General features: G+C 29.4%; 9 protein-coding genes across 27 annotated transcripts; 1 reads left to right on the top strand and 8 right to left on the bottom strand.

Moving 5' to 3' along the window:
• Positions 1 to 18,976: 18,976 nt before the first annotated feature.
• Positions 18,977 to 25,216, top strand: LOC129959732 (DNA excision repair protein ERCC-8-like). The gene is made up of 4 exons (XM_056072622.1): positions 18,977 to 19,095; positions 19,840 to 19,935; positions 20,217 to 20,419; positions 24,600 to 25,216. The coding sequence occupies exons 1-4, from the start codon at positions 18,977 to 18,979 to the stop codon at positions 25,214 to 25,216; spliced, it is 1,035 nt and encodes a 344-aa protein (XP_055928597.1).
• A 19,214-nt stretch (positions 25,217 to 44,430) lies between these two features.
• Positions 44,431 to 70,810, bottom strand: LOC129960453 (poly [ADP-ribose] polymerase 2-like). The gene is made up of 12 exons (XM_056073898.1): positions 70,709 to 70,810; positions 69,293 to 69,812; positions 67,686 to 68,081; positions 62,671 to 62,767; positions 61,517 to 61,561; positions 61,343 to 61,427; positions 57,605 to 57,743; positions 56,574 to 56,637; positions 53,470 to 53,598; positions 51,571 to 51,891; positions 49,074 to 49,204; positions 44,431 to 45,029 (listed from the first exon to the last, which is right to left on the bottom strand). Exons 1-12 carry the CDS (start codon positions 70,713 to 70,715, stop codon positions 44,888 to 44,890), a joined length of 2,076 nt encoding a protein of 691 aa, XP_055929873.1. The 5' UTR covers positions 70,716 to 70,810; the 3' UTR covers positions 44,431 to 44,887.
• A 4,330-nt stretch (positions 70,811 to 75,140) lies between these two features.
• Positions 75,141 to 100,697, bottom strand: LOC129960566 (protein ABHD11-like). The gene is made up of 7 exons (XM_056074057.1): positions 100,591 to 100,697; positions 88,615 to 88,700; positions 86,132 to 86,288; positions 81,103 to 81,276; positions 78,855 to 79,040; positions 76,740 to 76,933; positions 75,141 to 75,390 (listed from the first exon to the last, which is right to left on the bottom strand). Exons 2-7 carry the CDS (start codon positions 88,692 to 88,694, stop codon positions 75,258 to 75,260), a joined length of 924 nt encoding a protein of 307 aa, XP_055930032.1. The 5' UTR covers positions 88,695 to 88,700; positions 100,591 to 100,697; the 3' UTR covers positions 75,141 to 75,257.
• Positions 100,698 to 103,042: 2,345 nt separating this feature from the next.
• Positions 103,043 to 122,835, bottom strand: LOC129960457 (protein ABHD11-like). 2 transcript variants are annotated; one of them, XM_056073905.1, is made up of 7 exons: positions 122,739 to 122,835; positions 120,599 to 120,681; positions 116,918 to 117,083; positions 114,660 to 114,836; positions 112,800 to 112,985; positions 112,031 to 112,224; positions 103,043 to 103,263 (listed from the first exon to the last, which is right to left on the bottom strand). In XM_056073905.1, exons 2-7 carry the CDS (start codon positions 120,673 to 120,675, stop codon positions 103,131 to 103,133), a joined length of 933 nt encoding a protein of 310 aa, XP_055929880.1. In that variant the 5' UTR covers positions 120,676 to 120,681; positions 122,739 to 122,835; the 3' UTR covers positions 103,043 to 103,130. The 2 variants fall into 2 exon arrangements, with proteins under 2 accessions (XP_055929880.1, XP_055929881.1); XM_056073906.1 differs by lacking the exons at positions 120,599 to 120,681; positions 122,739 to 122,835 and adding an exon at positions 119,961 to 120,081.
• Positions 122,836 to 125,848: 3,013 nt separating this feature from the next.
• On the bottom strand, positions 125,849 to 143,193 carry LOC129960515 (protein ABHD11-like). Of its 2 annotated transcripts, none has more exons than XM_056073994.1 (8): positions 143,174 to 143,193; positions 141,346 to 141,456; positions 138,260 to 138,342; positions 136,579 to 136,747; positions 132,638 to 132,814; positions 129,544 to 129,729; positions 128,838 to 129,031; positions 125,849 to 126,071 (listed from the first exon to the last, which is right to left on the bottom strand). In XM_056073994.1, the coding sequence occupies exons 3-8, from the start codon at positions 138,334 to 138,336 to the stop codon at positions 125,939 to 125,941; spliced, it is 936 nt and encodes a 311-aa protein (XP_055929969.1). In that variant the 5' UTR covers positions 138,337 to 138,342; positions 141,346 to 141,456; positions 143,174 to 143,193; the 3' UTR covers positions 125,849 to 125,938. The 2 variants fall into 2 exon arrangements, with proteins under 2 accessions (XP_055929969.1, XP_055929967.1); XM_056073992.1 differs by having other exon boundaries at positions 143,060 to 143,184.
• Positions 143,194 to 148,052: 4,859 nt separating this feature from the next.
• Positions 148,053 to 158,935, bottom strand: LOC129960608 (protein ABHD11-like). Of its 4 annotated transcripts, XM_056074133.1 has the most exons (8): positions 158,782 to 158,826; positions 155,691 to 155,769; positions 154,234 to 154,316; positions 153,303 to 153,459; positions 151,247 to 151,420; positions 150,098 to 150,283; positions 149,165 to 149,358; positions 148,053 to 148,316 (listed from the first exon to the last, which is right to left on the bottom strand). In XM_056074133.1, the coding sequence occupies exons 3-8, from the start codon at positions 154,308 to 154,310 to the stop codon at positions 148,172 to 148,174; spliced, it is 933 nt and encodes a 310-aa protein (XP_055930108.1). In that variant the 5' UTR covers positions 154,311 to 154,316; positions 155,691 to 155,769; positions 158,782 to 158,826; the 3' UTR covers positions 148,053 to 148,171. The 4 variants fall into 4 exon arrangements, with proteins under 4 accessions (XP_055930108.1, XP_055930105.1, XP_055930107.1 ...); XM_056074130.1 differs by lacking the exon at positions 155,691 to 155,769 and having other exon boundaries at positions 158,782 to 158,935; XM_056074132.1 differs by lacking the exon at positions 158,782 to 158,826 and having other exon boundaries at positions 155,668 to 155,744.
• Positions 158,936 to 160,179: 1,244 nt separating this feature from the next.
• LOC129960680 (protein ABHD11-like) lies at positions 160,180 to 171,628 on the bottom strand. Its single transcript, XM_056074251.1, has 7 exons — positions 171,507 to 171,628; positions 171,011 to 171,093; positions 169,486 to 169,642; positions 166,656 to 166,829; positions 164,688 to 164,871; positions 162,831 to 163,024; positions 160,180 to 160,724 (listed from the first exon to the last, which is right to left on the bottom strand). The coding sequence occupies exons 2-5, from the start codon at positions 171,085 to 171,087 to the stop codon at positions 164,740 to 164,742; spliced, it is 540 nt and encodes a 179-aa protein (XP_055930226.1). The 5' UTR covers positions 171,088 to 171,093; positions 171,507 to 171,628; the 3' UTR covers positions 160,180 to 160,724; positions 162,831 to 163,024; positions 164,688 to 164,739.
• Positions 171,629 to 175,490: 3,862 nt separating this feature from the next.
• LOC129959614 (protein ABHD11-like) lies at positions 175,491 to 199,966 on the bottom strand. The gene is made up of 7 exons (XM_056072481.1): positions 199,801 to 199,966; positions 189,519 to 189,591; positions 185,733 to 185,889; positions 184,858 to 185,031; positions 182,280 to 182,468; positions 180,437 to 180,630; positions 175,491 to 175,700 (listed from the first exon to the last, which is right to left on the bottom strand). The coding sequence occupies exons 2-7, from the start codon at positions 189,536 to 189,538 to the stop codon at positions 175,571 to 175,573; spliced, it is 864 nt and encodes a 287-aa protein (XP_055928456.1). The 5' UTR covers positions 189,539 to 189,591; positions 199,801 to 199,966; the 3' UTR covers positions 175,491 to 175,570.
• Positions 199,967 to 251,749: 51,783 nt separating this feature from the next.
• LOC129960355 (uncharacterized) lies at positions 251,750 to 271,851 on the bottom strand. 14 transcript variants are annotated; one of them, XR_008783579.1, is made up of 21 exons: positions 271,689 to 271,847; positions 265,567 to 265,620; positions 264,091 to 264,123; positions 263,804 to 263,836; positions 263,486 to 263,518; positions 263,170 to 263,202; positions 262,852 to 262,884; positions 262,534 to 262,566; positions 262,216 to 262,248; positions 261,926 to 261,958; positions 261,614 to 261,646; positions 261,332 to 261,364; positions 261,014 to 261,046; positions 260,717 to 260,752; positions 260,283 to 260,324; positions 258,437 to 258,513; positions 257,577 to 257,639; positions 257,364 to 257,396; positions 255,718 to 255,823; positions 252,730 to 252,786; positions 251,750 to 251,872 (listed from the first exon to the last, which is right to left on the bottom strand). XR_008783579.1 is itself a non-coding variant. In XM_056073742.1 (19 exons), exons 1-19 carry the CDS (start codon positions 271,693 to 271,695, stop codon positions 255,815 to 255,817), a joined length of 684 nt encoding a protein of 227 aa, XP_055929717.1. In that variant the 5' UTR covers positions 271,696 to 271,847; the 3' UTR covers positions 255,696 to 255,814. The 14 variants fall into 14 exon arrangements, 12 of the variants coding, with proteins under 12 accessions (XP_055929717.1, XP_055929721.1, XP_055929720.1 ...); XR_008783580.1 differs by having other exon boundaries at positions 255,747 to 255,823; XM_056073742.1 differs by lacking the exons at positions 251,750 to 251,872; positions 252,730 to 252,786 and having other exon boundaries at positions 255,696 to 255,823.
• Between the last annotated feature and the right edge of the window lie 16,507 nt (positions 271,852 to 288,358).

The raw sequence follows: 288,358 nt of genomic DNA, 5'->3' as shown, positions 1-288,358 counted from the left end.
AGTGCTACTGTTATATTAGACATAACCTCAAAATTGATTCAGAGAAAGATCCTTCTATAAGCGAAATATGTGAGACACTTTAGTTCCCATAATAGAACAAATATGGTCAAGAGTTTCTATTCCCATTGATTCGAGCAAAAGAATTTCAAAAATAATAAAAGCTTATCCTGCTAATTACAAAAATTTATTAAATCTAAAAGCAGAAAATGCACAGATGAATTTTATTTCAACCTCACAGAATTTAGAGAAGAAGCTAAACGTTTATTTGATATTGCTGACTTGTATAAAATAACGTGCCAGTTATGGAATAAAAGATTCTAAACGATCAATGCTGTAAACACTCAAATGGTTATAGGTAATATTGATATTACTACCACAAGCGCTTTGAAGAAGAAAGAAGCAAGAAAGAGTAAAGAACTACAGAGAATAGTTAAGTTTAATCAAGAACGGGCAAAAAATACTAGTTCATCAGAAACGATTACTGGCAACAATGACAACGCCGAAGAACAACAAGAACAACAGCGTACTTTACAAAAGAGGCAAGCCAACCAGATCCATCAAATAGACCAGAAGCGATAAAACTACCTGTGCGGTTTAATATTAAGTTAAAACTTTATATAGAAGGCATCTGAAGCTGAACCAAATAGTATAGGGGACTCGTTTATCGACTTTTCCTAACTTCCTTGCCTCATGCAAGCAGTGGCAAGAGCTATGAAACTGGTGGCTCAATTAGCTTAAAATGTCTGTGTCCAATCGCAAGAGAAGGATACATCAAAGTAAAAATTCACTCGCATGTGAAAACGCCAAAATTTAATTTAAAAAAAAGCAGTTTAATATGGCAAGGAAGTAGAAACAAAAATTTTGCAGCTGTAGCATTTGTAATCATTAAGGATACAGAAGTAAAAAACACAGCATTTGACATAAAAAGGTGTTTTTTTTTTTTTTTTTTTTTTTTACTATTATACTTTGTAATTAATATTTTTTTTCTCCTGTTGTAAGGCTTAGATGTGTATTTAAAATCATCTTTTGTAACACTATATGAACGAAAAATTCATAAAAAAAAATTTCATATTTATGATATTTCAATAATTTTTACAAACTTTACGATACCTCCAGATATTGTTGGATTGCAACCAATTTTTTTTTATTCTTTTTGAACAGAAACGTTAACTTTCCCCCACTATTACCAAACTAAAGTCTATGAAAAAGTTTTTAAGACCCATTTTAAAAATTTCAGTTTTTTTTTACAAATTTCAAGCTCTTTGCGACACCTCAATATAATATTGTAATTAAATTTTTTTAAATTGTTTTTTAATCTAAAAGGCAGGTTTTCCGCACTATTACCAAACAGAAATCTAAGAAAAATTTTTAAATGCTCATTTTAAAAATTTCCATTTTTAAAAATTTTTTTACAAATTTCAAGCTCTTTGTGGCACTTCAAGATATTGTAATATTTCAACCAAATTTTTAAAAATTGTTTTTGAACCTAAATGGGAGTTTTTCCACGCTATTACCAAACTAAAATCTGGGGGGGAAAAAAGCCATTTTCGTGTCACCCTATTTTTCATGCTTTTGAATGCGATTGAAGAGGTAAAAATAATTGGTAAGTAATTATATTTCTGCTTGCATTATTAAAAACTTGGTTTTGTTTGATTAATTTTGTTTTGTAATATAGGAATAACATTTACAATAGTTGGATTTAAGTGACTATATAGACGTTTTCCGGATTTTGCTTAATCTTTAAAATTTTAAGAAATTTTTTTTAGAATTTTATATTTAGTTCAAGTAATAAATTCTGCATCATAACAAAAATAAGAAGTAAGTTTTTTTTTTTTTGTTTTTTGAATGTTTAGGAACCATGTACTTACCTTTTACCATTTTAAATGTGGAGACGTTAAAATGATTTGAGTTCGGAAATCTCAATACAACCATTTTATGAAAGAGCGTTATTTCAAATTACTTTATTGATCACCTTGAGGAAAATACACTTAACAGCGCTCGAGGTTTTTCAAAGTATTATTTGCCTAAAATAATAAAATTGTTGATTGTCCTGAAGTAATGATATTCAAAGTTTCTTAACTTATTTAGATGTAATAGTAGAAGATTGAAATTTAATTGAATATTTCATTTAATTGAACGACCAACAGCTCATTTGGATTATGAATAATTATTTTTATAATATCCTAGTTCGTGTCTATAAAGCCATAAGCTCCCGGCTGTGCATTTGTCCTGAAAAGAATCCAAAACCAATGATGAAATCGCTCATATTCTATTCAAAATATATTATATTCGATATGTTTTACTACTTCATTACGTTTCAAGCTCTGAATTCTGAAACATCCCGTTTTTAAAATCAAGATATTAAATGGTTATTAACTTATGATATATATTCTATTTCCGTTATAATTTCATTGGAATAAATTTTGCACGCTAATGTATGAAGCGTATTCCATCGTATGAAGCGTATACGAAGAAGGCCAATACCTTCATGTTCCCTAGGCAAGATAATACAGAAATTTGAAATAACTGGACAACTTGGCATTCTTACACATTGAAGGCGAAAGCAAATCCCATCTTCTAAATGAAGTTACCACGGTCGTTGTCACCGCATGGTAGTGTGAGTGTGCCAGCTGTTTCCCGTGTATTGGATTTTCTTTATTACGAAATACTAAAAATCATATGGTGGATTTTGCATATTTTGAAGAGAAACTACAAATGGAAATAAAACTTCATAGGACAACGGCACTTTGATATACTCAAGATTCTTGTAATCTCACATCTTCAACTGCATGGATGTCTTCAGGATGTCATTTTCATGCAGGATGGCTCACTTCCTCGCATTGATCGACATATCAAGCAATTGCTAAGACAGCATCACAGACGCACGAGTATTCAGCCGTCATTTCCCACTACCATGGCCTCCTCGTTCATTGGATATTATCCCTACGACTTTTGGTTGTAGTGTTTCCTGAAGGATAATATATGCTTTCAAACGCCGACATCTGTGATAGATTTGAAGGACAGCATGCGGCACTGTGTTCGTGCTATGCCAGGAGACTTTCTCCGATCGGTAGTGAAAAATATAGCTCTGTGATTAGAGTACATTGTTGAACATGAAATGGTGGTTTTAATGTTTTTTTTCCTCATTATTTACCATTAATAAAGCATGTTAAATGTTTTGGCGTGTTACAGCTTCATCTATTGATAAATGTTACACTAATTTTTTTTTTATTTAAGAAATGTCGAGCGCTTTATTTGAATTATCAGTAGTTCAAATTTTCTCATTTATTTTAACAAAACGTATTCTAATGCCCTGTGAAGTGGGAAACTTATTTCTTGTTAATCCTGTATTTGCATTTACCTTCAGTCCTCACTTACTCGCTGTAAGGCAGAGAATTTGCTCATTTTTTTTATTATTATATCAACCCTCTCACATAATCACGCCCACTCCAATATGATTGACTGCTGTCGAAGTTTAATGTTAGCATCAGCTGTTTTCATAAATAACGCGCAAGCAAATTGTACGATTTGTAATTTGTAATTGTTATTGGATTGGTGATTTCTGTTATAAATCGAGAAATAGCTCGGTAATTTTTTTCTTTCTGGTATTAATTCATTGTCTTTAAAATTTATATGTTTTTTAGTAATAGTATCGTATTACAAATGAAGCCATCTTGGTATTTGATTCACGGTGATCAATCAGACCTCGATGATAGATTTTGTTTATTTTTAAATTTTCAATTAATTGTTTAAATATGAAGGATACAATAATAAAAACGAAAGCTGTAATAAAATTATCACGTGAATTAGCAGAATATAAGTCTCTATTTAATTCATAGAACTTTCTTTTTAGTATGTAAATTTAAATGTGTGAAGCTATGTTTCAGTAAGCATTTTGATAAAAATTATCGAATTGGGTAAAATATCATTAATACCACTCCACATTTTACATTTTTATTACATCAAGAGAATAGAAGGGAAAAATCCTAATCTGTAATTTATTCCAAAAATAATAATGGAAAAATTACTTAATTGTTGCATATCAACAATAGCTCTTTAACAGTTCATTTATATTCACCATTCGTTGATGGGTTATTTCAACATTCCTCCCCATCTAAATTATTACTGCTTTATCTGGTGTGCAAAAAGCTCATGATTTTTCAAAATTTTACCAAAAAGGTGTGAATTTTTTATCTTTGCTGCAGCATTGTATTGATTCAAGCAAACTTTCGTACTCGTTAAAAATTTCAATTTCGTAATTAAAACTCAAATCAGGGATTAAAAAAAATATCCAAGTTTATTTTATAATTCAGTTGCAAGGAGTACTAGTTTGTGTCTATACAACAGATTTCCTCAATGGGCTTTACCAGGCTGAGGTTCTGTACATATAAAGCAACAAATTCCATAAATATCAAATGGAATTTCTTGTTAATTCTAGTTGAAAATTAAGGATTGGTCAATTCTATACTTTAATGACATTAAACAATGCAATGTTCACACTAAATGAATATTTTTGCATACATGTAAACATTTTGGATCAGGGTCAGAGGATGTTCAGAATATAAAGTGAATAATAACATGAAGTGGTATTCACTGTATGTACAACTTATTATCCAGATTTTGAAGTTAATGTCACATTTTGAATTATTTTTGCAATATTGCAAGGAACAGATTTGACAGATTACTATATTAAAAAAATCTTTTAATGTATATTTATAAATTTTTTAAATGATTTTTTACTGATTTTTTAAGCATTCATTCAGAATTTTATGCCATAATTATTCTAAAATTGGTATTTCAAAGATAATTAAAAAGAGACTAAAAGAAATATATACTTTAAATATTAGTGAACTAATATATGCAAATAATTCATTCAAAGTTTTTTTTTGTTGTTTTTTTTAAAGAAGGAGTTGTATTTCAGAATTAATAGTATATTAGCTTTGATGAGTATTTCTAAATAAGCGAGCTATATTGAGACCAGCAGCGATTAATTTGCTAAATAAATTGTCACTTGTTCTTTCTGCATATTCATTTAAATAAAAGCTTCTTAATACTTTGCTTTCTAAAAAGTGATATGATATATTATTATAACTATGTGAATATAAAGATTTCTTTTGTTGCTTAGAAATCTCGGAAATCATTGTAGGTTTGTTATAATTCCTAAACATTAATGTGAAAGTTTTTGCTGTTATATTACTTTTAAATATAATAATTATCCAACAAGAATGTAAAAATGATATATCCTGCATAGGGTGAAAAGGATTAAAGTTTGAACCATAATGATTGCAGATAAGATTATGTAGAATTCTAGAGTAGAATTGAATTTTGGCATCTTGCAATTCTTTTAAACTCTTCTATATTATCCCCAAAAAATCAATATTAGATTTTCTCTCTTATTGACAAAAAAGCATTTCATTAAACCTATATTTATTATTACCAAATATTCCATTTGTATAGTCATATTTAATTGGAGATGAAAATGAGGTCACATGTAAAATAAATTGCAGCTGAGGTAAATAATTGTCCTAATTCAAGCTGAAAATTATTTTCTTCTCTGTTTTTTAGATAGTGATTCAAATTTTATATGAACAGCAAATGACATATAAAAGGTGATGACTCTGAAAGCAAGACATTTTTTTTTTATATCTGATATATTATAATGGCTGCTAGTAAATTGTTTTGTTACTCAAATCAGCAAATCATTATTATGGGCTGCACATATTAAAAAAAATTGTTCAAGTTTTTATGTGTCTCATTCTTTTAACATAAATGACTTGAGCATAATGAAAATATTGTTTAGAATGTTGCATTTGATTACCTATATCTTGTCTAAGTTAGCTATAAATTAAAACAATTTTCTCATTGCTTAAAACTGAAATAATCTTTAAATTTAGAACAAGTTCTGATTTTAAAACTGATATTAGAGGATGGGATAACATTGGGAATAAGCCATCAAATATTATTAAATTTGGTCATAATTTATTTTTCTATGTTTAATATGAACATGGTTAATTTCCATAGTGAGATAGTGCTCATTAAATCATTATATTTAATGGATGATTTTGATTTAATGCATGTTTACATGCATAACTTTCATAGAAACAATATCAATTTTAAAACCAGATTGAAAATTCCAAGACTGTTTTCACTTCAAAATACTAGTTTAAATGCTCTTTCAGTTTAATTTAAAAAATTTCAGAAAAGGAACTTCATACAAATGCTGAGGTACTATTCATTGTCACTTTAATTAAAAACTCTGCATAAATATTTCAAAGTAACAGTTTCGTCAAAATTTTCTATTAAACATTTTTTTTTTTTTTTTAAATGTGAATATACTAAATCTTTGCAAAACTTTCAAAGTCCTGATGTAATATCATAAGTGAATAATTTTTATATGTGTTATGTTCATAGAAAAAAAAACTTAGTCTTAATGAGAGAGTGTATCTTGATTTTATTTTAAATGTAAGATTTATACATTGCTATTTGTGTCTATATCTTATTATTTACCATATGATATATAATGCAATTCAAATAATTGCCATGATTTTTTTTTATTGCATTTATTTTTCTCCTTTGTGAAAGTAAAATTATTGCAGGAGACAAGGGAAAAAAAACAAACAAAAAAAAACATCCCTTGAAGCACTTTAAGTAGTCTGGATAGAGAAAGAAGAGCTGCTGTAAGGAATAATGGTCTTATAAACTTTCAAATACTAACAGTGCTTATTAATAAAATGATAAATTATTGATTATCTTTAAAATATTTTATGTATGGTGGCAAAAAGTAGCTAGTTTGAGCAATACTTAATTTTATTGCTAACTTCCTTGTCCAGTAAGCTACACTTCTCTTAATTTTAATTATATTATCTTGAGTTGAGTTATTTTTTTTATGTAATTCTATAATAATTATCTTCATATCTGTGGAAATAATGTTTAGTAAGAAGAGAAAATTAATATCTATGAGTTTTAATCAACACTTTGTGACCATTTTTTGAAGAGTTTTCAAAATAAACTTTATCCCAGTTTCCTGTTATTTCCTTTCCAGACCAAAAGACCAGTGCTTTTTGAAGTTTTATTATAAAAATTGAAACATTCTGTAGGCTTTTGTTGAAAATTCTGTTTTTAAGCAGTACAGCCCAGACAGATTCATGCTCCATTTTTCCATTCGGTTGATTGTATATAAGCAAGAAAAGAGACTTTTAAGTTTTTATTGTTACGAAAATATATTTTATTCTTCAGCATGTGCAATTTGATATTCATTATGAATTAAATTATTAGACCATTGAAGCAATTTAGTTTTTTTTTATGTATTTCAAATTTTGTTGTTAAAAATACTTTGTGTTATTTTTTAAATTCTTTTTACCACGAGATAAAACTTTTTATTTCATTTATTTAGATGAATTTTTTGAAAGAATTTGAGCTGTTACAGAGTGGTTTGAAAGGAGGACATTCCTTTCAAGCGTCTATCGTAACCAATAGAGTAGCAAATTTGGAAATCTGCAAGCGCCCATCTATATTTCACAAAGACACTGCGACTTTTACTTCTTTAGACGTTCATTATAAAGAAGATGAATGGTAAGTAAATTGATGTCGTTTTATATATCTATTATATTTTTGATCTTGTTCAATAATTTTTTTTTGTTGAATTAATTTTTTGTAGAGGTTTATTTGAATTACTTTTTTATATTAACTATGACTTGGAAAATTTTCTGTTACACCAGTGTGTTATTTACAAGTATATGGGGGTGGGGGTAAAAAAAGTACAAATCTGAAATTAAGATAATAGAAAAAATCAGCTAAATTCATTTTTAGAAATTTCATATAAATTCACTAATTCAATCTAAACATCCAAAAATTATTCCCTTAAATTAAATGAATTTATAACAGAAGAGCAAATGTAGAATAAATAATTGTTATATCATGTATCAACATGCAATTTTATGTATGCATAATTCACTTCAGAAATTGGTTATACAATATTTACACTTGAACATTTGCTTTGTTTAAAGCCTGCTCATACTTTCTCTAGTTGTTGATGCATTTGTTTGGTAAAATATATATTATCAGAATGTCCAAATTTTAACTTCTATAGACAACTGATTTAGTACAAATAACACCATCCTAAGAGAAATGATAGGAGACAATCCCCATCTACACCTCATTTCGTTTTTTCAAGATATAAGCTTTTGTAAATTCATTTGAGCAACCTTTTCTACTATCTGCATTTTAATGAACACTTTTTTAAATTATTGGACTTATTAATGAACTATTAATTGGCAACTGAAATATATATATCAGCACAGATAAATATTGATTTTGTACCAAAAAAAAAAAACACTACTGAATTAACCATATATGGGTATGGTATTTGTATCTTTTATGTTTTAGTTTTTTCTAATTTTTTTAATCTAGCCAAACCGTTTGTTTTTAGTATGTTGGCAGTTAATTTCTTTTTTATTGATTAGTGCACACTGTAGAGAATATTTCTGCCTGTGAAAATGTCTTTTCAACTTTCAACCTGTTTTCTATTACAGATAAACTTTAGAATCATAATCGTGACTAAAAAGCAAATTTTCACCCATCTTTATTCAAATATCATTCATTCTTAAAAAATATATCATTTGAAAAAAAATGAATGTGCTATTAAAAGATTTTAAATATGGAAATTACACAACATGGCGTTTATGTATTGAAAAAGAATAAAATTTCCTATAGCGAACACATTTTCTTCCTTAAATTTGAAAACTTAATCCTGGAAACCAAATTTCATCATTCTTTGTTCATTTTGAAATTATGAGCTAAGTTTCGACTCTCTAACAATGTTAAAATAAAATTTTGGACTTCATTTTTATTTTTCAAAATATGAATAATCAATTTGAAATGTTTTTTCATGGAAATACTAAAGTATTCTACATATTTTGCACTGGTTTATTATTTAACAATAACTTTTAACATGCAACATAGTTTGCCAATATTTGTGTTTTAATTTTTGAATGCTAGCACACATAAATTTAATATAAATCAATGTGCAAGTCTATTTTATGTCCGTTGGCAACATTTCAGTTTTTTCTTTTAAGCCGTAGTAATTTTTTTATTTCCTCTAAAACATACATTTTAGATGTTAACATGATGTTTAAAATGCATTTATGTATTTTAAGTGTTGATAGCTTTTATTTGGCGTTTAAATGCATATTCACCATGTTTGTCGTATGTGTCCATTTTCTACACTGTTGTTTTGTGAAAATGCATTAAAAAAATTCTTATCAGCTAAAAAGGCAAATCAAAATAAAAGTGCTTTCCTTTACTATATCTTATTAATAGTAACTACTTCTAAATTTGCATAGAGCCCATCTTTGTTGCATTTAGAATTCCTAAATTTTAATTTTTAAGGTAATTTTTATGTACCTTACCAGCTCATTAAATGTCACTGGCAAAACACAAGATATTCAATGAATTGTGGGAATTGATACTTCATAATAAATATTTCAATACAAATTTCAACTCTATTTCAATACAAGGATTATTTCTATTTATTTAATATTATGTTTTACATGCTCAAGATTTCTCACAATAATCGCAAATATTGTAAAAAAAATCTGCCAATATAATTATTTTAACATTGTATACAATATTAAAAGGAATGAAATTCAATCATTAAAACATCATAAGATTATGTATTTAGCATTAACTTTTGGAATGCACAATATATCTTCCATTGATTCCATACATATATGAAAATGACCAATTTGGTATGTGTATTGCTACAATTTTGTTTTCTTCCTTATTCTTAGCATATGATAAATTATAGTTTAGAATTATGCTCAATTTCATCGACACATGGAGCAATTAATTTATAATAATTCATTTTACTTTGTATCGAATTAATTAATATAATTTCACTGTCTGGCATAAAGTTTGGTAAGAGTATAGGAATCACGCCAGATGCCATTATATTTATATTTTAAAAAAAGTTTATGCAACTTTAATATTTACTTTGGGGGCCATTTTATGTAGGCACACCTTTGAACAATAGTCATTAAAAATCCTCATACCAGATAACGTACTAAGCACCAAGTATAATGGCCTGTAGTTATTTGGTGCAAAAGGCAAAAGAGAATTTCAATTCAGCTATGATTTGGAGGAGTCTACTATGCTCCGGGATTTGTCAAGGATGTGGTTTCAGTCTGTTAGGGGTTCTAACTCTACAATGTTTTCAGTTATAGACTTTCCTGATCAATAGATTTTGAAATACAATCATAGAAAACTGAGGTCTTCAAATTTTTCATTTGATTACATTCTTTGAAGCTACTTAAGAATAAAGCAGATTTGAGGAGTATATTATTATGGCATGCAAATCTTACTCTAATAATATTGCACGATATACAAGAAAAATTTGCTTCATCGATATATTTCAACCAAAGAAGGTCATTTTGAGTAAATTTTATGGTAAAATAATTTTTTATTCACAAAATTGTTTACTGTTGCCATATTTTAAATCACATTTTATTTCGTAATGAAATGATTTAGTTTATTTAATTGTGTTTTTAACCGTACAAGATTGTTATTTTTTTATTATCTTTCTTATACAAATATTAATATGTTTTTCATATCATGTTGTGAACTGATTACCTAATTGATATTGAAAATTATACCATACACCTTAATAATGAAAACCTCCACAAATCAAACATTTAGTGTGCCAAATACGAAAATTACCATTGTGTTTTGTGTCGTAAGCATTTTGTCCGTTTGACTCCTTATAACATTTTATAGTAATCAGGATTGCATTGCAGGAATCAGCTTGGAAATAATAATGTAAAACTCTACAGAAGTAAAAAATGATTGACAAAGATAATTCATAATTTTTGATAAGGCTTATGTTTATTTATAAATAGATAATTATAATACAAATAAAAGAGCATTATTTAGTTTTATATTAGCAAAGAAAGCATAATTAGTTTAATCTCTTAGTGCAGTTCCACTCTTCACACATATTAAGCATATACTTTAGAATCAAAATATTATGCTAATAATATACAGCTTCATTTATCCAAATATTAAATAATGAACTCAATCCTTAAGACCCAATCCCTTACTTCTGAGTTAAGAGAATATATAAGACACGAAGGTATTCTTCTGAAGCCTATTATGTGTATTAAAATTTTAAAATCTACTTCAAATAAATCAGTGACCGTTCACAAATTAATAAGATAATTTCACTCACACAGTTACATTTTTTTAAAATAAGTATTTAAAATTATTCCAGAAAATGAAATTCACCTGCAGTACACAAAAATGATGCAATAAAATTTGTAAACATACCAGTCATAATTTTTTTTAAATCTTCAAATAATGGATGGAATATGGGAAGCATATGACTAATGGCAGCATTTTCTATTCGTGCTTATGTAGTTTAGTCCAGCCGGAAATAGTTAGGCGATGTAGGAATGCAGGGGAATTTTTGATTGCACTTGTTATTTAGAATGAATCATAATCGATCAGCCATTGTAAACAGGTTAAGGATAACATTAGAATGTGGAAATTATCATTTCATATGAGACATCTAATGTCAGGGCGGTTCTTGGCACACCTACCAAATATATGGAAGATCTGCGAATCACAGAACTCTCATGCATACAAGTGGCTTTTTCGTTTTTCCCGAATGGTACAAAGACATCATCAAAACCCACAAAGTCAGAATCTTTGCTCCTTTTTAACTGGCTGGCCACACAATTGATCCTTTTCTTCAGGGTAAAGCCACCATATTTCGTAGCCAGTCGCTTGGAATCAACAAGGATCACGCCTTTTTTTCACCTTACCGTAACATTATCTCACAAGCCTCACTGAATGTTCTTCAAATGAGATATCAGGAAAGTTCTCAGTAAGAAAGTCTGTCATTGCTGGTGAAAGGCACTATCAATTTCACAGTAGCTTGTTTCGACTCGACGAAGATGGTTCGTACTTGCACAATTCATTGCATATATGGGGAGGGGATCATTCCAGGATCTGATGGCTTCGTAATCTCGTCATATTTTTTTCTCCACTCGGACACATCACAGATAGAGATAATCTTCATCCGACCATGGCATCACATTGGATGTTTGCTCCATGAGAGATGACAACCTTTGGGCGAAAAAACTGAGATATGGTCTTATTTTTATTTTCTGACCATTTGACTTTCCGTTGCTTTTATCGCTCCATCCACATCGTCTTCCAAGACAAAGCATTTCATATTTCCAAAGTATCAACCAAAATATAGCAAATTATAAAAACTGCTTTCTGGTATTCTTTTTTTCCTTCTAGTTTTCTATTTTAAATTAGCTCATTTGGTTATTTCACTTGTCTTCTCGCCATACTTCATTTATTGTAAATGAAATATGTAGTTTTTAGTAGCTTTGGCGAGAGATCAGCAATCCTGCACATGAAATTCTTAAGTAAGTATTTCCCACCGACACAACATAGAATGCTGAAAATTTCTCAGACGGGAAGGATCGAAAGATCTTCAATGATGATTTAAGATAGCGAAATGTAACCGCCACTAGGATGTCGTGCGAGCTAATTTGTCCTAGACATTACCACAATTATTTAAGCTCCATCTCACATGGGAACTGGACGGTTACATGACGGTAAAATAAATATGAGAGTTCCTTGAAGAAGATGGGGAAGAAATAAACGCAGATTTTCGTAGCCAGAAATCACTTCTCTTTTATTTACGGAAATTGAAAGAAAAAACAAAAACTGATGTTTCCAACACTATTTAAAATATACAATAACAAAAATTGATGTTGCCACCATGTTTTAAAATATTAATTTAACAAACATATTATTTACAATAAAATACCAAACGACTATTTCACAAATTAAATATACATGAAATAATTAAATTATTAGCATTTAACTAAAACTTTAGAGGAGCATTAAAATAAAGAGTAAAACATATTTCTACACGACCCAGCTGCAGTACTGGTGAAAGCGAGAGCGATCAAGACTCCATTTCTGCTCGCTTATACATGTTTAAACAATAACCGTTCCGCAGTAAAGAGCCGCTACAAGGCGGCAGTGTTGTGACGTCAGCCTGCGAGCTGCATAATATATTCAGTACGGATCGTGATCTCGGCCTAGCCTTGTGATTATTATAAGTGTATATGTAAGATTCTATGTTTTAGTTTTGGTTTTCGAACAGGTGGTCCCATAGAATTAAAAAATAATCACCTTTTCCCAAAGAATTTTTCTCACAATATGAGTGTCGGGAAGGGCATATCTAGATTTGCATTCCTCATCTTGACGTAAGCAAAGCAATAATTTTCGTCATTTAAGTTGCACAGAACACATGATCTCAGAAATATTCTCACTAGAGTGGTGTTTTTAAGAATTTAGGGAGCAACTTTTCAGAAATGACAGAATGTCGGCAATCATTAGATTTTACGTTGGTTCAAAATATAAATTTAACTAAAGAATACCTTTTTATTTCAAGGGAAAAGTACATAAAAGTTTATTAAATCAGCAGTTCCAGTTTAAAATTTTAACAGGCCAATTTATTATAAAGTGATTATCAATACATAATAAAATTAGAATTAAGCATATCATTATGGTTATTAATGCAATAGATGTATTTACAAAAATTGAAAAGAAATAATTCTTTCATTATACTAATGCAACATTCTTTGTTTTACACTTTTCTATTGGATAATTAAATTTAAAAGAGTTGCAATGTCATCTTAAATTTCCTCGCCCATTTAACATTATTTTAAGGCTGGTTACACACACTGAGGATTATTCCGACGTGGATAATTTTCCGCCGCCGCCGCCATAAAAAAAGCACTGCATTGAACAATATAAATCTGGTTACACACTCCGTATTTTTCTGACACAATAAATTCACCTTCGCCGCAATAACAACAGTAGTGTATTGAATTATATTAGACCTTACACATTTGGCGAAAAAAATAAGGCTCGGTCAATTTGTCGTTGCCGGATGCTATGCAAACTCGGCTGCCACTGGCGCCAACATTTCTTTAATCGTCGCAGTCCAAGTACTGGCACACATAATCAAATGCAAGCTTACACACACGGAGTTTGTTTAACGTTTAGAGTTGCTTTTTCACAGTCAGTTTTACCGTACTACGTGAAACACAATTTTTCTTTTAATATCAATAGGTTTTCATCTATTATGAACATGAGTGAGTTAAATATCGATAACGAAATTTTAATTCCTTAAGTCCAAGAAAGGCCTATTTTGAGGGGTTTTAAGACAGAAACGTATTGGTTGACATGAAATTTGTATAGAAATTTTTAATGACTGATTTTATGGCAGAAAAAGAGAGAAACGACTTATGGGAAATCCTTTCTTTCTCACATTACTTACTCGAAAAAATGAAGTCGTGTAAAATCCTAATTTTGAGAGTCTAGAAATAACAGTAGTAACACTAGTTCCTGAGAATTTTTTTTACATTGTACTATTGTTTCAGCATTTAACTATCAATTAATTCTTATTTCTAAGCTAGCTATTATAAACAAATGCATTTTTTTTTGTAAAAATATAAACATTATTTTAAAATCAGTAACAATATTAGGTTTTTCAAAAACAAAATTATTATGCTTTTGAACTAATAAATCAATATTTTACAGGTAAATAAAAATTATGTGAAGAAAAAAGTATTTTCTTGCGATATTTGTTTCAAATAAGAAAGCGGCATATTTTACAGTTATATGTCGCTAATATCATGACGATTAGAATATATTTTGCAGATGTGTGACTGGAAACCATGCCTGCATTTGAAACAAAATATCTACATAGAACGTTTCTTATATTGTTTGCTTTCAATCCTCCTCTAACAATATTCTCTCCTTGAATATCTTCCAATCCTATAATTGACATTGTAAACTCAATTCTGCACCCATCTCTACCCCCTAAAATGACTATGAAGAATAACGCAGGCTTTAATAATATCATGCGCAAATTGTGATAGAACATTAAAAGGTTCATGGAATTGCTGATGATACCAAAAGCACATTCTATGTACCTTCTTGCTTGACAAATTGATAGTTAAAGATTCCCTTTTCGACTGTCAAATGTGTTCCAGCATATGGCCTGAGCAAACTTTTAAGCAGCCCAAATGCTGAATCACCAACAAAAAAAGTATGGAACTTCTGGACTTTCTGTGCCTGGCAAGCACAAAAAACGGTATTTACTCTCGGCAGTGCCCATTAGTACAACTGAATGCTAATATTACTTATATAGTTAATATATATTAATATTGATTGTTCATTAATTTCTAATTGTATATTTATGTGTACAAAACGTATCTGTTTTGTGCAGATTTGTATGTTTTTATGGAATTGCATCAATAAACAAAGTTGCTTTCAAAACTTTATTATAACAATGTAAGAAAATAATTTCAAGTAAAACATTTATTTTACTCAGTGAAATTTAGTACTCAAAAAGATTTAGAAAATTAGTTCTTACAGATTTCAAAAGTTATTTGCAGCATTTCTACATGCTGAATGGAATTCTTCAATTTGATATTCTTGTGCCGATACTTTTTAGCCGCCCATGTAATCTACCAAAGGAAGTCTTCGACATTCTGAAGTAACTAAAGAATTTCAATGACAATTTCTTTTTCCTCAAATCTTCAAATAACGTGTAAAAAGCTCCTAACTCCTCTTTTTTTTATTAATTGAATAAATCCAAATAAGGCAATATTTTTCCTCCCTCTTCATTCGATGCCAAAATAATAAAAAATATAGAATTTACACTCTATTCATTTCAAATTACACTTAAACAGTAAATAGTTTAAATAACACCGATAAAGTAAATTTGTTTGTTGATGAAATTACGTCGACAAAAATTTTTCCGACGTGTGTGTAAACCTTCGATTTCTGAGAGCGGTAACGGTAAAATATCCGCAGCGGAAAAAACGCTGCGTGTGTAACCAGCTTAAGAGCTTATACATGTGGCGGAAAATAAAGGCGGGGTCAATTTGCCGTTGGCGAATGCTGTGCAGACGTCGGCTGCCTGCCACTGGCGCCAACGCTACTTTGACCATCGGAGTCTAAATAATGGTGTACATAACTAAATGCTAGCTTACACGCGCAGCATTTTTTTAACGTCTAGAGTTGCTTTTTCACAGTTTTATCGTCTTGCGTGGAACAATTTTGTTTTAGCATCAATAGGTTTTCATCTATTATAAAGATAGGCGAGTTAAATATTGAAAATGAAATTTTAATTGCTTAAGCCCAAGAAAGACCAGTTTTGTGGAATAAAACTCTCGACATATTTAAAGAGAGAAATGTTACTTGAAATGCTTGGCATGATGCAGGATTAGCAACTGAAACAAAAGGATAAGGTGTTTGTAATACTCAACCGCGAAAGAAACATAGGAAAATAGATGAAGGGGATTTGAAAATTTCATAGGCATTGGAGGAAACGGCACCTGAGAAACCAAACGCCCAAATGTCTTTTTATCATGTCTATTAACGACATGTTTCTTCTAAATGACTATTTCTGCTGCCTCATACGGAAAATTTTAATAGTAATGAATGGCTTTAATTCCAAATGGAAATTCTTCGGTCCTTTCTAAAATTAAAAGTTAAAAAGTTGCAGTTGCTCACTATTAAGATAACATATCGCAATCCAATCAGTTCCACCAAAAGAATAAATCAGCACTATACAACTTCCAATTACATTCCTTTTCACAGCCACTTCAACTTTTCACTACCTCTACGACTTCGCAGTACTCACTGCTTCCACTTTTCTCTCTTGCGCTCCGTCATCCATTTCTTTAGTTGCAACTAAAAATGCATTACTATCCCAATTAAAGCAGAATCGTTCAACAAATACAACTCTGGATTCACTCCTTCCACATCCAGACACACCATAATCGATCTCGATGAAAAGATAAAATAACAAAAGATGAAAACTATGTACGTGTTAGGGAATATGTTGTGCGAAGAAGATGGTGAAAGAAGTTGAGTAAATTCTTATGATTCATCGAGCACAATAGAACATTAATTTCTTATTGTATATTTATGTATATAAAGCTTTTCTAAGTATCTATAAGGTTCTATAAATATTTGTTTGTTTTCATGGAACTCCATCAACAAACACAATAACCTTCAAAACTGTATAATAACAATGTACGAAAATAATAAATAAAACATTTATTCTACTTAATGCAATTTAATATTCCAATTTATAGATTTCAAAAGTTATTTTCTTACGTCAGTGCTATTGCCAGCGTTTCTACTTAATGCAATTTTATAATAATTAATAATTTTAATAATTAATAATGTAGTTCCTCATTTTGGTGTTTTGCTTTTGAATGGCATCTTTTAACCGCCCACGTAAATCATCAAAGGACGTCCTTGACATTCTGAAGTAATTGAAGAATTTCGAGTCGTCTTTCCTCAAATAATGTGTAAAAAGCTCCAAACGCATCTCTTTTCTCATTAATTGGATCAACCCAATTAAGTCGATTTTTTCTTTTTCTTTTCATTCAACGACGGAATAACAGTAAAGCTAGAATTTTCTGTTTATTCATTTCAAACTCTGCAAAAAGTTTAACAACACGGTGATAATAAATTTATTTGTAGATAAAATTATGCCGACTCTTACGACGGCGAAGGACATTTTATCACCGAGTGTGTAAACGTTCGATTTCTGTCAGCGGTAATGGTAAAATATCCATAGATCCGCTGCTTGTGCAACAGCATAAAAATTTAACGTCTTCAGTTGCGGATAATTTGCCCCTAAAATAATTTTTTATGACCTCATTTATTTTACGCTCAAAATTCAATTTTTGGCGAAAGTATCGAATGTTTTTTTTAATTCAATATTCTAATTTCTGAGGAGTTTTATATTACATATATCTAATGGTATCTCTTAATCTAATTTAAATCCTAATTGATTTGCTAATTTTTTTCTTAATTTAGCCCATGATAATTTCATTCTAAAATGTTATCTTATTTCCTGATCCTTTTCTCACTTTTTTTAAACCAATTTTAACCCGCGTTCAACAAAATTGCTGATTCCGTCGTTCTCACATCAGAAACAAAGCAATAAAAATCTGTACTACAACACATATTTTTTAAAGATACCAAAACTTTCCCTTCATGTGTCAAAGAAATCCCTATCGAAATTTCATAGTAAAATCACTGAAGGGAGACATTTCTGCTCTTCGCTCTTGTATCGCAATGTAAACAGATGTCTATTTATGATCGCTCCTCTCTTGTGCAAATTATGACTCCCATGATGAAATGAACTGAAGTTAAAATTTCTAAAGTTTCTTTTTTTTCAGCCACGCATCTACAAAGATTATGTTTACATATTTTATAAATATATACACACTATCTACAAAATGTATTTGCACACTCATGCTAATGAGGATATCTACTTTCTTGATCTACGTCCCGCCTTCTATGCTTAAATATCGTGTAGGAAACAGCATTAGCATTAGTCGCGTACAAGAAGCCACGAAATTCAGAGCAGTCTGACTTCGAGAAAGGCATAATTGTCGGATATCATAGAAATGGCCGATCTTTAAGGCACATGTCTAGCGAGTTAAACATTCCAAAAGTGATGGTGGCTTTTGTGATTAAGAAGTATAATGTATGTGACAATTATCGGAATGTGATTCGACCCGGCAAACCCACGAAACTAAGAGATGGAGACCTACAAGTTCTGCCTAAAATAATTCGGAAAAACCGCATCAAATCGATGATTCGCATACTCCAGAAGTTCCAACAAGCATCCGAGACTGTTGTTTCGATAAATACCATCCACATGGAAGCACATTTGTTAGGGTTTCATGGTTGTGCTACCACCCATAAGCCTTTGATTATAAAACCAATCTCGCTGCTGGGTTGAGTTGGTGCAAGGTACGTCGAATTTGGACTGCAAATGAATGGAAATCGGTTCTTTGGAGTGATGAATTCAAGATTAAATCTCTTCCAGTCAGAGGGCAGAGTCTGGGTTTGAAGTATGCACGAAGAACGCCTTTTGCCTGAATACATTGTGCCTACAGTAAAGTTTGGCGGGGGTGAAATTATGATCTGGGATGTTTCTTACGGTTTGGCTAAGACACTTGATCCCAATTCATGGTAAACTCAACGCAGACTCCGACTCCACTATTCTAGAAAACAATATGTTTCCTATGCTGTGGCAATTGGACGGATTGAATCATTGTATTCTCCAAGATGATGATTTTTCTTATAGTGCTTTTTCGAAAGGGATTTTGTTGTTGTTGTTGGCTTACAGCCGATATATTATTGTTTCGTAAATGCCATTTCAATCTATTTTATGTAAAAATTCAAAAAAATATAAGCATTTTATACGTTCTTCAAAAAATACTACTCATTCTTAGACAGCTATTACTCGGTCGGTGTTATTCAAAAAACAATGGAACTTTTTAAAAATTATGTATGTTAGTGTATCGAGAATTTATTATTACGTATAATTAGTAAAACCGCCTTACTAAATATTACTATACTGAATATAACTAATATGGTGAAGGCTGTATAAAAAATAAATCTTAATTTCTTCAGCATTGTATATTGACTCAACATTAAAAATGATTCCCTACTTCATTTAAAGCATTTTTTCCAGCTAGAAGTATATGCGTATCACTAACAGCGTAAAAATTAGCTGTTGTGACTAGATTAGTTTGGATACCCTGAATAAATACTAACCGAGGTTCAGTTCATTAATTTTTATATGCTCTACATGTTCTTAAATTATGAATTTTGGAAATTTCATTTAATAATTGTCTGCTTATTTATTTTATTGTATGAAAACAATATTTTTTTGAATTTATTTTTGAAGTATTTTTTCTGTTTTTATCTTAGTCGAATGCTGGCTGGAGCTTCAAACGGCGACATTAACATTTATACTTGGAATATTAACTCTGGAACCTATACCACTGATCTGAAAAAGATTTTGGGGTAATAATTTTCAAAATTCGTGAATGATAACAAATCATTGGAATATTTTTTTGTGCTTTAACAATATTTTACCTTTGACTTGCATGCACTGCATATGCAGTATGTTTTGCTTATTATAAAACTCTAATTTTAAGTTAATTTATTATATAAAAGTCATTTAAATCAAACTAATTTATTTAGATATATATTTCATTGAAAAAGAGTGGTCTTTCATTCTGTTGTTAGGAATTTTATTTTCTTCAAATATTTATATCTTATCTTTTCTGATTTTCTCTTTTCAGGAGGAGGCCTTCTGAACGAATGGAATATAAAACAGTTCAGTGGCACACCTTTAACTGCAATAAATTTCTGGCAACTGACCGGGACAGAGAAATTAAGATATTTGACGTAAATAATGACTCGAACGCTGAAATTAAAATGTGTTTCGATATCAATATTTCCGGTTTTAACATGTCCTCAGGGGCTAACAAAAATCTTATTGCAGGTAATTAAAACTTGTTTTTAGTTTAGTATAAAATTTTACTAATATTTTATTCTTTAATTTTGAATATTCGTTTTGCAATGTAAACTCCGAATTATACTCCAATTTATTGATATAAGTATAATTTATAAATAATGCTTCTCTTATTAAGAGTACTTGCCGACTCTTTAAATGTGTACTCAGAAGCTATTTTCTCTTGAAAAGAAATTTTTTTGCTGTACTTTTTTTTTTTTGTTGCAGATTTTGCAACGCACTTGTTTGTGAAATATAAAATGATTAGTTCAAATGAGTAGTGTTATCAATAGAAATTCGCGAATACAGAAAATATATAAACAAAAAAATATCCAGGTATCTTTACTTCTTGAAGGATGTGTTTAATAATTAGTCTTATAACATTGGCACTTGAATATAATTAGTTGCAAGTAATCTTTGCAAAAATAAGTTTTAAAAGGAATATTTGATATAAAATTGCATATTTCTTGTTTGTGTAAATATTCTTTAAAAGTATATACTTGATTTTATCAATGAGGAAGTTATAAGAATTTCCTAGGTGCTGTGCATTGAGCTATATTAAAGAATCCTGCATGGGTAATACAAATGTTGAATGCTTAAAGATTTAGTTTTTTGCACTGTTTTGTTTGTATACAAAGTCTTAATCTCTATAAAATGAGTTTTCATTTATAAATATTTCTTGTGAAAGTACATTTGTTATGCTTGCCAGATATATGTCCAAACTCTTCGCTATTCCTGAATATTAAGATAAAATATTAACTTCAAATCTTAAATTCACCTGAATTTCTTGAATAACAGCCATATAAAAACATTTGGAATTCTATAGCTCCATAATTTAGAATAGTATATGTGTTTGTTTCCACTGATTCGATAGACAGAAAAGTACTTATATGCATTTTTTTTTTTTTTTTTTTACTTAAGCTAAAAAGTTGACTTTTTGGAAAAAGGATACATTTATCGATCTGAAATTTTTACTCGATATACCCCTCCTGTATAGTATGTACTTGAAAATTTTTGCAATTTTCCTCAAAGTAATATATATAAAATTCAAAACTTTCTTTTTCTGATTTATTCCTGGCCTAATCGAGAAATAACTCGAAATGAAAAATTTCACGATCCATTTATTTATAAAGACATACTCACAGCTGAAAATTACGTTCAACAAATTTCAAATTGCTCTATATATGATGTTATAAACATTTTTTTTATCTGAATATTGTCGCTACTGCCACTTACAAATGGTAAAAAGAAATGGTATAACTTACTTTTCTGCTTCTTTGATTCAGTCAATTTAAAAAAATTCTAGTTTGCAGTTTGTATAATGATTTAATTGCAGGGAAAGGAAATATTTTCCATTTGATTATTTTTATTTGATCATATGAAATTGTAGAGAGTGTAATTTGTATGGTAGTAACAAAATTATTGTATTAACATAAGTTAACATTTTCTTGAACACTTGCAGTTTAAGGTGTCTAGGGATCTCCAACAGATTGAATGCGAATGTGTGTTTTAATCCTTTTGGAACGCCTTGTTTAGTCCCTCCCCCTCATAGCAAATTACACAGTCAGACCAGGATTTAACAAACCCATATTTAACGAATTTTTTTTACCCTATTTAAAGAGCAATATAGTCAGAATTAATAAATTATTTGAATAACTGGAAAAAATATGTTTTTGTTTATTTGGATTAGAAAAATATTGGCTTACTTTTCAAATGACTACAGTAACCATCTTGTCCAGAACAGATGAGTGAGCCCTTGCAGATGAATAATGTAACCGTCGCGTAGGTTTCATTGGGTAGGACAAAAAATTCCATTCTTTTCTCTCCCCCTCACCACAACGCAAAAGAAGTGAAGAATATTGAACGCTCGGTTTTGCAGAAAGTTCGATTTTTTTTTCAAACGTTGTGAAACATGGCTCATTGCCATTTCGAAAATAATATCCGTTGGATGAGAAGTTTAATAGCTTAATCTTTCATTTGACAAGAATGTTAGAACACGACATGCTTTAGGACAGCGGTTCTTAACCTATGGGTCGCGAAGCATATTTCTTGGGTCGCGCTGAGTCGAACCAAAAAAGTTAGTAATACACCAAATTTCAGACATTTTAGAAATGACGACTTGAATAAATATCAACAATCGAAAATGAATGTATTCAAGCACAAGGTTCTCATTAAAACTGTATGACTTGCATTTTAAATTTAAAAGACTTAACATATGTATTGCTATTTCTTTTTTTTTCTTTTTTTTTTTAGGAATAAGTTAAAATGTCAATTATTTTCAAAAAGTTATAAATATATTTTAATTTGGTCAATAAAAATTATTAAAAACACTTGATTATTAATTAAATTTTCCTTGGATCGAAAAGTACTTTTGTTTATCTTTATTATTAAAAAAATAAATAAAAATTTGTAAGTTAAAAAAAATAATCGTCGTAGGATTGAAGATTTTTTTTATATATATTTCTCAAATTTGGGTCGCGGCTTAAAAAGGTTAAGAACCACTGCTTTAGGAGATCGCCTTGAAATCTCCACATCGGCATTAGCTACTATTGCAAAACAACAAGCACGAATTGAAAAAGCATCTTCAGAATGTGGTGAAAAATCGTCGAGAGTCATCGAAAGCCACTCCTCTTTCTATTCTTGAATTTGACCTAGTGGAATGTTTCGACATTGTTTGTTCCAAGAAACTTGCCTTTAGTCAGTAGGCCTCTGTTTAAAGAAAAAGTTTTCCAACTTGCCGAAAAGTGTAGTGTGAAACATGTTTGTACGTTCAATGGTAATTTTTAGAAAAATACCAGATCAAAGAGAGGGTGCAAAGAAAAGGCGGGTGTAAATTAAAATACGGTAAAAAATTGGGAAGAAAGGTTGAATAAATACCATTCAATTACACTGAGCAACATCTCGTAGATCATCATTTACAATCCATCATTCACAACGCAGGAGTAACAGGATTGTTTTATTACTTGCAACCCAATTAAGCGCTTAGCTATAGAAATGAAAAATACTTTAGCAGGAAACAAAGCAAAATGAGGGTTATAGTTTTGCTTGTGGTTAGTGCCGATGGAACTGAAAAGTTGCAGTCATTTGTGATAGGAAGGACAGTCAAGTCGAGATGTCTTAAAAACCTAAAGACCTTATCAAAGAAATACGCAGCAAACACAAAACCTTGGATGACATCTTCCCTATTTACAGACTTCCAGACATCTTGCTTGTTGCAATTTAAAAACGTGAGAGCCGTGTTTCCCTTGTCATTTGCAGAAGCGTATTTCTGCCACTAGACCTTGGTATCTTTCGTTCTAAAAAAGTTAATTATAAGAAATTGCTGTTGAGAAAAGTTATAGCTTCACTGGACGAAAATACAGAGAAAGGAAGAAAAATCAATATTTGAATGTTCTTTATTTTGTTAGACAATCTTGGGAACAAGTTTCTAAGTATAAATTGAAAAATGATTTCAGAAAATAGCATTTACAGGCCCACATGTGGAAAGTGATGAGAATGACGAGGTCATTTTTTTTTTAGCCTTCAGAAGAATTCATATGGAAAGAAGTTGTTCCAGAAATAGACTTAAACGATTATGTCATATGTGATTATGAATTGTCTATCTATGCAACTGAAGTTAATGAAATTGTTCATTTATCGCAACCAATGAATAGATTCTGATGCAGAAATCTGTAACGAAACTCCCGTTGAATCTTATTTTTTCTGATGTTTCACATGGTTTGGAATCTGAAAACGTACCTAATGCAGCAGGATGTAAATGATATAGTATTTGATTCTCACCATAAAATTGTAAAGTTTTTTTTTTCATTGAAATCAAAGTAATTGTCAAATATAACTCAATATATACTTTAAAATTTCAAATAACGCCTAATTATTCGCTGTATTTTTACCTCCTAAATAAAAAATACAATTTGCAATTTTGGATATTTGTGTGGTTGCTGCTTAGGGCTGTTCCATAAGGTAAGGCTGTTGCATATTTCAAATGGGTATTTCTGAGGTATTTCAAATGGGGCATTCTTGATGATATTTTTAAAAGGAGGTATTTAAGGCATGTTATAGTTTTTAAACATACGAAGTTTTTTTTATATGGTTACTGCAAAATTCTGTAAGTATATTTGAGCAGTAATAATAAATAACTCCTAAAGTTTTCGAATCTTTTGTTTCTTTTCAGTTGCCAGGAAAGATCCTTATATACATATCATAGATATCAGATCGTCGCCTACAATTTGTCTATCGGTTGAAGCCTCTCCAGTTGCAGTTTCTTCCGTGAGATGGTCAACCAAATCTGATGAAATATTTGCAATTGGTAGTGTTGATGGCACTATTTCTCTCTGGGATTTTCGATTTCCTGAACAAAGTCTGGGTGGACCACTGAAAAAAGAAAACTCCACAACTGCTCATGATGGTGAAGTCGACAGCCTAAGGTTTACCAATGATGGACTATTCCTGGTGTCCCATGGACTTGACAATCGCATACATGTTTGGAATGCGACTTCAGGAAAAGCCTTTGATGTCGATTTTGGTGCAATACCATCTGCAAGAAAACCTTATCCAGTGTCAATTGATATGTGCTACGATTCTAAACCCCCAGTTCTTTTTGTTCCTAGCAGAGACTGTATTATTATGTATAATCTTTTTACTGGGGATAGAATTAAAACGTTAATGGGCCACACTAATTTTGTCTCTTGCTGCGCTTATCGATCTTCATCAAATGAACTATTTAGTGCTGGAACGGATCAGAAAATATTATTGTGGACCCCAAGAGGTCACATACAGATGGAAGAATGACCATCCTTCCAGGACAGGATTTTTATTAAGACTTATAAACGAATCCAGATTATTCTTTTAAGATCTGTTTTTTTACCGCAAACTGTAGTGTAGCGTTAACTTTGTTTTGTTTCCTTTGTAAAGAAGCTCATTAGAAATCTGAGCTTATCACCAAAATTGTATTCAAAAATTTTTTATAACCAAAAAATAAAATTTTTTTCAGAAATGTCGTTTTTGGGTATTTCTTTTGTTGTAACTGAAAAACTATCAAATTTTGTTAAAAACACTAAATTAATTTACTCAACATTTTTGCCAAGTCTTTTTCTTTGCTCGCTTTTCAGAAGAAGGATATGAAGTAAGTATCATGGTATATCAAACAAGTCCATTTTTGATAAACTATTGCTCGCTTTTGTTATAATTACTCCTACTTTGAAACTTCAAAATGTCTATTTTGGGATTTTGAAAGAGGAGGTGGAACAAATTCATATTTATTGCAATTCCATTCTTTCATACCCACCTCCTCCGAGTATAAAATTGTCTCAAAATATTAATTCGCCATGTTCAAAATGTTGTGTGGCATTCAGAAAACCAAACATCATTGTAAAAATATAGTTAATATGTACAAGTTAATAGGATGATCTCTATTTAGTTCCTGAAGAAGAAAAGACTCGCTTGAGTTTGGAAGGTGTTCGAGTAATTTCAATCCCCTTTCGTGCAAATAGGACATATGTATTATGAAGACATATAAATGAACATTTAATACGATTTTGAGCATGCTGTGGCATTTTGTTTTAATTATGACATTGACTTAGAGAAAGGAAGTGACAAAATGATATAGGTGGGGAGAAAAATGGATATTGAATCATTAGTATAATATGGGTACTTTTTTAATGAATGCTAACAAAAGGGTATTAGTAATGATTATACTATTAAATAATTAATTACGATATCTTTTTTTTAAATCAAAACATAAAAAATGCATTGAAAAGACATCGAGGATTTACGTTTTTTACATGCTTTAGTGTCAAATAACGAAATTTGAAACGAATTATTTAATAATACATATCAGTACTAAATCAATTGTAAATTTTTTTAAATATATCTGTAGCAACAACATTATATAAAGCAAAACTTACAATTTTAAAAAGCCCTCCCCCCCCCAAAAAAAACCCCTGTTCACTAGCTTTAGTGTAGACATGTGGCTTAACGCAGAGCAATTTGTAGAATCTCCTGTGTGAAAACTATTTAAAAGAAGATAAATGAAAATCCATTTTGACTCTTGATGAAGACTTTACCTGAAGATTTTGACTTTACAATAAAATACTACAACAAAAAATATTATATTTGATTTCGAAGAAAAAGAGAAAGAAATGCACAATCCATCAAAAAAGTATATGGATATTGCTCTTTATTCCGAAACTAATTACGGCACAACAAAACTGTAAATGAATATCATTGTAGAAATATTTCTTTATAACTGTTTGAAATATTTCATGTGTTGGATCATCTCCATATTTAGATTTCCTCAAACTAAGCTTTTTCAAATTGCAGCACTCAATTTTGAATATAGTATATATGAATTTTCCAGATTAAAATAGCTCAAATATATATAATTCTGTCATTTTGAGTAGAGTTATAAGCAATTGAAAATTGGAGCTCTTAATATGAAATGAGAGTTTCATTTTTTCAATATATAATAAATCTTTGAAAATAACTTTTTATGCTTTTAAATACTCAATGAAGAAGACAAAATGTTTTCCTTTTAAAAGCATGAAAGTAAATTTTTAATTTCTTTAATTAATACTAATTAAGTTAAGCATTAAAGTAAAATTTTAATTTTTAATTTTCATTACCTAATTTTTAATTTTTAATAGAAACTGATATAAATTTTGATCCCATTCGAAGGAGCAAGACGTGGAACATCACTATACCATATTTTATCCATTTCTGTTAAGTTGTTTTTAAGATATGAAATAAGAGCCAAACATTTTCAGAATAAGATTTTCAAAATTTCGGAGAAGTATTTCAATTTTGCATGATTAAAATAATCTCTCAAGTGGGACGGAAAACAGTGCATGTTTTTCAACGTTGCTTTAGATTAAGATACTTTTTCATTTTAAAATACTAAGATGATGATCGGGGAGGGGGTGGGGTCGATGCATATAACAAATTTTACTCCAGTTATATTTCAAACCAATTTCATTTGAGACCAATGGGGACCGATCTCATTTGTAGAAAAGAATTTCGAGATTTTTAATTACTAAAAAAAGCACAGAGGCGAAATTCATATAACTTGAAACATCTGAATAAATAAAACACTAAAGAAAGTACAAAGGCAATTCCATGCGTATGGATAATGCAATGTCACTGGATTCTCACAAAATACCTATAAAAATTGAAAGCTTATAAGCGCTTTTGTAACTATTTTTCGAAAATTTTATACTTTTTCTGGTAAAAAATTAAAAGTATCCTTGAAAATGATTTAAAGTTTCGTTTGGCGGAAATTTCAACATACAAATCAACTACATAAGGTTATTTATGTTTCGGTTACAAAAGAATATTTCTGAAAATAGGTATTTTGACTTATTATTCAGATGAACTAAAATGTTTTAATTTAACCTTCCATTAATAATATTATAATTACTGAACTTATATCTTTTTCCTTGATTAAAACAATATTCCTTGAAAATAATATTTATTATTTTTTTTGCAATTAAATTTGCAAATAAAAGTATGGAGTTCGAATTCCAATTTAGTCTTGTTTCATTGCTAATAGCTGAAAAAATTTAAAAATTCTTAGAGGAAAGTTACATATTAAAGACTGAAACAAAAAGTTGAATAAAAGAAAATATTAATAGATTGACATATTTGCTGCGCTTTTTTGAAACATTCCCCTAAATATTTTTTCCTGGTATCTTCGATTATTTTCGACCGATTTCATCTAAAATTTTGTCTACAAATTTTTCATTGTGCAGAATCAGTTAAAAAGAAAAATTAGAGATTACAATTTGAAAATTTGTAGGTTATGCGAATATATAAATGGGTCTTTATGCGATGCAATTTACGTATTTTTAAAGAATATATTCTTCCAAATCGAATGACCGTTTTTCCTTGAATGCAACTCTTACAGATTATGAGGAATAAATGTTCGGATATTTTTAACAAATCTGATTTCGTCATTGCAAAGAAAGTTTCTGTAAAGAATTTATGAGTGCCGTAGAGTTCTGCTACAGTGGGAAATTAAAAAGGAAAAGAGTTAAAATACGTCGCTAAAATCAGCGCAACATACTACAAAGTGAAGGTATTACGTCCAATTTTTACAAAAGAAATTTCGTTTCTTCATCTCGCTGCCTTGTCTTGATGAGATTTCACTGTTTGTTTGAATTTATTTTTGTTTAAAGTTTTTTGTTCACTAAAAGTGTTTAATGTTCACTGATTGTTTAAAGTTACAGATAATATTTTAAAAAGTACTACTGAGACAAACTCTTACACAGATATTATACATATATCTTGTCAAAATATTTCTGCAAAGTCTCCTGACTCTTCCCCAATGGTTTATTGTGTCTGTGGTCTGTTGAAAAGAGCTCTTTATAAGCCCAAATCCATCAGGATTAATGGATTCTGAAGAGTAGTAGAATAGAAATGGAAATCAATACCCCTGGAACCTTTACGGAAAAACTCTTCTATCGTAGAAGTTACGATCAGAAAAAGTCTGTCAGATCAAACATTAAAAAAAATAGTCTTTACATTTTACGCATTATTTAAACGGCCCCGAAATCGATCAGAAATGTACAAGCACCCTCTGCAAGACCATAATTTCAATACGGCAGTAACTAATATTTGTTATAGTTTGTGTTGAGGATTAATGCGATTTCTGAGAAAATAACGAAAATTAAAAATTTCTTTTTTATGATTCTTCAAATTTATATCGTGCTTTCAGGGATGGCTACACTTGGAGGGAGGAGGGCAATTGCCTCCCCCAGTCGGTTAATATTCATGAATTTCTTCAGTAAAAAATTTGCATCGTTTCAGTGAGGAGGCGTAGAGAGCTAGATATCAAAAATCTCAGCTCTAATTATTTAAATCTTAAAGTTATTATGCAATATGCCCACTCCATTTCCTTGCCATCCTCTTAACTTTGGAACGGCAGTTGCTATATTTGTAAAAGTGGTGTCTAGATATAGTGAAGTAGCCATGCGCTACTGCATAGCGCCAATTGTTGAGATAGCATCCTTATTTCGAAAACAGAATGAAATGGAGAAGAAAAATGATTTACAAAGATAGAGAGCATCGTAGATTTTGTACGAAAAGATACCTTATGGACATTAATGTGAAGAATAGAATGATTAAAACGCGCATTTCTTTCTCTTACACTGAAGTAACAAAATGATTCAAGAAAAAAAAAAAAAAAAAAAAAAAAAAAAAAAGACTGCAGTGCTCATTTGGATCCTCGTTTGAATTTGTCATTGCGCATGTTGAAGCATAGAAGACACGTTGGCACAAGCGTCCGTAATACATCGTTTAATGTCCTGCAATGTTTCTGAAAGTGTCGCATACACCTGCTGTTTATGTATCTTCGACAGAAAAAAAACCCAGTAGAGTCAGATCCGGTGAAAGTCGTGGCCAATCTTCGGAATCGCATTACCCAATTATTTGGTTCCCGATTTCCTTGAAAGAGGTATTGCTTCACTGGAAATGTCTTGTAAGCAGGAGTGCCTCATTTTGAAAACACAGATTCTTAAGATTAAACAGTAGATTCTTCCCAATATCTTGTATTATGTTCTGTAGCAGTTGTAAATATCGTGCATCCATTGAAGTGCCATTAGGGCCGACCAGCTAGTTATTGTAAATTGCTCCCCCCCCCTCTATTTTGACGAATTAAACCCATTATAATGCATGCGCAAAAGTGCGGAGGGCTTTGGAATTCGTTGTCAAACAATATAGTATATGATATGGAGGCTATTATCCACAGTTTTATATATCCAAGATTGCACTTAACTCGTTGAATGAGTTCATTGTGAAACGATTCAAATATCATATACAATATTGTAAGTGTGAAAGCGAAATGTGATTTTTTTCTTTTGCCAATTTCTACACTACTAAAAATATATTATTCCAAAAGCTCTTTTTAATGACATATGGATAAAAACGTGTGTTGTTAACTCTTTGAAGTCGTTCGCTTTTTGAAATTTAGTTTATTAAAAAACAAAAATGTCTGAAAGTAAAGATGAATGAATATAAGCTATTCCCGCCCCCTACTTGCAATTAAGTGTTCATTTGCGTCTAGAGGGGCTTTTGGATAACCATGTTCTTAACAGCCAAATTCTTTTTGATTGTTAGGAGGGTCGTGTACAGCTTATGATAACACTTTATAATCTCACTAGAAGTTTTTATTTTACCGATGTTGTTAAACAAAAGACAAATTTGATGCATAATTTTAAATTTCAATAAGCATGCAATTACCATTTGAAATTCATTGCTGTAGTAAAAATTTAATCATTTAAAAGTTCCCAACTTTTATTTTAACAGTTTATTAATCCTGACAATTTACTGCAAACAATGTATTATATTTATTAAAATTTAAGAGAATTTTTAATTTATTTAAACAAAATTTATTTTTAAATTAGTTGCTAAATTGTATCTATTAATATCTAAAAAGGAATAAATTTCTTGAGCTGAAATTTATTAAGATATATTTAGATACTAAGATTATAATTTCTAAAGATAATATTAAGTTACAGTAAATTACTAAAAATTTCAGAATTTAAAATCATAAAATAGCACAAAAGGCAACACCTGACAGATAATTTTATTTGAAAAAGATATTCTCTTACTAGCCGACATTTACTATTCACAAATAATGTAGGTATACTGCTAAAAGTAACAAAATCGAAACCCCTCCTTTCCCTTTCAAAAGCTTTTTATTAATTCAGAATTGTTGTTACTAAGCACAAAATATAAATGCAACGAAAAAAATACAGAATTTTAATGAATATAGCAATCAAATCCTGCATTTTCTAATCAATGGAAACTTTTAATAAAATTGTTTTTAAAAGAATTACTTCCTCTGACTTAAGCAGTACATCAAAGATAATTTTCAAATGATCTGTAGGATTTTTGAAAGTATGAATATTTAAATCCTTTTATTTATAATTACGGCTGTTTCAAGTACTGGTAGAAAAAAGATTGAACTCTGAAAAATATATTGTTACAAACACAATTACAAAAAAAAAAAAAAAAAAAAAAAAAGCATTTTATATTGATTTTTAAGATTTCATAAAGTATTCATAGTTAAGACTGTTTCAATTATTGGTAAGAAACAGAATGAGCTCTGAAAAATACTTTGTTGTTACAAATGCAGTTTTTCCAGAAAAGCAGCAGGTCATTTTATTTTTTATAAAATTTTCGATATTGTGTTTTGTATTAATATATTTTCTAACAAAGCAGATCAATTTACAACTTCGAAAGACTCGGAGTGTCGAATTCACTATCATCATTGTGTAAATCGGAATTTACCTACACATACCATAATATTCGGCAGAGAGCCGATATCATATCCAACATAGTCCATGAATATCAAGTTCGCTTCTGGTATAAAAAAAAATTGGAACATTAACAGAGAGACCCCGTGGAATTTACATTATTGACAGCTGATTCCGTCTAAAAAACCACGTGTTTAATTGAATTCTTAATACTCCCTGTTAAAATCGCAGATCATCCGTCTGTAAATAACTGCTTGGATATTGAAATTCAGTAGCTATTTATCTGTACGATAACAAATGTTCTGACAAAATATATCTATATATTCAAGAGGTATCCAGGAAAAAAAACCCTTTTGCTGGTGGTATAAATTTTTTTAACTAAACAATCACATTCAGAATGCTACTTTTTAAACTAGAGATTTTGTTGTTAGTTATTCAATTTTTAAAATGCTATAACTTTAAAATGCATGATATATTTCTTAAAGTCGTTGAATTTTCTTTTTCTTACATATGAATAATTAAAGTAAACATATGTTACGTTATTAGTTGCTAATTTCATGCAAAAGTGCATTCTTAAAAATAAATTTAGAGATATATCCTGAAACAAGGAATGCATTAAATCAACTAACTAGATAAAAATCCGAAGAAATCCAAGAAAACGTACTATAAAATCCCAAAAATTGTTTCAATTCAAAAATCAAAAATTTCCAAATATGTAGCCAGGTTTTTATCATACTAAGCAAGAATTAAAATTTACCCCCAAAATTCAAATTAGATCGAGATTTAAAATTAATTTTAAAGAATATGATCCACGTACAAATTTAACTGATAAAGTTGAAGGAAGAATTTTATTTTTTCCATAAAAGTGTCGAGAATTCAAAAGTAATTGTCATGCGATATACTGAAAAAAAAAAGCAATGAAAAACGAAATCTCTATTTAGGTTAATATTTTGCTATTTTATTGCGCTTCATAAAAGTAGCAGTTCTCTTTATTGGACATTTATAGCGGTAAATACATTTTTTTTTTATTTTTCAAATTTTCTGTTGAGTAAATCAAATGGAAAGGATTTCTTCTAAATTCAGAACTGTAAAGTATCTCCAACTAAATTTTGTTTTTTGGCTTACATTAAGGTTTCATGAGATGGAAATAGGTTTATAAACTGAAATTTTGGCAAACTGATGAGATTCATAAAAAAAAATTTCTCGGTTACCACATAAAATAGTTTAAATTCCGATTTGAAAAAGTCAACGAAGTTGACAGGAAATGGCTTCGAAAAAATTATAGACGATGTTGAAGCCTAATTGCACAAAATTTTTGTTTCATTTGTAAATAGTTGCATAAACCTGCCGAAGACCAGTTCGGAAACTCGTGCAATTTTCTTTTAACTGAGATGCGATGTTTGTTGAACAATAGGATGAAGAATGAACTATATTTTGAGTCCTTTTTCGAATATTATTGCTTGAAATTGGCTTGAAAATGTTTAATTTGATGCGTTTAATATGTACTTTTGAATATTTATATTATTACTCGGGGGTTCTGAATATGTTTATGTGAAAAATTTGTAATATTTCTTTTCTATCGTTCTTTCTGGCAATACATAATTCTAATATAAGAACTATTAACTGCAATTTTAAAAATTTGAATCCGAGTAGGATCTATTTGATCTATAACCAACTGTTGAAAGAAAATAGCAGAAGAAATAATTATAAAGATTCCTTGCCACGAAATGACATCCCAATCAGTGGAAACATTATAACAAAACGCAATTCCCTGAAGAGATTAATGGTGTTTTTAAAAAAAGAGACGGTTCTATTTCAATACAGGCAGTTGATTGCGAGAAGAGAAGAATTATGTTCGAATATTATATGAAGGGCATGCTTTCACAAAGGGGAATGTCGAATTTCGCGAAAAGTTAAAGGAGTATTATCCGCTTCGCTGTTCGAATTTCAAAATCGCTGGAAAATTTTGAAACGCATGTCACTAATTTATATTATTCTAAATAAAGTTTTCGAAAAAGCGAAAATCATAGTTGGTGGTTATTCCAGATCATTTGATCTTTATGTTTGTGATTTCTGATACTTTGACCGGCGTAGATTTTACTGCTGGCGCCATCTTTTGAAATCATATAGAGCTAAAAGCGCAACATTTAAAGAAAGTATTACAAAAATAAAAGAAAATTTTTACTGAAGTTTTCTTTCAAAATAATCTACGTATTCTTCACAAAACTTTTTTTTAAAAATTAAAAGTGTGATTGAAATAAAAGTTACCCTGAATAAATATTTAAAAATAAATATATCGAAAATGTCTTACTTAAAAGATTTTGGGTTATGGATAAATGATCCTAAACACTTCGTCGGTAATCTGAGAGATATGACTGCGTAGTGTACTCTGTACACTACGCATTCATCTCTCTATCAGCAAATATAAAGTAACCAATATTGCGCAGGGATATTAGGGATGCTAAATATTGAATGTTGTGGAAGCTTACCCTTCACACAATATTTGTTGTTTACACGATATTCGAGACGAATGTTGGAATATGTCATATGGGACAGTCAGCGGATGTTCCATACGATGTATTCCAACATTAGACTAGAATATATACTTGTCATAGAGCATCCATAAACAGAAAAGAACATACGATTGCTATAATAATGAAGACTCTTGAAATTAGCGTACATGGCCATTTATGAAAAAATAATGTTGCCGAGGTTAAAATTTTTAATTTTTCCGAACAATATTAAATTTTTGTACTTGAAACAACAAAAATACTTTTCAAATCTTATAACCCGTGCTTCGATAAACAAAATTGCAATTCTATCTGGTTTTTAACCCCTTAACCTACAACTACAGATATAGCCCATAGTACTATGATTGGAATGTGATAACATGATTGGATCAAACATAAATATCACGGGCATAGCTCGTAGTACGATGACCAGGCAGGAATTTCAAATAAATGTTATTGATTTATGTTATATTTTAGAGATTGTGGTAGGTATGCAAAAGAATTATCAATTATTATATCAGGTTGTAATTACCTTTAAAAATACCGGGATATTTGATATTTATATATAAATATAAATGTTTGACCCAACTTTTGGAACGTAAATCATAGGTTAAGGGGAAAAACAAAATCACTTTATTTCATAAACGAAGATCTAGGGGACCAATCTACTACATTAAAATATTCACGGGCATATTGAGGATGTTTCACGATATTTCTGTAGAGTGGATTGAATGAATACCTCATTAACATTGAGATACTGTACGGTATCTCCACAATGTTGTTCACTATTTTTCTAAATGCTTTACAATATCGAAAAAATATCGTAGCAATATTGCAGATTATCTTGTGTTGCTTAAGCAACTATTACAAGAATTCATATAGCTGAGGAAAGGTAGTAATATTCTTGTAAATGAAGTAGAAATATAAACTTTGAAATCCTGTTTCAAAAGATACATTTTAAATTGTTGTTTCCCTAGAAAAATGTGGAAAAGAGTCTGAACTTATTAGAAATCTCCAACGGGCATATTCTTATAGTTTATAAATGAACACTTCCCTCTGTTGTAACTCAACGGGGAGGAAAAGGGGTGTCGATATCCTGGGTGGTGATCTAGGGATAATCATGAAAACGAAAAATTACATCGTTTCACATTAAAAGCAAATATAACGGGGAAGGAGAAAAGTATTGCCTTGCCCCATACGTCATTCTAAATAACAAGTTTACAGGTAAGTTTTTAAGCAAACAACATTGAAAAACCATTGCTTTACGACAACAGCAACAAAATATTGAAAACAATTTGGCAATATCGAGCAATATCATGAATACCGGACATTGAATCAACAGTATCGAGCAATATCATGAATACCGGGCATTGAATCAACAGTATCGAGCAATATCATGAATACCGGGCATTGAATCAACAGTATCGAGCAATATCATGAATACCGGGCATTGAATCAACAGTATCGAGCAATATCATGAATACCGGGCATTGAATCAACAGTATCGAGCAATATCATGAATACCAGACATTGAATCAACAGTATTTAATAATAAAAAAAAAAGAGGTCTGGAATTTTTAACAGTTGAAATTTTAAAGATACATTTTGGCACAAATATAAGTTTTAGCTTTATAATTCATTTGAGATTTTATTTGAGAAAACTCTTTGGAACTATTTCTCTTCAAAAAGTCGAATAATATATAATACTACTCAGCGTTGTAAATAGTATTTCAGATTCTACATTCAATAATGATTAACAACATTAAAAAAAATTATACTGTAAATTCGTTTAAAAAAGTTGGTCAACGTTGTAATTGCAAAATTGTAATTTCTGTATTTAACAATGATACATTTTAACCTATTCGTATACAATAACGAGTCTAATTCGCTTTTCGAATTACTGAATTTTTTAATTTTAAATCTGAAATGAAGTATTAAGTAATTTAAAATACAAAAATAAACTCTTACAGATCTATAATATCTCAAATGCCCTTATGTTATTATAAAATTAAAATAATAAATGTCCCGAATAAGGTGTGACATCTAATTATGAAGTTAAAAAAATTAATTCCTTGAATTTACTTATGTATTTTTTCTGGAGTAATCGGACAATTTGAGCACATTTATTTAAATCCTGATTTTCATCCTTTGTCCCTGTTTTCATAAAAAACATCCGGCTTTTAATCGAAATGTACTAGACCGTCCTTTATTTATGTACTCATCTAATGTGAGAAATCCAAGATCTCAAAACTCGAGGTAATCTCTCATTAATGAAGACAGTACGATATTGCTTCTTTCCAAGAAAGAAATTACTGCAGGGAAACACCTAAAAAGTGATCACTGAAACAAGCCAAAAATGAAAGAAAGGAGGGCCTTAGAATACTGCTGGTCATTTACAGTTTGAGGAAAGGGACTTAGAGAAATTAACCTCGTATTGTGTATCCTTTGAATAAAAAGGATGTTTGTTCATTGAGTAAACACAAAATAAAATGCATCAGTAGAAAAAAAAAAGAATTAGAAATGGTTATATATTGCCGCATTGAAGAAAGACAGTCGAATCTCCGTGGCCGAGTGGTCATGGCACAGGTCTCATAATCAAGAGACCTTGAGTTCAAACCCGCTAGAGATAATGGGATTCATTGTATGTGTAAATATTTAATTACTTGATTTTATGTTTTCCTTTATTTCATGTTCCAGAAGATACTGGATATTTCTTTAGTTTACCAGACAAGTGTTCTGGACTTTTCTTGAAAGCAGAAGATTTGTCAGTCACTGTATTCTGAGTTCAGTTAATAAATTGGTTTAGCCCTATATCTTGTGTGTCATTGAGTTCTATACTAAAGTATCTACGTGACAATATATATATAATTAAAAAGTAAACAAAAGTTTAGTGTTATTCTTTAGTAACTTCAGAGAATATCGTAAAATAATATAGTTTTACTCTAACTAGTACAGTAGCTAGCGCTTGGTGTGATCTCGGCGGAACTTAAATTTGATAATATTAACCGATTGATAATAACCGAATCCGCTAGAATCAACTATGGTTTTTATCGCATCAAGGGAAAAGAAACACTTTCCCCAGGGCTTACTGAAATTTATTTCAAAAATAATGTTAAAAGTTTATTCACTCTTGGAAATAGATAATAATTATTCCTTAATAGTTCACATGCATATTTTTCGCACATATTCTATTATAAAATTTGTTGAGCAACACTAAACGAGGCGCTTTAAAATAACAAAACCTTAATTCCTTTCGGCTTCCGTTGGAGGATTTTCTTTAACACATTTGTCATCAGCTCAAACATTAATGTATATTGCTTAGTCAATTATATACTTCAAAACTGATAACATTAAAGGAATACTTTTTATGTACAATTGAATACGTCGGTTCGATACCAGATGATTTTCATAATATAAAGCAAATTATAACATTAATCGCGGTCACATTAAGCGATGCCCACTATATCAATTTTATCTCTATACAATTTTTTTTATATTTTTAATAAAATTTTTAAATAACTCTTCGTATTATAAAACTTTTCGTAGTTTTAATTTCTGGATTTATATTTACACGCGTTGTGATATTAAACACATTTGTTTGTGTGACCTTATCAATGCTACGTATCTGAGAGCAAATTTGAACATAAATTAAAAATAGACCATTCAACTTTAAAACGTTACAATCTTTCGGTGTGTCAGTTTAAACGTTCGAATGTCCTTTAATTTTTTTTCAAAAATTAATTTGCTTAGTTATTAATTATGAGACCTATTAATGGTAGACGTAAAGATGGCATTTTAAATTCATTAAGAATGATAACTTTTCTTACTTAACTTTTTAAAAACTTCTTATATAAGGTACGAATATTCATTAAAATATGCTTAACACATTGGTTCTCACTTGACTCGTCTGCGATTCATACTATCTAATTAGATGAACCCCTTCTCTGCTAGAATTCAGAGATGGTAGGGAAGAAATCATCTAATTTGAGAGGTGATTCAATTGACAGGCTTAAACCATGGAAGCAACGTGTTAAATGTACAACACTTTATATAAAAGTTGACATAAAATGCAGATCGAAGTGTTTTTCACCTGTCATCAATGATGCCGCTCACAGTATGGTGAAGAGAAAATTATCAAAATATTCTTGATTTTTATGTGAAACTCAATTTCATTTTCAGTGTTTCATTTTTTATAAATATTTGGCTTTCAAATATTTTTTAGTTTAATAACTAATTTTCTTTCTTCAACAAACGAATTTCTTTAAGACAATTTTTTAAATAGGAATGAAAACCACAAACTAACTACTCTGACCCGCCGGAAGGCACACGAAAAAACCACCAGCAATACTGGTGGGAACTGTGATTGAGTCCTAAGGACCATCACCGGCCACGATACAATCCTTTCCCTAAGGAAGTACGTCCCGTCATTGATGGGAGGAGCCAGACCTCCACCTTTTTGCGTACTCATAAGGGTGGCGAGAACCAACTACCATACCGGAAACTTTTCATTCTCAATTTTCAATGTTCACCCCCCCCCTCGTGGGACCAAGAAGGGAAAATGAAGAGCTTGCCATTTTAACAAAGTTTTTGTGCCTTTTTTTTTCAACAAAATTACGATAGCAGGTGTGCACATTTATTTTTTGCATCTACAAATAAGAGAAATGAAGCTATTATTTCTTCATTTATTCTCGTATAGATTCAGAAGTATGTTTTTAATACTTCCTAAATTTAACAAAATGTTATTTCATGAGAAAAACCAACAATATTTCTAAAAGTTTGTATCTAAAATAAAGGGAATTATTTCTGAATTTCGGATTTAAACTAAAAAATACAAACGCAATATATAGTGGGCCCAAAAAATAGGTATACACTTCAAAAGTTTGAGATATTTCATAAATAAAAAGTTGAATTTTACTTCGAAATAATCGAATTTTCCCACTGTCTACACTATTGCCCTTTCTCTCTCGCTAAGTGAAAAAAAAAAAGTTTTTTCGTCCCTTTTCATAAAAGTAATGGATACGAAATTTTGCCGAAACCCGATGTCACAAAACTGAGTATATACTCTTAACGAATTTATAAATTTCTTACCACTTTAAAAAAAAGAAATTCTTTAAAATATTATTACAATTGCGTATGAAAAATAAAAACGTAATAGTTTTTCAGTTTTAAAAACTCAAAAATTAGCTATAGGAGGAAAACTTTTGAAAAAAATGGTTGTTTAGCCATCAAATGGCCAAATTCAATCTGTACGGAAGCGACGGACGATATAAAGTGTGGAAGGAGGTTAGAAAAGAACTAGATCCTAGGAATACCGTAAAGATGGTTAAGTATGGAGGTGGATCCGTCCTCCTTTGGGGATGTATAGCAGCAGGAGGAGTACGAAATTGTTTTTATTGATGGCATTATGGATAGAATGGCATATTTTGACATCTTAAAGAATAATTTACGAAAAAAGTGCTGAAAAAGTAGGGCTTGGATCAAACTACGTCTTCCAAAAAGATTATAACCGGAAACATACGGCAGAAATAGTCAAGTCGTATTTGTTGTACCACTGCAAGCAGCAGCTAGATACCCCACCGCAATCTTCAGACCAAAATATAGAAAATTTATGGGTTCAGTTGAAAAAAATCTGCCCATGAACAAGATATGATGAGTAAAGAGGATTGAAAGAAGGTCTTAAGAGTGGACGAAAATTTCGACTGAAATAACAAAGTAGCTAGTGGAAGCCATGCCCAAACGATTGGGAGCCGTGGTCCAGGCTAATATGCGACTAAGTATTAGTTTGCTATTTTTATGGAAATTAATAAAGTATTTAGTATAAAATATTTAGAATTAATAAAGTATTAGTATTATATTTATTCGTTTTTTAAAAAAATAAATTCAATTTCGTAATTATTTTCTTTACACATTGGAAAAGGAGGACAAATAGTATTAAAAATAAAAAACATGATTTTCTTATAGCAAAATTAATTTCTTTACGTAAAATCATATGTAACACGTTTAGGTGCATACTCAATTTTGAGACTCGCCTGTTATGAGTAAAATAAAGCATAGTCAAAATTAAGGAAATTAAAATAATTTTCTTAGAATAATTACCTAATACTTTATATTTGCTAAAAATAATTAAAATTTCTAAAAGCAATTCTATAAATATATATTTATAAAGGCTGCATAAAAGTGTTCTAACATAGATAATATAGAATAATACGATCCTATAAATTATACAGGGTTTTTAGATTAATTCTTAAGCACATCATTAAATGAAAAAAAAAAGACAACAACGACGACATTTTTGAAGATCATTCAAATTTTTAACTTACCTATTACAATGCATTGCTTTGACTTTAATTATTTCATTTTGGCGTGATCCAAAACAGTCTATGCATAAATAAACGTGACAAGTACTACACATCCAGTTGATTTGAATAACATTATTTCACACAGTTTTAACTTGCAATTTACTGCATCTTCAACAGAATACCACCCTTTAATTTTTCTTTGTTTATGCGGAAAATTGGGTGTTGTGATGGATCTTTCAATCTCATGGCATTTTTACTGCCATGTTTTCCATCATTTGAAATTCAGAAGTCTCTGCAATTGCCGTTTAAATTTTAATCGATATTATATATAGGCACTGCTTACAATACTATTCAACAAGAACCACGATATATAAATCCAATATATGCTCTTCTTCCTTGCCACGTCATAGTGATGCCATTTATGGAAACCTAAACCTAGATCGTCAACATATTTATTATAGCTTTGAATGGCAATAAAGATATAATGAAAATTTAAATAATGGCCGCATTTTAGAGATTATGAAAAGTGATTGAGTAACACTTTTATTTTTGGATATTTTCTATTTATTGCGGGGAAAAATACACTAAGTCATAAGCATTCCCAAAAAAGAATCCCAAAACATCCGTATCTTGAATCCTCTTTCTCTGCATTTTTTAAGCATATTTTATATCACATCCAACAGTTCTTTATTTGATCCCGGGGATAAAGGTGGGTCCTGGTCTAGGGTAATGCTGATTGGAAAATAAAACTGGCACTTACGGTTCAATCGTTTGCAGTTGCAGCCAGCCTGGGCAACTATACTTCACGGCCCTTCCTTCCAAAACCCTTCCTCTAAAAGTTTATAGACAATCGAGGTAGGGTGACGGCGTCAGGTAGGTGATAGCATTCTTGCGTTCGCAACTTTTGGAAGGCTCGACTCTGAGGGACACAGGTTCGACCTGGAAATGGGACTATTGTCAATCTTCCGACTCGTATGGCTTCGGCTGTCTGATCCCTAATAGGAATGACGAATATTTTATAAACGGTAATTATGCAAGAATTATCAAAGAGTCACAAATACCAGTGATCAATACTTTTCAAAGAGAGGAGTGATTCAAATCCTTGATATGATTTTACTGGTGCTATTTCGATTACAGGTCCTGAATCGTGATAGAAAGTAACAATCGATACGATCTATACAATTAAAGCTAAAAAGCGAGAATTCAGTCATGCATAGGTAAAGTCCCTTACGCACGGACGCACGTTCCAGGGATAGCCCCCCCCCCATTTATGTTGCTGGATTTAGTTATCACAGTCAAAGAGTTTCTCATTTTACAAAGAGCTCCACGCGCACTTTCAGTCTGGTGCATTTTGCCCTCTTCCGCCTCACTTGTGGTTTTCCAGGGTTCTTTGATGTTTTTCATTTTACTGACAATTTGCGCAAAAACTGCCGATCGACATAAACAGGCGAGAATGGTCCTAAAGCGCCGTTCCCATGAACCGCTGCCTTTACGGATATGGTCGTAAATCTGCCAACTGACCCATTGTATGACCACCTTCCAGAGCTTCCCGCAAATTGTCGGTAAAATGAACCGACATCAAAGAACTCCGGGGCAAACTACAAGAAATGGAAAAGAGGGGAAAATGCGTCGGTCTCAAACTGCGTTCCCACGACCTGTGCGTTTGCAAACATGGCACACTTTCCCCCTTTGAGGTTTCCCGTGGCTCTTTGATGCCTGTTCAGTTTACCGACAATTTGCGAGAAACTCCGGATCGCGTCCACAGGCGGGGTTGGTCCAACAATGGGTCAGTTGGAAGATTTACGATCATATCCGTAAAGCCACATGTCGTTGGAACACGGCTTCAAGGCGCGCACAGGTCGTCGGAACGCGACTTAAAATGGGTCAGATGGCAGATTTAGTTACATATCCGTAAAGGCAAATGGGCCATCGGAATGAGGCTTTCGACCAAAGCTCTGCTGAAAAGATGCCTGGTCGCTGGAAGCAATAAGCTGCTTATCTCATTGTGCATAAACCAGATTTCCTTCACACCGAAGCCTCCACAGAAAACATTTGTTTTTTCTTAAAGAAGTTGCTGCAATTAAATTCCATATGTGATATCTCTTAAATGGATATAAAACCATAATTACAGTCGTATTTAATATTTTTCCAAGACTGAAACGATTTAATATTCACATAAATTGTCTGTGCACGGTTAGTGTATGAATTCCGCTGCCGCCAAAGAATGCCCAGTTTTTTTAAACAGTTGTATGACATTTTTTAAGTCCTTTTAAAAAGAATGATATTTTAAATCAATTGCTATTGACAAATATCCCATCATAGATTTTTAATTACATCATGGATGATGCATAGAAATTCAACCAAACGTGAATATTTTTTTTAATGTGTAACAAACTAATTGTTGGCATAAGGCATATATCAATGATTTCTATACATCAGTAATATGGTTAGCAGTGTGGTAAAGAAAACAGTTTCGTTTAAAATTTCTAAATTTTTATAATATTAATTTCATTTTCAATGCAACTTGGATTTTCCCTTAGTGGAAAGAATCAAAATAATTTTAATGCGAGCATAACTAATTCTTGCTTTTTTTTCAATAAACTAATTTTCTTTAGAATATTTTTAATTGTAATGCAAATAAACTGCCACTTTATGTTAACGTTACTTACGGTTTTTGTTTTTCTTCTTCTAAAAACTATTTCAGAGGTGCATGAAAGAGAAATGAAATTATTGCTTTTGTAGACTCGAAAATATAAAAACTCATAAATTTGCTATAATGTTTAAAGAAAGGCCGATAATACTTGCTAAGTCTTAGCATCTAAAAGAAATCTAATAAAAACAATTTCTGAAAATCGATAGAAAAGGGTTGTATCCCGCCTTTTGACTGTCGGTACACCATATTCCAGTATGTAATGTCTAGATATTTTTATTGGAATTTATTAGAACGTTATCTGAAAAATTAAAGTAAGTGAAACAATATTTTAAAAAAATCAAAATTTCATTAATTAAAAAATATTTATTAGTAAAATAAAAGTATTTTGAAATTACCAGTTTTAAATGTTAAAAAATGTAGCACTTATTTTTTTAAAAAAATTCTATTATAAGTTTCTTAGCTAGCTATGTTTCATAAAAATTTTCTATAAATTGTTATCGTGTACGAGTACGTTTGCTTTAAGAAAAACTTACAGAAAGCACATTAAACATATAATGAAATCTTCGATTAATGAAAAAATTAGTGACAAAATGTTTCAAATTGCAAGTTTATTTTTGAATGTTAAAATAGAAACAACTATGATTTTCCCCAGACCTCAAACTATACTTCACAGAAACTGTTAAAGGTGATGTTTGTGGTGCGCACAATTAAGCAGTCTCAACAAATACTAGATTAATTTTAATTACTCTTTTCAGTTGTTAAGAGATAGTTAATATTTACAAAGCTCCAGTTTCAAAATGCCTTGAAACAATATAGAAAATCACAATTTGCAAAAGTCTTCGTTCCCCTTTCGAGTATTTAGCTCCGAGAAAAAAAACGCAGTAGAAATGACCGTAAAAAGCAACTTGGATTTTCTTTTTTCAAGGATCAGCTGCAGTACTTTGTTTAATATTTCAAATACAAAGAAAAAAATACCTAAGCACTAATTATATTCGCCAGAAAAAATGTGCATCTACCCAAAATAGCCCAAGTGTTTATTTTCTCACCATGTATGAATAAGACTTATGCCATTCTGACAGCATGTAAAGTTAGTTTAGAAGCCATATTTAATATTAGAAGTCTAACTTAGATGTCTTACTTTGATGCCTTATTGTGATGATTCAATTAAGAATTCTAAACATGCACAAATCTGCATTTTAGTTTCAGGTTACAAGCTTGCCAATTTTGAGCAACAAATCTTCATGAATTTCAAATAAATTTTGCGAAGAATAAAATAAGACTTAAGTTTATTTTAATTTTTATTTACAAATACTGTTCTCATAAAACAGTTTGGGGAAAACATTCAATAAATAAGTGCACTTGAATAAAAAGTTTAAAACTTGAAATAAAAGAAAACTCTTGTTGGGTACTTTTTTTTACGGTAAAAAACAAAAGCGAAGGCATCTATTATTTCCATAAAAAGACGGTCTTGCAATCATCTTCAAACACATGACCTTTTTCCTAAAAATACAACATGATTAAAATTCAGTAGCAAGTTTTGAACTATAAATTCTCAGTAAAATACAGTTTTGCAAATCTTGCATCGGAATAAGTTACACCATCTCTACAATTGTTGCATATTTTGCTTCAAAAATTCTTCAAAGTTCTATCCGAAAATGTTAACAAACGAAAATACATCGTTAAAAAATTCATAAATATTAAAAAGACGATACAATATTAGACTCGATGAGCAACCATTTACACGAAAATTATTTAAAGTGAAATTTGATCCTAAGAAGATACTTCATTTCGACTTGATTGACATCATACACTACATATTCATTATACACCAAAATTTCAGCACCAGTTGAGTCTTCTATTAACGGCCCACAAGGCATCTTCGCTTCTGATCTGAAATGTAAGAAAAACCTCAAAAAATATTTTCAATGAAATGAAAGTAAAATCTTTAAAAGCTGTTAGAATAAAGCAAACTTAAAGCCCAATAAATTAAGAAATAATTAAAAAGTTTTATATATCATATGAAGCTTTGCTTTGTTATCGAATTAATCTATTTTGGATATAGTAGAGTCATGTTACTCAGTATTGCGGATTAACCGTCGTCAAAATTTGGCACAAATGAACACGATTCTTGTGCAAAAAAATCCACATAAAATAGATCAGTTCTAAATTAAAACTGATAAATCGAAAAATGTAATTTACAGTTTTCATTGTTATACTAGTAATTTGCTATTAATAAATGGTTGCAAAGCTAGTGACAAACTCCAAGCCACTATGCTAGAGAATGTTATTTTTATGGAGACTTTTCGGTAGAAGATTGTTATAAATGGACTAGAACTGATGAGTGTAAAATGACAGATGAAACTACTCTCCTTGTAAACAAGGATAAGGGAAGGATAAACAACCAAGTGAAATCAATGGCGTTAAAGTAATTCTTAGATTATTAAGCTCTATCGTAATAGTTTCGAAATATATAAAAGGAAAGTTTCAGGTTACAAATGTGGCAATTTTCACGCAATGGTGGGATAAATCAACTTGGAAACAGTCATTTGCAAGAAATTTTAACCTTGGAAACCCTTCATCTTTATATATTTTAATATGCTGCTCAACTATTTTGATTCTCCATATCAAGAAAGGTCAAGTTTAGCTTAGTTATATCAAAGTCTCTTAGAGCAACACTTAGGGCACTTACTCTTAGAGAACACGACATTAAACCCCAATAACAAACCAAAATAATTGGTTATTGGGGTTTAATGGCGCAAGAGCCAAATTTGGCTATACTGCGCCAAGCAAATAGTAGATGTAAAGGTACAAGGTAACAAAACTTAAAATTGTTTAAAGCTTAACTTGCTTAAACAAAACTTAAACTTGCAATAAAAAAATGACCTATTTCTAAAAATATTAAAATCCTGCTGTTAAAATTGTCTAACTTCCTTTTTCACTTCATTTCAGTAAAAATATTGTTCCAACAGTATTAATTGAAATTAAAAAACATTTCAAAGAAAGTAAAAATTAGAAATCGTATTTACAATGGTTCGAACGGTGATAAAAAAATAACTTCAGTCTTTTGACATCGTATTTTTTAAATAATTGCCATGGACAGGGGTATTTGACGTTTTGGAAAAGGTTAAAATTCACCCACTGAAGTAGGCTGATTCATTTTCTGTTTAAAAGTAGCTTTAATGGAGGAAGCTTTTTTTTACTGTAGATCATTGTTTTGAAACAGAAGTTTCTTCTATGGTTTCATTTGGATCGTATTCTATGATATCTGTAGATGTTGAGGCCTCAATTTCATTGCTAATATCTCGGTGAGAGATTACTTTCGCGTTAGAATGAGCGTCGGAATTTAAATGTGACCTGGCTGACTTATTATTTGCGACAACTTGAACTGAATTTGTTAAATGAGAAATACCATCTACTTCCATAGTAGGAGACCTGTGAAGGGGATTTCTTTCAAAACTTAGAGGTTTTATGTGCAACTGTTTTATTTTCAATATAATTTCTAGGCTTGATACGATTTTTAGATTTCTTATATGTTACAGTTTTATAACCAGTTAAATACGGTGAAGTGGGAACTGTATCAAAGGTGGAACTGCTTTCGTTTGCCCATATGACATTGATGGGGATTCAGGTCCAACGGCACCGCTCACCACGGAGCCCAACAAGGGAAGGCAACCGCTGGCTCTGGACATTTCCAGCCTCGGCGCTTACCTTAGTGCTAGCCGGAACTTATACGGTGAGAGTCATCCCCTGGGAACAGTGACCACCCTGAACGCCAAGCCCAAGAAGGAACCCCTTCAATTGATGCCTAGCAGACCAACCACTCGGGTGACTAGCAAACAGCCGATTGATACAGCTGGAACCACAGTACACCACCCGTCTAATGGTCTATGAGAATCAAGAAGCAAACAGAGCGGCGACAGCTTCTCATGGAAAGCTCCCTCGCTTACAATCGAGGGAAGGAAGCAAGACAGCAGAAAGCAGGAGGAGATCTGGAAGGCAGACCATATCAATAGGATACCTCGGGGTCATGAAGCCTGTCAGCTAAAGAAGATGTGCCCCTGAGGGCAGCAACACTAGGGCTATTTTGGGACGAACCTTGTAATTTTGAGTCAATGTCAGATGAGGACGACACCCAAACTGGCATCCCTTCTCCAAACTTCCACATCAGAGGTAGAACGTTTGGCCTCGACGGATTTAACTTGCACCAGACTCGCTTACACAACGGTTTTTCGATGGAATCTTGTATCGAATCTGAAATTCCGGTTTCGAAGCCGAAACTTTACCACAAGGCAACCGGAAACTTTACCACAAGGCACACAAGGATTCATTTGAATAGTATTTCATTGTGTTTCAGGAATCTATATTGAGATTTGGAATTTAAATTCAAGTGTGAAGATATTTATCCTAAATTTGTATTCAACTTTATTATGAAAGGTTTGGTAAGTGTGTAAGCTATTGATATGAAATACTGAATTTGAGACATTGATATTCTGTACTTCATAAATGTTGCATTTATGCCTGGTGTTAAATATCAATACAAAAATTGTAAGATGTTAAAAATATTTAATCTTTTGAATATTTAGCTAAATTGAAATTTTGCTAACATTACAATTTAAATATCGATTAAATGATGCGACTTTATAGAAATTTTAATTTGTTAAAATTAGATGTGAGAAAACAAGAAATGTTGCAATGGGGAAGGTTTTAAATATTTAATTTGAATGAACCCCTTATCAATCGGAGGGCAGAGTATTAAAACTTTATTTTCCCAATTTTAGTCCAAGGTGTTTCCTCCTGAGAACGTTGTGCTTCTCTCAAGGGTTTGTTTATATTGAGTCGGTTTCGATCTGTAGCGTGATGTCTAGTTGTGTTGCTTTCATCTTTGTGCGCTTTGTTCCTGTGTGAATGTGCTAGTTGTTTCTGAAATAAATGTGGAAAATCCACTCGTTGCCTCCAATTCCTTCCTGACAGGCAAGAGCTTTTTGAATAAAATTATCCATTTGCTAATTCAAATTCACATTTATATTTCAATTAAGTCTAATTGCAGGATATTTTACCCCAAAAATTCCTCTTATTTTTGCTCATTCTTTTTTTTATTTTATTTATCTAGATATTGTTAGTTTTCGTCGAATAGACCATTGTAGACGAATTGAAAACTGCACTTGATACTAATTTTAGCAAAGATATGTTAGCACTAAGGACATATAATGCTGAATTAAAAATGAGAAATTATATTTTAACAACTTTATTGGAATAAGGAAAATGCAACTCCACAATTAAAATTTTGACTTTTATGTTTGGAACTTCCTTAAGTGAAATATTTGAAAGCGCTTTCTACTAACAATTTCATTTCAAATCAAGATTTAGCAGCTTTCTTTTAGGGGTATTTAAAAATTTCATTTCCCGGTGTTTCACACGTGCTTGCACATAAACGCATACTTATAGCAAATATGCACAAAAGATTGTATTAGATTAAATAACTGCCTTATTACAAAACAATTGTTCAGTTTATTGCAGAGGTTAAGATCAGTGACCCTATCGTATTCACAATAAAAAGGTTATTTAAAAAGCAAAAGCACACCCTATATAAATTTTTTTCCTTCTTAAATATTCCTACATTCTGAGGCTGGATATCCTTTTACTCTAATAAGATGGCAACTGATACTCGAATACACATTTAAAAATTTGTTTTCACATTACAACAATTAGTTTCAGAATTTTTTTTTTTATACATCTTAAAGGATCAGAATCGCAGCAAAATTCAGACTAAATTTGCGAGGTTACAAATTCTGTACCCGTTCACTTGATTTTACGTAATCACATTTCAACTACGAGTACAAAACTAAATTAACTTTAGTGGAACCATAGCTTTTAAGCTTCAATGTCAATAGTTAACGATTTAAGTCGTAATGTAAACGGAAATTTCAAACTTACGATAAAATTCCATAGTCAAAATTTCTCGGAGCAAACTTTCCTTTTCCAAAAACACTGTTGTATTCTGCTGGTAATGAATAATGTAAAGTTTCATCACCTTCCAGCAAGCCAAGTTGATTTCCAAGAGACACCTGAAATTTAACATTTGACTTCTTTTTGAACACAGAAAATACAATTACTATATAAAACATGACGAGTTCAGTTGTCAGAATTTACTGAAATATTTTCAAGGTGAAAATAGTTTAACAGAATGTTAACAAAACAGAATAACATGAATAATTAAAAGTTCGTTCAAAAGTCAAATTAAAAAGACCCAGTCCTTATTAAGGCGAGACCTTACTCCCTCGAGATACCTGAAGAATCTTCCAAGCTTAAAGGATTTCTTGCAATGCCGATATGAACCTTTGGTAATACATTATCAAAATGTCGAACATTTTCTGAAGAATGCGATTAGTGTTAAAGTAAATCTTACTTAAAATGCTTTGTTAAGATGTTGCTATTTCATTTCTTATTCTTTATTCCAACTCAAAGTGGAAAAAAGGATAGTGCATAATAGTTGCAGTGCTTCATGATTCCTAATCATGCGTCTTCTATTCACTTTCACAAATTTGTAGCACTTGCAAGCCTGTATATATTCATGATCTCGATTCCCTTAAAGATTGTTGATGAAGATAAGTATCTGTTTCCCTGTTCGTTACCTCAATGAGAGGTAAAGACAACGAATTAAACGCAAAACAAGTGTTTTTCGATACCAAAATGAATCTTTACAGACTCTTTACAGAAAAGGCATATGTCTTTAATTTACACTTAACGAAAGATTGTCCCACTCCCATTATACTTTACTAAAAACATGCTTTTTCACATGTCCTCATGTTAAGCACTATAATTTGCGTCTCAGTTGGCATTAAAAAAGCCAGGCGAGCTAGTCTTGTATATTATCTCGTTACATTAATTTACCCCATGAGGACAAAAATTTATTCACACCAACATGAAACTAATAAATGAAAGCAAAATATTTGAAATCGATGGCGAATGAGTAAGCGTTTATTTACGTAGTAATTTCTGTTTATCTGCACCCTAAGAATCTTTCTAATCGTTCGAACTGGGATTTCACTTCAATGTTGCGCGTTCTCTTCTCCAGCTGACACTTTACGGGGTGATACCAGAAATGCCTTTTGGTTTCATTGAATTTCCAATCCAAATTTACTTTCGTTCAGAAAATTTTAAGGCATTTTTTTGCCGGTTTTTTTTTTTATTCACATTTCAATGGCGGACCATGACTAAAAAAAACTTTTCAAAGCCATCTTAAAAACTGAAATCTTAATTAGGAGGAAAAATGATTTTCAATTAACCACGATCTTTTTCATTTCCCAAGAAACCATGGCATGCACGTATCAAGATTACACGCCTGTTTGAAAATAGGATTCGAAATTTCTGATGAAAGCTTAAGCCCCATTCAGACGACCTGTGCGTCTGGGGACATGGCACACTTTTCTCTGTGGTTTTCCGGCGTGTTTTTTTTATGCCGTTTAGTTTACGAAAATTTGCGGGAAACTCTAGATCGTGTCCACAGGCGGATTGGTCCAACAATTGGTCAGTCAGAAGACTACAGGTCGTTGGAACGTGGTTATTATACTTCATCTTTCGTGAGCATGCATTTTCCTGCCATGTTTACCTCTTGCCCAGTGCTGTTTGTTTCGCCAAAATTTAATATAACCGCATCAGTCGAAGAAACTGGATTTTTAATTGTCAAATTAAATTGATCAGGAGAAAACCCCTGTGCGGCCACGTAATTGCTTTAATAAGGTCTTCAACCAAAAATGGAGCCTAAGTCCTCGACCATCTATTTTGATTAAATGCCTCTTTTAGAATTCTTAAAGTTATGGCTTTTCAAAAAACCATTACAAGAACCATTATTGAAAATTCATTTTCTTCATAAGACTGTTGGTTAATTCTGTCTAACTCTTTCTAAGTGGTAAATATCTTATCTCACCTTAAAATATCTTGCAATCATTGTAGCATCAAAACTAATCAGAAGTAGACAAATGCCATGTTCAACATGTAATGTTCCATTGTGTGCAGCTTCTTGTTTTATGTTGTTTCACCAGAATAATTAAAAATAATGCATTTGGTACTTTACATTGTATTTGGTTTTTCTACCACTTATTTCATAAGTAAATAAATTTTAAAATAACTAATAATAGTTTTACAAAAATGCATATTTGCGAAATAATTTGTATTTCATATTTTTTCTATTGAATAAGTCAACAAAGTGTCATTGCTTAAATTGGGAAGTGGTAAATATGTTACCGCCCCTGTTATAAACAGCCACAACAAAATTTAAAAAATATTTTGGTCATAAATGAGCGTTTCTCTAATTATAGCGTAAAGTGTAAATCTTCAAAGAAAACGGCTTGTGCTCGTTATAAGGTTAAACTACCACACCTCATTTTATCTGTCGCAAGATCTCAACAAACGGCAAATGTTAAAAACTTACCTCACAAAGTAAGAGAAGACCTTCATTATTTTTCTTCGTCGGAAAGCAGTAATTAGCACTTTTGCTACTTATATCAGCAAAATAAAGTCCTTTACCAAAAGCATTCCCAGTTGAAGGGGCTTCGGTTGGTGCTATTTTTAGGCCGTTCTTTAAAATTCCGACCCAGTTTGTTATTCGAGAGCCATGCCACAGGAGGAGATTGTTTCCATAATTTTTAAACGATGAATTCGCTTTTGGATGACATGAATAAACAGCAATGATATCCATTTTGTAATTACTATGAGTAGGTCCATGAGTTTGTAGCAAACAATTTTTAAGAACCTAAATTTTAAAACAATCAATTATTACCTGGAAATTAAATTGCTCAAGAATTGGAATTTATCAAGTAACCCAATTTTACGTCATTAAAAAGACTTGCATAAATAAAAATAAAGATTTCAATTGCATGTACCATGTTTAACAGAAACTGCCATCTATTATTGCTAACTGATTTATCGGCAGAAAAATAAAATTCCAATTTAAAGTCACCAAGTATGATTCATACAAGTTTGATTTTTTGTGACCTGTTTTAACAATGAATATGTCTAAACTTACACAGCAGCAAAATACATTAAACAATCAAATTTACATGAATTATATAATCTTTGAGGAAGGAAAATTCTTTAAAACATTCGTCTTGTAAGTTGAATACATTACAAGATTCATTTCTACACCAACTCTACAAGTGTTTTTTTTCTCCTTCATAGAAAACTTATATTTGAAATCAAATTCACCTTTAAGCTTGCAGTCTTTTCTGAAGGTAGGAAAAAATTAAGTATTCACGGTAAAATCGTACTATTTCGAAACGTAATTAACATTACATTCGGTGAAAAGAATGGAATTTTATCATTTGTCTTACACTTCACGTATTTTATGCGCTGGTTGGTAAAGATTACGAATATCGTATGTACCTTAATCCTAAACTAATTTTTATATTCTCTACTGCCGAAGTGTCAAAAAGCTTAAAAATCGGCTAAAATTTCGCTTTCGTCTACTGTTTTTCTTTTGTAAAGAATACTTTCCAATACAAAATCTGATTACAGTACAATTGTCTCCCAATACGACATTGGATTTCAGAAAAATTCATACATCTACAAAGCAGGTATAATTTACAATTTCCTAAATCTGAGAAGGCATTAAACATACCCTTACACTGTCTAATAAGATAAGCGTCATGCGATAATTTAAAATGCCAAAAAATTTTTAAGCTGCATCTTGTAGCACATTACTCTTCTTTCTCTTATGTGCTACATGATGCAGCTTTAAGATTTTTGGCAACTAAAAACAGTTTGTCTCAAATTAAAAATAATTTTAATCCCTATTTAAATATTCATATTTGACATTTGATTAAGTATTCGTACTTAATTTAAATACAAAAGACATTTACTAATTTTTTATACAATTATCTTAAATTTATAGAGCAATATTTCATAAAGAAGCAGAACTGTAAAATTTTGTCTCGCATTCTAAAAAATTATCAGTATTAAAACTTGGTATTATAGATACATATAGCTTTAAATTGGGCTTTCTTCTGCTCATGTCCCCTCTATACTAGAATGTAGCTCTGCTTAGTTAAAATAAATCCAAAATTATATGGAGTGAACACAGCTTTTAGTACAATTTACGACACAAATCAACTTAATTCACCTTATGACTAAACCGAATTGGTTTATCAAATTAATTTGGTTCATGTTGGTTATCGGGAATTATATTAGATGCTAATTTGAATTGCTTAGTACTTAGAATTTAGGTAAAACAAATAGGCGATTTGTTTACAAATACTTAGATTGGTTAAACCAAGGACAGGCAAATATATCGAATTCAACTAGAATATCCATGGAAATTACAAAATGCACTTACAGAAAATTCCTCTTCAAATGGATCCAACAACTCTAGAGAATATTTAAAGGAATCGTAACATTTATGAAGGGGATGTTCATGCACTCCTCTATTAAGAACTTTCATGGCAATTCTTATGTTGGTCAAAGCCTGAAAATCAAAGAGGGCATTAGAGAAACTTATGTTGGTTTCTAAATAAGATTAAAGGAGGAGATTAAATAAAGGCGAAAGGCACTAAAGTTGCAAAATCATCTCCCTAATCTCTTAAATTGATAATTTAAACGCAGATCTACAACAGGGTACCGATTTCAAAATGCATATTTGAAGATACAGCTGCTTCATCAAAACGTTAGAGAAATTTTAATGCTGCATTCTACATTATAAATACGTTACTGTGCAATGGAGAAACAGCTCGTTCGGTTTTATTATGAAACTTATCTATTCAAGTTATAATTTTCGAAAGTTAATTCAAAATTTAAAAAAGGGGATCCGTTTCTAGTAGCATACATGTCCATTTACAAAATACAGAAAAATTCTGGAAAAGGTTTTGTAGGTGACAATGTGGTCTCTTCTTGAGTTTACCATTCTGCTTTTTCTTTTAGTTATAATTTTAAGAGGAGAATTTATTAGCTGTACATTGCAATTATGTTTCTTCGTCCGAAAACTTTCAAAAAGTCAGCCTAAATAATTTCATACCCAAAACGATTAAAAACCATCATGAATAGTGGAGAATAAAAATCCAAAGACAAATTCATTATGAAAGTTAGACAAGCAATGCATTTTATAATGTGTTGCTAATCATTAGAAGTCGGATTCTCACTGTCTAAGTGTTATACGAAATTCAGAAATTTCTTGCAATAAAATCTTGAGGCTTAGTAAAATTATGTTATTGCACTGCAATATCCGTTATTGAGATACTAGAAGATGTACCGCTTAGACGAGTTATCCTGTTAACAATATTTCAAATCAGATTTCACATATTAACCAAGGACGTAGAAAATCTTGTGCATGTTGGCAGGGTACTTAAATAAAATTTGCGCGCTTTTGATGTAAATACTTTAGCGGATTGGTATGAGTGAGGATAGAACCCGAGACCTTGTGGTTAGCAGTCCAGTAACTAAACCATTATGCGAAAGCAATTGCCCGTGCAGCATAGTTAACTGGCTTATATGCTATTCACCACAGACTCCCTCCACTCGAAGATATGGCTATTGAGTGGTGATGTATTTATTAGCTGTTGTCTAATGGGCTTGTACCCAGTTGAGTAACGCCAAGCGTTATGGCGAGCGTTTGTGGTTGCTGATGCGCCAAATGAGTCTGACGACTTTGGTTGCGGGTAGATGGCGCCACAACAGCTGCTACGAAGGTTGAAGGTTCATCGTCCGAGGTCAATAATGTAGCGTTATGGTATGAATGAGGATAGAACCCGAGACCTTGTGGTTAGCAGTTCAGTAACTAAACCATTATGCGAAAGCAATTGCCCGTGTAGCGTAGTTAACTTGCTTATATGCTATTCACCACAATACTAAGCAACTTGAAGTGTTTTGTTTCCTTGCAGTGTTATCTTTATAATATTCATGAACACTTAAAGAGCTAAAACAGATCGGAACAAATGATGTATTTACAAAAAAATGCAATGCTAAACAAAAATATTGAAAGATATTATCCAATGAATCAGTATAAATAAAATACTAATTTCATTTCGAAATATTTAAAAACATGTATTACCGTTCCTCCCAAATGAAAACTTAAGATTTTAAATTTTCAGAATTTGCGAGGCAAGATATGGAGAGCAGAATATTTTCAGGATATTTAAGTAGTGAAGAGACAGTTAATTCCTCTTGCCATCAATACATTTGATTCTTTACTGGTGGGCTTTTTCATTTGACACATTCCGTTTCGGAAATGAGATCCTACATATTCAATAAGTACCCATAAGAAATCTTGGTGTTTGAATTAAACGCATAATTTGCTTTTGAATCTTAACGTCCTTGAACGATTTAATTTCAATACGTAAGTTGATCAATAAATAAGGAAAAAAATGCTGGTATTAATTCTCCAAGTTGATGGCCTCTCAGAATACATTCACTGCATGCAATTGCACTTCAGCTTTTCTGTCTTCAGCATGTTGTAAACCCTTTGATAGATCCTTCGAAATCGACTTTGCAGCCTTTCCCACTTCTGATGCAAAATGTTTTTGAAGAGTTTATTTAAATTCGAAGGGGGGAATGCCATTCCTCAAGAGCGATAATTTTCGAAAGGAACATGGCATCATTTTGTAGCCTTGATTCAAACTACGAACAAATCTCCAGCTGAGCTACGTGTATAAAGTTGTCATGTGAAATTTTTCAATCGACAACCTGTGAGTGGCATGCAATGAAACACTCGTTTTTATGACGGGTGTGGTAATGGGATTTGATGATCTTTCAGTTTCACAGCAACTATGTTGATGCTTACTCCCGCTAGAGTAATCATTGGACTGGCGGTTCCATTTTCTTTGAAATCGATTGTCCCCCCCCTCTTCAAACAATTTAAACCACCTTTTAGTTGCACTGTAGGAAAGAACAAACTCCCTGTAAATTTCCTGTAGCGTATAGGCTTCGGATGATGTTTTTAGACGAAGAAAACGGTTTCAATGCAGCGTATTGCTCATCGCTTATCGCATCTATTTTAGGCGTAGGCGAAAGTGAAATACGTACTTGGCCTGTTGTCAACCATAGCAGTGATGTCATAGTTGAAGTCGTAGTCATTTATTCCGATACACATGCAACAGTTTCTCATTTTTTAAAATTATTAAAAATATGATTATTCTTTATTGAATAGCTTTTGTAAGTTTGAGAAGCGATATTCAATGCTATGACAAGCGGAATTAAATATCAGAATCCCCATTATGGAAAGAAATTAACTTGATGCCTGCTTACTTGCAATCAATACATTGTTTTTCCATGCCCACCAATCTTAAATCGACCGAAACTGATAATCCTCTAAAATAAATGCTGATTTATAGTAAGCAGAATAGCATTTAATTAAATGTGCATATGAAAAATTATGGTTGTAATTCAATTAATTTTGAAAACAATATTTGACACCAAGACTAAACGTTTTCAGAAACTCAAATTACAAACCTTTAACATCTCCAACTTCTTTTCGATATCTTCCTTGGACTGTATGATTGGAGGGCTTTTCTTTCTGAAAGAGGTTTTTATAAGAAATATATAACCTTGCTGCATTCAAAATAAGCATTTGAATAGCAAAAAAAAAGAAAAAAGAATCGAAACTTTTACTCAGGTACTGGGTTTTCATCTGAGCTGGATTTTGAACTTAATATCTTTCATTCGTTATTATTGGAATAGTGTTAAATAATTGAATTTAAGAATAACATTACACGAAACCAATTGGTATATTAGCTGTTACGGAAACTATTGAAAAGCATACCCCAAAATATATTTGGGGCGTTCTTTTGTTTTACTTAGTTTTTGCTATTGTTTGGTACGTTGTTCTACTTTTTATAACAAAATTGTAGTTATCTTGCAGTACTCCCTAAAATGCAAGATTTAAATATTTAAAATTGAAATAAATTGCAGGAAAGAAATGATTTTTATCATCAGGTAAAAAATTAAGCGGTAAATTGTCTTAAAATTTGCGCATGTTCAGATATTTGAAAAAAGATACCGTTTTAGAAGATGGAAATCACCGAATCCTATACACCAATAAAGGGATTGTTTAATAATGAGCCACAGACAATACTTGGGAATTTTATTTTCTACAAACATCATTTATAAATGCATCGTAACATTTAAAGTGATAAAATATTCAAAGAATTAAAGTTTTATAACTAAGAATTTTTAACTTAAGTAAACAAAAGTAATATAAAGGATTTATTCAAATGTGTGCCAAATTTCTTAATGTTTAATCTAAATTAAAAAAGAATGATTAAACAAAATTATTAATTAGATGCGCCTTACATCTAAGATGCTTTTATGCAAGAAATTCAAAGCCAAGAAAGATGTATTAGTTCTATATCATGGCTTAGCCAAACTCCTTTTAAGGTTTCTAAAAAAGCCATGCTTGATTGCTTTTCCTGAAGAGTAAAATGCAAAAATAACATGACACCTACTTAGTGTTGAAGTATAGGAAAACAAATGCATTTTGATACCCAAAATTATGAGGAATTTTCATATAGAATTCTTCGCAAGCATTGACAAGATTATGTCCAGCAGCTTCAGAGGACAGAGCTTCTGCGATTTTATTGAGCGCTCTGTATCCATCTTTGATTTGTCGAAATGTCAGTTGTCCTAGAGAAAAATCCTCCATAAAAATCAGAAAGTTCGAGTAGTACAGAAAATTTTGGCGCATTTGTAGACAAATACATATAAAAATACATTATATATCTTTCAGTTTGTTGCAATAATTTAAAAGACTGGACAATTTAGAGAATGATTAAGTTTGTTGGCACTGCTCCCTATTTGAACATTGTTTCAAAAAATGCTACGAGTCGGAACAAATGAATAGACATAGAATTAATGATATAACAAGTCAAAACCGGGATTTAAGAAGCAATTATTCCCTTTACAACAATAAAAACAAAAGTTCGACTTACCAGAAGCATAGTTTTCAGGTAATCCAGCATTAAAAAAATCGTTAAAAAATAATCAATGGAATAATCGAAAGTCAGCTTTTATAAATAAAACGCAAATTTCAGCCTAATGTCCCACGGCAGACAGATAACATTTCAGTTTACATATTTGTTCAATGTTTACGAAGCTACAAACTCCGACAAAAAACAAACAAAGTAGTCTCGTAGATAAAGAAGGTGAAAGGTAAAGTCACCGAGATAAAAAGAAATTGCTCGAGTAAATTCGTACGATATTCATTGAAATTTGATTTGAATAATAAAAGCAGAAACTTATGGTTACATCATACTAAAAATGTTTTGAATGATAGGAAATATCACTCAATAACTGGTTTTTTTAGGGTAAGCGATAACCGAGATAGCTGGCTTGGAAACGACCCATTTAGTTCTTCAATGATCCTTCTTCCGTACGTATTCAAATATCAAGAAGAGGCGATGTTAAAGCTCATGTTTACATCCCGAAAAAGCTAATATTCAGAATGCACATAGAACATGACACTTACTGCCAAGATTCGTTATTTTAAAAGAAATTATAGAAACGAATATAAAATTATTTAAGAACTTGCAGCTTTCTCCTAAATATACAAATAGGTTAGCTTCCATTTTTAGATTTATAAGTTTACTTTAAATTGTTATTCGATTATTCTGCATGGAAGAAAGTGTCGGATGATTTATCATAACAGAATTTTGTAGAGTCAGTTAACTTAAGGAAGAATTATTTTTTATTTTAAGTTTGTGCAATATCGTTCAAGTGTTCTTTCCAGCATGGTAAACAGTTCTAGTAATGCTCCATACAACATTCAACTGTTGATCATTGACTATTTGTACACGAACCCCATACTAAATTCGCAATACTAAGCAGAGGTTCGTGTAGTTGTGCGTGATAAACTTTAATATCAAGTAACGAGAAATCATAAAATGTATTTGATATCTGCTGTAGGTGCTGATGGGAGGGTTATATTGCAATCCTGAAAGCAAAATCACAGGCTGGAAATAAAGTTCCAGAGACCGTCATATATGAAGTCTAAGAAAAATATTCTTCATCGGATGCATTGGAGGCATTTACGTCTTCTCATCTTGGCAACATTGTTATTCGTCACTTGGCTTTTATAACTTGAGCTCTGCTGCGTCCAGGTCATTTCCCCGAAAGAACGTTTTGAGGCCACACTTTCACCGGTCTATTTCGAAGATGGAGGTGGCGGCTTTTTTTTATCAATATAAAATTAAGCATTTCCGTAGTCTAGTATTTAATTACAGAAGAACCATGTAAAAATATGTCGAGGTACTTCCTATATTTTCAGATCGTGAAAAGTAATGAAATGGGATAGTAAGAGTTGTACTTTGATGCATGCTGCCCACACGAAGTAAATTTTCAATGGCAAATATCCGTCGAATAATTAAAAATTCATTGTTCGAAATTATTCGAAACCATTTTTACACGTTTCCTTTACATTTTTTAGACACGTTAACGATCGTTCACCCATATTCAGATGACAGCAAAATTTTCATTTCGTGTAATATCTGATGCGAGTAGAAAACGCCTATGTTTGGTTTATATCTCCTTGTTTTAACATTTCTTCACCACTTGAATCGCCTGTGATTCACACTTATCTGATTAGCTGTTCACTACTACAATTAAGAAATGGCAAAATAAGCATCTTATTAGTGTCCGAATAAGCAGACTGCGAACATGTTAATGATTGGAGATATGAATAATGGGAATAACTGAATACTTATTAAGCATAATCGCAGTTAACGAGCTTTCTCGAAACATTAAATTTACTCGTTAAATCGTGAATAGTACAAAGAAATGGAAGAGGAGTAAAATTTAATTCATTTAAACATCCAAATCCGTAGTTTTTTTTAATGACAACTTGTATGGAGAACTTGCATCAGAATTCCTGCAAATTTTTGAAGATTAAAAATTTTAGCGCTGCTCCAAATCACGCAAATCAACTTCCACAATCAAAAATATTCAACATATGTAGTTAAGTGCGATAAGCTAGTTTTTCTTGCATTAAGCGAATCATTTCCTTCTTTCGCTAACAAAAATGCTAAATACAGAATAAAAAACTATGCTGAAAAAAAATGTTAGTTATAACCTCCAATGAATCAGTATAAATATAAAATTATAATTGCAAACTTCAAGTCAATTCAGCATAAAAAAATATAAAGTTTATGCAACTAATTTTTAATCGTGCTTAACTTTATTCGCAAACTGTCAATAAATTTAAACAAATAAAAAAATCTTAATCGGTTGCTAGTTGCCAAAATTGAAATTGTGATTGTGATTTCCCATCCGATAATGATGCAAAACAAAACAGCAGGGATATTTTTAACTTCGCCTAGTGTTACAGACGGTGATGGACGATTCCATGTTATACACTGATGAATGCCAAACTCTAAAATAAAATGAGAGCTTTCGTGTCACTACGTTCATAATTCAGAGTCTAAGTTCTGGAATGGGCTAAAAATATTTGACACTGCACATCCAGTAGACAGTAATCCAATACCATTTGTATTTTCAGTAACTAAACTTTTTTTTTTGGTCTAACTTTCTGTATAAGAAAATTCAGCCTCAGTTGAAAATTCAGATTGGAAGAAAAGCAAAAGTTAAATTAAATAAGAAATGACCAATTTAAGCAATAAGTTTCGAAAATTTTTTGCGCAACATTTTACACAATTTAACGAAGTTAAAAAAGCTTATGCGAAATTTTTAACAGAAAGAATTGTAAATATGGTAAATAAGTGAATAGAAGAAATATGCATATAGAAGTAAAAATACAAATCACTCAAAAGTCAGCATGAATTTAAAAAATATTAGCACAATGTATGCACGTTTGCCAAAATTTAAAATTTCTGTACGTTAAGGAAAGGAAGGATGGATTGATTGATTGATTATCTTTCGACAGCAAAAAACCCAAAGGACTTCCGATATTATCAAACAATTAGATTAATATAATTTGATGAATATTTTGTTAACCTGGTATAGATTAACTAAAGAAAGATAAAAATCATGTCTCAATTTCATATAATTTGGTTGCTAACTATTATAGTGATGCATATAAATACTAGTTCTTTGTTGCAAAAGTAGGCGGATGCATTCGCTAGAATTGCATATAAATATATGTATTGAGTATGTATTGAATACGATTTTATACATGTATTGAATGCTAACTCAAAACTACACATTTTCATCATAAAACAATATTAAATAGCAAGTTTAAGTCTAAATATCAAATTAAAAATTTAAAACATTACCCAAAGGAGCATTAGTAGAATCGTAACACATCTCACTCATTATCACTGCCATTATTTTCTTATTGCATATCAACTCTAAAAGAGACTTTAAATACAAAAAAAAGCCCATATCAATACACATTTAAAACTAAAGTGCAAGAGAAATGATATAAAATACAAAATTTCCATCTTTACTTGGATTGAAGGATCTAGATCAATTTCTCCCACAACGATGTCACTCTGAAAAATAAGTATTGCAATTTTACATTAATTTTTTAAGATTCAGTGCATAAAATGAAATGCTAAGATATTGTAAAAACAGAAGTTCAGAATATTTAACCCTTTGAGATCTACTATCCAGTACCATTTGACATATTTCATTGACATGCTTATAAGGGTTGTTTCTAAATTCATTTCAAATTTTTCTCCAGCTTAGTATATTTATAATCTTGGATGAATTTTCAAACTCATTTGCCAGAACTAATAAAATCATTGGGCAGTAAAGGGTTAGAAGGAAAACATGGCAAAATTGCTGCCCATAACAAATCTTGCTGACCGTTGGTATAAAATGGAGAAATGTCTTCAATGATTTCTTTCTGGAGTGGAAATTCAGCAGTAATAGCCAAGACTTAACGAAACTTGAACAAGAAAACTCAAGTTTAATAAATTTTATACCCAGATGGATCGGATCTACTTGGGATCTATTAGATCCATTAAAAATGCTAAAACCTAAGCTTCCGCATGAAGCTTAAAAATGCTAATCCGTATGGGTCAATTAAAAAATGATTGCCCTCTTCGAGTTTCAAACCATTTTAAAATAGTTAATTATTTTTTAAAAACTATATTTGCAAATTTTTCCCTCAAGAAAACCTTGGATTTATATTAAAAAATGTACTGATTTTTTGAAGCATTTGCAGTTCAAAATATTCTAGATTTTCAAATCTGCATGTGATCTGCTCCGATATGGCTGACCGTCATGAATCGAAAAGGCGGATTTTTGGGTTTATTGTGGCATTCGTATTCCCGCATGTCCGTCGTTTCATGTATGAATGTATTCGAAGAAAAGGATCGATAATCAATAATCTTAATATATCAAAGACGCCGAAACCCCAGATGGTTATGTTTCAACTTTTCATCATCGTACTTAAGGGAGTCTCCTTTTGAAAGGTGGCTGAATAGAAATAAGGTTGATGTAAAATCATTCTAAAATATTGTAAAATTTGGGAATCAAATGCAAGAGATTACATTCAATGCTATCCAAAATCGTGTTACAACAAAGAAAACAGTTAATAAAATACTTACAAACCATTTTCATTCAGCTAAGAGTGAAGTAATACGAGAAAAATTACCTGAGGATTCAAATCTAATTTCAGGAGATCATACTTTCCAGCTACGTGAGTAAATGTCTCCTTATTTTGCCAAAGGTTACCAGTTTTATCGTAAAATCTAGAAAGTTAATTTCCAGGTAATTATAAAGCTGATAATAAAAAACTTATATCAATAGTCATGCTTTTGGAATTAAAATTATATTCATATTTTAAATTCCTCTTATTTTAAATCAGAATCTTTAACAAACTTTTGAAAATGAACATTTTATTCAAAGTTCTTTTTGCTGATTTCGTTTTGCAGAGAACATTTTATTGAAGATGATTACCAGAAACTTAAGATTTATTTTAATATCAAGCATACACATTTGACCGATAGCAAGCAATACGTTCCAATCGAGAAACGGCTGTAGTTTGGGGGAATGCGATATTTAATATGAGGATATTTTTTTTTAAGACGGCACAAACAAGCTATTTAACTGTTTGCATTTGGAATAATAAATGTAAAGTCCGGTTTTTTTGTAAATTATTACACTTTGTTTTGAATTCGTGAATGCTTATACGGAGTATACAGAAAGAAATTAGACCTAGAGATATTTTTTGTGAATAGCCCCGGTTTAGAATGCCATTACCTCCAAAAACAAATTTTGGAATTATATACGAATCGGCAAAACTCGTAAAAACTACTTGGTAGAGAGAAGCTGATTTTTTGAACCAAAATTTTAGATTTCTGTCAAATTTCGGAAAAATATTTTAAAAGGAAAACTTAATCGAGCTGTATATTCGTGGGTATGTTAACTTAGTAACTCAAAAATACAATCAGCTAGATAGATGAAATTTGGTACATGATCGACATGAAAATTTTAAACCCTAAAATGATTTGACCTAGTCAGTCATTGGGAAGATTTCTACATACATACTCGGTATGCTTACTACATCACGAAGTTGAACATAAAACACGCCACAGGTAGAATACTTTCACTTAGGTATAAACATGTAGATAAGCTTATTTCAATGTATCTAGCCATTGCCCAGAAGTTGAAAGATATTCAAACGCAGTTCCATACTTCGGGAACTATTTATCGCAAAATAAAACGAAAAATGCGTAACGAATTCCAATTTATAAAGCGATACGCAAGAGAACATTTCCATATTTAAATATGTACCAAATTATTTGTGATAAGACACTATTTAGAATAATTTCTTATATTCTAGATAAGATTAATTTGAATTTAGAAGTCATTTCTTTAGAAATATAATTTTAGGCTGTTGAAATTTGCCATCTAATGTTAGATGTTTACCAGCTCTTCAATACATTTTTGTACATAATCGATTATAATAAACTATTTTACTCCATTTGATGACGCAAGAAATGAGATGCCGCTGTATAACATTTCAGCCATTTCTTTCAGTAGTTACGAAGATATAAAATGAAATTCAGGAAATATTGCGGTGTGCTTCCATTTTCCTTCCTTTGAAAGTTGTCGAAACTTAACACGAATTAGCTGAATGAAAAATACCGATAAATTGTAGCAGAAAATGTCTAAATGTTATTTGAGATAAATCTTGTATTAAGTTGACATTCAAAATTTTACAAAAAGAAAAACCAATCAACTGATCATGATTTGGTTTAGTACTATAGAGAATTTAATGCAAAATAAACTTCATAACCAAGAAAGATTGCTTTCATTTTATGAATCAAATATTACACGATAAATAATTTTTAATAGCTGATTCAACAAAGTGCGATTAAATGTAAAACTGATTCCATGAAAAAGGAATTATATATAAATCAGCAAATAATTTAACAATTATTTTAGAGGTTTAAATTATGTTTATAAAAACGAAATGCAGATAGAAATATGTATGAATAGTTTTTCTAATATAGAAGGAGTAACTGAATTTGTGTCAAAAATTATCGCATTTTATTTTAATTTATGTTTGCTGAAGACTTCGTTAGGAAAATTTTAATTCTCTGATAAAGGGATTGACAAAAACCCGATTTTCGTTTTTGAAATGCTCCGAAAAATAACTGGACATTAAAATTTTACAAATGTGATTTTCTAACCTTCAGTTTGTCTTTTTTTTATCTCAGTAAAATGTATGTCGTGAAGTGATAAATCTAATTTTAAAAATCTACAAATCCATATATCCAAGCTATATTTCCGAGATAAATATAAAGAGTTTGTTTATATATTAACGAATTCGTGCAATATATTTACACAACGAATTCGTGAGTTGTATTGATGTGTAAGACATTTGACTGTTGATTTATACAATTAAACCCCTATAGAAGGCAATTTTAATGCTTCCTTACACCACCAAAAGCTATAAAAATTTAATGTAGTATGCTTTACTATATTGAACTCAATGGCAGGCATATAATTACGCAATACCATTTGAACGATTCGTTAATAAAAGGAATTCAGTTCTCAAGAGGAATATTCCAGCAATACGAGGAAACATTTTAGTCAGAACTTTGAAAGCGAGTCCTACAACATGGAGTTTAAGTAGGAAAGATTAATTTCTCATATGGTTCCAAGCAGATTTGGTAAAAAAAAAAAATCAGCGCTATGATGCATGAAAGTAAACTAATTAAGTAATTGTAAGTTATATAATATAAGTGATGACTATACATCGTATTGAATTCAAAAATAATTTATTGAGGCTTGCATATAAGCATGATTTAATTGGTTATAGAGAGAAATTTATGATAAAGCATGAATATATATACAGTCTGTCAAGAAAGTATTGGGACACACTACAAGTTCACAGATTTTATAATATTTTACTTAAATAAAACCAAAACAAAGAAGTAAATATTTTGATATATACAAATCATAATAATTCAAACAAAACTGATTAATGCAATTATTGTTATAATTAAAAATAAAAAGAAATAAAGTAAAAACACGTGCTCAAAAAGTATTGGGACACTTCCAAATAAATTAAGAAAAACAATGCAAACTTAAAAATTAATAGTTTATTGGGTCGCCCTTGCATTTTATGACCTCCCGTAGTCTATTTGGCATGGATTGAACCAATTTTTTGCAAAATGATCCATCGATTTTGCTCTTCAACAAAATGTTTTAAATCCTGCTTGTTAGAAATTTGATGTTCATACAATTTTTGCTGCAAATAACCCCACACATGCTCAATGGGATTAAGGTCTGAACTTTGCGCAGAAGTCTTAATAAAACTAGGATAGAGGTCGAGGCCCCATAACTCGCAAATGTAAGCATAACTTAATGTTTCGGGTAATTAATTATCTTGGTCTATCTTAAAATGTCTTGAGATTCCCAGCTTGCTTGCACACTGCTTTAAATTTCGCTTGACCATGCAAGATAGAAATTTGTTCCATCAGTAAAATGTAAGTACCCGGCAACAGCGCTTGCCATACAACCCTAGACTATTCGATTGCCACCTCCATACAATAGATTTTTGACATGTAAATTTTTGACATGTTGTATTTGGTTTCCGCTAAACTTTTTTGCTTACCGCCCGATCCAAAAGTTTTATTTGCTTTCACGAACAAAACTTACGTTTTCCCAAAATTCTTTTGGCTGCTTTACATTTAGCAAATACCAGCCTAGCTTGTCAAATAGCTTTGCTGATGCAGGGCTTTCTTTGAGGTACTCTGCCATGATAGTTAGGTTTTCTTAAAACATTTGATAGTTTCAAGATTTACAGATTTTCCAAACTTTTGCATTGCAGAGTCAAATTTATTGCACTAGTTTTTGGATTAAAGTGAACTTGTTTCATAATCCACCTCTTTTCACGTTCATTAAATGTCCTTGGAAGTCCTGATCTTTGTTTTCAACACTATTTGTTTTCTTGAACCTTGAATAATGTTAAAAACAGACTTACTCAATTTCAAGATATGTACTATACAACATACTGATTTTCCCTTTTCCCAATGTCTTATTGCAAAATTTCGCACATCAACCGATATATCTTTGTTTCTTCATTTTTCTATAAACAGTCTTGGTTGAAACTTAAATTTAAAATCATAGTTAAAAAAGTGGTAGTAAATTCATTTTTATTAATGTGTATATATTTGTTGAGTTTATTTCAAAAGCGTCCCAATACTTTTGACTCCTATTTGCTTTTGAATTATATTTGAAAAGCTATATCAAATTATAATTCTAAAATACCAATTAAATTTTCCTTACAAACTGTATACCAAATGTTAAAATATTTCTTGATTCACTTTGTTTCTATTTTAGTGTGATAAATAGTTTTATAAATAGCTTTGCAGTTATTCGTGCCAAGTATTCCAATACTTTGAGTGACTTTACATATTCTTTTGACATTTTTTGATGAACTAGAAGACGATGCGTAATATCCAGTTCATGTATTATAATGTAAAAAGCGTCACAAAATTCACACGTTTTCAACCTTTGCGTAAATTGAGACAGCACATGAACCTTTTCTTTCGTATCTAATTACCAAAATCGTCATATTCGAAGCACTCAACTGTAGAGGGCCATTTATGATATGAAAAGAGGATAGTTATTGGAAAATTTAAAGTAAATAGCCGAGTGTTTTATTTATTAAAAACATTACTAATTGTTATTTTTTTTTTTTTTTTTTGCATTTTAATCTATATAAATTTCGATCAATAATAAGTGTCAAGATACTTTGACAGGCTGGACTATTTGGAAGATTTTTGGAGAAATTACGACATAGAATATTTTGTCAGAATGTTTCATTGTACGAGTATCGAATTATAGCTTTTTAAAACTAGAATGGAAAAGTCAGAGCTTATAACCTAATGGAACTTCTGAAATCCAAAAACATCAGTTGTTACGTTGATTCATTTGACTCCATACATTCCCGAATCAGGTGTCAATCGAATTAGAAACAATACAGTTAAGGGCGTAAAGTATCTTAAATCTGTCATTAACCATCTCGAAAATCCTCCATGCATCTAAAATTCACCCATCTCGGCTGGGAAAGAGGCTACAGGATAAATCAGAACACTTTCGCGATAAATGAAAGAATCAAAATAATGAAAATGTAAAAATAGGCCTACTTACTCATCTTCGAATTCATCTTTTGCCTTTGATATACCCGTGTTAAAGTTTACGAACTCGCTTTGTCCTTTTGTTCCGACTCTTCCAAATCTCTGCCAAACTGCGAACTTTTTCTTTTTATTATGCTGTAAAAGCTGAATAAGATGAAATTTGTTTTTATTTTCCGACGTGCTCACATAACTCAAAATAGCCGAGTATGGTGTTCCGTCTTCTTGGTAAATGTGATAATCTTTCGCTTCAGCGCATTCAGCATCTCCGGGTAAAATAGAATCGCATTCCTCTTCGTCAGTTTCATTATCAATTTCTGGAGGAGGGATATCAATTTGCTCAGAACTGGTTGCCACCATGCTCGAATGCATTGTGGAGAGAGAAGGCAAATTAATGCAGCGCTTCTTTAAGCTAGAAATGAAAAATTTCAAACGTTGATATATGAATTGATAATTTAGAGTGCCTAAAATATCTTTATCAGAAACTAGTTTGAGTTTTGAGAGTTATGCAAAGATAAATTTATTTCAGACCTGCTAAGGCACGATAAGGAATTGAAGCCGAAAAGCAAACTGCTCAAAGTAACTTAACCCTTCATAGGGCATAATTCCGGGCATTGACAAAATTTTTTAGGGTTATTTCATGATAAACTGATGATGCAAATACTAAAACATCAAAAGTTCGTTGGTTTGTCATTTAATTTATGAAATAAGAAGTGGTAAACTGATTTCCAGAGATCGTTCAGGGGAAATTGAAAGTGGCAAGTATACTTACCACTGAGCGTTGAGGTTTAAAAAATAATCGAATGTTCGCTGAGAAATACACTTACCCCTTAATTTTAGGTAATTTAAAAAGATTTATACAGCTTTCTTAGAAATCATGGAGTTCCTCGGAATTCATAGTAATGTCTTACATTGAAGCTCATTTTGCATTTGTTAAGCTGGTTTGAAGGATCGCTACATTGTATAAAAATAAAACTTTTGCAATCTGATGCAATTTTATTAACACGTTAACCACGTTTTGCGTTAAGAAGTAAACTTCAGTATTCAATACATCAAAAATGAAGTCAAAATGTGCATAAAGTTATTAACAGGAAGAATCCGAATTTTAAGAAATTCTATCTGCATCAACAGTTTGTTCATCTTTAAAAATGAATGAAATTAAATAAGTTCAGTAACATAATTAACTATAAGAATATCTTAGACATAAGGAATACAACACAGTGATGTTTCATTTCTGAAGACTTTTCCAGGAGTTAAGATTTAATGACAAACGCTGGAACTTAATATCGTTACGAAAACGGTTGCATCGTGAACGGGCAGTGGTAAACATATTTACCATTTTAGTTAAATACAATTTAAATTCAATTGATTTAATGTATTTGAGCTATAAAGGTAGCTCAATCGAATTTTAAGCATCTGATTGCTCTATTTATAATTTAAAAATCCTTTCTTGAGCCGTCATAAAAACCTTTCGTAATCGGTAAGAATATATATACCAGAGAAATATAAAGGGTTAAAAATGCAAAAGCGAATCTTTATTTAACAACACTAAATAAAGTTTGTAAAGTATTAAAGTAAATTCATTCAGGTTAATACTGTATGGCATTCAAAGATGTAACTTACCTCACAGAGGGATCAGAACACATTTCATTAAATTTTTTTTCATGAAGTGCTAAATTAAACATCCCGGAAGTTACGTTTACAACTTTCTCTCTTTTAACATTTCTGATGAAATTTGTCTCCTCGTTCACTTGACGAAAAGTTTGCAAATCAACATAGTAATCGGCCTCATCATCATAAAATTTGAATTTTTTCTCTTTACGTTGGTAAGCCATCTCCATAAAGCATACTATTCGAGGCTTGTAACTCTTCCAGGTGCCATCATCATCTTCCCAAAGCCAAGAATAGAAACCATCACTATATACCAAGCAACGAACTTTTTGTTCTACCGAAGAAATTTTATTGACTTGCGTCATTTTATCTAAGTGAACAATGATGGTTTGCTTTGGATCCTTACTTGGCAAAGAGACTGATTTTTGCCATTTATTCGCCGCTTTGTTAAGAATTTTATTTTGCTCTTCAGTGTAAGGCGACCATCTCTTCTGATATTGGTGTTGCCACACCAATTCTGGCATATCACCATCTGAAAAAAAATCATTTTGTAAACCATAATGCTGTTTTTCATTAAAGCAAGATATTAAATCATTAACTTTACATTATTAAATATATGCAAGTTTACTCGAAATTTAGATATTTTTTTATGAAATAAGGTCCCTAATGAGTCAGTAGCTACTTTCTACTTCAAGAAGCAGGTCCCTAAAGCCCTCCAAATATCTAAAATAGGCAGTAAATTTTTTTCGAATATAGAAAAAACGTTAATCACTTTTAAAGTCCCTTGAATCCGATATTCTTCGGATTCAAACTTTTCGTTATCTGAATAAATACAGTAGACTGAATGCAGGAGAATTTACATTTCTCTAGTATTCTTATTTTCTCCAGAAATCTTTTCTGTCATTGTAATTGAAAGCAATTGTAACCAATTATATTCTCAGCTAACTTACTACTTAAAAAACTACTAATTTAGGCCTTTTAAAAGTCTAACTGCATATATTTTCATGAAGGCAGCTATGAAAATATAGTTATTTTAAACAAGCTTAAGTTTGGCTAGTATTCCGATTCCATACTCGAGAAGTTTATTTTGAAATTCTGTAAAAACTTCGCCAGTCAAAGTTTGTCCAATTTTTTAATATTACGCAAGTTACAATAATTAATTTAAGTAGCCCAATTTATCGTACAAGAAAGTGAAGCCATTTCAGAAACAATTAACATTCACATACAAACAGAAGTAACTCTAGTAAAAATTATATACGAGTTTATTAAAGTTTGACACCATTTTCAGTAAAATTATTGAATTACAAAAGTAGCAAGGTATATAAAAAAATGATAATGATCAGCATTATTAAGACAAGCCAGATAATGAGTATTAATAATTCTAGTACTTGTAGGTTAATACAAATACAGAATATGAAAAAAATTCACCTGCCATGACTGATACAGTAAATTAATATCGTCTAGCAAACTGCACAACTGGGTCAGAAAGGACAAAAATACCTTCGCGTGTTCAAAATCTGACTTTTCTACCCATTACCGCTGCCATTTTAAAAACATAAATATTTTACATTGAATGTCTTCAATGCAGTTCGCGATTTTGGTGCTTATGAAATTTATGAAGTTTCATCTTTTCTAAAATAATTTAAAAGATTTGATGGTAAAGGACATCAAAACCATGTAAACTCTCTATTCTAAAATGGAAAGCAGGTTTCTAGTATGTAAATATTTGTTATGGCAATGAACCGAAACCGACTCATTAAATAATGTGGAAGAGGTTCGTTAAGAAAGACCTGAGAACAACACATAACAAATAATCAGATTTCACCCTTAATTTGAGATGCATATATCTTAAGACTTGAATTATGATTTCACCTTCTATTGTGCAATTTATTTTCTATTTTAAAGGAAAATTATGTGAGTGAAAATAAAAGGTTCAATTATGTCTGACCAGAAAACGCTATTTTAATATATTTTCAGTCTTTGAAATGAACAGCTGCTTAAAATTTTATTCCATTCACACTGAAATAATACCGAAGAATTGGTTAATGTTTTAACAACTTGAAAAATCTTCAGTTTTTCTTTCTTTGATCATCTGTGAAAAGGTATAGTAGATAGAGAATGAAAAACATATTCCATTCCTCTTGATGCTTAACAATTTCAAGGAAGATGGAATTGAATAGAACTCAAGTTTAATGCTACTAAAATTTTCTTTCATATAATTATTAATTACTAATATTTAAATTTAAAAGAAGAAAATTCTGAAGAGTTTTCAGGAAAGGATGCGATATGACAAAAAGGAAATTTGGAAATGAAAGCTGTTTCTATTTATTAAATTTGATTTCATACAATCACAAACAAACGTATTGCGAAGGGATTTCGTTCAAGTTTTGATAGTAATTTACAAGTTTGTTTTAATTCCGTATACTAAATTTGTGTTATGTTCATATAAGAAGCGTTTTTGAGTTATCATGTTATACAGATAGATAAAATTCTAAAATTGTGTTTTTCGAATCCATGGAGATTTGTCAAAATCTCGAGTGGGAGTGGTTTCAACGAAATTTCCTTGCATAGTCTCCAATGAAGGTGTTATGCTTTTCTCTGAATAAAATAAAAGCCCGAAATTCTTGCATGGCATTGGCGAACAGTAGTAGTAGTAGTAGAGATTTTCGGCTTGATTCTAACACTCTTACTGAATCTATCGTGCTGACATGGAACTACAGTTTAATGTCACGAGAATACATATCGAGTTTCATTGACTTAAGTCATTGCATTTTTGAATTATTATATTTACACGCATACGAAAATACAGATTGAAGGACAGTTAACCCTTCGACAGATTTAATTCAAAATTTAGTAAATATCTAAATTTTAAATGCTAAAGCAATGTACAAAATTGTATCTGTCCAGCACTTTATGCTTTGAAGTTATCGAATTCACTGGTATTCGTACAAGACAGACAGACTTCTGAAAGAAATTCTTTCAAAATTTGACAGCAATTTATAAATTTGATATTAAGTCCGTATACCAAATTTATCTGTCAAGTTCAAAATGTTTTTGAGTAATCGCGTTCCCAAACAGATATATAGTCGCTCCAAGCCAAGCTCGGACATCAAAGAAAAGATACCAATGCTGTCAAAATTTTTAAACTAAAAATGATATGAATCATAGTTAAATGAATTTTCAATAGTATATATATTGCAATTATAAAAACAAATAAAAAAAATTATAAATTAAATCTTTTTAAACAGAAATTATGGCAAAACACAAAATAAAAAAAATTGCAGAATCCAAACTCGAACAGATAATAAGATTTTAAAAACTAGTTAATATTTCAAATGAATTAGTATTTTGTATGTAAGCCCTTGTTTTTTAAAACTATTTTAAGACGGTTAGGCATAGATTGCACCAATATTTCACAAAAATTGGGTCCAATATTTTCCCATTCCTGCAATAATGCTCTTTTTAATTCATCTTTACTGAAAAAGGCGTGTTCCCAGACATCTTACTTAAGATATTCCGATAAATTTTCAATGGGATTTATATCAGGGCTTTGGGGTGGAATGTCCATTACGAGAGGACAATTATATAGAAGCAGGAACGCACTCGGTAAGCTTTATGTTTCGGATCATTATCCTGATAAAATTGCCGGTTATTGCTCAGAGAAATTGTTAGTAAATTTTTGTGGCATATTTTTCTTTAAAATGTCGAGGTATACATTCGGATCCATTCTCCTATCAATAAAATACAGGGTTCCTGGAACAGCAGCTGAAAAATGAGCCCCAGACCATTACTGATATTCCACCATGATTCACAGTTGCTTTAAAATTTTTTGTGCGCAATTTTTCGTATGATTTTCTACGGCATAAGGCTTTCCATAGGATCCAAAAATGTTGAATTTGCTCTTATCAATAAAAAAGAACTTTTTACAATAACAAAAATTATTATTTTCACGCCCATTTCGGATTAAAGTTTTTGTTTCACGAATTTAAGACTTAGGGACTGATTTCGCTTACTTATGAAAGGAATTTGTCTGACTTTTCTTCCACAGCGATTCACCTTATGGAGCACATTTCTTACTGTTAATGGGTTGACTTTTTATCCTAATTCCTTTTCAGCAGTAATAGCTAACTTTGGTGTATTAAGGAACAGATTTGCTTTCATTTTCTCATTAAATATCGCTCATCTGCTTTGTTGAAAATCTTGTAGTGGGCTGTTTTAGGCTTATTTGATTATTGGTTTTGAAGCGTTTTATAATGCCATGAGACTTTAATTGATTTCTGTGGACAATCTCTGATATTTCTGGTACAAGACGAACAGAGCTAGACAGATGACATTTGGCACATGGGTTTACGGCCTAATTTGTAAATCTCTGTCGAATTTTGAAGACATTTCATTCTGGGGAAGTTTGTCATCTTGTTGTTCGAATACATGTGAGTTCGATAGCTGCAAAACTCAAACAGCTAGACCGATAAAAATTGGTGCACCTTTAAAATGTAGATGCATATTAAATGTTGACAAAAATAGTTCAAAATAATTAGCTCCTGTCTGTCTGTACTTTCACATTTATGTAAACACAATAGCTCATAAACGGAATGACTTAAATTAATGAAACTCGGTCTGTCGTTTTGTAATTACAAGTATAGTCTCGTGCCAAATTCTGATTTCATTCGGTCAGTAAAAAGGTGTTTAAAATCATATTCGCGGAATAAATTTAATAAAAATATTAGATTCACGACAAAGACATATATTTCGTAATTATTGTTCGCTGATTCCCTGCAAGGTATTTGCGCCTTACCCAAGGTCCATTATTTTCTGCGAGGCGGGGGGGGGGGGGGGGATTAAGTAGAGCATGCGAGAAAAATTCGGGGAGATTACTTCTGCTGGTTTATCCTTGGATTTCATTAACGATTAAGTTCTCTGTAAGATTTTTAAAAAATAAAATTTATTTTCAAAGGTTCAAGATATGAAGCAAATTGCTGATATGTGTTTTTCTGCTTTATTTTTATTATTCAGACAAAAGAGGTTGTAAATAGAGAGGTTGTAAAGAGATGTCTGTGGGGTAAGTCACATAATTTGAATCGATGAAATTTACTCGCATGATAAACTTTATATTTATTATGCAAATAAATTTCAACAAATAAAATTTATTACTTAAATAAATAATTGAAAATTATGTTTCCGTATGCTTATTCAAGTATTCCGTATGCGCCGTTATGCGTATTCAATTGCTCAAGGGGGAGAATTAAAAGATTAAGGAACACGGGGGAATATTATTAATGCCTCTTACTTATTTGTTCGCCACTTGAAATTTATGTTACTTTTGCATGATTGAGTTGAAAATTATAACAAATGTTCATATCTAATAATTTACATCAGCTGCATTCATCACGTTTTCAATCATTTCTTTAATTCGTAAAAAAAAAAAAAAAAATCCTTAAGATATTTATATGCTATTTATTGCATTGAAAGGTAATGAGTATTGAAAACGTAACCATCAGTTTCAGTATAATAGTATGATATCAGTTTACTCTTTCTGGCGCTTTTTGTATTTTTTATAACTTAATAAATAAATAAATCTCTTCTAATTTATAAAATATTTGAAAAATCAATGCAATTTTGGCTTATAAAACACAAAAATTTAAATAAGGAATAAAATTTTAGAGCATAGCTTTTGGGAAGTAGAAAGCACATAAATATTCATTTTAAATTTTCTTCTTTTAGTCAACAAAGAAATTGCCTCTCAGTTATTTTATACTCTTAATATCTCAGAAATATATCAATAAAACATTTCCTAATTGCAGATTTTAGAAAATAAGTTTTTCACACATAATTTTTTAAAAAAAGAAATTGCAACTTAGTTGAGATATGGCTTTATTCAATTCTTTACTATATATGGATGCAAGAAAATATGTTCTTTACTAAAAAAATATAAGAAAATAAACGTTCTTTCTAAAAAAATAAAGAAAATAAACATTCTTTAGGGCCGATTAATAAATTTGATGACTTCAGTCATGAATTCGGGGAAAATGTGCACTAGATGAGCAGCTCCTTTCACCCCAACAAGCTTTGCGTTCGGAAATAATTTTTTGATGTTGTCTTCATCTTCACCTCTGAAATAAAAAAGAAATTAACGAAAACATTAAAAGAAAATGATGAATGTTGTAAACAAGTATAATAAAGTCGATACACTTTACATCTTAGCAAGCACAGTTATGAATGTTATCTAACAGCGTATTACTCACTATGGTATGCTATGCTCTTTTTTCTTATATGCGTATTGGATTCCAAAGTGGCATGACTCATATGAGGAGTTTTACAACAGCATGAATGGATTTCATTTCCTTTCAGCTATCATTATTTTTTAATACCAATAATCAAAAGACCACATTTAGTTTTCGCATATCTTTTCAACTGTTTATTTGGGAAGACACTAGGGTCAGTCTCAAAGTTTTATGCAAAGGATTAGTTTTTCCGTTTTGCTTGCAAACTTCACCATTCAATTAATCCTTCAATTAAAGTAAGTGCTTAGCCCATTTGGCTTTATTTTAAGGACTAAGTTCTAACAAGTGTCATCTAATCTACTTAACAGGTAGAATTTTCTATTCCTGCGGTTGCCAATTTCTTTTATTTCTTAATTTTTTTAACTGATTAGCTTAGAAAACAATGATAACAACCAGCTTCGATGAGTATTGTATTATTGGCTTAGAAAAAAATTATAACAACCTGCCTCGATGAGTATTGTATTGAATATAGTTACATGTACATGTCACAGAAAAGAGTAATAACAATGCAATTAAGACAACTATCTCTTAATAACGTGTTAGTACTTTCTTTAAACATCGAAACGAACAAAAATAAAAGCATCAAAATCGTTCTTTACAAATTAGTTTTAAACCAAAATTATTGAAAAGGCTTTGATTGCTTATTAAGAGTTTTCAAAATTCCACCTAATAAAGCAACGTATCGAAATTCGAGCGGCAATACAAAAATTTTATATGCTTAAACGAATTGGAAACTTGCCCATCATGAATAGTGAAATATAGAGTCACATTTTAACGAAAACAGTTGGATGGCAACATAGAGTAGAACTCGAATGCCTTATTTGAATGCATTTTAATTTTAAATTAAGGCATTCAAAATGTTTAAATGCATTTTAATTTTGAAGAATTTATTATCATTACCTTTTTAAACGTTTAATTTAAAACTTATCATTAGAAAAAAAAATTGTAAGATTGTGAAATTAAGAAAAGAGCCTGATATATATATTTTTTTTTCTTTTCATCTACAAATTGGTACAAATCTTAGAGCGTTAAATAATTTGAGTTTTACTCGCCCCCCATAGCATATATGGGGGGGGGGAAGCCAGCACTAAACACGTAGGTTTACGTATTGTTTTACCTCCTCGATAAATTTCAATTTAATCAATATTCGAAAGTAATAATTGCAGAAAAATACCTACATTTTAAAACTTGATTCAATACCGTAAATAAAAAGAGCTTGTCCATCAAAGTGACCAGAACTTTCAGTCCACATATCCATTATATTATTCAAAACGACTTGAATAACTTTAGGATTGGTCTTCACACTGCATTTGCCTTCGGAACATTTAATTGGTATTGTTTCAGGATCGTTTAAGACTATGGTCGAATTAATCTGTAATTATAAACAAAGCATTAATGTTTTCAAAAAATATATAACTATGTTATTTTAGTTGAAATCAATATTAATCTAGGACATATTTGGAAATTGTTTTCTGCAAAATTGGCAGATGAATGGTATTTAGCAAAGAAAAAAAAAATCTACCTTTTCACTGATAAAATAATTTAAAAATTAAATAATAATGTATTACTCTTTAGTCACGAAAATTTGAAAAAAAAAATATATTACTCCATATTTTCTTAAAAATATCTTCTCAAATGGAACTAAAATTTCTGAATTCCGTTTTCATTCTAGTCTTTCTTGTAACTGATTACTGAATGCAGAAGCAATAAAACTTTTCTGCTGAATAAGCATAAATGAGAATGTCAGATCAACCTTCACATGCAAGTATTTGAATGTAGTCATCATAATTTATAAAGTAATTATGCAATTAAACATAAATTATTTAATTATTACCCATCTAAAATAATTATTATTACACATCTAAAATTAAATAATTAACATAAATTATTTATTTTTAGATGGGTTATGCTAAACAAAAATTTTAGTTGAAGTTGATTTAATGTCATGCAAATGTCTCAAGATCTTTTATTTGGACTAAATGAAACTTTGTGAAAGCGAATTGTATCGTGGAAGTGAGATTCAATTATTTACTTCATTAAGACTTCAGAATGAACAAACTAGGATTGTAACTAAAATAATTTTTAATAAAACATTATCAACAGTACCAAAGTCAAGAAATAACAGCACTTAAAGAGCAACTAGAACAAATCGGGGACAATTTATTCTAAGGATGTGCTATAACAAACTGAAATCCAAGTCAGAGCATTCACTGGAACTAACAGATTTATTATATAAGGAAGTAAAAGCTGTAATTTGTATATGATGTCCTCCTTTTTCCAAGAAGTATAGAACTTAATCTGAACATCTTTCTGAGGGATCTGTACACCGAAAGATGTCAACATCCTCCAAGTGCCACACTATATTCGACCACAAAAATAGGAATAACTGTACACTTGTTTGTCTTGTTAACATTAGTATTGTAAAATTGACTTTGGCCCATTCCGCTCCAAACTCCATATTAAACGATACAGATAAAAAATTTGCGCTTATAAAATACACAAAACTGGAGCTGATGAATGAGCATTAAGCATTACATTTATAAAATGCACAATAATGTTAAAAGATTTAAAAATCAAGTAAAAAAAAACCTCTTATAAAATTTATACTTCTTCAATATATTTTATTAATGTCTTATTGAGTTATTTGTAAAGAACGGTTAAAAGTATGGTGACAAAATCCTATATCCATTCGATAACTCAAAACGTAAGGAAGATAAATTTTGGGAAAACAAATAATTCAACCATGGATAAATTACCTTGGAAAATATTTAATTTTGTGAAGGGGGGCGAATTATGGATTTTATTGGACAAGTAAGTGCAGATTTCTCTAATAATCGGTGATTGGTGGAATTAAGTGAATCCATTTCACAGCTGCATTATAAACCATGCCGAATCTTCCGCTAAGCATTGTGGGTTAAAGATCTGTGTTAAATGGAGAAGCTTTTCAAGTATTTTAGTATCCAAATTTTTCTTTGATAGGCAGTTGAAATAAAAAAAAGTCAATAATACTGGTTACTAAAAATATAAATAAAAAACTGCTCGAAACTGGATGCATTAATTGTGTTGAAAAAAGTTTGATTGTCCATTTAACTGTATTATATAAAATTAATTAATTAGAATTGCGTTTGAAATCTTAAAACGAGTACATGCTTAAGAAATAGCTAATGATTAAACCACCTTAATAACTTAAATAAAAATTTTGCGTTTTTTTTCTCGATTTGTACATTTGTTTCTTAATTTTTAGAGCAGCTATCAACTATAAATAAGATGAATGTCAAAAATTTAAATCTTACCTTTGCAAGACGATCGTTCAGAACCTTTAATAAAGTTTGTTTTGCTTCCATCTCGGTGACTCCTTGAGGTAATATTTTTTCTAGATCCTTTTGCAATTCAATGTAGAAAAGTATTTCTTTTATGCTTTCTGGGCTCAAACTATTTGGTCTCATATCCACAGAGATGATTTTATCTACCATGGTGGGCTGTAAATAGTATATTGAGTTATTTGGTAAACAAATTATAACAATACTTTTCAGATAAATTGTTATGCTTTTATTTTTGACAAAGAAAATCGCTAATGTTTCTATAACTCTACAGTTAAATTTGAAACATATGTAAAGGGCTTCATGTTTACTCAAGAAATGCTTTGCAGCTCATATTTTCTCATTTTTGCTCATACAAATAAAGATAAGGTGATCATTCTAAATAGTTAACAAAATTTGCTTTGTCTCTTGCTTTGTGAAGTATTACTTTGCCTTTATTTTTCAGCAAATAACAAACAAATGGAAACAAGCATAAAAACTGCAAATATTGAAAGTGAATTGGATTTTTGGGAAAGGGATCACGATTCATTTTCATTCATTATTATTTTTCCCAATGTTTTCACAGTGTTGTCTATGATAGGATTTGGAGTTAAAATTTTATTTGTAGTAACTAAAAAAGTATAAATAGCTTGAAGTCTCTCCTGATGTAGTAATGTTAATTTAACTTTCAGCCAGATATGAAAGTTTTAATCATTATATAGACAACTATTCTCTTTTTTTTAAATATGTTTAAACACTTATTGCTAAGATTATGAAAACTTAATAAGTGATTAAAAATTCCAGTTACTGAAAGGTTCGATGATTCACTTAAATTAGCGCTGTCTTACCCAGCTCGCTGCCTTACACAGAATAAAAATACTTTTTTGGTATTCTCATATACTGGAATATATTCTTTTAAAATATTGCGTTGATTCCCTTCATCTCTTATCCTCTTAATTTTAGCGAAATGATAAATCTTGTAAATCCAAAAAATCGTACATCTTCGCATTGGAATTGATTCTGAAATGATAATTATCCTAAGCCAGTACAAAAATACGAATTACATTTATTATTAACAATCAATGTGATTCCATATAATATAAACATCCAGTTGAAAAAAATCAAAAAATTTAAACTGAGAATATTATCAGAACTGTCATAATTTTTTCCATTTTGTAGGGCTGTGAGACACTGCGATGTTATCTTAGTAAGATTAGCATGAATTATATTGTTCTTGATTTATAAGATCAAAAGCATTTATCATTTATTTGCATAAAAATAAACAACACTGAAATAATTAGAACTCCTTTTTGTAAGACATAAAATACAAGCTACGTGTTTTCTTCTCTGAGAAAAGGAATCCAAGTGGCTTAGTTTTAAATTGATTAAACTTGAAAGAATTTTTGCTCTGTTTTTCAATTACAGTTTTTTATGCTATTATTGATATTGTTAAACACTTAAAAGCATTAAAATTTTCCTGAAATAAATCCGTGCAGCAAAATGCCTTTTCCAAACTGCAAATAATTATCACTGGATTACGATTTTTTTTTTTTTTTTTTTTTTTTGTTCTTCTTTAGAAAGCATTTGAAATGCTTAGTAGAAGTACCGAAGCCAGATGACTACCAGCTCATCAGCTTAAAGTCATCTTGAAGCACATGATGATGATGATAAAATGCATCTTTCACATATTTTGGCGCCTCATCACAATGTATTTATTCTTATTTTTAGGCTTTTGTTGCAAAGGAACTTAAATTTGGAAGATCAGAGAAAAAATATTTCTTAAGAGATTATTTGTAAGATTCGTTTGAAATGTCTAACTTTAAATTTAAAAGAAAATAGAACATTGGTATCGCATTAAAAAAGATATATTTTACTTCTTAACGAATAATAATATGTAATATATAATTACATCTGTCGAATTTATAATTAGACTTATAAATCCAGATACATCACTGCTCAAGATCTGGCAGTATTAAGTTAATCCAGACTTTTATTGCGGTTTTGTAATAGCATAGTTTATCAGCTACATTTCAGAATCTTTAAGACTCTTGACATTCATCTTTTAAAATATTTTTTTTCAGAAACTAGAAACTGCCTCCATAAATATTGCCAAACAACAAATTTCCTGAAGAAATTTAATATTATTTTTTTCTTATTTCAATAGTCAAATTATTTTTCTGAAAATCGAGATATTAGTTTATTTACACGCTTTACAGTAGACATCGTCAATCCTTCGACTTACGTAATTCAGTGCTAAGTGCACAGCTATTTTTCCACCCATACTGACTCCAAGCACAACGGCCTTTGGGGCTTTAATTTTATCCAAAAAATGTTTTACATCTTCTGTCATGGCAGCAATATCCAACTCATCATTCCATGGGCTCTCTCCATGATTTCGCATGTCAAGGCTGCAAACCTAAATTAAGGAAAAGTAAAATATATCTACAAATAATCTTATTACAACATGCAAACAAAAGAATGGCGATACTCGTATAAACATTTGAGCAACATGCGATTAACCAGTGGTTGAACATTGTTAGCATGAGTTCTGTACCCAAGCACAGTAAGTGCTTCTGAAGTGTACAGTTCACTTCAAAGTGAGGTGGACAGTTCAAGTGAAGGAAGATGACTGTTAAACTAATCCATCATCAATTACCAAGTCGGAGTGGAACTGAGAAACTTTATTTATACTGCACTTTATCATTTTAGAACTCTAGGTGGTCGCATGGTTGAATAATGTTATACATATAAGGGGTTTTTTTTGGGGGGGGATTGAATAATGCATTTTCATACACTATTTTTTGAAACTTGCTCTGCTACTTTTTACGAAAATAAAATAAAAGTTTAAACTTGTTAAAGTTAAACTTTTCTTTCAAATGCTTGTTCCTTTGTTTATTATATTGGTTGCTTGAGAACTAATGAAGATTTAAACAGTAAATATGGGAGACCGGGGCAGCGGGCAAGATAAAGAGTGACTTAATTTATGTTCATAAAACTCAAATTTTCCTATCTTGCTGATATTCTAAAGCTCGGCATTGCTAAACATTAAAAATTCGCGTAGTGAAGCCACTGCCACCATTTCGTTGTTTGTTAAATAATATTCGCGCATTTTGATTGAGATGTTAAAATTTTCAGTCTGCAACGTAAGATCTCACAGATTAGAAGAGAATATTGCAGATTGCATTCAGTTAACCTCATCTTGCCTCAAGTACTTCTTATTGTTTTTATATTTGGCCTTTATATGTATTAATAATTTATTTTATGGGGTTTTCTTAATCAGCATGATCCACAAATTGTTTCAAACCGTACTGTTACTAAATATAATCCGGAAATCAAGTTGTAGTTGGTGAACGATGAACAGCATTCAACAGGTTCAACAACAAATAACAACGCTTTATTGGATACGAAAACACGAAACACACGCAACAAAATTCACAGCCAAAGTGTACATAAAAATAGAGTTTGTATCAGACAGTAGCACACAAGCAGGAAATCGGTAATAAACTATAAAAACCCAAAGTGCTTAGGGAGAACTCACAAGAGAGATCCTTCGCTCAAATATTCACACCTCCCTATCGTCTGCTGCTCGCTAAGCTGAACTCAACTGCCGATTCAGTACTTATTGAATATTCGATTGATTTCAATTTTGTCTATCCTCATTTTTATAGTTTCCGCCACAGAGGTTTCTAGAACAAATTACTAAGTCTGAATGGAGCTGTTGCCAAAATTTTCTTAGTTTCTGAAATCTTAAATTTTGCTGACAAATGCATCTCCAAATGGTCTCCAAGGCTGGAGTTCATGTTTAGATATTCCTTAGAGTTTTCTATCAAACTATATCCCTTGCCAGGAGACATATTGCGTTGGGAAGAAATATTACAAATTCATTACAATACTGTAAGCCGTATAGACATACAGATGATACTTTAACAATCTTATCTTTGGAAGATATGCTAGTTCCAAAGGAAACGCATGAAGCACAAAAAGAAAACATTTAATGCATCGAAAGTAAAATGTTCGGGATGCAAAAAAGGACTTCTAAAAAAACTGAAATTTATTTCTTAACACTCATGATTAGAGATTGCAATATCGGACAAAAAGTTCAATACTGGTATTCGGTATTTTTTAGATTTTAATACTGGGATACCGGTTTTAATACCGGTATTAGAAATTTTAGAGAAGAAAAAAAAAAGAAAACACGGGTATTTCTTTGTTTTATTTACCAGTTTTATTAGAGAATGTAAATGTCACAAAAATAATTTGTAACTTATAAATTATAACAGTATATAAAGAATCACAAAGGTGGTATAGTTGCGCTATACTACCTCCATGAAACCAAAGATCTCTAAAAAGTCCAAAAACAATAGCGAATCCCTTAAAATCTCAAAAATCGTAAAATTTAAACATTTAAGAATATGATAGGAGGAGGCTTGACATTCAGCACAAGGACATTCACCAAAGTCATCCGTCAGTGTTGGAAGGTCAGGGATTTGGTGTGTCCACTTAAAAAACGAGAGAGAGCCGTTTGCTTTTTAAAGAGATATTCAGACAGTGACCAACCGGGACTCTTAACAAAGTACCAAAGGTGAGCAGATGGGACTATCCAAAGTGCACTCGACTCCATCTTTTTGATAGAGGAGATTTCAGAATAAGTTAGTGTTGCATCACCATGAAATATGTCAGCTGAGGCAGTCTTAGCTAAATTATCCGCTATCTCATTACCATTTAAACCAACATGTGAGGGGACCCACTGAAAGTGTATAGAGTGTTCAGCGGAGAGCCTGGCAATAATAATGTTTAGATAAACAAAAAAGTGTTAACATCACTATTCAGTCCGTGGTACTATTACAAATTTTTGAAATGTGATCCTAAAAACATAATGCATTAATTGTACTGTCATTAAGCCTGGAATGTAATTTTGTGCAAAAATTATCAGCTGTCGAAAACACTCTTTCGGCATCTACGATGGTTGGTGGAACTGTTAACAATTTGCGATATACTTTTTCCAAATATTTACCTCATCTTCAAATAAATGATTACTCGTCGGATGGTTTAGAATATAGCTTATTTCTGTATTTTATTTTGGTTTGTTGAATTTTTTTATCGCTAATTTTAATTTTTGTTGAAGAGACAATTCTTTTCACATTAGTGCCATCATAATTTCCGATAACTCTACCGAATTCTTCTGAATGTGGATAGGTTTGTGGGTAAAAAAAATTTAAGAAAATTTACTATAAACTTGATAAGATTTGAATTGATTAGTCTCTTTTCTTCTTTTTCAATTTTAAAATCATTATAATTATGTAAATACCGTAAGACATTTTCTATTTCGGTATGCCTTTCTTCTGTGCGATTTTTCATCGTAATATATAGTTCTTCAGATAGTAATGTGTGCTGTTTTTTCAGTGACTGCAACATGAAATTTATTGTTGCATTAGCTGTTAATAAATTAGAAACTCTTCGACATAATGCCTCAACAGCCAGTTTTAATATTAAGTTTATATTAAGTTATAGCAACCTGTTCTGGATGTTAAGTCTAATTCACTATCTGAAAAATTAATTTGCAGGTTTAAGTCGATTATTGCTTTTTGGATTGGATTTCTCAGTTTCAAAAATCATTCCATCATTGGGATTAAACTGTTTCAACGTGTTTTAGAATCTCCTCCTAAATATCTCCTTTCATCTTTCCTCTCACTCTTATTTTGTCAAAGTAAACCCATACTAACGCATGCGCAAAAGGTGGAGGGTTTTACAATCCGTTGTCATACAGTATTTTATCACTTCTCTTCATTGTACGATGTAACTTTGTATTCATAGTGTAATTAATTTCGGCCGTTAGGGAGACATATAAACAAAAGCATAAACTATTTTGCTATGTTGGCGATCCCTGAACAATTTAAACAATTACAAGACAATTTTAAAAATTTCTAGTTATAACCGAAAAATAGGTATTTAAACTTGTGTATTACAAAATTGTGCAAATGGCTCAAAATACCGGTATTCGGTATACCGGTATTCGGCATACCGGTATTGCAATCCCTACTCTTGATATAAGTCGAGATTCTGAAGAGCATACAGTGCATTTCCTGCATGTTGTGAGATCCATTTTGACCTTTGATCTGTAAACTAGGATAGAATGTTGCAAAGCTACACAAGAAGTGCTCAAACATGAGAGAATAATTTGTGTTCTTGAAAATAAAAAAATACACGAATTTTGATTTGTATTTCTTTACTATGAGTTAGAGTTTTAAATATAATTATTTCCTTTTTATTACAAATTATTTCAGCAAACGTACCCAATAATGTTTAATTAATTAGTGCGCTATCTTAAATTTTTCAAAGAATAAAAATACATTCAACTTTTCTCAGGATTGTCAACGTGCCTTGAAATGATTTTCACTTCGACGAGAGAGATTTTAGTCAATTGTTAACAGGGTCATTTTACTCTGATGGCGCCATCTGGTGATAAAATATTAAATTACAAATCTAATTCGTTAATACTTAATTATTAGCTATATAGACTACATTAGAATATCATTAAACATTATTTATTGTATCACTTGAACAACGAATTCCAAAAACTGTTTTATCATATTTTATGAATTCGTCATCTTGCATTGAAATTAAAAACATTTACAGTCATATATTCTTCATCTCCTATCAAGAAGAATAATTTTTACTTCTGTTATGAATGTATCACCATTACAAAAGAATTTGTGTGAACTCACGTTTTATGTGAAGAATTCATTGAGTTTTTAATTTCTAAATTGGATGCTCTTGATCTAATTAATTCATAGCTATATTCTCTCAGTGTTTCTCGCGAAAAATCTCTGAAAATACCAGAGCTGCAAAAATCTTTATTCAGGAATTGCAGTTTTTAAAAAAATGTTATTTTAACCCATAAATATCCCACATTTTTAATTTTAAAAACCAGATGTGAAATTTGTTGTTACTATGCATCGCAATATCAATTGCATTCCTGAAAAGTTTTTTTTTTTAGAGTTAACTATTGTTCGTCAAGGCCATGCAATGCCTTTTCAACTTTACCGAAGGTCCGCAATTTTATGTGGAAGGAGGAAGCTAAGACCTTTATTGGAGAATATGAGAGACTGTTTCAAGGAGATCTCTCTCATTGGTTTATGTTCCAGATAATTTAATAATTAAAACATTTTTGAAGTATTGGATTCAAATAAACACTCACTTTGAATCGTTTTTATTACTAATCATGCATTTTTAATTACTGAATAATTAACCTAAAATGGTCAGTAACTTACTCTCTTTCCGGTTTCCCAAGCTAAAACTTCATTAATGCCCCGAAACATTTCTTTTGATCCAGTCAAACCGTGCAATAAAATGAGAGGTATATCATCTTTGCTTTCTTTCTCATTTACGACCTTCAAACAAGTATATACTATATCCACTGGTTTGGGTCTAGAAAGATATTATAAAAGAAATATGTAAGTTTGATTTGGAAAAATATAACTAGTATCTAACTATACCGAAGCTTGTTACGGGCAGTTAATTTATAATCCGAAGGAATTTTAAAATTTTACTCTACCATTTCCAAAACTTGATAACAGGAATTGGTAACGAAATTCTGAAAAGTGGAAGCAAAAAAGGTGAAGTCATAAATGCATATAATCACATCTAAAGAATTCAGAACATTGAAAACCTCCGAGTGCCATTTAATCGTCATTGATTCAACAATGTTAAAACTCACTTTTATCTGACGGGATATTCAATATCAAATAATAAATGATGTCTTACATTTTTTTATATTATAGTGCTCCTCAAAAATGCATCTCCTTTAAATGTAAAGATTATCATGACTGTGAAATATTCTAGCGAACTGGTCATTTTTCATTTATACCTAGTGCTTCTGATTTTTTTTTCTGTCTTTCTTTTATTCTCACTGGCAAAGATAGGCTTTTAAAAAATTTCACCGTTCTGTTTTTCTTTGTTGGGCAACTACGCATACTGTACATGTTGGACAATATATTAATCATAATGGACAACTATATTAATTGAAACACAGAAGCCCAGGAAATTCTTGCAATCTTTAAAAGCAATGATTTAAATCTTATCAATGCCTTTTAAATCATTTTGCGTTAACACTCGTGGGACAGTTGAGTTTTATGTACCAATCAACTGGTTTGTTTAGTACTTGAATGACTACTTACGAGATATCAAACGAATTGGCCACGTTTAGTGGGACTTCAGGATCGTTTTTTTGGGATAATGGCAACCATTAAAGGTTGTCACTATCCCAAGTAGAGACCCTGAGTATTCAGTTTCCATGAAGTGCTAATACTCATATGAGTTCATTTGCTGTTATGCTTAATTGAAGGAGGTGTCATCGATGTCAAAATTTTGTTGACTTTCGTATGGCTGCTGCTATAGGATGCTCTTTTGTTGATCAAAGAGTAGGCAAAAAAGCTTTTAGAAATCTTTTCCAACCATTTTCATTATTAAAAGAAAAAGCATTTCCTTTGATTGGATTTGTACTCGAATACTACTATTAATATTTTGGATATTCCAATATTTAAATCACAGCTGAGGTTCTCACAATATTTATATACTTATTATATTTGAGAAAAAAATTAACTGCAAACATTATAAATTTGTAAACATCATTTAAAGATAATAATATTTTATTAGTACAAATGAAAGAAGCGAATAAAAGTATTGGGAAAAAAGATATTACATAGATGATTCAAAAAGTAAGGTAACAAGAATTCTTGTTGGGGATAAATTTCACGTGAGGATTGAATTTCATGTTTAAATAGAACAGACGATTACAGTATGCAAACACCACCAGTAAATGGACCTGGTTATGCCCTAGCTCTCCGAAATCTGCTTTAGAAGATGGCAGCGTTAACGAATGCATGGTAGGCGATTGAAGGGCGAAATATAATAATTTTTTTTTTCTTGTTTAAAAATAATGTCCCCAGATAAAATTCATCTATAGCTAATGAACGGTTAAATAATGTCGGGATAATAGATGTGGCTTTGGTCAAGGAATTTGAACTTGGCAGAACAGATATACGAGATGAGTAAAGGAGAGAGCGCCAAGCCTTCTCACGCATATGACATGTACTGTATCGAAGGTCTGGCCCGAATCGATCGTCTCATCATGTGAAGAAAACTGTACACGAGCTCAACACATTCATTCACAGTGAGCTGAATATCGTGCACAAAAAACTGGTGGTATGGAAGTCGTGTTCTCACTGGGGTTTTCTCGTCAATTCTCAGACGACAATAATGTTTCGCGTATAGAATGATGCTTCAGCATTTAATGCAATATTAAGCGGAATGTATTTTGGTCCTGCACCTTATCGCTACAGGGAGCGAAACGTAATTGCACCATATGACACCTGAGGTGGAGGAAGCATTTCAGAACTGTAGACGAAGTTCAAAAAGTCGCCGTTAATTGGTTCCATAATCTGGAGCCTGATTTCTTTTATGCCGATTTCGATACATTGAATGGCATAAATGTTTCAACAACGATGGTGAGAATGTGAAATAGTAATACGTACCATGACTTTCTACATTTATCAATTTCTTTGATTTCATGAATAAGCCTTTTCCCTCAGAGGATATGTTACCTTACTTTTTGAACAGTTTTACCATTATTTAGGCAAAATAAATACATAAATAAAAATAAAAAAAATAAAAGTAATTAATCCATAGCATACAAATGTCTGCTTTGACCAATAGACAACACGATTTATGTGGAAATTTTTCATAAATTACTTACTTTGACGCAAGAACAGGCGAATCGGAAATTGAGACTTGAACAAAAGCGAATATGCAAACCAACGTCAACAGAGTTGCCATTTCCAGCTGTAATAAATTAATTCACTTAAATACCTAAGTATTATCATTTTATCGCTTCAGTTTCCGTTGTCAGCTTACTTCAAACACTGCTGAATTTATTATAAAGTTATTAAAATAATTTGGTGATGTGTGTACATATATTTGAAAATATATTCCATTCCTCCTCTTAAGCAATTGGACTGAATTCAAACAAATTTAGCACATTTATTATATGAGAGAAAAGAAAGAATAATATAAACTTTATCAAGATGCAAAAATTCTCAATTAATTAGAAATTCATCAAAATTTTACCTTTTTCTTCCACTTTAAACTACTCTATTTTTTTTTAATACATGTTATTTCAACAGCTCTTTTATTCATTTTAAAGTAGCTATTTAACAATGCTTAAAAGCAAGCTAAGTCAATCTCTCAAAGGAAGACAAGGAAAGTAATGCTTTTGCGTGCAAATGAAGCGCTTTTTTAGAGTTGATATTATAATATTTTATATCAAAGTTATTTTTATGTTAAAGATAAAATACAAGATAGAAATTTGATCTAGAATAATGTCGGGTATATCAACGGGTTATTTATAGAAACAACCAGTATCGAATTTCCTAATAATAATAACGATTTATTACAGAATTGCCTAGGGTGTCGCAATAACGAGGGCATATATAACTAAACAAGCTAAAAATCTTCAGCATTATTTTAAAAATGTCATTTTTTACATATATGTCCATTCGCATGAAATAAATTGAGCAGTACATTTTTACTGCCCATTTCTACCATTCACCCTATCATATACCTTCACAGGTACAAAACAGTTGTTATTTTCTCTAATATACTGAGAGAAAACTATTCTCCAAATATTCCGTAATTGCTACAACTGTAATGACTTCAGGTGATTCAATTATTGTGACTTCTTCCAATCTTCTGATAGTCTGTGCTTAAAATAAAACGTTACTACTCTTACGATAGGTTTAATTTACCTGCAGCCGTGAGAAGAATTTTCGTGAAATTATAAAGGATAAATTAATAAAGATGAGATTTTTAATTACAATACATGAATATACACAGCTTATGATATGATTTGTATAAAGTCTTGTGGCTATAATATAGCTATGTTCCTCATCTTCCGCTAAGCAACTGGGCCGAGTTCATTCAAATTTTGCGCATTCATTACATAAGACAAGTGAAAGAAAAATTAACTTTTCAAAGTAGAAAAATTAATAAAAGAATTAATCAAATATTCATTTACTTAAAAAGTAACCAAATTTGGTCTTTTCTCCTACTTTCAACTACTCTAGCACTATTCTTTACATTTCATATTTTTAATACATGTCTTTCGACATGGCTAATACATGGCTAAGAGGGACAATGCCAAAGGAGGAGTTCGAAAGATCGGCGAGAACGTCTTTTCCAATAAATGCGTGATTTTCTATTGCACCAATTGCATTCATGTTCGATTTTTAAATATTTTTCTAAATTTAATAAATAATTGAATAGCTGCTGACGATTTTGAACTAAGGTAATTTATTGGTACGTGGTTACTAAACAACGGTATGATTTTGAACAATTTTACCTTAATCATTATCTTTAGCGATTTTATTTTAAATTATTTTTGCATGTTTTTATTACGTTTTCAATAATTCCAATTTTGAATTAATTAGATTAAAGAATTATTGCATCTAAAATCCCATTTCGTACTTATTTGAGTCTTCGACGAAATAATAAATAAATAATTATTTGAGAAAAATATAAAACTTTGAGTAATGAGAAATTTGGAGTACTGTATTAAGGTTATCTTAAAGAAAAGTTCACCCCTGAAATTCAAATTAAGACAAGGAAAATAAAGTTTTCGGGGGGACAAATGAAATATTTTTTATCGTTGAAGATCCAGAATATCAGCAAAGAGCTTCTGTCAGAATACGTTTTCAACAAAAAACTTGATAGTTAATAATTTGTGACATAAACAACTATTGATATGGCTTATTTTCATATTTTCTATTAATGGAAATTTAATTATTTAATTAATTGTCTCAAAATGTTCTTCTTTTTTGCTACTTCAACCATTGTGGAATAAGTTACACTGCTAACATAATAAATATTAATAACTTATGGAGAAAAGCAGTTATCAACATTCTTTAAAAATTGTCTGGTTCGTCTAATATTCTAATTTTGGAAGAAAAAAAAAAGAACTTTTCAGACGGTAAGAGAATGTTCTATTTTGTAATATTTCACACAAAAATAATTTTTACATTAAAGTATTATGAATGAAAGAACACTAAACCCGATCAATACCGGGTATATCAACTATTTTTAAAATAAATCTCATTGTTAAAAATTATAAAAAGTAATATATGTAAATAAGTCAATATGTAATTTTAAAAGGTCGCTGGAAATCACACATTTTGCATATATTAGTTCAAATCAATCTTCAAATCATTCATAACACCACGGTACATGATCTTACTTATGAATCATTCAACAACTATACAAAGTGAAATAATTTCAAATATCTTGATAAAGTGATTGTATTTGATTTTTACCTTTTATTAATCAAAACGCGATATAAAAGTAAAAGATTGCAATGTTTGTGGTTCTCAAATTATTGACAAAGGATATAATACACGGAGCCAGAGACATCCATTTAATAGAAAAAGACCCTTCAGAACGATATATGCTAGAAGAACGATGAGTGAATACACCAACTTACAGAAGCAAATGCGATTGAAGATATGTGTTCAATAATTGTTGATAAAATTCTTGCAATGGTGTTTAGGCTAATGTTCAGTTACGGTTGGCTTTAGTTATGTTTATGTCCCGTTTTGAAGAAACACAAGGGCTATTTTTTGGGATGAATCTCTTAAATTTGAACCATGATCAGGTGACTAAGATCACTTTCTCTCCAAACTTCCACCCTACTTTAACGTTAAGACTTTTGGGCCTCCAGAGATCTAGCGTGAACCAGATTCCTTTATACGACGTTCGTCAACGGAATCAGGTATCGGACATGGAAATTTCAGGCCCCGATCAGTTTGATTGAGATTCACATAGAGTACAAACTTCAATAGAATTTAATATTGAAGACGCTAGAGTGAGTAAAATTCATATTTAGTTGCCACTATCTTTCCTTGGGTGCTACTTCCCTTCCCACTGCTCACGTTCTGCAAGGAAAATTATTAATTCTAATTCTTCCCCTTTCCCATAGGTTTATGATATATTTTGAGATCAGTGAATTGATGTCCATTTATCTATGTCGAGTAAGACCTTTCGCTGTGTATTTACACTACTGCCGATTTTTTTTGCTTTAATATATCTGTGAATCAAGGTATATCCTTGTATCCCTAGTTACAATCCTTAATTCTAGCATTTGGAATTTCATAATAAAACGAATAATACCAGAATCGAGATATGATATTTCCTACCTCTTGATTTCTAATCATTTCTGAAACAACTAGCATTGTTAATTTTTAAACATTATAAAATTGCTAATACGTCTGTATCTAAAGAAAAGGATTAAAGCACCGTTCAATTATCTATTCTATAAAATACTTATGCAATAAAAACGATATTAGACGTTGTCATTCAATTCTCTAATAAGACACAGACAGTTTGCCATCTTTTATATAGGAATCGAATTAAGGTTATAGTTACTTCATTTTTCTTTCAGACTTTAAGAAAATGTTACATTTAATTTAGCATTTTTAACATACAATATTTCTTATAATGAAGAATTTCTTTGAGATTCTTCGAAGATGGTGCCTTCTCTACTAACACATTCTTTTCTCAACGCTTAGTTCAATTTATTCACTTTTATTTAATTTGATCTGTTTCATGTTTGAAAAGATTGAATTTTGTAATTGTTTCTACACTCTTTTCTCGATGTGCTTCAATTTTGAAATTTTGTACACTGACACATGCTGGCAATATTCTATTTTAATATTTTCTAAGCATAATTACAACTTAATTTAGTAATGATAGTTGATTTCAATTATCATTAATTTATTAATTTCATTAAATTTTGATTTCATATAAGTGAAGTCAACGAGTAGCGAGTTCAAAAAAAAAAATCGAAAAGAGAATTCCATGATATCTATCTATTACATAAAAAAATTGTGTATTTACATTGTGATTGGTATACTGAAAGTCACCTGACCCATGAAATTTGAAGTTTATTTTGCCAGTATTGTTTGAAATATTTAATGAAAATGTTAATTTCGTTGTAGTAAGTTTTATATTACACTTGATAGTGAATTGGTGACAAAAAAAACTTAATTAACATGAAAGTAACAGCAAATAAATTTAAAACATTTTTTTTTGTTGTTGTTAATTCTACTTTTAGACACACCGTTTGCCTAAACACTAATAAATAGCTTTCCAGTTTGTTTATCTTTTTGAGTAAGGGAAATTTTTCGTCTCTCGGCTAGAAATCCTTTCAGTATCTACGCAATAATCGTGTTAACCCTGCATTGCTTTTTTTTATAAGTAATGGAGCGGCTAGCGATACCAGATGAAGTAAAAACGCGAGAAACGACTTAACGGTTTTAAGAGAGTTTTTATTTCATTTGCTTAATTTTTTTTTCAATTTTTTGTTTTTATTTTTTTATTTTTGACAAAAAAGTTAAGCTTATAATGATATTTCTTCAGAATTTTATCTTATGCTAAACGATTTCTTTTTTTATTTATTTATTTGGTACTGAGCTTTATTGTTCATGACATATTCAAAACTGTTTGTTTCCATTTACTTTTCTAGCCTGGAGTGAGGGAATCAATCAATCAGCAAACCCCATTAACCTAAGGATATTCATGATTCGAGACATCGGGGTTGGCGACTGAAGCCCTTTAATTTATAATAATCGAGTTTAAATTGAAATCTAAAAATGAAAAACAAATAAAATAAGAAAATTAGTTTCTAAGCCCACAAAAGAAAGTTTTTTTAATTGATTTTATTGTCTTTATTTAATAATTTTGATTTATGCATTCAGCCCATGCGAAAAAAATCGCTTCGATTTCACCAATTCCTCAAAATTACGGTCTTTGTTCCATAATAGCTTTCAATAGCTAGGCAATGGAACGGGACTTTTATTTAAATAAGCTAAATCTAATTATCTATTTGGTTTTATCCAAAATGTATAAAATTATAATCTTAGAAAAAATGACTGGAAATGTAGAGTTAAGAGAAATCGTAGTTCATATTATTTCAAACAACGAGTTCTCATGACTTGGTTGCAAAGCTGCGGTAGAAAATGATTTCAAAATGAAGGATTTATTTACATATCTCATACACACATAATTCGAAATAGTTTACTTTCAGTTCTAAGCAAGAATTAAATATGGTTTAATGAATTAGAATGGAACAGGATATCGATATATTTTCTCCTTTTCAGATTATTACGAAAACTTATTCAATTCTCATAGAAAACTTATTCTACGAGAATATTCACCTGCCAACTGTTGAAATCCATACAAGCTTCATCACAGATATTTAGAGATTTGTAAATAGTCTTTGTAACAGACATTTAGAGACAGTAACAGAGAATTGAAGATATGTAAATAGTCTCTGTAACAGAGAATTAGCTATTTGTAAATAGTCTCTGTAAAAAATATTTAGAGAGATTAACAGAGAATTAGCGAATTTTACATAGTCTAATAACAAATAAAATTCTTTTGTAAATCGTTTCTAATTTTTATTACTAAAGTTCCGCTAGTGAAGATAATGTTTAGCAAAATAAAGTAGGAAAGTTATTTTTTATGTGCTCAATTATTGAGAGAACTAAGAAGTTTGCATTCTGTTTAGGAGTTATGAAGAGAATTATTTTGTGAAGGTCCTCGTAATTTTACTGAGAGAGTAGCTCATTCTCTTAATTTCTACACCTCCAGTCTCATTAAATTTGACAGAAGAGGCAATGACCTTGTTAGACCATTCTGAGATCCGCATGAGAATAACCCTTGCGTAAATTCAATGCAAAATGTTAATATAACTCAGTGGTTCTTAACCTTTTTAAGCCGCTACCCAAATTTGAGAAATATGCTCATGTCGCGACCCAAAAAAAAGTTTAAATTTTTTCATTGCTTTATTTTAGATTGTATTTTTAAAAAATCTTCAATCCTACGATGAAAATTTTTTTAACTCACAATTTTTTTATTTATTTTTTTAATAATAAAGATAAACAAAAGTACTTTTCGATCCAAGGAAAATTTATTTAATAATCAAGTGTTTTTAATAATTTTTATTGACCAAATTAAAATATATTTATAACTTTTTGAAAATAATTGACATTTTAACTTATTCCTAAAAAAAAAAAAGAAATATCAATGCATATGTTAAGCCTTTTAAATTTTAAATGCAAGTCATACAGTTTTAATGAGAACCTTGTGCTTGAATACATTTTGAAAGATCTTCAAACCTCGGTTGAATGCTTGTCAAGGAGCACCTTATATCTATTTCAGGATTTAACTTGTTCCGGTAATTGTTTTTGATTACACACAGAGCCGAAAAACCAGCCTCACACATATATGTTGTTGCAAAGGGCAATAATACTTTTAGGGCTTCTTTAACAATTATTGGCTTTTCGGTTTTTAATTTTAACCAGAAAGCACAAAGATTCAGTGTTTTTGTAGAAATTGTATCGAAGTGCTTGGTCACTTTGTATTTCTATTAATTGCTCTTGAAATTGATTAATATTAACAAATTCCTCATGCAAATCACTTACATCAAAATTAAATGGCATTCGAACCCAATTATATTTGAAAACATCGTCTGCAGGGAAATATCGATCAAAGTCTGCTATTAGTTTTTCTAAATGATTAATAATAATTTTCTGTATTTCAAAATCTGTGATATCAATATTATTGTCTTCAACAAGTAAATTAAGAGTCGGGAATGAAGCAAGTTTCTTTATTTCAACCTTATTTCTCCATAATTTGAGTTTATTTTTAAAACATGTAATTTTTTCAGTTAGTTCACATTCATTTTCGATTGTTGATATTTATTCAAGTCGTCATTTCTAAAATGTCTGAAATTTGTTGTATTACTAACTTTTTTGGTTCGACTCAGCGCGACCCAAGAAATATGCTTCGCGACCCAATTTTGGGTCGCGACCCATAGGTTAAGAACCGCTGATATAACTGAATTAAGTTCAAAGGAATTCTCGATGATGAGTTATACATGTCAAGTTTCTATGCCAGACCTCGGGAGGGTTTGCGACATAGTAGATATTGAAATTGGAGTTCATATTAAAGTGCCATCATTTTCAAATTGTTAAAAGAAAGCAAGCACATAAGCCTGGTATTAGATAATGATGGTGAACAAACTCGATATGCGGTATTCAGCAAAGCGATATAAATTTGAAAAAAGTAAAAAAAATCTTCAGAAAAATAAACTTCTGACAGAACTATCTACACATGACTATATTGTTAGTTGTTGTTGCTTTTGTTGGCTATGCATTTGAAAGTTTCTTTATCTAAATGGTCCCTAATTATAGGATCACCCCTAAATGGCAATTATTTCAGGAGAATATTGTAAAGTATTGTACTCGGCTTGTTTATTAAATTCAGAGCGATAATGCACATTTCGCAGAAAATTTTTGGATGGAAACGGACAGAAAGATTTCCATAATAATGAAGAATCTTGAAAGTGGTGATTTATAAAAAATTAATGGCGCCAGGTTTAAAATATTAATTTTTTATAATGATATCTCATTATGATATTTGAAGAAGAATAATAATACTTCAGAAGAAGGAGTTAAATCATTTGAATCAATAAAATTACTATTCTAATCTGCTTTTAAAACAAAATCATATCTGATAAATGAAAGCTCAGAGATTCCAGTTTGAAGCATTCAAATATTCATGAGAGAATTTTGACGAGAGTAATATGTTGATTGGGATTATATAGAATTACGAAGTCTGTCCCATTTAGCCCTCAGGTAACTTCAAACCGGGAATTTTAACACAGTCTTATTAAACAATCAATGTTGTTGTTTTTTAGTTTCTGATCTTTAGATTAGTTCTTTAGTTTCTGATAGTGTTTAGTATTTGTTATAATCTTACAATAATTTTGTTACAATCTTTGTAAACAATATATTGATTTTTTATGCAAACGTTTCGTTCATATGGTATGACTTAAGTTGTTATGTTGCTACTCGTCCATATCTTCGAACGAAAAAAAAAAAAAAAAAACTTCACTCATCCTAGCAGTAACGTTGAGAAAGAAGAGTTCGATAAAAACCACTTCGATCACGTTGATCAAAGCACACTATTTATATAATATGTCTTATGTAAAATTTAATTGCGCTGTAACAATCCCTTACAAACATATTTATTCGTGTTGTCTGAATGATCTGTGTTTTTTCGAACTGCTTGTGAACTAGTATATGCTTTTTATGAAGTACTAGCTGGTTCAGAGAGCGTTGCTGCAGCAGAAGAAATAATTTGGAAAATATCGTTTGAAATTTGAAATTCTTGTCTTTTTTAATTAGGAATAATAGAAAGAATGATATTTATTTTCTTATCGGCAATGAAAACTTTCATTGAAATTTAATGATATATAAAGTAGAAGTACAAATAATATTTATTTATTTATTTATTTATTTTTTTTTTTTTTGCTTTGCTTTAATATTCCGGTGTTTTAGGATAGACAATATATTTTGTTTTTTCGTCTTTAGCAGAAACAAAAAAAATTCTAGGCTGACCGATGACCGACTCATAAGCATCCAACATATAACTGGCCATGTGAAAAACATGGATTTTCTAGGCTCAATTCGCACTGATCAAGCCTTATCGCAATCGCTTGAACGGTAAAATAGCGCATAAGGTACGAACAAACAAAAATTCATTTTTATATATCAGTAGGGATTGCAATACCGGTATACCGGGATACCGAATACCGGTATTTCGAGCCATTTGCACAATTTCGTAATACCGGTATTCGCAAGTTTACATACCGGTTTTTCGGTATTTACTAGAAATTTTTAAAATTGTCTCCACTATATGTTCATAGTAAAATAGTATAATAGTAATAGTATAATAGTATCATAGTAATCGCGAAACATAGTAAAATAGTATACGTTTTTGTTTTTATGTCTCCCTAACGGGCGAAATTAATTAGCTAATTAATGGCTTAATTAATTGCTTAAATCTAAATTAGGGAATCATGGATTATCCCTGAAAGAAAATATTGTAACCATAACGACTGATGGGGCAACAATTATGAAAAAAGTTTAGGAGTAATAGATGTATTATACCAAAAAAATAAAGAACCGAAGAATCCAAATACTGTGGATATAGAAATTTCGGATTCCAATTTTGAAAAGAGTAAGAGTGAGAGTGATATTGACAATGAAGATAATGACAATGTAATTGTTGAAGAAGATATTGCTAATGAGGATGAAATATTAACCTATCAAGAAATGCTTCCTATAATTTATAAAGTTCGAAAAATTGTTAAGATATTTAAACGTTCCCCTATAAAAAGGATATATTACTAAAATATATACTAACTGAAAATAAAACAAAATATATGTTAATATTAGATTCTAAAATACGTTGGAACAATTTACTCCTAATGATGGAACGATTTTTGAAACTGAGAAATCCAATCCAAAAGCAATAATCGACTTAAACCTGTAACTTAATTTTTCAGACAGTGTATTCGACTTAATATCCAGAACTATATCAGCTCTACTTCCAATAAAACTGACTATTGAGGCATTATGTCTGAGAGATTCTAATTTATTAACAGCTAATGCAACAATAAATTTCATGTTGCAGTCATTGAAAGAACAGTACACATCACTATCTGAAGAATTATATATTACATTGAAAAATCGCACAAAAGATAGGCATACCGAAATAGAAAATGTCTTATGGTATTTACGTAATTATAATGATTTTAAAAATGAAAAAGAAGAAAAGAATCGATTTATTTTATTTGAAGATGAGGGATTTAGAGGTAAATACTTGCAAAAAGTATATTGCGCATTGCTAACAGTACCACCAACTAGTGTAGATGCGGAAAGAGCGTTTTCGACAGCTGGTCATTTTTACACAAAATTACTTTTCAGGCTTAATGACAGTACAATGGATGCATTATGTTTTTTGAAGATCACATTTCAAAAATTTGTAATAGTACCAAGGACTGAATAGTGATATTTACACTTTTTTTGTGATTTAAAGATACAGTAGACTCCCGATTATCCGAGGGCGGGTTATCCGCGCCTGCCGCACAAAGTTTTTTTTTTTTTTTTACTGGTTTTTTCAAAAAGGTGCAGTTTTACAGTTATGGTTTTGTAATTACATAATACATTACAGTATTAAAACAGTATATATGTATTAATTTTTCTGTGTATCCTTGACGCCTCTCGTAAATACAAAGCACTTTTCTGTTTTCATTAACACAATGCATTTTAGGTTCGTTTTGAGTGATATACTAAAATATGAAGCGTTAGTTAAACATTTCCTGCTGTTTATTTTACGTTTTATTGTAGATAAAACGATTTTTCAAAGTTGGAATGACTGTTTTCTTTTTTTCTATACCCGTTTTTAGCTTTTTTCGGATTATCCGCGATTTTTGTTATCCGCGGGGGCCGCGCCACCCAATTCCGCGGATAATCGGGAGTGTACTGTATTTCTTTACTTTTTTGTGATTATATACTGTTATAATTTATAAGTTATAAATTATTTTTTGTGACATTTACACTCTATAATAAAACTGGCAAATAAAACAAAGAAACACCTGTGTTTTCTTTTTTTTTCTAAAATTTCTAATACCGGTATTAAAACCGGTATCCCGGTATTAAGATTTAAAAAATACCGAATACCGGTATTGAAATTTTGGTACGGTATTGCAATCCCTATATATCAGGTATGATAACTGTACTATTCCTATAACCTTCGCGCAGGTACAAGCAATAAGTTGACCAAATTTCATCGCAATCAGTTGAACGGGACGGCAGCGCATAAGGTACAAACAAGCAAAAATTCATTTTTATATATTAGATATACTGGCTTATGAATACTACCACTTATGAAGTATATACAGAAGTACTGTTTTTTCACACTAAATTCTTATAATATTTTTTATCCATCTGTCCCACTAGATATGAAGTCATATTTGAGTTTTCTTTTAATATGATTAGTTGTTCATTGGCCTTAGGCTTTATCTTCCAGAGTACATTTAGATTTTCTTCTAAATAAAGTCATGGATCAGTTTTTAAAAAAAAGCAGATCACTATTTGGTAGACGTAAATAATGCTCCTATGTTGTTTTATTAAACATATTCTAATTCAGTGCAGCTTTTTTACTTTTAAATTTAGAATGACATGAGTTCTCCCAATTGCATTGTCAAGGATAATTTTGAAATCAAATGAGAGATTAATTTAAATTAGCTTAAATCTATTCAATCCTAAAAAGTTTCAAATATATTTCTAATGTTTTGAAACTCTTTAAATATCAAACAACAAGATTATAAAGTAATAAATTTCCCTCTTTATTTTCTATTTACATTTAGTATTTTCTTTTAGAGTACGAAAATAAAATAACTTTAGAATACAAAGCATGTTTATATATGACGCTATATGTACAAATATTTTTTATAACAAAATATTTTTTCAATATAACGTTATAGTTTTGCTTTCGTTAACATAACTATCGTTAGAATTTAAATCTAGAATTATTTTTTTTTTTTTTTAGTGTTGTATTAACAGAATCTCAATATCGCATTCGCAAAGAGATAACTAAACATCAGAATAACTGATAATTATAGTGAAGTAAAACTCAATCGATAAAGATAAAGAATTCGAATAAAAGTTAAATAGTTTTCTTCTGTTTTAGTCAAATGTAAATTTATTACTAATTATGACTATGTTATATGTATAAATATAATAAGAAAGCATTTGGAAGAACTATATCTTACCTCAAGTAATATCTCTTTTGCGGGAGATACTCAATACAAAAGAATTGTAATAACTCTGGAGGTTCTTAGTTGAAAGATAATTTTTTTTTAGATAAGAGTTATGTTTCCCTTTCGCCGATAAACAGAGTCACGTGATCATTATTCATTGATATGGAAATGGAATAATTTTGAGTTTGAGCGTAACAAAAAAATTATCTGATGAATTCTTGTTTAAACTCAAAATTATCCCATTTCCAAATCAATGAAAAATGATCACGTGATAATTTTGAGTTTGAGCGTATATTGAAAATAACAGAAAATAAATTTTCTGATGAATTCTTGTTTATTATAGATTCTTAATGCGATCATATCTACATATTGTAATTTTTTTCCTTTTTTTTCCTTTTATTTTTTTACTTTGTATCATTAAATAGTATTTATCGTAAAAATTCTATATTTAAACTCCTTCCTTGCAGAGGTTATGAGTACTTATTTGAGATATTAATAGTAGCATTTATTACACTTATAACTTTTGTTGTTCTTACTTGGAATTTTTGTAAGTTTTTATCTATTAAAAAAATTTTTGAAAACATTAAGCTCTACTAGATTTTTTTTACTAAATTTTTTTGCATGCTTTTATGAGGACTTTTAATGTATTAATGCAAATATTTTCCAAGAAAATATTAGTGTACCAATAAAGAATTAAAAATTGATTCGAAAAAAAATTATAAGTCTTTTTTATTATTTTGTCAATAATAAAAAAAATCAAGGGAAAAAATATTCAAGAATAGATTTTTGTGCTAAAATTGCAATTCACAGACTAGATTTAACTTTTAATATTTATTTTTGTTTGAAACTAGCTTAGGATTTCATTTTTTTTTTTTTCATAATTTTCTAATATGTAAGAAACAAAAGCTGAAAATAGTTTTTTATAAATTTGTAATGGTTCTTTGAAAAATATAATTGTGGATATTTTGGTCATTCTTATAAATATTTATAAACTTGAGAAATTTGATATTACAAGCAGGACGCATAAACATTTTTCTGACCAAATTTCAAACTAGTAAACGAAGCAGGTACTATTAACCAAATTAAAATACTATAATTTATGATTATTAAAAAACTTAAAGTATACTTTGTTTATTATATTGACATGGCAGATTTAGATTTTAGACCTGCTTTTTTAATCTCAAATAACATGAAAGACATGGTTTCAATATCATGGTTTCTGAGTAGTAGTCGAATGTATTTAACTAGCAGTAAAATTCGTTTACTGCTAGTAAAATACTGTTTATTTTGTGTAAAGTAATGGAATATTATAAATTGTTTTTCAGACAAGTGTAATTATTTTTTAAAATATTCCCCTAAGAGGAATAGGTCACTTAAAAACAATTTCGAACTATATAATAATGTTCTTTTTAGTGGACTTTCAAAAGTCGGAAATAATAAATATATATTCTACCATCCACCGATGTGTGATTTTGAGGAGTTTAGGATGTCCTCATTAATTTTGAACATAATGAGGTGGTTTCACACTTACGCAACAAATACCAAAAGACCAGGGAGAAACGAATTTTGACCACTGTGCACATTTCGAAATATCAGTTCATAATGGTAGCAGGAACTTTATTAACAACCCGAATGTAGAAATTAAGAGCTATTTTCTATTTCACACTATATTGTTATTGATATCGCTGGAGACAAATTTTTAAGTTGACTTCCCTAACAGCATGATTTTTCAATCATCCATATTGGTCAAATCTCTGATAAGATTGATTGATCTTCAATGCATTTTTCAAGAGATATTAATTAAAATGATATTGATTAGAAACCCTTTTAATCACCTTTCTAATGAAGTTTCCTAACAAAAATATAGGATACTCTTCAATACATTTTAACACTTAAGTTAATTTTTTATGCCATTCGACTGAAGCTGCACGAGTATCTAGCCACTGGCTTTATTTCTCCAAATAGGACAATAAGTTGAAAGAGAATCTGTTCGGTAAAAAAGGGTTAATTTTTGTTTCTTTTCAGCATAGGTTTTCCTAAACAGTCAACAGTGACTCTAATATCCATCGCCTCATTCTTATTTTGTTTTGAAATGTGTAAATTTAAATTACGTTAGCAGTAGATATTTCCATGCTCGCTACGTTTCTATTCAAATGTTAACATTGCCATGCTATAATTATTTGTTTCAATGTCGTTGTTTTTCTAAATACTCAATATAACTTTGTTATGAGAGTGATGCAAAAGCAAGAAAGCAATATAAGTAATGCATAATCATAAAAAATGTAGTTTTGCACTTATATTTTTCTTTTTTGAGAACTTAACAATTTTTTTCTTTGTAAATGAAATAATTATAAGTTCATGATGATTTTTACTTTGCCCTTATTCTTGTATTTTTTCTGAACACTGAAGGTATCTGGAAAAGGAAATAGTGTATTCTTACTCTTCATAGATACATTTTTCCGAATACTTATGAAGATATGGCTATTTTTATTGTATCAAGTTTTATTCATAACAGTTCATAATAGTATATTAAAAAAACAGAGATTTTGTTTTCATTTATCGCTGATGAATTTGACGATTTCTCTCATGAATTCCTTAGATGTGTGCACCAAGTGATCTCTGTCTGCTACTTCAACAAGTTTTGCATTAGGGAATAGCTTTTTAATGTTGCTCTCATCTTCTCCTCTGAAATTAAAATGAATCTTTTAAAAAAATGAATCGAAATTTATCAAAATAGGGTTAATAAATCACAACACTTTATTTTCATAGATAGAGAAGGTATCTTAAAAGAGATCAGAAACTTGAAAGACAAATTTGGGATGTATAGCAATAAAGACTGTTATTCCCTGGTTCCAAATATAGATATAATAAGTAAATTCAAAATTATAATCAGAATTCAAGTCAAAAGGCCAGAATGAGTAGAAAATTTCAACCATTTTGGCTATGGAATGTTTACCATTGTTGCAGTTTTATCTATATGATAGTTTCCTAAACATTTACCCAAAAGAATCCTGAAGCAGATATTTGATGGTGAATTTTCCCCCTTTCTTCTGCTTTTCTCAAAATATTGCTTTTGATTATAGTATTTTTGGTTGTAAATGTTACTGGTGTAAGAAAAGACTAAGGCAAAAGAAATGTTTCATTTAATTTAATTAGATCGAATGAATTGTAAGATTTCTCAAGTAAATTGCCCTAACATGGGAAATCTCATGAATTAATCTCCATTTGACACACCTCAAGTAAATCTTGCCAGTTATACCATTACATCTCTTACAGGAGAAAAAATCTTTGTACTTTAGGGTATCCAAGATTTTGTTGTTGTTGTTGTGCAAAGACATTTCTATTTATAGGGACAGCCTATTTGAACATATTTTAATTAAAATCAACATTCGTTTAAATTTCAGAATATTTTTAAAAAAACTTATTTCATGTTCCCAGATGTGAGTGCTTGCAAATCAGTGACGTCTTGTTCGTGTTTAGTTGGCTGACAGACTCAACAATTTCCTTCTACCCTTCTTCCTTATTTAACCTCTCACTTCCAGCCGGGCGGTTTGGGGCTCTTTGGAAATTTTCCTGTAACCTCCAAGTCGGTCGGTTTCGGGCGCCTGTTGCGTTTTAGGGGAGTACTAAGCACTCCAGGACCTCCATGTTATCTCCGACAATCGCGGCTTTTTCATAGTAGTTTCCCCATTGGGGATAGATTCACGAAATAGGTTGTTTGGGCATTTTTTGTGTTTTGAAAGAGTTTCAAATTTCTATATTCACGTATTGTCATCTCAAAATTGGAAAGATTTTATGGCTATTTATAAAAGAAATTTTCCACTGAAGTTCTATGTTAACAATGAATGATATGTAAGGATATCGGCACTTTGTTTATTTTCCGGATAAGCATCAGAAGCTCATTTCAATATCAAGACTGTTGTAATAATATAAAGACAAATTATTGCATTGACTCTGCGGCCTATTCACATCGCAATTTTCCCCCAAAAGGGGTGGGGCACCTGTTACTGTGGAAGGAAGTCGTTTCATATTTCTAGCGTCTTATTCTGACTTCACAAGACCGTCGGAATTTTTGATGCCGAGTACAAACTGCAAATAGCAATAAATAGCATTAAAAGATCCAAAAAAGATTGGGAGTTTTCTTTTTTCCCTCCTTCATAGAGTGAGATAAGTTGTATAAATGGCGAATTCCTTGCACAAAGGCCATTCTGCAAATTTTTATTCAATTATGGATTTCTACTCTTTATTTTACATATTGTGAATCGTTTTTTATTTTTTTTTTATTATCATAATAATTTTTTATATTCAAACTCTTATTATTTTTTCATTATGAGTGAAAGTAAACTTGAATTCACTGATGAAGAAATTAAATCAATTTTACCTGCTACTGATGAAAGCGACACTGATCAGTCAAGCGAAGATGATGGTTGGCCAAAAAATGTTGTTTTAGCTGATCGTTTAAAACATTTTCTTACAATTCATTTATTTTTCTTATTTCATTGTAAAATGAAGTTTTAAAATCATTCCGTTTATTTCCTGAATTATTTTGATGTACAAAACAGCTAATCAGTAATATATAGCATATTATCTACTATTGACACACGATTGTTTTAATAGCATTTTTAAAGTTTAATAAGGATAAGATGAAAAATAAGGATTTTTTATTTGTGTATATTTGTCCCAACTTTTATTTCAATGATCAAAAAGTGATTTACTAAAAATTTACGCGTGATTCACTCATGCGTGAATTTATGGAAACTTTATGGAACTTTCGTTCAAAAATTCATTTTATTTCATTGTAATAAGATTTTAACTTAACCATACTATAGATATTTTAAAATAACATTTTAAAATCAGAAATTCAGCTCAAAAGTTTAGCATGACGGTTTATACTAAAAAAGTAATATTTATGTCAACTAAAGTAAAATGTCCAGGCTGAAAATTGAAGGGATGTATTTGCGAAATATATTTCGCTAAGTAATTTTTTTTCCCCTGGATATTATTGAACAGTTTTTTGTATGTCAGTATTAAATGAAGTTTTAAAAACATGTAATCTCATTTATCGAATTTCTTTGATAGATGAGATATATAACGTTTGACGTAATGTAGTTCTTTCTTTGACAAACATTTTAAAAGATCAGTAAAAATGAGTTGCAAAATAAATATTTTTTTGGAATGTATATTTATCTCACACTCTTTTTCGCTGATTTAAGTAAAAACAAGAATGTGTAAGTTTTTATAAAGAAAATGTGAAAACTTCTTTAAAAATTTAATTAAAAGTCTAAAAAATATCTTTGCATTACGATCGAAAATTCAAAATAATATTTTATATTCAAAAATTCAAAGAGCATAACAGTTTATATTAAAAAATGTAATACTGAAGATAATAAGTAAAAGAATTCTTAGCTGGATGTTAAAAGAACGCCTTATTTTCGAAATGTCTTGCAAATGGTGCTGTTTTCACGATTTTTTTTATTCAATGTATGTTTTTATTTCAGTATTAAATGAAGATTTAAAACATTATATTACTGAATTGTATTGACATCGATATCATGTAAAAAATATCCTAATTGCATTCATTGCACTTTGTATGTCATATATTACTATGTAAAAGAAATTACATTATAATATATGACGTATTATTTAATTTTGCCGAAAATTTGAATTAATATTCTAAAAGTATATCGAAAATTAGATGAAAAAAATAAAGATGTTTTGGAAATTGATATTAATGCCTGTTTTTATTTAAATAGTTTGAAAATCTAATATAAATTTTTTTTAAAAAAAACTATTTTTTAAATTATATTATACACTAAATATCAAATATTTGGTGATGAAAAAAAATACCCCCAAAAAATCGATGAACGAAACGCTTCACGCTAAAAAGTGTCATTACATTAGAATTAAACTCTTCGGCCGGTAGGAAAAGCAACTCGTGGTGGGAAAACCGCAAGGTAATTGCTCAGAGCAGAACGATGACAGATTTATTACTTCGGACCCCAGAAAATAACTACCCCTCAGCTTGGAAGAGTCCATGTCCTCCACAGACACGCCTAAAATATCTGGATGTTAAAGGGAGTGCCGCTTGAAAAGTGCTTGGATGTTAAAGAGATAAAGAACGTGCCCTGCGATCACAAAAGAAGGGGGTGGGGGAATTGCAACAGTAAATTGGAAAATAGTTACACTTGTCTCATGGAAGGGGATGTTCGTTTCCGACACTCTTTTCAAGGATAAAAGGGAGAGAGATATAAGTCCTTGACTTTATGTAGAGGGGTTGACAATGTTCTGTAGACTTCTGTTAATTCCCATTTTCTGACTGTACTCATTTATTAAACTACTAGTTTATACATCCTACGTTGCTCGCAATCAAAATACTTCGTTAGTAATAGTTTTAAAATTAAAAAAAAAATCATTCTTTATAAAATATTATAATATACGCAATATTTTTAGCGTTTCATGTTTTTAATTAAAATCAGAATGTCAATTGAACAAGATTATTTTTAAAAAATGCCGATGAAATTCCTTATTTCATAACCGTCCACATTTACTTAATTTATTCTTAAATTTGGAAAAAAAAAAAATTGGCGAAAATTAGAGAAAAATTACAAGGAAAGGAAACTGCATCATTGAAAAGGAAGAAGTTAGAATTTTAAGATGATATAAAAACATTTCTTATAGAATAGTTTGCTTCGAAGTTACTGCAGAAAAACGATAAAATTTCGATGTATTCTAATTGAATATTGTATTAACTTCCATACTTTCAAAAGTTAACAGTATTCTCTCTCTCTCTCTTTTTTTAAATAATAAGTTTACAAGATTTGATTCATTTCGGACCAGTTCTTAAGATCTATAACATATATACACAGCCGCAGTGACTGCATTTATATTAAGATTATAATTTGATTTCTCTCAAGATATTGGCAATTTTTTACTGAGTTTTTGAAGATAGTTTGACGAATAAAGAACACATAAATACAATTTTTAAAATTAAAAATGTATTTTTAAAAATTTTAATTTCCGAATGACTTAAAAAAATTTACCAGTTTTACATTTTCTCTATATATTAAAAGAAATTTTTTTTTTTTAAAAAATGTAACATAATTTCTAACAAAAGAATTAAGAAGTAAATAATAATTGAAAAATGAGTTTAATAGCAAGTACTAACAGGTATAAAAATAAATTATTGGACTTTAACACTTGCACATTTTAATCTTTTGCTCTGCTTGATTTTTTAAAAATGAATTAGAATCTTTCATTCTTTCCATCTCAATTATGAAATTTCTTTTTCTTGTAAGACATATGTAGCTTCAGGAAGGAACTTGTTAAGCAATTAAGTTCGATGAATTAAATTTAAACAAAGAAACATTTTCATTCTTAAATTTTAATGTATTAGCTCTTTTAAATATAAGCGTTATATATCGATACAAGTTATATAAACATTTCAATAATTACATAATTCAGATCATAAGTTCTTTCATGAAATTTAAGAACTGTCTTATTTTTATAACAAGAACACGAATTATTCGTTCCTGGAAAAAAAATTCGGGAGCTCCTTTATTTTCTTTCTTTTGAAAAATATGCAATTTTGATTTTCCTCAGTATCAGAATTCTAAAAAGCATTCTGCGTGATTCATAAGAATTGCTACTTTAAAAAAAGAAGATAAAATATCTTTTTGAAGAACTACATATATTTTTTAATGATTCCGTGACATTTTTTTTTTTTTTTTTTTTTTTTTTTTTTTGTATCTCAACGTTAGAAAAATATATACACTTCTGTAATTCAGATATGTCCATATTCTTTAATGTATATATTTAACGTTAGAAAAATATAAACATAAAAAATATAGTTTACTGAGTTTCCTTCCTCCTCAATAAAACGTGCGCCTTTCTAGAATAAGTTCTTAAGAACTTTGTTCTGAAGCATTGACAAGGAGCGTGTACACTCCCAAAAGGCAAATAGAGCAATTTCTTATTTGTACACACTGGAAACATTTACCAGGCTCTTGTAACTTGATAATACCCCACATCTGTTAAAAAGGGGGCTAAAATAGACTGACCCCCATAAATTTATGGCCGACGGCAACGGCAACGTCGTGATGTTTCGGAGTTCCGCGATGTGACAAAGTGGTCACGAGCACCTCCACTTCATAATTTGGAATAGATACTTTAATTTGTTAGTTTAGGGAAAAGTTAAATTTAATTGAACTAGTTTGGACGAGCGCAATAAAGCTCTAACGTCATGAAATTTGGTATTTAATTCATATTATTATTATTTTTGATACAATTAATTAATTTAAAAATAATATTTATATTATTTATGGGGTAAAATAGAACTTTAGTGGAATTACGTTGCACGTGCCATAACTATTGGGGCTTTTTTGGGAATAAACTTTCTGAAGGAAAAAATTTCAAGGAATTTCACGCGTGTAGCTCATCGTAGCTATCCGAGGTCAAAACAAATAATTTTGATAAATTTAATCCACCAGATTGGTAACAGAGTTAATTAATTCTCAGTTTTTTAACTGAGGGGAAATTGATATAGACATTGTCTATTGCAGCTCTAAGTCTTTTCCTAGAGCTGGGTACTGCAGGATCATATGTAGGTAGATTAAGTAACTTGTTACGAATCTGGGGCAGTTTTTCGAAGAAATTTATTGATGTTCTTCTAATAAATTCCGAAACAGGTTCAATTTTGAGATCGTCATGTAAGATCTTTCTCCTGATATACCAGGGGGCGTTAACAATCTTCATCAGGTGCCTATTTTGAAAAACTTGCAACCTCTTAATGTTTGTGGCTGATGTCGCCCCCCATATTTGGGAGCCGTACATCAGTATTGGTCTTAAAATAGCTTTGTAGAGCAGAAGCTTGAGCCTAATCGATAGCTTGCTCCTAGGAGAAATTAAGCTGTTGAGTTTAACACTCATTCTAGTAGCTTTGGTGAGGGCTGCTTTAATATGACTATTAAAGCTTAATTTTGCGTCTAAAATTAACCCTAAGTATTTGTATTCATTTACAAAGGGGACGGGTTGGCCGAAAATTTGGATAGGGGCTAGGTCAGGCATATTCACTTTTTTAGTATGGCCGAGGAAAGTTGTAAAATCACTCAATCCCCTCAGCTCCGATTGGCTAAATACCTCACGCTGTTACCAAGGGTTCAAGACAATGCTCTTCAAAACAGTTACTTTCAATCGAAGCAGCTACAAGACTGAACTAAAAATACTATAACTTGTATAGAACTAAACCTGCTTTGTGTGAGGTGAGTAATACAATACTTATTATTTGACTTTAATCTTGCATTAATTATTAATTTATAGAAACATGATATCTTTTAAATATATCTAAAAAAAGTTCTGCAAATATAAATCCTATTAAAATAAAAAATAAAATTTGTTGTATTTGAAAGCCTTAAAAATAATTGGGTTGAATTTATATATATATATATATATATATATATATATATATATATATATATATATATATATATATATATATATATATATATATATATATATATCATTTTAACATAATGTATTTGATTTTCGTCGGTTCTTCCACTTTCTAACATATTAAATTCTAATGAATCTTTTAAAAATGATTTTTTTTAAAAAAGAGAAAGTAAAAGAAACAGAATAGATCGTTAATATGTAAATAATAACCATAAATTGAAATGCCATGTTTTTCAGTTATATTATTTAAAACCTTGCAGATGAGAGCCTTATTAACTTACTTTAAATTCCTTCTCTTGGAATATCTGCCTTTTGCTTTATTTATAAATATATCTTACAAATGTTTCAGTATTAAACCTATGATCAAAAATTTGTTGACGCTTTTTATTAGTTTTTGTTTGGTAATTTGAGTATTTGATTTTAATTATTCTACTTTATTTTTAATCTTTTCTGAATTGATAATTGTAGAGCTTTGCATCAAGAAATCAAGATCATCTGAACTCTCTGGCTATTATAGCCAGTAAACATCAAATATTAAAAAAAAAAAAAAAATAACGAAATTTGCACCAAAAAATTAAAAAAAAGCTACATAAAGAAATTGCATGTAATAAATCAGCAGATATTATAATTATTACTTATTATAATTAGTTTTTATTAATTATATAAGCTAATTAATTTAAAATGCAAAATTGATTATTATGTGATATCTAGAAGCTAAATTTGAGAAATGTTACTTGCCCCCCTGTTGGATATATCTTGTCCCCCCCCATCAGAAAATTGCTGCTGCCGCCGCCTCTGTATTTTATATATGAACAATCTTAAAATTTTGCAAAATTAAATAATTTTAAAAAGTGAAAAGTTTAATTATTAGATTAAAAACATTGTTTACTGTTATCATTTCAAGGCAATTCTTTGATTTGAGTATTACGAAAAAGTGCTAATGATGAAATAAAAAACAAATAATTAATAGTAATATTTTTATAAATAATAAATTTACCTAAGCTAATCAAACAGTTTCAGCAATATTAAAAATTAACTCTTTCAGTTTAAAATTTAGGAATTATTCCATTAATATGTTAATAACATTGACAGCTATTTTGAATTTTGAGGGCAATAATATAAATATCTAATTTATCATTTTTACGGGTTAGCTAAATTCTGCAGTAATTTTTGACATTTATAATTTTACAGAAATCAAACTTTCCGTTATGCGGAAATTGTGCATTTCCTTCCTTGTTTTAAGAGAAGTAAGAAAGGTTGAGCATTTGATAAACCATAACTTTTCATTCATTATTTTATTTTACTTATATTACCAGGGAGACATGAATCACATTGATTTTTAGAGAATGGCGAGTGTGTTTCATGTCTCCCTGACTACATTATATCACTGTTCCAAACGCTATTTCTGATGAGAAAGGTCTAAGTCTTATATATGCTAGAATTTTCACTTTTTAAAAGTTGTATATCGTACCTTTTATATCAAAATGTTGTACGTCAAATTGGCGATATGAGTTTTATTGATACATAGCCCTTGTATAGGTAAATCACATCTGCTCTCAAAAAATTGCATGAGAACAGCTGGTAGATCTCAAGTTACGTATAAAAAATGTCGTTGCCGCAAGCGGCTTCATTATTATATCAAAATATCGTATCTGATATGTAATTTTTACGTACCACATTTTGACACAACAGTGAAGATAAAGTGAGAAGAAGCAGAAAATGTTTAAACCCAGAATCTATTTACCAAACCTATACAATCAGTTGGAGGATAAAAGTCTCCGATTGAGGCATAGGTGAATGTTGGGAATATATGGAATAATGAGGGGACTTGGAATATATGAGGAATAAATTAGTTTTAACTCTGAAGCGTTAGTAATTTTTGGTCTTGTCAGACGAATTCTTCATCAAGAATCGCATATGTATAATCAACATTCATTCAAGTCCTTGTTAATTTAGTTACGTTTTTTGATAAAAATGATTGTTTGACTTTGAAAAATATACTTACACTTTAAAATTGGATTTACCACCGTAAATAAAAAGTGCTGGTCCATCAAAACGACCAGAACTTTCGTTCAATAATTCATCAGGATTACTCAAAAGTGCGTCCAGTAATATAGAATTAAACCTCCATTTGCATTTTCCATCGGAACACTTGATTGGTATAACTCTAAGGTCATCCATTTTGAAAGACAAATCTACCTGTAAGAAAAATAAATTATTCTTGGCGCATTCGTAATACTCACAATCATATTGATTTTTGCGACTAAAGTGTATGTAACACCAAATCAGCGCTTAAAATTTTGAATCATGTGTTCTTTTGGCAGTGCTGAGCTAAATTAATTATATTTTCATAAAACTATTTCATATTCTTTATAATATAATTATAGCATCGCATCTAATCCTACACTTTATTTTTTAAAACTTTTTAACAAGCGCTGCATATTTGAAAATCAGAAAAACATTTCAATTTTAAGTAATTGAAATATTATTAAATATCAAAAGTAATATTTTAATTTTAAATAATTAAAATATTATTATTGTAATTAATTATTCATTTAAAATAATCAATAAATATATCAGTTAATTATTTAAAATTAGTATATGGTTAATGAGTGGTTCAATAATTTCATTAATCAATTAATGAATTAATTTTTTCTTTATAAGACCCATTACGACATGGGTAATAACAAGAATATAATTAAGTTTTACGAAATCTTTTCTAGAGTAAATATGAAAAAAAAAAAAAAAAAAAAAAAAAAAAAAATTCATTTTACCTTTTCCAGGCGTTCATTTAAGATTTTTAAGAACGCTTTTTTTGCTTCTATCTCCGAGACTCCTTGAGGTATGTCTTTTTCTAGGTCTTTCATCACTTTACTATAAAATTGTACCTCTTGCAGACCTTCAGAAGAAATACCATTTGCTCTCATGTCTTCCACAATAATTTTCTCGACTCTTTCTGGCTGTTTATAGAGCATTCAAACATTACTACAAACTTAAAGCTAAAACGTGGGTGAGAGGGAGGGAAATACATCACCTGGTAATAATTGTTATCATGTGAGAACATGATGTTGTTTTGGTTAGGGGGGTATTGAAGCTCGAAATAGCGTAGGCAATGAATATTGAAATCGCGTGATGAATAAAGCTTAATGAATAAAGCTTAAATGGCAATTTTCATCATCATCTTTTAATCGCATATATTTTTTTACCTGCTTTTACCAGTATTGCTTTATTATTACGTATGCTTCTTTGACATCAGATGCGTTTTTAAAAGGCTGACGTAGAACTATGACATCATAGCTGTTATTTCATCTCAAAATCGGTCGTACTCCAAAACTTTATTTGCTAGCTAGAAAGAGTAAAAATGGAAGTTTAAAAAAATTACCATTATATATATATATATATATAAAGAGAGGGGGGGGATAGAGACCGATAGAGAAGTCTCGTGATTGTTTCAAACCGGTTTAAACTGGTTAATGATTCAAATTAATTCAGATAAATAATGACTTGAAAAATAATAATGTTCTCACATGATTTGAAATTTGCGATCGTAGATTTCATTTTAATTAATTTTATTTTAATTTAAAATTTATATTTTTGACTTTGCAATTATTGTGAAAGAAATTTAAAAGAATGTGCTTCGTTCTTAATAATATTGACAGTGCTTAAAAATTTATTTGTTCATTGTGATTTCTGAATGATTTGTTTATGGATTGCAAATTCATGAATAATAGCAATACTATACGATTATAAAATTTATTTTAAATTACGTTTTAGCATTTCATAAAATAAGAGCAAAACGCTGACTTTCTAAACAACAATACTCTATGAGAGTCAGAAAATATTTCGGTCTATAGACCTAAACTTGTTCCTTACAATGCTTTTAAAAACTATATGAGATCCATAAATATAATATTATAGATAAGGATATTTAAAATAAGGAAAGAAGAAAAACTGCTATCATATATAGCTTCTACTTCAAATTATTACCTCAGGATTTTCCTAAATGTTCCGTCTTACTTTGATAAACCAAAAACATTTCTTTATCAGTGTAATTTTTTCTTTATTGGTATAATATATGTAAATTTAAAAACACCACCATACACGATTTTCTTATTTATATTTTTAATATCTTTATTATTATTATTATTATTATTATTATTTTATATTATTATTATTATTCTTATTATTATTTTATATTATTATTATTATTCTTATTATTATTTTATATTATTATTATTATTCTTATTTTATATTATTATTATTATTATTATTTTATATTATTATTATTTTGTATTATTATTTTATATTATTATTATTTTGTATTATTATTGTTATTTTCTTTTTTTATATTATAATTGCAAGAACATGCTCATTCCCCATTGGTTTATTCAAATAATATAGATTCTGAAGACTATTAAGAATTTTTTCGTAGTCTACACTCCCAGCCTTATTTCTACCTTCGATTCAGTTATTCCTTTAAATATATGAAAGTTCAAATAAATAACTTAGGCACTAATTACTTATTACACTTCGATAATTTGCGATGGCAAAGTGCATTTGTTTGGAAACACGTATGATGAAACAAGATTTTCTTTCGACGCTTGTTTCTTAATTCCTAAGATCATTTAACTTACGTAAGTTAATGCTAAGTGAACAGCTACTTTTCCTCCCATACTGTGACCAAGTACAATTGCTTTTTGAGCTTTGAGTCGATCTATCAAATGTTTTACGTCTTCAGTCATGGCCTCAACATCATACTCGTCGCTATTCCAAGGGCTCTCACCATGATTTCGTAAATCTGCAATGCAAACCTAAAATCGAAATAGACAAAAATTTAAAAAAAAAAAATTAATTTTTCATTAATTTGCTTCTAAATATAAAGGAAAAAGAAGGAAAAACCTTTATCGTTAAGCTTTATTTGAACTTTTTTTAACTATATGCTTCAGTTATTTTTATTTGATAGAAATTATTTTTATTTGAATGTATGAAATATATTAAAAGGGAAAACTTCAAAGTAAACAGGGTGTTTCCACAACATTGACATTGGCTTTCATTCTTTAAATCTTAAGTGTAGACATGTATTATACATTGCGAAGTTAAGTAAAAAAGGTACATATTTTTATGAATCGATTAAAATTGAATAAAAATAAAATTTAAATTTTTATACGACTCCTTTATAAAAAAAATTTCACTACGTAAAATGTGTCTCAAGCAAAAATGAGATGATGTAAAAAATTTTACCATTATATCATAAAATGTCTCAGAGATGCGTTTGAACTAAGATGGTGAGGGGTTAATAATAAAATAAAATCCAAATATTTACAGCTAGAGTGCAAATTGCTTGACGCAGAAATGCAGCATAAGTAAATAAAATATGTCTCGTTTCTTTACTTTTATTTACAAATTTTCAATGAATAGTGAAAAATACCTTAAAAACTTATATGGTAAATTATAGAATAAAACTTAGATCTGACACAACCAAAATGAAAATTAAAACAGCTTAGAAATGCTTACATATGCAAAGATCTGCCTCCGATTGGGCATCACATTATCACAAGCACATCATTAGTTGAGAAAGTCGTTTGTACTCTGCCATTGAATAGCATCGCTTAAGTAATATACGTCTATAACCAATGCTTAAAGAATAAAAGCTGAGGTTAATGTTTTTGGAACACCTGGTATAATAATATATTAAAATTTAATAGCAATGTGAATATTACTTAAAATACCAAAGAAAAATAACAAAGTATTTATGCTGATTCTAACCTTTATTTTAAATTCTTTTTCCAACTATTATCTCTTTCCAACGTTTTCATTTTTGTAATAACTGAAATATCTACCATTAATCTAGAGGAAATTAGTTAATTATGTAATTTGTTTCTAATTGTAACCATTTTTCCTGACTGTATACTCCTAAGTACGAAGGTTGTTAGGGCATTAATATAGAGGAAATTAGTTAATTATGTAATTTGTTTCTAATTGTAACCATTTTTCCTGACTGTATACTCCTAAGTACGAAGGTTGTTAGGGCATTAATCTAGAGGAAATTAGTTAATTATGTAATTTGTTTCTAATTGTAACCATTTTTCCTGACTGTATACTCCTAAGTACGAAGGTTGTTAGGAAATAATGTTCCGTTACTGTGTAAAAGAAAAGGGGTGACACATGTCAACAAAAATACGTATCTAATAACGGTCTACAAATATTACACTAGTTTCGAGGTTATTACCCAGAACATAAAAACATTTGTCGTATCGATAAACAAGCTTTTGTATGCCAACATCATAAAAAAACGTTGCCTGTGGCGTAAGCCAATACAAAATCAAATGTCAAAACCATCTATACCGGTGCTTACGGTGCAGTATTGCAAAACTTCAAAAGTGCATTTCAAAATAAGATGAAACTTATTTAGTGAGGATATTATTGCAGGGCAATACTAGCCCACATTCCACTTTTGTCACTCAGTAACTCATCGAGTCCTTCAATAGGGAGCAAATAAATCATTCACTGTATAACCCAGATCTGGGTCCCTACTAACTTTCGCCTATTTCTGCACTTATAGCAATTCTTGAGTGGCTAGAGTTTATTAGATGGCAATAAGGGAGTGAAAAATGCCATTATATCCTAGCTAACCTAGGGCGGCAATCTAGATGACATACAAGCCTTGTTTCTCGATAAGATAAATGCCTTATTGTGCTCAGGTAAAGAGTAGTGTAATGTTTATGAATCGTTCTTAAATATATATCTATGTTCCCATCATTCCCCATTTTGTTTTACACAATAACGGATCTTTCGGAATGACTATCGTAATTTTGATATTAGATGGATTCAGATATTTTAGGAATACATATGCAGCAAGAATTTAAAATTTAATTAGTACTTAGCTACTCACTTTCTTTTTAGTGTCTAGAGCTAAAACTTCGAAAAAACCGTGCCAGGATTCTTTGTTTCCGCTCAAACCATGAAGCAAAATAATAGGCACATCATCTGGTCTAATTTCTTGATGGTCCGCAGGAATAACAGCCATACAAGAATATTTCAGTTCCACGGGTTGGGGCCTGGAAAAAATATTAACCATTCATTTGAATTTTAAACTTAACTATAGATGCTTTTATATTGGTCGAATTTATAGTGTTCCGAGAAACTTATCGTATCGACACAAATCAGTTTTATGCAGGAACGAACGGCAAGAAAGTTATGCGTGCGCGATAGTAGGCTCTGTTTGGCCTAAAAAGGTGATTACGATAGTATGAGTCAATACCCCAAACATAGATGGAGCAATAGTCAGATGAATTTTTATAGGCGTATCGACTGATCATTTCATGTATGTGGTGCTTGAAAGCAATTGACAGGCAGCTGTGAGGTCATACCACGCAAGGAGACCTAAAGGACATATGCCATACCATGAACTCTATTTCCTTGTTTTCAACACGAATGATTAACATGGGTGAAAAGATCACCTGGTCTTGCCACTCTCCATCCACATACACACTGAGCTTCTCCTGTGGGGATCTTTCATGTATTGTGTACCAGATCAACATAAATACAGATGTGGATCCTTCTGCAAGAATGATTGAAGCAGCAATTCATGTCAATGAAATACCTGTAATGCCTCTACGCTGTTGCGAATCTTATATTTCTGCAGAATGTAACAATTTTGATCATGTGTTGTATAACATTACGTAAACACAGCTTGATAAATCTTGTTCATAAACCATTTTGTATTCCTTTATTTAAATTGTTCTTACATCACTAATGGGAAAAATTGACATGAAGGCAAAATTAACAGGCTAGTGATAAAAAAATTGGCATCATGTATAAGCTGATTTGTATTAGTGCCTCAAATGATCCTAAAGTCTATCGGCATCCGTATATATTTATAACCATCACTGATATTATCATCTTTTTATCAAGACATACTTGCGCTTAGCCTTTTTGTCAAAAAAAAACAAAAAAAAAACCGCGCAGTGAAAAATTTAATTTGAAAACATTAATTAATTTTTTTTTTGAAATATTCATTAATAGGATGTGCCTAGGAAATGATGATAGTTCTAGAAAAAAGATAAATGCAGAAACTAGATATTGACCATTCTTTTTGGGGATAAATTAATATAGTTTAAGTGAAATATGAAACCATTAAAGAAATATTTTTTTGTCTTGATTTTTTTTATTATTATTTTAGTGAGAACAAGAGTATATTCATAACTTATAACGAAGTCGGATGCTATTGAAAAGAAAATGATTACAGGGAAGAATGTTTCTAACTTTTACATATTGTACTTTTGACCATTTCTGTTTGTGCTGACAACTAGTGACAACAAGTGTATTTAGTATAAAGATCATTCACTAGCTGCTTAATTTAGCTTGCTGTTTGAAAAAGATTAATTAACTAATTAATTGCTGAATTAAACAATTTATCTGATTTCACCTCCAAAAAGTCAGAAATACAAGCATTATTTTGCCTCATAACCTTTCTTAATACCATTGAATATTATATTAGTATAGGCATATAGTAAACAGACTAATAATTTTATTAAATGTACACTCTATTCTTTCTTTCCTTAATCGAAAATAAGTTAGAGAATTTTAATTGTAAAACTGGACCATGTTGTGATTTTAACCATGATGTGCCGTACTTTTGACCAAATCAGATGTACAATACTTCCAATTTAAAGGAAACTAAGAATACTTGGATGTTGGCTGCTGTTAATGCCATCTGACACACGCTTATCATTTACTTCTATTATCTAATTTCATGATCCGCTCTCAAGTATAGCTAAAAGATAATAGAGAAGGGGTAATGTGATTTGATTGAGTGTCCGAATCACAGGCGTGAGTCATGAGATGAAACAGGAATTTTGAATTTTAAGAATAATTCATTAGTAATTTTTCTTTTAGCACAGATTAAAATAAATTATATACATGAATAGAAATTGATAGGTTAAATCAATGTTTAAGAATAAAAAGTTTTATATCAAAGCAATAATTAATCTAGCCGTATTTATTTTAAAAAATATGCAAAATCTATAATGATGATATTTTTTTAAGATTATTGAAAGATTTCACAGTCAAAGTTTTATTAAAGTAGCATTCAAATAGATGGCAATATTCAATAGCAATATTTTAAAATTCAATGGTATAACAAAATATTTTCCGAATATATTATCATTGCAGCATGCTATTTTAATAGTTTCAGAAATCATTTATCAAATATCGATTGGTTTAATTGAATTTCGTTTCCATATAGTGGCAACATTTTGTTGTAAATATAAGTTAAAATTTTAAAGATTATTTAATGTTCATAAAAATGAAATATAACTTAACGATTAAAAAGTAAAAAATTATTAAAATTTAAAAAAAATTAAGAACGCTTATAAAATTTTTTGTTTTTAAAAACCGTTTGAATAAAATTAAATTTTTGCTTTTAAAAGTGAAACAAAAACTTTCTTTACCTTTATCTTTGTAAGTCCATAACAGATTTTTCTAAATTGTGTCTTATTTGCTGAAAGTGCTATTGAGCAGTCAGTTACTTTTAACACGCCTTCATTTAACTTGGCTTGTTTCATGTTTGTAAGGAATGCATTATTTAACAAATTTTTCTACTCCCTATCTGACATGATAGATTTTAAAATTTTGTAACCTTTGTGTTTTTGGTGGTAGTATATTATTTTACTATTTTCAAACTTATATATCATTTAATCTATTTATAAAATTTGAGTTGCCTTGTCGAATGCCATCTAGCAGTGAATTTAAGAAAAGTATTGATTATAATAAGGAATTATAAGCTTTAGACTAGAAAATGGAAAATAATTGAAACAATAAATCTAATATTATAAGTAAGCTATTAATAATTTGGTTTTAAAAACGATTTTTATTTCATTTATTTTTTACCTATAGCTAGTATCAAACTTTGACATAAGAAAACTTCAACTTACATACAAATTTTCTGCAAAAATGCCATCTTCAGTCGAAATACAAAATCTACAAAAAATCCCTACAGTTAAAATGTCAGTACGACTATTACTAAACGCAGAAGTTGAATTCTTTACTTGTGACCTTGGCTGCTTTCTACATATACGGAAATATGTACTTTTAAAAGGATGATTTATTCCATTCCAACGATAACATATTATTTTTTCTAAATCTTCCTCTAACTCCATAAACTCTCCTTCATTTAGGTAAGCTGAATCTAAAATATTGTTTCCGTCTATGTTTGATATGCATAATGATAAACCTAACGATTTCCACTGAATAATATTTCCACATAATATTATTGTAAGAGTTTAAATTGATTTTTTATCAAGAGTTTGGTCGCAATAAATTCCATTTTTTATAAATTTCTATCGAGAAAATGAGTTTGGTTTACAAACCGCCAAAAACGAGTTTATGTCTTAAATTCTTTAATTGCAATAATAAAACAAAAAGCAAAAATAAGAAACAGAGAAACAGTTTTAAAAAATAAGGGAGAAAATTCTTTTTAAAAGATTTTTTTATTATTATTAATTCGAAATTTTTTTTCTTTACTCAATTTACATGAAAAACTTTTGGAGAAAAAATTTTATGACTAACTTACTTTGCAGCTGAAACAGGAGTTGATAACGATGTTTGCATGAGTGAAGATAAACAAACCAGAACGGAAAGCAGCAACATTTTCAGCTAGAATAAAATTAATTATCTAGTATTTCTGTGTAGCTCAAACATTAAAATGTCTATACTAATAAGCTCTCATATTTCTTAACAAAGGAGAAAAAAAAAAAAATTGTAAAAAAAATTTTTGTGAACATCTCATTTAATTTTAACAAATTAAAACTCGAAATTATTCACCTTTTTTAGTTCGGCGATGTTCTTTGGCATAATTAGAGTAATCTGTTATTAATAATCAATAGATAATTCTCTTATTCATAATGGATGAACGGCATAACTTTTATTCATAAGTGATTGCCATCACTTTCACTTGCAATTACGTGTTTCGAAATGGGAACAATCTGGATACAATTGAATAATGAAAGAAAATATAATGATCTGGATGAAAGGAATAACTCTAAATATGAAGTTTTTCTAAATTATTTTTCAATGTTTACAATGTTCAATGTTTATTTTTTATAAGCAAATAATAATTTGGAATGAAGGGGGTTAAATCAATAATTATTAGAGTAGGTAAAATCTAAATGACATATGTGTTATATTGGTTTATAGTGTTTTCCTAGTGTAGAATTTATAGTTATATTGGTTTATAGTGAAAAAAAATACTCTTCGGAGCATTTAGTTTTTTTCTGCAATATGAGAGAATGAGCAATATGTTAATTTCATGAAAAATATTTTAAAATCTTATAATTTTATATTAATTGCTTGAATTATTTGTAGTAATATGTCTCATATTACAGATATTTAGCACACAAAGCTTTCATATGGTTAACTTTAAAATCAATACCTAAAAGAACTGAAAGGGGAAAAAATGGCTTGAAATAAATATGTTTCACTACCCCTAAGATAATTCAATTGTATGAGTATTCCATTTCAAAGTTATGAAATTGTTAGTTTGAAGCGAAGCTCGAAATTTTCAGCTTCTTCAGATGAAAAGAAAACTATGTAAGCCGGTACTCCAAGCTCCAAACTTCCATGCTGCATCAAAGTTGGGACTTTCGACTCAATGGAAAATTTATTGATGTAACTTTCGTTAATAAAGTTAATATCCTGCCTTATTTTCAGTGGCATTGATTTTCAGTGTGAGGAGCGTCTAGCCCTGAAAGGTATATATCAAAAATATAAGATATCAGCAGCCGAAAAATGCTGCCCTGAAAAATTCAAAATTAAATAAATCTTCTATATGAATTATTATTTTTCCATTTATTTCACTGAGCAGATTTTAAAAGTGAGTAAATTTTTATTACTATCTGTGTATGTATTGGTGTATGCAATTTATAAAAATAGGCTAACAAAGCATATCTGAATTTTGTAATGTTCTTAATGATCTTCTATAACAGTTTAAAAAAGGAATATGGAGTTTTATTTACAATTTAATATTTAAATAATATTTTAATATTTAAGTATAAATATTTTTTTAATATTTAATATGAACTTTTTCGACTTTCGTTTCGTAAATACATCTCAATAATAATTAACCAAACAGAAAAACAATTTTATTATTTTTATCAAGTTACCAAAGAAAATTCTTTTAACCGACGATTTCTTTTATTTTTCAAATTTCAGTATTGTAAATGAATTTAAGAAGTGCTACGAAAATAATATTAAAATTAACTTTTAAGTGTAGCATTAGTTAATTTATTAAAACTGTAATCTTTTAATCATACTTACCTACTTCTATTAGAACTTAATATAAAATTAATTTTATAATTTTTACTAACAAATTAGTCAATTTTTTAAAAATAATTGATATACAAAAGGCGTGTTTATGCATGTCTGCGAAATGTAATGTTAAAAATATTCTTCGTCACAGTTTATATCGTTTAAAAAACCATATGTGGATTATGTAAGCAAATAATTCTATCTACATTATTATTATCTATTATAAATTATTCCAACGAGAGCAAATTATTTTATAGCAACTATTACGATGATTTATAATATTGTAAATATTAGACCATAAACCAATTTTTGTACATCATCATTGCGCTATTAAGATAGCTATTTTTATATAATATTCTTAAAATGTATTCAATTTTGGAAAATCAGTTAGAGATTAAATTACTTACCTTTTGTGTCAGTATCTGTTTCTGTTACAATGAATCGGAAAGACAAATTATCTACACAATATATAAAGGAAACTTTCAATATGCCGATTCTCAGTGCATAGATGGAAAAATTGTTGACACTTATATATGAATTCTTCTTCTTATCACACAGATAATAAGAACAATTTTTCTGTTTGATAAAAAGAAGCTTATGATTTTTAATTCTTGATTGGAAAACTCTAGAGATTTCTGATTTCTAATGGCATATTTTATCTAATAAAAATGCTGACTACTCTGCGTCCGCGAAAAATACTGTTTAAATTTATAATGTCCTTCATACATAAAACAGTATGCATAAATTTATAAACAGAATGTTATAAATTTATGCCTACTGTTTTCAGCATCACATTAAAAAAAATACGTATATATATTTGTTAAAAGTCAATAAATGTTTCAATGTTTTGAAAATATTTCATGCTTATTTTTAATTAAAAAGTAACTACCCTTTATTTTTTTTTTAAATTTTCTGTTTAAAAACATAATATAATAATTCTTTAATTTTAAAAAAAATATATATATAAGATCTATTTGTTTTCGAAAAGCATTTTCAGTTTATAATTTTAGCTGTACAAAGATAAAAGCCGTCTTAATAGTGAAAGCAAAAATTCATATTACAGTTATATGCTTTTAAATCTATGGCACTAGTTAGAGTCAAAGTGCCTCCTTGTAAAACTATTGTTGCATATCCCAAACATCGTTGCAACATTTTTAAGATAGTAATATAAAGAAAATCGGTCAATATTTCTTTGCCTAATATCCTTGGGTTAAATAGGCATGTTTTCCACATATTGCACTAACAAATGATAGCTTTATCCCTTTATTTTAATAAAATGGCTTCTTATTGCAGTTTTATAATTTAAAATTTATTGACTTTAGGGGATCAAAATATTTGCTGCCGTTTCTCAAATATATATATATATATATATATATATATATATATTCGTCTGGAGAACATTTTCAAAATGATTACGAATATATAAATAAATAAATAAAATAACTTTTTAGACTTTTGTGAAAGTTTCTTAATTTAAGAAGAAACTATTAAAGAATGTATGTTTTAAGAATAATATTGCAAAAGAAGCAAATCACCACAGGCGGTTGAAATTCTTATTAATTTATTTTCGATACAAGATATTTTCTAATGCAACTAATTTGAATTTCAAAAGTAAACCAATAGAGGACGCCACGAGCATTACATACAATAATTCTATTATGAAGGGTTTTTACATAAACCGTGGAGATTTCAAATCCACTTGTTAATTTTATCATGTGATTTTGACATGCCCTCAATCTCTTAGAATAATAGAGATAAATATGTATGAAGATAAGAGCGGCAGGTTGGAGTTATAGGAGGGGAAAAACAATCTACCACAAAACAAAATCCTCGACAATGTATAGATTAGTTAGATATTGATATTAATAATATCTTTTTATCCACTTAATAATGTTGATAAAAAAATAACATTTTAAATGCTCATACGTAAATAATTACGTAAAAATTTAAAAATAATTTTATCAAGCAATAAATTGTATTTAAAAATGAAAACCTCCTCCCAAAGACAATATGGATTATGCGCTAGAATTATTGAGAGAATAACAATTTATAGTTCTTCGTAAATATTTTTTATCGGCACTATAATTAATTTTGACAGTATAATGCGAAATAATAATAACAAGAATAGATGATGTATAGTTAAATGAGAATTGCCGGTATTTCTGTAAAATTTTCCATTAGATGACCTAATTACAAAGCAATTCGCATATTTTTTGAGCGATTTTCCTCAGGTTTGTACCTAAAATTCTTCCATTTTAAATATTCTTATCTCTCATTCTACATTTTAATATCTACAATAAAGATTCGTTTTAAAAAATATCGTCGATATTTTTTCCTCATATATTCCATAGCTTTAAAATCTCCATTAATAGTTGTAAAGTCTACGCTTGTTCAGATTTCTTTTTTCTTCCCTTAGCAGGATAATCCATGTGTGGTTCAGTAGGGGATTTAACATAAATATAAGTTGATATGAATTGATAACAATTAGGTGTCAAGAAGAATATGAAGAATGTGTTTGAAAAATATGCGTGATATTAAAATTATAACACTTTATTGCTCTATTTTCTATAGAATTTAACAGTGGATTTAGAAATATGATTACTTATTTTTTCTTAGTAGAGTTTTGGTATAATAAATAATTTGGGCCGTTTAAAAATATAACCTTTGTTAATTTTTATCGTTACCTCCTACATATGTTAAAACATTTTCATATATTTTTACATCTTGCTTGATGAAATTTTGCATGGAAGTATATATCTAATTTCAATAGTTAAAGAAATAAATGTTTGTTCCACTTTTTTGTTACATACTGTACACACACAAATATATTAGTTAAAGATCTTTAAATAAGAATATTCACATAAGTTTCCTGTTTTATATGTATAGAGAGAGAATTCTTGATTTTAGTACATGCAAATTTTTACATGTTTTTCATTATCAATAGAAGTCATACTCATACTTTGAATCCAGGGTTATTAAGGAGTTTTCGAATAACAGAATAGGAATATCTATCATCAGTAAATTCAAAAACATGATATTTTACAAATTATTTATTGACAAATGTTATTAATTAAAAAAATTTGTAATACTGGATTATAATTTAAAATCTGAACAAAGATTTTGTGAAAATATTAAACTGGCTAAACCAAATGCAATAATATATCTTTAAAGATATTTCGTTAAAGACATAATAAAAATATTTGGATTGCTCCTGTAAAACATGCATTCTATATTAACCGTGAAAAAAACGAAAAAAAAAAAAAAAACATTTTTCACATAACATCAATTTAAGACAGCCTGAAAAAAAAATTCGCACTTAATTTATCAGTTAAAAACTCAATAGATTCCTTTTTGATGTTGTTGTCAGTAAAAAAAATATAAGATGCAAGTTGATGTTTACTTATCATTATTCTTGTATTGTTTTTCATCAACGAAGACATGTCAAATAATTAATAGTGCATTTTCACTTTATGTAGATCATATTTTTTAACATATATAGAAAAAACGCAAAAGGAAAAATTTTTTGTACTCTGTTTAATAATATATATTTCATTTACATTTGCACCCTGTTTATAATATTATATTACATTTATAATAATTTTGATCTTCATGCGTCATTGATGAATTTGATGACTTCTGATGTAAATTCTTTAAATGTGAAGACCATATGAGTTGCTTCTGCCACTTCAACAAGTTTTGCATTGGGAAATAGCATTTTAATGTTTTCCTCGTCATCTCCCCTGAAATTAAAACGAAAATTAATTTAGATATAAGATAAAAGTTATCAAAATAGAATTGCGAAAGCAAAACGCTTCATTTTATAAATATTAACTTTATTTACCTTCATAAACGATGTAAAAAATGTTACATACTATATGAAGAATCAAAGCTGTTACTTCATTTTTCGTTCTACTAAATTACAATAGTGATACGAAACGCATTGACACTCGAAGTGTTCCGTATCTCACAGAAAAGAAAACAAAGGCTTATATCCCTGTTCCAAGTAGCGGTCTTCTCAGAGAAGAAACAGCAGAAAATTTCTCAACATGAAGGAAATGTGTTGTATCTTTGACTACGTCTTCTGTGTTGGCCCAAACGTCTTGCTAAGTCATTTGCTGGACGACAAAATGTGAAATTTTTTGTGTTTATTACAAAGATTAGCCATAATTACTTAATTTAACTCGTTGCTATTTTAAAGAAATGGATACTTTGATTAATGAAAATATTTATCTTATTTCATTATTAAAAAGTAAGTATTACGAACATAACGTTTTGTTCATAGTATTTTTTTTATATAAATAAGGAATGATATTAGTGTATGCATACTATATAGACATACTAATAATTTTATTTTGTGCAAACTCTGATTTTCAACCAAACAAACCAAAAATGAATTATAGTGTGATGTGAAAAATGTACCGTGATGTGTCTTTTAACCCAAGGTTACTTGAGAATGATCACTTTGGCCAACATGATGTGTTAATCCTCTGACTAGGTCAGAGGTACAATATTTTTTTTATTTGAAGGAAATTAGGTGTACTTCAACCATGATGATTTTCTCTTATTGTGAAGAGGATGGTAATTTATGTATGCCATCTCTATTTCAACCTTGATCTATCGCCTATCGCAAGATGCTTCCATTCCAATTTTTAAAAAAGAAGTAACTCTGATAGCGGGAAGTTAAATATATTTTGAGAGATCCAAGTAAATTTTCTTTTTTTATTTCTCTATGGACTGGATGTTTACTATCGAAAGAAAGACTATTGAAAATACTTCGATCTATAATTTGATACACGATATTGTACAAAATTTTAATTCTAAGTGGTTTCATCTTCAATTCTTTTTTTACGAGATCACTTCTCGCCTTTTAGATTACTTTTAGGCTTTAGATTACTTTACAAGATTACTTTCCTTCAATTATTTAAGTACTTTATCAATCATATCCGATTAGGTCCTGAAAAATCTGCATTATTACTCCTTGACAGTCTCGAAAATCATGTAACTATCCTTCATTGAGATGCAAATAAATAAATAAATAAAACGCTGATCATGACCTTTCATCAACACAATAACCACGGAATGTAACCTTTAGACAGGGATGTATTTGGCCCATTCAAAACTAATTTCAACAGGCAATGAACAAATACCTAGATGTTAACACCAAATAATAGAGGTAAACCTGTTGCTATATAAAATGTGGCTAAATTTGTTCAAATCAATGAATCCAAATAATACCATGGAAGGAGTCAATGTTATTCTTTGCAGATATTGTTCTCTTTGCTAAGAACTTTTTACTAATGACGAGCTTCTGCCTTCATTTGTAACTGAGAGGGTGGTGATTCTTCCATTTTTCCTGTATGAATCAGACACTGAAAGTCCATCTGCTCATTTTTGGACCCAAACTCTTGTCTGTCTAAATATGCCATTGACATCTCAGACTCAGAGAAAAATAGGAACAAGTCAAGGGAAAATTTAAAAAATAAATGTTTTAATCAGAGATTCTCACCGACAGTCCTGAAAGTTAATATTTTCTTATTCAGTAAATCGTAACACGATGAATATATTTTAAAAGGAACGAACCTTTCAATAATAAGTCTTATAAACAACTTGTTTTTGTGTATAAAAATTTGAAATTTTTTCAAAAATAATTATCTTAATATTTTATGTGAATAAAGCCCATTTTATCATTTATGCTTGTTTTTATAAATGCGGGTATAAGCCACAGCATCCCCCAACCAAAGGTACAAAACTATGTTGTACCTTTGACCACAATGTAAAGTTTTTTTTAAAAAAATATTTAAAATGTTGAAATTGAACATTTTGGTTTTTTAAAAATATGTAATAAACACAAAACTTAGGCAGAGTTAATATCAGTATTCAAAATAGAATTGTAAACCAACATATGAAGCATAAAAAACATGAAAAATTAAAATGGAAAAATCGATCAAAAGTACAATGCTCTCCTTTGCGTATTTTGACTTTTTTCAAGTCATATACGAAGAGGAGGAGCAAAAATTGCGTAACTCTGAAATCTATTTATCTTACTATGCCAGGGATTAAGCGGTTCCGATAGAGGCGTAGATAAATGCCACAGGTTCTATTCGAGTGTAGATAAATATACAGGTTCTATCGAGGCGTGGATAAATATACAGGTTCTATTCGAGTGTAGATAAATATACAGGTTCTATCGAGGCGTAGATAAATATACAGGTTCTATTGTGATTACTTCTAAATATAAAATGGTTAGTAGTTTCTGATCAAATTGGAAGAATACTTCATCAAGAATCACACATGTATCACATCGTTCCTACACAATGTATGGTATTCTATCATTTTTTAAAAAATCATCTTGATTTCACTTTATGCCAAAGGGATAACGCTCTCTTCAGCGATATATCAAGGGAAATGAATCAACATTTCTTGAAAGTCTAAAATTCATTGAATTAGCTTCAATTTAGTTAGTTTGAAAAATAAAATTTATTTTATGACTTCGAAATAATACTTACACTTTGAAATTGGATTTGCCACCATAAATAAAAAGTGCTGGTCCATCAAAGCGGCCAGAACTTTTAATGAACAATTCATCAACATTCCTCGCAATCGTGTCTCGAAGTATAGGATTAAATCTCCACTGGCATTTTCCATCGGTACACTTGATTGGTACAATACTAGGATCATCCAGCTTGAAATTCACATTCATCTGTAAGAAAAGCAAATTAGCGCATTTGAAAATTCATGATCAGTTTAATTTTTATGTTTAAAGCGAATGTATATTGTGACTCAAAGCATAAAAATTCGAATTCTGGATCGTTGTGGTAATGATGAACAAAATTGTTTGTATTTTCATAAAATGATTACATATTCATTCAAATATAATAATAATAGTGCATTTAATCTTACACTGCAATAGTCTTTATTTTATTTTATAATTGAAACATTTAAATCTCTAAAAGAAAGCAAAAAAAAAAAAAATTAGTTTCAATATTAACTTTTCATGTAAAAGCGATAAATAAAGCATACTTAAAATTAGTAAGTATTAATAAAATAATTTTATCGATCACGCCAGACTAATCTACTATCTAGTTCTTAATATGAGCGACTGTGCAATGGGTCATATAAAGAATTACTAATGTGCAATGACTGATATAAAGGATTGGAATATGTTTTATATCTTGATTTTTTTTTAAATAAGTGACAAAAACTTTAACTCACCTTTTCCAAACGTGCGTTTAAGAGATTTAAGAATGCCTTTTTTGCTTCTATTTCAGTGACTCCTTGAGGTATTTCATTATCTAGTCCTTTCATCATGTTAGCAAAAAACTGCATCTCATTTAAACCTTCAGGAGTAAAACCATTTGGTCTCATATCCTCGATAATAATTTTTTCAACTTTTTCTGGCTGTTAATCATACATTCAAAAATTACTAGAAGTATAAGGAAGGCTAAAACGTATAAAATATTTCAAAACAATAATGCTTTTGTTAAAAAATAAAGTTATATATATATAACATTATTTTATGTGAAGCAGGCAGCAGTTTTGAAGACAGTGAAGAGACTTTTTATCTTTTTAAATTTTTTTTAATATCCACCGGGAAAGCATAATTATTTACAAGCAAAGACGCGGACAATTCACGTCCGCCACAGCGCAGCAGAAAAGCGGAAGTGAGGAAGAAGGGCCGAAATAAATTATCCCTCGCCTTATATAACCTTACATTTTGATAGGGAAAATATTTCTTCATTGTGCTAATATATTAATAAGATTCAGAGAGGGATTTCTGACGCATGTCAATCGCATGTAAGGGAAACACAGGGATCTTTTAAGAAAGAATGTGCTTACTGGACATTTTTACCCCTTCACGCCGAGCGTGTGAAAGTATCGGCGTTTAGCTGACTAAGCAATTTTATTAAGCTTCTCTTGAATTAATTAAGTAGAGAAAGTGGAATTGGATCACGAAATAAGAGAATATTTTAGAATAAAGTTACTAGGGGCTAAATTAAGATAAAATCTTGGAAATTAAAGTTTAAAATATCATTACATATATATATATATATATATATATATATATATATATATATATATATATATATATATATATATATATATATATATATATATATATATATATATATATATATATATATATATATATATATATATATATATATTGATTTCGCGTTCATTGTGAATAAAATCTCAATGATTTATCTTCCGGTCATAATTCTTTGTATATTGAGGGTGCTTTAGTAACTATCTATATTACTTTCTCGTCTGAAAATTGTAGAAGTATTGTAATCATTAAAAAATTCGAACTCGAAATTTTATCTGTAATCTCCACGCTCTACCTGAGTTCGAAAAACACATTCGTCTGTGTCTGTGTGTCGAAAAACACATTCGTCATTATGTCTGTTTGTGAACAGGATAACTCAAAAATGCTTTGAGCTAGACGGATAAAATTTGTAATGTGTATTAACGATTAAATTTGTAGATTTATATTTTTTGGAATGGATATATTTTTGAATGAATTTCGTTCAAATTTTGAACGAAATCCATTCAAAAAAGTCTCTGTCTGTACGATTACAAGTGAACTCGATAGCTCGAAAATGCAGAGACCTAGGTAAATAAAATTTGATATACAGGCATAGCATCTAAAATATAGATACTTATTAAATTTTGAACCAAATTCATCAAGCGGTTAACCATCTGTCGGTCTGAATTTTTGCTAGCATGGGAACGCAGTAATTCAAAAACTCAATGACTTAAATCATTCAAATTCGGTATGTTGTCTTACGATTACGGTTCTAGGTCCTAGTAAAAAGCAGGGAAAAATACATATTCTCACGATAAATTCAGTAAAAATGCTAGCTTCACGCCAAAGAGCTATATTTCGTAACTATTAATCGCAAGTAATTTGCAAGACTTTTGCGGCCTTGCCAAAGATCTATAATTTTATGCTGTGGGAAAGGGAATAAGACCTAGAGAGTCTAGGAGAAAGTTTTAAGGAAAGCATTCCTGCTAGTTTATTTATTATTTTTCAGGCGGATTTGTTCACATATTGGAAATTACATTAACAAAGTAAATAATTTACGATTTACTTTAAGACACAGTTGATATTCCTTAAAATAAATGTAGAAACTAAATTTTAAAAAAAAGAGAACAAAATATTTCAGACTGACGAGTCAAACCTGTTAATAATAGAATAAGAGCTATAAATAAGGTATAAAAGATGAAGCAATTTGAAGTAATGTTGTTTCGACAACAAATAATTATAACTAAAATGAAATCATGAAGCAAAGGTAGGCGCATCATAACTATTTAGCCACTTACTTATGACTCTGAAGAAATTCTGAATAAAAATTTAAAAAGTTTCATCTATGATATTTTCCAATGTTGTTCTGAATATAATGATAAATGCATTGGACCTGTCCGAGATATTTTCATTTTAAATGCTTACAACTTTTTTCCTTTTCTAATACTTTACTTTTCTCCTGGTCTACTCTTGGACTTTCCAATCACATTTTCTTTGAAACTTTAACTATTATCAATGCATTTGTTCCTTCAAATCTGAGATTAACGTTAAATAAATTGGACCAACCCTAATTAATTATAATATGATAATTAGCTGCAGTATGCGCATTGAATTAGAAATACATACTACGATAGGAAGATTACCTCATTCCTTTTAAAGCATGTTATATTAAAGGAATAAATATTAGGTTGGTAATAACCTTGTGTCAGATATTTAGATTATGGAAGGAAAATTAAACAGGGTTTATTGCTTCATTCAATGATCAAAAATTAAGTACAAAATTAGGGATTTTTCTGCCTTTCTTTTACAATTATTTTTGTCTCTTAGTCTCTTTATTTGAATGTTTTATGGGATGCATATTTCCTGTACTTTAGCTGTGTGATTTCCATCGATGATTTTTAATAGATAAACTGATTGAAGATCATGAAAAAAAAATCACATATAGCTGATTCATTGCATCTCTGATAATTCTTATAAATCTACACTATAGAAAGAATAAAAACCTTTTTATGTAAAATTATATGCTTTACGTCTACTTTGTGTATCTAAACTACTGATAGGCGGTTTTTCTCATTCTTTGCAGCAATTAAAGTTGAATTAAATAAGATTATCTTATTTGAATTACAATGTTTTTAATTTTAACTGGAAATCCACAGCATCTTTGAATTTAAATCTGTAGTTTACAAAGAATCATCAAATAAAATTAAGGTTTCCGCTTCGGGTATGTTTATTAATTGATAAGAGCGCTGACGTGATGATTGATAAGATTATTTAACTTACGTAAGTCAATGCAAGGTGAATAGCTATTTTTCCACCCAAACTCTGACCAAGTGCGATTACTTTTGGCGCTTTAAGTTGATCTATCAAGTGCTTTATATCTTCAGTCATGGCCTCAACATCATACTCGTCGTTATTCCAAGGGCTCTCACCATGATTTCGCAAATCTATGATGCAGACCTAAAGTAGAAAAAGATAACAAAGAAGAAAAAATGCAGATGCTGTGTAATTTAATGCTGATGAAATTTTCAGCTTGCATTTGTTTTTCAGTTACATTGACGACCTGTTTTGAAGCAACACGAGGTTGCATCTGGGACAGATCTCGTTATTCGCAACCATGATTAGATAATGACACCTGAACTGGCATTCCCCACTTTAAACTTCTGCATTACATAAAGATGAGGACATTTGGCCCACAACCCAAGATTTAACATATAACAGGCCCTCATACCAGATAACACTAATTTCGGTTTCGAACAAGGAGCTCGCCTTTTCCGAGGTCAAGACTTTTTCCACCACAGTCTTTTTTTTTTTTTTTTTTTACTTTGGATACATCTGTTTTTTTTTTTTTTTTTTTTTTTTTTTGATATTGTTGCAAAAATAATTATTCGTTCTTAGACCCTTGCTTTGCCCTTTGAATTTGTTTAGAATTTTTGTATTTTAGGATGATGCTTTTTTGCATTCTTTGTAATTTAGTACTCATGCGATGTTTTATTTGAATTTATATTGCAATAATTCATAAAATGTATGGCCCTGCCATGTGAATCAGTGTTTTACATCCTCTGAGTAGTACAATAGATTTGAACAAATTAGTCAATAAATGTGTATTATGGAAACTCAACATCACTTGAAACAATTAAATTTTTCTCAGTTAGTGAAGAAAGAATCATTTAATTACAATAGATGTGGGTTTCCTCACATGTTGGTTTAAATGCTAATGAGATTGCCGATAATTTAGCTAAGATAGCCTCAGCTGACATATTTCATGGTGATGCAACACTAACTTATTTTGAAATATCCTCTATCAAAAAGATGGAGTCGAGTGCAGTTTGGAGAGTCCCACCTGCTCACCCTTGGTACTTTGGTAGGAGTCCTGGTTGGTGTCACCGTCTGGATATCTCTAGAAAACAATAAACGGCTCTCTCTCTTTTTTTGAGTGGACACACCAAGTCCCATACCTTCCAACACGACCGGAGAATCTTTGTTGAATGTCCTTGGTGCAGGGCAGATCAAGCCTCCCCCAAACATATTCTTAAATGTTTAAATTTTACTATTTTTGAGATTTTAAGGGATCTGCTATTGTTTTTGGACTTTTTAGAGATCTTTGGTTTCATGGAGGTGGTTATACCACCTGGGATCAGAAACAACAACAACAACAAACTGAACTTTTATGATTCTATTTAAAATTCATTTCTAAACAGAAAAAAAATAGGAGCGCGTACGCATTCTGATTAATTTAAGAACAATTGAAGGAAAGTTAATTTTTAATGAGCATTAAAGGAATTTTAATTTTAGGAATCAGTTAAAATACTAAGTAATATTCAGTTGTAAGTCATTACTTCAAATTCTTTACTTATCAGTTTTGATTTTCCTTCTTTCTTGAAGTAAAGCTTTTCAACATTAGCCCTTTTTTTGTCGTTATTTTGATATAATACATATAAAGAAAATAATATATTCTATCAAATAGAATCACAATAATTAAATCGAATGAAAAAAAAACTAGAATCCGATTATAATTTAATTTGTTTCAAAGGTGCATTTAGAAATAGAAGTATATCTTGGAGATATTCGTATTTAATTCTTCATCCCATCTTGATCAGTTGAACTTAAGATAAAAGCCTTGGTCTAAACATGAATGCAAGTCTAATTCAGGATCAGAATTTCGGAGCAAAACTGAATAGCATGTATAATTCAAAGATAGAATTTAAAAGCTTTGAATTCCTGTTGATTTGAATTATAAAAATTGCACCTCATGAAGAAAATATGAAAAAATAATTCTTAGTAATGGTAGGCAGGATGTACTTTAATGTTGTAACGTTTCTCCTTTTACTTCACATGGTAATTGTCATTCAGGCCAGATGTAACGTCACCCGTTTTCCCACACATAGTTAAGTGCATACGGACCTCCAGTTGTAGATCCTTTTCACTAGGAGAGTCATTGTGTCTGGTCATTTGCTACTATGTCCAGGTGTGGTAAAAAAAGATGTGTATCCCGTCGTTTCAAATATATCCATCATGTCTTCAAAGGAGAGGAAATTCAAACCATCCAGATGTTACACTATTTCCCCTTATGAAGAGACTTCTCAAATCATTAAGAAGCAATCAATTACCAGTAACCGTTGTCATTAAGTGTCAAACCCAGGTACACTTCAGTCGGCATTAGCTGCGAATTAATTGTAATTAACATATGCTCAAGAGGCAGTCGGCCACCAAGATGGTTCAGTAATAGACACTCCCTCGGTTGAGTGGAGACCATTGAAGAAGCGTTGCTGAGCAGCTATTGGGTGATAGGGAAATCAAGTTCACCTTTGAGAAAAGGCGGCTTTCTGATGGTAATAAAAAACTGTATTTTTTTTTTTATCTCAGATATGAAGAGAGAGAGGCTTCGAATTGAAATTTGGAGAGAAGGCAGAAAAGTTGTTCCTGATTTTTTGAGAAGCTCCGTGTGATTCGAGCTTCTGCGTTGGGGTCCACCCGATACAGATCGATGGATTTCTGGAGTAGCCGTTTAGAGCTAACAGCCTGTTAGTGGCTTTTTGTGTGTGTGTGACTTATTCTCCAATTTGAACAAAGAATTATTTCATGATTCACCTTTTAATTGATTTTTGCAAATAATCTTAACCTAAATGAGAACAAGTTGGTTTTTGTAAATATATAAGGCTGTAAATAAAAGAATTATTTTGTTGCGCTACTCCTTTATTTAATCGGTCTTGATCAAGATATTACAAATGTCTTAAATATTGCCCAATTCACATTTTATCTTTTTTCCCTTTTTGTTTAAGAGACTTATCACTTGATATAATTTGATTTTTTTTTTTAGCCTTCTGCTTCAATTTATTTTATAAATCAGAAATGTTTCTACTCGAGCTTTAATTATGATGAACTTTTATATTTACCATGTAATAATTAAAATAAAATGCAGATGTATTTTTGATAATTATTTACTTTGTATATCCAATCAGACAAAGGAGAAAAAAATGAAATGAATAATCGTGGAAACTAGCAGTACTGATAACAGGATTTAGAAAATAAATGTAATTATTTATTATCAACCACCGATTCAAACTTATTTTTCGGGGAAGCTGGATATGTGCATCTTCCCTCATTATATTAATTCGAATCTCGATAATTTCAAAAAGCTACTTTTTGTGATACGACTGATGAATGGAACATCCAATTTTAAATGCAACAGCAAAATGTACAAATTAACTCAAGAAATAGAAATGCAAGACCTGGAAAAATATAAATGTAAAAATGAGTAGTAAAAAATCACATAAAATCACCAGTGAGCCTTTCATTGGAGTGTCATAATGAATATTGGTATCTCTGTTTCTTGAACTCAAGCCCAAATCAGACGAAGAGTTATTCGTTTTCGATGTCTGGAAGAAATTTCCTAGTGTGCTAGGCACTTAAGAGTTAGTAATTTTCAACGAATGTTTTATGATTTAACCCTTTGACTACAAAAGGGACATATACATCCCACTAACCTTTTAAAATCAGTTTAAATAGATGTAAGTACAAGTAGTTTTTTAGGGGGAGGGGGGTGGATTTCGCCATCACGTCCTAGACAAGGGGGTTTAAAATCATTTGAAAAAAATCGAAAAGATTTGTCTAATACAGAAGTTATTATCTTCATTTTCTATGCGATTGCAGGGAAAAAGATTTTTAAAAATTGGTAGTCAAAGGATTAAGTGTTAGTAATAAAGCCAAATTTAGCTACTTACTTCCCTTTTGGTATCCAAAGATAAAAGTTCGAAAATTCCTTTCCAGACTTCTTTGTTTCCTCCCAAACCATGAAGCAAAATAATAGGCGCATCATCTGCTTTGTGCTCCCGATGTTCACCAGGTGTCGCGACTGCCGTGCACGAATATTTCAGTTCTACGGGTTTTGGTCTGGAAAAAAATTCAATGTTTATTTCAATTTCAAGCTGAATTATGGATATTGTTTATATTGATGGATTAAAAAGGATTCTGACAAATTTGAAGAGAAGATAAGGCATAGCAAACCAACCACATATTTACAGGAGAGAACGTGTAATATGTGGGTATTATCATGTACTATCTAATCTAAAACGATCCCGGTCACTCTGATATCGCAAGACGATATTATAACGTTAAAGCCTAACTAACGTTACCCCTAAAACTTGGGTGTTTTATAAGGGTTAAAGTTCAACATCCGTAGCTAAGTAGTTCGATAAAGGAAAACATAATCAACTTTGGTTGTTATTATTATTTAATAAACATTTTAAAGGCTAAAGATAACAAATGTAAAGAATAAAAAATTAAAATATCCTTTTAACAGTATATCGAAAAGGCAAAAGCAAAAAACAAGATAAAAATTTGAAGGTTAAAACAAAAATGGTAAGACTTTAGACGCCAAAAAAAAAAAAAAAAAAATCCGAGAAGGATCGAACCACAATTAAAATTATAGGAAATTTAAAAAAATATCTAAACAATCACTATATATATATAAAAATTAAAATGCATTATAAATGTGATTACAATTTACTGAGAGTATTTTATCTGCAATTTGCGCTTTTGCAAATTAAGTTTTGAACTTCAAATTTCCAAAGAAAAAAAATCCGTCTAATACACGGATAAAAGTGTTTTTATCGTATTTATTTCGATTTAATTAGTGTCAAATATTAATTTAAAAATAATTTGAATTACCAATAAATTTTTCCAAGGAAAAAACTTCTTTGATTACAAATATACAAGCACTACATTTTTTAAAGTAGTAATAAATAATCATAATTTATTGATGAATAAGACAACGATTATTTTCTGAGATAAAAAGAAGTTGTGTACTAAGTTGATTTGTACATTTACTAAAATATGTACATTTAAAATGTACATACATTTCCATTCCAACAAAAATATGTCACTTTCTTATCAACTTTCATTTATTCTTTAAATTCTACTTCATTTAGATAAGGCAAAGATAAATATAGTTTCTGTCTATGTTTGTTGTATTTATCTCTTCCGTGATAAACTTAATGACTTCTATTAATTTTGTGTTAAGAATCTGTGCATAAAATATCACTGTAAAAGCTATTTAGGATACAAATAAGTTATTTAGAATACAAAAAGAGATTCCATTTAAGTACAACTAGGATAAAACAGATTCACTTTCGGTTATTTGACATACAAAAAATAGATTCCATGTAAGTAAACTTAAATGGAGAAAATATTTTTGATTTATTACAGATCATCAAGGCACATTTTAAATTTTGCTCCCAAAACTAACTGGTTTAAAAAATAATAAATAGCAGAAATAAAAAAGATATATAACTGGGAAGATGAGCTTTAAAATTCTTTAAAGTAATCTCTATTACAAAATTTAAATTCCTACTATATTTTATAAATGTACAATAGCTTTTGAGAAAAATTTTTGTGCAGACTTACTTTGCAGCCAATATAGATGTTGATAATGATGCTAGCAGAAGCGAAGAAAAACAAATCCAAACGGGCTGCAGCCACATGTTCAGCTGGAATAAAATTAATTTTTTTAACATTTTTGTGTAACTCAAATATTAAAATGTCAATTTTAGCGAAATATTATACTTCCCTGCCACAGAATATATAAAAAAAAATTACTTTTTTTATATACAAAAAGTAATATTAAAAGAATTTTTTTGCTGAATAACTTTAATATTTACAATTTAAAATTGGAAAAATTAAGAGGGCAATAATATTGGAGGCGGGGGTAAAATCTGGTTAAATTGCCAAAAAATATCACATTTTCTGTGATACTTTCACACCAATTTCTTGATTTCTTAGAAAATTAACTGAATAGTCAACATTTTTTAAAAGAAAACCATTTCAATAATTTCTAAATGAATGAATTAATTAATATTTGTTTCATATCACGAACTGTAGAAGGCAGTTAGACAGACTTTAAAAGCGTTCATATGTTACGCCATAAAAATTACAAACAAATACTGAATCTGTATAAAATGACACCATCATCATTTAGGTCGGTTCAGTTGCGTCAGTATTCCGTTTTGAAGCTACAGGAAAGCCATTTTGGGTCAGCCTTGTAATTTTTAATCGTGATCAGATGAAGAGAACTATAACTGAACCAGTGTCCCATTCTCCAAACTTCCATAATATTTAGAAGGATGGGTTCGCCTCATAACGGCAGATGTCATGGGTACTAGGGTCACGTGAACAGAAGAATTTCGGGGGGAACTAAGTCTCGAAATTAAATGCTCTCATTCCCCGAAGTCGTAATTATAATGAGGCTTTCGAACTCTTATTAATGTCCTGATGAAGATAAATTTGTTGTTGTTGTTGTTCGTCTAAAAAGAACTAATATATAGAAAGTCCATTTGAATGTTCTGTATACAAATACCTTGAAAATAACAACATATACATAGCATTCGCTTTTATTAATTATATATGTGTAGCAGAGGTAGCAAATATGTAAGCAAAATATTTTTAATGGTCCTATTAAAAAAAGAAGAAGAAGAATGTGAATAAAAGAGAATGCTCTATTAAAATAATTCAAGCAGCTGAAAATACGGCCTATCGTTTTTTAAAAAGAATTATTGCTATTTAAAAGGAATTTCTTTCGGTTTATCTTATGTCTTTAATTGTATAGTCAAGTATATTTCCACTCTAATAATCATCCAATAGCTAATTGCTTAAAAGTGCTAAGTGCTTAAAAGTGCTCTTTTATTAGAAGTGCTTAAAAGTGCTCTTTTAAAGAATTATACATTTCTTAAAATTTATATCCTCAAATGCACTGCTGAAATAAAGTACGTTGTGTGACTCTTTATACAGTCCCTGGTCCTATTAGTCATAAGAAGTCAAAATTCCGTGACAGTTTAATATTTTAAACCAAAAAATAAAAACACTCTTTTGTGCCCAAACTGAACTACTTATGAAGCTCTGAATTCCATCATTTTATACTAATCAACTGTTACCCTGTTTCAACTCTGTGTGTTGATGGGCAGATCTTCCTCGATTCGATCATTAAAATAGTCTGAAATAGCCTAAAACAACAATACGCAAAATTTCAGAATTTGACTAATTTGGATCGCAGAATAGTATCATTTTTTCGTTAAAAATATTAATATGTCATGATTATTTTACTAAACATTACTTTTAGAACCGAAGACCTATATAAAATTTTAGACAATATATTTTTCCTCGTCACATTTATTAACAAAAACATAATAAAATAAAATCCTTTATTACATTCAGAGCATTTTTCCGATTCGACGTGCATTAACTATTGGACCCCAATTAAAATGGGCATCGTTTATATTTTAAACCGAATCAACACAACACAATCTCATTTTTCTCTCACACAATCTCAACAAGACTTTTATATTTTGAGCCCACCAATTTTTCAAACTACGCAATCAAGTTTGAATTGAACATTAGTATCCAACAACTAAGTAATAAAAATTAAATTAGCAATCATATATATTTCGAAAAATAATAAGACATTTATATAACCAATAAATTTTCAGATATGAATAGTTTAGAAACGGAATAGTATACATGCATTGAAAATTTATCTCATTCTATGCTCATCAAGTAAAGATAAGATAAAGCATTTTACAAATAATGAAGCTGATTTTAGATACATAACATTGAAAAAAAAATATCTTGATATGAAAAGAATGAAAATTCCGAATTTTGGAGAAAGCTTTTTAAAATGATCGGTAATTATGCATATAGGAAATAAATTACTGGTTCTGAATTTGAGAATAGGGAAACTATTTGAGGAATGTTAAAAAAAAAAAAAAAAAGTCTAAAATGTTCACTATTCCAGCCATAAAACCGTTCATGTTTTTACCGAACATTGTATAAAATTGAATATATTTAATCAATTCTTGAATATCTATCGATGTAAGTAATTTATAATTATAGGCAAACAAAACTTATCCAATATTATGTATTATTAATGATATTTTATCTTAACTACGCAAGGAGTATGCAGATTGCATTTGTAATTCAAAGGAGTGCAATTATTTTATACATTCTGAAAATATCTTTCATATTTAAAAGAATAAAAGTTACTTTTACATTTAAACTTAACTCTTACAATGACGCATTGTAAAAGTTATTCAGTACTATTTTTCAGTGTTTTAAATACATTTCAATAATAGTTGAGCATTGCAAAAAACAAATTTGGTAGTTCGATTCTCAAAGCAAAATTACTCCTCCAAATACAAAGTTGGACGCATTTTTTTTTTTTTTTTTTTTTTCTTTTTTCTTTTTCCGTCTATTACTTTTTAATTATAACACAAAGGTCAAGGAAATAAATCACTCAATCTCTAAACACAGATGTTTGTAGTGCTAAAAGAGCATAAAATTTTTAGCACACTATTACAATGCTATATAGTATCGTAAATATTGAGCAACATAGAAAAAATTTTATACGTTATCTTTGAACTATTTAAGTAATAATTTTTTTTTCCATTCTTAAGATTTCTTCAATTCTTGTAAAGCAAACAAATACTAAGCCACTTACTTACCTATTCGTGAGTATCTGCTTCTACTGTAAAAAATCGAAGAAACAAATTGTCGACACAATAATACGAAAGAAATCTTCTGTACTTATCACACTGATACGCAGAACAACTTTCCTGTGTGATAAGGAAAAATTTGTGATTATTACTTCCTTTATGCAGAATTTATTTAATTTCTTATCCCTAATGTCTCATTTTATCTAATAAAGCTTCTGTCGTTTTTGTATTCGTAAAAATGTATTCAAACGATTGTAAAGTTATCAGCATCAGTTGAAAAAAATCATACAAATTATTTTAAGCACAGATTTTAAAAATTGCCTAATATTTCATTTTATTAAAAATTGTTTTTCATTTTTATTTTTTAACTAAAGTTAATTGCTTTTATTTTTACAAAAATGTTCACTTTTTAAAGTTTTTTATTTAAAACATAGACTTTAATAAGAATTTTCTTTCAAAAGAGAATAGTTCATTATTTAAATTATTCTAAATTAGAAATCGTTGCATAAAGCAATAAGTAATCGTTAATAAAAGTTATAGTTCACATTGCAGTTTTATAGAGACAAAAAAATTTAATAAATAAATTAAAATTATTTTCTTTGCCCCACACTAATTATTAATATCTTTATCCTTATAACTTATTTAAACAGGATATGTAAAGAATTTTGATTTAAAAACGATCAAAACATTTTCTCATTCTTCTTGAGAAATTTATAAACATCTGAAAAAAAAAAAACTATTTATGACGTAATGACAAATATATAAATAAATAGTTGCAGTATATTTCTGAGAAATTAATTTTATCGTACGTTATTAAGTTTTAAATGGAATATTAACAAAGAAAAGTTTGGAGAATTATAAAATGTAATTTGAAAAAACACTAAATAAATGAGTTTTTTAAAATCAAGTCTAATCTGAATTTAAATAGTCAGCCAATAGATGGCGCCAGGTATTGATCATGTTTCAAGATGCATAATCTATTGCAATTAAAATAAAAATGGGACAGACAGAAAAATAGCAAATAGGAGGAAATATTTGTATAGATTTTGAACCTTGGTCAAATATTCTTTTTATCTTCAGTAATTGAGAACTGAAAAGTTCCTCAAAATAAAAAAAAGGTGTTTTCCCCCTTACTTCTCTCTGAAAATTCCAAAAAGTCAAACCTTAAAATGGTTTATCTTGCCTGTAAAACACAATACGTAGATACTTTTTCGTAAATATAGCTAATTATTTGTTCTATACATTGATTAAAACCTATCTCTGGGCAAGTTTTCCTCTAATAATATATTTTACATAAAAATACCAATAAAATAAATTTTTTCTGTTATATTTTTTTTTCACATAAATAAAGATTTAATTGAACTGTGAAACTTAAAAAGTAAAAGAAAAAAAAAATCTATTTAATTAAATATTCGAAATACCATACTGCTTTATTTTTGGTTATACAAACAATGTTCTCATAAACTTAAATGAAATAATCCTTCAAAAAAAAATTGCATTTTATGTTGAAAGAGAAAAGGATGCAACATGTAGCTCAAACTCAAAGCTTTACTAAATATTAAGTAAGATCATTGCGAACGTAAAATTTGTAACGCAAACATAAAGTAAGAATTTGTATATTTTGAAAGTGAAAAAAATATTTAGATTACATTTTAATATAACTTTTTTGTATAATAATACTGTTGTTGTACCAGCATTCAGTAATACACAAACCGAATCTAACTTCAAATTACTAAAAAATGCTGGATCATCAGATTCTTTTGACTCGTAAAATAAGATAGGATCTTTTATCACAAGTGAACACGTTTAAATTAAGGGAAAATAATATCTTAATTACTTCAAAGATACTTTTACTCTTTCAAATGAAAAATTCGCATTTTGTATGACTGACACTCTTTATTCACATTATTTATAAGTAAGAATTAGAAGTTGTAGTTGTTCTTTTAGGACAAGAAACTCCGGAGTTGAGTTGTCTCAGAAGAAGTGGAAGTGCTTTTCGTGACAACTGTGATCATTAAAATTTTTAGTAAATAATTTAGAATAACGCTGTTCTTCTAGCTTTAATATATATCATTATCTTTCCCAAAAATGATTGCTTTTGCGATATTACTACTGTTTTGGTCTCGGTAATTTTTTCAATACTAATATAATGCAGCTTATATTTTGCACATAAATATTTTGTCCCTCAACTTTTATTGCATTTGCAGGTAATTAGAATTATTTTTGCTGTATGTGATCCCTTACTAGAGTATGTGTGCTCCAACGATTTGTACACCAATTTCCATTTTCAAGCCAATAGATTAAATCTGTATCTCGACAATGTTAGTATTTGGATTGTGCAACGGAAATGTCAATGTGCTTGGAAGAATACAACAGTTGTACTTGACATGCTAATTTATTAAAACATTCATATTTCATCTCTTTCAAACTTCATCGTAATATTGTACAATGTAATGATGAGCCTCTTTTCCTCTTTCGATGCTGTTATAAGTAGAATTATGACAATTGAAGATCGGAATAATGTCTTGCAGGCATTTTGCCTGAACATATGAATTACCTACAATTTTCTCTTCCAATAAAAACCTGAAATTATGTTAGAAAAACTAAACGCGTGAAAGGACAAAATTGAAATTTTTGCAATCGCTCAGAAAGTTAGAATTCTGTCGACTTTTAGAATCGTAAAAACTAACATTGACGAAAATTTTATCTTCTTTGTACAAGTCATATTTTATAATTAAAAAAAAAAAAGTCTGGTACTAATATTAGGTGTTATTTAGATTTTTTTAAAGAAGTTTTACCTTTTTCTTCTTCTTTTTTATTATTTTTTAATTACTTTTGATTTTCAGTCGTGTGTATTTTTCATACACGCTATACTGTAACCACCTGCATATAAACGTTTTGCTATTTCAGCTTGTTAAAATTATTCATATATAGATTAAATTAAAATCGATGCAAAAATATTTGGTTTGGCAGATTTGGAAGGGGAAAAGAACCCCGAAATTTCCGTTACCTAAGGTCCTTCAGAAGGTTTAATCCGTTCCTGGATAGGGAGGTATTCAAACATCCCTTCTATTCAGCAAATCATGCAAATGGCAGGGTCTGGAAGAGTACAATAGGCAGAAAATCGTTTTATCAGCCGTCAACCATTGTTAATTCTACAATAAGTAAGCTCCCCCTCTACGACTCTATTGAAACCCGTAACGAGAGAAGACTGCCTGCACTTTAAATCTGTAACGGCCGTGTGGCCTCTTCTTTTCCCTTCTTTCTCCTCTCTGCAGCTGACAAAAGATACAGAAAAAGAAAATAATAATAATAAAAAAAAATTTGGTCAATTTTCCATAGTTGAAGCTGCTTTACTACATAATATACACACACTGTGGTGAAGGGGAACTGAGGCACAACACCCGATAGACGGGGGTTGTGACTGAGGGCGTGAAACAACCCCTCATTCCCAGATGTTTCAGCATTTTTTTTTTTTTTTCTTTTGCACGTCGATATCAAACGGAAAAATATGATTACGGTGCAAGGAACAAAGAAGTGAAATTTTACTTTCCTAGTCAATATTTTTGTGATATATGTCTTGAAATGTTATTTAAATAATTTGGTACTGAAAGAAAATGTTGACTCTGCTAAAGTGACAAAACTGTGTTTGAAGTAAAGAGAAAGTACTGATTCTATTTCATGCAAATGCCGTGCTTGTATTCGCCAAAATCAATCTTTTTAATCGTAGAATCAAAAATATATTATTTTTATGCAAATGAGCATATAGTTCACATTATTCTCTAAAATATCTATCGATTCTCCGTAGATTATTCTCTGCGGTATACATATCAGATTACATTTAATCTACTGATTACTCAGAATGGATGATGACGTTAAAGAAACAATGAAGATTCGTGTCTTAACGAAGGAAATAATGCCGGTTGAAACAGATACATTTTTTAAAAATATATCACGTGCATTTTTAGCAAAATAAATATAATTTTTATTGTCCTTATGCTATAGCAATTTTTCGAATTGAATATCATGCACCAACATAAATAAACAAACAGGATAACTTTTCGGTTATTTAAATTTAGCTCGAAAATAAAAGAAATAATCAGGTTATACAGATTCAATACAGGTTACAAACCCGATGAAAATGTTAAACCGGGAACTAACAGAAGATCGCGCATTTCATAAAGGTTTATTGATGTCCTGAACCACGTCTTGGAAAGCTCCTCATTGGCGGAAATGATCATTTAATGTCTGTAACGTCAGAAAACAAAAATGTTTGCTGTCATTATTCATCTTAATAATCTTGCAATCTTTTTCAAATTTTTAAAAATTATCCAAGTTCTTTTCAGTTCCTAAAAATTATTCAAAGGATTCCATTTGTAGTAAATTAGCTCACTGGAATTCTTTTTTAATATTTTTTTTTTTTTTTTTTGTAGATTTGTAGATAAGAAAATTGTCTGCAATTTATTTTTTTTCTCTCTGAACCCTTGAAATTCCAATTAAAAAAATTTTAAAATATTGTCTGTAACTCGAAAACATTTTGATTAACCGAAGATATAAACTAAAACTTAAATTCTCAACATATATTCATTTTCAGTTTTTATTAAATTCTGAAAAAATATTATTATTTGAATGTATCCGCATTTTAAATCTTCAGTGATCTTAAGACAATAATTCTTAAAATTTGTAATTCATTTGAAAGATCGCAGGAAGTATTCTAAGAGATTAGCGAAAACAAAAATTCATTGAAAGCAAGTATCTGTCAAATTGTAAAGTGTTTTTCTACTCTCACCTAAAATTTTCTGTTACCGGAAAATTATTATTTATTAAATCTATTTTTAATTGTATTATAATAAAGAAAATGTTTTTTAAAAACTTTTCCTACTCCAGGAAAACATTATACACAATGATACTATTATAAAAACCTTATTACGTCTATTGACTAAATGTTTTTAGATAAAATACGTATATAAAATACAACAATAGGATCGTTCGAATGCTCACTACGATTCAAAAAAATTTATTGTAGATCCTCAGTATCTGAGCTGTTTCAAAAAGTTGTGCCATTTCCAGCAAAAAGATATAGCATTACTCAACGGAATCAGTAAAATCGATATAAAATCTCGTTTTAAAATTTTTTTCTAAAGAATAAAAGTGCCAATATTCTGTTTTTTTTTTTTTTTTTTTTTAAGCTTACATTTTAGATATTTCATAAGTAGAATTTAAATTACAAAATGCTCCATCTTAAATTTTCAAATTGTTCTTTCCGTTTACAAAAATTTAAAAATCACGAAGATAAAAAAACCTTTTAAAAAAATGGACTGATTGGGAAACTTCCTTTTATTCAATTATCATGCCTATTGTTGTTGGAGAATATATGGAACTCGATTTTATAAAATGTAAACTTGCTGAAGAAATGTCTGCATGATAATACCCAAAAAATGCAACCGACAGTGTAAATAATATGAGGCATAATGATTTTTCTTATAAGAAAGTATGATATATAAAAAATCACAAACAAATTAAGATGAGTAAACAAACAATGTAACGAACAGATTTCAAAAATGATACCTAAAACCACGTTTATATACCTTTTCGTATCAGTGAATATAACATAATGAAAATTTGGTTTTAAAAACTTCATTTTCATTATTTTTTAATTTTTGTGTTTAATTTATAATAATCATTATAAATATTATGCAATCTTGTAGTCAATTTTTAATTCAATTTCCTATGGCGGCATGAACAAATTTAGATATAATTCAACTTATTTATTTCAAAGCTGTGTCAACAAAACTATCATTTATATAAACTTTTGTATCAATGAATATAAAAGATTTAAAAAAAAAATTCAGATTTGTTTTTAAAAAATTCATTTACAGGAATTTATATTTTTTAGTGTTTAATTTATAATTCGTTATAAATATTGTTACAAATCTGAATTATGTAATCGTGGAAAAAAACCGGTAAAACAGTTGTAAGATCTGTCCTGTGCGTGCTAAGCTTGGCGATCATTTGGCGACGAATTTGCCGAGTTTGGAGACTAAATGGTTCATACTGGAAAGTTCAAGAAGTTTCACGATCCATCCAGTAGGAACCGAGATACATCCAGAGACGTCCTGATTGGTCTGGAATATTCTAGCTCCGCCTCCCGGAGCTATATAAAAAGACAGGTACTCTGAAGCTGCGACGAAGTTGTGTGTATCGTCAGAAGTGGTGTGTGAGAGTGGTCGGAGTCGCCGACGAGTAAAAAGATTTTGGAGAGGATTAGACAGCAAGCAAGAAAGCTGCTGAACTATAACGATTAAATGCGTTACGTTATTATGATTGATCAACGGTATTTTGTTGTAGAAAAATTTTTATAACAATATTATGTAATCTTGTAATCAACTTTTTTATAATTCAATATTCTGTGGCGTACAGAATCAAAAATTAATCAATTGATGAACTGATAATTAAGTTCAGAAAGTATAAAAATAATGTATTAAAATAAAAAACTCACCACTATTGAAATTTTCAGGAATGTCAAGAAGAAAAAAAAACTGATTAAAGATTCTATCTTCATTAACATGAAGCCTGCTGAATAAGTTAAAAATTCTTAAATAAGAAAGTGTAACTATCATTATTGAACATAACATGCTTTTTTACTATACAATATTTCAAACCGAAAGAGTATGGAGGTAATTTATTATAAAGATTAAATTATTTCAGTAGTTGACACTGATTCTTTCAGACGGTGAAAGAGTGTGAAGAAAAGTGAAAGTGAAGAGTGTGTGAAAGAGATATTTGTTTTCTTCAAACAAATTCATAAAAAAAAAAGAATCTTGTATTATGAACTCTAATGTTCAAAATTTGATTCTTTAATGAACTTGATGACTTCAGTCATGAATTCCGGATTTTCGTGCACCACGTGACCGGCTCCCTTTACGCCAACAAGTTTCGCATTCGGAAACAGTTTCTTGATATTGCTTTCATCATCACCACTGCAATATAGATAAAAATTTCTTTTAGCGGATCATACACAAGAAGGTTAAAATTAATTATTTGAGTGCATGAGCATACCCACAAAGAATGAAGAAATACAAATTGATTTTTGTTGAGAAATGCGCATTTCAAATTTGCCTCATAGAATGAATACTCATCTTGTTGTTATATTAATTGGCATCAACATTTAAAAAGTTTAAAAGCACTGAGTCTAAAAACTATTCAGAAAACAAGAATACATTTTATTAACAACAAATAATTCTCTAATATAACAGATTTTGAAAATGAATTAGGTTAAGTAGAATAGCGAAAGAAATGCATTATTTTCAAAATAAATAATGCATGAAATTAATAATTACAAAATGCCACTTTAATAAAAATATATTTAGTTTACTTCCAAAATCATATTGGTTATATTTTTTAATATTCTTATATCGTTTCTGTATTATGGAAGGGAATTGATTGGTCTGAAATAATGAAATAAAACACTTTGTTATTTGATCTGTTTTGATTGTAGAAGAATTGAATATTATTGTTTACAATCTTAGTATGTTAAAAATATTTTACTAAATATGATTAATAATACCTGAAAACATAATAATTTTTTTAAATTTGATCTTTTTTTCATCTTTTCATGTTTTAACTCAAAAAACAAAATTAGAATTCTTTTGTCATGTAAATATTTCTCCCAATCAACTGTATATGCTTATCTCTAAAGAAGTTAAATATTAAGCTACGATTAGAATAGACACTCTGTGCATTAAGTTTACCGTTCTACGATTTATGAATTTTAATTTCAAATCTTTGCTATATGAAAATAAATTCGAAAAATAATGTTTTTACTTACATTTTAAAATTGGATTTAGTACCATATATAAAAAGCGCTGGCCCATCAAAACGCCCAGAGCTTTCAGTCCACAAAGAGTTAATATCCTTCATTAACATTTTAAAGAGTAGTGTATTTGTACCCCAACGGCATTTTCCATCAATACATTTAATAGGAAACATTTCAGGATCATCATAAGACAAAGACGTATTACTCTGAAAAAGAATATTTCGATATTAATGTATCATAAAATGTATTGCTTAGATGAATTATGACATTTATCGGGAAGTTTATATAAAGTTCCATTTAGAGATTTATTTCATAAGATCACCTATTTTTTAATCGTAATAATAGTTATAGAAGTAGATAACGATGCTTTTGTATTAACTTTGTTAACTCTGCTGAAAATAAAATACAATACATTTTAGTTGTTTCATTCACCTAGCAGTTGATTTTGTTATTATTTAGCAATTACATTTTAAGTTACAACTTTATTTTTTACCTCTTTAATTTGATCTGTTTTATAGTTTCAATATCTTCTATTATTCTAATTTTATAGTTTCAATATTTTCCATTATTCTAGTTTTATAGTTCCAATATTATCTTTTATTTCTAATTAGATTCTTTTCGTCATAATAAAATTGAAAATCATTGATAGTTTCGATATGAATTTTTGTTTACTCTTAACCTCATTTTCTTCAGTTTTTTCATAGCTTTGATCGGGAACAACTGAAATTATTATTAAAACATTTCATTAAATAAAATAAACATTATTCTCAATTTTCTGCTACATAGAACTGTATTTTCTACTTTCATTTATTGAATTCACGGCTTACTTATAAACTGCTTTATCTTCGATTTTTAAAAATCAATTATTGTTAAAGGACATTTATTCAAATTTTGGATTCTTCCGGATAAATAACAAAACAGAAAGCAAAATCATATGGATCTTACCTTCCCTAGATAGTCATTAAAATTCTTCAGAAATATTTCTTTTGCTTCTCTTTCCGAGACTCCTTCGGGTATGAGAGTTTCGATGTCTTTAAACAAATTTAAATATAAAAACAATTCTTCTATACCTTCTGTACTCAAACCATTTGGCCTCATGTCTTCAACTATTGCTTTTTCAACTCGTTCCGGCTGTTAACAATATAATGAATCATTATTTAAACACTACAAAATATTAAACTCGGCATGAAAACTCCTTAGGGTATAAGAATAATGACATCTTTCAATATGTTAGCATATGAAAGCACTTTTCTCAAACCATTTTGTTTTTTGCCTTGAATTATTACTTTGTAAATAATTTCCGGTTGTTTATAGTCCTCTAGTTGGTGTGATGTGGAAATTTGGAGAGGAGTGTGCCACCTCAGGTGTCGTCCTCGTCATCTGAGGTCGGTTCAAAATTACGAGGTCTGTCCCAAAATAACCTTAGGGTTGCTTTAAAACGGGACTTTAATATTACTAAACTAAACTCCAGTTGTTAATAATATAGTCAATCATAATTTAAACAATACAAAATATTAAACTCAGTATAAAAAATTATTTCAAGAAAAATTATTAAAATCTATTAAAAAGACGACTTAAAATATTTTGTCTTTTCATTTCCTTTTCCTAAATCCCTACTTGTGTAATCATAAAAAAAAAAAAAAAAAAAAAAAAAAAAAAAAAAAAAACTATGATTTAAGTGAAGTCAAATCCAGTTCACATAATATACGTCAAATATAGCCAATTTAATTTCTGAAATTCATTGAGAGACCAAGAGATAAATAAAGAAACATGGCATCATAATACAGCAAAATGTAATATGCGCTTAGATGTTAAATTCATAGTATGAATTTAACATCTTGTCATCAACATCACGTGAATTGATTTCATTTTAGTTTATAACTTATTTGTTTTAATATCACTAGTCGGTTGCTAATTTTTATTTTTCCAAATACCACGTTTATTAAGAAAACACAGTATGAATTAAAAGATTTATTATTCTTGCAATTATTTTTTAGACTTCTTTATTGTTCAACAACTTAAAAATACTTATATTAATCTCTCTGAAAATGGATAATTATAGTAATTACACATGTTAGGCTTAAAAATACGTACGTAATTAAGAGCTAGGTGAACTGTAACTTTACCACCCAAACTGTGTCCAAGCACAACTGCCTTTGGAATCTCAAGTTTATCCAACAAATGCTTGATATCTTCAGTCATAGCTGCAGTATCCGCTTCATCACTCCATGGACTCTCTCCGTGATTTCGTAGATCTGCTACGCAAACCTAGAAAAAGAAAATATAAACTGTATATAAATAAGAAGAAGCAGAGTATTTTAATGTAGAATATACCATCACAATTTTAAAAAGAATTCACAACTTTAAGAGATGATAGAATATGGAAAAAGTCAATGATAATTTTCGTAATACAATACCAAGAGTTTTGGAGCAAGATGACACAAAAAGTTTTCATAGTTTCCGAAAGTCCAATTGTTCTAGATAGATCCATCATCAGTCTTTTTAGATCTTCAGATCTCTTTTACTACGATTTCTTTTTTGGAAGCATATGAAAAATCTGACAACTTAACTGATGACCCCGTAATTCGAATTAGTGGCGCTGATGTAAATGCATTTGACATCATGAGTATTTTCTTAAGATACGCATTTACACAGATAGCGTTGTGATGTATGTATTGCTGCTAGTCAATTATTTGAACAATTTTGGTAATAATCAAACACTATTTTGCTCAGATTCGCTGCTAAAACAGCTTTTCATTTCCCCCCCCTCCTTCCTTACTGGATTTTATGCTTTGCATTCTGTTATGCAGTTTCCTGATTTAATTACGCCTTTTAAATCATCATTGCTTTTGCTGTAATTTATATATTTTTATATACATATTAAAAAAAAATGTTAGACAAATAGGAAACACTCCATGTGTTTATAAAAAGTTTACTGATACCAAGAATGTTTATATAATTCATGTGTTATAAAAGTTTACTGATACCAAGAATGTTTATATAATATTTTCATAAATTTAACATTTATGAAAAATATTCCAGACTAAGTTTTATTTCAATTCCATATTATAACTTCTTTGAACAAATATTAAGTGCGTAAATTTTCTTTTCAAAATAATGTTTAAATTCTTTTTTTCTAAATGTCATATAAGTCAGTTTCTTGTAGCCGTACTTAATATAATACCTGAAACTATCTGAGATTAAAGAAATTTGGTACGAAATTAGAACTTTAAGAAAAGAATAAAAAGTTATAAAATTGTTTCACTTTCTTATTTTACTAATTTAGAATTTAAAATATAATTTTGTTAAACGAAATGAAATTAAGCAAAAAGCTCGTTTTCATGTAGATCTAGAAAATTCAATAATTTAAGGATAAGATAAAAAAAATTCTTAGCTTGACCAACAATGATCTATTGAGATAAAACATGATGAACCTGGAGAAAATATTTTCAGGATTTACCATTTATCTGTGCTTTTAACCAATATTAATCAAATATTACTAGATCTCTATGAGTACTTTAACAAAGGTTTGACTATTACAGTCAGGCTCGTTGCAATTGGTTTACATATTTTTCCTCCAGGTAGAACAAAAATATGAGATCTCTAAATATCTTCTGGGAAGCAAAATGCCTTCATATATTGAATCTAAGTCATTTTGATACTTTTGTGGCTACTCCAAAGTCATTTGAACTGAAGATGCTATACTTGCTCTTTAACTGACAAAATTCATGAATCTAAATCAGTATCCAAATTCATGGTCCACGGCTCAAGGAATTGGCTTAAATATACTCTATGATTAGAAACACAGTATTCTTAAGCAACGTTCATACGAGACCAACTATTGCGCTCAATAGAAGGCCACGTGACCTCAATGGGACAGTAGCCAATGACTGTCCCGATTAGACAACCATTTACCATTGTCGAATTGGGGTCACATGATATTCCAGCGGTAGGCGTGACCTTCTATCGCGTGCAGTTGTTGGTCTCGTGTGAACGCTGCATTTTATGCTCGTCTCCTGGTTAAATATGTTCATGGATAGATACAGTTGCAATTGCAACTGATAAATATGCGATTACATCTCATAATTTAGTTTTATTTAAAGTTCTATAAAATGTGTTCAATCTTTGCGATTCATTTGAAACTACTCACTTTTTTCCCTGTTTTTAGAGCTAAAACCTCGGAAATACCTTTCCACGACTCTTTAAAACTTGATAGGCCATGTATTAGAATAATAGGCACATCATCACTGCTACAAGTGTCTTCAGATGCTCGTAAACAAGAATATGCAAGGTCCACTGGCTTCGGTCTAGAAAGGAAATAATTTATGAGATATATACATTTCAAAGTTTTATAGATAATTTCTTCCGATTGGATGGAATTTTTTTTTGGGAGGCTATATTTGAATTTCGCATTTTGACTAGAGAAAAGGGATTATTCAGAAGAAATGATGCTGCCTGCTTCTCTCACGGAATTATAGACAATGGTAATTCAGATTGATAAACCTAAGCAGTACCAGAAAATGAAAATTAACTCCAATGTTATTATTGCATGCTATGCTGTTATGTTATGCTATTATCTATGTTATTATACTATTTTGTTATCTATGCTATTATTTTATGTTACTTCAATGCTTTTAACGTATTAGGAACAGGACCTTAAATGCGATCTTCTTCTAGTCGTACTATAAAACGCTTCAAACACAAGATACTAGCATATTTATTACATTTTTAAAAAATAACATTACGAGGGCACTAAATTAAAAAATTGTACTCCACTATTTCGGAACAGCATATCGATACATTAATACTGATAAAAAATGATAAATGGCATTTGCATACACATACATCAACCTTTATGATTTTGATTCGAATAATATTTCCTGCTCAAAAATTATAAGATTTTATTGCCTTTAGTGAATTCAAATTTTTAATGAGCATGTGAACGTATACGTGAGATTTTTTACCAGCATGAAAAATTTTATTGCATTATTTCATGTGAGATTAACAATAAAAATGACACATAAACTATTATTCTAAAATTTCATTGTTTATGAAAATAATATTTATTATGCGGAACTTACTTGGAAGCAAGATCAGAACTCGAGACGGATGGTGCCCAGAATATTGAAATACAAACCACTGATGCTAGCCAAAGCATTTTAAACTATAATAAAATAAATTATGAAAAAATGAATGAAACGAATTAAATTCATACGGATTTCACGCTAGTAAAGAACCGTACAATTATTTCAAAAAATAAAATCACGTAATTGTTTATTATAAGCATTTTAGATACCAATTACATACATATAAATGCATCTTCACATTTCAAAAATACGTCTTTATACCTTTGGAATGAATAGCGTATAAAAACCGGTAACTAAATAAAGCAAGAAAATAAAAGTATTTAATTTTCTTTTCATCAAAAGTAGAATGAAAGAATTATGGTTTGACGTTTTCAGAGAGTCAGAAATGTGAAGTACTTAAAAAAAAAAAACAAAAAAAAAAAACCGTGTAATATTTCTTTAAGATAAGCATTGCTTTTTATATTTTGAGATATCGAAAGTGGTATTTCTTTTCTAAAAATAATATTCTGCAATTTGGAAATTTAAAGAAATAAGGTTAACCACTCTTTTTCATCCTTCTTTTCTCAAGGCAGCCTTTGAACAAAAGTCTCCCAGACGTTTTAGAAACAATCACATTATTAAATACGAAAAGAAAACGAACTTCCAATACTAATGGAGCATGATTATATACATGATTACATGAATATACATGATTTTGATTCAGAAAATGATTTCTAAATAAATTTTGGGAACTGAATTTTAGAGAAATTATATACATCTAAACAAATTATTTTGCTTAATCTGGAAATCAATAGTTTATCAAATTCATTAACAGACTGTGCTACTCATATGCAATAAAATTTTATTAAATTAACCGATTAATTATTAATAAAGTTCTGAAAATATTAAACCAATGTAATTTCATCAAGAATACACATGTGTAAAAAAATTTCAGGATTCTAGCACATCAAAAAGTGTGTAAAAAATTCTTACAAGATTATAACTTTACAAACATGAAGCAAGTCAATTAAATAAAATTGTGTAAAAACGCATGTTACTCTATTATTTGTTTATAATGAATATGATAATTGTATTATAAGAAGGCCATATTTTATAGTAATTTTTTATTTAGAAGAGAAAAATCTTAGTCTTTGATTTAAAGAGAAAATCTAAAGTCTAAAATCTTTTTTATTGGATTTTATTTCTTTTGATTTATTACACATTGTCATCAGATCTATCTGCTCCTTCACATCTTTAGTTATATCATTCAAATTTAATAAATAAATTCAAAAAATTATCTATATAATACAATAGTTAGTTTTATCTTTTTTTTTTTTTTGTTGTTGTTATGTAAGTTAAAGAAATCTGATTATATCAAGAGAAAAATTTAAAAAGTTTTTACCAGTTTTCAGATATCTATATGGAAACAAAGACAAAGAAAGAATATACCTAAGTTTACACTGCAAACAAACCTCTGTACTCTTTCTGATGATAGCGAAGTTATTGGGCGATTTACAAAGATAAGCAGAACTGGTCAGATAAAGGAAAACCCTGTCAGATAAAGGAAAATCAGATTTCTTTCCTTCAATTAATGCATGATTGATTCCTAATTATAGAGGAAATAAAATTACTATTGTGCTACGAAATTTTAAACCAGAAGGGTTATCCCCAATTATCTTTTAAAATTGAATTACTTTATTAGTAATATTGAATGAAAGCTTTTTAAGCAAACTTCTTAACAGATATTGTTTTCAATATTTCAAGGAATCTAAGCTCTCGTTTAAACTGCGAAGGATACGGATTTTTTTTAAAGATTATTTTGGAGTTTTATAATCCTCTTAAAAATGACCACACTCCACTTTTTTTTTTTCTCATGCATTGTAATAAACTCTTAACCAATATTCAAAACTTTTATCTCCTATGTAATATTTTTATGTTAACGCTCTCTAAGTGATTTATATCATAGATATTACAAATCATTTCACTATAAAATAATATTAATATATCATTTTTTACTTGGCTAGGGTTATACGGATTGTTTAGTTAATTTTTGTTGTATTAACGTCCCACTTTGCAGCTATAACAGTTTTATGGATGCAGGCATTGAAATCTTGAAACATGTCACTTAGACGTTAATGGCCTAAATTGGTAGACCATTTCTAGAATTTTCATACTAAGCTAATATGGAAACATCTCATCACTGATACCATGTTAACCTGTATTTGGCCCACAAACAAGGATTAATTTTAGTTGAATCGAAACGAAAATTCCTTACACACCGACGAGGCCGACTAAGTGACTTTTGGCATTAAGTCTGGCATTTGGTCCATATGCAAGGAATAGCTGTAATCGAAACGGAGCATGAAATTACTATTCATAAACAATATCAAATACATGGCTCTGCCCTCAATCTTCTATTGGCCCACTTATAAGGAATAGCTTCGATGGAGTTGGAGCATGAAATCTTTATTTACCGATATTGTCGAATACGTGAAGGTTTGCTGTTTGGTGATTTTTGACTAACTAAGTGACTTTTGGCATTAAGTCTGGCATTTGATTCATATGCAAGAAATAGCTGTAATCGAAACGGAGCATGAAATTACTATTCATAAACAATATCAAATACATGGCTCTGCCCTCAATCTTCTATTGGCCCACTTATAAGGAATAGTTTCGATGGAGTTGGAGCATGAAATCTTTATTTACCAATATTGTCGAATACGTGAAGGTTTGCTATTTGGCTCACATATGTGGAATGGCTTTACTAGAATTGGAACAAGAATTCCTTACTCAGTGACAGCAAAAAATACGTGATTCTCAGTTTGCTATTTAGCCAGCATAAATGGAATTGGTTTAATGGAATCCAAACATGCAATCCTTACTCACTGACAATTTCGAATCCACGCTTTGTTCTCAGTCTGCCAAAATCTTGGCATCTGACGCATGTGAGAAAAAATTAAGATATTATGGACGTTTTTAAAATTTCTTTAATAGTTATAAAAGGATAAGAATAAATATAAAGTACACATTTTTATAAAATTGTATTTCATATATTTGTAGTATCTGTTGACACACTTCACATTTTGGTAATATACTCATCATGATGTGATATGAAGAATTTAAAAACTTCTTGGATCGATGAAATAAGAATTATGAATCATAAAGTAATGTCTATCAAAAAAATAATACAGAGTGTACACTTGCTCATTTTAGGGAGAAATACCGCTTTCTGATTTCTTGCAAGCAATTACAGTAATATTTCTTCGAAATATCCACTTTTTATTACAATACACATTTGTATTGAGGAAAGTTTCCTTTGGATGCTCTGTAGCAGTCAAGATGGATATTTCCATTCGTGGACAAACCGATTTCGCAGATTGATAATGATGCATTCTGGCCAGCTACATGCATGACTTTTAGGTAACCCGCAAGAAGAAATTCAGTGTAGTTAGGAAAGGTCACCTTAGAGGTCATTCTATTCTGTTTACATAACCGCGTATATTGTGTCAGAAATTTTCCTACAAAACCTTTAATTGCTCATTGTCTTCAGAGACGTAGTTATAACGATGATTGGAAATAACGGGATTTGCATCTGTAGATTTCTAAATACGTTATACTATATCAGTAACATTCTGTAATTTTGAAATTGTCTTTTCCACTTTCTGCTTTCTTTTTTTAAGTTAACTTGCTTGTAGCTAAGATTAATCATGATTAAAATTGTATAGAAGGGGGGCTCTGAGATATGTGCATTCATACTCAATACAATACAAATTATACATTAATTATTTTAATATATAACATGTTATTAAACAACAGATTTATATTAATATATAACAAAGACCAGTTATTAAAACAACAGCTTCCGTAGTGTTAGTTAATTTCTTAAAATACAATGATCGCTCGCGAATGTTATTTTACATTTTTACGAAGCATTTCAAGGAACTAAAAAGAAATTAGAATTTTTCATAAATAAAACAAAGAATGCTATTTTTTCCTTTATACAAATAAAAAAATACTTGCAATTGCATCGGTTTATGCCTATAAGAAAAACCGGAGTTCTCTCTGCAACTTTCTCGTTTACCCCAACAAGCTGGCCACTTATAATATGCAGTCAGCAATGCTTTTGTGTATTTTATTTTAAAAAATTTTCATTGATATCAATGAAACACCTTTAAATTGATCATGAATCACTTTTTTATTTAGAGGGTATATCATAGTTGCCTTGTCAGTTCATAATTTTGGAGCTACACGACAATAACTTCCAAAGTTTTATCTGCACTAATAGACCCTTAACTTGCGGTTATTTTTTTTTGAAAATGTAAGCAATGTTCCTTTCGTACAGATTAAAAAGGCTGGACTAATTTTCAAAAAAAAAAAAAAAAAAAAAAAATGGTTAATTTGTAATGCATTAAACCCTTGGTCATTTTTGAAGCATTCCGAGAAATATTTAGCATGTCAAAGATAAGCTGACAATAAGCTTTATTTGAAGAAAGTTAGTCATTTTATTAAATGAAAAATTACTTTTTATTGATTGTAGTTAATTAAAACTTAATTGATCCTTACCTAATCCCTTTTGAATAAAAACTTCTTTTATAGTAGTTTCCTTACAGGATCTTTCAGTTTAAACAACATTGCTTTTGAATCAATGAAAAATCATTCATCATAAATATATGTATACATACGTTTTATTATCGTCAGAATACTGATGGTCTGATAAAATTTTATTTTGCTTTTTGCTGATAGCGCGATTTCACGGTTACGTGACAGCCGGGTGATAGTATAGTGAGGGTTTAGGGAGATTTCAAACCGATAAATCGCCAAGGAAACGTACATTGTTGTTTATCTTATGTTAGCTTCTTTTTTATGCACATTTTTGTACTTTAATCGCGCAATTTTGTTTACATTTCTCGTTACAGCGATCCATTTATAGCAACTAAACGGAAAAAAAAAAATCGTTATTCCTTTTTAAACTTGAAGAAAAATTGAGTGAATTCAGTGTTTTCAAAATGACTCATAAAGATGGACTAAATACTATTGAAGTAACCATGAAGGCATTTAACATTTAGAGGAAGCCATAAATACATATACAGTAACTTTTCATCAGATCAGATAGGGAAATTTAACATCAATTTATAGAGAAACAATTAAATCCTCCAAACTGAAAAAAACCGTTTCATCATTACAGATTCTTAATGGTGCTTAACGTTAGATTTATGATAGGCATGTATGATTATTTTTTATTTGTAACATTTTTGTTTTATCTTGAAATATAATATGCTAGGAAGGATATTAATGTTTGATGCATACATTTTACATAAAAACAACTCTTGCCTTTCTTTCTCCTTACTAACCACCTTCGCCTAAATGAGACTTTACCTTATTAATTAATATTCTTAATATATAGGGTACCTATTCCAATCATGGTCATTTAGAACATTTTGGAGTATTTCATTGACCGACTCAAAGTAGATTCGCTACTTCATGGATGCTAATCCCTAATGATTGTGATCTTGATTGATCAAAAATAATTAAATTCAAAGCTTCATAATTCACTCAGTTTTGGTCGCAGAAGAGAGGAATTTTCTTTGTTAAAAATGTAAATTCTCTGCTAGTAATTTGCGAAAAATGACCAATATGATGGAGTAGGGCTGTAAAAAAAATTATGTTTCGCCTTTTTTTCAACTGTACATGTATAGATTCAAACAGCATAAAAATAAGTTGTTATTTTTATTTCATTTAAGGCTTTTTTTAAACCGGAGGTATACGTCTATATCAGATGTTTTAGAAATTAACAATTAAGCCACGACATTTATTTTAATATTGGGAAAACTTAAATGAAAAAGTGATTCTGAGTCTAATCATTTTGCATTGTTCTAATAGTTAAATGTTGTGGATTAGGTCTTCACAAGTATTAACCAAAGTCAGACTGACATGGCAACGAAAATATTTTATTCACAGATTAAGTAACCCTTTGTTTTTATTGGCAATTAAAAACAATTTTTATTAACACTAAAAATTTTAAAAAACCTACACAACTATAAAAAATTTCAGGGGTATCAATCAGTAGTTGAAAAAATGATGAACATTTCTACCTTCATAAATATGAAGCATACTGAATAAATTAAAAATGCTTAAATAAGAAAGACAAAATTATCATTATTGAATATAAGACGCATTTTTACAATACAATATCTCAAACTGAAACAATATGGAAGTAATTTATTACTAAGATTAAAAGATTTCAGTAGTTGGTACTGATTCATTTTAGATAATGAAAAAGAGTGAAGATGATATTTATTTATTTTTTTACTCAAGAAAAGTCATAAAAACAAATATTTTTATATTATTAACTATAATATTAAAAATTTGATTCTTTATTTTTTTTGATGAACTTGATGACTTCATCTGCAAACTCTGGATGTCCATGCACACCATGTCCGGCTCCCTTTACTCCAATAATCTGTGCATTAGGAAATAATTTCTTGATATTGCTTTCATCTTCTTCTCTGCAAATAAAAATCATTCAATTATAAGTAAAAACAGTATTATTAAATATTAAACATATTATGTTCACATAGTTAATAAGGAGATTGGTTTCACATTATTTATATTATAATATAAATTTTAGAAAGTTCACATGGTTAATAAGGAGGGTTCGCATTGTTTATACCACAATATAAATTATAAAAAGTTTACATAATTAATAAGGAGGGTTGTTGAAATTATAATACAAAATATAGAAAGCTCGCGTAGTACATATGCAAGCTTTCCGCAACTTTCAAGCCCTTTTCAAACTATCACAGATTTTTCGCAAGCCGTTCGCCCCTTTTCCGGTGATATACTCATCAGAACAGCATGGTTTGGTAGCAGAGTTACGAGTTGAGGTTTATCAAATATGAGCTTTCAATCTGAGCCCGGTACAAGTGAAATTGGCGTGGCAAACGACATTACTCTTGCATGTTATGAAATATTGGTAAAAAAATTATTGCATTTGTTTATAGACTGCTGCCCAGAATTATAAGTGAGGTCTAAAAATAAATTTTGCATAGCTTCAGAATGGGACGCTAATCGAAATTAAACTTTGAAACAATGGATTAAAAAATATCTCTGTTTTATAATGGTCTGTTTGGTCTCAAAATGGTTTCGAATTGAAGAATTTTGTACTTTAATTTGTATTACACCGAATATTTACCATATATGTGGGCTATACGTGGAACATAGTGTGAGAAGTTTCAGAGTAGGAATCAGGGTGATATAATTCAATCAGTTGAATTTCAATTCAAGAATCTCATCCTTTCCAACGTCAATGCTCAGAAATGCATTAATTTTTCCCTTTTTTTAAGATTAACTGAATATTCATCTTATTGTTTATAATGAAATGTTTATACTGAAAAGGACTAAAAACTAGCATACTTTTTTCTTTTATTTCATTGTTGTATCTTGCATCTAAAAAATGGATGTAAACACAAGGTTTTTATGTTGTCAGTAATTACTTTATCATGAGATGTGGATTTGACAAGAATCTGCATTTTAAATGCTAAACATGGCTACGAAATTTTATCTATCTAGCTCTCTGCATTTTGGAGTATCGAGTTCACTTGTACTTAAAACAGTCAACCAGGCAAACCTTCTGTCAAAGAATTTCGTTCAAAATTTGAAAGAAATCTACAAATGTGGCCATAATTCCATATACTAAATTTCGGCCTTCTAGCTAAAAGTATTTTTGAGTATCATTAGTATCATAGACAGACATAACAACAAAAATGTGTTTATCGGACTCAAAGAAGTCTCAAACGTGGTGACTCATCAAAATCTCAAAATCATAGATTTTGACGATAACAATACTTCTATACTTCGTATACCAAACTGTAAAAAAATATAAAAAAATTCAAATAAAGCTGACAAATAACTTGAACGCATCAAAATCTTATCTTGTGTTTTGAAGAAGTTTTATCAACTACAAGTTCTTATTTGAAAAATCTTCATAAGTTTAAACTGAATTAATAAAAATAATCATTAAAGATACCCCATTCGCAGCCATACGCCAATTAAAATCCTGAATAAACTACATTCCACGGAAGCTATGAGTAGTAAAAAGTGATAATGAGAGTTCATGTACTTGCACTTTCCGTAGGAGGTACATTTTGGCATCGGATCGTGACTAGCACGACCTATATTGCCAATTAGTATCGTCCAAAGGAGCAGGAACCCCACATGCTACCTAAATATTAAAATCTTGAATGATCTGCATGCCATGGATGCTATGGGTAGTAATAAAATGATAATGAGCCGTCCATGTACTTGAACTTTCCGTAGGAGGCCCATTCTGGCATCGGATGTGACTAGCTCAACCTATATTGCCATTAAGAACCGTCCGAAGATGTAGAAACCTGCTTACTCAGCCGATGACATCTCAGCTCTATGCTTAAGCTCCCTTCTCACCAAGGGATAATTAATGAAATGAAGGAAACGTATTGAATTAAACATAGGTGTTGAATTAGAAATCGTGATATATTGAGTAATTTTCAAAACTGGAAACGATATGTATAATTTAGAAAGCACTGTAATCTAATTTAATGAAACATTATTTAGGAATACTCAAAAATACTCACACTTTAAAATCCGATTCCGCACCATAAATAAAAAGTGTCGGTTTATCGAAACGACCAGAGCTTGGAATCCATACATCCTTAATATCATTTAAAAGCTTTCGAAAGAGGGCAGGATTCATTTTCCATTGGCACTTAAGATTTGAACATTTGATGGGAACCGTATCAGGTTTGTCAAATGATACGAATGAGTTCACCTGCAATAAATATACAGAAAGCATTTAAAAAGTCATTATTACTGTTAAAGCTCGAAAACCGTTAAAGTGCAGATTAACTACTTAACTCCTTTAAAGTGCGAAATCAAGAGTTTTCCGCATTTTTACTAGGTAATGGGTACATTAGTGACTTCCATATCGTTAAAGTTCAAAAGTTTGTTTCTCGATGAAAGTGTCGCTGTGAGAATTAAAGTACTTGACGTAGACAGAGCAAAAACTAATGCCGGCTGGATTTTAGTTGTTGTTCTTAGAAAAACAGAGGATGGGCTTTATAAACGTGGTACTAAAACGAGTATTTAAAACAACTATGCGGGATATGAATTCGGTATTTGCAAAGAGAGATTTTTAACGACAAAAAATGTCCCTACTGTAGAAATATCTCAACGTCAAATAGCAATAAAACAATCCCTTAGTACTGGGCAGGGTTTCAAAAATGTGATTTCAAATCTAAATGTACGACAGATAGGTGTGGTGGTTGCAACTAGTTGCTATGCAATTCAAAAATTTTTCGACTGCACTAATAAGTAAGCATAATTTTATCATATGTTTCACAAATTCATTTCCTTAGTTGTAATAATACATTAAACCGTTTGATTCTTTGTACTGAAGTTTTTCAATTGATTGATTATTAATTCTATGTGTGGATTGTTCGATTATATTACTAGATACTTTAAATTTAAAAAAAATAATAATGCTATTTTTCCAGCAAAGATAAACAACCTAATTAATTTTATTAGTATAATTAATTTTACAACAAAGATTAACAATTTCAACAGGTGCCTAATAGGTAATGTGCGGATTAGCGAATGTCCAGTTGGTAATGTGCAAATTATCTAGGTAATTCGCAGACTACCTAGGTAATTTCAAAAATGAAACAATTTTCCGCACTTTAACGAATCATCTTAGTTAAAGTGCAGATTATCTAGCTAATCCGCATATTAACTGATTTCTGCACTTTAAACGTAACATCATGATAGCTATGCTTTCACTTTTGTTTTTTTGTATATATACTTGAAGTAGATTTCATTTAACATTTTCGAGCATTGTTTTGTACAAAATCAACATCAGATCGACGATCCTTTTTGTAAAAATTAGAAAATTTTGGCATCTGATCATACGATTGTAGAACAGAAAACCTGTAAATCATTGTTGCGAAATCACTTTGAAACGATCGAAGAAAAATTTTAATTTCATTCAAAGTAACGACTTATTTAATTAATTGAAAACTTTAGACCAATGTTTTTTTTTTGTTTGTTTGTTTGTTGAATTTAAAATTTAAAATAATATACATGTATATGTTGCCGGAAAAAATTGAAATCTGGTATTCTGGAATGTTTACGTATTTTTAGACCAATTATGAAACTATTAATATTTCATATATTTCCTAGGCATTTTATACAGTACCAGATGACAAGTCTGGCAAAGTATGAAATGCATCGTTGATTACTTTTTACAAGAATCTGGCAATTGAGGCAAAGAATCTAATATATTCAAATAATTCTCAAATTTCATGCTTTACTTAAAAATGCCTAGATATTCAACAGAATGCTATATATATTATCTATAATTATTAATCTTATCTATGCTATAATTTAAATATCATTACCATCAATCAAACAAGATTAATTTCGATTTTAAGACTTACCACCCTTAATCGGTCATTCAAACGTTCCATAAATATTTTTTTGCCTTCTTTCTCAGAGACTCCTTGAGGTTAAATCGGTCGCATTATTCAGAACATTAGCGAATAAAACCACTTGACGCAAGCTTTCAGCACTCAAACCGTTTGGTCTCATGTCTTCAACGATCAATTGGTCAACTCTGTCGGGCTATTTATAATAAATTGAAGTAATCATGATATTAAACATCATATGCTTGATATATAAATAATCTTGCAAGCACATGTCAATTGAATTTTGCAAACACATTTTTGTCAAAAATTGAAACAAAGACTTTAATTTATTTTAATGTCTTACAGTTCCTCTAAGAAATATATATCAATTAAATATTTTGTATGAAGTATTTTGAAACTAAGTCTTATTTGGTTCAGTGCCATCAAGAAAAGCTTATATTCATTTAAATTTTATAATTTCGATTTTTGTTAGAGTAACGAAGACAGAGAACTATCACTTTTTGGATAAATGAAGATTGTATAATAAAAAAGAGATGGTTTTTAATTGGTCAGTAAAAGAGCTTTATTTGTACTTTTGTTATTTCTTTTGGTAACTTTACTTATTAAAATGTTATTCTTTCAAAAATATAATAAGTAAAAACAAATTATAGTTATCTCTCTTCGCTTATCTCAATTTCAGCATTCAATTCTGATGCTCATATCTGTCACAAAAGATCCCTCAACTATTCGTGCATATTTAAAATTTTTTGATTTAGTATTAATTCTGCCCGTACAATCAGCAACCAATAGCTCTATAACCCATTCCAACTGAATTTTTTTATCAGAAAAAATTAACATTATTTTAATCAAAGATAATACAATATTTTCTAAAAATAATATTTCATTCTTTTTCGATATTACTGATATAAAAGTACATCATAAATTCGTCAGAGCATTAAGAATGTAATAAAAATACCTTGTTGATGATTAGGATATTAGGATATTGATTAGGATGATGATTAGAATATAAATGATTAGGATACTATGCATTTATAAACATTTAATGGATATATTGTGCTAAATAATAAATAAAACATCAAATAGTCTGGACATGCAATTGTTATAAGATGATTATTCACGTAATGTGAAGCATTTTTCAATCACGATATTGTAATTACTTTCAATGTATGTTAGGATATTATTTCTCGAAATAAGCACGGTGTTACAAAAAATCCCATTGGGATAGAAACTAAACAGAAAACTGATGAAATTTCAGATAAGTAATTGGAATTTCTATATTGTAATTGCTTTTAATTACAATAGTGTTTATTCGGAAATTATTTATCGAATTAAACGCAATTCTACAAAAAAGAAAAAAATTGCATTAGGATAAAAAATAAACAGAAAACAGTTGAAATTTCAGATAAATGTCTTGAATTTCGATACAGAAATTAATCAAAATGAAAACAAGCAACAATTTCATTTTGAAATTTTTGTACGGGAATACGTAGAGGCAGAGTTGTGATTGTTTGATATCCTATCGTCTTCGTATCTCACTTTAGGGTCAGGATGAAATGAAAGATAACAATAGCTTCATGATAGTTTAATAAAACCCAGATAAACCCATATAATAACTCTTAAAATGATAAAAAGTTATACATTTATATTTGTTTGGAGCTTCTAAAATTAAACAACAGTGCTACCAAGAACTTTTCGTAATAAAATAAATAACAAATCAAAATTAAAAGAAACTGCAAGCTTGGTGTAAAAAAATATTAAAATACCTTTATAAATTTAAGAAATAGTATATCATGTAACGCAACCATTAGCATTATTTTTTGCATAGCTTATAGACTTACTAAAAAATGAATTTAAAATAACACATTTTAAAATTAATTTATATACATCTGTTAGTTGATATCAAATTTCAAATCAACTTTCCAGACTGTGAAATCCTAAAATATCCATTAGTTATAAAATTTAGAAAAGCATTTAGCTCACATAATTAAGAGCGGCATGGACTGAGGTTTTTCCTCCCATGCTGTGTCCAATCAAAATGGCTTTCTTAACTTCAAGTTCATCCAACAAGTGTATAATATCTTCCGCCATAGCACCAATATCAACCTCGTCACTCCAAGGACTTTCTCCGTGATTTCGTAAATCTACGACGCAAACCTAGAATAAAATAAAAACAGCACACATAGATTCTGAATTATACTTTCAATAAAAGATGCTGTTTAATTAAAATATCAAAAATTTCATCGTAGGAGTAATGTGAAGTACTAATTATTTTGTAGTTTGTTATTTTTTTAGAGTACAATAAAGGAGGTATATTTTATTTTATTTTGCTGCTCAATTATTTACAAAGGGTGTCCCAAAATTAACGTCAGATTTGAATTTGCCATCAATCGTACAGTAAAGTGTTGGCAACAATATTAAAAAAACATTTAACAACTGATAATTTAGGATTAGTAAAAATGGAGCGTTACATAATATAACAAACTGTTAATGCAGGATTTGAATGAAATAAAAAACACAGTTTTTATCTTTAAATTATTATATTTTTATTGAATCATAAAGTACACGGGATACGATTATGTATGGAATAACACATAGGGTAAATGGTCTCCATGGCCTTTCAGGCGCATACGCATTCTTTTGTTAAAATTTTCCATGAGCATTTTGCATAAATATAGCTGAATTTTGCTGATGCAGTGTTGAACTTCCTCCTTCAATGAAAGCGTGTTTGTGGGCCTGTTGGCATAGAGCTTTGACTTCAAATAACCCCAAGAAAAGAAATCCAATGGTGTTAAATCATACGATTTAGTTGGCCAATTCTCAAATTTTCGAACTGTGGCAGTCCAACTTTCATTATTTTTGAAATATTGATCAACAATGAAAACAAACCCATTGTTCTATCGTGTAACTCTCCATTTTTACTAATCCTAAACTATCAGCTGTCAAATGGTTGTTTTAATAGGGTTGCCAACATTTTATTATGCGAATGGTGACAAATTCAAATCTTGTGTTAATTTTGGGACACTCTTTATAATACCTTGTTGCATAGGTTGCAAAAATGAGTACTTCGAAATTTCAATTAATAGTTTTTTTTTTTTTTCTTTATTTCATTCATTTTTTTTTTCTAATTTACTTTCATTTTTTCTAGTCTTATTTGGAGGTAAAAAAATTTCTGTTTAATTCGTGAAATTCTTCTGAAATTTCAAATTTAAAAATAATAGTTATCTTCGAAATAACAGAGTAGTTGAATTATTCATTTCCCTTTTTTTTTTTTTTATCCAATTTTTATTTAGCACTGATTTATATTTTATTTATCATCTTTATTTCAAATAAAAATAGAATCTTAAATTTTTTCAATGTCTGTTAACTACTTATAGTAAAAAAAAGTAAAGACGTATTGCTTTAGCGTATATGAAACAATTTTGAAAATTTTTGGAATTTTAGATCCGAACTCCTTTTTAGCAAAAAAAAAAAAAAAAAAAAAAAAAAAATGCCTGTTTGAATATAAATATTTATTTAAAGCTATATCACTTAAAAAAATTATTGGAATTGTAAAAATACATCTGTTTCCTAAAAATATGTCTGTCCACAAAAGAGTCCCCATAGAATGTACGTGAAATTTTAGCAAGGAAAATTTAATCTAATAAAGGCAATATTTTTTTATGATTTCAAAGATAGTTAACAGAAAATTTTGTAATATATGTTTTATGTTATGTCTTGGAACTCCTGATGCTAGATTTTTTTTCAGACGAAATGTCATAATTGTAAAATAATATAGATTTCAACGGTTACTTGCCTTTATTGGCATAACGATAGAAAGAAAATAAATTCATATTTTATTTAAATGATTATCTATTAATAGCAAGATTACTTAAAAAATGTATTGAAGCATCGAATATATGTATGTTTTATGATACTCACAAAATGTACAGCATCATGTGGAGCAAATTTAACCATCACAAAATTGTTCCAATGATAGTAATATTTTTTTTCACGATTTAAAAGATAGATCATAGAAAATCATGCGGCATTACTTAATGACATTGCTTAGAACTCATGATTCTAGAAAATCTGAATATTCTTAAAGAAAATGTCATAAGGGAAGGTTAATATGCGTTTGAGAATGAAGTTCTGCTTTCATTCATTCATTTTGTTTTTATTTCACCAAGCCTCTTTTGAATGCAAACTGAACATAAAATTGAATTAATATTAAAGAAATAGCACACATTTTAGATAGCAATGTTCTAAAATTAAAACCATTACTTGTGAAAATAAAAAAATAATTTAATTTCTAAATAGTAATTTCTAAAAACTTTGAATAAATAAAATATAATAAGAGAAATGAAACTTCCAAGCAATATAGACAGCAGAAGCTGACAATTTTTCTCAATATTTCTATATCCATGTGTTGTATTAAAAAAAAAAAATACTTTTTTTAACACAAAACACAATGATAAACATATTTCACTGTGTCACATTCACAACATTTCATCATTGTATTGAAGAATGGTTTGAAATTGGAATATTATTCGGAAAAGCTTATTAAACTTAAACGTTTTTTTTAATTACTTTTTGGAAGATAGCGCAAGTATCTTCCGTTTCTCCGACAACCTTTCAGCATTTTTTTAATTCAGGAATATATTGGGGTTATTCATGCTACGACTTCTGCAAATTATCTATAAAAATGTTTTGCCAATTATTGCATCGTTTACCTCCTTCCAAGTTTTTAAAGCTAAAACCTCTTTAACACCATTCCAAGTTTCTTTCCCACCGTGAATTAGAATAATTAATTGTCAATTATTGCATTGCTTACCTCCTTCCAAGTTTTTAAAGCTAAAACCTCTTTAACACCATTCCAAGTTTCTTTCCCACTTGCTAAACCATGAATTAGAATAATTGGAATATCATCAACTTTTTCTAGTTCTTGTTTTAATCTTAAACAAGAATATTTGAGATCCACTGGTTTGGGCCTAGAAATAGAAAGGGCAGAAAAGAGATAATTAAAATTGAAATCATTATTAATGCTTCTATATTTTCTTGTAATAAAACGGAATGCTGAGACAGTCCATTAGTTTAAAAAAGTAATTACTTTTAAACTTGCAAATGGGTCTTTTATTTAAAAGATTTAACAGTGGGAAAAGGGAAAAGGGTTTGAAAATAACAAATTAAATTAAAGAATTTATTTAACATATTGGATCAAGTTGTTGGTTGCGCAGTAATTTTCTATGTTGTGAACGCAATTAATTTACATGATAATTTTTTTAATGATTTTATTATTATTTAGTATTTAAAAGTTATCTTTCATTTCATTTATTAGTAATAAGATATATACTGGAAAGCTTTATATATCATCTCCGTTATTGGGTGAATTTATATGTGGTTAATAATAAAAGAATGGAGAAATAGGTTCGCACTATAAGTTTTGAAATAAATATTTAATTTTTAAAAAAAAAATTATGGGTTTATCTTAAGAAACCAAATGATTACATGATGATTATTTTCAACCCCGCGTAATACCTTTCAACTTTCTCGCTCTCAAAAAATCATGTAAACAAAGTCTATTAGATAATAGTCTTAACAAATAAATTAGGGATTGACTTTTGTCAAAGAAAATACGTTTACATTAGAAACAGAAAACAATTATTAACTATTTGTAAAGGTTGTTTTTCCCGCTAAAGAGAAACAGTACATCAATGTTTTTTTAAAATGCCTTTTTTTTAACAGTTATATGATTTTATCTCTTATATGTTGAGCTCTAAAAGGCAAATTTTAAAATATCTACATATGCATTTAAAATACTCTCTGAATTATTAAAAAATATTTATGAAAAAAATCTTATTTTACTTATTAGAAAAAAAAATCTTAACTTCTGCAGCACAACGAATCGATAATGAAGAAAAATTTCATAATTTATGGGTAAATTAAGTAATTTCATAATTTTATGACAAAACAGAGGCATATCCACATAAAAGTAGAAATGACAGCAATTAAAAAAAATTATAACATTTAAATAGTCCTCAAATGTAAAAAAATAAATAAATAAATGTTGGATAAGTATTATAATTTCAGATATCGAAAAAGGAATTGAATTTCGTTTCAGAACCCTAAAATAAAGCTTGATTAGTAAATCGAGAAAGTTATTCGTGACTGAAAATAATGTTTTTTTTTTTGCATGCAAAACATTAACACATTTTGAAGTAGTGGAATGTAGTAGAGATTTTGATAACCCACAAGAGAAAAAATAATAATTTATTAAGTTGCTCAATAGATGCAAAGTTGCTCAATAAGTAAATATTTAACAAGGCGTAGTTTGAGACTGAATTAAATATGACACTTACTTTGAGGCAAAAACAAGATCTGACAAGCATAGTTGCAGCAACATGGCAACGTAAATAATATCCGATAGCAGTAACATTGTCACCTGTAAAACAATTGTCGATTAAAAATTCGTAACTTAGACGAGAATTCTAAATCTTTCTAAATATGTCATGATGAATTAAATAATCGCAGTTTCATTAAAATTAATCTGATTAAATCTATATAGCCATATTATTTTCCGATTTTTTTTTTTTTACATTTTAAAATTAAATAAGTTAGCTAAACAAATTAAGCAGATTCAGAACTCTATTTTGTATGCATCATCATAAATAAAAAAAAAACAAATAAATAATTTTTTATGTTATTTTGAAAAGGCATAATTCCTTCATTTTACTGTGCATTCCTCTTTTAACTACCATAACTATAAAGATAAATTATTGAATTTTTAATTGAGATAATTCTTGTCTGAAAAAAAAAAAGGATTTTGCAGAAAAATCAGAATTTTTTTTTCCTTACCAAATTAAATATCTATGTTGATGAAAGCACCTAAACGCTCTTTGACAATCAATTCAAGAGGCATAAATACAGATAAAGATAAGTAGAAGTATTACGTTTCGCGGTAGATGGGGAAAATTGATCTCTTACTGTCATTTCAAAGGTAAAAAAACTTAGATACTGGTGAAAAGCTTTATCTGCATGATTGATCTCAGTGTTGCTTTTGTAGAAAACGATAACTACTGTTTTAAATTCTGAATTGAACTAGTACAGATAAAATTATATAGAATAGGGGTTTATTTTGTGGGTTGAATAGAGTAAAATTTTATTTCATTCACGCTTAATAGATGCATTGAGCGTTCATTCACGCTCCTTTGCTATCCAAAATCTAATTAGATGCTTGTAATGCTTTACTGATTACATTCACCGGTTAAATCCCTTAAAAGAAGATGCAATTAGAAATTGTGGTCTCAGTAAAGGTCTTTCTGTATTGTTTGAGTAAAAGATTGAATTGTATCTGCTTTAAGCTAAGCCTAAAGTATTCACGCAAGAGCCAGTGAAATGCTATGGATTAATTAATAAATTTCGTATATTTAAGAAGTAATCTTATTTTGTTTTTCAAATAATTACTTTCATACTTTTTTTAGAACGGAAATAATATTTTCTGTTTTCCTTTCATTTATGTTTAATTTTAAGGCAAAAAAAAAAAAAAAAGCCATTGTACAGTTTTTGCACAGAAAAATAAATCAATAACTCATTCTTTGGGAAAAAATTTTCTTAAACAAAAAGATAGATTACTTCATTTGTAACATTTCTTTAATAAAAATATAATTTCTTTAATGAAAAAATATTTTAAAAATATTGATCGAAACCTTTAATATATGTGAAATTCAAGCTTTTGAACTTTAATCCAACAAAATAAACTGCTGTTGTAGAATTTTAAGCTTTATGTCATACATTTTCATAAGCTTATCAAAACAGATAACAACTGAACGGATAACGTTGATAATTTAGCTACCGATTATCAGCTACTCAACAGTTCTATGTTATGAAGGAAAACAAAATACCTGCAAAAAGCGTAAGAAAATTTTAAAGCTCTGAATCATTTTAGTTTTTATCCAGATTGTATAACCATTCACCTTTTGAATTAACTTAACTGAAGTATAATCGTGCTTCATTTTTTTCAATGTCACCAAAGAAAGCTTGTATCGAATTCACTTTTATAATTAAGAGAGGTAAATGGTTTAGACATTTTCAAAAAAGGGAATTGACTAGATTGAAATTTTCGCAAAATATGCATTAAAAGACTATTTTTCGTTTTCAGTAACCACAATCGTTAGAAATCTTAAGAAATTATACTATATCGTTTTATATCATATAGTATTTTCTCAGTAAAACCGGTTTCAAAACATATAATTGGCTAACATAATCCATTCATTTACGTTGCCTCTGTAGTAAATGTAGTCATGTTGCATCTACTTTATTCATGAATTATTATCAATTATTCAAATCGTAGCAAGTCTCACTGCTCGTAATGACTGGGCGCATTGCATTCCTAACTTTCTTATTTAATCCCCTTTTGCTACCTTTAGCACTGCGCATAAATTATTAATTATCAATAGAATTTTAAAAAAAACTACAAGCTTTTATAAGAAATGCTTTATACACAATACTGCATATAAGAAAGTATCAAAAGACTAAACGCAAAAAATAAATAAATAAATCTGGAATTGAAAATCTTATTTTTTTTCCCGCCTCATTTATATCATTACATTCGTTAAACTAAAAATAAAAAGTAAAAAAATAAAACTTTTTGGTTTAACATGAATTTGACAGAAGGTATTTTTTTGGGTCTTTTAACAGCAAACAAAAGGAAACTCGATCCGATTATTTATTACAGAAATAACAGCTGTTCAGTAATAGTCGCATGTTCAACCTTTTATAGAAACCAGAGGTGACTCTGAGGGGATATTTATGGGGGTCTCTTGCAAAAATGCTCCTCGAGTAGTGGTCTACCAATGGAGTAAAATTCAGCTTTACACTTATTATTACTATTTTTTTCCTTTCAAAATCTTTATTTCTGGGCTTTTAGGTTCCAATAGACTCACCGGCCACAATATAAACCTTCCCATGGGAGAAAGTCCACTCACTTTTCTGGGGGGTTCATGGGGAAAGTCCATCCCATTCTCACTTTTCTAGTAGGTTGATGAACCCACCAGGAAAATCATTCACCGTACTGGAAGCTTCTCTTTCCCATATCTGGGTGGTCGTCCCCCCCGGTGGGGAAGACTGGTAAAATATACTTTCCTCCCTACTTGCATAAAGTTATAACCTGTGCAGACCGCTCAAATTGATTACGCTCTAATAATTTCAGTACAGAAGAAGAAATCATATTCATTTGTGTAGGGACTGAGAGGAGATTAATTGTTTAGAGTATCCAGGAATCAATTTTTTTATCTCCACTTTTTGAACATTATTTTCTTTACACAAATGCTGAAGAATATTATTCTTATGAAAAGTAGCATGATGTGTTTGTTATTTATCCTCGAGTCTTTTGTGAATATAACTAGGATTTTTGAATAATTAAATTACGCCCAAACAAAGAGATATATTTTGTTTACTCTAAGACGTTCTGTAGTCCCTTTTTTTCTAACATTTAGCAAAATAGTTAATAAAACCAAATTTGCAAGAAACTTTTTTCTTTTTGCTCCGACCGCAATTTGAATTTTTAGATTATCATCCTTCAATAGAATATCTGATATGATATTTACAAGACTTAGAACAGGCAGCATCAACTCTTAAAGTAAGATTGAGAGTTTTTCATGTTTAATAATTTTTAGAAATTGTTAATTTAATTTAATTTTAAGAAATTTTAATCCTTTTAGATATAAAGATTTGAATGTCATCATACATTGTTTATGAAATTTCTGATGTCACTTTTAATTTTTATTTTATATAGAACGAATTTTGAATTATTGTACAAGGGGGGAAACACCAACTTTAGCAGGGTTTTTTTTTGTTTGCTCCTTTTGCAATTCGAATTTTCAGATTATCACCTTTCATTAAAAAAAAATTCTGATATGTTATTTACAAGACTTAGAATAGACAACATTAAATCTTAAAAGTAACACTGAGAGTTTTTCATGTTTAACAATTTTTTAAAAAAATTGTTAATTTAATTTAATTTTAAGAAATTTTAATCGTTTTAGATATAAATATTTGAATGTTATCATACATCAATGATAAAATTTCTGATACCACTTTCAATTTTTATTTTATATTTAAAAAAAAATTTTGATGTTTCAGCTAAGAATTTTGAATCATAGTCAAAATGGAGATACATTAACTTTAGCATTTTTTTTTCCCTTGTAAAAAGTAAAATGATCCAGCGATAGAAAATTTTTATATGTGCAAATAGATATTGCATTAGGGATTTTATTTTCATTTTTAGTCCTGAAGATTTCGTACGAATCTGTGCTGTTATTTAATTTATAAAGCACTGAATAATAGTTAAAACCGCAAAATCGATTTTTCTACCTTTGTTGTGTTGCTTGTTTTCCAAAACTGTACAGTGTTTCTTAGTAACTATCATCTCATATTTTTGCATTCTTATAGTTGAAGTTGAAATGACAAACAGAGAGTATAATTCTCTTACTGAATCGTCCAAAGATAAAATTTTATATTTATAAATTGTTAAAACTTTGATTCCCTTTACTGAAATATATGATTCCTTATGCTTTTATACAAAATGGATAAAATATAAAAGTCTAATGCTAGCAACAATAGTCATTTTGAGATCACTAAGATTTACAAATACATTGGAAAAGAACTTACAATTTGTATGTTAGATAATAATTTTTGATGCATCATTTATATTGACAAACTCCATTAAATACTGAAGAAAAAAAAAAATGTCCTTCAGGAGAAATTTTCTTAAAAATGAAAATAATTACTTAAATAATTACTAAATAATTACTTATAAATAATTTCACACACACACACAACTCAACCAATTAGCAATTTATTTTTATTGAACAAAATGTTTTATACTAATTTGAGTATTAATTTTTATCTAATTCTGAGATTCAATTTCTTATGAAGTTGATAACGGTGTCCATGAATTCAGGGAGCATGTGCACCATGTGAAGGCCGCCTTTCACCCCGTAAAGCTTTGCGTTTGGGAAGAGTCTCTTAATGTTGTCTTCGTCTTCTTTTCTGTAATTGATATACATTTAGTTAATTTCAATAAAAATACAAAAAAATTATTTTCGTATAAAATATTTGGGTTTTTTTCTCATTCATAAACTTAGAAATGAATTGTATTTAAATAACAATGAAATTATTTTAAGAAATTAAATTAAATTCTTCTGTGATATGAAGTAGCTAAAGTCTAATATAAAATTAACTAAACTTATCTGCAATAATAATCATCTGAAATTTAATTTGTATGCCTTTGAAATGTGATGATTATCATGACAAATTTAAACTTGTATTTAATTAAATTAAATTAAACTCGTGATTATTTATGTTTACATATTGACTGTGTTTATGAGAAATTATTTGCTTAATTTGGATAACTCTCAATATTAGTTTTCACATTTTTGAACGACGCTGCGTAAGGGTAAGTATTTAAAAATATTAACTCAGAGCTTCAGAGATTAAAGATAGACCCTAGTACTGTGCGCCTTTTACAGTTGACCATTAAAATCATGAGGAAAAAAGATAATTTATAGGTCTTAAGATGATGCTAAAACAAACTCGTTAATGTCATTCATGCATGACATTACGCCGCCCTGCGCCCCCGGTGCCTATAACACTGAGGTATCTAATCAGTTTTGCCGAAAGTAAAAGGGAAACTGAATTTAATTTTGGCAGGATTAATATAAAGTTACCGAAGTTAACAATTGACGAATTCACGGGTAACCCACAGGAATGGACAAGATGTTGGAATAGTTTTAATACAACTATTCATGAGAATAGTGTTCTATCCAAAGTTGAGAAATTTTCTTACTTAAAGATGTATTTAATCGCTAAAGCTTTTAACATTGTGTCAACAATTCAGTTAAGCAACAAAAATTATGAAAACTGTGTTAAAATTTTACATAATAGATTTAGAAGACAGGACATTATTATAAGCTCTTATTTGAACAAATCATTAACACTGAACTTGTTGAAAATCCATCAAATTTAAAAGTTGTACAACGCTTGTATTATGATTTAGTTATATCGGTGCGCAATCTTGAAACAATATCAGTGACATCAAATTCTTATTCTTGCATGTTAGTCAAAATGATCTTGAAGTAAATGCCTTATGGTATAGTGTTAGAATTTAATAGGAGAAAAAGTTCTAAAGAATTTGTTGAAGTGTCAGAATTACTAGAATATATTAATTAAAGGTAGAATGGTGAGAATCGTCTAATTTAATCTTTAATCAAAATGGTTCGGAATTTTCACATTTTATTAAGAAACCCTTTGACAGTTAAAAAAAAAATCATACAAAACTCCCTGCAGGCACGATATGATCTACGAATGTCAAAGTCTACTGTTGTCTTTGTAAAAATAATTCACATGAGTCGGACAAATGTGATAAATTCACTAATAAGCAGAAAAAGACAAAACTGGGGATCAGAGGCACTGCTACTGCCGTTTCAAAAAATTTCATACCTCTGCCACTTATAAGTAAAATTAATTACTCTATGTAAAATCAGTAACAATTATTCACATAATAAAATATTTTGTAAATCTGTAGAAGAAAAGAAAATAAGTGACCATCCCGAAGGAAGAAAAACGACTGCTATGTCAGTTGATTCCTGAAATTCTAGCAATGCACTTCTTTAAACTTGCACAGTTTTTGAGTTAGGAGAACAATCGATAGAAATAACTACATTGTTAACCGATTCAGCTGCAGAGAGAGGTTTGGTCAGGTCAGATCTAGTAGAAAAAATCACTCAGAAAAGGAAAAAAAAAGCTTTGTACATATATTCATTCCTTCAGAAAGAAAATGCCACAAAAGAGAACTTATGATGTTGTGAAAATTAAATTACAGAGAATGAAAAACCTTCAAAATTCGAAACTCTTGTAACGGACGCGATAATGGGCAGTGAAAAAAACTGTGTAGATAAAGCGATTCACAAATTTCTAGAGGAAATGGGAATCCAGTTAGCTAATCCAGAGGACGTGAAAAATGTACAAATCCGAGCAGGCAGTGAAATCTTTTAGTTGTAACAACCAGAGAATACAGAAGATAAATGCACATCTGTTTTTGAGGGAAACTTGCTGCACTGACCAGGGAAGTAAGTAACAAGAAAGCAATAAATTCTCAGTCAGTTTTAAAGATAGCCGCGATTCCCGAGGTCAGAGGTCAGGAAGAGGAATTCGCTGATAAGAGACAAACATTGAAAGACTTCTTCCAGCTGCAATCCATTACGTGGGAATTCGTACGAACGGAAACAGGGTGAGTTCGTTTAACAGTACTTTGAAAGGGGGGGGGGGTAGAAATAGTGGGCGGTAGATATTTTGCAGATCTCTTATGGAAGTTGAATTCAATAATCAGTTACTTAGTAATAACTTTTCTATAGCTCTTAGAAGAATAAAGAGTCACTAATAACCAAGTTGGAAAAGAATGAATGGCTGCGACAAAATTATGATTATGTAATAAAGGAGCAACTGGATTTAGGGATAACCGAGCCTTGCTATTTTAAATGAATCTAAACAAAATTCCTATTACACATGCCACATAGAGATGTAATTAAGAAAATCAAAACGCAATTTTGCTCAATATATATATTTTTTTAATTTTGAAAAAGAGCCAAAAGTGACATTGAATGGCCAAAATATTCCTGTTTTTTGCATCTGACTATTATTTCTCAACCAGTTCATGTAGGAAATTCGTTTTTAATTTTGAAAATATGATCCAAATGTGAATTAGGAATGTCTCGATGAATTTTACCAATGAACTTCTACTGTGTGAGAGACATCTCAATAAAGCGATGAGACTCCAATTGTGTTTTAAATTATTTGAAATATTTAAAACAACAGAAAGAGAGGCTTTTTGGGCAAATATTTTGGATGAAAAAGCTTAAAATATTAAAATGAGGCAGGGAGGTATTATTAATATTATTCTTTATAGCTATCAAAATTTTGACATATAGTTTTATACTTTTAAAAATTTAAAATTATTTCAACATGCTTGAATTGCTTTGAGAGACAATTGCATATCTAAGAGTTTTGTTGATAGAAGCATAATATAATTAGGAAAAACAATAAGATTTGTACATTTTGTACTCCAGTAAAAAGCAAAATATTTTGACTCTTTGCAACTATAAAGCTGAAAATTCAGTTATTAAATCTTTCTATAATCATTAGCTTGGTGGTCTTTTAACTAAAAAATAGTACAAGAGCTAATAATACAGAATTTTTATTTGTTTTCCTTGCTTTATCTCTTTGTTTACAATGTAAACAATGCTGAAGCTGAGATTAAAACTTCTCTGTAAAATAAAATGCAGCTTCTAAATGACACACACATGTACTGACAGGTAAAAATGTTTTGATTTGTGGAAAAAAGGAATAATTAAAATAATATTCAGATTAAATAAGAAGTCTGTCTTTCCAATGCTATCTCAGATGATAGAACAAGCCAATTTTTATTTATATGTCAGAATCGCTTACTCGGGGAAAAATTTAGCGAAAGTTGAGTTTTAGGTACATATTTAAAAATTCATTAAAAAATCGCTTGATTGTGCGATTACAATGAAAATTACATTCCTCTATTACAACTCGCTTCAAATTTTTGTTAAATGAAATTTAAATTGATGAGATTAGAATTTCTAAAGTTTAATGGGTTTGAATTCGACTTTTTAAAATATTGCCAAAACAGAGCAATTTTGGGATATTTACTTTTAGTAAAATATTTATTATAACCCTTGAATGCATAACTTTTTATTTTTTTAAGTGAAAGATATATGTGCTTGGAATAGCTACATATAATTAAAAAAATTATGAAAATTAATTTTTATTTTTCATAAATTTCCGATTTAAATCTGATACTGTTACTGCCATACATAGAATTTTTCTAAAAAAAATTTATAAAAAAATCTTTAAAACAGGATTTCCAAACATTCATTCTTGCTCTTGGAGCAGTCATGTGATGCTTATAAGTGGAAATAAAAAAATAGCTGCATGGTGCACTGTAATTTAAAGGAATCACTTACTGAAATTTATGAATGTTTAAAATATTCTCACGTGTATTCGCTATAGCCCATTAAAAGATTCATGAGAAATTTGAATTAGGAGAGTCGATGAGGATAGATGAATTTGGGGATAGATTGTCTCATGTCTGATTAACAAAAATATTAAAAAAATCATTAAAAATACACGAAAGTCGTAACAATCATAATATATATATCGGCTTGCACGGCAAAAAAAGCACTGTTAAATCATATTAACAGGGAAACACTAACATTCATTCATTTCATACTTTTTGATGAATAATATTGAAGAAAACACACAATTGGAATAACTGCACAAATACATTAGTTAATATTATGGAGCATACTTTTAAGCACAATTTGATGAATTAATATGCTCTATTGATTGAAAATTCGCTGATATGTATTGTTTTCTTGAAAAACAATAACAACAACTGACATTTCAACTTTAAAGACAAGGGCGTAAAATAGTCCTTCACTGACAACCAGTCTTCTCAACTTCTCAAACTGAACTTACATACAGCATATCATGAGGAATATCATAAAAATTAATGTTGATCTACCATTGTTGCTGCTAAGAATTTCATGATGTCACAATATTTCAATAATTAATCTAATTTAAAATGAACTTTTTTTTATCCAGTAGACGAACTACGAAAAGTACATCGCAAAAACGTTCTATTTTACTTCAAAATAATAATAATAATAATAATTTCAGATTTAATTTTTGTGAAAAATACATACATTTTGAAATTAGATTCGGCGCCATATATAAAAAGTACTGGTCCATCAAAGCAGCCAGTGCTTTCATTCAACATGTCATTAATATCATTCAAAGCTACGGAAATGAGTTTTGGATTCATGTTCCATTGACATTTTCCATCGGAAAACTTAATAGGTAGAAAACTTGCATCTTCCATTGTATTAGGTGAGTTTATCTGCAAAAGAAATGAAAAAAAAAATCAGTTATGCAGGGTGTTTTAGAAGTTGAAAACTAATTTTAAAATTTGCAATCCACAGATGAATGAAAACCAAAAGATGCCATCTATGGAAAAAGAATGGAAATGAAATCAAATTTTCTTCTATCATGGAATTAAAATTTACTGTTGCCCCGTTAGGAATTAGAGCCACCTGATGACTCTGTACATGTCGCAGCAATGGGCTACGTAGGATAAAATAATAAATGCAGTACCAGCTCTTAAATGCAGAGACTGCCATCCTCAAATCCAATAAATGGCTTTCGGATGACAAACTATTATTCTCATAGTATTTAGCTACATTTCTGATAGTATAGCAGAACATGAGCAACAGAAATTAACCCACTGTAGAAACAAAAGTGTGAGTCTTTATTAAACGGTTATGTTCTGAGTGTAGGACGACCCTTTCAAAGTTTTAAGCTGTTTCTCTTATTTTTGTCCTGACCTTTGTAACTCAAAGCGTCGACACCACAAAATCATCTGGTGATATCAATTTTAAACCATATTGGCAATAAGTCTTTGTGGCGTGATATCCGTTTTATTTAACATCCTTTTTCATCACACATTGTTATCTTTCTTCCCTCAATCGTTTGAACTTATTGATTTTTATACTTACGCCGAATTTCTGAAGCACCTTGCATATCATAATTTTTCTCTGAATTATCGCGCTTTTAATTAAAGTAACTGATCAAGAAAAGCGCTCTTTCATTTAAAAAAGTGAATACTATTATATTGAAGGAATACAAAAAAAATACTTATCAGTGACAAGTCAAAAGAAGATAATGTAAATTACGACAGGAAAATTTTTGTTATCCTACTTTCTTTTTTAAGATTTCTTCTTATCAAGTGTGCATTTATAAGGAGAAAGTGAATATCCTTACTATCCGAAGCTAAATATTTGGCAAGTTTTAATTAAACCAATAGACGAGCTCCAAAGTGGACAAACGGACAATTCATATAGACAATATTGCGTAATCATGTTGATCAAGATGATTGACAATCGTAAATTTAAAAAAAAAATCACTGAACTTAATGGATAAATGTAAATCTGCATGCCATTTTTGGTTAACTGCATGTTGTATTAACGCTATACTGTGACGTCAAAATATGCAATGGATCTCAGTATTAAATTGTCTAAAGGCATTTAACTTGTGTCAGTGAATTTGTTAATTGACTCCATCGTAATAGTTGCTACTTTTAATAAATAGTACATTGAGTGCCTTAAATTGTTTTTGAAACCATCTAGAATGACACATCAAGATACGAACCTGTAAATTGAGCATTTCTTAATAGAGCAAATGAAAAGACACCTTTTTTTTTAAAGGTAGCAATGTGCTTTCGTTATTAACTTCCTATCAAACGAACTTCTTAATTATTTCCTAAATAAATCACACGTCCAATTTTGTTTATCTTTTAATTCATTTTGCATGAGTGCAAAATAAATGCCTTAAAAAGTGCTCTTATGCGACTGGTTTTATTTAACTAAATATTCGCTTATTAGAGCACGTGGCAGACATAGTGAAACTAGGTAATAAGAAATATTTTGTGTTAGTTTCTGAATTTATTCTTTATCTCAATAATCAAATCATTAAAGCAAAATTGCTTCTTACCTTTTTGAACTCATCATTCATTCGATGTAAAATCCTCTCTTTTGCCTCCAATTCGCTGATTCCTTGAACCATTGTTGTACTGTCCATTTCTTTCAAAATTCTAAAATACCAAATCACTTCTTCTAAGCCTTCAGGGCTCAAGCCATTTGGTCTCATGTCCTCGACAATGATCTGCTCAATTCTTGTGGGCTTTAAAATTTTTTCCAATAATTAAATATAAAGCAAAGATTAATTATAAAAGACATTATTTAAAAAGTGTATGAAAACAATGATCATTCATTAGATATTTTAGAAAGAGTGTCTCTTATTTTTGGTTTTTCATTTACGAAGTATAGAAAGCGAAAATATTATCTGCTTGGTATAATTCATTTTGAGATATTGATGAATCTTCACCTTTTAAACCTCCCTGCAAGAACTGCTATTCATTTTCAGAATTATAATGGTCTCTACATGAATATAATAACTTGAAAACGCAGTGCTCTAAACGAATGAAATTAACTTCTTTCCATGAGGTCGGATAGTTAAGAAAAAAAAAAAATAATATGTACGTATTAATTATACATTGCGTTTCTGTAAACTCAATAACTTGAAACGCAATAATTTTTCGTGAGTGTGATAAGCATCATTTTCAGCATTATGTCTGTTTTTCTGTGAATACAATAGTTTTACATATTTCATTGAATTTGGTATCCTGTTACATCATTAGATTTGTGTCACAATTTATTCTACATGAGTCAAAGGTTTCAATATCTGTCGGTCTGCCTATTTGTAAGTATTTGAACTCAGTAACTTTAAAACTAGGTAGATAACATATTTCATTGAATTTGGTATCCTGTTTCATCATTAGATTTGTGTCACAATTTATTCTACATGAGTCAAATGTTTCAATATGTGTCGGTCTGCCTATTTGTAAGTATTTGAACTCAATAAATTTAAAACTAGGTAGAAGAATCAAATAAGTGATCTTGGCATAAAGACTATAAATGTAAATATGCAGTCTTAATATCAAAATAGCAGGTGTTAATATGTAATTTTGACCAGAAAATTGTAGAATTGTAATTCTGTATTAAATTTTAGACCTAAAGCAGTTAATGGGAAGAGGTACAAATTGCACAATCGGTTTTCTTCAGTTATTCTACGAAATTTAATACAAAATATGCCATTTTGTGTAAATATATGAAAAAGGTACAAATTGAATACTCTATTTAAGTCACTATGCAAAAAAATACAAATTATAAGATTTAAGTCAATATGTTTAGAGACTTAATATAAAATGCGTTTTGATGCGTTTTGTTCCGTAGATATAGAAGAAAGTCTTGGTAAACGCATTCGTGTAAACCATTATATAACTGAACCAATTTGTTTCGAACTCAAGGATACCTATTCTGTATATTTCTTAATCGTCTTTGAAATCATCTTGATTTTCAACAAATTCTAAGAAGAATAGAATCTTTGTCCTTGGAGCTCTGATTTTAGACAAGGCTAAAAAATATTGTAAAATAGTACTTGATACATGTTGAAGAAGTGATGCAAGTGCTATTCTTTATCGAACCAAATACAAGTAAAAAATGCTGTAGTCTTCGGTGTGCTTTAAATCGAAAGAGAAGAACCAAAGATATACATAAATAACAGAATAATTCAAGCATTAAACAAATACAGCCCATGAGACATGATATGCCATTCAATAAAAAACGTTGCTTTTATACAAGTGAAGTATCTACATGATATTCTTATTGCTCTTTTCATATGCTTCTGCAGAATATTTATTCACTCCAATTTACAAAGTTGCCTATTGTGAATTCCGCATACTTCCTTATGCGCTAGAGTCTTCGAGCTATGGTCAAGTATAAATTGTGATTGAATTAAAATATTTTAATATATTCTTAATTTAATTATTAACTAATCACTGAATTTATTTTGGTTTGTTGAAATAAAAGATACCATTTTGTAGTGAATTTGAGAAAATTTTTCATAATAATTATAATAATGAATTTTCAAACATATTATTGACCAAAATGTTGAAAATAATAAAAAATAAGAAATTTAAAGGAAAGAAGACATTTATTAATGTAGTGTAATGTAGAAAATAAAATGAATGTTTGTTAAATTCTGGTAATCAAAGTAAAAATCGTAAAAGTATGAAAGGCTGCTATGAGTACTCTTAAATAAACCGGCAGTTTGATCACGTTTATAAAATACTTTAATTTTTAATAAATATTTAGGAATTATCTTACTTTTAATATTCACTGGGGCTTAGTTGACTGTCCTCTTTTTTATGATTTTTGTTTTGATCTCCTGATTTTCGATAAGTAGAGGATACTGTTTTTTTATGCATTCTAAGATATTAATAAAAGCGTACTTAAAAAAAAAAAAACTTTTAACCTATAACTGCTATTAGTCATTAACACACCATTTAAAAACTTCCATTGCAAATAAAAAGGATTTATTTCTGTAAAACTAAAAACATATTGGGAATTTTTATTATCAAAACTGACTCTTTATTCAATTTTAAAAATCAATTTCTTTTACATTTTAATAGATTTCTCTGTTTATACGTATATTTAATCATACAACTTACGTAATTCAGAGCGAGATGTACAGCGATTTTTCCGCCTAAGCTGTGCCCCAGCACAACCGCCTTTGAAATGTTAAGTTTATCCAATAAATAAATTATATCTTCAGTCATAGCTTCAACATCATATTCTTCCGAGTATGGGCTCTCCCCATGGTTTCGTAAGTCAGGAATATAAACCTGAAAAATAAGGTAGCGGGTAAGTAGTTTTGTATAAAATCGTAAACTTTGTCCTAGAATTTTTTTTTTTTTTTTGGAAATATATGATATAGTAAAAATATATAATTTAGAATAATTAATATTAATTAAAAAATTAAAGTAATTATCATTTAATTAAAGTAATTATAATTTAAATTAATTATTAAAGTAGATTATTTTTGCATTTTGATATTTCATTCTTTAATATGATATAAAAAGAACTGATTCTTGTTAAAAGAGCTCATTAATTGATAATAAATTATATTTGTGAGAATACTTTTGACCTACAATTTTTCATAGGCAAGAAAATTTCATATCTTATGCTGATTTCATTGCACAGTTTAAAGATTTATTATATAAATTTCATTATTATAAAACTACTGTAAATTTTTTATTGGGGCACACAAATGTTTCAAATTTACTCATCTTTACTGAAGTATCTTACACTTTGAATTACGTCAAAGTCATTTATGAAATCAGATCATCTTAAATACTCCGATGAACAATATTGTATCGTAAATGTAATCTTTTCAATCAATATTTCATCTTAAATTACTGATGAAGGAAAATATTTTGTTATTCAATGCAGAAGCATTAAGTTATATGACTGAATGCGCATGAAAACATTTGATGAATTTCCCTCATTTAAAGAAATCAGATTCTGAAAATCCGTAATTACTTACTCTCTTTCCAGTTTTTAAGGCTAAATCTTTGCAAATGTCTTTCCAAGACTCTTTATTCATAGACAATCCATGAATAAGAATTAAAGGAACATCGTCTTTTCTAACATTTGGATCAGCAACTTCTATGCATGAATATACCAGATCCACTGGCTTCGGCCTGATAGAAAGAAAACTTGTGTCAAATATGCATGGTGGTAAAAATTACATTAACTCTACGAAGGGATTCGTAACTTCGTTTCTACTCAGCGAATTCGAATGAAACTTCATATATTTGTTATTTAAACTATGAAAAGGAGGTCTCCGTTGGAAAAAGTTCGAAATTTTGCCTATTGATTACGCTGTATTGCTTAAAGCCATATGCTAATGAGTAGCTGGTTTAATTTCGCTATAAAAGCGATACATATGGTTTGAATAATTCATTCGTCCACAGTAAACATGCCACTGACCAAGAAAGACCGAGCATTAATCGTAAAACTCTTTTATCAGAATGCGAGCAATGCTTCAGCAGCATTCTATGCTTACAGGCGGCTTAACGAAAGGGCCTTTGTCTGTAAATGTAGTTAAGGACATAATGCATAAGTTTGAAGAAACATTCTTCAGAATATTGCACCGAGAAGAGAACGACTTGCAACGAGGCTGGCAATAGTTGAGGAAGTTGCAGTTGCAACAGTTGAAGCATCTGCAAGTTCTGCAAATACCACTGTAAATGACCGTTCAATAGCAAGAGCATTGGATATTTCGTGGACAGACGTGCGCAAGTTTTCATGTAAAGTCTTGAGGTTGTATCCTTACAAGATGCATTTTCTGGCGAGGATGCAAGTGGATGAGTACTGGACATCGCATATTTTATAGACAGACGAGGCTTATTTTCATTTAGACGATGCTATAAACACACAGAATTGGCACATATGAGGTTCTATCAGTTCTTATGTCAGCAGTCGCTACAGTCCCCATACGTCAAGACATGGTGCGGATTCACGACGAATTTTAATGTTGACTCCAACTTCTTAGAGGAAATTCCAATGTACGGGTTTGTTACGTGTAGTCACCAGTAATCGATGTAGCAGACTCCTGTAAGTTCATGTTATCCCTGCTTTGAGACAAAAATACTGTCTGGAGGACATCACAGTATTAACGCAAAAGTGTGCAACTGCTCATACGGCAAGACGTATAAAGAACGGGATTCTCGCTCGCTTCCCTGATGAACCTTTCATCTCACGTTCCTTTTCACTTGCCTCGCTACCACTGTCACCAGATCTGAATCCTTGCAACTTCTGGCTGTTGGGTTTTTTCAAAGATAGCGTTTATCAAGGATGTATAATTAAGGAAACTGACTTGAAAGCCAGCGTTGTTTAAAATGTCTCTTTTATTCCTACTGAAATGTTAAGTGTGCCGTTGATAACGCGATGGTATGCTTTCCGCATATTTTTGATTGACAAGATCCGCATATAGAGCACATAGGCATGTAAATAAATAAAATATTCTATAATTCTTTTACTTTTGAACTGCAATTATTCTTTTTATTTCATTGCAACTGCACATGTTGGAAAACTTTCTAACTATTTCTTCAAATAGAAAACTCGGCACTATGGTCTAAGTAACATATATATTGAGTCCCATTTGGATACGTTCTGTAGAAATGGAGCTACGAGTCTTTAAGTACTGTCAGTTTAATTTTAACCATTCCGTATGACAAACGATTGAAGAAAAGATAGTGGTTTATAGGAACTAATACATATTAATTTCATATATTTCATTAATACTTTCCCTAAAGTTTAGGGATTTTTCACATACAAAAAATAAGAAAAATATTTTCCTTGAATTTAAGTTTTTTAGAGTAATGAAACAATGATAGATATTTCGGAAAGAAGTACTTTCTAATACACACAAAAAATATTTTAAATAACGAACTGTTAATCATATTTCCAAAAAGAAATATATAGTTTACCAGTTCGATATTTACTTTTATATTCTAATTATAATTCATTAAATGCTTTTTAAAATTATGTTAAGCATTTTTTTATAATATAAAGTGAAAGCTTCCCATTATTATTTTAAAAATGAGATATTTGTATTAATAATAATGTTAATAATAATAAGGTTTAAACTTCTATTGAATTTTGCAAGTATACCACAAATGCAGAGTGACAATGGTGGTTAGTGTATTATTATCACTGTGGAGGTGCCGTAACTTACGTAGCGTAAGTTACAGCACCTTTACTACGTAGGTGATTTCATTCATTCTTACTTCACTGTATACTTCAATCATTACTACTTCATTAAATAGTAATGATTTCGGCATAAGTTATATTACTTAAACTGATTTCAATAGTTTAATAACTAGTTATTATAACTAGTTATTGTTATATTTTTGGTTTGAGAATTTAAAAAACGATTTGATGTATCGGGTGATTCAAAGGTTCTTTAACATTTGAAAATTCAATAATTCACAGAATAATGTAAGTAGATAAATAAAAATTGACACACATGCGTGAAAAGTACTGAAGTTTTATTGAAATTAAAAACAAAGTAAAAAAAAAGGAGGTGAAGATGACGATTGGTTGCCTAATGTGTTGTGGGCTATGAAGCCTTTCACACTCCAAGGGTCTATCAACTGCCACAGCTGTAGAATTTGGACTACCGAAAATCTTAGAACAATCATGGAAACCTCATTGCATGATGAGAATGTCACGTTGTGGTATGGATTTACCACATTTGTCGTGATTGGACCCTTTTTCTTCGAGGAAATACGTGGTTCTGCTTTACAAACTGTGAGTATGACGAGTGTGCGGTACGACGATATTTTATGGAATTACATCATCCTTAGCCGATTGATAAACACCAGCTGGAAAACACGACTTTTATGCAGGATGGCACTCCTTCCCATATTGCTACACGTGTGAAAGATTTCTTAAGCGCATCGTTTGGTGATGATCACGTGCTCAGCCACCATTTCCGTCATGCTTTTCCTTCCAGATCTCCAAATCTCAATCCGGATGATTATTGGTTGTAGGGTTATCTGAAGTCAAAAGTCTACCATGATCGTCCGACCTCAGTAGAGATGCGAAAAGACATCCAATGACAATTTCTCACCACATCTATAGATATACTGCAAGTGCTGTTCACAACATTGAATACAGATATTGTTGGTGACAGACGGCCGACATGTTGAGCATTTTTTATAAAGAATATATTCTTAGCTAAAAATCAATTATTATGCTAATTATTGCTTTTGCTATCATATAAAGCGCCATCAATCGCTTATTTCTTGCACTTTTTTGTTTTCAATAAAACCCCATGTTATTTCAAGCATGTGTGCCAATTTTTTCTTCTCTACCTATATTATTCCATAAGTCATTGAATTTTCAAATGTTAACGGCCTTTTGAATCACCCGGTAGATATAACTAAAAAATTATGGGATTAAGAATTTTAACGCATGCCCTCAAGAATGATAAGAAAAGCAATTGTTCGTTTCCCTTATTTAAATTATAAAGACAAAATTTCGATAATTTCAAATGGCAACACTTGTTTTTTTTTATCGGAATGTGACCTTTATTTTCCGAAATACAATAAAATTCTTTGCTTTCCTGCTGCATTTTTGTTCTTATTGGTTTTCACTTTAATTTATTTTACATTTAAGACGAATAATTTGAAAATCTAAATGCACCTTAAAGTAAAACTGTGTATATGTGTGTGTGTGTGCGTGCGTTCGTGGTGGGAGGATATTTAATCTTTGCTTATATACTTTGAAAGATATTTTGAAAATAGATTTGATTTATACTTACTTCGAAGAAATACCATACATTACTGAAATGCTCCAGAAGCAAAGAATAGGTAAAACAGAAATGTTAACAGGAACTGCAATTAAAAAAAATATTTCATCCATTAAAATTTGACTGATTCAGAATTACAGTCTCCAGACAAGTCATTTTCTCTTACGTGCTATGGAATCCCATATTTTTAAGTGAATCGCTATTCAAAAATCTATTGAAGCACCTTATTTAAACTGGTTTTCAAATCCTAAAAATAATGAGTATATGGCCACTTTAAAAAAAGTAACAGGTAGATTTTCATATCAAGTGGCAAAAATGAGTAAATATAGAATCTGAGACATGATAACGTAGGACATGATGAGAAAAGAACTATACTGTTGAAGCAAATTGCCTTAGGGAAATATGCATATTGCCTGTCTTCTCTCAGAAACTTTACAAAACAAAATGCAAATGAAAACGGAATATAACATTGTTTTTTCATGGTGAATAAGTTCCTATTATTTTTTAAATTCTGCATCTTTAAAAAAATTCATACAATTTTATTATTACATATATATCGGCGCGCGTACTAAAATCAGGTTTGGGTTTGCTCTCTGAAAAAGAACTAATCATGTACGATTATTTTATAAGCTCCGTCATAAAAGGGTATTTAATTTTAACCAAATCCTTCCTATTGCGATGAAGGTATCTGAGGATTAAAATACTGAATATTTTGACTTTCTAACCATTTTCTTTTAGTGTTTCCTCTGTAAGATTTAATGTACTGTAAAGGTATGCTGTTCGAGGCAAAATGCTAGCTCAAACATAAGAAGCTGACACACATTTATAGACAGTTTCAGGTTGAAGTTCCATTATTTCCATTTCCATTCCAATATAGCATTCTGATGAAATACATCGTCATTCTGAAATAAAATTATTAGTCATTTTTTTTTTTTTTGGTCCATAAGCTGCTAGGCGAAGAATTTCTTTATGATCAAGGACGAAATGTTAGTATATATTTTTAGGTCTTAACTACAACAACAACAAGAAAAAGTCATTATAATTTAATAATGCCACAATATACGGTTTATGTGTGTATGTTTAATGCATGTATCCAGCCAGAAACAGCCGCAACTTGCTTGACATCCATTTCATAGAAAGCATGAAAGACTTCACCAAATACTTTTTGAACAAAAAAACAAAATAATTTTATTAACAATCCATAAATTCCTAATCATTTTTGTTCATACAGCATTCCTTAATGGCATAACATAATTGTTAAAATTAATTGTTACAAAGTGTGTATTATGTTTTAAATTTTTTTTAATAAAAAATTGCACAGAGATGAAATTGATATTATTAAAAAAGTAATTTCTTGAGTTTTAATATAATGCAAAGACCATTTTTGTGAGATTATAGTTTTGTAAGATATGATCATCAATTTCCATTGGTAAGTCATAGCTATTGCCCTTCTGGCAAATGTTAAACCCACTTTCACACTTATCTAAACTTTGTTGATGCTTAGTTCTTAAGTTCATTTACTACTTCCTTCCTCTGAATGTACAGAGTTTTTGAAAAGTCCTATCCAGAGCATTTCTAATAATATTTTGAGCTTCATTAATTAGCGAATCATTGAATTAAGTGCAGCTGTAAAAACGTTTAAATACTCAGCGACTCTGTTTTCAGTACTCACATTTAAAAAAAAATGCTGCGTTTCAGTAAAAAAAATATTATTATATTTATTGCAGTTTAATCATTTCCACTTTAATTTAAAGCATAAATTCTACGGGAGCTAACAGAAAATTAGAGAGATACATATTACGTTATGACTGAAGGACTTTATAATATTATGAGGGAATTATATGACTATTAAAATTTGAAGTTTTAAAATATTTTAATGAAGAAGCAATTAAAATGGGAGTTCCATAAAATATTTAATTATTAAAATTTTAACGTGCATTAAGATTGGTGAACCGGCTGGTCACCAAAGGTGGCTATATGTAATAACAGCGATTTCTGTGCCATGTAAGTTAGCGTTATATATATATATATATGATTGATTGGTCCACGGGACTGTTATAAAAATTTAGGTTTCGTACGTGCTTTAATTCGGTACATTTATTGACTGAAACAACTTAAAATAAAATTCTGTATTTCATTTAAAGAATTTTCCAATTGGAAATATGCGATATCTATTGGGTCACAATTAGAGTAGGCCTCTTATATATACCATTGTGGGTGAGGTTCGTTATTAGACGCTTTATGAGATTTAGATTTTAAAAAAAACATTAAGCTCTTTAAAAAAATAATATATAGAGACTAAAATCGAAAATTTCGAATATATAATGCTGCTACATTTGAGAAATAATACTTATATTCTGACCAAATTAATGAAGGAATTTTTTAGAAAAGGTTATGAGCATAAAATTTACGAATGCATGCAAGTAAAAATCATCTGCTGATTTCATGATGGTAGTAATAAGTTTAATGCAATATCAATAAATGTAATACATTGTCATCTGCTGTTTTTCAAAAAAGCTTAGGTGGAATCTCTGTACTGTAAAAACATATGAGAATAAAAGTATTACTTGAGTAAAACTTCAGGAAAAATTAGGATTTTTAATTGGAAATATAGAACAACAACAATCTTTTCCCAAGAAATAAAGGCATAAATGGGGAAATTTACTATGAAACAGCTCTGGTTATAAAGCATTTTCATTTTCACTGTGTATAGAAAACTTAATTAATTTTTTAAGGTGTGTTAATAAGCTGTAAAATAAAAGTCAAAAAAAAATCTTATAGAGATGGTGATCGTTCGAATTTCACTTGCTCTAACATATTTAGCCAAGTACATGAGTAAAGAGAGTCATGAACATATGTCATATTCTGTTGACAAGAGCTTCCTTGGAGCATACAGTTATCACATGAGATAGATGTCTATTTCAGCCTCAGTAAATGAGAATAGATAGTCTTCCTGACAGACTTGCATAGAAAGATTGTCATGTTAGTGTTTCGCAGTAAGAAAAATTAAAAAAGGTGCAAAAGCCAATTCGACTGCCTAACTTAATACGAGGATAGAGCCCATACCTTTCTTAGTGATCTTTATCCATACGTCATCTAATTAAGGCACTGATGAGCTCTTAGAGATGAGATAGCATAGAAGTTTGCTAAGTACTCATGAGAATTTTGGCCATGAAAACTTGATTAGTATTCCACGTTTGAAAATTTGTTTAGGGATATATGTAACAAAATAATAAAAATATTAACGGGTAAATTCAGTGCCTTGAATTTCTTTTGGAAGGAAAGAAAAATAAATATTTTGAATTTCCTTTGACTATTTAATATGATTTAATATTCGAAATTCAAAAATTAAATTATTCTCAAACCTTCAAATATTTTTTTTTATTTGAATAATTTTCAAATAATAATTTTATGTTATGGAAATAAACTTTTGTTCCCACGAAAATTTCCAGTTTTCAATTATTTCCCCTCATTTTAATGAAATAATAAGAAATTAAATCATAAGTTTTAACAATCAAATAATATAAAAAATTAGTTCAATATATGCTAAAAATATATTGCTACAAAACCTCTTTAAGTGATTGTTTCAAAACGACGTACTGTAGAATCTGGGTTCAAAATACAATAATCTATTTAATTCAATCGTGCAATGTAATAGCAGATCTCTGTTTTGTCTTGAGCTTTAATAAAAATGAATTTTCCAAAACAACGGTGATGTCAAATTTTGAATTAGAATATTCAATTTATATTAAGAAAAGTTTATAGTTATTTTACAATTTTGTTTGAAACTACTTAAAAATTTTTCAATAAGCGAATTACAGAATTCAGTTTCTTTGAAGCTCAAGTTGAAGTTGTATATTTTGTCATTTGGATTCTTCACAACATTTGCTATTTAAAATTGCCTAAATAAACTAAAATCAGTATAAGCATTTTTTTTTTCGAAAAAAAAGGAGAGGAAGGGATCACTGAAACTTGAGTTGCTTAGTGTCACTAGAGGGATTAATCCTCTGCTGGTAACATGGGAAAAAAGATAACAGAAGTCTCAATACTTGAGATAAAACGGGTGGTCTGTCAACTTCTCCCCATCCCCCATCCCTTTTCAGAATGATGAAACGGACTACAAGGCTTATTCCGACTCTTAGTTATTCCTCAACAGGCAATACCAAATTGTCCATCTAGACCTACTCGAATAATCATCATAAAATAAATGAATGCCAATTTCTACATTTTCATTAAAATTAGTTTTATAAAATAATGATGAAGAAATAAAACTTAAAATACTACAAAATTTTAAAGATTTGAATTGGTTTAAATAATCGAATAGCGCATTACAATTAAATCACATTATTGCAATAATCCTTCTAGAATTTATACCGTAGATTGTATTAAAAAATAATCCTCATAATTGGATAAATTGCGGTATTTCATATCATTTTATGCCAAAAATTTCCTATATTTATTGTAGTAGTTAATGTTTGCCTTATTTCTCTTTAGGAAAGGTTGAAAATTGATGTTCCAATTGTATTACGGAAAAAATTCTCTAGGTCAAAATTGCTGCGACATTTGATTTTAGAATCTAATTGTATCATTGCGAAGAGAATTCATGACCTTAATTCTTTTTTAATTCTGGGATTAAACTCCACTTTATCGAAAATGATATGACATTACAATGTTCTTTTTTAATACTTAATTGAAAAAAAATGAATCGTAAACAAGAGAAAATGATATAAAAGCATCCTTGAGAGGTTTCGCTGTAGTATATACAGCCGAGTCTCATTGTTTCACTTAAATATAGTTATAAAGAAATTCATAAAATAAATATTCTTAAATTACGTATAAAAAATAGAAAAAAATAAATACTGAAGCTTCTTACCCACTTCATTGTCATTAACACATGTCCTAAACAGTAAAAAAGTCTCTAACCCTGCTATGTACAGGCTTATGATAAATAGAGAAAAAAAAATGTGCTAAAAATTGTAACGTTTTTGACGACTGAAACACACTATTTTAACGTTTTCCTGAAATCGTTACCCTCTTCGTGTTGCATCGAAGGTTGTAAGCATTTCTTTTCATTTTTTTTTTTTTTTTTTTTTTTTTTACCAACCACACCATCTAATGTTTAAATGGTTTAAATACTATTTTCAGTATCAATTTCATCACTCACTGAAACGTCTTTTTTACATTTCACAACTTTTAACATTACAAATTTTATTATCTAGTATTCGTAGGATATTAAGAATTCAAAGTGACTTCATCCTCGTATAGAATATTAAGCAGCCACTGTTTTTCAATTATTCCTGTTCTTGAATTTTGCCATTTTTCTTTCAGATCTGCCAATCAATTAGATTCATCATCATCATCATCATATTCAGCATTACTTTTTTAAAAAATCGGCTTGAATAAAATATTCTTTGCAAAAGTATCTTCGTATTAAAATGATAAATTGCATACGGCATTATCAATTTTCCTTCTATTCTGATATAGAAATTTTTAAATTAATAAAATTGTGTTTTTATGTCTTCTTTCTTTATAGGATTTTTCCAATAAGAATATTTAAGATTTTTTAATAATGTCTTGATCTACTGACTCCTTGTAAAAGAGCAAGTGCGCGTGAAATCACGGAAGTAAATTTGGATGAAACTTCGACTAATGGGAAGTCGTAAAACATCATAAACCAGAGGAAGTAATTTTCCCTGCACTTTCTGAAATATTTACACAATATAGCATCTTTTTATTTCTCTCTCTCTCCCCTTACAAATAACCTGCTTCCCCTAATATATAAGGAGGTATGAGTGTGTAGAGAGGTAGCAAACTCGCCTCAAGGCAAATCCGCGAAAATAAGTCATCCCCCCCCCCGACTTCCGCGTGCTGAATGCAATACTGTGCGTTTTAACTTTTCTTCAGAAAATGAAAAACCAAATATAATTTATTTAAGTCTTAGTGTTTTGAAATTATCTAGTACATACATACGAATTAACACGCAGATAGATGATCACCCTTTTGAGGGACACAGCTTAAAACTTAATACACGTTTAATTATTTATTTTTATGATAAAACTAAGCACCATCTAGCTGTTTACGATTTTGAGCCATCGTGTTTACAGGTACACGAAAAAAAAAATCTTTTATTTAATTGATTTTATCCAAAATTTGACAGAAATTTACAACTTTGAAGCTACTTATCTTATTTCATACCTGTAGTTTAATGCATTTTCGAGTCATCATGTTTATGGAAAAACAGGCGTAATTAAAAAAATAAAAATAAAAATGAGCTTTTCAAACTAAGTGAGGTCTAAAATGTAAATATTCATCAAACTCTGAAGGACGATTGCAATGCTTTTTCTTTGTATAGTATTCATAGAAGAAGAAAAAAGTAAAAGATTAAAAAATAGTAGAGAAAACATAGTTATACAGGGTGATTCTAAAATCGTAGGTCAAACTTTGAGGGGTGACAGTGCTCACTAAAACAAACAACTATTGTTCAGGAATATATGGGCGGAAGTGACACGGTGAAGCATAAACATTTTTAAAAAAAAAAGCAAAAACGGAAACGTAAAATGTTTATTAGCAGCATACTTAATGAATCCATCAATACGCGTGCATGCTTGGCGACCTCGATGGCGCGATTGGTTGGAAATGTTAGCAATGGTTGAGGACACTAAAGAGGAGTGCCAGTGATCTGCTGTACGGATCAGCAAAAAACGGTATTTGTGCTTGAGATGTCGGCCGTGATGGGTGATTTGACTAACAGCGAAAAGACAGACATGCATCTAATGTACGGTGCTGCGAATTGTAAAGCAGAGCATCGCTAGGCTGTATCAGGAACACTTTCCAAGTAGACGAAGGCAGAACCACAAAATTTGTGAGCGATTACATAAAGCAAATTTGTGAAAATGATTCATTTCTCACCAGTTCTGATGGAAGAAGTCGATCGAGGATTGTACGACAACCACACCTGGACGAAACACCCACCATAAGTACAAGGGCTACAGCATGTTATTTACATGTAACCAACCGTTTGGAGAATTTTACACAAACAACATTTGCACTCATTCCACATACTTTCCAAACTTCGCAGCAATGTGATTACCCTCTGCAGATGGCTTTCTGCCAATGGTTCTTGCAGCAGAGTCCGTTCCAGGTGGATTTTCCAACTCATGTGATATTCATAGTTGTGGTGATGTTTACACATGAAGATTCGACAATTCAATGGCCATCATGATCGCCAGATTTATCGAGTCTCGATTTTTTTTCCTATGGAGGCATTTAAAAGCTCTCATTTATGAGCCTCCAGTTGATTCCATTGAAGAACTCGTAGCTCGACTATCCTTTGCGTGAAAGACCCGGCGTATTTATATCTGTTCACCAATTACTCCACAGATGCTGCCAAGTTTGCATTATAGTCTTTGGTAACACTTTTGGGTATTTATTATGAATGTTGCTGCAAAAAAGGCATTTAGCGAAGACGTTGTAAATAAACAATGTTTTTCATTTCATGTTTTGTGTATGTGTGTGTGTGTGTGTGTGTGTGAGAGAGAGAGAGAGAGAGAGAGAGTATGTGTGTGCGTGTTTGTGCTTCAGCGCGTCACTTCTGTCCATATATTTCTAAACAATAGTTGTTTGTTTTAGTGAGCTCTATCATTCCTTAAAGTTTGTCCCATAATTTTAGAATCACCCTGCATAGTGATCATCTTTCGTAATATTTAGAGTATATAACGTCAAGGCTCTGTAAAAAACTTCGTTAAATGAGGACTTCATTGTATATGCTTAATATTTTATATCAGTCACACAGTGGTGTAACTAGAGTCTGGAAAGCAGGCCAAATTCCCTGGGCGCCATTACTAAAGAGCGCAAAATTGTGGAGTAAGTTATTTGAATTTAATAAAAGTATACTTTTTAACTCTTATTCCCCAGAATTAAAAGGAAATTTCTCAATTTCTCATTTTAATATTTATATATATTCATCTATCTAGATTAATTTTCAGATTGAATCTACTATTTAAGATACGTACGCAAACGTCGTTTCTACTCGTAAACGTTTGAAAATACTTTTTTTTTATCAATAAAAGCAAAGTAAAAAATACCTCCATAAAATAAGTGAATCATCCTAGTAATATTTGATAAGCTATACTCAACATAAAATCTGATTTAATAAGCTCGAAAGACCATATTTCTGCTCACCAAATATTCTTCTTGAACAACATAAAGAGTCGATTAGTGTTTTGAAATGTCTAATAGATAGCTTAGAATTCTTTAAAATTAAGTCGAATGAGAAGAACCGTTAATAAATCTTATTATTAATAAAAAATACCATGTACAGAAATTATATGAAAGAAAGACTTTTGTGTGATGGAAAAGGTGTAGACAGAGAAAAAATCTATTAATTGAATATTTTTACTACTTTTTCAGCTAGAATGGAATTATTTCTTTGTAAATTCGTTAGAGAACAAGACAGAAACCTTGTCACACACACCCTTCCAACATCAGCATTGCAGTTGAAAACGAATCTTTCAATATAGCTTTTGAGATGCATTGTTTTTAAAGAAAATATACTTGAAATATTCGGAAAATTGCTTTCCTTCCAGTTAAATTTTAAAAAATAACTCAGAATTCAATGACAGTATCAATAAAAATATAAAAAAATAATATTAATAAAGGAAAACTGATTAAAACTTTTACAAGAAATTACTCGCTCTCAAATTAAAAAAGGAAAATCAGACATTATTTTAAAATTAAAAAGAGATAATGTACTGCATTTAAAAAAATAAAATCTGAGAATTAGGCACTAAGCTCGAAAAAATGAAAACATTTTAAACTTTTATGAAATTTTATATGTTTTAGAGTTAAATGAGATAATGATATTCTACATGAGCTTTTAACGAATTGTTTTATGTCAGATACCGTGCATTCGCAGTTAAAAATATCTATAGCTTAAAAAATTATGAAAATATCCAAAATAATTTATGTACATTTAATACACATGTCATGAAAAATCTAATTCTAAAATGAAAATCATCTTATGCTTAAGATGAGAGAGAATCTATTATTAGTAAGATATAAAATTAATTCCTACTTTATTCCTACCTTAAAAGCAAAGTAAAATTCTTGTTTAGGAAATTAGTTGAGATAAAATAACTCTTGTTGGAAAAAAAAAGTTTTTAAAAGTTTGGTGAATAGGTCTGACAAATTTCAACAAATAAAACTAATGCTATAAATCCTACATAGAAATTCTTAAATTATTTTTAAATTGGAGGGGGAATTAACACAATTAAATATGTCACTGAAAACTTTAATTTGATGTAAAATTGTTGAATTTTAAGGTGATATACTTGATAAATTTTTACCTGTGAGATAATAACTTCAGAAGTTATCACTAACCATCGAAATATCGCTTCGGTTTTGATTGATTAAAGCTAATTCAGTTTAAGTTTCACGTTCCCATCCTCCAAAGTATATGTATCTAATATGGTAACTTTAATTCTAACGACTTGATCAGTAATGCCGCAACGGACAAAAAACAAAAAACGCTTTTAGTATTAACAGATAGAATTGTATAATGAACATTAAATACAGAAGGTTCTTTCATTAGAGACATCATAATAATATGTAAAAAATATTTTTTTAGAAAATTTTTAAACTGTTTCAAAAGATTTTAATGCATTTTTACTATCCTTGCTCAGGAAATATTTGATACATTAAAAGTTTAAACTACTAAAAACGATTTAAATAAGAAATTTGAAACATATATTTTTCTGAAAAACATAATATATAAAGTATATTATACATAAGTATAAAGTATATAAACATAATATATAAAGTAGTGCATTCTACTGGATAGGACCAGAATAAGTTTGTTGAGGAACATGGGCACTAATACTTTTTGGGTGGGGGGCGCACTCTGAAATAATCAAAAATTATGTATATTTCACTCTGTCAGTCATTACGTTTTAAAATGTAGTATCAAATGCTTTTACAGGATTTAAATATATTTTATTAATAATTGCGTTTATAACTCCTTTATTAGTTAGAATTTTATGAACAGTTTAATTAATCAGTTTGAATAATTAAGATATATCAACCAGCTGCTGAGTTATATTAATTCAAAACTGTTTTATATATATTTACTTAGGCTTAACTTCAATTTCCTCCAGGAATAACATTTTTGGAAAGGGATAATATAAAGATTGTAGTAAGGATGGGGTGCAGTTTTAATATTTGCCCCGGGCTCCATTTTATGTAGGTACGCGGCTGTGATTACAACCAAAATATTTTGAAACAAAAAGACAGTTCTTACTTATTTGCAACCAAATCAGAGTTTAAGAAGAGACGATGAAGGCCAAATAGATCACTCTATTCTGAATGAAACGTTTTCCGTCAGCTATCAAGTTGTCAAGTTTCAAGGACAAACATAAGATAAGCAAAAGAATGACTAAGCTCACTTTTATTTAGATAAAAGGAAAAAGCATGAACTGTAGCGGATTCATTTTCAAGGAACTGAGAGAATGACGCAGTCAGTTATCAGACTCATTTTCCTTCACTGAACTGATACGGAAAGCCGATCAGATGTAAACTTATCATCATTTTAAATATTTTCGTGAGTACAGAAAACTGATGCCAGTTTTTAAAATTAAATTGTTTCAAACTGCCTCAAGACAGAAAGAATAAAGATAAAAATTATGATTGATTTTTGTAAACCTCATTTTTCTAAATTCTGTTTTTAATTATTAGAAATGATAAAGCAAATTTGTAAAAATTTTGTTACCAAATCTTTTTGCCTCATTTTTACATTTACTACACTGTTGAAATGAAATCTGAAGAATTAATTCTTCATATATAATCTTTTATTTTCCTACATAAATTAATAACAGTTTTTCGGAAAAGCTACAGTTAAAATATATTATTGCTTAGATTCGAATTTTGCTCCCCTAGAACATTCCCAAATATATCTTAAATTAAAATTTAAATTTGAATTAACAATCCCTTTTGAAAACTTTTCATTTCACAAAATAATTTTTTTAAAAATATCTGAGATGAAATAGAATTTAAAGAATTAAATTTATTGATGCAAATCAAGTTATATATATGGTTTAAAATATTTAATTGAAAAATAAAATTAAAAATTCTTAAAAGCTAATACACATTGTTATTAAGGTAATAATTTTTTTTTTTTTCAAAAAATGCATACATTTTTCATTCTATAAATAACGTTTGAAACAATGAAAGAAGAGAATTTCAGTGCGTAATAGCTTAATAATTATATAGAGGAAAGTAGACAAATATGGAATATAGTTTACACTTGGCAAAAGAATTATGACTAGAAATGTTAATTTCTGAAAAATTTCATTAATTAATTATAATTAATTTAGCAATTCGTTAATTAATTGTAACAGGTTGAACCTTTGAAGCGGGGCTAGAGGGAACAGTCAAGGGAGATTTACTGGAATTCCGTAAAATTGGTTCTATGGTTGTGGGTTGATTTCAGATGTATAAATGGAAAAAAGCAAATATTTTGATTTCCTTAAATAGGTAGACTTTAAATTCCAACACTGCATTAAATATTCAATTTAAATTAAAAAAAATGGATATAGATATTAGCCACTAGTGCAATACGAAGAAAAGATGTCTTTTGCGGCTTAAGAGATATTATACAATAATTTTATAATACTGCTCTGTTTTCATTATATTGCATGGACTCATATAATATTACTTGTAAAGCTGCTTTAGATGTGTAGCATTAATCTGATAGTGGGCATATTTGGACTTAAACTGTTCAACAGATTTTTGCTAATTTTACACTTTAAAAAATTATCAAGCTCTTGATGATAAAAGCAGATTTCTTCTTAAATAAGTCTTTAAATATTCTCAAATTCAGTTAAGAACAAGCAGGGGAAAGATGATAAATTTTGGAAAATTTTCTTGTTTAACAATTATCAATACTTCTATAAAAAATTTTTAATTTTGGTTTCATTGAAAAATTTTATTCGCTTCTGAAAACAAAAGTCTTCCTTTCGAAAAAAATTTTATATACTCTTGAGGCTGCAACATAAATACTATTATTTATTTTTAAAAATACGCGAGTTGTTTGATCAGAAAATATCCCTCAAGATTATCTTGATAAAGAGTCGGGGGATAATTTATCGAATAATTCTTTTCCTCCAAGCAATTCTTTATCTCCATTATTTGTTAATTGACATATTTATGATACAAATATAATTCCTGTAGTCTCAAGTGAAAAAGACTGTTTCCTATCTCATAGTGTCTTGCTGTTCATACTGAACTTATCAATTATTAAAAAAGACAAGACTTATACAAATTCAGCTATTTCTGGAACTTCAAACAATAAAAATAGTATGTTTAGCTGAATGTTAAAACTATTGAGACTCTGAAAAGACAAGATTTGTGAATTGGTGTTGTGAAACAAATATATATATATATATATATATATATATATATATATATATATATATATATATATATATATATATATATATATATATATATATATATATATATATATATATATATATATATATATATATATATATATATATATATATATATATATATATATGTAATGATATTTTAACTCTAATTTCAATTTAATTAATTTTCATAGTAACTTCATCTTAATTTAGCCCATAGTAACTTCATTCTAAAATATTCTCTTATTTCGTGATCCAATTCCACTGTCTCTACTTAATTAATTCAAGAGAAGCTTTGTTAAATTGTTGAATCAGCTAAAATCTAACTTTCCCACACTACGCGTGAAGAGATAACATACCGCTGACCAAGCAAATTCTTTTTTAAAATCTCCCTTTGTTTCCCCTACCTTCTCGGCGCCTGTAATGAAAATCCCTATCGAAATCTCATAATACATTAGCACTGTGAAGAAATGTTTTCCCTATTAAAATCATAGGTTATATAAGACCAGGGATAAAATGTCCGAGAGCTCTTCCCTCATTCCTCTCTGTGTCGTTCTGTGTGCTCGTCGCTTGTACATATGCTTGCTTCTTCAAAATGAAATAAAACGACGTCACGAAATTAAAAGTATCTTCATTGTCCTCAAACTGCATCATGCTTCGCAACAAATAATATTGCATATTAAAAAGTCGACAAGGATAGTTTCCTGTGAAAAATGATGAAATGAACTAAACGAATTAAAATTAAATCCGCTGGCCAGGCCATCGCCGCGCTCCAAAGATGATTGCTTCGGTCCAGGTTCGCCTGCTGCGATTGTACCGCGGCGAAGCTCTTTCATCGCCGTCACCTTCGGCTGCCTCCGTCCACATCGTTTCGTGCAAACCGTGGTCCATGGTCCAGTCCAGTTCCCGTTGAATCCCCTGCATTCCGTCATGTTACCGCATCGTCGATGGTACCGTGCCTAACCTGTGACTTCATCCGACACTGCTGCTTAATACCCTTGTGCTTGTGCTCCATATCCTCATGTGCGTGCTCCTTATATCTTCAAAGTGTTGGGGCTCCTTGTCATCATAAAAATTTACTGGCTCCTTGCCTGTGCTGAATAATAATGATCTCGACGTGATTTCCTTTTTATATCATCACCACAATATAATACTCGCCAGTGGTCTCCAATGCCAGATTGAATCACTCAAATTTCGAAAATATCTCTTGTGTATTACATTATCAACTCAATATAAAAATAGCCTGCCGTAGTCACCATTTCCAGTGCTCAAAATTGCATTTTTGTGATTAATTAAAAAGTGATAATTCATCAAGAAAGTGTTAAGTGTTTCCCGACTCAACGGTGAAAATCAAGATTTAGTATATTGTGTGTTTTTCTTTTCTTTTGATTTTGAATTTTAGAATTATTGCGAGTTATATTTTTATAGTATTATTTAAAATATTGAATTTTTAGTCATTTATCAAGTTTATTTTTAAAATTTTATGCATAAATTATAATGTTTTTTATTTGAAGTATACTTAAATGTTATTAAGATCCGGAAAAATGACTGACCAAGATAAAACAAATGTGTCTAATTCTCAAGGTTCAGAAACTGAAATTGGTAAAAAAGAAAATGAACAAATAGCCCAAGAACCCTCCATAATCCCTTTTGATCCCGAAAATGGGATGAAGATGGATTTATGGTTGGGATATTTTAATAAAATTTGTCAAGAAAGTAACAAAAATGATTCATGGAAAATTAAAAATATAGCTAAATTTCTAAAAGGGTCAGCTTTAACACATTATATAAATAGTTGTTTAAATATTGATAATTTTGATGATTTATATTGTATATTAACTGAACAATTTATCCAACCCAATATTGTTAATTTTTCTGATTTTTCACAATTGAAATTTAATTCAAAAAATGGTAAATTAGTTGATTATTTTCATCAAAAATTAAATTATGGCAGACAGTTAGGCCTTAATCCACAATTGATTTTAGAAGGTCTTACTGATGGGCTGCCAACTCAACTAAAACAATTAGTTAGCATAAAAGCTCCTAATACCCCTATAGAATGGCTTGCAATAACAGCTAAATTATTAAAAATGGAAGAATCTTCAGAACCAAACCCAGGCAGGTGTAATGAAACTAAAATCAGAATAAGACAACCAGAACCTTTTACACCTAGGCATAACTTTAATTATAAATTTCAAAATTCTTTTACTCCTCGAGTTCCCAATAATATTAGACAAAATTTTCATAATTCAATAAGGCCACGTCCCAATAATTACAATAACTATAATCATAATTTGCATTTTCAACAAAGATTACCACCTTCTCCCTGTAGAATTTGCACTCAAAAAGGGATTCCAAATGCTTATCATTGGACCCAAGTATGTCCTTTTCAACAACCCCAGTGTATGACAAATGTTCCAATAACAGCCAATTCGACTTCCCCGTGCACAGAAGTTCCTCTTGGCTGTTCTCAACATCCTGGAACGAGACAAAATTCTCCTAATGAGGCCCCTGGCCCAGCATGTTGACAATTATTAGTGTCCGGACACATCTCAACTTTACCAAGTCTAGCTAACTTGGACAATGTTTATAACCCTCACAGTAATATAAATATTGTTATTGACACAGGATCCACTCTTTCAATTATATCTGCAGATACTGTAAAAAAACTTAATTTGACAAGAAAAAATGTATACCCTATTCGAGTCAAACAAGCTCATGGAACGTTCCAATTAACCCAAATTTGTGACATATATTTAAAAATTGGCCAAATAAATAAGAAAATCAAATTATATATTATGGACAATCCTTTACCATATATTATTTTAGGACTACCAGATTGTAGTTTATATAAATTAATTATAGATTGTGACAAAAATAAAATATTTCAAAATGGACAAATTATTACCAATTTGCATACCAATAATAATTATCTGTCTTTACATATTGTTGAAAATGATAACACTAGTGATAATAAGGTCAGTGTAGTGAATACCTCAGAGGAAATTTTCCCACCTCTGACTGTAAATAAACTATCTGAACCTGTATTATCTCTGGTGTCAGAATATTCTCATGTGTTTGCAAAAAATAAATATGATGTTGGTAAAATAAGAATGGAACCTCCTAGAATAAATTTAACATCTGATTTGCCAGTTTCACAAAGGGCTTATAGAACCTCTGCTACTGATGAAATTGAAATAAATAAGCAAATTAAAAATTTGTTAGATGCAGGTTTAATAAAAGAATCTACTAGTAATTATTCCTCCCCTGTAACATTAGCATATAAAAGAGATGAAAATAGAAAAAGTAGACTTTGTATTGATTATCGTAAAATTAATTCCCTTTGTAAATCTGAGGCAGAGCCTCTCCCTAGAATAGATACCTTGTTAGATAAATTAAGTACTGCTAAAGTTTTTTCAACTTTGGATCTTGCATCTGGATATTGGCACATACCCTTGCATGAACAAGATAAACATAAATTGGCATTTGTAACTACTGAAGGTTTATATGAATTTCAAGTCCTACCTTTTGGCTTTAAAAATGCACCTGCAATATTCAATAGAACTATTCGTAGAATTTTAAATAAACATAAATTTTCAAATTTTGCATGCCACTATTTTGATGACATAGTAGTTTTCTCTAACTCATTAGAGGAGCACTATGATCATTTAAAACAGATTTTTCAAATGTGTGAAAAAGAAAACATTAAATTAAAATTTTCTAAATGTGTGTTTGCTCAAGATAAAATTAATTTCTTGGGGTATGAAGTCAAAGAAGGATGCATTTCTCCTGATAATCATAATATTGAAAGTATTAAAAAATTACAACCTCCAAAAAATGTCAAGCAACTTCAAGGTTTTCTTGGCTCTGTAAATGTTTATAATAAGTTTATTGATTCTTATGCTAAAATAAGAGAACCCTTAAATAACCTTCTTAAAAAAGATACATCATGGAAATGGACAGAAGACTGTCAAAAAGCTTTTGAAATGTTAAAAAATAAATTGATAACTAAACCAGTGTTACAACTATATAACCCTAATTTACCTCTTCATGTTTTTTGTGATGCATCTCAGGTAGCCATTGGAGCTATTCTAAAACAACCTGACTGTTCTGGTAAATTACATCCTGTATCTTATCATTCAAGAACTTTACGATCTTATGAAAAAAATTATTGTATAACTGAGTTGGAATGTTTAGCAATAGTAGATGCCCTTGATAAATTTTATTACTATTTACATGGGAAAAAATTCATAATTCATACTGATCATGCTGCTCTTGTTTGGCTTAAAAATGTAAAAAATTTAAGGGGAAGATTATTTCGTTGGTCTTTAAAATTAAGCATGTTTGATTATGAAGTTAAATATTTAAAGGGAACTGCTAATGTTGAAGCTGATATGTTATCAAGGCATCCTACTGCTCAATATCTCCAACATTCTGTGCATTTATTGGAATTGGATGAGATAAAACACTATCAAAATTTAGACAATTTAGATAATACTAAGTATAAGAATATTAATGATGTACTTGTAGTTAAAAAGAAAAATTTATTTAAAATAGTTGTACCTTTTTCTCTTAGGAGAAAAGTTTTGCAAACAGCTCATGAACAATTTGGGCATCCAGGCACTCAAAAAATGATAAATTTAATTACTCCTCAGTATTATTGGCCAAATATTACTCAAGATATTGCACTTTTTGTTAAACATTGTGATATTTGTCAATTAAATAAAAAGAAAAAGCAAAAAAGATTTGGTCTTTTACAGGCTGTGCCCCCCACAGATCGTCCTTTTGAATATCTTTCTGTCGATACTGTTGGTGGATTTAACTATTACAATTCAACTAAAAAATTTCTTCATATAGTAATTGATCATGCGACTAGATATGTTTGGGCCTTTCCTTCGAAAAATGAAAATTCTGAAACTTATATTAATATATTAAAGCAAGTTTTCCAAATTCAGGTTCCTTCCAAATTATTAACTGATAGAAATGGTGCTTTTACCTCATCTAAATTCAAACATTTCCTCAGAAATTACAGTGTCAAGCATCTGTTAACATCTTCACATCATCCACAAACTAATGGGAAATGTGAAAGAGTTAACCAGTCAATAGTAACTAAATTAAAGTGCAAAGTCAATTCTTCTCCTACTAAAATTCCTTGGACTAAACTTTTAGAACAAGTAATCAATGAATATAATTTAACACCGCATTCAGTCACAAAATTTCCTCCTGCATATTTGTTATTTGGCACTTTACCTTATCCTCCTCCCTTAACTCAAAATCAATTCTATCCTCCAGTAGAAGAAGCAAGAAAATTAGCTAAAGATAATACAATAAAATATCATGATAAAAATAAAATAAGATATGATGCTAGATTTATAGATTCTCCATTCAAACCTGGTGACATTGTAATGTATGAGGAATTTAATTATCCAAATCGTAGAAAATTATCTCCAGTATTTTCAGGTCCATATGAAATAGTAACTAAAATTTCAGATGTAAATTATGAAATAACTAAACCAAACGCATTAACAAACAAAGCTACTGATATTGTCCATGTATCAAAATTAAGAATATATTATCCACCAGAAAAATTAAAATTAAGTCATGAATAATAATTTAAAATTTAAAAAAAAAAATCCTTTTATTTCTCATGTTTCTTCCACATAACCCCACTTAGGTTGGCCCGTTGTCTCCACTCGTAAGAGTTAGTTTTTCTTTTCTTCATGATGATGATGTGATAGGCGCCATCACAACATAAATTCAAATACCTCAGTCTTATTGAGATGTGAGTATAGGGTCAACCTTACAATTAATTTCTATCTCTTTCTATTTTTATCCTGGATATGTTGTTCTCCACTTTGGAAATAAATATTCCTGGATGAGAGTAGAGAGAGAATAAGAATTACGTCCCCTTTTCTTGATGTCCTACTTTTGGGTCATTAAGTTTCACCCACTACTAGAAATTGGTGGACAAAGTTTTACTATTCACCACTAATTGGCTAACTAGTGGGTTAAAGTTTTTCTTTCACAAATACACATTTTTATGTCATTTGTTTTAAATATTTATGCTATAATAAGAATATTTTGAATCTCATATTATTATTTTCAGATTCAAGTGTTATATACAAAAATTAGAACTGTGTTGATATATTACTATTATATAAATTCAATTTGTTATTCCATTATTTTACATTCAATTTGATAATTTTGGTGAGCCTTCTACTATTTAAAGGACACTGTGTACAAACATTCTTTAGAGACATTCCTCATCAAATAGAGACAATCTTACAGATTGAGAGACAATACACTGAGTTTCTGCAGAAAATCATTTGTATATTGCATATTTTAATATTATTTTTGGTGTTGAATATTTATCCAATATATTCACAGATTCATATTATCTTTTTTGTGCTTTATATAATCTTGTTAAAAATCATTTTTATATTATTGTAAAGGTAGGGGAAACTCGGGTATCACTTTTAATATGCTTTTAAATTTTAGTTTCTTACTTGACCACCACTGTAAGGTAAGGCTGTATGTCGAGGGCCCCGACGTACTTCCGCGTCTTGCAGTGGGGGGAAAATTGTAATGATATTTTAACTCTAATTTCAATTTAATTAATTTTCATAGTAACTTCATCTTAATTTAGCCCATAGTAACTTCATTCTAAAATATTCTCTTATTTCGTGATCCAATTCCACTGTCTCTACTTAATTAATTCAAGAGAAGCTTTGTTAAATTGTTGAATCAGCTAAAATCTAACTTTCCCACACTACGCGTGAAGAGATAACATACCGCTGACCAAGCAAATTCTTTTTTAAAATCTCCCTTTGTTTCCCCTACCTTCTCGGCGCCTGTAATGAAAATCCCTATCGAAATCTCATAATAAATTAGCACTGTGAAGAAATGTTTTCCCTATTAAAATCATAGGTTATATAAGACCAGGGATAAAATGTCCGAGAGCTCTTCCCTCATTCCTCTCTGTGTCGTTCTGTGTGCTCGTCGCTTGTACATATGCTTGCTTCTTCAAAATGAAATAAAACGACGTCACGAAATTAAAAGTATCTTCATTGTCCTCAAACTGCATCATGCTTCGCAACAAATAATATTGCATATATATATATATATATATATATATATATATATATATATATATATATATATATATATATATATATATATATATATTCCTTTTATGTATATACTAGAGGGTTATGCAATTGCTCACTCCGCTCACCAACCCCCCAAAAATCACGTTATGACTCTTTTGGGATCAATCACTATGTGATTCCATCTCCGTTCGCTCACTCGCCTTACAGTTACGCCTTTCTGCTAATTATAAGAACTTATAAGTATATTCATTACTAAAAGCAAATTTAAATTATTCCAACTTGCATAAACTGACAACATTAATATTTCATCAATTGCTAAAAACTAATTCAATAATTTCTAAAATTAAAATTTATATGTGTGTACTTGTTAGAAAAGCAAACATATATAATTCTAATAAGTTCAAAAATCAAGATTCTATTGACTTCTTTTTTCTTGTTTTGATAAGAAGTATTTCATCCAAATTGGTAGACATAATAAGATTGAAATAATAATCGAAGACTGAGAATATTAATAAGGTTACTTCAGTCATGTCAATCAACTTTTATCAATACATCGTATCACAAAGAGATATCTCATTAGTTTTATCATATTATGTTAAATTATACTTGAGCATTAATAATAGGCCATTCTGAGTGGTTAGCTATAGTTCAAAGTGGGAAATTAATTGGTGACGAAATTGGCGATGCTCCTGCAGTTCCGGAAACTTTGTTCTGTAAATTAAAGCGCATACACCTCAATTTCATTCATTGGGTCTTCTTAAGAATGGCTCTTTAATATTTTAATTTGCTCTAACTTCTCGTTTTTGACAATTCCGATATTATATATCCACATTTTTTTCGTATTATCCAACTCAAAAAAAAAAAAAAAAAAGCATTGTTTCAGATTTTTTCTCTAAGGCAAGCACGTAAACATTCCGAACATGCGGACTGTTGCCAAATGACAATTAAGAAATTTGGCCTGATTTTGTGTCCACATAAGCATTATATATATATATATATATATATATATATATATATATATATATATATATATATATATAGAAAAAGAGAGAGAGAGAGAATGCTGATAATGCTTCCAAAATAAACTTGTTCTGAAATATGTGCGAATGTATCTGTATATATTTGAAATCATGTCGGTTGGTTTTTCCATTGCAGTTTTCCAGAATTTTTAAATAATTAGCAATCACCTGTAAATGTATGTAAAAGAATAAATATCGTGACATGCTAGTAGCTGGCCATAACTTACTCATTTGTAGAAAAATCATATCAGTGAATTTAGAATTATTATTTTATCCATGTTTTTCTCAGATGAAAAAAGAGAATTCATTTGTAGCTATCTATAACAGAAAAACTCTACCGACATATGTAACGCAAGACGGAGTTAAAAATATTTCTGCCCTTCTGGTTATTGTCATTCTCGGAATCGAAATCCCAACTTCTGTTTTGACATCAAGCAACTCAGGCAGATTTTTTTATATTTAAATTGACTGATTTACTGGTATGCGAATAAGCTAAGCGTGATTAAAATTTAATTATGGGATCGTGAGCTTCACATTTTACTTATACTTCTTTATGTCAGATTATTGCAAAAGTCAATGAACTGAGGTCTGCAATTTTTATTATTTTATACGCATGCTGATTCATTACGATCTCACGTTACTGAGCAATTAGACTTCATAAATTAATACTTTCCTACGGCATTTTTTTTTTTTTTTTTGTTTTGTGATTAGCATTGCATTTTTTTCTGTCAGGGGATTACTATATGTTTCAATCCGATTTTAGACATTATGGATAGAGAAGATGAATTTTATTGTTACTATATATTTGCTTCAGAATATAATATTTTTATGCTTCAAATATATATATATATATATATATATATATATATATATTTCTTAAGCAATCCGCCAATGTGCATGAGATTTTCTACTGTAACTTTCGTTACTTAACTTGTGTTGATCAAATCTGAGATATTGTTAAATAGGATAACAGTCCGTCTAGACGACATATATTCTAGAATGGAATTACAGCATTTTCATTTGAAAAGTAAAGAACCCAATACTAAAAAAAAAATGAAGCATTCCAATGATTTATTTCTGCAAATGCTGTCATTACATCGAGAGTTATTACGCCAAATGTAAGCTAAAGATAATATTGATAATATAATAAGATAAATTCTACATATTTAATGTTGATAACATAATGTAGGGACATATGGAAGGATTATATCTACTGACAAAGCAACTAAAAATGTCTTGGAAGTAGCATCATAATGTCTCCAAGCTCTTCAATGTCATAAAACCTGAAAAAAGAAATAACAAATGAATGTGAGGAATGCATTTGAAGAGTACATATTTTGATACGAGGCAATTATATTATTTAAGATTTTGAAAAAATATTGCCTAATTCATCAATTTTATCTATTTTTGAAGCCACGTTTTAATAGTATTATATATCATCTTGAGATTTAAAAAACAATATGTAAAAAATTATTTTTAATATTAATTCATATTTAAATTTAAACATTAAGACATTTAACATTGTGATGAGAAGAAAAAAAGCGTTGAAAATATTAAATGTATTTAAATTTAAAAAACATTTTTCACAAGAATCAGTTGAATCTATAGGTGAAAATCAAATCACTACTAACTCTAAAATTCATTGGTGTTGAATATTTCTAATAACATTTTTTAATGCATTATTTTGGAAATAAACCAATTTTTTTAAAAATTTGAATGATAATAAAATCAATTGATTCATGAAAATTTGTGCATTGATTAAATTCTTTTTTCGATTATTGCCAGGCTTTATTACAATCGTGGACGTGGTGAAAGGGGGGTAAAGAGTACAGAGACCCACCCCCCGAATTTTTTTTTTTTTTTATCAAGAGCGATATTTTGACCACATCAATTGACAAATTTCGCAAGAAATAAAATAAAGTAATATTTTATTCTACGTATCGACGACGCAGAAATAGGATTTCAATGTTGTTGTTTTTTAAAAATAGACTTGTTTAGCTTGACAATGCTTTTTCCTTTTTTATCTGACTATCACCTCAGAAATCAAAAGTCTGAAAATTCCCCCCCCCCCCAGAGTCATAAAACAAACGAAGTTAAAGCTGCAGCAACAGGTTGGGATATATTTTGTTACCAAGGTTAGCCTCTTTTACAAGCAAAACCTCTTTTACAAAAAAAAAAAAAAAAAAAAAAAAAAAAAAAAGAGGGGAGGGAGAGAGAGAGAGTGGCATTGAAAATCACTTACCAGCTCGATACCAAAATGACACTGTTTCGTAGAAGCATAGGGTATTTTCATTTCTTGTTTATACTAAGGAGAGGGATTTCCACGGGACTTTCTCGAATTCTTCCTAACAAAAATGTTACCCCTCCCCCCCCCCATGAAATCTGGGGACTCAGGGCAAGGTTATGAACCCCACTAATACTCAGATTTTTATTATCTTCGAAGTAATAAATAGCGACAAGGCAGAATGGTGACAACACAAGCTAAGTATACAACCTATCCTTTCTGATTCTTCTATACAACGAAAAGAGTCCCCCTCTGAAACAGTTAAATAGTTTCGTTTGTTGAGAAAATCAAATATGAATTTTTGGTATCTTCTTTTCGTTCGATAAAAACAAAAATTTTGATGCAAATCTAAAATTTTAGCAGCAAGATTGCAGACCAAAATTCACTTTCTAAACTGTATTTTTGAGTAACAGCTTTTATATACACTCGAATATTATTAGACGATCGACCTTTGACAAATTTGGCTCAATATTTGATATCGATCTACAAATAATGGTACAAATTTGGTACAAATAATGAAATAATGCACCAAATTTTTATCTATCAAGTTGTTTTCGAGTTCTTTTTTTTTTTTTTTCCTCTCTCTCTCATTTTCTTCTTTTTTTTTTTTTTCCATTAGTAGTCGTGTTGACTTGAAAAGACACGCAACAAATTTCCTTTAAGTGTATTTCGTCAAAAATTTCAGTGCTTTTATTGCATTAATAATTTGCTTATAAAAACATGATATATTTTAAATAGATCTATGCGAGTTCTGTAAATATATATATTACTATAAATTATCAATTCATAAACCAAGAAAAAAATTTTAAAAATAAAAAAATAAAAATCCAGATGACAAATAAGAGTATTGTGTCTGTTTGAATATTATACGTATCGCGAAATTATATCACACACCAAGGTAAAATGCTCATAAAAAATATTTGCTCTTATTAGAAATGGTATTTTGAACATCCTCTCCCCCCTCCTCAGATGTAAGACGCTCACCCCGTCTTTGATTCATGTGACGCATTTAAAAAATTCATTAATTGCTTTCTGACAGTTATTTTCACATGGTTGTTTTAAGTGAAGAATTAGCCGTGATGCAAAATTGAAATTTAACATCGTGTTTAAATGCCATGTCATTTTATATGGATTGTCTGCATTTTAGCCTCAGATTTTAAAAAATTCGAATAAGTTGAAATTTTCTAACGCCCTACAAATCAAAAGTACTGAATTTGTTTTTGCCTACCATATTTCATTTATCATATTATTTTGTAATTAAAAATAGATGGCGCCATGTGCACACATTGAGTTATTCTTGAAAATGAAAAAGGAAACTATTTTAATTTGTATATCAGTGAATTTAGTTAAAGCAATTTTTAAAAACATACTTTTAATATACTGAAAATTAGAATAATAATTTTATTCTTTCCTACCTTTTAGTCTTTATTTTATAGTTCATTATTAAAAATATTACGGAATCTTAAACATATTTTTGTTAAATTCATTATATATGGCCTTATAAGCATGGAATCAATGTTTAATTTACTGATAATTAATCAATTCCCTGATAGTTTAGCTTTGTAAAAACTATTAATTCTTAGACTTGTGTACTATCACTGACAATGTAGACATTTACAAGCATATTGTGTGAAATGAATAAGTTTCTAATGAATCATCAATGTTGCCACTTTTAGTTGAAAATATAATCGACTTTCATAATTTAATAGTAGTTAGTAGTTTTTTGATTATCAAGTTAGCATAAATTTTTTAATTTAATGAATTTAGTAGTTTTTAATTATCAAGTTAGCAAAAAAAATTTTAATTTAATGAATTTTAGTAGTTTTTTGATTATCAGGTTAGCATAAATTTTTAAATTTTAATGAATTTTTTAACCATTTAGCTCAGTTTTAATCCTCAATTAAACTTCAATAAAAATCCTCAATTAAATTTTAATTGAGGTTTTTTTTTAGCTGAGATCAAAAATCTTTTGAATCCAGGATATATTTTTTTATGTGACAGGAAAATGACTGATGTGTCGTTACATCACTTTAAGGTAGAAGGTATATCTGGCGTAATTAAATTTTTGATAGGTTCAATATTTTAATTCTTCATGTACAGATTTCTAGTATTCTTTTATTAACTAGAAATGTAATGAAATAAAACAGATGGAATCTTATTTTTCAAGGAATTTTATTCATTTTCTATTCATTTTTTTTTTCATACTTCTAAATATGGGATTTTGTAGTAGAATTTTTTCTCACTTCTGGGTGCGCTAGTTTTGAAATTTTGTATATTTGCATGTTATCAATGACACTATACCGTTTTAGTATTTTCAAAACCTAGTAATCAATTTACCTACTAATACAATTTAATACTAATTCTTTACCAGTGGACCCTTTTAGTAATCAATTTAAGAAAGAATTGACTTCAAGATTCCAATATATTTATAATAAGGAATCATAAATTAAAGACTAAAGAATAAAAAATTGATTAAAACAAAAAAATTATGTTGATAATTGATGATTATCAATGCAAAATTGCAATTATTATTCTGTGGTAAATTATTATTCAAAATATCAATCATTATTAAATTATTTATGTTTCGTGAATGTGATCAGAATTGAGAGAAGTTCCGAACAAAAAAATTGAGGGACGAAAGTTGTTCATTCAAACCCAGATAAATGTTGTGTGTGTGGCTGCGTGCATACGTGTGTGTGTGAGATATCTCAATATCACAAATCATTTGTTTATTAAACATTAACAAGAGATATTATAAATTAATTTCAAGAAATAGTATTTATAAATCAATAGTAATTATAAATAAAAATAGAAGAATTAGTAATTATAAATCAATTTAACAAGATATTATAAATTAAACTTGATGAAATATTTCACAAAAATTGGATATAATTACCTACTTTAATATTCGCATTGCGTTTCTAGTTTTTGTATGTTAAAATATACTAATGCGTATTTTTTCTAATTTGCACCCATCTCTAATCGGGTGCCACCTCCTCATTTGGGCGTTGTTCGAAGTTAAATGTCTGTACCAAAAATAATTCCTGTGTTCCTTCAGAAATGGACCTTAAATAGAACTAAACGAAATTATATATTGTTTCTTTAGCTAAAAATTACCAGCAAAATTTGACAAACTGATTTTATCAATAAGTTACACATTAATGTTCGACACAAAAAGGGATCAAATAAAGTAAAATGAAAAAAAGAAATGTTATTTAAACTATAAGTTGTTCCCGTTGCTGTTGTCCATCATCAAATTAGTTAAATTGGTAGAAATAAAATAAGTAATTTATGCATACATGTCCATTTCTCTACATTCTATATCTCGTCCGTCAAAATGTCCAATAATTTCCCAAAATTAGAAACGTGTGCAGAAAATTAAACGAAAATATATAAACTGTTTCCAAAATTGTAAAAACAACTCAAAGATTGTTCAAAGCAAATTTTTTCCAGGCGTAAAAAATAAAGCAACTTTACCTTGCTTTATTTGTTTCCTTTCTTCTTCTTATCTCCTCCAATGTTATAGAAGGCTGAAATAAAATGCAAAATAAGGTTTAAGAAACATACATAAACGATAGCAAACATTTCGTTGCTTATAAAAACCTAAAATATTCTTTAAAAAATTGATTTCATTGCTTAACTATGCATATATCAACCCGCCTAAAAGGACTCAACAGATCTTGCTCAATAATCTGAGCAAGTTGATCGAAAGAAACGGAAGATAGAATCCTAGATGAGGGGTTAACCAAACAACATGCCAAAATTGCAACTTTGGAATGTCAATTTTTGCTGCTTCAGATTCTTTCCTTGAAAGAAAAATCTAAAAATTTCTTGGTTAATGAAGAGCCTCTTAGTAACATTAAGGCCTACCTCACATTAGTGAGGACAACTTTTTTCGAAGAGGGGATCGGAGCCTTAATCCACTGATATGACAAATACCTGAATCTTCACCACGGTTATAATGAAAAATAAACATGTTTGTTTTAACTTTTGATAATAAATTCATTCTGTTCTCTACACTTTTCTTTCTTTTACGGTGCATCGGAGTTTATATATATATATATATATATATATATATATATATATATATATATAGCTTCGCATTTTACATGTACATTCACTTTCGTATAGTAAATGTACATGTAAAAGTGGGACACTTCTATAACTAGAGTATTTATGTATTTATTATCGCATTATCACAAATTTGGTGTCGTCGGAAATGTCTCAAGGGAGCAGGTATGTTTAAATAGACTAATTGATTAATTGGGTTGAATACTTGTTCCCCTATGATGAGCAAACTAAGAGCACTAGTCACTCATTATGGGAAAGAAATTACATCAATAACCATTACTCCGATTATTGCACACGCGCACACTTTTCTACTTCTTTCTAAAAAGAAATGGTAAGCAAACATTCGCCTTTTTTATATTCATTTCATTAATTATTGGAATTTCAAAACAATTCTTAATATCCTAAATAAGCTCTTTAAAAATGGTAAGCTAAAAAAGTGTTAATCGAATTTAATATTTATTTTTAAAAATTGCTATTGTTTTTGAACACATATATGCCGTATTTTATCATTAAGTAATAAACCGATTTTATTTTTTTAAATATTATGATAATGCGTTTAAAGCTATACTTTCTATTGTTGATGATAGGAGTCATACTAAAACTAATGTTAAACCAATTTACAACATGCACATGGCAGCACAAGTACCGATGAAAAATTAATAAATAAATTGATGTTTTTCACTTGTGCCTTTTTGTTTTGCTTGTATGATTGAGAATGCCATATTTTATTCTATAATATTGAATTAAAAGTTACTACTTGAAAAGTATGGTAATTCAGTGAATATTTATGAATCGTTCACATTTTTTTTTTCAACTATAGCCAAGTGTTGCCAATGAGCAACACGGTTTTCTTAGCCGTAAATAATACTCAAAATAAAACGAGACTTTTTAAAATAATTTTGCCTTTGATTTATTAACCAAATAAAAATTTTCAAAAAAAATTATTAAAGAGATATTTAAATGTTAATCTTCATTTTTCACAGATAAAACAATTTAAATAATTTATTTATTATTTCAGATAAATTTTGTCAGTTCTGGGAAATGTCATGAGAAATATTTTGATTGTAAGAGAAAGTTGGTATCCATAATTTTTTAAATAGCCTCACCGATTTAGAATTTTTCGAAGTTGATATGAAAATTCCCGATGTATTTTTTACATTGTTAATTCAGCTTTTAACTATTGTTTATTCTAATTATTTAATACAATGCATTAAAAGAAAATCTGAGATAAGGAGAAAATAAACATTTTTTTAAAATTTAGCATAGAAAGCGTACATTATAGATGAAGATAACCTAAAACACGCGGTGACATGCCATTGCATCTTAGGTCATTTGAATGATTGAGTCGCCACGACATTTAGTAAATCTGGAAAAATCAGGCACTGTGATGGATGCAAAATAACCCCCATTGCGGTGCACCCCATGCGTACATCTCCATACTAAAGGGATACGACCCGTTATTGTGTGGAACTCACAGCATAATCCCATTCCACATCATTATCAATAATCCACACTATTACTTCAGTCTTACATTCTTATTATACTCAAAAGGAAAGCTAGAACCTGCTTAATTATACAAAAACTTATCCCGATATTTGAGGTACCAACTAATAGAATGTGGATAACAATTAACAAAATTAATTTTATATTTTATTAATTTTCTCTCAATGCTACTGAAAATAATACAGTAGCATTGGGAAATGTATAAACATTATTTAGCAATTTTAATCATGAAGTAGCATGTTAGAACTTTAGAAAACGATGCAACAACATTTAGAAAATTTCCAAAGTATCAAATCCGCCGGATTATTAAAATAGTATTTTTTTTCCTACTAAATAAAGAAATCATAAATGAAGAAAGTATTAAAATGAAATGCAAAACCTTGATATTGTGTTTTATTTGTTTTATTTGTTTCATTTGATTTTTTTCATCTCTAGTAATGATATATTTAACTTTAGACTGAAATATAAGAATTATCTATTTCAAGTAAGCGATTGTTATTTTTAATATCATTTTGCTTCTTTGATCAATCTTACAAAGTTCTTCAACATCCTTAGACAATAATATAAATGAGTTTACTATTTTTTTTCCTAAATTATGATAAATTTAAACTTTTTATCAAAGAATAATTTCATAGAATTAAAATAATTAATTCTGCTTTTTGATTAGGCTTTCAATATTTTGTCTTGTTTTTGCAATGATTTCCTTTGTCAATCTGTCTTTCTTTAAAAGATTTTTTTTTTTTTGCAAACAATATTCATTTTATATTCTTAAGTGTTGTAGAAATAAAAGATGAATACAATTACCTTTTCCACTGTGGGTTCTTTTGGAGATACCAAAAATTAAGCTCATCACGCGCTGTCTTGCTTCCTCTGAAAATACACAAAGTAATTTGCTGTTACAATTATTTATTAATACAACATGTCTAATTATTCGGGTAATTAAAAGTATAGTTAAGCATAACTAGACCATCAAACAATAATGAGGATGATAAATCCTGATACAATAAACAAATTTCTTACATTCTGTACAGTAATTTTGCTGCTAATTTTCAAGTAAGGGACCGTAATTTTTAACCCTCACATAAAAATAGTAGTTTAACTATTTGAAATTTAATCACTGTTATTCGTTCAGCAACATTTTGAAAGAAAAAAAAACTCTTTTATCTGAATGTAATTCTTTACTAAACGAAAATAACACACACAAAAAATCCTTTCCACGTTTTATAAAATTATTTGTAAATTTCCGTCTGACAATTTATTTCACTGTATACTACATATAATAGTATTAACTGTTTTAATTCTCAAAATGTTTTCACGAATTAACTGTGTGTAAAATCTGACTGTGACATAAAAACAAGAATAATGTTTTTGTAAGTATTACTGTTTTTTTTTTTTTTTTTTTTATGTTTTTAATTTAACGCAAAATTTAGCATAATCTTCTTTTGTCTTTCCAGATCAATTCTTATCGAAGAAAGGATTTTACGTATAAATACGATCATATATTGTTGTTTCTTAAACATGAAGAAACTGAGAAATCTGACATTAATATCTAATAATATTTTTTCTGTTTTAAATATCGATTCATATTTTTGAATGATCTTTAGTTTGTCCAGTAAATTTTTAAATATTACCTGAACAAACGATTGGATTAAAAATCAAAAGAATAATTTAAATGCCAAAAATACAATAAATAAAATCTTCTAGGAAATGAAAAAAAATTAAAAGCCCTATTTTGAATTTTTCTTGCATTTGTTTATCGATAAGGGTGAAAGAATTAGTTGTTCAGAAAGAAAGAAAATTAAATTTAAGTGCACATTTATATTTGTGCTCTACTTACGTTAATCAGGAAAATGTTGCATTATTTCTAAATGCCCGAAATCGACTCGTTACAATCAACTCGTCGTATACCTGCTGTGTAGAGACAGATGTTTATCATTCAAAAGTATGAATTCATGATCCTCTGACAGCCGATTAAGGGAATGATAATAATACATTTGTAACATTGTAAATATTATCATCGTGAGATGTGCCGAAATTAGATATGCTTTTCATTAAAATTTGGAAGGATTGGGATAATTTTTATAATGTATTTAATTAAATATAAATTGTATTTTAATGAACTTATACAAAAATATGCGAAGAAAATCATGTAAAAATTATATTTCTTCTTATATAAATAATGCACTTATATCGCAATAAAAAAGATTTTTTTTATACAGGGTGGTCAAAAAAAAAACTTCCCCTATATATGAAACCCTAGCGGCCTATCCACTCAACCAATTGAAGCAAAATTTCAGACATGGTTGTTTGAAGGTATGTGCTGGAGATTGTGATGATTCTAAACAACTCAGAGCTCACGGTTACAGTTACAGTGAGAGAATTTTGAAATTTTCGAATGGCAACACCCACTTTTTCCTTGCGCAAATTGATCAGCGCATTGAAAAACCAAAAATAACGTTGGAACGATTAATGTGTGATGAAAATTGCCGGCGTAAAGCATTTGCAAAGAAGAGCATTATAAAGGACTAATGACAATACAAAGAGGAAAGAAAAAAAAAAGCTTTTATTGGAGTGGAAAGTTATAATTACAGGTTTTCAACGTGTTCGCCTTCGCAGGCGACAACGCATTGCATTCGGAAGATTGTGAACAACAATGTCGAACGTAACATGAAAGAAGGAATCTGCATAGCTTCACACGTGTTATGACATCTTGCAATTCTGACACATCTCGTGGACCAGGCGTGTACACCTTAGATTTCAGATAACCCCAGAAGCAGAAATCCATAGAAGTGTGGTCGGGGGATCGCGGTGGCCACTAAAGCGCAAAGTTATGAGAGATTACTCTATCACCAAAGTGTTGTTGCAGCACTGATCGAACACATTGAGTGAGTGAGGTGTGGAGGAGCCCCATCCTGCATCTATACAATGTTACTAATGACATTTCGTTGCTACTGTTTAACCCTGTGAATTATGCAAAGTGCGTCAAAGCTCCTTCTCTCTGTGTCGTCATTAGTCCTTTATAATGCTCTTCTTTGTAAATGATTTACGCCGCTAATTTTCGTCACACGCTAATCGTTCCAACGCCATTTGTGGTTTTTCAATACGCTGATCAATTTGCGCAAGGAAAAAGTGGGTGTTGCTATTCGAAAATTTCGAAATTCTCTCACTGTAACCGTAACCGTGAGCTCTGTGTTGTTTAGAATCATCACAATCTCCAGCTCATACCTTCAAACAGCCATGTCTGAAATTTTGGTTCGATTGGTTGAGCGGATAGGCCGTTAGGGTTTCATATATAGGGGAAGTTTTTTTTTTTTTTTTTTTTTTTTGACCACCCTGTATTTCAGATTGCTGGCATTTGAACCAATTCCTTACTTTACTCAAATATAACGACTTTCATTAATCGAAAGATACTGAATTTCTTCCATTTTTGGCATATTTGCTTTTTAACTTATATTTTTAACGCAAAAATGTATAGTACTTTTTTATGGTCACTTGAAAAAAGTTGTTTCTTGAGCTTAAAGAACAGCTAAGTAGGATTTATGTGGTAAAAATAACTTATAAGATCGATAAATTGCTTATGAAATAATCTTGAAAATGCATATACAGTGAGAGGACACTTAATGCTTTTCTGAGATGGTGTAACATATTGGCTTCTAAATATCACTCTACAGAGTAGAAAATTGCAAGCACAAGTTTAAGCTTGACTATTTTTCTTTAAAAGATCGTTTTTAGTGCTATTTTATTTTATTTATTTATTTATTGTTATTAAGATAGGATTAAAGAAAAGTTTGTTGGTTCAACACCTATTCATTTTGCATTTAAGAGTACAGAATACATGATGAGAGTCTAATGGTACAGAAATATATAAATATTTCAGCTAATTGATGTAATTTATTTATTTTAAATTTAAAGTAAATGGGTCATACATTTCTACATGCCCACTTATTTTGGTCTGGAGGATGGATCCTTAGACATTTTTTTAAAATCATTTATTGTTGTTGTCACTGTTTCAGATACCTTGCTTTGGAAAAAATTTGGTAGTCTACGCAAATAATCAATAGGTTTGAAACAAGTCAGAGCTAATTCAATGTGATGGTTCGAATCGAGGATTAAGTAAGATCAAGTAAGTCTTCATCATAATCCGTTGTATCCTCTATTGAAAGAAATATTTATAGACTTATGTCATTATAAGGTAAACAATTTCTCTAACATTGAGAAAGAATGTATTGGAACAAACACAAGAAAATTGTCAATCTTCTTAGTAACAAAAAATTTGATAACAGCAAATAAAACATATGTTCACACTTCGATTTATAGAAGCAACTCCAATTAGAAACTCGTATTATAGTAGAGATTTTTAATAATCACCGAAACTATGAAGGAAAAATTTTGAAAAATTTAACTTGAGAAACAAAAAATAATTATTTACTCTTATATCGCTTTCTTAGCATCTAACCAACAGATTCTATTTTTAAACTCAATCAACAACAAGAATAAAAATACAAAGATACAAAAAAAGCTGAACAAACATTAAACATATCATAAGAAAGAGCCTATATTTATAAGAATTCTGAAAAAAGACACAAAGTTGTTATTTAAAGTTCCTTATCAAAGATGTAGACACTTTTTTATAATTCTGATTGATATCAAAATTAATATAAAAATAATAATTGATATCAAAATGATAAGTTTTTATTTCAGAATAGTGAAATAAAACTTCTGTCCTTAGCAACTTGATTAAAAAAAAAAAAACTCTTTTCCTCATAATTATATGAGTGAATATTCACATTTATCTAAGTAATTCACTTTCAATCATAAATCATGAAGCTTAATTTAAATCTCTAGTGGAATTTTCTTTAAAAAATGAATGGTCATGGTTATAAATATGAAATGAAACTTTTCCATCAATATAGACTACACTGTATTCATATAAAACATATTATTCTGTTTTTGTAAAAGCTATAGTATTTTCCTCAAAATTGGCTAGAAATAGGATAATTTTTTCAATCATTAAAATCATTAAAGGCTAACAGCAGATTTTAACGTGAAAGTTAAAAGATAATTAACTTAATGATATCCAATGAATTTTAACTTAGGATAAACTTTTATTTAACACTGATTGCTCATAAAACTTTATTTAACATTGATTGCCCAGAAACATTTAATTTGGGAAATTAATGTTTGAAAGTCATTTTGGTTTGTATACAAATATAAATTATTTTAATTAAAATATAAATTTAAGATTTATAGAAGTCTGTTCTTTCAGCGAAATAGCAATCTCAGATATACAAAAAAAAAAAAAAACATCTTTGAAAAAATTAAATAATTTTAACTAATTTTACTTCAATAGTTTTTTTATAGAAAATTTAACAATTTGAATGAATCTAAAACTTTAAGTTACTTAAATTGTGTTTTAGAATTCTGAAATGATTTGGATATATACATTGCATACAAAAAATTCAAGAACGGTCATCCTAAAATAGCTTCCGAAAATATTGATGCACAAAGATTTTTACACCAACTTAAAATTAAAAAACAAGAAAGAAAGGAGGCATTCTTTTGTAAACAGAATTTTTTGGAAATAATAATTAAGTTGTCATCCAACTTTTTTCCAAATTAAATAAAATAAATATTATAATATTTCCTATTGTTGAAATGAAATCAAACCTATTGTATTGACATATTAATCTTTAAAGCACGAATATTTCTTCTGTTAAAAAAATCACTAAATCTGATATAAAGTCAAAATTTTTCATTTACAATATGAAAAGAATGTAATATTAACCTAATAATATTTAGATTTTTAAGTATGAGATATTATGTATTTTTTTTATATTAGGTTTGAGAAAAAATGTATTTTATGTGTATATTAATTATTGAAATGGTTGTCCTAAATTCAAATGACATCAATATATTTAGTTAGGCTTTTAATAACAAAATAATAATTTTCTTCATTTTAATATTAAAGATATCTGTAACTATAAAATTGTGTTATTCATTTATGTATTTTAAATTAGCTGAAATATGCATTTTCCATTCAGTTAAATGGTTGCAGTTACTATAATAATCAATGTATTCTATACGTTCATCAGCTGTGACTTAAGCAGTAAAGTTCATTTGTATATTTTTAGCCAAGAATTTCATCTTTTTATATTTCTTTTTACGATTTATTGATGTTATAAGTTTTTTTCCTGACCTGTTACTATGATCATATGATAATTTGGATCTCAGGATAATATTTGGCATGTAACATACTTTTAATATGGATGAAGAAGCGAAACAGCTCCTATGACAAGTATATTTTCTTGCTATATTTACCCATGTATTTTAATAGAAACTAGTAATTTTGCAACTTTTAGCGTAAAAACCTTTATAGCAATTAATATTATTCATTTATGTTATAATTAGAATCATTTCCTTTTATTAAATATTTTTTCTTTCTAACAAAACCGCATGCTAAACTTTCAACGTATATTCATTAGATTTAATCGTCGAAATTTCGTTCAAATATCAATGAATTTTCTGTACACTGAAAAGCTAATATTCTAATTACCAATAACTTTTATGTCCTCATAAGCAAGGTTTATGTTTTGCTTTGTGTTTGTGGGGGGGGGGGGGGAAGAATCCTTTCACTAAATATTTCTGCCATCAGCAGTGGCGTTTAACAAATCTCTCATCCTTTCGTCGATGAACTACTGATAATAGGCAGTATGCTATGGCCAATACGCTGATGTTCCAACTCGTAAGAATTCCAGCACATCTCTTGGATACTGAAGGACACGGCGCTGATTTTCGATTTCACAATAGCTGGATTTTCTTGCCAACGGCAAGTCAATAACGCGCCAAAAAAAATCAACTATTAGATTCTTCATTTTATTTTATTTCCGTCTGGCCTAACAGTGATTCCTTTTATAATCTGCTTCTATTGACAAGGAAGGAAGTGAGAAACCCATAAAAATATAATTTGAAAGATTCTGACAGTGTTCTCTATACAGGAGATACTGACCCTAGTTTAAAGAGAAGAAACGAAAACGGTAATTCACTTTTCATTCCTCACTGCTTGTTTTTCAAATAGCTTCATACTGAAAAGTAAATCGCTGAAAGGATTTATAGTTTAGATAATATGAAAATTACAGAGATCTTAAAAAAACAACATAATAATAATAAACTAAACATAATTTCAAACTGATTGATTTGTTTCAATGAATGAGCAAATGTTATCAAATTCTATACCGGAAAAGACAGATTCAGGTTTTTCAGAATCTGATGTGCCGCTCTCTTGTTTTGAGTTGCCGGTAGCTCCACTGCGAGCATCTGATGAGCTCCTACAGATGAAGTTACAAAAGAAATTGAAAGGAATAATAAAAATGGATAAAAAATTTTTTTAGATAAACAGCCAAGATTGAGTAATGACTTACTCCGAATTTGGATCCACATCAATTGATAATTCATCGAAGGGAAGGTCATCTGCACACCCTTTATCCTCTGAAATACAAAATTGAATCCAGTTAATCAACACAAAATTATCCGATAATAATATATGTGTGTCATATTTTTAGTTTGTTTTTAGGTTTATTGGCAAAGAGGGAAACACTAAAATCACTAGCGAAAGCATTCAAAATTTAGCTTTATACAGAAAAATAAATTTGGACATGGTTAATAATTAAACATAATATGTAAAATCAGGAAAGCTTAAAAAATATGATAATTAAAACATAATTTTAAACTAATTGATATATTTTTGTGAGTGAGTGAGTGAGAGGTTCAACTTCTATACCGGATATATTTTCCGCGGTTCCGGATGCATTTCTACGTTTAGTGTTTTTAGAATCCTCCGGGTTTTTTTTCTCTGGTGTCAATTTTTGGCCTTTCTTAATGTAGGTAACTCCAGTGGACAGGTCAGTTATGGTACTGCAAGATAAGGTACGAAAGAATTTGAAATGAATAATAAAAAATTAATATAAAAGAAAAAATTGGTAAGCAGTCAGCATTGGATGGTGACTTACTCCTCCTCATAATTTAACTGAAAGTAGCCCTCCTCAATTTCCAATACTCCTCCTTCACAGCCATGCTCTTCTTCTTTTTTGAAATCTTCGCCTAAAAAACAAAATTGTATCCAATTATTGAACGGAATGATTATGTACGGCAAAAATGCATAATAATAATATTTGAGCAGCGAATTTTTATTTTGTTTTTGAGTTTATTACTAGGGGTGAAACATTAAGATCACTATCGATCTCATACGACTAAATGAAATCAAAATGTAAAGAATTTAATTAAAAATGACGCTTTTTTATCTGTGCTAGGGTTATAGACAGTAGTTTGCAAATTTTTTCCATGTCGTTATTATATTCAGGGTTTTACAATTACATATATTTTCTCCTTGCTGTAGTTGATGTGAATTACAGATTTATTTACATTAATGTACTGTCATATGGAAAGGTAGACGGTAGAGTGATTTTCGTCTAAATTAACATACTGAAAATCTTACATCTGGTATCCTGGAAAACCAAGAAGCAGACCTTATCTAAATATTTCTACTATCTTTCCAGATTTTACCAACAATTACTACTCTCTAACCAGGTGTTACTCAATTTTCATTCGTTTTTATACTCTTTTAACCCACCAAAATAAGTTCAAATGATAATCTCCAAATCTGCTGAATCGCTGGATTGGTTTTTCACTCTGACTTTCACCACCCACATTTCCATTTATAAATTGTACTATGTTTTCTCTGTCTTGGAAACTTGAAATTTTGACATAATAGTGACCATGTTTTCTTAGGCGACAAAGAATTCGCATTCTATTTCAATATTTTCCTAGTGAGATTAGGACATAATGACCTCAAAATGATGCGTTATTTTTATCGAAACATTTTGTAGTAATTGCCGCTTAATATGATCATTTCGTGACTTAAGAATTTTGGTAACATTAACCGATTAACAACAATAACTGAATAGGGCAAAATCAACTATATTTTAATCATATCTAGTGAGAAAAAAAAACACTTACCTCATATCAATCTATAAATCTTTTCAAAAAATAATTAAAAATATTCGTTAATTGTTGTTTATCGATAATTATCCATTGAAGATTTACTTACATAACGTTCGTACTTATCTAAAATATCAAGTGCTTGACTCATTTCGGCATTCGTTGGAGGGGATATGTTAATCTTTTTCGGAATCTTCAACATTTACTATTTGATCGTGCTCACAAAAAAACTCACAATTTTTCGAAATTTGTCAAAAAATAGAAAGAGAGACTGTGAAATTTTCAGCTGCACTTCAGCACCTTTAAAATTCAAATCAGTTTTTTTTTTTTTTTTTTTTTTTTTTTTTTTACATATTTTACATTTGTAATTCACTGGCAAGCGACAGTTGTTTTATGGCTGTTCAACAAATTTGGCAGTATAACTGTCCGTTCAAAGCAATCCAGACGCTCTAGTACATACAAAAGAATGTGATTCTTATTCTTTGAGAATGGTGATTACCAGATGTTTTTTTACAAATGCGGTTGGCAAGTTATCTTCTTCATACCTGATAACATTAAACAATGTAGTGATCACACTAAAAGTATATTTGTATGTACGTTTGAATACGTCAGTTCGGGATCAAAAAATGTTATAATACAAATCGAATGATAATATCATACACATTTAGCAGTGCCCATTGCATTGATAAAACGCTCTTGAATAAATTAGCTACATCTGCTCTCGATTTTTTTTGTTTGTAGTTGTATGTTTCCAAAAATGCTGCACGTTGCCAGTGGTTCTTGCTGTTACAGCAAAAATTCTTATTTTTTGTAATGTGTGTTTTTTGACATTCGACATTTTGGTATTACACCACCGATATAATGATATCTTTTTCTTTTCGAATTAAAAATATTGATTATTTTCAACAACCATTGTTTCCAAGCTCGTAAAATTGCTCTGAATTCCTCTCTATAATTCAAATATTTTTCATTTTTGTACTCCAATCAATATAAAACCAGAAACAACTCATAATTGGATTGCTGTTATTTGCTTTTTACTCATACAATTCAGAAATGTCCTTCTTATAAAAATAATAATTAAAAAAAATCTCATAATGAACAAAATAGAAATTAACAACAACCAACCGAAAACCATCTCTGAAGGTTTTTTTCATTGAGGTATTTATTTATATAATACAATCACAATTCATGTTTAGTGATGACATCTTGGGAAGGCATCTAGTTTTTAGAATTTAGGTTACTTTGTAACTTTTTGTAAAAATTATTAAAAATATTTATATAAAGAATTAAAAGCATATGTGTATGTCCACAATTATATTAGTGCATTCCAGTACTGTTTGTATTATACAATAAATTAATTATTGAAAGCATCATAAGCTAAATTAATCCTTGTGTAACTTTGCTATTGTTATATAAATAAATTTTTGCAAAATTTTCAATTTGTCTGTTACTTGCACTTAAATATCATTAGATTCATCTATTATCCCCTTAAAAAAAGATCCGAATCGCCACAATAATTTCCCTTTAATTTAGGAGAATAAATGTTATGGTGTATTTAAAATTGAATTATACGAAAAAAAAAACAGCTATATAAAAATTTATATGCAATATAAATAAGTTTCACAAAATTTTTTTAAAAAAACTGTAGAAGATTAAAATTATTTTTTATGCAATATAAAGATGTTCCGTAAAATTTAAGAAAAACGGGAATAGATTAAAATATTTTCATTAAATATAAATTAACATAAAATGAAAATTCTAATGAAGAATAATTTTTAAAAAGTGGAGCAAAGCTAATAAGCAAAATATATAAAGTAAGAGTAGAATATATTTTCATTGTCTGATCCCTCAATAAATTCTGCTATTACTTTTCAAGCATAGCATGCTGCTAGTTCTTATAGAGACGAAGAAGCATCGTAAATGCAGACGATTTCGTTAATTTTTGCGAAATAATTTCAAATCTCTTCTTTCAACTCTGAATGACAGGACTTTTCAGACTCCAATATTTTTTCTCCCATACCCAATCACCATTAACGCTTCCTATTTTTGAACTTCTCATTTGAGTTGCAATATGCCGGTTATTTATTATTTAGTAAAAATAACTGAGCAATTTCTTTCTTTTTCAAGTTTAATTAATTTATTTCATTTGGGATTTTCATAAAAATAATAATTAAAAACATTTAAAAAGTTGCTTAACGACATTAATCACTGATGATTTTAGATATAAATACATTAATTTTATACTTGTGCATTAAAGTTTTTACTTCATTTGGAATAATATTATTTTTAAATAAGAATTTTATTTTCGTAATAACTTACCTAAGTGCATTTTGCTCACTTTTTTTTAAGCAATTGAAACTTGATCATAATTTTAACTTAAATTTCTTCACTATGTATACACAATATAATCATATGACATAAAAATCACCTTAGGAAAATTTTCACATGCTCTACATTAAAGCAAGGGTATTTTTAATCTTTATTTATATACGACATCGTAAATATTTCCAAAAAAATTTCAAATTAGACAAGTTGCTACTTTATAATAACTTCACCCACTTCACTTTGATCATAAAATGTGATTTACATGTTACCCAAGCGCAAGAATATTAAAAATGGTTACCCGAGAGCTCCAAAAAGGGTTATAAAAATAACTTCTTCAGAATACTCACCTTTTTTCTGTTCCATTCTTCTGCGAGACAGGTCCTTTAGAAAACATAAAAATTATGACATCTGTTATTCAAAGAGTTGAAAGTGTTTTCCACTTACATATGACTTCAATAGTTAATAAAAAAATGTGGTACAAATCGAAGGAAATCTAGCTAAAGTTTCTTGCATTTCAAAAGCCATGATATTTAGCACTTAAGTACATCATCCGGTGGGTGTGAAAGGGAAATTATCGTAGTTATAATATCAAGGTTGTTGCATAAGACTATGACAATTTCCGAGAAAATATTACAATATCGAACATGATAATTTTCCAAAGAAACAGGATTGTTTGGATTAGTTCATTTTGACCATCACAGGCGGAAACAATAATCCTTTGGTGTTTTAAAAGTTCATAGTATCAGCCGTTATGAAAGCGCAAGCGAAAAATGGTAAAATGCCTATTGAAAGCACAAGAGTAGACTGAGAAATCCTTTTTTTTTTGTGTGTGTGTGTACAGTTGGCCACCCTGTTACCACTGAACGAGCATTATCAACAGGATTTTTTGTGACCTACTAACCCCCGGGGGGCACCTCGAAATGAGGATGAGATGCTTCCGGTATGGTGGTTGAATCCCGCCACCCTGCAGGGTACATAAAAAGGTGGGGGTTCTGGCTTTTCTTCTTCCCTTTCTTCTTCAACCACTTAAGACCAAGGACCATAGAAACGCAATGGCATTCATGTAAAGCCATGTTACTTTACTGCCACTTCTAGCCACTACAGGAGATAGCTTCTCAGGAAGCGGGCTCTCCTTTAACCACCACCATTCATTCGCTCTTCCCATGGATGATGGGACGTGCTTCCTTTGGGCGGGTAGGAAAGAAGTATGACTTACTGTAACCAACTGCTGCCATATTCACCATCCAACTACCCCGGCAATAAATTCTCCAGATTTGAGCGGCCTCTTTGGAGGGGTTTGACCTTTCCCTTTCTTCCATAGGCACACTATGTTGAAACAATCATGTGCCCGAAGTTTTCATTCCCTGTTAGCCGCTTTCTTTTCACGGCGGTTGTTCCCAGCCAGAAGCGTCCGTCGAAGTCCGATCAATACTTGGTGTCCTGGAAAACCAAGGCGCAGACCCTATCTAAATATTCCTACTATATTTCCAGATTTTACTAACAATTACAACTCTTTAACCAGATATTACTTAATTCTCATTCGTTTTCAAACTCTTATAACCCACCAAAATAAGTTCAAATGATAATCTCCGAACCTGCTGAATCACAGGATTGCTTTCTCACTCCGATTTTCACCAGCCACATTTCTTCAACTCAGCATTATGCTGGAAACTCACGCTAAAAACAGAAACAACCTTTATTTTCATCATGATCAAATTATCTAAGATGTTACCATAACCTTAATTCGCCATTCACCAACTCGTACCCTGACATCTGATTGGCACCTTTACTTTTTTGAAATCCCTTCTTACCTACAATCTCATGATCTGAGATACTCTAATGATACATCTACTAGATGAACCTGCCTGAGAATACTAGTCAGATGGCAACAAAACTTAATTTCTAAACACAAAACTAGGGCTATATCGCTTTGATGTCAGAAGCAGTAAACTGCAGACAATCATCTATGAATTTCATCATACAAAACCTTTGACAAATACCTAAGTATCTCTTAAAGTCTCATTCTGCACCTGCAGCCAAGTCTCACATTTTGCTCTGTAGCTAAAATCCAACTCTTTAGTCACCATCCACTTCTAATCTCCCCAGATTCATTTCATTCTTTGAGCCCATAATTAGATACGTGGACAAAAAATGCCTTTCACTGATAAAAGATTTAAGTTAAAAATAATAATGTAAAATTTATAGAGACCAGAATAAATGATTATAATTGAAATACTTTAATTTCAAAATATGTTTTTTAACTTACTTTTCAAATGTCAAGTTCTCTATTTGAAAAAATATTGGTGAATAGTTTCTATGAAAGAATACAATATTGCAATAATTTGAGTAGCAATATCTTCAAATTCAAATCTGCCAAATATCAGCAGTAAGAGTAGTAATTTGATCAAAAAAACAATGAAATTTTAAATTTTTTCAGCACTTTAACTAAGAAGAGTTTTAGCGTTCTTATTATTTATCTATACAAAAAGTATATTGGGTGATTCATAAAGAACTATACACTTTCCAAATACTGTAAAGCAGTAACAGTCAAAGACACGAATTTACCTTAGCAGATCGTAAGGTAGATGTACTCTAAAAGTTTGTGCCTCGCCTTTGATAGAAGTCACATAGGCAGTAGCATGTGTGTCATGTGACTAGTCAGTCGAAATGGCGGCGTCTGCAGTGGAGAAGACTTTTTATGTTCTTCAGTTTAGCAAAACAGAATCTGTAACTTTTGCACAATGGCATTTTCGATCACAATTCTGAAAAGAAGCTCCAATTCGAAAGTCTATTTATCCATGGTATGAAAAATTTTAAACTACGGGCTGTTTGTGCAAAGCTATAAGTTCTGAATAGCTGACTATATCGCAAGAAGTTGTCATTCAACGAAGCCTGGAAAAATCAACGTAGAGGGTGAGTCTTAAAGTGCAGATTTCTTAGTCCACCGTCTGGAGAATTTTGAGAAAGAAGCTGAAAATGATTCCATACGAAGTGCAGGTGTTGCAAAATCTGAACGACTTTGACAAACAAAGGCGCTTGCATTTTATACTGATATGCAGCTTCATTTAGAAAATGAGGATTTTACTGATCACTTGGTTTTCATTGACGAAGCTACATTTCATATCAGTGCAAAAGTACACAAGCACGATTTTCCCTTTGAGGGAAGAGAGAATCACAAATTTAGAGTGCAACACATGCGAAATTCCCCTAAAGTAAATTTGTTCTATGCAGTGTCCAGAAAGAAAATGTACGGCCCCTTCTAAGGGGTCACACTTAGAACATCTGCGATTGTCTAACAAAACTTAAATTAACCCATACATTTCTGTTATATGTGGCATATGATATCTTGCATTGTTCTTGATTTATAGAGCATTGAAACTGTTTACTTCTTTATGAATCATCCTGTATAGAAAAAGCAAAATAGAATCAGCGAGAAAAAAAAAATTAGGAAAAATTATTGTAAAGAGTGTAATACTTACGGTATTCAGTACTCAGAACAAGAACCTTCAAGGTTGTAATATAGTTGAATGGTGCGAACGCCTAGATTTCAAGGAATAAGTGGAAAAAAAAAAGAAAATGTTACAAAATGGGAATTATTTAGGAAATGAAAATATATATTCATAAGATGCAACTTTTATTTCAAAAGTCGAATATAGAAATTTAAGATAGAAATTTCATCACGAATTGCCTTCATTAATTGCATGTTGTATAAAAGCTCTATCATATTTGAAGATGCCGATATTTTTTTCATTAGGATTTGTTGTAAACTATTTCGACATTTTTATTATTTTCTAAAATAATGGTTATATTTTTGATTTAACTGCAGCAATGACTTAACGATTATTTTTAGATTATGGATGTCGGATGTAATGGAATTTAAGTTATTTCGAATTATGAAATTTGATCTAGTCAAATGCAGTGTCACCAAAGGAGAACAATTAAAATAAAGATTTTTAACAGAAAGATTTTTATGAGTAACAGGATAGAAAAGTGCTTGTCAAATATAGTACAGCTTTATTTGTATCAGTTATTTTGAAACCAAAATTTCTCCTGAATATTATTCTATTTGCACTAAAATCATACAATGTAGCACTTATCTATAAGTCTGGCTCATTCCCTGATAAATAGATAACATTTACTAATAACATAAATTTTTCTAAGGAAGGTGAACCTTTTGTGCAAAGTTCATTATAATCAACCTCAATAATACTTTAAAAAATTATAGATAGTTCTAATAATGCTTAATGCGTCTAATAGTGCTTTGATGTAAAGAGAGATAGGGGGAAATTTCGTTTAAGCTTCTAGAATAAATAAGCGTTTTACTGAATTTCGTTTTACAAAAAATGTTTCTTTAAGCGGGATATCATTCAAAACAATATTATTCAATATACTATATAATAAAAGTTATTACAGGAAGGAATTTCTTTAAAAAATATATTGAAGACTTTCAAGGAATTGTTAATAAAAAATATTGTGATAATGATCTTTTTTTTTTTTTTTTTTTCTGTTTATTACTCGTTTTTTTTTTTTTTTTTTTTTTTGTAGGTATGCAAGTTAGTTTTAAAAATAAAAAGTTTTTTCAATAAGTTAATTTTTGCTTGTATTTATCTTATAGTTACCTTGAGGCTTTTGATTGCTGAAAGTATTAGTTTCTTTTATGCCATGGGATGGAATATTTCGCAAAATATTTTCGAAAGTTTTCTCGTTTAGACTTTAAGCCTCTTTTATTTTTTCAGTTGTTGTTGGTTTGGAAGGCAGTTACTAACAAGAAAAATTTGTTCAGTTAGTTCATTTCCATCTACGTTTAGCCTATATTTTTCTTAAGATTTTCAATTGCTGAATGTATAAATTTTCTTTATCCCATGAAATGGAAATGTCTTCCATATTTTCCGAACCTTATTAAATTTTAGGGACAACATTCGTAAGTTAACAGCTTTAAAAATTAGAAAAACATCGATCATTAATTCTTGAAAAAAAAAAAAAAAAAACAGAAGAAGAAAGAAAGTTTTTTCTAATACATCAGTATTTCAGACCCTTACTCCTTTTCTTTTCAAAAGATAGTCTACAATGTAATTTGAAATGTAATAAAACATATAAATATGTACTTTAATTTGCCATTCAAAATCAAACCAGTTGCAGTCTATAGCATTGCTTCTAAAGCAATAATTAACGTGGGAAAACGTATTGTTAGTTATCATTATAACATTGACCAAAAATCAAATCTCCGGTTGTTATTTTGACAATGTATTTTTATAGTGTAATTATTCTAATGCGAAAAACTTTATATTTACCAGAATTTTTAAAAATATGTTTTTGGATAATATCTGTTAAAATAGCCTTGAAAATATCAATTCTTCAAATTCGGTATTGACAATGCTTTTATTGGTATGCAACTGAATAAATAAATTTTTAAAAAATGAATTTATTCCTCAAATTTATAAAAATATATTTTGTTAAAAATTATTCAAAATGTAAGTAATCATCACTCGATAAGAATAGTTCAACGATATCATAGCACATTAAGTTACTGAAAAAGGATTGTGTGTTACATCCAAATGGTAAAAAATATTGATATAACTTTTTTTTTTTTTTTTTTTCAGTTTTCTTTCCATTCGCTCCTAAACAAATGTCTGGATTCATAAATGTGGAATGTAGAGTAATTAATGTAGATGTAGGAATGTAGAGTAATAGAGTAGAGTAATAATATTTTCACCTCAAGGAATGATTTGTACGTAACTAAACAATAATGAATATTCCAAGACATTGAAAATATAGATGTTTTGCTAAAATTTTTGCAATCGTATTTTCTAAACATTATTGTTGTCTATAGCAACCTAAATAGTCTATTTAGCAACCAGTTGGTGACGAGTAGATTTTTCATGACGAATCTGTTATTTAGGAACAGAATTTAACAATGAATCCGAAAATCAAGTCATGCTGATGACTTCACAACCACATAACTACGTCCATTTAAATTTATTAACCGATTAATTTTACCTATCATATTCTGTAGTTAATTCAGGAATTTTTCTGAAATTTGTTAAGATCTATTGATTTAAAATTTGCCTTTATAGGTTATTGAAAGTATGCTTATAATTTTGAAAGGAATACCTTGATTGATTTTAAAAAATTGTGGAGAAACCATATGAAAAGAATTCTATTGATTTAAAGATGATTCTATTGATTTAAAAAATTGTGGAGAAACCATATGAAAAGAATTAAACACAGCTGAGTGCAAAAATGTTAAGTATAAAAGATAAAATTCAAGTTTAACATCATACTTTTTTCTTTGAATTAAAACTTTTCATTGATTAATCGGGAATGTTCTTTTTTTACACACTTTCATTTAACTTGACTTCTTTGATATTGTAAAAATGAAATTTTTCTATCAAATTTTCATTTACAACCTTATGTGCTCAAGTTTTGATATGTTTTGAGAAGCTATGTAATCTGGATTGCACTGTTTTATCATTTTCAGATCTTAGCAGTCGATTAATTTGATTAAGTTTTTCTTTCATACGAATAACGTTGTCCGATAATGAATTTTAGAAAAAAAATAACTCTAAGATTTGTTTAATATTTATAATAATGAATTATAAATGAAAGGCTGAAAAGTGGTAATTAATAAAATTAACAATAAATAATTAATAAAAATAATTAATGAAATAAATAATAAATTCCAAAAACATAAAAAAGATTATAATCAACGGTAAATAAAATGTAGGTGATGATGACATGGCATTTTAGAAAAAATAACTTTAAGATTCATTTATAATAATGAATTATAAATTAAAGACTGAAAAGTGGAAATTAAAAAAATTAACAATAAATAATTAATAAAAATAATTAATAAAATAAATAATAAATTCTAAGAACATGAAGGAGATTATAATCAACGGTAAATTAAATGTAGATGAGGATGACATGACATTTTAGAAAAAATATCTTTAAGATTCCTTTAATCTTTATAATAATGAATTATAAATTAAAGACTGAAAAGTGGAAATTAATAAAATTTACAATAAATAATTAACAAATTCAAAAAACAGGAAGGAGATTATAATCAACAGTAAATTAAATGAAGGTGATGATGACATGTTTAATAAAGAGATTTACATTTTTGTTACCCGTTTGTTACATTAATGTCCCGTTTTAAAGCAACACTAAGGCTATTTTGAGATGGACCTAGTAATTTCGAACCTCAGTCAGATAACGAGGACGACACCTGAGTTGGCACCCCCCTCTCCACACCACATCAGCGGAAGGACGTTTGGCCTGGACGGTTTAACGTGCACCAGACCCGCTTACATGACGGTTCTTTTGTAGAAACAGGTCTCGAACTTGAAACCCTCCGGTTTCGAAGCCTTACCACCAGGCCACGGTGGCCTTTGTTGTATATGTTTTAAAAAAAACTAGTAATGTTAAATCACGCACAGAGTGTCAAAAAAATCATGCCTTCTGTGACCTATCTTATAAAAATGATGGAAATAGTATTTATTGCTTTCTTTGTTTCAAAACTAAAGAATTATTTAAATGATAGCGTTATCATGATTTTTTCTCATGCCTTGCCTAATAATCTTTATCATGCCATAGAATGCCCATGTCTTATATATAATGCTTAGGGGAAAAAATATGTTTTTAAATATGTTTTCTTTCAGAATTTCTTTCCTAATTCTTGGATATTAATTTAATTTTTAGATGAAAATAAATAAAAGTATAAATAATTAAAAGTATTCAAAATTATTTAAATTAAATGAAACATTTAAAGATGGTTTCAATTAATGGTTACACATTTTCGTAAGGGAAAAACAAATGTATTTCCTTTTAAACCTGAATTATTATTTAAATATTAAAAGAAACATAATTAAAGATATAAAAGCATCTTTCTTTAAAAAATTAAAAATTATTTAAATTGAATTACAGACAATTTTAATTAATATGTAACTCTTTTATAATAAAAAAACAAATGTTCTTAACTATAACTTAAATGCTGATAAAAATTAATTCTAATTACTGACATCCTAAAAATATTTCATTAATTTTATGTTACATATAAGAATCAGAATGGTAATTATCGTAAAAACATTGGAAACAAGATGGATATATTTTGACAACTTGCTCAATTATTAAATAATGATTATCCACGAGAGAAACTGAAATGGTTCAATTGGAAAAAAAAAAAAAAAAATACACATATATATATATATTCATTTACCTTCAAAAAATATTTCCCTTCCTTCAGAAAATCAAACAGCTGACGAAACATACCGTATTATGTTATTAAAAATGTTGAATCGTCTGTTTATGCATTTCATAACTCAACACCTGCTTTCTACTTTTTCCTTTCGATTATTACTATTGTGAACATTTGCTGATATAATTTTAAAAATTTCAGCTGCTCTCTTTAATTTGCTATATAAATACAGCTTCATTAAATGATAACAAATATTTGTCATCATTAAAATCCAAATATTTAAAGCTTTTGACAAAATTTAAGGTGAAAATAATTATTTAAATTATTTTTATCGTTAAGATTACATTTATAATTATTTTGGCACTTAAAAATAAAATCATAATTGAAATTCAAGCACTGTATGAATCAACATAATAATTTTTCTTTTAAAAATTAAATTGTAAGTTACGTATTAAGAAACAAAATATTTATTTTTGGATACAAAAATGAATAACAAATTAATTAAAACCATCTTTAAATTGTTAATTTAATTTATGTAATTTTGAATATATTTTTTTAAAAAGCATGTAAATTTATAGTTATTTTTCATTTAAAAATTCAAATTCTAATACAAAATTAGGAGAATAAACATTTATTTTTGCATAAAAAAAGAAAAATATATCAATTAAAACTAGTTGTAAACAGTTAAATTAATTTCAAACAATTTTGTAAAAAACCAAAAACTTTTGGAAACATTAACCCAGCACCGAATTGTGGTAACCGGATTACTAACACCGCGCTTTCTCCATCGCGCCACTCGGACGACCACAAGACGCAATTCATTATGAGTATATAAGCTATACTGGAAGTTAGAGGATTTTCTTGGAATTGGTTGCCTATTACGCTTTAATATTTTAAGGAATCCTATAGGTATACTACAATTATACTAAATCCTGTCTCAAACTCAATTTTCCTTCCCTCCACTTGTTAGTCCAAAAGCACCCGGTATTTAATAGAATACAAATACGCGTGTACCAACGCGTGTAAGAAGACTGTCATATAAGACGAAGATTTGTCAACTTTTCAAAGTACGAAAATTAATTAAACATTCAATTAATTAAAAATTAACAAAAAGTAGTATTTTTAAAACTTTGAGCTACGGTACCACAATTTTTTTTTAAATTTCTCTTTTAATAATACATCTTTTAACAATACTTCCCTTGGTCTTAAAGCAATGATTTAAGTATGATTAAAACCAAGGTTAATTCAATCGCTGACTCGAAGGCAACATTTCTTATACTTCAGCAGTTGCGAACATAATTTGCAGTACCAATATAAAAAATATTAATGACTTATGGAGAAAATTAGCTATAAGGGATTTTTAAGAATCGACTAAGTTAATATGATATTCTGATTTCATTAAAAACAGACGATAAAATTGTCAGAAAATATTTAGATTAGATAGAATAATAGATTTTGTATGTTATAATATCTTATATAAAAGTAGACTCTAAGTCAAAAATATTATACAGGAAACGATCTAAATCCCGAGCAAAAAGTATATTAACTAGTATTATGTTTATATATAAATGTAATTAATAATCTAAATGCGAAGTATTTCAAGAATCTTTACAGTTTACTTACTTCGTCCGAAGCTGTCGGCAATATCGATTAAAATGCAAGAAATTTTGCTTCGGGGAAAACAGATCTCCAAGAAGGAGGCGGAGTTAATATGAGTCGATTGCTGATTGGTTTGACAGTGCAAATTTTTTTTCCGGAGTGGGGGAAGAAGAACTAGGAGGCTCCCAATTCGTTGATCGCGACTCCCTATATGACAAACTGACCTGAGCTTTCCAATTGCATTAGAAACCAGGATATGTGATTTGTGGCCGATGAGACGCAAGCGCAGTTATTTTGACATCATTCTCGGAATCTCTTTGTGAATGTACTGTGTCACACATAAACTAAGAATAAACTGATGGAGCGCCTAATGATATATAGAATTTGATCGACTCTCCCCTCCCATTCTCCTTGGAAGATTCAAAAGAATTTTGATCGTTTTTGGTTATTCTGTTGCTTAAGATGGATGAGAGGTTTTCCTTTAATTCTCTTTAAAAGTGAGATTTTTTTTTTTTTTTTTAAATGCTCACATTTACTTTTGAGGTAGTCAAAAAATGCTTGATAATAGAGGATCCTAGTAAATTCTTTGAATAAACATGTAGAAAATTAAACTTTTCACTATAATTAACTGTAAAAATACTTAGTTTTTAAGGTGGTGAATCACATTTTATAATACAATTAGTTAGTTTAAAATTATCTTAAATTTTAGAAGGTGTAAAAAATAACTCAATGTTTATTTACATTTTTATTTAACACTAGCGCCTTTGGAGGCCAGCTGGCTGACCAGAGATATTGGTTTTCGGCAATTTCAGATAAATCATTTAGGTAAAGCTTCATGATCATGATTCCATTAAATTATCAAGCATTAAAGCTGCGTTGCTTTATTTGCTTTACAAGTGTTCTGTTAATTAAATGCATAAATATTCTTATTGAAGATGAGTCTCATGATATCATAACACTATTAAAAATGTAAATATCTGATTCATCTATCTTCTAAATATTACGGTATAGAATCTTCAATTTTATTTATTTTTTAATCCGTCTCGTAAACTCCTTCTTCTTTAGCTTTAAACAATGGAACTAATTCACGCGATCAGGTAATAGACGAAACAAACAAAAAGATCTGATTTTCTGTTGTTGGAAATTAGGCACAAAAAAAAATTGCACGATTGTTAAATTGGCATCATTAGAAAGATATTAAAAAAATATATATTGAAAAGATGTAAAATTTATTTCCTTGTGAAAATATTTTCGGAAATTATCTAGGAGAAACGTCAGAATTCAGCTTAATTTTTAATAATTAAAATTTCAAAAAAAAAAAAAAATGCCCAAAGATGCACATTTCTACCTTTCAAATTATATATGTGCCGAATTTGGTAACTATAGGCGCCTATGTCATTGCAGCACCTCTAAAATCGGAAGCCCTAAATTGGCCTTTCGGCAATACTGCCAGTAGACGATCATGCAGTATATTCCATATGGTCAAGAGTGATGTTTTTACATCGAAGCACCTTACAAGCGAAATTTTTAAGTCTGTGAATCAAAATATCACTTGCGGCTGCTTTCCTCACCGTTTCAGTAGCAAATCTATCCGCTTGTTGAAACTCGGTGGTTAAGTTCGTTACAACTTTACCGATGCCCTTCACATCTATATAATACACATCTTCACATCTATGTATTTAGATATCAACATTTGTTTTCAGGTATTTTAGAAATTTGTTCCAACTGGTTTTGGTCGCCATTCTAAAATTGGGAAGAAAAATATTTCAAATGAAATGTTATTTTTCACACAGCCATAAATCATTATAAATGAAAGCACATGCTTTACCACAAAATTACTGAAATGAAAAAGGTAACCTATAATGAATCTTAACAAGCTGATTAAATTAAAGACGTGTTATAAGAATTACTTAAACTGGTCAATTTATTAAAAGATAATTTACATAATGTGTACTGCATGGGCCAAAGCTGCCTAAATCCATCAATAATAATTAAACAAAAATTATGTTTGTCATTCAGTATTCATTAGAGTTCTCCTTCAAAGAGCAATCAGTCAACGATAAAGCATGCTCGGTTCTTATTATCGAACGCAAAAGCTGTATAAAATCAATAAAGTCCGTTGGATCAACAGGTTACCACTTGTGGCTGCTTTCCTCGCCGTTTTGGTTGCAAATCTATCCGCTTGTTGTAAACTCGACGGTTAAGCTCGTTTCAACTTTATCGATGTCCTCTAAACCTATTTGATTTGCATTTCAAATAAATGTATTTATGTATATCAACATCTGTTTTCAGGTCGTTTTGAAATTTGTTCCAACTGACTTTGGTCGCTATTTTAAAATTGGAAAGAAAAGCATTTCAAATGAAATGTTAATTTTACGGGGTTATGATCCTACTAAAGCATGCAGAGGAAACTTATTGAATTTGGGAGAATAAAATCTGCAATTGCTGCTTCCATTATTGCGGCTGGGTTATATCAGTTATATCGGCGTCTTCTCTGGGAGGGAGAGTTAGGATTTTCATGCCTAATGCTTCCGTGAAGCCTATCAATTCTTTTCTTTTTCATTTATTAATGGGGAACCCCAGTGCTCAAGCTGTGCGCTGAATTCCCCACATATTGTGAGGTTGGGGCTAAGCTGAATGCATGATTACAAGCCTATTGTGTAGCTCGTGGGGTCCCCACTGTAGGAAATGTAAAATGATCTAACCGTGAAGGGATCTCGTTATTTAACGGTTGAAGGCGCACAAGCGCGGACCGGTCGTCAGAACAAGGATTAACAACCAGACTTTCTCAGCGTGCCACTGCAAGACATGTAAAACTGGGTTTACGAATTAACCGTCATGCCTCTAGATGCTCGCCAAGTTTTCTTGCCAAAGGTCCAAATCCCAGTAAACCTACAATGCAACAGGGGTAGGGAATAATTTATTGAGCGAAAGTTCCCCATTCCCTCCAAGCTAAAGGGTCAGTTGCTCCCCATCGTTCGAAGTAATAAATCTGTCATCGCTCTGCTTTGAACAATTGCCTGGAATTTTCCTCAAGGCGCTTGCATTTCATTTTAGCCAAAAAAGCTTCACTAGTGTATTTACATTTCTTAGCATGAAACGTTTTTGCCTCAAATATTATGGGGTAAATTTTTGATTACAAAAAAAAATGAAATTTATTTTATAATCTAACTTTGAGAATAATTTTTTTAAAGAAAAGTTTCATATAATGCTTCCAAGCATTTATTTTTGGTTTTAAACCTTTCAAATAAAAATTAACATGAATGCCCATTTCAAAAACATCTTTATTTCTCATCTAATTTTCATCAAGCTTTTTGAATCTTGCTAAAAATTTCATCTAAATTAAATAATACCTCATATATTACTATTCAAAAAATTTGTATCTGTCAATGCAATTCAGTAATAGATGTGATAATGTTTTAAGCCTTCATTTAAAATTGAAATAACAAACTCTGCTGACCAAAAAATAAATGAATGAACAAAACCGTGAAAACAGCACTTTTTGAAACATATTTCGAAAATAACACTTTATTTCAACATTCAGCTAAGAATTTTACTTTGATTATCTTCAGTATTATATTTTTTAAATATAAACCGTTATGCTCATTGAGTTTTTTAAAGCTGAATTTTTTATTATAAAACATTATTTGGAATCATCAATGATGATACTAAAAGATATACTTTTAGTAATTTAAATAATTTTTTTAAAAAAAATTTCACATTATGTTTTCAAAAACTTATTCATTGTTGTGTTATACTCATCGAAAAAAAAATTGGGACAAATATACAGTTCAAAAACTTCCTAATGTTGCAACTTATTTTTACTAATCTTTTAAAAGAATATAACTTTTAAAATTTTGTCAAATCAAGAGAGTACGTAATATATTGTATTTTCAAAATGTTATTTCTATCAAATCAATTTGATAGGTGAGATAAGATGTTTTTAAAGCTTCATTTACTACTGAAATACAAAAATTTGTTAAATAAAATTTGGAAAAACATTACATACTTAGAAAATACATTTCTTCAGCTTCCAGTCTAAGAATTTTACTTCAAATTATGTTAGGTATTACTTTTTTTAGTATAAACCGTTATAATCATTGATTTTTCAAGCTAAATTTTTGATTTTAAAATGTCATTGGAAGTTTCGTATAGTATTATTAAGACAAGATAAATTTTTGAGCAAAAATGTAATATCATATTTCCAAAAATTTACGCATGAATGAAGAATAGGAAAAGTTTTGGTAAAAAGTAAATTATTTTTGGATCATTAAAATAAAAAGGACAAATATCTACATCGAAAAATATCCTTATTTTTCGTCTTATTTTTACTAAGCCTTTAAAATGCTATTAAAACAATCATCTGTCAATAGTAGATATTACGCCATATAGCTATATATCGCGTATGTCCAAAAACGGTCTCCATTGCTGTGTGTGTGTTATAATAGTTCACTAAGCGATACCCTTATCATGAAATAAAAAATGGCGAGGACGGCACCAGCCCAGGCACCGTTTTTGCCATCCGACCATGTCTCAAATTTACGAGTTCCGTCTCCAAACAGCCCTAATGTTGCTTTAAAACGGGATATATAATTTAATATAATTTTTTAAAAAAAACCCTCGCTATACATTTTGCTAGAAAATTTTGTCGCGTGCATTGGTTGTAGTCATAATACAATAGTTTACCTTTATATTATTACAATAACCTTAATATTGAAAAGAATATCTTATATTTACCGAAAAAATAAAGGACGTGTTGATATCCTTTTATATCATTCATTGTTAAGAGAGTGGGAAACATTTCTTTAAGGAAATAACCATAAAATCTTTCTTATTTCGCACTAACAACACGTGAAAATAGAAGCCTTAATCCTTTGACGACATAAAAATTAAGCAAACCTATTTAGTGAAAATGCCTTCCCGACCCCTATCGCTTTAACCAGTTGAATGTGGAACTTATTTTTTAAAGTTCCTCTTTTTAAAGGCAAGCGATGACTCACATACACGTCGAACGCAATACAAATGATTGCTTAGTAAATTTTACAAACAAAAAAAGAAATCATAAAAAGCTAATAAGATTTCATTTTTATTAGATAAAAATTTACACATGGATTGACGTGAATACACGTCGTTCCATTTACAGAAAAAGAAACCCAACTGCAACTAATGCACACCATATTGATGGGGATCTGAGGCGTTGACCAAATCATTGAAAGAAGTGGCTTAACAGGTTTCATTAAACAAGCTGAAATCCTTCAAGAAAATAGCTTATAGACTCGGAAGATAGAACAGACAAGGATCATGATTTTCTGAATCGTGAATGGGGTGTCCGACCCACCAAACGGTCAAAATAAAACTTTCCCTCTCTCTTTGAAAAGGTCTTCTGAAAATTGATTCTGTAGTTAATTGGAACGCTACAGAGGGGAGGAGGAGAATTAGCAATGTGCTGTCCAAACTTGTTCAGAAAAGATACTATTTCAGTTAGATGTTTTGGATTTTTTCTACTTTCATAGAAAAGTAACCATAACAAAGGATTCCTATGACATAGAACTCATTGCTATGATTAATTATTGTTGCTCTTTTTTTTTAGACATGCATTTGCTCTTTATAATTCTGCTAATTAAGATTAGAGTATTCTATCAATAATTTAGTATTTATAGCATTTGGTTCGACACAATTTAAATTAATTTACAAAAATAATTGCGTTTATTAATTTTTCAGTTTTGATGGACCTGGCAAGGTCTATGTACCTATGAAATTGTAAGTCCTCGGATTCGTTCCGTAAGCATGAGCTCAGTCTTTTCAATGATAATTTTACTACTGAAAGCGAATTTCGATAAAAAGTCCTTGACTTTCTCGAATTATTTATTTATAAAATTTATTTTAAGTAAATTTATTAAAGTTGATTTTAAGTAAAGTTAATTTTAAGTACATTTATTTATAAGTAAATTAATTATTTATAAAAACAATAAATAGGTTTAATTTTTAAAAAAAACGGAAAAAATTTAGTTTAATTTTTCACTATACTTTTTGCTGAAACCAAACATGCTTTTCAAAAATATGACTACAGAAAAGAATTCTTCAGGATTGAAGTCTTATTTATATTACAGAATATTTTTTTATATAATTTATACTAATCTCAAAGGATTATTCCATAAAAATTTCGCTGATTTATCATAAAATTTTCAGTTTTAATTTTAAAGGGATTTAAATGATATGTAGATAATAACATTTTATTTCGTTGCAGTCATTCATTGAAGGTATTTATGAAAAAATTATGAAATCTAAATTTTACACATTCTTTCGATCCTGTAAATCATATTCAGTAAAACATTCATGATATTCCAATTTTTAAATTAAAAAAGCGTTTCAATATTCCGCTATCAAATCTGATCGAATTCTGAAGCTTAATTTTCGTTATTTTAGAACAATCAACAATTTCATTAGTTTAGCCTATTAGTTTTAACTATGGTGAAATTCTGGCGGCTGATAGGTGTATTTTCCACCAAGCGATCAATGGTCTAAAATCGCTCGTTCTTATTAAATAGTGATATCCAGATTTTCATAACAAAAATCAGTTTTTGTCGCAAAAGAATGAAACAGTTTTTATTAGTGTATCAAGAACATTTTGTTAAATAAGATACATAGGACCGAAGGTTTGTATAAAAATTTAAATTTTTGTAAGTGTTCAGTATATTTATTGATTAAAACAAGATAAAATATAATTATTTGCTTCATTTATATCATTTTTTTAATTAGATGTGTATACCTGTGACTAATGCTTCAGAAATTAGATGTTGGCCCAATTAGAGTGATATCTTGTATAAGAATTTCAGTTTTTCCTCCATTTTTTTGTTACCAAGACATTGGATCTCGATTTATTATTATTTTTTTTTTTTTTTCTGTTTCTTTTCTATCCACATTGAAAGTAAACAAATATATTTTTGTGTTATTTGCAACTTGCTCTGTATTTGAAAATAATGTTCGTGAATTTTATTTACAGTTGTTTTCTGAAATGAAATGAAATTTTGAAATGAAAATTTTTTTGTTTTGATAACTTTATATGGTGTTACATTTGTATAGGATACAGGGCATTTCACTTCCACAATTCCATCCTCATCAATTAGTCCGTCTGGAGAGGCAGCTAAATATTCAATGTTAGGATATACAAATTATCCACAATGTAGGACTCTCAAATTAAAACAGTAAATATTTAAAAATAATGGAACGATAAAGTCCGGAGAAATATGCCTTAGGCAGAAACCTGTGGTCCTCCCCCTTATACCGATTACAGTTAATTTCATTTTTTTAAAAAACGCAATAGTAAACGAAGAAATTTCGAAGTATTTTTCGCTATTTGTTTACATTAAGTTCTGAAATTGTAGGTGGCGTCGACATAGCATCCTGCAATCGAAATTCTCAAAGCGGCGCAAACCGCCCCACAGGAAGTTAGAGGGTTAATAAACATTTTAGCATGATAATGCTTATAGCTTTTTACAGTATCTGTAAATTATAACATCGAAAATGGCTCAAAGCTCTTCCCAAGGCAGATAGTTTGACCTTTACAAATTTGGTACATAGTAACATTTTTAAAAATTTTAATTAAATGTTTAGCTTATTAAAATTCAACTGAAATTTCAAAAATTTCATGAATAAAGAGATTTTATCTCACAAAAACTATTTTACACCGCTTTAAAAGTCAGAGTCATGAGAAACATAAATATTAATACCATAACATAGTTTAATAAAGGGTATGATATAAATTTTATAATTTATGAATAATTTTTGTGTCCTTTATGTTAATACCATATACCAAATTTCATTCATCTAGCTCTTTCCGTCTTTGAAATATTGGGCAACTATGGGTGAATAATTCCAAAAATGTTTATTGGAGTACTTGGTAAGATGTAAAAAGCTGAAACTCCATAAGTCAAATTTTTTTATATCTGTAACTTTTTAAAATCTATATTTGGTACTAGTTATATTTCTCTGATTTTTTTTCTCTTTCTCCCACAGCATATTAAAAAAAATAGATTGTTTATAAAATTATTCTTCCTATACAAATTTTCTACAAACGAACTGTAAACATTTCTCACTAGCAGATGTTAAAATCCAGCGAGATGTTAAAATTATATATCCTCTATGCAAATAAGATTAAATTGATATGTAATATTCAGTTATTTTCTTTTTCAAAGTAAAAAAAATAAACAACTGCTCTTAAATCTATAATTTTATGTGATAGTTTAAACTTAGTTTAAAGATAATAAATCAAAAGAAACGCTGGTTTAATTTATTGTATTTTTTTTTTAATTAAATGCGTTTACCTTTTGATAAGAAACATAGTACTTTCCTCTTGATGCAAATTTTTCTTTGCAAGGTTGCAGTTCAAAAAAGGCAAAACAATTTGTATAAACAACAAAATAATTTTTTGCTAAATAAATGCTCAGATATATACATTTGCAATCCATTTTTAAGAATGGCATATCGTCTGCATTCACTTTTCTCTCCCATCCCTTTGGCTTTCCTCATAAACGCAAAGACGCTGAAAACAGCATCAACCTTGGTGGGGATGATGTGTGTTTGTGTGTGTGTGTGGGGGGGGGGCAAGTACTTAGACCACCAGGGAAAGTGATCAACCGTGGTTAACCATGCATTATGTGTTTCCTGCATGCTTATTTCTGAGTTCCGGGAGTCTTGCAGTTTCTAATACACCTGGTTCTGTAATACACCTGGTGTCTTTTTTTTTTCTTCCCATATCAATAAAAAAGTTGGGAGTGTTCTTTTCGTTTTCGGTTTCTTGAAAATCTGTGCTAGCATTGTCCTGATCGCAGTATTTTGGTGGTATCGATTTTATTGAAGATGTTGGCAGTTTTTGGAAGTATCTGGCAATAGTTTGAAAATTTAGATCCTTTCGTTTTTATTTGTTTCTAAAAAATCAGAATGAATCCACCAACTGATTCCTAATTGAGTTTTAAGAGACTTTTAGTTTGTTAATATGGGCCTTCGCTTCTGATCCAAAACAGGGAATGACTTTTTATTGTTCTCAAAAAAAAAGGAGTTTAGTTTTTCAGAAAGCATTTGGTTGCTCTTACATTAAGGTTACGCTAAAATTTTTTCTCCATTGCAAGAAGTTTATTTTGGATATGACTTATATGCTCTTATAATTTTTTCTAACTTAACCATGATATTTTTTTTGTGTGCTTTCTTTCCATTCAATGGGCCTTTTATAGATACATGGGAGATTTGGGTAAGTTCTCCGCCTTGTGGAATATATTGCTTAACACTTGTATTCTGTTTTTCCACCTGATAAACCCATTTCCCTGCTGGCATAGATACAAATTCAGTTGTTCAACAATCATTTTGGATGCACCGATTTTTATAACGGCAACATCGTCAGCTAAGAGACAAATTTGGATCTGGCAGTTCCTAAGGCTGAAAATAGGTCTAATATGTAACTATTTTCAGCATCCAAGATGAATTTTGGAAATAGGTCTATATTGAACCCCAGTACTTTTCCAGCATCAAGTACTCATTCGGAGGAAAGATTGCTCCCTATTTGAAAGGCAAAATGCCTTCTTCGCAAATACATATTTATGAACCTAATTAAGCTATCAGGGGTGCAGCTATCAACATAACGATGAGTTCGAATAACCTACCTAGAGTCCAGACTCTGTCAAAGGCTTCAAAGGATGCCAAGGAACACTACTTCGGTGTTCCAGATTCCATCCAATCAGTCTCTTATGTTCATAGTGATTCGTAGCAGAGTTGAGAATATATTTTATGCGGCTTTACATTAATTTTCCAGACGTGGAAGCATAACCAATTCTACTACTTTAATCAACGAAAATAAAGAGACTAATTGGCTTGCAACTAAGAAGTTCTGCGCATTTTTTACTCAACTTGATAATAAAATTACTATACCACCTTACCATTCGTTTTGGAAATACTGGAATTTTAGAACCGAGATTTTTTCAGTTATTATGATGAAATATCTGATGGGTAATCTTTTTACCAGAAGGTTTCTTACATACCATCTTGCCCAAGGCTTTCGCTTTCCCTTTTTTTTTGAGTTTTTCAATGATTTTAACTGTTTCAGAGGAATTGCAGTCTCAGTTTTGCTCTACTTTTTTCTATTTCTTTTGCTCTATTTCCGTTTCAAACTAAATTTTGAATTTTAGGTGAAATATTGGAAAATTAATGAGGTGCATGGTTTGAGTAATATAATGGTGCTAGGCTTCAAAAACGAATTTAGATGATCAAAACTTGAAATTAAAAAATTTTGGTGAAGGAAGTCATTAAAAGAAAGTAACTTAAAATATTTAATTAAAATTTTTAGCACCAGCTGGTCCCCCAAATCGGCTAGTATGTAAATAAATGATTGAAAAAAGAGTCGTTTCATATATTAACATTTAATAGAACTGTGGAGCTTTCTGATATGATTATTTAAATCAGAAAAGAAAAATTTGATGAGATTTTTTTTATTACTGATTTTCCGACTTTTCATTTTTTCTTTTCATTTCTTTTACAGCAGATCAAGAAAAAGAACAAAATAGCTTGTAAGAATTAAATAGTCTATCAATTATTATAGAAATATTCTCTTGAGTATGGAACTCGAAAACATGTCACAATCAGGACTGGCTAAACAAATCTCCGGTAGCTAACATGTCTGAGGATGAGTGCCTAGAACACATGTCTGAGGATCTATCTGAATCAGCCTGATCAATTGGATGGGGAACTTTGTTTTCAGTGCAACCTACATGCCCTCGCATCCGAAAAAATCAACAGATTTTCATATTTCGCGAATGAATTAAAAGGATCAGGGAATGAAATATTTCAATTAGAAAACGACCATTCTCAGAATGAATTTCAAATGCAGATTTATTTCATAAGTTTTATTGTTTAAATCAAAAGCTCTAGCAAAAATCTGTTAGGAAAAGTAATCTGTATTTGTAGCGGAAGAAAAAAAGAATCCTTCTAGAGTGAAATTAGGAAGAGGAATAAAATTACTCATGGTTTTTTGATCATTCAGTCATTCATCCTCCAGACTAGTGCCCTGCTTTGGCATGAATTCAAACCTGTTCGAAGTAAAGGGTGTTCCAAAATTAACGTAAGATTTGAATTTGCCACCATTCGTGCAGTAAAGTATTGGCAACCCTATTAAAAAATCAAAAGCTCTAGCAACTAATTGTTTAGGGTTAGTAAAAATGGAACGTTACACGATAGAACAACGTGTTAACACAAGATGTGAGTTAAATAGAAAAGAACACAGTTTTTTTCTTTAAATTGCTATATTTGTATTGAATCGTAAAGTATACAGGATAGGGTTATGTATAGAATAATACATAAGGCAAATGGTCTCCACGGCTTTGCTGGCGCATACGCACTCTTTTGCATATATACACTATACGGATTCTGTACTAGTTTACTCGAATAATGTTTGCTTTATTCATTCTGTCGTAACCATGATTACGTTTCTAAAAATGTAAATACCATGTGATCTTTTAAAAATTTTATTATGAAATTTAACATTTTGTTTAATTTTTCTCTTGTTTCTAAATTGAAAATGTTATTAGAAAAAATTAATAGAATTTCTGTTCTAACTTAAATCCTCCATACCTGACAAATGTTCAAAAACGAAAAGTATAATATTCATTTCGATACATTTTAATGGAGATATGATAAATGAAACAGAATATAAAATACGTTTAAATACGGTTTTATAATAATATACAATACCAGCAAATAACACTGTTTAATAATAATTCTTTGTTCATTATTTTTGTTGTTGTTGTTGTTGTTGCATTTCTTTCTATATAGATAAAAATTTTATAGAAATTTCTCAACTGATTGTTTCCCTCTTATCGGTATATTTTAATCAAATATTCTGTATCTGTTAAAAAAAATACCGACTTACTTCTTTACCTAAATCTATTAATATTGATTTTATTTTGTCAAGTTTAATGATTTTACTGTATCAAAGTTCTTGCAAAAGACAATTTTTGTATTTAAAATTCTCCACTTAGGGAAAAAAAAATGTACAACTGTTTTGCGGTATGTGTTTCTTTCACCAAAATATATACCACAAAAAAAAAAAAAAAAAAAATTACATTTTTTGAGGCAAGGGGATTTTTTTCTGTTTTCAATATATAACATTTCTTTTTTTTTTTTTTTTTTCTAGTTTTAAGAGAGAAAATTATTTTGAGTTTCAGATTATTCTACTTGAAACGCTTGTTCTATAATGAAACAAGAGTTGACAACTTAATATAGCTGTCAATGAAGAACGTTTTCGCTTAAATAATGAAGGATAGTTCCTTAGATACATATATTTAAGTTTACTGCTCTTCTTAACTTTTGAAGAAGCGACATTGCTCTTTTCCAGTGTAATACAGCACATCATCCTAGACTATTTTTTTGCGTAATAAAAGTGCACAGTTGTTTAAGAAGCCCTTATCATCTTGTGTAACAAAAGGTTAATGTAACGTTTTCAATAAACAGTTTTACGTTTAAACAACAAATACGTGATTAAGAAGGAATTCACACAGGACAACAACCATACACTTTTCAAATTAGAACCATCTTTTATTTGAGCATTTTTTTAAATTTAAAGTTATAAGTTAATTAAATATGTTAATATAATAAATATAAGTTTATTGAATATGCTGATATAATAAATATAAGTTTATTGAATATGTTGATATAATAAATATAAGTTTATTAAATATGTTGATACAATAAATATAAGTTTATTAAATATGTTGATATAATAAATACAAGTTCATTAAATATACTGCACTGCAACTGAACACTGCAATAACTTTAGCAGGTACATCTCCTTTCTATAAATAGCTGCAAAAGAAAAGAACACTTTAATATAATTTTTACTTCAAATCCGATATTTTATTTAGAATTATTTATATAGATATTTATACAATATTTTGAATTATTTCAAAGGAATCGATACATCAAATGCCTGTATTATTTCAATATGAAAATATGCACCATCTACAATAGCAACAATAAAAAAGGCTTCATCATATCTTATCAAGATGAATCATTAAGATGCACTACAGGCCTGATTTTTCTGTGCTTAATACAGTATTTTAAAAATCACTGACGAATATATACATTTTTTTTTTATTTAAAACAGCATCAAAATTCAATGGCAAATGTAAATTTGTTAATAATTTCAGCATTTTGATATGTTACGGTTTTTCGTTTTCCAATAATAAACATTGGTTAAAAGACCAGATGAAGAAAGTGACACTGATGTAACTATGAGAATATAAAGGCAGCTAATAGCTGATAATATGTTTAAAATTCTAAGATTATTGTTAAAAAGGGATTAATGTGTGTTGGATCATTTCCAACACATTTCATTTTCCAATGTGTGTTGAAAGTGCCGTCGGAAATAAAGTCAGACTTCATATATCGCCAATTTTTTTAAAAATAATAGTCACAGTGTGAGAGTAAACATTGAGTGTTCAGCCTCATGTTTTGTACAAGCACTTGCTTCTATATGTTTGGAATGTCTTTAAATTTTATCCCATGACTTCAGGAGTGCTCTGGATAGTTTTATTCTTCTCATCGCCACATTTCAATATTTTAATAATAAAAGATAATTATTCGAAGAATTTGAAAAATTTCCAATAAAAAAATTCACTTTAAGGAGTTTAGATAAAGAATAAATGACGAATACCATTTACCTGATCTTATATATTTTCCCTTTTCTTTCTCAAACATTTCTTCAGACATCTCCTCTTCTGAAAATAAAAAGAATATTTGACAATTTTCATTAAAAAAAATTGTTTTAGCTCATTTTACTATTTTCATAATATAACGCAGTTAACAAAAATTTAAAAGAAAAAGGAATTCGACAATTTTGATTCGAGAATACTTTTCTGCTAAATCGGACGAGTTCGATGAACAGAATATCTCCAATTATTTAGAATGATTAGTTTTTCGTTGTTTCTACGTTTCAGTAACGGTACAATCTCTTGAAAATGAAGAGGGCATTAGACTAAATACATCATGCATTGATGACTATTTTTTTTTATAGTTATGTGATTAGTAAAAGACGGACGTAATTTTTATCAGCTCTCTGAATGTACGGGAAATTCAAAACGCGAATATATATATATAATATTCGAAGAAAAGATGAATTCATTACTAAAACTTAAAAGTGATATTTCTATGGAATGAAATGAAAGGTCTGAAATCTATAGCAGTAGAAGTCTTTATATGAGATACTAAAAGCAGTTTTAGTATAGTTGATTTTAAACAGAAAAATATAAATAAATGTAAAAATTGTATCGAAAGAAATTCTTAAAACAACCTTGATATAAAAATGAAATAATAATTGCTATAAATTTTAATGAGTTGTAGAAATTTTTTTTCAACTGTAGCAAGAAAATATTCTCATTCTTTTTTTGCAAACAAAGATATTTTTAGTAAGAATCATAATTAGTGATTTTGATTGCTTGCCATTAAAATATTTCAAAAGGTAATCATATAAATTACCGGAATGTAATCGGAACTAGAACATAAACTTAAGAAAGCACCAGCCATATTGTCAATTACTTAGATAAATATTTACTGAAGTTATTAAAGATAATTTTTTTTATCGCTGTTTATACAATAAGGGCATGAAAAAGATAATAACAAGCTTAATATACAGAAAAAAAAGTTTCGTCACAGTAAGCGAACGAGTACATTAAGTTAGAGAAAAAATGAATAATATGAACAAATAAATAAATCTACATACCTTTTTTTGTGATAGGATGATCATCCTGACGTATAATGCCACAACATACCTTTGGTAAGTTGTAGGCAATATCTGGTTTTTCCTCCCCATCCAATCTTTTAAGAGACTTTTATACAAAAGGATTTAAAATATTAAAGTAATTAAATTACCCTGAAGAGGCAGAGCCTTTATTTAAGATCTATAAAGTTTAATTACTCAAAAATAAAAATTGAAAGAAGTGATATATATGATGTTATTCAAAAATTTGTTTCTTTTAATTATTATTTATGAATATACATTTGTTGTTTGGTTGATTTTCTAAGCGTTAAGAACTTTTTCAAATGAAAATTTTAATAGCTTTCTAATTAAATTTTCTGATTTTTATTTTTTTCATCTTTATGCAGGATATATATTTCCATTCTTATTTACATGCAAAATGTTGTTATGCGGGATTTATGGATATATTTACACCCAAATTATTGTTAGTGCAGAACAATATGCAGAATAATGGTGGATACTGTTGGACCTAAAAATCATTATTTTTATTTTAAATATATCTCCCTCATGATTTTAATTTTTATACTTCCTTTTACCCCTTTCTTGAAAGAAAATAAAGTGTGTGAACTTACCTTGTATGGATTTACTAAAATTTCCGAAATATTTAAGAAATTTATGGAATAAATATATTATATCTATTGAAGAGCATATTTTCTTACTTCACGAGATTTTTAATACCATCTTTGTATGCGCAGCATCTTCGAGCGAATAATTTCAGGAGCGAAATTTTATTCTTGATGAGAAAATGTTATTCTTTTTACTCATACGTGCTCTTTATAATTAGCACATTTTAGTGTTTCTCATCTAAGAAAGTGAGAAAGAAAATTGAATTCTTTTATTTGTATAAAATTAGGCGCAATGTTCAGAATAATGTAAGGGTCTTGAAGACTGAATTAATTAATGCCAAACTAAGAATTTCAAAATTATTGGAAAAAATTGCAAAAAAAAAAAAAAAAAAAAAAACACTTGATTTTTAAAGTTTTTTTTTTATATATACCCACCATGTCTCCTCTGCTACTACTTTTTTACTTTGAAGTATATCTCTTAAGCAATATTTATTCATGAATCTAAGTCAAGAAGTGCCGCAATTAAAAATTTTTAGCAAATTTTCTTTTTTTATAACAGCCAATATTTCCTCGTATACGTGACAATTGTTATTTCCAAAATATGTTTTAACATCTGTGTACCAAATATATTTTTTAGATCATTCATGCTCCCAAAATTATAGAAATTTGCTTTCAAATCAGTATCTTATTTCATATCGATTACATTCACTTGTGTTTGATTTAGTAGGGAATCCATATTTATCAAAAACATTTTAGAAACCAAGCAAAACTTGTCCTGAAGTGACTGAAAATCAGCAGAACTGATTTTCACATTCAAAATCAAAGTTAAACAATACTTGGAAAGAGCAATTTAATCGCGAGTAGTTTCATCTCAAGTTAATTAATATCTTAATTTAAATAATTATGAAGCGCTGGAGAAGTACGTGATCTTTCTGACTTTTGAAAACAGAAAATGCATGTTTATTCCAGAAATTCCATTAACGTTAACAACGAAAAGAAAGACTTTACATAAAACTTACTTGACTGATTTTACCATGCTCATTTTCAGATCAAATGGGTACCATCCGCATTCAAATTTTTTATCCTTTAAAAGTTTTTAATTATTTAAATTGAAAATCTTTCATAAGTTTTAAGATTTCACATTTTAAATTTCACTGCATGATTTTGTTTTTGTTTCAAAATGATAATAAAAAAACACATAAATATTTCTGGAAAATATTAGCAAAATAAAAATATATATTTCAACACACAATGCAAATTAAAAAAAACAACTTATTTTCAATGACAGAAACTTTATTTTCTTTGTACAGCTACGTTGATTTACTTACATTTACATTAAGAATTGTAAAACACATACATATAAAGAGTAAGAAGCACGAATCAAGAAGCAGGTCCGGTCCACAGGACAGAAGCAGAAGCAGGTCCTCAGCGCTTCTGCATTTAAAAACAAAAAACAGTGATATATACAAACATACACACACACACACACACACATATACATACATACATACATTTATATGTAACCATATCTAAAATTAAAAATATTTTGGAAACAAAACTAAATAATTTCGGAATCGCAATTAAAAATTATTTTTTATTCAAACTAAAACCAAAAAAGGAACAGAAAAAGCACCATAGTATTTAGAGAGCGCAAATGCAGCTACTACTAAAACACAGATGAATTGAGACAATAGTAATAAGATAGATAAGAGAAAAGCTGAGAGCTTAACACATCGAAATTCAACAAATTATGTGCATATCTCTAATAATTTTCGAAATATTAGCAGAAAACTGAAAATTTTCCTAGCTGACGATATTCTCCAGTTTGGGGCATAGTATAATAATTTCATCAGTTATTTATTGCCTGTTCATTAAGAAACTGTATTATTCAGTGACGTCTATGAAATCGAGATTCGATAAATTCAATGTTATTTTCAAATTCGATTATTTTAATACAAAACACATTTTTCATTTTTTTTAGAATTTAAATATGCACAATATGGTCCAATATATATCCAGAAACATTCGGATTTATAATGGTTTTAAATTTATCGAGAAAGAACTAACTGATCTTGAGATTCGATCATGTCAAGAATCGGTTTCAATTCACATTTCGCTCTGAAGATTTAGGCACTGATACTTTTCGGCAATCAGTCCGAATTCGATAAAGAAGAAAATGATTTGCGCCCACCAAGTTTCAAGCTGATAATGACTAGCAAATTTTATTAATGATTTTGTTCGCTAGGATCACTTTATTTTTATATTCGAGAAAATTTAATGCTTTCTTTTTAAATCTCAGATATTTTCACATTTAATTACAATATGCAGAATTTTTCACCAAATTAAACAAAATTTACAGCGTAATTAACAAGATGCGAATATGACATTATTAATAAGAATATATTTACTTAATATAAAGTCCTCAGGTGATTAACTCTTTTCAGACGGATTAATAAAATATTAAAATTATTGAGAATTTTGAAATGAAATTTGATGTACATACCTACTAAAGAAAGAATGCCAAATTGAGTTTTTGAAAAATATCAATTTCAGTAATAGATAAAATTCCAGATATTGGTTGCTTAACTATGTTAATTAATTGCTTATCTGAACAAGATTTTCCCTTTAATTTATTTCTATTGAAATCAATCTTCTAATTAGATAATTAAGTATTACAGATTTCTATTGAAATCAATCTTCTAATGAGATAATTAAGTATTACAGATTTCTATTGAAATCAATCTTCTAATGAGATAATTAAGTATTACAGATTTCTATTGAAATCAATCTTCTAATGAGATAATTAAGTATTACAGATTTCTATTGAAATCAGTCTTCTAATGAGATAATTAAGTATTACAGATTTCTATTGAAATCAATCTTCTAATGAGGTGAAAATAAATACTCGAAGTTAGAGGAATAATTTTAATTGAATTTGAATAATTTTAAATAATTTGTGTAATTATAAAATTACCTTATTGGGCCTCTTTTTTCGTTTCGAGGATTGCTAAAAAGAGAAATGAAACTATGAGTATATTACAAATATATTTATTATTTCAGAGGAAAATAAAAAATAAAACACCAAGAAGTTGTTCTAGATAATCGAAATTTGAATTGTTTTTTGCATATTTAAAGAATGATATCTATTCACATTTCAAACTAGAAAAAAAAAAAACTTTAAAATTACCTTTTTCTTGCGTTTTTGATTCATTTTTTTCTTATCGGCAGAAGATGAGCTCCCACCTTTCGCCTAAAAAGAGAAATAAAATTATGAGTATATTACAAATATATTTGTTTATTCCGGCGGAAAAGAAAAAAGAAAAACCAAGAAGTTCTTCTAGATAAAACGAAATTTGAAAGGTATGTTTGCACATTTTAAGGATAACGTCTATTCACATTTCAAGTTAGACGAGCAAGAATGACTCTAGAAACGCCATTATAAAACATGCAAATCACTCTTGCTTTAAATATGTGATGTAAACTTAGTGAACATTATTTATCTGCCGTATTGGATGTTGCAAGAATGCCTTTAGGGAGATAAAGAAGATAGTAACAACAATTGCTGAATTTGAACGAGGCAAAGTAATAAGACAAGGAGAAAATAGATTTCCTTACGTGATATTACAAAAAGGTTTAATTTTAATGCGTCCGCGATATATGATTGTTGACAGCAGTGGTGACGCTATGGTGTGGTCTAAAGCAGGCCTGCATATCGCCGCGCATTGGCCAGTATTATTATTGCTGTAGTTCAGTATCATTTCTATTCATTCTTTTGCATTAAATGAAATAAAATTATTTTTAAATGCCTTAATAAATCATTTTAATCCTCTTTCACCTAATTGTAATTTGAAAATTGATAACCTTGTTAAATTGAATAAAAAAATTCAGCACACGGTAAAGTGGAATTTTTCGAAAAAAGATTGACTTTCTAGTGATATCAAAAAAGATTGATCCCAGTTTTGGAAATACCTAAACTGGTCAGTCTGGGAGGATGATTAATTAATTTGATTCATTAACAGTTAATGTCATAATAAGAATAAATTTTACCTTTCGAGGGCTGCGGCGACTTTTTTTGGGTGGTGAAGCCTCGTGCAAATAAGCATCTTGCGGATGAATCAATGGAACTGGGGGGGAAAAAAAGAGAGAAAAATAACACTAAATTTGATACATTATTTATTGTTATTTAAAATAACAAAGGGAAATGAGAATAATTACACAATGGCTATGTATGTTAGGGTACTCTTATAAATGTCATAAAATAAAATAAAAAGAGAAAACTCTTCAACAAAAGGGCCCTGTTTCCCCTTCAACAAAAGGGGAATTTTAACATGTAAAATGCATTAAAATTAGAGCTATTTATATTTTATAATATTATTGAAACTTAAAAGTAGTTTGTAGTTATTAATCAGTCAGTCACAAGTTTACTGCGGGGAGACTTCTCAACACAACCACCTCGCCAAGATTTTTGTATTGTCCAAGTTTTATTGAGTCGCCAATCTGTACACAGCCACAGCTATGTATTTTTACAATTGTAATAGACTCTTTGTCTTCACACCCAGTAGATTGAGCAGTTGTAAATAACATGAATTACAAAAGAGGACTTTCCTCCCCTCTGATGGGGATAGAGCTATTGTATCACATAATTTTGCAATTAAATAGCTCCATTGTTCAGGCAGTGTTTGTAGAATCTATTTTTACTCAAAAAAACTTGTTTTGGAGGATTAACAGCAGCTCTAGGTGCCCCTGTGTGTCATATAGACTGTTCAGGAAAACTGTAACATTGTTACAACTGTATTATTGCTACACCGTGCTGCTCTAATCCTAGCTTCTAATTACTCTCCTGCTGAGCTCCTGATAAATCGCAAACTTTCTACTGTGTTGTTAAGTGTGTCAATTCGGAGAGAAGTAGAAAATGAGAGTTATTGCAACTTTTTAAAAAAGCAGAAAGATATGATCCCTACGCTTAAATCACAGCCCGAATTGCAGTCTTAGAATTTTTTTGTGTAGAACAAGATTCTTCAATGAAAATCTACAGAAGTTTATGGCAAAACGAAATTTCTTGATGATATCGTGTGCAAACAAAAAAATAGGGATATACGCACTAGAAATCGTATTTATCATAGGGCAAATAAATGTTTTGACTTCACGAATTTTCAGAATTTTACAAGAACAGAGGGGTTTGATAGAGATACTCTTCCAAAACATACTTTTAGATAAGTAGCTCTCCTTTTCTGAGCCTTCAGGACCAAGTGTCAAAAACTGCATGTTCGTATCGAACTAGATATGGTCGATTTGTTAAACCATCTAGTCGTTATGTAGCTTGATGCCAAATAATGTAACTTTGCCCAATTATCGTTATTGTTCCAATAAAACTGTTTCAATTTTTCCTTCTTCTTATAAATAAAATAACCGTATTGTGTAATTAGGTTCTGTTGTATATTCATACGCCTTAGTGCACAAAAAGAGCAAGTTCTCTCTAACATAGCCGACGCAGTCAATGAACGTTGTTATGTTAAGTTGGTCTCAGTATCGGATTCATCAGTGTGATGCAATAAAACCGGTTTCCTCAAGTTCTTTCTATTCACTTCCATTTTTAGAAAATGCTATAATAACTACTTGAGGCAAAGAGGTTACCCATTTCAAAAATTTCAAAAGTACTTTTATTGGAAGGTCACTTCCTTTATTCGGTCCTACCAACAAAAAAATAAATAAATTTGCGAATATATATATACCTATATATATTCACCGGTGGAAAATAATATAAAATCCTATGCCAGGAGGGAGTTGTGCTAAACAAATGAAATTTGGAAAACGTGTTTTCTATTGTCTTCAATTTTCTTAAAATGTTGCATAGAAGTATAGAGATGTTCCATTTGAAAAATTTTAAAATTACCTGAGGACGGCCCTGCTCCCCTGGGGTGCCTTCTGTTTATCACTGCAAAATAATAATAATAATTATAAACAAAAAGGGAAAGTAAACGATGACTATATTACGAATATATGTATAGATTGGCTAAAAATTATATATATATATATATATATATATATATAGCAAAAGATTATTTAAATCTAAAAATATTAATAATTTCATTTATTTTCGTTGTTTACGGCAAAAGATTACAAAAACTCCGAAACTAGAATATCATTTGTTAGCAAAAAACGAGAGGCAAGAAAACAGAAATTAGAATGAAATTAAAAGAACTTTAAAAAGAATTTTGACTTCAAACTTTTTTGAACACTTTGAATGTAAATCCTAAATAAGAAATTTTAGTAAATGTAACAAATTAAACAATGATCTTTGGTAGTGAATAAATAATGAATAATTACCATAATGTGCGTCCGCCTTCTGTCGGGTCCGGACATCTAAAAATAAATTTTAAAAAACGATTAAACCGTTTTTTTTAATTATTTATTTTCTTTGTTTATGGCAAAACATTATAAAAACTAATCTCCTAAAAACGACAGGCAAGAAAAAGAAATCAAAAGAAAATTAAAAGAGCTTTTAAAAAAATAGTGACTTAAAAATTTTTTGAAACTTTGAATTTAAATCTTACATAAGAAATTTTAGTAAATGCAATAAATTAAACAACGATCTGGTGTAGTGAATAAATAATGAATAATTACCTCTCCTTTCTCTAACTGGTTGAGCCGCGTTAGCTAAAAATAAAATTTAAAAAACCATTAAACTTTTTTTAAATTATTTATTTTCTTTGTATATGGCAAAACATTACAAAAACTAATCTCCAAAACAAAAATATCATTTGTCAGCAAAAAACAACAGGCAAGAATACAGTAATTAGAAAATAATTAAAAGAACTTTAAGAAAAACTTTGACTTAAAAAATTTTTGAACACTTTGAATGTAAATCTTAAATAAGAAATTTTAGTAAATGTAACAAATTAAACAACGATCTGGTGTAGTGAATAAATAATAAATAATTACCTGTCCTTTCTCTAACTGGTTGACCCGCGTTGGCTAAAAATAAATTTTAAAAACCATTAAACTTTTTTTTAATTATTTATTTTCATTATAAAAACTAATCTCCAAAAAGTGACAGGTAGAAAAAGAATTAAAAGAAAATAAAAAAAAAATAAAAAACTTTTAAAAAAAGTTGTGACTTAAAAAATTTTTGAAACTTTGAATTTAAATCTTAAATAATAAATGTTATTAAATGTAAGAAATTAAACAACGATCTGGTATAGTGAATAAATAATGAATAATTACCTGTCCTTTCTCTAACTGATTGAGCCGCATTAGCTAAAAATAAATTTTAAAAAACCATTAAACTTTATTTTAAATTATTTATTTTCTTTGTTTATAGCAAAACATTACAGAAACTAATCTCCAAAACTAGAATATCATTTGTCAGCAAAAAACAACAGGTAAGAATACAGTAATTAGAAAATAATTAAAAGAACTTTAAGAAAAACTTTGACTTTTTTGAACACTTTGAATGTAAATCTTAAATAAGAAATTTTAGTAAATGTGACAAATTAAACAACGATCTGGTGTAGTGAATAAATAATAAATAATTACCTGTCCTTTCTCTAACTGGTTGACCCGCGTTGGCTAAAAATAAATTTTAAAAACCATTAAACCTTTTTTTAATTATTTATTTTCATTATAAAAACTAATCTCCAAAAAGTGACAGGTAGAAAAAGAATTAAAAAAAAATAAAAAAAAATAAAAATAAAATAAAATTTTTAAAAAAAGTTGTGACTTAAAAATTTTTTGAAACTTTGAATTTAAATCTTAAATAATAAATGTTATTAAATGTAAGAAATTAAACAACGATCTGGTATAGTGAATAAATAATGAATAATTACCTGTCCTTTCTCTAACTGGTTGAGCCGCATTAGCTAAAAATAAATTTTAAAAAACCATTAAACTTTATTTTTAATTATTTATTTTCTTTGTTTATAGCAAAACATTACAGAAACTAATCTCCAAAACTAGAATATCATTTGTTAGCAAAAAATAAGAAGCAAAGAAACAGAAATTAGAACAAAATGAAAAGAACTTTTTAAAAAAATGTGACTTAAAAATTTTTGAACACTTTGAATGTAAATCTTAAACAAGAAATTTTAGGAAATGTAACAAATTAAACAATGATCTTTTGAAGTGAATAAATAATGAAAAATTACCTGTCCTTTCTCTAACTGGTTGAGCCGAGTTAGCTAAAAATAAATTTAAAAAAAAACCATTAAACTTATTAAAATTATTTATTTTCATTGTTTATGGCAAAACATTACAAGAACTAATCTCCAAAACTAGAATATCATTTGTTAGCAAAAAATGAGAGGCAAGGAAACAGAAATTAGAATAAAATTAATAAAACTTTAAAAAAAAATGCGATTTAAAAATTTTTGAACACTTTGAATGTAAATCTTAAGTAAGAATTTTTAGTAAATGTAAGAAATTAAACAATGATCTTTTGTAGTGAATAAATAATGAATAATTACCTGTCCTTTCTCTAACAGGTTGAGCCGCGTCAGCTAAAAGTAAATTTTAAAAAACCATTAAACTTTATTTTAAATTATTTATTTTCTTTGTTTATAGCAAAACATTGCAAAAACTAATCTCCAAAACTAGAATATCATTTGTTAGCAAAAAATAAGAGACAAAGAAACAGAAATTAGAACAAAATTAAAAGAACTTTTTAAAAAAATGTGACTTAAAAATTTTTGAACACTTTGAATGTAAATCTTAAATAAGAAATTTTAGTAAATGTAAGAAATTAAATAATGATCTTTTGTAGTGAATAAATAATGAATAATTACCTGTCCTTTCTCTAACTGGTTGAGCCACGTTATCTAAAAATAAATTTTAAAAAACCATTAAACTTTATTTTAAATTATTTATTTTCTTTGTTTATAGCAAAACATTACAAAAACTAATCTCCAAAACTAGAATATCATTTGTTAGCAAAAAATAAGAGGCAAAGAAACAGAAATTAGAACAAAATTAAAAGAACTTTTTAAAAAAATGTTACTTAAAAATTTTTGAACACTGAATGTAAATATTAAATAAGAATTTTTAGTAAATATAAGAAATTAAACAATGATCTTTTGTAGTGAATAAATAATGAATAATTACCTGTCCTTTCTCTAACTGGTTGAGCCATTTCAGCTAAAAATAAATTTTAAAAAACCATTAAACTTTATTTTAAATTATTTATTTTCTTTGTTTATAGCAAAACATTACAAAAACTAATCTCCAAAACTAGAATATCATTTGTTAGCAAAAAATAAAAGGCAAGGAAACAGCAATTAGAACAAAATTAAAAGAACTTTTTAAAAAAATGTGACTTAAAAACTTTTGAACACTTTGAATATAAATCTTAAATAAGAAATTTTAGTAAATGTAACAAATTAAACAATGATCTTTTGTTGTGAATAAAGAATGAATAATTACCTAAATTTTCTTCTTCTTGTTCGGGGTTTTCGTCTAAAAATAAATTTTTAAAAACCATTAAAGCATTTTTTAAACAAATTATTTCTTTTCTTTGTTTATGGCAATACATTAGAAAAACTAATCTCCAAAAAACGACAGGCAAGAAAAAAAAATTAAAAGAACTTTTTAAAAAATTGTGATTTAAAAATTTTTTGAACACTTTGAATTTAAATCTTAAAAAAGAAATTTTAGTAAATGTAATAAATTAAACAACGATTTGGTGTAGTCAATAAATAATGAATAATTACCTTCCCCTTCGTAGTCTGGTTGATCCTCGTTGGCTAAAAATAAATTTAAAAAAAATCCATTAAACTTTTTTTTAATTATTTATTTTCTTTGTTTATGGCAAAACATTACAAAAACTAATCTGCAAAACTAGAATATCATTTGTCAGCAAAAAACAACAGGCAAGAATACAGCAATTAGAAAATAATTAAAAGAACTTTAAGAAAAACTTTGACTTAAAAAATTTTTTGGCACTTTGAATTTAAATCTAAAATAAGAAACTTTAGTGAATGTAACAAATTAAACAACAATTTGGTGTAGTGAATAAATAATGGATAAATAGTGTCTGCCCTTTCTCTAACTGGTTGATCCGCATTGGCTAAAAATAAATTTTAAAAATCCATTAAACCTTTTTTTTATTATTATTTTTTAAGCATACATTCAGATACATTCTATCGACAGAGCAATAACAAAAATAAGTTAAACCTTCAGCTGAGACACAATAATAAGTATGATATTTTGGGCATTCAAATTACTGTCATGAAACAATGGTGCATGGCCTCAGTTTAGTTTAGTTTAGTTATATTAACGTCCCGTTTTTCTAATGCAACACTGCATGGTCTCAGAGATGGAAGTTTATCTTAGTATGTGCTCTCTGATAGAGAAAACTTGTGAGAATAAGCCTCGCCAGCCTCATGAATTAATTTACAGCCAGCTTAATGAATTTATTTACTTACTGACAATTTTGAATTATGTTATCGGTGACAAGTGTTTAATCCTTGAATGATAGATATTTCGTCAATATGCCATCATTATATATAAGTCGATCAGACACTTTTTATGACATTCTTGATTTCTTAGAGACAGACAAATGCAAAGTGAATCAGGATATACCACAAATGTGAAGAAGTCGAGTTGTGACTTCACTATTGTAATAAAATCTAATTACCTTTGTGAAGTGTCAATGCATTAAGGTGAGTATAGTCACATCAAAAAAGATAATTTTCTATGCACAAAAATTAGTGCTGCAGACAAGATTAATGCCTAGATCAAGTTTCCCTTTTTATCTGGTTATTATTTCAAATACCCAGGTAAATTCAACACAGCTTTAATTTAAATTTCAAAAATAACCTTAGCTATAATAATAATAAACATCCGTGACAGTTCTTTTACTTTAACGCGTTGATTGTCCAGAGAACGCAGTATCCTACGAGTGAAATTCGAAATGCTAAAGCGGAGATATAAGGCGCAACGAAAACTTATAAATTAACTAACACACCTGAAACACAAAAATATCATTGAATGAAAAAAGAAACTGTTGCCAAACAAGCAATTATGTATGTGAACGATTTAGTGTGCATTTAGACATTCATACTAGTATGCGTTGCTTTGAAAAAATAGCCTTGATACAACAAGTAAACGCACACAAATTTTGTTTTAAAAAGAAAGTTAATGTCCGTTAAAAAATCGGAAATAATAGAGAAGAAATAAGTACTTACGGTTCATCAGTTCAACTATTTTCGACAAGTCCAACGGCGGTGGCCTTTTCTTTTCTGCAAATACAAAAATAATGATATTCATCATTCAAAGAGTAAATTTGTTTTCCACTAAAACACAATTTCTATAGTTAAAACAAAAATGAGATACAAAATAAAATGAAACACAAGAAAAAGTTTGCTACATTTCACACTTTCAATACAATGATGACCTCAAACAATCCAGCACAGTCCAGAAAGGGAAGGCATCTTTCTCATACTACTATCAAGAATGTTACATAAGATGATGACATTTTCTGAGAAATGCTACAATACTGAAATTGATAAATTTCCGAAGAAATAGGATTGTTTGGGATAGTTTTATTTATGTGTGGGAAATAATAAATCTTTGGAAGGTTTAAAATAGCATGGTATCAGCCGTTACGAATGCGTATGTGGAAGAACATAAAATGCCTTCTCAAAAGCACAAGATTAGACTGAGAGGTACAGGCGGGAATTAAAACGTTAGAAGACTGAACATTCCACAAAAATGGACCATCTTCAGAACACTATTTAAATCAAATCCGTTGAAATCGAATTCTATAATTATGTCTCTGAAATTAAATGCTGAACATGTCTGAGAGAATGGCAATTCAGGAAATCGTTGGTGGCAGCACAGAGGTGCCATTTTAGAGGTGCCGAAGTCACCAAAATGTAGTTCCATAGCAGTTGCAAGAAATTATATGGCATGACAAATCAAAAATTTTAGACTTCCGAGAGTTGATATGTCTACAAAATGTCATAAAAAACGATTATTCTAGACTGTCTTTTGCAAATTCTGAAGCACGAAGATAGGCACAGTTTGTTAAAAGATGCGATATCTAGGTTTAATATATATTCTGATGTAATATCGAAATCTATTTCTGTCGAAGTATTTTGACAGGCCATGTCTATCCTTTCATCGAATCTTTGTTCTCTAAATAAACACAGCTTTGTCAGGCCAACAACGCCAAAAAATGTTCAGCTAAACGCGAAGTATGATTGAAAGAACTTGCTAGATTTGCTAATTTAAATATCTCCTTAAGCTTTCTTTCAAGGGAGATATTCATCACTACTTATGAGTATGTTTAAATAAATTATTAAAATTACTCTCGAATTCACTTTCAATCAATTTTTCCGAGTCAATATTGCTGATCTGCTTCATGAATGGATTATAAACTAAATTCTCTCAAAGTTAAACCATTACTTAGCCCATTATAATGATAATTTTTAAAAAGTCAGAAAGAACGATGTTGAAAATGATGGGGAGAAAATAAAATAATTTTATTCTTCGGACACATTCTTATACCAAAAAAATTTTTTTTGAGAGTGATTGAGCGAAAAAGATCTAAGATAAGCTACCGGATTGAAAATGTTCATGAAATATTAAAAAACAATAAGTATAATCTCTCAGTATATCTGATATATTACTTAATATCTGATAAGATTTAGTTGTTATATTATGATATTTAAAACTCGCTTTTTTAGCTTTGTCGAAGGTGCGTTTGATATAATTACCATATGATAATTCTGTCTCAATAATTAATTTTAAGTATTTGTATTTATTTACAAAGTTGATGAGTTGACCTAAACCTGAGAAAAGGTAAATGTGGGATTTTGTAATTTCTTGTAAACATGAAAACGCATTTCGATAGATTTACTTTTACTTTCCAATCGATAATCCTAAGCTGTAACTGAGACATGCACCTTTGAAGCTTTTGAATGGTATTTTGTGGGTGTTTTTTACGTATTTTGAAAATTTTAGCATTGTCGACAAAAATTGCTATATGGCAATCCGAAGGCTTAGGAATATCGTTTACATAAATGGTAAACAAAATTAGTAAAAGGAGACTATCTTGGAAACACAGACGTTGAGAATTTATCTAGGGGAAAAAATTTGGGGGAAAATAACCTTTTCCTAATAAAATTTTGTTAGCGATAAATTTTTAGTGGAGGTTTCTAAGCATGTAATTAATTATTTGAACATATTATGACTCAAACATAATATGTATGACATATTATGTTTGAGTTTCTCAATAAAAGCATCTTGTACTTTGATGGGGTCCATATTATTATCGTGTGGTTTTTATAGAAATTCTCCTATTTCAGAGTATAATCATTTACTGAGGATTTTATTTTAAACGTCTTGATTAAACTCAAATTGGCTTAGTAAGATGTCTGTAATTATTTTAAATTGGCTTAGTAAGATGTCTGTAATTATTTTCTCCTTTTTAAAAGGCGTTATTGCACTCAATTAATTCCCTTTAAGGAAGGAATTCTTCTGAAGGATTTTCTAAAGAGGAACGTTTTGCGACAAGTGTCATATCCTCAAGTGATGAAATCTTAATTGGGTCTTCAAAGCGAATAGCTTCAAATTTCCAGCTACCTCATCTTTAATTTTTGAATATTCAGAATAAAATTGGCATTTGCGTGTGCGTTGCCACATCCTGAAAGTATAACGATCACAGTTTGCGTATTTTTAATTTATTTTGGATTTTTTCGACCATAAGTCTTTATAAAGGGACTTTCCTGTTTTAACATAAAAGTTTGAAATTCAAACCCATGCAATTTCGGGAGAGTGGGATAAATTACGGAATTCACTCTGACAGTCAACAGTGAGTTCAGGGATTTGTTGATCTTTTGTGACTTCAGAGAAGAACAGCTGAGTTGCCAAGTCTGACCTTGGACTGAGAAAGAAAGGGATTACTTTTTTTACTTTCTCTGCTCGGAGTTGTGTATGCTTACTTCCTGCTCAGGGGAAATTTCAAGGTCGGCGACCTTCTGTTCACTTTCGTCTTGTAGTGGAGTTTTACTCTTCCCGAGGGGGGGTTGAAGTCTGGGGGATTACGTCTTTCTCCGTTATTTCACTTACGTTCGTGCGTTACGTGTTTCCTCGTCTTTTCCGTGATTTTCACTTGATCATTGTCTTCACCAGTTTTGCAGTTTATGCTTTTAGCGCTTAATTTAAGGTTTAAAGGATGAAAATTTTTTCCCAATCTGGAAAAAAATTCCAAGAATCCTGACTAAACATAAAAACTCCACTCTCCCCCCTCCCAGTCTCAAAGGAAGAAATTGAGAAAGAAGTAGAAGCATTAATGAAAATAATAATCGAGGCATATAATAATTCGGAAAAGTGATTAAAGGCGAAACTGGACGGTATTCGGGAGAAATGAAACAACAAAATATTGAGAAATAGATTTTGTAAGATTTGGCAATGAACCAGGTACTCCGCGGATAAAAATAACTTCAAAACAGCGCATAATTTTCTCAAAAATTTTTTTAACAACAATGATATACTTTAGAATTGGATTTTTCACTTAATTGCATACATGATTTAATTATCTGTCATTAAATATATCACTACAGAATTAAATTAATGTGTCTTAGTCACATGTAGAAATAATGAATGCATGTAATAAATTAAGCAAATAGAAATAATTTTCATTGGAAACTTTTCTTAAAAATAATCCATTTACTCTGCACGAGTCAAATATTATTATAAATACATTTTCTAGAGAAATGATTTAAGTTTGTAACTTAATATTAATGATTTTTGGTTCTTTCATTTTTTCCCTTTATTTTTATGCAATATAAATTATTAACCATTATAACTAAGCAATTTAATTAGACATTAGTCAACAAACTCTGCAAAAAATAAATAATATCAAACAGAAGCAATAAATAAATATAAGTGATAATGGAAAATATTATCAGAAGAATGCTACGTCGACACATATCAATATCCATCATTAAATTAGTCTTCGAAAATGCTTGATAGTAATTAATAAATTCAAAAATCAGGAAATGCTATGTAATGAAAACATTGGAATTGATAAAAATATGTCCGAAAGAATTTTCGTGAATCTACAAGATTAATAAAACCATGTCCCAGAATTTTTCATATACGCTCACATTGCTTCTTGGTTCAATGCTTTAACAGATACAACTGTAGATTAAGTAATATCAAAGAAACCATATAGTGTTTGGAATATAGATAACTTAAACACATTCTAATATAAATGGGGACTAAGTTATTTTAAAGTTAAGTTTAGATTATATTTATAGGATAAAATGAAACCATATTCAGTATTTAGAACTAAATTATTTATTATTTAGAAAATAAACTTGCTAAATACAATATTTATAGATTCGATTCGAAATAATTTTGCAAGGAAAGAACGAATTACTTTTTCTCTTATACAAAGGTTATTTCAGTAATAACTGAAATAATTACATATTTGACATATATACGTTACACTTATTCACATATAGTACATATATACATTACACTTATAAATTTCATAACCCACTTGTTTCAAAGTATATATATTAATTATCAACATCATTAAACTGATTTAACACGTAAATAAAATTAAGCATTACAGCAATCTTAACCATTATTTTTCATAAGAGTAGTTACTATGAATAAGATTTATGGAAATGAATTGTATGATAATTTGCAATCTGACAAGCTGAAATTTATCAGCACATATGCGCGATGCTTTCAGAAAAATCTCAAGAAAATCAGGGTTATTGGCCCTCAACGCACTCTGTCCATATGGAACTCACAATCCTGATCATGCTATTCATCAGTCTCCATCCTTATCATACTGAAACATCTCCTTAATGATGAAAAAAGAATTTATCCTGTTTTTTTTTTTTTTTTTTTTTTTATCCTGATTTGTTTCATAAATATTATCATATCTTTGATTAGATTCTTTTTGCTGTTTTCTCCCGACTCCGAGTTTTTCTGCTGGATGTTTTCAGTCAGTATATAATTAATTCCACGTAAGATTACCAAATTTTCATACAATCCACTTCCATATATTTGTTAGTTTTCGCAACGGTATTGCTTACAGATTAAACAGAATTTGAAAATTATTTGAAATTAAAACTGAATTGTAAGTGTTAAAAATTTAATTTAAAAAAAAGCATGCCTTATACTAAACACTACTCAACATAGAAAAATAAGCCGTCTTTTTATATCGTGGACATAAAGAATGTAAAAAAAGGCAGGTTGAAATATTATTAGCAACAATGAAAACTATTAGAGTTTCACTTCAATTATTAGATATATTGTTAAGAATTAAGCTTGAATGTACATTTTTTTTTAAAAATTAATTAAAACCAGAAAAATTTTACAGCAAACGATTGGTATTATCAAAAAGATAAATTTTTCAATTTTTAGATGATTTACGAATTATATTTTTGGTGAAATATTTTCGGAAATTTTGGTGGAAAAAAAGCATCAAAATTTCGCTTAGTTTTTAATTAGTTGAAATTTTAATTAAAATTTCAATAATATTTCTTAGAGATGCACATGGGCATCGTACAATCTAAATATGTGTCGAATTTGATAACTAATTCGAAAGATCTTAACATCTAGAACGTCAAAACGCAGACAAATATTCCCATAAAAATACAAAACATTCATCTTATAGAAAAAAAACAAAAAAAAAAAACATTCTTTTTACAGTTATTGTTAACTATTTGATTCACTGGGATTAATGTTATTATAAACTTCAATGAATATTTAGAGTTACTTGTATTTTAATGTCTTCATGAACAAAATATTTTTAAATAGGTTTAAACTTCATATTATTTTAACTGTCACATTGCTCTTTTAATTTTCTATCTATATCTTCATACATTCAGAAAAGAGCACCGGTGTTTAAAAATGAATGAACTTAAAAAATCTTTGATCATTGCTTAGCTTTTGAAGGTAAAGCTTAATTATAAGTACCAAAATACATCATTAACATTGGAAATAAAGGCCAGATCGAAATACTAGCAGCAACAACGAAAACGATTAAAGTTTCATTTCAGCATTGAAATATATTGTTATGAAATAAGCTTGCAATATTTTTGATATTAAATTAAAACAGAAAAATTATACGGGGGAAAAATTGGTATAGTCAAAAAGGTACTTTTTGAATTTTGTACTTTTTGAGGATTAATAACAAATTATTTTAGCGCTGTCATATAACGGAGTGAAGCGAGAGTTCGTAATGAGAAAATAACTTTTAAAATGCGGATAAATTAAAATTATTGCATATATGCGCAATTACGTGTCAAAATGCGCAGAACAAAAAGAATGAAAAATTTACCAGCCATGATCTCTTGATCGGAGCAGTAAAACAATACTGGAGGTGTTCCCTTGAGGTATACTGTAACACCGCTGCTAAGACAGGAATGAAGAAAATTTCTTGCGCTGTTGTGTTTTATCCCCAGTTAAAGAGGCGGGGTAATTGGAGTCCAGCTCTGATTATTTGATGGCGCAAGTAGGAGGCGGGGACAGAGGCAGGGCTTGAGTTGGCTTTTTCATTTGTTGCTTGTGTCTGAATACGTCACAGATGGAGTTGAAACCATCCAATCGCATTAAGTATAGATACAGATGCCTCAAAATTTCGCCAAAGATGTGCGGATGTGTGATTTTCACGGTAATGATGTCACCTTAATGAGCCATTTCCTTTAGAGGGTGGCGACATCTCTGATGGGGTGGAGTAAGAAAAAGTTCTCTAATTTAGCTTCAAAATAACATAAAATATTTCATTTCATTGTTAAATCAAGATAATATTTTTGCATTATTGCTCAAATTTTATAACAAAATAAAACAATATCCTAATTAAATGAAGACATTTATTAACTTATTAAAATTGACAATTGGACTGTATCTTACGCTATCTGAATTAAACTTATGTTAATTAAATGGACGCTGTATGGAGTGAAATCGATCAAATCAAATGTTAAAGAACTTTCCTAAAGTAAATTTACATTGAACACCAAAATATCAATTATAGTTACTACAATCATTTTCAGCTGAAAGCTGACGAAATTTGATGTCCCTTTCCGACTTTTATGAATGCATTCAAATTTTGAATTTTGCACATACGGGCTATTTATTGTTATTGAATGTATTTAGAAGTGATTTATTGATGCTTGGAATTTTTTAGGTGTTTTTTAACTGCTGTATGAATTTGGAATTTATATTTATTAACATTTTTCGAAATGTATTTTTTTGCTCATTACTTTAAATATGTCTGAAAATGTTAAATTCGACGATTTAAACTTTTAAATCGATAAACTTGAGGAGGATATCTTCTTTTCTCCCATTCTTCTGGCATCAAATCTTTAAAAAAATTGTGTGGCAAAATGAAGATAAATAGAAAGAACAATATTGTGGCTCCATTGATAATCTTCTTGGATGTTAAAATTACTCAAAAAAATCTTATTGTATCATTGGGCACTGAAGTTGCTGGTTTAGAACAGCTCAGTATTAATAATTATGCCTATGCATTAACCTGTAAAATCAAAGATTTAGAAAGAAGAAAAAAAAGGGGGGGGAAGAAAGAAAGAAAGGAAACACACACACACGCACACATTTTCTTAAAGGAAGATTGGTGGAGATTTGTAGATTTAAGAGTGAACTTTCCCTCTTTGTTAAAGATAATCAAGTGGTTTTTTTTTTTTTTTTTTTTTTGAATCAGCTAAAATTAGGACTAAATAATATTGCTCCCCATTTTTTTTTTTTTTTTCCCTTCTTCTAAAATTATGGCAAAAGATAAACCATGCCTACTCCTAAAACTGTGCCCAAGAAATGTGGTTGTTGTACGACAAATTAACAATGGTAATTTTGAAGAAAATAAAAAGAAGATTGCTGACGAGACAGCTGTTTAATATTTAACACCCTCCCATTAAATTGAGAAACACTAATAATATTTTCATTAGATGGAAACAGAATTGTCGAGACTAAAAAGGACAAGGATCTGGAAAAAATGAATGAGGAGTTTTTAAAGATCGATCACTTGAATAAAAAGAAGAAACTGAGACTCCAAATGATTGTTTTCAGGATTGACAAAGGCATTTCCCGAGAAGATTTCGGCATTTAGAAAAGATTGTTCGGCATTTAGAAAGATGAAATGTCAAATTTTGTAGTGAAAATGTCTAGATCAAATATAAAAGAACTGATCAGTGAGTCACTTTATTTGTCCCTAAAATGGATAGAGGGAAAAAAAAATGGTAAATGTCTTTCCTGTGATTTCGAAACCCATAAGATCATTTGATTTATTTTATCCCTTACGGTAATATTTTTACTTTAATTGATGAATTCAACTCTTCTAATTTTTCTAATAACAGCGCATTGATCGTTGCCGATTTTAAAGTCCGATCAATACGGTGGAACTATAATTTTTATGATGTGAGGTGATACGAATTTGCTGATTTTTCAACCTTTCAAAAGAATTTGAATACTTGTGACATTAAAAATTTTTCATCTACCTTTTTCGATGCTACTGGCTAGATGGGCCTAATCTGAGTATAACTAGCCTTAAAGTGTTTTTTTTTTTCGCATATTAGTAATTGGATGATTCAGGATGTGAACTCCCTCAGTGATCATTGGTAACTATATACAGTACAATTATACTGATGAGACAGATAATGATTAATAGTTGAGTTATAGTGATTATTTTTTTTTTCAACTTTAAATATAACCCGGAATCTTTTCCTTAACATTTTTCAAAATAATTTCAATCATTATTAAATAAGTTAGTGATCGGGAGCAATAGTTCATACTTATTTTTTATTTATTTATTTATTTATTACTGGAATAGTTTGCTGAAATAAATTTCAAGCGTACTTCAAGTATGTAACTAAGAAAAATTTCGCTAAACATTATACTTTCTGGAATTTGGCACTGAGATGTTTGCAAAATAGCATTGCTGCACTGCATAAAAAGTTTTAAAAAAACTTATTAATTCTGCAGTTGCCCAGTGGTGTAACTAGGGTTGGGTAAGCAGGGCATATGCCCTACGTTCAATAGTCAGGTTTCTCAAAATTGAGGAATAAATTTAATGTATTTAAGAGAAAAATTATATATTTATTTTTAAATTCTAATTCCGCAGATCCTGAAAAATTAATTTTATTTCTATCATTTTAACATTTTAATATGCCCAAATTTCAAATCCCTTTTTAAGTTCCTTACACAAACTACGTCTCCAGCATTGATACGATTGAGACATGAACGTTTAAAGACAATTTTTTTATTAATGAGCAAAGACAAATATATCGTTATAAAATAAACAATTCATAAGAGTAGTATTTGATAAGCTAGATTTTTTAGGAATTGGAAGTAGAATTAGAGTGGGAATGGAATGGAGTGGGTGAGAATAATAGATGTGGTATTACAGTGTGGAATTAGAGTGTAAAGGAAAAAATACAAATCAACAGGCTCATATTAGGGAATATTTTTATTCACCAAACCTTCCTAACAGTGTGTAAAAAAGTGATTAGTGTTTTGAAAAAAATAATAAATTATTTAGAAATTCTATAAACTAAATTAAATCAGAAAAACATAGAATAAATTTCACTAAAAATAAAAGTTCTGAGAACAGGAATCATAAGCAATAAAAATTTTGCTTGACGAAAGATCCCATGGATAGAATAACTATTAATCGGATATTTTTGCTGTTTCTTGAGACTGGATTGAATTTGTTTGGGTGTTAGTTCGAACTGCAGAATGACGTAGACAGAAACATTGAAATTATTTTGTTGTTGTCTTTCTCGAAAATAGTTAAAACTACGTTTTAAAACGAATCCTTCACTTGGAAATTCATTCATTCATTCTACCATACAAACCAATTCAGAGTGAGAATTTTTTACAGCCCCAAAAAATACTATATATTTAATATATTGTTTAATTACTGCACAGTATTTGACAATGAATAATTCATTGAACAACTTTTCTACAGTAACATAAGCTCGTTAAAATCCAATATAGAAATTTAAAAAAAGTATAAATTTAATCAAAATTCCGAATATTTTCAGATACTGAAATTGGATCTCAAATTTTTACTTTTATTTTTAAAAAAGGCAGTTTCAGTTTTCATTGTCTTCATTTAATTTCGAAGTAGTAGCTCTTTTAAAAAACATTAATATATCAATATTTTTTTATTATTCAGTATAAAAAGTAGGGACTTTATCAATATTCTGTATTCATATTTTAATATTTTCAGTCATTGTGACCTTGTTTGTTGAATTATTTTCATATATTTAATTCAATGTCAAATGGAACCTGAATTCGTCTAAGTATTTTTAACATGGATTCCAAGTATATTTCCTTTATAAAAACGCATATCAAAGGCTCCTCGGAACCTTGTCACAGTTAAATGCTCAACTCAATAGTGAAGTAAAAAAAGTAAATATTAAAGTAAAAAGAATTTAAAGTTAATAATTTCTTTAAATTTTACATTACCAGATGCTAACCCTAAATTGATAGGGAAAAAAAATTGCTAATTACTTTATTTAAAAAATAAGTGTGTCTATAAAGTCTTTCCCTAATTACAAAAGATATTATTGTGTAAAAAGAATAACTTTTGTAATTCGATATATAGTTGTTACGATATATTGTAAAAATATTTTTTAGGGTTTTTAACAGAACGACTTTCGTCAATAAATCTCAAAGTGTGCAAGCACCCTATGACAGTTTGAAGAATCTCTAAACGGCATTCCAATTATCGACACGAATTGTCCAGCATTTTGGTTTTTACACTAGACATAACATCTGTGAACCCTACTTTGAAAGTATCAATATCTTCATCTAGTATTGCACGCATTCTGTCCTTTACATAATTACAAAATTGACTTTTGAACAGAAATGACTGATTTGAATTCCTGGAGCCAAAGAACACAATGAAATTTTTCTTTCTTTCATGTCACTGAAAAGGCACTATGCAGATTGACTTTCAACAAATATGGTATTTAATTAAGATTATTTATTGTTTTGGTAGAGCATGAATTTAATTTAAATTACAATAATTGTTTATTACTTAGCTATTTTAAAACAGTTGGATAGGATTGAACTTTTTTTTAGATCAAAACTGGTACGTTGTCTGTTGTGCTCTAAACTAAATTATAAAATTGTGTCGATAAAACAACATATTCTTACTGTTGTACAAAAATTCATGTAAAAATCTTTTTATCTAAAACTGAATAATGCTTGTATAAGAAATAAAATAATTAATCAAATAATATAGAAATTATAAATACGTATTTCCGTTGACTGTAACACAATTTGAAGAAAAAAATTAATTACAACGGATGCTTTTAATCTAAAACTAGGCAAAATTACCAACAAATGAAAAACACAACTAAACATATCTAAAATTTTAAAAATAATAACTATTGTAACAATCTAAATCATCTAACACGAATTTGGTTTTAAATTTAACCAACCATAAAATTTTACATTTGAATCTTTTATCCTCTCCCCATAAGTCCCATGCAGCGGCTGGATCCACTTTCTCTCAGTACAAAATGTTTACTTATACAATGTATATGTATATCTATGTAATGTAAACGTATACCTACCTATATGTAAGTGTGCATCTTATTGCGACTGGTGCAATAAGACTTCAATTCTTAGATAGTTTGCATATTCCAAAATATAGAAATCCAAAAATAAATAAATTTCAACGATGTGAAAAAGTACATTTTTTGTGGTATATTAAAGGATTTATCCACGTTTCAAGATTTGAGAAGTAAAATTTCATATCATGTTCGATTATCCCTTCAAATACTGCCTCTTACTGACAAAAAAGTGCCGCCTCAACAAAGAAAGCTGAGGCGGTGGCATCATTCTCCTTTACCACATCTCCATATAAATTTATCCCCCATCAGTCGTACAACATTTTACGACTGATGAGATAACGGACGTACGCCAACATGCATCTTGTGAATGGAATATTGGGCAACAATGGAAGGGCACAGCACTATCGTATGCGAAATATATTACTCACCCAAATTTTGGGGGCTTTGCAGCGGTACTTCTGTGAGAACGGGGCATTCTACTGCAGCTGGTAAGCTGCAGGTGTCATGTTTGCGACGCAAACTACTTTGAAAAAGGAGGCAATGCAGCGCGTGGAATAAAATCCCTGCCACGTTTTCTCGCTCGATTAGGTTAGCTCTTTCGCGGTGCTTTAACAACAATAATAATCCCGCCCAATTCATCCCTCGATTCCTTTTTATAGCCAGGGTCTAAATAAAGCCTGTCAACTCAATAACCGAACTTGTCGAAATATTCTTCATCGCCTCTTCAAATGGAACTAATGCATCCCCACCAAGGTCAGATAATTGCCTAGGGTTCCCACAATTTAGGGCCTACGATATATATATATATATATATATATATATTGCCGTATTTTGAAAGTTATTTAAGCTTTGTTTTCATTTAATTAAATGAGAGTTCAATCGAACTTATTCAAATTAAAATCAAGAATTGTTTAATTTAATTTTTAGAACATTATGCTAGTAACACTCCTATTTAACTATCATTTGCAAGTTTTATATTATGTTATTTTATAATTTCTAAATATACGGTGCTTCAGCTTTTAAAAAATTATCATATCTTGTTATTAAATATTATTTAGATTGTGTGAAGAAAAGTGTTGCAATTTTGTACTTTCGAGTATACGAAGCATAGAGAAATTATTGTAATCTTCAGAAAATTCGAACTCAAAATTTGGACGAATCTCCATGTTTCAGAACTTCCTGAGTTCGGAAAACACATATTTGGCATCATGAATAACTAAAAAAAAAAACTATTAGTAACTATTTTATTTAAAAGCCAGAAGTACAGTGAAATAATTACGCTCCGAGTAGGCGGCAGAGGAAAACGAGGACATCTCAGTTTATGACAGGATTTACTTACATACAAAAACGAAGTTCGAATTCCCAATTAAAGAGGGTTTTTCCCCCCATATTTGTAAAAATTAAATTTCCTAAACGATTTTATGCTAACTTCCTGATTAGGGTTGCATTATCGGAACAAAATTTCAATAACGGTATTCGGTATTTTTCAGATCTTAATACCGTTATACCGGTTTTAATACCAGTAGTAGAAATTTTAGAAAAAACAAGAAAATACAGGTGTTTCTTTGTTTTATTTGCCAGTTTTATTAGAGAGTGTAAATATAGCAAAAAATAATTTGTAACTTATAAATTATAACAGTATATAAAGAATCACAAAAAAGTAAAGGAACATCTTATTTATTTAAAACACAAAAAAGTGTAAATATCACTATTCAGTCTGTGGTACTATTACAAATTTTTGAAATGTCATCTTAAAAAACAAAATGCATCATTTGTATTGCCATTAAGCCTGAAAAGTAATATTGTGTAAAAATTACCAGCTACCGATAACGCTCTTTCGGCATCTATGCTAGTTGGTGGTACTGTTAGCAATGCGCGATATACTTTTTCCAAGTATTTACCTCTAAATCCCTCATCTACAAATAAATCAATTTCTCGTTGGATGGTTTTGAATATAGCTGATTTCTGTATTGTATTGAGGTTCGTTGCTTTTTTTTTATTATTATTTTTTTTTATTTATCGTTAATTCTAATTTTTGTTCAAGAGATAATTCCTTTTCACTATCGACATTAGTGTCATCATAATCTTCGATAATTGAACCGAATTCTTCTGAATGTGGATAGGTTTGTGGGTAAAATATTTTAAGAAAATTTACTATAAACTTAATCAGATTTGAATTGGTTATTTTCTTTTCTTCTTTTTCATTTCCATTTTTAAAATCATTATAATTATGTAAATCCCATAAGACATTTTATATTTCAGTATGCCTTTCTTTTGTGCGATTTTTCAATGTAATATATAATTCTTCAGATAGTGATGTGCGCTGTTCTTTCAGTGACTGGAACATGAAATTTATTGTTGCATTAGCTGTTAATAAATTAGAATCTCACCGACATAATGCTTCAATAGTCAGTTTTATTGGCAGTAGAGCTGATACAGTTCTGGATATTCACTATCTGAATATATTAATTCACTATCTGAAAATATTAATTTACAGTTTTAAGTCGATTATTGCTTTTTGGATTGGATTTCTCAGTTTCAAAACTCGTTCCACCATTAGGAGTATACTGTTCCAACGTGTTTTAGAATCTAATATTAACATATATTCTGTTTTATTTTCAGTTAGTATATATTTTAGCAATATGTCATTTTTTATAGGGAAGCGTTTAAATATCTTGACAATTTTTCGAACTTTATAACTTATAGGAATCAATTCTTGATGAGTTAATATTTCATCCTCATTAGCAATATCTCCTTCAAAAATTACATCGTCATTATCTTCATTGTCAATATCACTCTCACTATTACTCTCTTCAAAGTTGGAAACCGAAATTTCTATATCCACAGTATTTGGATTCTTCTGTTATTTTTGGGCGTTTTTTTTGGGTTTTTTTTTTTTTTTTTTTTTTTTTTTTTTTTTTTTTGCTCCAATCAACTTTCCAACTTTTTTCATAACTGTTGCTCCATCAGTCGTTAGGGATACAATATCTTCTTTCAGGGATAATCCATGTTTCGGTAATTTAGATTTAAGCAATTATTTAAGCTATTAATGAGCTAATTAATTTCGCCCGTTAAGGAGACATAAAAATAAAGACGTAAAAAACTTATACTTTTGCTATGTTGGCAATCCCTGAACATATAGTGGAGACAATTTTAAAAATTTCTAGTAAATATCGAAAAAACGGTATTTAAACTTGTGAATACCGGTATTACAAAATTGTACAAATGGCTCAAAATACCGGTATTCGGTATCCCGGTATACCGATATTGCAATCCTTATTCCTGATATGTTAGAGTTTTCAGATTTTGTACTCTCATATTTCTTGAAAATAATATACTGTTTTAATATTTTCAGATCTTAATTATCAGTGAATGGATAAGTTTACTTTTTATTCCTTACAAGGGGTACCTCATAGTTCAAAAAGAAAAGAAAGAAAAAAACGAATTCTACATTCTATATTGCGTATAATAATGAATTTTGAATTTGAGACTAACGAGTAAAAAAAATGGAAGAAATAAAGAAATTCTACTTCATTATCATATAAATAAAAGTGTGTGTTAAAAAATATTTGCATTCAAATTTTTTTTCCTTGCATAACTTAACTCTACAAACAGTTTAATTTTGGAGATTATGATTCCAAGTAATGATTTTGCAAAACAACTATATTCTAAAATGTGTTTTCAAGAGTTGATTCCAAATTCCTTAACTACTCTTGAATGATAACATAACAAAATGACCAATATTTGATGTCTGTTAAATCTGGGTGATATGTTTGACAAGAACGTTTTTTAATTACCAGCCCTTCCTCTTCTACACACTTATGGACACTGCCTTTACCACACCAGTGGTGGGAGTAAGTCAATCATGGCATGGACGAGGAATATGAAGTGGAAGAAGAAAGTAATGGATTTTATTCTTTGCTTACATTCTTACCAGCACATTATTATAACAGCAAAGACTGTTATAATAATGTTCTCTTTAACAACGAACTGCTCTCTGCAGTCCGTTTGACTGCTCTATATTACTTGGTTTTGCTGTTAACGAATCATAAACGGGAATCACTTTTCCTGATCCGCTACAGCCAAGAGAGCAATCTATTCCCTTATGGTGAAATTAAGTCAGATTTTTATATGAAGTGATGCCTATGCATTTAAAAGTAGCTCTGACCAACACATAATGCTTTTTTCTATGAACTTCCGACTAGGGTTTGCAATACCGGGATACCGAATACCGGTATTCTGAACCATTTGTACAATTTTGTAAAACCGGTATGCACAAGTTTAAATACCGTTTTTTCGGTATTTGTAAGAAATTTTTAAAATTGTCTTCACTATATGTTCAGGGATCGCGAACATAGCAAAATAGTATACGTTTTTGTTTTTATGTCTCCCTAACGGGCAAAATTAATTAGCTAATGAATGCTTAATTAATTGCTTAAATCTAAATTAGCCAAACATGGATTATACCTGAAAGAAGATATTGTATCCATAACGACTGATGGAGCAACCGTTATAAAAAAAGCTAGAAGGTTGATTGGTGCAAATCAGCAGTTGTGCTATGCACATGCAATTCAATTAGGAGTAATATATGTATTATAACAAAAAAATAAAGAACAGAAGAATCCAAATACTGTGGATATAGAAACATCAGGTTCCAACTTTGAAGGGAGTAAGAGTGAGAGTGATATTGACAATGAAGATAATGACGATGTAATTGTTGAAGAAGATATTGCTAATGAGGATGAAATATTAAGCCATCAAGAATTGCTTCCTATAATTTATATTCCCCTATAAAAAATGATATATTACTAAAATATATACTAACTGAAAATAAAACAGAATATATGTTAATATTAGATTCTAAAACATGTTGGAACAGTTTACTCCTAATGATGGAACGATTATTGAAACTGAGAAATACAATCCAAAAAGCAATATCGAATTAAACCTGTAAATTAATTTTTTCAGATAGTGAATTCGACTTAATATCCAGAACTATATCAGCTCTACTTCCAATAAAACTGACTATTGAGGCATTATGTCGGAGAGATTCTAATTTATTAACAGCTAATGCAACAATAAATTTCATGTTGCAGTCACTGAAAGAACAGCACACATCACTATATGAAGAATTATATATTACATTGAAAAATTGCACAGAAGAAAGGCATACCGAAATAGAAAATGTCTTATGGGATTTACATAATTATAATGATTTTAAAAATGGAAATGAAAAAGAAGAAAAGAAAATAACCAATTCAAATCTGATTAAGTTTATAGTAAATTTTCTTAAAATTTACCCACAAACCTATCCACATTCAAAAGAATTCGGTTCAGTTATCGAAGTTTATGATGACACTAATGTCGATAGTGAAAAGGAATTGTCTCTTGAACAAAAATTAGAATTAGCGATAAATAAAAAAATTTCAACGAACCAAATACAATACAGAAATCAGCTATATCCAAAACCATCCGACGAGAAATTGATTTTTTTGAAGATAAGGGATTTAGAGGCAAATACTTGGAAAAAGTATATCGCGCATTGCTAACAGTACTACCAACTAGCATAGATGCCGAAACAGCGTTATCGGTAGCTGGTAATTTTTACACAAAATTAATCTTCAGGCTTAATGACAGTACAATCGATGCATTATGTTTTTTAAGATGACATTTCAAAAATTTGTAATAGTACCACAGACTGAATAGTGGTGTTTATACTTTTTGTGTGATTTAAATAAATAAGATGTTCCTTTACTTTTTTGTGATTCTTTTTATACTGTTATAATTTATAAGTTACAAATTATTTTTTGCTATATTTACACTCTCTAATAAAACTGGCAAATAAAACAAAGAAACACCTGTATTTTCTTTCTTTTTCTAAAATTTCTAATACCGGTATTAAGATCTAAAAAATACCGAATACCGGTATTGAAATTTTAGTCCGATATTGCAATCCCTACTTCTGACATACGCAAAATTTTTCCGTCTATTATCTTATTAATCAAACATAAAAATGTGGTGGCATCTGAAGATTTTTTGAAAAGCAAGCAAATATTAGTCAATTTATTGCTTTTTATAACCATTAATTGATTTTAAAGCACCTTATAATTTAGAAGTAGTTAAAAGTGAAATCAGTATTTATCACATTCCATTTGACACAATTCTGGTCCTATAACAGCAGTCCGATTTTGCTCTACCTCAGTATAACTAATATAAATGTAGGAATCAGAAGAAAAGATATTAATAAAATATTGAAACACAGATGCTGACTCTTTAAAAACATTATTTCGTCATCATGTGCGAATATACTTCCATTGAAACTTTAATCGGACAGTAACGATGAGTTGAAATTAATATGGGAGCCTCGATTTCTAAGAAAATTATACCAGCAGTTTTTAAAAAATCATTCAGATATATCGAGGTATTCAAAGAAGAACAAGCTGGTGTCCTGACATAGGAGTAGCGCGTCTTCCCCGTGATCTTGGCTTCCTGGGTTCGAGTCCCGGTTCTGGCATGGTTGTTCTTCGTCTGTTCTATCTGTGAGATGTGTGAATGTGCTCCCCTGTAAAAAGGGGTTGTGCAAGCGAATGTGATGCATGAGCAGCTAAGACGTACTCTTGGCACTAGCTGGCGCTGCTAAAACAAGAGATGCTCCCTTTGCTTAAAATCGGTGACTTCGTCAGCGAGCTTGTCCATGGCAAGTGCCATTATAAACAACAACAAATAAGAATAAACAAAAGCAGATATCAATATTTCTGTTTCTTTGCTTTTTTAAATCAATTTTATTTGCATGCACATTAACCCTTGTAGGAGCAATTATTTAGCAGAAAATCGTATATTTAAGATCTCTTTTTTTTTCTTAGTTTCTTTCTTACGGATTTATAATCTAATGAAATTCATTTCTATTCATTTCAAGAAGTATCCAATGAAGATTTTAGTCTTAAAAAAAACTGGATAATGTTTCCCAAAATATTTAATTATGATAATAAATTAGACTTGAATCTTTCTTTTTTAATTTTACTTTTATAATTTATACTTAATTTTATAATAGCGATAATGTACACACACAAAAAAGTGTTTTTTAATGCCGTTGCAATGCACATGAGTATAAATTCAGTAACTAATATAATGAAAAGTAATTTTGTGAAATTTATTTAATAATCTAAAAAAAATATCAAAAATAGAAGAAAATATCATATGGAAATGAAATTGATATCATTGAGAAATTTATTTTTTGAAATACAGTAAAAATACATTTTGTGTTATATGCTCAGAAGTTATTAAGGAAAAACGTTAAAATTATGATTAATTTTTAATGAAAATTCTAATTTAAAATATTTATAACCCTTTTCCTTAGTGAGCGTCAAACTACCCAAGAAGTAATTACATGTCAAATTTGGTAGTTACATGTCAAATTTGGTTATTAGTTGGCGTTTATATTTCAAAGTATAGAAATCTCGAATTTAATTTCAATGATAAAAACATTTTATAATAGTGTAATACTCAATTTCTCAAATGTTTGTCATTTATTTTAACCCTTTTTCCTTTAAAACATAATACTTTATTTATTTTTGACTTTTATTGCATTTTTAAAATGTGATCTGACATGACGGCTAAGTAATCGCATCAACTATGGTGAAGCAGCTGATATCCTTTGCAGATCATGTGAGAAGCAGATGAATAAAGAATTAGAACCATTCTATAACTAATAAAATATTATTTCAGCTGTTTTATTTGATAATTTTAATGGGGTGTTGCGAAAAAAATTAATAGTTTGCATTGTTCTTGTTAATTATCAGATTTCATATATAAGATTAGCGATTCCAAAATATCCTTCATGATTAAGCTATAACCATAAACCCCATTTCGTGTCGATATTTATGGTTTAAACGTTACGGCACGGAATCGAACACTAAAAATTCAAACGGAGTTAAATAGAAATGAAAGCTTTTAAATGTGAGGTATAAAATATGTCTTATCCCGTCAAATATATATAGAATTTTCTGAAGCAATTGCACAGATATCCGATCTCCGCTATGCAAAGCAAATAAAATTTTATTAAAAGATTGCTGATGAACTAGTGAGATAACAACGGCAAATTCATATCACTATTAAAACTCTAATAAATTGATCTTTAGTTAATACTAGTTGTCATTGGCGACCAGCTGCTTCACTGGGGTTAATGGTTGCTAAAATTTCCAGTTAATTTTTTTAAATGTTATTTACTCTTGAAGGCTATCTCAACAAAGGAACTTAAAATTTGACATACATGCAACACGTACTATTTTGAAAGTGTTATATTGTTTTGTTCGTTATGCAGTGAATCTGTTTATTTTTCAGTCATCTCATCAAAAATTTGAAATTTAATTTAAAAAAAAAGAATTGTATAAGCTTCAACTAATACAAAAACTGTCGTGCTGAAACTCAATATTTTTATCAAATTTTAACTAAACGGTTTCATAAAAAGGGGGGGGGACCTATTCAATGCAGGTAAAATCTTCAAATATATATGATATATAATTGAATGTCACATCTGATTTATATAGTTTACTTTTGGAAATACATTACCTGGGGACGATCTTTCTTTGCATATATTCTTTTTTTTTTTTTTTTTTGCAGATATGAAGGAACAAAATAAAAAAATACAAAAGGGTTGTTGAAATTTCTACAAACTCAAAAATTTAAATATTAATAGAAAAATAAGCGAATAGATTCTAATTTAATAATATATTTTTTTTCAAGATCCTTTTCAGATACCCCGAAAAGATGATTTAAAATACCACATCAGTAGATTAATGATCATTAATAGAATGTTATATTTAATTTAACAAATACAGGATGTTTCTAAAATATTTTGAGCGAATTTAAAGGAAAGTAAAGGGGGAAGGCCTAAATAAGCAGATTTTTTAAATTTGATATTCCAGGTGTTGTTAGATTAAATGAAAAACTCTTCTTTCTGACATTTCCTTTATTGATTTTTTGGATTTTAAAACTTGAAATAACATTAAAATGTTTTTGTGGTTATTTCAAGTTTTGAAATAACCTGAAGAGGTTTGGATAGATGACATTTACACCCCTTAGGTTCACTTCACATCACATTACAGTAATGTATACAAGAACAGAACACAATGAGATCGAAGAGGGCGCTGTCATACATCGCCACTCCTTGCCATTTCAGTGGCGTAAATTTTCATTCTGTATTCGCAATATGTGTGGAATACAATTTTATATATAAGGAAAACAAGATATTGTTTAGAAAGATAATATATATGCTTCTATTTAAAAAATTAATTAGAATTTGCTCATTAATTTTGCATGGTGCCAGCAAAAGAAGTCAAATGCAAGAATTCTGAAGGTTAAGTAATGATAAATCGATAAGCAACTTTCAGATGAATTATTTCACTCTGGAAATGCGATATTCACTGTTCATAAAGCCTCATCATCATAATTTCATCATCAGTATTTCAGGTAAGAATTTTTTCAATCGATTAAAATAATTAAATTAGGTAAAATATTCTAAAAAAAGCAAATGTAAAGCTAATGTTCACAAAAATAAAATGTTAATTAAAACTCGGCTTATAACTTTTCAAAGGAATATTACGCAAAGTAATTATGCAATTATAAGCTTAATTGATCCTTCTTGTATTATCAATCGACTTTAATGATCTATAGAATAATTTCCTAGTAGCGGGACAGATGCGTACGGACATTTGCGTACGGGTCATAGAAGGCCAATAAATCATGCGTAGCTCTTTGAAAAAAAGGGGGTAGGGAGTGATTAATCCAGGTTTGCTAAAAGAAATATTATCTATTGGCAAGAGTATTTGGCGAGAAAATGTAGTGGTATTTTAACTAAATTTTGGTGCTTAAACACAAGGAAAAAAAAACTTTTGTCTCTATTTGTATATGCTGGTTCTGTATACACCAGGCCATCTGCCTATCAAATTTGGCAAATATATACTTTAGAGGGTAGGAAAGGGATTTTTTGAATTTTTAATTAGAATTTTAATTAATCAAAAATTAAGAGAAATATTGACTTTTTTATAAAAATATTAAAAATATATAAAAATATTATATATTAAAAAATAATTTTATAAAAATTTGCAGTAAAAAATAGTTTTTACTTGCAAATCATATTAATTCTCTGCATTATTCATTCACAGTCAAAGTATGCTAAATATAGTTCTCAAATAAAAATCAATAAACTTTAAAAGAAAATCTGAAATTGAAATTCCATTCTAAAAAAAATTACATTTGAACTTAACTATTACCATCACAAACGATTCCAAATGTTTTAAGATAAGTGGATCATTTAAATGTGCATTTCATCTAATTAATAGCATACAAGTCAATACGGGAATTTAACAGTTGATAAATTTCCTACAATTTGAAATTAAATCTGTTCAAATCTTTCGAATTTCTGGTAATCAAATAAATAATTCAAATACAAATGAAATAAATAACTTAACAAGCCTGATATATTTATAAAAATTCATCGTATCTTATATTTAAAAATCTAGTATTCTCGTTTATATAAAAACTTTTCATACGTAAATATAAACGGAAGATCTTGACTATAAAACATACATGCTATCTAAGATCTGTATTCTTTTTACAGAATAAAAATACGCAAAGAATTATAAACCAATAAAATTGATGAATTTTTTTAAATTTTAAGATAATTTACGCCAGAGATAACATTATTTTTTGTATTAATATTTATAAATGCACTGAATTGGCAATTGTCAAGGAGCCCCTCAGTTCCTGATAATTTTTAGTAGTTGTAGAAAGGTATTTAGTTTTATACTTTCATTTGATGACAGAGGGCCCCGCAGTCAAATTTATTCAAGTCATAATCAAGTATTGATTGAATTAATTTTGGAACTTTATTCTAGTAATACTCCTAATTACCATTTACAAGTTATTCGTTATGCTATTTTATTTATGCTAATTCTAAAAAATTTGGAGCTTTACAATTTAAAAAAATATCTCTCCTTTTACGGTATTATTTAGAGTGTTATAGAAAGTTGTCTTTTGTTTTCGATAGCTTGCTTAAAATTAATTTTACGTTTTGACTGTGCCATTTACTACCTAAAATTGCTGAATAAAAATTAAATTAAGATCAATAAAAAATTTGAAGGGAAAAAGGGGCGAGAGATTAGCATTATTTCAGGGCCCCTGGAAGGTTTAAAATGGATATGAATTCTTCTGAAATTAGAAATAATTATATTGTTTAAAATATGGAGGGAAAAAAAACGCATAGCTAATCAGTAAACATTTCAATAAAGGTGCAGATGTATATTGTTGAAGAGTGTATTACCAGAACTTCATTCAACACTATTTTTAATGACTTATTGTACATATAAGAACGATATTTAATGAAATTAAAGTTTCTAAAGAACATTTACTACAT

The sequence above is a fragment of the Argiope bruennichi genome, chromosome X2 (assembly GCF_947563725.1).
Source record: "Argiope bruennichi chromosome X2, qqArgBrue1.1, whole genome shotgun sequence".
Lineage (NCBI taxonomy): Eukaryota > Metazoa > Arthropoda > Arachnida > Araneae > Araneidae > Argiope > Argiope bruennichi.
Note: the sequence above shows the minus strand (reverse complement) of the source record. Positions and strands in the feature narration are given on the sequence as shown.

What these genes read in the sequence shown, in the direction of transcription:
- LOC129959732 (XM_056072622.1), top strand. Translation starts at nt 18,977, where the DNA reads ATGCACGAAGAACGCCTTTTGCCTGAATACATTGTGCCTACAGTAAAG. An exon ending in GATCTGAAAAAGATTTTGGG is followed by an intron (nt 19,936 to 20,216) that starts GTAATAATTTTC and finishes TTCTCTTTTCAG; the next exon opens with GAGGAGGCCTTCTGAACGAA. An exon ending in TAACAAAAATCTTATTGCAG is followed by an intron (nt 20,420 to 24,599) that starts GTAATTAAAACT and finishes GTTTCTTTTCAG; the next exon opens with TTGCCAGGAAAGATCCTTAT.
- LOC129960566 (XM_056074057.1), bottom strand. Translation starts at nt 88,694, where the DNA reads ATGGCAACTCTGTTGACGTTGGTTTGCATATTCGCTTTTGTTCAAGTC. An exon ending in TCGCCTGTTCTTGCGTCAAA is followed by an intron (nt 86,289 to 88,614) that starts GTAAGTAATTTA and finishes ATATCTTTCTAG; the next exon opens with ACCCAAACCAGTGGATATAG. An exon ending in CTTGGGAAACCGGAAAGAGA is followed by an intron (nt 81,277 to 86,131) that starts GTAAGTTACTGA and finishes TCCTTAATTTAG; the next exon opens with GTTTGCAGCCTTGACATGCG.
- LOC129960453 (XM_056073898.1), bottom strand. An exon ending in AATTAGATTTGAATCCTCAG is followed by an intron (nt 61,562 to 62,670) that starts GTAATTTTTCTC and finishes CTTATTTTTCAG; the next exon opens with AGTGACATCGTTGTGGGAGA. An exon ending in ATCTAGATCCTTCAATCCAA is followed by an intron (nt 61,428 to 61,516) that starts GTAAAGATGGAA and finishes TTGTATTTAAAG; the next exon opens with TCTCTTTTAGAGTTGATATG.
- LOC129959614 (XM_056072481.1), bottom strand. Translation starts at nt 189,538, where the DNA reads ATGTATGGTATTTCTTCGAA. An exon ending in ATGTATGGTATTTCTTCGAA is followed by an intron (nt 185,890 to 189,518) that starts GTAAGTATAAAT and finishes TCTTTCTATCAG; the next exon opens with GCCGAAGCCAGTGGATCTGG. An exon ending in GCCGAATCTAATTTCAAAAT is followed by an intron (nt 175,701 to 180,436) that starts GTATGTATTTTT and finishes TATCAATTACAG; the next exon opens with AAAAGAAGACGAAGACAACA.
- LOC129960355 (XM_056073742.1), bottom strand. An exon ending in ATCAGTTAGAGAAAGGACAG is followed by an intron (nt 261,365 to 261,613) that starts GTAATTATTCAT and finishes ATTTATTTTTAG; the next exon opens with CCAACGCGGGTCAACCAGTT. An exon ending in GAAGGCGGACGCACATTATG is followed by an intron (nt 260,325 to 260,716) that starts GTAATTATTCAT and finishes ATTATTTTGCAG; the next exon opens with TGATAAACAGAAGGCACCCC.
- LOC129960515 (XM_056073994.1), bottom strand. Translation starts at nt 138,336, where the DNA reads ATGTGGCTGCAGCCCGTTTGGATTTGTTTTTCTTCGCTTCTGCTAGCA. An exon ending in CTTTGGATACCAAAAGGGAA is followed by an intron (nt 132,815 to 136,578) that starts GTAAGTAGCTAA and finishes TTTCTACTTTAG; the next exon opens with GTCTGCATCATAGATTTGCG. An exon ending in TAAACGCACGTTTGGAAAAG is followed by an intron (nt 129,032 to 129,543) that starts GTGAGTTAAAGT and finishes CTTTTCTTACAG; the next exon opens with ATGAATGTGAATTTCAAGCT.
- LOC129960608 (XM_056074130.1), bottom strand. Translation starts at nt 154,310, where the DNA reads ATGCTTTGGCTAGCATCAGTGGTTTGTATTTCAATATTCTGGGCACCA. An exon ending in CTCTAAAAACAGGGAAAAAA is followed by an intron (nt 151,421 to 153,302) that starts GTGAGTAGTTTC and finishes TTCTTTTTCTAG; the next exon opens with GTTTGCGTAGCAGATCTACG. An exon ending in TTAATGACTATCTAGGGAAG is followed by an intron (nt 149,359 to 150,097) that starts GTAAGATCCATA and finishes ATTCTTTTTCAG; the next exon opens with AGTAATACGTCTTTGTCTTA.
- LOC129960457 (XM_056073905.1), bottom strand. Translation starts at nt 120,675, where the DNA reads ATGTTGCTGCTTTCCGTTCTGGTTTGTTTATCTTCACTCATGCAAACA. An exon ending in TAAATGAACGCCTGGAAAAG is followed by an intron (nt 112,225 to 112,799) that starts GTAAAATGAATT and finishes TTTTTCTTACAG; the next exon opens with GTAGATTTGTCTTTCAAAAT. An exon ending in GGTAAATCCAATTTTAAAGT is followed by an intron (nt 103,264 to 112,030) that starts GTAAGTATATTT and finishes TTTTAATTTCAG; the next exon opens with AGGAGAAGATGAGAGCAACA.
- LOC129960680 (XM_056074251.1), bottom strand. Translation starts at nt 171,087, where the DNA reads ATGTTACTGCTATCGGATATTATTTACGTTGCCATGTTGCTGCAACTA. An exon ending in GATCTTGTTTTTGCCTCAAA is followed by an intron (nt 169,643 to 171,010) that starts GTAAGTGTCATA and finishes TTCTATTTCTAG; the next exon opens with GCCCAAACCAGTGGATCTCA. An exon ending in CTTTAAAAACTTGGAAGGAG is followed by an intron (nt 166,830 to 169,485) that starts GTAAGCAATGCA and finishes ATTTTATTCTAG; the next exon opens with GTTTGCGTCGTAGATTTACG.